At 43.2% G+C, this 279035-nt stretch overlaps 24 protein-coding genes, 2 long non-coding RNA genes and 1 pseudogene across 44 annotated transcripts in view; 16 read left to right on the top strand and 11 right to left on the bottom strand.

Moving 5' to 3' along the window:
* Positions 1–395: 395 nt before the first annotated feature.
* Positions 396–2907, bottom strand: LOC130516417 (G-protein coupled receptor 6). Its single transcript, XM_057017480.1, has 2 exons — positions 2663–2907; positions 396–1827 (listed from the first exon to the last, which is right to left on the bottom strand). The coding sequence occupies exon 2, from the start codon at positions 1799–1801 to the stop codon at positions 794–796; it is 1008 nt and encodes a 335-aa protein (XP_056873460.1). The 5' UTR covers positions 1802–1827; positions 2663–2907; the 3' UTR covers positions 396–793.
* Positions 2908–4167: 1260 nt separating this feature from the next.
* On the bottom strand, positions 4168–29432 carry fig4a (FIG4 phosphoinositide 5-phosphatase a). Of its 2 annotated transcripts, none has more exons than XM_057016386.1 (24): positions 29202–29432; positions 28999–29104; positions 27116–27214; positions 26295–26418; positions 24647–24803; positions 24341–24391; positions 23996–24159; positions 23520–23648; positions 22624–22724; positions 21622–21784; positions 19844–19941; positions 16276–16409; positions 15951–16067; positions 14954–14999; positions 14202–14350; positions 13515–13681; positions 12406–12544; positions 11518–11576; positions 10977–11124; positions 10738–10821; positions 10460–10655; positions 8064–8149; positions 7202–7276; positions 4168–4917 (listed from the first exon to the last, which is right to left on the bottom strand). In XM_057016386.1, exons 2-24 carry the CDS (start codon positions 29059–29061, stop codon positions 4740–4742), a joined length of 2727 nt encoding a protein of 908 aa, XP_056872366.1. In that variant the 5' UTR covers positions 29062–29104; positions 29202–29432; the 3' UTR covers positions 4168–4739. The 2 variants fall into 2 exon arrangements, with proteins under 2 accessions (XP_056872366.1, XP_056872365.1); XM_057016385.1 differs by having other exon boundaries at positions 10460–10658.
* Positions 29433–29637: 205 nt separating this feature from the next.
* On the top strand, positions 29638–38515 carry LOC130516548 (adenylate kinase 9-like). Its single transcript, XM_057017657.1, is given in 42 exon segments — positions 29638–29795; positions 29900–29997; positions 30085–30148; positions 30228–30280; positions 30369–30465; positions 30577–30689; positions 30814–30963; positions 31130–31252; positions 31354–31428; positions 31567–31668; positions 31760–31899; positions 31994–32298; positions 32424–32444; positions 32558–32676; positions 32782–32929; positions 33026–33122; positions 33225–33314; positions 33384–33577; positions 33751–33869; positions 33940–34140; positions 34219–34357; positions 34360–34481; positions 34551–34672; positions 34801–34811; positions 34814–35019; positions 35057–35140; positions 35239–35363; positions 35365–35437; positions 35577–35792; positions 35877–35951; positions 35953–36052; positions 36055–36093; positions 36163–36364; positions 36461–36604; positions 36705–36925; positions 37008–37204; positions 37293–37419; positions 37422–37461; positions 37541–37639; positions 37725–37827; positions 37952–38066; positions 38142–38515. Coding segments are annotated over 42 exon segments (5043 nt in total). The 5' UTR covers positions 29638–29779; the 3' UTR covers positions 38300–38515.
* A 396-nt stretch (positions 38516–38911) lies between these two features.
* Positions 38912–46787, top strand: LOC130515850 (structural maintenance of chromosomes protein 6-like; annotated as a pseudogene).
* A 189-nt stretch (positions 46788–46976) lies between these two features.
* LOC130515847 (adenylate kinase 9-like) lies at positions 46977–53374 on the top strand. The gene is given in 26 exon segments (XM_057016384.1): positions 46977–47148; positions 47274–47294; positions 47406–47521; positions 47635–47684; positions 47686–47780; positions 47877–47973; positions 48076–48149; positions 48235–48429; positions 48602–48720; positions 48791–48991; positions 49071–49334; positions 49402–49523; positions 49651–49870; positions 49939–49992; positions 50428–50646; positions 50731–50947; positions 51018–51219; positions 51318–51464; positions 51567–51784; positions 51867–52049; positions 52052–52062; positions 52151–52320; positions 52400–52498; positions 52584–52686; positions 52811–52925; positions 53002–53374. Coding segments are annotated over 26 exon segments (3564 nt in total). The 5' UTR covers positions 46977–47105; the 3' UTR covers positions 53211–53374.
* Positions 53375–53774: 400 nt separating this feature from the next.
* On the top strand, positions 53775–61584 carry LOC130516185 (structural maintenance of chromosomes protein 6-like). The gene is made up of 27 exons (XM_057017059.1): positions 53775–53907; positions 54145–54309; positions 54417–54549; positions 54947–55052; positions 55125–55261; positions 55389–55450; positions 56070–56150; positions 56233–56334; positions 56423–56542; positions 56673–56771; positions 56947–57093; positions 57220–57308; positions 57398–57562; positions 57660–57838; positions 57934–58135; positions 58255–58369; positions 58524–58684; positions 58767–58902; positions 59075–59155; positions 59280–59450; positions 59611–59748; positions 59872–60017; positions 60111–60236; positions 60324–60429; positions 60570–60722; positions 60813–60910; positions 61069–61584. The coding sequence occupies exons 2-27, from the start codon at positions 54184–54186 to the stop codon at positions 61160–61162; spliced, it is 3273 nt and encodes a 1090-aa protein (XP_056873039.1). The 5' UTR covers positions 53775–53907; positions 54145–54183; the 3' UTR covers positions 61163–61584.
* Positions 61585–61773: 189 nt separating this feature from the next.
* On the top strand, positions 61774–68171 carry LOC130516184 (adenylate kinase 9-like). The gene is given in 26 exon segments (XM_057017058.1): positions 61774–61945; positions 62071–62091; positions 62203–62318; positions 62432–62481; positions 62483–62577; positions 62674–62770; positions 62873–62946; positions 63032–63226; positions 63399–63517; positions 63588–63788; positions 63868–64131; positions 64199–64320; positions 64448–64667; positions 64736–64789; positions 65225–65443; positions 65528–65744; positions 65815–66016; positions 66115–66261; positions 66364–66581; positions 66664–66846; positions 66849–66859; positions 66948–67117; positions 67197–67295; positions 67381–67483; positions 67608–67722; positions 67799–68171. Coding segments are annotated over 26 exon segments (3564 nt in total). The 5' UTR covers positions 61774–61902; the 3' UTR covers positions 68008–68171.
* A 400-nt stretch (positions 68172–68571) lies between these two features.
* On the top strand, positions 68572–76381 carry LOC130516075 (structural maintenance of chromosomes protein 6). The gene is made up of 27 exons (XM_057016857.1): positions 68572–68704; positions 68942–69106; positions 69214–69346; positions 69744–69849; positions 69922–70058; positions 70186–70247; positions 70867–70947; positions 71030–71131; positions 71220–71339; positions 71470–71568; positions 71744–71890; positions 72017–72105; positions 72195–72359; positions 72457–72635; positions 72731–72932; positions 73052–73166; positions 73321–73481; positions 73564–73699; positions 73872–73952; positions 74077–74247; positions 74408–74545; positions 74669–74814; positions 74908–75033; positions 75121–75226; positions 75362–75514; positions 75610–75707; positions 75866–76381. Exons 2-27 carry the CDS (start codon positions 68981–68983, stop codon positions 75957–75959), a joined length of 3273 nt encoding a protein of 1090 aa, XP_056872837.1. The 5' UTR covers positions 68572–68704; positions 68942–68980; the 3' UTR covers positions 75960–76381.
* Positions 76382–78925: 2544 nt separating this feature from the next.
* tmem18 (transmembrane protein 18) lies at positions 78926–80363 on the top strand. Its single transcript, XM_057016858.1, has 5 exons — positions 78926–79101; positions 79260–79377; positions 79768–79822; positions 79920–80013; positions 80114–80363. Exons 1-5 carry the CDS (start codon positions 79009–79011, stop codon positions 80207–80209), a joined length of 456 nt encoding a protein of 151 aa, XP_056872838.1. The 5' UTR covers positions 78926–79008; the 3' UTR covers positions 80210–80363.
* Positions 80364–101180: 20817 nt separating this feature from the next.
* On the top strand, positions 101181–104311 carry LOC130516157 (ALK and LTK ligand 2-like). Its single transcript, XM_057017003.1, has 6 exons — positions 101181–101792; positions 102113–102490; positions 102683–102736; positions 102894–102974; positions 103064–103138; positions 103669–104311. The coding sequence occupies exons 2-5, from the start codon at positions 102199–102201 to the stop codon at positions 103126–103128; spliced, it is 492 nt and encodes a 163-aa protein (XP_056872983.1). The 5' UTR covers positions 101181–101792; positions 102113–102198; the 3' UTR covers positions 103129–103138; positions 103669–104311.
* A 972-nt stretch (positions 104312–105283) lies between these two features.
* acp1 (acid phosphatase 1) lies at positions 105284–110838 on the bottom strand. Of its 2 annotated transcripts, none has more exons than XM_057017005.1 (6): positions 110718–110838; positions 110320–110393; positions 109790–109903; positions 107595–107656; positions 106848–106953; positions 105284–105535 (listed from the first exon to the last, which is right to left on the bottom strand). In XM_057017005.1, exons 1-6 carry the CDS (start codon positions 110758–110760, stop codon positions 105458–105460), a joined length of 477 nt encoding a protein of 158 aa, XP_056872985.1. In that variant the 5' UTR covers positions 110761–110838; the 3' UTR covers positions 105284–105457. The 2 variants fall into 2 exon arrangements, with proteins under 2 accessions (XP_056872985.1, XP_056872984.1); XM_057017004.1 differs by lacking the exon at positions 109790–109903 and adding an exon at positions 109954–110067.
* A 3205-nt stretch (positions 110839–114043) lies between these two features.
* fam110c (family with sequence similarity 110 member C) lies at positions 114044–115975 on the top strand. The gene has a single exon (XM_057017572.1). It carries the CDS (start codon positions 114208–114210, stop codon positions 115243–115245), a length of 1038 nt encoding a protein of 345 aa, XP_056873552.1. The 5' UTR covers positions 114044–114207; the 3' UTR covers positions 115246–115975.
* A 1217-nt stretch (positions 115976–117192) lies between these two features.
* fbxo25 (F-box protein 25) lies at positions 117193–124336 on the top strand. 2 transcript variants are annotated; one of them, XM_057016902.1, is made up of 11 exons: positions 117193–117294; positions 117768–117969; positions 120784–120887; positions 120968–121017; positions 121121–121213; positions 121291–121384; positions 121724–121908; positions 122124–122306; positions 122595–122738; positions 123270–123296; positions 123644–124336. In XM_057016902.1, the coding sequence occupies exons 2-11, from the start codon at positions 117845–117847 to the stop codon at positions 123731–123733; spliced, it is 1095 nt and encodes a 364-aa protein (XP_056872882.1). In that variant the 5' UTR covers positions 117193–117294; positions 117768–117844; the 3' UTR covers positions 123734–124336. The 2 variants fall into 2 exon arrangements, with proteins under 2 accessions (XP_056872882.1, XP_056872883.1); XM_057016903.1 differs by lacking the exon at positions 123270–123296.
* A 108-nt stretch (positions 124337–124444) lies between these two features.
* si:ch211-225h24.2 (uncharacterized protein LOC564539 homolog) lies at positions 124445–134136 on the bottom strand. Its single transcript, XM_057016904.1, has 4 exons — positions 133604–134136; positions 130438–130488; positions 126560–126675; positions 124445–125838 (listed from the first exon to the last, which is right to left on the bottom strand). The coding sequence occupies exons 1-4, from the start codon at positions 133688–133690 to the stop codon at positions 125400–125402; spliced, it is 693 nt and encodes a 230-aa protein (XP_056872884.1). The 5' UTR covers positions 133691–134136; the 3' UTR covers positions 124445–125399.
* A 4000-nt stretch (positions 134137–138136) lies between these two features.
* LOC130516418 (uncharacterized) lies at positions 138137–140800 on the bottom strand. The gene is made up of 2 exons (XR_008947478.1): positions 140444–140800; positions 138137–139587 (listed from the first exon to the last, which is right to left on the bottom strand). It is a non-coding gene; the product is annotated as an uncharacterized LOC130516418 (long non-coding RNA).
* Positions 140801–141577: 777 nt separating this feature from the next.
* Positions 141578–147694, top strand: cmtr1 (cap methyltransferase 1). 3 transcript variants are annotated; one of them, XM_057017120.1, is made up of 24 exons: positions 141578–141982; positions 142092–142213; positions 142423–142559; positions 142650–142808; positions 142913–143005; positions 143099–143170; positions 143472–143566; positions 143761–143833; positions 143895–144093; positions 144182–144300; positions 144383–144479; positions 144585–144717; positions 144871–145050; positions 145128–145184; positions 145252–145309; positions 145401–145469; positions 145561–145692; positions 145855–145980; positions 146093–146184; positions 146261–146329; positions 146406–146453; positions 146520–146632; positions 146734–146842; positions 146932–147694. In XM_057017120.1, exons 2-24 carry the CDS (start codon positions 142114–142116, stop codon positions 147065–147067), a joined length of 2466 nt encoding a protein of 821 aa, XP_056873100.1. In that variant the 5' UTR covers positions 141578–141982; positions 142092–142113; the 3' UTR covers positions 147068–147694. The 3 variants fall into 3 exon arrangements, with proteins under 3 accessions (XP_056873100.1, XP_056873101.1, XP_056873102.1); XM_057017121.1 differs by having other exon boundaries at positions 141578–141872; XM_057017122.1 differs by lacking the exon at positions 141578–141982 and having other exon boundaries at positions 142455–142559.
* Positions 147695–150640: 2946 nt separating this feature from the next.
* LOC130516249 (NHS-like protein 1) lies at positions 150641–207462 on the bottom strand. The gene is given in 9 exon segments (XM_057017162.1): positions 150641–151940; positions 151943–152028; positions 153691–153823; positions 154502–157699; positions 159281–159412; positions 160657–160852; positions 161952–162079; positions 163892–164044; positions 206935–207462. Coding segments are annotated over 9 exon segments (4914 nt in total). The 5' UTR covers positions 207254–207462; the 3' UTR covers positions 150641–151371.
* Positions 207463–208689: 1227 nt separating this feature from the next.
* Positions 208690–214806, bottom strand: acbd3 (acyl-Coenzyme A binding domain containing 3). 2 transcript variants are annotated; one of them, XM_057017178.1, is made up of 8 exons: positions 214501–214806; positions 212493–212634; positions 212193–212333; positions 211947–212105; positions 211667–211841; positions 211352–211586; positions 210774–211061; positions 208690–210414 (listed from the first exon to the last, which is right to left on the bottom strand). In XM_057017178.1, exons 1-8 carry the CDS (start codon positions 214763–214765, stop codon positions 210200–210202), a joined length of 1620 nt encoding a protein of 539 aa, XP_056873158.1. In that variant the 5' UTR covers positions 214766–214806; the 3' UTR covers positions 208690–210199. The 2 variants fall into 2 exon arrangements, with proteins under 2 accessions (XP_056873158.1, XP_056873157.1); XM_057017177.1 differs by having other exon boundaries at positions 210774–211064.
* Positions 214807–217736: 2930 nt separating this feature from the next.
* On the top strand, positions 217737–219119 carry mixl1 (Mix paired-like homeobox). Its single transcript, XM_057017658.1, has 4 exons — positions 217737–217809; positions 217859–218142; positions 218228–218354; positions 218445–219119. Exons 1-4 carry the CDS (start codon positions 217737–217739, stop codon positions 219014–219016), a joined length of 1056 nt encoding a protein of 351 aa, XP_056873638.1. The 3' UTR covers positions 219017–219119.
* Positions 219120–219191: 72 nt separating this feature from the next.
* lin9 (lin-9 DREAM MuvB core complex component) lies at positions 219192–224214 on the bottom strand. 3 transcript variants are annotated; one of them, XM_057017174.1, is made up of 15 exons: positions 224107–224214; positions 223198–223230; positions 222784–222875; positions 222488–222601; positions 222287–222417; positions 222062–222187; positions 221815–221972; positions 221592–221725; positions 221169–221297; positions 220996–221097; positions 220830–220910; positions 220625–220750; positions 220324–220506; positions 220128–220225; positions 219192–220051 (listed from the first exon to the last, which is right to left on the bottom strand). In XM_057017174.1, the coding sequence occupies exons 1-15, from the start codon at positions 224135–224137 to the stop codon at positions 219946–219948; spliced, it is 1644 nt and encodes a 547-aa protein (XP_056873154.1). In that variant the 5' UTR covers positions 224138–224214; the 3' UTR covers positions 219192–219945. The 3 variants fall into 3 exon arrangements, with proteins under 3 accessions (XP_056873154.1, XP_056873156.1, XP_056873155.1); XM_057017176.1 differs by lacking the exon at positions 224107–224214 and adding an exon at positions 223981–223999; XM_057017175.1 differs by lacking the exon at positions 224107–224214 and adding an exon at positions 223652–223955.
* Positions 224215–224448: 234 nt separating this feature from the next.
* parp1 (poly (ADP-ribose) polymerase 1) lies at positions 224449–232581 on the bottom strand. The gene is made up of 23 exons (XM_057017164.1): positions 232324–232581; positions 231455–231617; positions 231234–231349; positions 230941–231155; positions 229075–229165; positions 228878–228994; positions 228573–228749; positions 228327–228486; positions 228098–228238; positions 227790–228029; positions 227646–227711; positions 227439–227571; positions 227127–227322; positions 226890–227018; positions 226725–226808; positions 226512–226634; positions 226301–226429; positions 226120–226218; positions 225872–226024; positions 225660–225787; positions 225523–225584; positions 225287–225401; positions 224449–225131 (listed from the first exon to the last, which is right to left on the bottom strand). Exons 1-23 carry the CDS (start codon positions 232444–232446, stop codon positions 225050–225052), a joined length of 3042 nt encoding a protein of 1013 aa, XP_056873144.1. The 5' UTR covers positions 232447–232581; the 3' UTR covers positions 224449–225049.
* LOC130516255 (adenosine receptor A2a-like) lies at positions 229247–230927 on the top strand. The gene has a single exon (XM_057017179.1). It carries the CDS (start codon positions 229651–229653, stop codon positions 230638–230640), a length of 990 nt encoding a protein of 329 aa, XP_056873159.1. The 5' UTR covers positions 229247–229650; the 3' UTR covers positions 230641–230927.
* Positions 232462–234879, top strand: LOC130516257 (uncharacterized). Of its 3 annotated transcripts, none has more exons than XR_008947403.1 (2): positions 232462–232602; positions 233019–233174. It is a non-coding gene; the product is annotated as an uncharacterized LOC130516257 (long non-coding RNA). The 3 variants fall into 3 exon arrangements; XR_008947404.1 differs by having other exon boundaries at positions 232475–232602; positions 232954–233174; XR_008947405.1 differs by lacking the exon at positions 233019–233174 and adding an exon at positions 234662–234879 and having other exon boundaries at positions 232480–232602.
* Positions 233220–242255, bottom strand: si:dkey-206f10.1 (adenylate cyclase type 8). Its single transcript, XM_057017163.1, is given in 22 exon segments — positions 233220–234370; positions 234635–234837; positions 234954–235068; positions 235160–235252; positions 235320–235466; positions 235544–235702; positions 235782–235863; positions 236033–236193; positions 236268–236360; positions 236427–236628; positions 236710–236810; positions 236889–237059; positions 237135–237175; positions 237178–237368; positions 237516–237674; positions 237759–237886; positions 237968–238079; positions 238152–238282; positions 238352–238501; positions 238609–239352; positions 239473–239669; positions 240387–242255. Coding segments are annotated over 21 exon segments (3546 nt in total). The 5' UTR covers positions 239629–239669; positions 240387–242255; the 3' UTR covers positions 233220–234163.
* Positions 242241–259051, top strand: LOC130516252 (protein EFR3 homolog B). Of its 8 annotated transcripts, XM_057017169.1 has the most exons (24): positions 242241–242415; positions 242877–243021; positions 248448–248524; positions 249205–249332; positions 249615–249765; positions 251279–251400; positions 251608–251757; positions 253101–253235; positions 254033–254111; positions 254222–254357; positions 254467–254628; positions 254960–255071; positions 255161–255212; positions 255287–255459; positions 255549–255624; positions 255701–255862; positions 255938–256069; positions 256162–256229; positions 256343–256470; positions 256553–256644; positions 256732–256780; positions 256867–256973; positions 257068–257117; positions 257252–259051. In XM_057017169.1, the coding sequence occupies exons 2-24, from the start codon at positions 243015–243017 to the stop codon at positions 257355–257357; spliced, it is 2454 nt and encodes an 817-aa protein (XP_056873149.1). In that variant the 5' UTR covers positions 242241–242415; positions 242877–243014; the 3' UTR covers positions 257358–259051. The 8 variants fall into 8 exon arrangements, with proteins under 8 accessions (XP_056873149.1, XP_056873147.1, XP_056873145.1 ...); XM_057017167.1 differs by lacking the exons at positions 242241–242415; positions 242877–243021 and adding an exon at positions 243388–243532; XM_057017165.1 differs by lacking the exons at positions 242241–242415; positions 242877–243021 and adding an exon at positions 243678–243890.
* A 296-nt stretch (positions 259052–259347) lies between these two features.
* On the bottom strand, positions 259348–264277 carry LOC130516256 (pro-opiomelanocortin-like). Its single transcript, XM_057017181.1, has 3 exons — positions 263839–264277; positions 260907–261026; positions 259348–260728 (listed from the first exon to the last, which is right to left on the bottom strand). Exons 2-3 carry the CDS (start codon positions 261021–261023, stop codon positions 260189–260191), a joined length of 657 nt encoding a protein of 218 aa, XP_056873161.1. The 5' UTR covers positions 261024–261026; positions 263839–264277; the 3' UTR covers positions 259348–260188.
* A 6487-nt stretch (positions 264278–270764) lies between these two features.
* Positions 270765–279035, top strand: part of LOC130516057 (tyrosine-protein phosphatase non-receptor type 14-like) — a 24297-nt gene continuing 16026 nt past the window's right edge. Inside the window, exons 1-2 of one of the 2 annotated variants that reach the window (XM_057016821.1) lie at positions 270765–271160; positions 277813–278265. In XM_057016821.1, the coding sequence (XP_056872801.1) occupies positions 278092–278265 (174 nt within the window). In that variant the 5' untranslated portion in view covers positions 270765–271160; positions 277813–278091. The remainder of the gene's footprint in view (positions 271161–277812; positions 278266–279035) is intronic. The other variant, XM_057016822.1, reaches the window with a different exon arrangement.

The raw sequence follows: 279035 nt of genomic DNA on the forward strand, positions 1-279035 counted from the left end.
CTATAATCCCTCACGCACGTTCATCCCGTTTTACTGGTCGACTGGGTTGGAAATTCATCCTGAAAAGATTCTGTGGCATTAACAGCCATGTGCGGTTAATATTACTGCAGTAGTTAGGTGTGTGCGCGTGCGTGCGCGCAAATACACTCGTCTGACCACGCAGCACATGTTTTTACACGTTTGTGGGATCGGTCTCGTTGGCTTTTTTTCCCTCCCGTGGACACATGGCACAGTGGGAACAAACAGCGTTCAAATACATCTGGGTGTAGATTAAAGCCATTTTCCCGGAGAGATCGCGCCGCTTCCTCCGTGCACCATTAGTCTCTTCAAACAGATGCACCTGTGCCCGAACAGAACTGGGGGGAGGGGGTAAAGACACGTGTCAGAGCCTCAGATGGACGTTAGACTTTTATTCCTCGTGTAGAAAAATGCACATCAGAGACAAATACAATAGAAAATAGAAAAATGGCACGTGGTCATCACAAGATCAAACATTTAAACACAAGAAGAGCTTTACAATACTGCTTTGGCTTAAAAAAAAAAGACACTAAAGTGCAATATTTTCCATTCTGTTTCTCATGTACATTCACAGGGTTGTTTTTGTCTTTTTCACAGGAGTTTAGTGTTCACAGCATGTTTCAGATCTCGCCCCCGCGTGTGCCGAGACGTAGTAAAGTGCAGACACAGTATGCATGGCAGATACGTTTCAAATACTGCACCCCCGGTGTGTGTTTGTCCAGCTTCGACTACCGTTTGTAAGTGAGTCGCCGGTGGCCACAGGACGCTCCGTGGTTCAGACCTCGCTTGGCGACCTGGAGCGGTACGCCTTGTTGGCCTGAAAGCACCCGCAGAGGAGCATGTAGATGGAGCGCTGGATCTCTGTGTTCCTATAGGCGTAGATGATGGGGTTGATCATGGAGTTGTAGGTGGCTGGGAGCAGGGTGGCGTAGGTGTACACCGGGGGATACTCCCGCTCGCCAACCAGGCAGTAGATGGCAAAGGGAAGCCAGCTGGCCCCAAATGTCCCCAAGATGATGGCCAGAGTGGAGACGCCCTTTTTCGTGGCCACGTAATGCGACGTGGCGAAGAAATGCTGCTGGAGGGCGATCTGGTGGGCGTGGCGGCACACGATCTTGCAGATCTTGAAGTAGAGCGTCAGCATGAGGACAAAGATGACGAAGAAGGAGGTGGCCAGGAGCGTGACGTTGCTCCGGGTCAAAGGGCGGACAATGCTGCAGGAGGCCGGCTCGTCCAGGCAGTTCCAGCCCAGCACCGGCAGCAGGCCCAGAAACACAGACACCCCCCACGTCCCCAGGAGCATCAGGTGGACGTACTGCACCGTCTTCTCTGAGAAGTAAGTCAGAGCGTTGTAGAGGGATAAGTAGCGGTCCACCGTGATGGCCAGAAGGCTGCTGATGGATGCGGTGAAGGACGCCACCAGGAAGCCGACGGTGATGAGGCTGATGGTCTCAGAGGAGATCACATACTGGAACACAAAGTTCAGGATTAATCCCATCCCGGCCAGCAGGTCCGCCGTGGCCAGACTGCCTATCAGCACAAACATGGGAGCCCTTAGCGTCGGGGTGTAGAAGATGATCGCCACTACTATGGCGTTCTCGCAGGCGATGACGGTGCCCGACAAGCAGAGCATAATGTCCCAGGGGTTGATGGAGAAATCTAACGGGGCGGTGGAGAACTCCAAGCTACCGTTGCGCTCTGGAGCTTCAAAGTCCATCCATGAGAGAGCTTCTCCAGCCACGGGGCTCACAGAGGAGTCGTTCACCATCAGGGACTCATTCATGGCGCCGCACTGACGTCCTTCAAGCCCTGAACAATACAGAGAAAAAAACAGATGGTTCATTAGGGCAAAGTTTCCCCTTAAAGAGCGAAAACATCACAAATGCTACCTGTGAAAACGGAGTTATTGTGCTTCGAGGCTCATTACTGGATGTGTTGGGGGCTGACATTCAAATTCAAATATTTAATTCTCAACTCTAATGTCCAGAAATATTAAAATTTCGCACGAAGAGCGTAGATGCGTCTGCACAGCAGTGTTAAAGTCATGATAAAGTCACAAGATTGTGAAATATCCTGCCATTCCGGGTTGATCCACCGTTTTCTTCTCATTGTGAGGACAGAAGTTTAACCTGTTGCGGCCGCTGTAGCGGGAGCTGTCCGCGGTGCTGGAACGACGGAAACGGAGCCAAAACCCGGCGAAACCCACAAGAAACCCGACACTGTCACACCGGAGCTCAGCCATGAAATGATAAAATACTCAGTCTTTCATTTTGTTACACATTTTGCGCCGCTCACCCGAAGCAAACTTACAATGTTTCCCCCCTCATTTGGTTTCCTTTCACAATAAAAGCACCGACGAGCGCATACGCGTTAAACCACCCCACTCAGGAATATCTTTCAAAAATCACGCAACTAATATACTTATGGTTAACTGCTACACTTAGCGAAATGCTTTCTAACCTGGGTGTAGTCAGCATTTAAACAAAGAAAAGGGAATAGTATCATTTTATAGCATATTATTCTGGAACGGCGTATTTTGACACTAATCAATTTAATTATTTTGGATGAGCAGTTATAGAGTGATTTTATGAAAACAATTTACCAAATGCAAACACGGGATTTGAGAAAAGTTAGAAGCACCTACCTCTGTGACAAATCGGTTTGAGATTTTCAACACGAAGAGCTTCAGTCCGATGTGAAGGATGCGTAGAAAAAAAAGAATCAAAGGCAGATTGAGGGAATAAACTGCAGACTTGTTTTCCTTCCACGTCTGGACCCTCTCAAGTAAAGCCCTTGAATTTGTTGTGCGTCCCACGCATGGCACAGACACCCCGAGCAGGGCGGCGTGAGGAATAAGGCGTCGGTCCGAGGAGGAGGCCGATCTCACACGGCCGAGGGGGTCTTTAAACCCCCCTGACGTCACGGCGGAGAGAAAGAGAGAGAGGGAGGGAGGGAGGGGGGGGGGGGGGGGGGTAAATATAAGAGCCACACACGTCAGTCATCGCCAGTGTTGCAGGAGTATCGGCGAAAATCCGTGTAAGACCGAATGTTTGGTGACTGGGGCAGCCAGCTCAGACCCGGGTCCCTCCTGGGCTCTATAGGTTCTGTGACCGTCTGTCTGACTCAGCAAAATTACGCACAAAGTTATAAACAGGTTTAAGTGAAGTGTTCAGGACATGTTGGCAATGGGCCAAGGAAGAGCTCGGCAAAGTTCGGCGACGCTCCGGATTCCAGGGAGACTTTTCCCTTTGATCATCCACAGATTAGAAGCCAAGGTGCTTTGATCATCAAGCAACCTGTATATCTCATTATTTTAGTCTTTTTAGGCTTATAAAATGTCATCATTTTGAGTGGAGCGCCTACAAAATTAAGTTTATTTTTTTACAACACCTCATAACAAAGGAGGCAGCCACAGAAAGCGGCATAACAGTATGGAAACCATTTTTGGTTGCCAGGCAACAGCTGTTTGTACACCCTTTGTCAGTGGTCACGAGGGGTGCGCGGCGCCTCTTCGTTCCAAAGCTAAACGCTCACATGAAGCTCAGTTACTCATGTTGGAGACCAGGGCCGATGGGGAACACCACAAAGGAGCAAAAACCACCTAAAATAATTCTGAGGGCTTTCAGGTAATCGAGGGGCACTAATGAGGGTGAGCGCGTTGCTTTGAGTCAACATCCCAGGACCCTCAGCAGCACCAGGACAGGGGCCCCGACCATGGGCCCTCCGGTCTCATCATTGCTGTGGTGGAGGATCTGCAGAATAAATCGTGTCAGGGGACCACAGGTCATCGATTCCTCTAGTGAAAGTGTTTGCTTTTATTAATTGTTTGTTAGAGTGTCTTACACAACAAAGACTCCAAAAATTAATGGATTGATGAACTCTTGGGTTTCTTTTACTCTGACAAAAATTTTCAAACGCACTCTCCATCTGTCTGCCTCGCCTCATTTAAATAAGGGGGAGCAGATCATTTTTTCTTTAATCCCTCTGTTGCATCATGTGCTGCCCCCCCCCCCCAGGCACCGAGGCGTTGGGCACTGTGACACCTGTTGGATAAACAGCGCGCTGAAAAGAGCTGAAATGAATCCGATGCTCGGAGGAGCTGAAGGGAACCAGGTCTGAAACAAAAACAGTGGAGACCAGTCCTGCACCTTATGTTAATAAATACAAGTTTAATTTAGAGCTGCACAATAATCATCTGACAAACCAAATGATTCTACACAACCACATCAGTTCATCAGTGCACTAATGAATGAGTGAAAATCTGTCACCGAAATTCAGATGTCTGTTAAAAATAAAATGTTCCCAATTACAACAGAACTAATAATATTAACTCAACATTCAAAGCATATCTGACTTTAAAGATTCACACGGGAACTCTGGACCTGCCATCCATGGACTGGTTTACGTACATACGTCTCAGACGTGCATATGCAGAAGGGCAAATTTAAACGGCAACTTTTATTTAACTCCTTCAAAAAAAACAATAAAAAAATAAAAGCCCAAAAATAAACAAAATAAAGTGTTGGTCAACTTTAACAAAAGGATGAACAGCTTTTAAAATACAGAACTCTGTTAGATTAAAAATTCCATCAGTCGAAGTGATTTTACATTGAAATAACCTAAAACAAAGAAGGAAATAAATGTTGCGTGCTGTAGCCGCGAACAAGAATGAGGATTCGGGTCGTTGCGTGAGGCTTTTGTCGTTTTGGAGCCGCTGCGCCTCACATGTATCTGTTCCTGACGTACTCCCTGTACATCAGCATGTCGTCCCTTCGCAGCGGCCTCACCTGGCCCTCACCTGTCATCACGTGGATCTGCAACTCTTTGCGGCTTTCTTCGTCCACCTGTGGGGGGGCGACAGCGTAGATGCTGTCCTCGGGGAAACGGGACACAGGCTCTCTGTAAAAAATAGACAAATGTTGGATGGCACGTGTTGCTGGAGAAGGTCATGACCAAATCGTTGCCAAGAAAGATAAACACTGCATTTTCAAACCCGCTGGAGTGCAAGAAATAGCTCGTCAGTGAGAGGTCTTTTCTTAGAAACTGTACGAAATGGGCGCTTTTACTGCAGAATTACTCACTCTTATATAGAATCTACCGCTGGAGGCATGTACACTCATCCACTTATGTTCAACAATTCATAAAAGAAGGTCAGAGACAGAAAACATGCCTGAATCTAATGGTTTTCCAGCAGTTCAACATGCGACAGACCAGTCACGAGAATACAGTATGCTGTCAACGTGGTACAGCATCATAAATGACCACTAGGGGCAGTAAATAACTGAGGGCTGAATATTCTGTCAGATACACACTGTCCAGACTGGAGTGTGTGTGCCTTTGACCCTCAGTTTCACTTATTCAATAATTCTGACTCATGAATCCTAAACAGCCAATCAACCACAGAAGTCACCAGGTTATTGAAGAGCTAGGGAACAGTAGGGATGTCCCTGATGTCACGTGATCCAAAATTGGCATCGATCACAGTTTTCAAAGGATCAGAATCAGGTGGACTAAGATCCGGATCGCACTTTGCCCACAAATCCACACTAAAAACACCACCAATTCGCAGCAGCAATGGCGGATATTTGATGTCAACGCGTAGGTGACGAGGCTCCCGGTTCTGTATAACCAGCAAGAACCTGGTAAACAACAGCTCAAAGCAGGCAGTGGCAGCATCCAGGTGGCTAAAGTGGGCTAGCAGAGGAGAGGGGGGCTGAACTGATGGGGATGTGAGAGCAGTCCCAGAATGCTGGATCTGCTGTCCAGCCCCCACCGGCAAAGCCCTCAGATGAAGACGTCTGAAGGGATCGACTTCTTTTCCAGCCACCCGACATACGGAGCAGGGGGTAACTCATGCGGAGGGCGCTGGCTAATATATTAAATACACTACCTTAAAGCAGGTAACGTCCTGTCACCAGTAAATGGAGCTTTAAGACTCAATAGTAACACATCGATCTATTCACCGTTTCAAAAATAATCTTAAGGGACAACCTGGAGGTGATCTTTCTTTTTTTATACAGTATTGCCAAAGTATCGGATATCAGCAGATACTCAAAATCAAATGGATGGGAGGCAAAAAGATGTGCTCAGGACATCCCAGGCAAACATACTGTGAAGGGGTGACAAAGAAAAGCAGTGCACAAATGAACAGAACAGAACAAACAAATGCAGGAAAGCCTCAAGCTGTTATTAAATTTGGAACCTTCTGGCGAGGAGGCAACAGTTTATGCTTCCAAAGGACTGATGTGAGCTCATTTCCTGCATCTTCACAAATTTCAAATTAAAGGAATCACCAGAACTCAGGATCCAACAAAATTATTCAGGCTCATTTTAGATCTGAGTCAGGCTCCCACTAGGAAGAGGAACTACACCGAGGGAGACGTGGACTGAGAGGCTCCTGACAGTGGACACACGTTTTGGGTGCTATAACAGCATCTCAGAATAGCACTGTTGCACAACAGCCGGCTTACCTGCCAGACCCTGTGCACCCGACGTGAGGGCAAAAGAATGGGCAGATGCGGCAATGAGAGGGGCAAAATTTAAAAATGATAAAAATTCTTTTTACAGCTGCACTTTTTAACATGAAACCCAGACATGTTCTGGTTGTTGTAGCATGGTGGTGTGGCTACATTAGCAAAGCAGACATGTCAACAGTGGAAGGTGGAGCAGAAACACAGAAAAACATTTACAGAAGGACGCTGGTGACAATGGTTCTGAAGCAGTCTGTGAAAGGAGGAGGGGGGAGCGAGAGAGAGAATAACAAAGAAAGACAGTAATGCTGCTTGTGTATCTTTGAGGCAGCACATTGCCAGACCACGTGCTGGCGAGTATAAACTGTAACCGAGGCAACAAACACATGCTCGGTGGCAGTTCGGTCATGGCAGTGGTCTGCAGAGAGGTGAGCTGATGTGGGGAAAGATGGAATGACAAAACGAGAGGTAAAAAGTGGTCTGTGGATACAGAATATTAAGATTCAAGAGTGCACAGCTAGAGGTCTCCCTGGAGAGCACAGAGTGGGAGCAGCGATGCACATTTGTCCAAAGGCTACAGTGAATGCTAAGTGGTTGTTCAAAATCAAAAGGATGGATTGTAACAGCAAAACAATATAAAAATGAAATGTTTAACATCACATGCGGTGGGGGGATTATTGAGTTGGGAAACTCTTGTCACGTGTTTTACTCACAAGCAGATGATGTTTGCCAGGTTTATGTGTTCAGTTCTGTCCACTCGGTGCTGGCTTTCACCCAAACGTGCAAACCTGCAAGGGGAAACCCAACATATATGCTAGTCATTTTTATCTCTTTTAAATCCCTTCATGGAGAGAACCGTTAGCAGCCATTAATCTCAGTTTAATCCAAATAAATGCAAAGAAATTAACAGTGAAAGCAGGTAGCTATGATGAAATTCAAAACAAAGCTCTATCAACTGCATTCAGAGGGATATGACAGTAACCCAGGTGGAACAATGACGATCCGACATGGTTGGATGCGAGGAGGAAGGACAGGTGGACAAACGGCAGTTTGTTCAGATGCGCTTCATTATCATCTTAAAAACAATGACCCGCATCATCCTGAGGGGAGTGTTGCCACCCACTGCTCACGCATCACAGTCCTCTGTTTTAGGCAACAATAAAACCATTTTTCTTCACGACTGGTTGGATAAATAGACAGTTGATTCGTTGTGCGGATAAAAAAAAAACACACAGAATGTACGAACTGCTGCAAACTGCAGGACAAACTGGCCGGGGGCACTGAGGAGGACATTAGACACCATAAAACTATAGCACACACCTTTCCCTTAACTTGAACATGATGATTTCATTTATATTGCAATGATCTGCTTATTTTATTATTATGATCATGTGACACATTGCTCACACGTGCAGCTCTTTTAGGGGCTTTGCATAAACTTTATGAATAGTGCTGCATCCTCTAAAACAGTCTACAACAGGTGCAAATGAGCTCCCCCAAAGCTACAACCATAAAGAAAAGCCACATATAGATGTAAGGGTGTGAGGATTTTAGTTAGAGCTAATGCATCATCACCTTTTATAAATTAGCAGGTCTTTGTCAGCAGGCAGCGCAGCCAGATTGATTCCATAAGGCTCGTTGATGGATGGCTGTTGCATCTCCTGGAGAAGGGAAGAAAAAAACATAAACAGCAGTGAGCGCACGTGAGAGCGACAGGACAGGCGTCTGTGCTGCAGCTCCGCTGCCGCCACCATCTCATCATACAAAAATTGCACCCAAGCGGTCACCAAGTTCAGCTGCTCCTCTACAGCCGACTCCCCAATCAGAGTGTGCCTAGGAGGAGAATCTGAGCAAGGGACGGTCTAATTTGATTATTGGTGTCTGATGAGGTGGTTTCATGATCAGAGGCAGTGTCCTCTTGGGGTTCCTTCACATGGCACCCAACATTTACACAGGGACAATGACTGTAATAAACAAGATATTAGGTTAATATAGTCAAACCAGGTAATTTAGTTGGACAGTCATGATGTCATCAGGCTAATGTCTGTGTGTGTATCAACTCAAACGCTGCCCTAACGTAAACCACAGTAGAATGGTTATGTAACAGGCTGTAAAATAATAAGCCCTCTCGCTCTTCGTCTGTTTTCTGGCGACACTACAACATGTTACGACAGGCATTAAATTTTCACTATATTTATATTGATCTGAGCGGCGCAGAGGGGAGAACAAATGAGGGGGCTCCAGGACCGTGTCCAGCAAAAAGCAGCTGTTAACACACACACAAACACGGATCCAGCCGCAAAAACACGCCGCGACACACACGCATGTGGTGTGTAAACACCTGCTTACACGTGCACCCACACACGGCGCCAATCGGTCCGTGCACGTATTGGCGCTAATATGATATGAGCATGTGTAATTACATGGCAAACCTCGTAATGATCTGGTGTATAAATATTTCAACAGATTTCAGTTTCGCTGCCACTCTGGCAATCCATTTTCGGGGACAGGCTCGGAGGCAGCGACACGAGACGCATGAGCGCGAGCGCGTGCTTACAACACGTGAGAGCTCGCAGCCCGGCCCCGAATATTCATGACAGACTTGTTTCTCCAGGCCCCCGAGAAGAGAGACCAGAGAAAAGGTAGGGAGAAGACAACATAAATCATTAGAGGACAGAGACTGATGGACCGGGGATGACAGCGTTCGTGGCTCACTCTGAAAATCAAAAAGTGTCCTGCTCGTCCTGCCCAGTTTCTCCCTTCACCTGGTGCATAACAAGATAAAGGAGGCAGACAGCTGGTGCGTGATGTATCGGCTGGAACATCAGCAGGTGTTGCACCAAAGAACAATAAGACGAGGCTGCTGTCAAAAAACAGGCTGCAACCTGAAGACTTGGGGGTACAGTACCAGTCCTGCAACCATTTTTCCTTGATTAGAGTTCCCTGTGCATATTTCCTAGAAAGCATTTGAGCTTTGGATGAAACAGGCAGCTGACAAAGAACTGCGACCACCACATTTAATCCTCTGGGTGACAGTAAGTGTGTATATGAGGGGAGAGCGGCAACGTGCAGAGGGAGTCACACTCCTGGAGGGGTTACAGTGTCTGTCAGGTGATATGAAATCAACTCAAAAAGTTTAACACAGTACACCGAGAGAGCAATTTAAAGAAGATTTGATATTGTCAGTACATCTACCAAAGCTACAGTATATTCACTTACTACATGCTGATAATTGTGTTATTACTGACAAAAGTCCTGTCAGCAGTGCAATTGCTGGAGGTCAAAGGTCATTTACAAAAAGATATAGAAATATCACAGAAAGATAACAGAAATTTTGCAAAAAAACTTCACCTACATAGGAAAATGTAGGAAAATAGGAAGTTTTGGTAAGTAGTATCTGTCTGACTATCAGAATTAAATGTGTGAATATAATTAAGTAGCAATAGTATTAAAAGAAGCAGTAGTAATAGTAAAGGCCTGTCTGCAAAAGGGATAAACAACATGTATTTTGTGAGGTCTGAAGTACAATATGGGTGCAATTGTATGTTAGTTTCAGCAAAACTCACATGAAAGTGATGAGTCAAGTAAACAAACAAGAATAATGACAAAATCATACATCTTTTTATTCCTAAAACCGACATAAATGCAAATTGAGTTTGCAAATAGGAGTTCTTGCTCCTGTGGGGAGGATGATTACTCTGCTGACTGACGCAAACGGAAAGGGTGTCGAAACCAAAATTAGGTCGAAAAAGCTTTGGAGTCCCAAAATACTGCTTAAAAATAGAAATAGAGGCAGGTGGCAACAACTTATAATATATATGTAAAATAATATTCCCACAAAGTCCTGAATGAAGGTTACTAATCTTTGACTTATAAGAGTGTTAGGGGGATGGGCTACACACTAAAAAGAGCCACGATCACATTTACATGCTTCGTATGCTACTTATGTTTATCCAAAGAGGTTTTCATACCTCTTGTGTGCGGCTGCTCTCGCCAGACTCGGTGAGCAGTTTGATGGGGGTAGAACGCTGGGACACTGATGCATCATCATCGCGATCCTCCTCTGAGTCATCTTCCGACGTGCTGCTGATGGCCTCCTCGCTTGGAGGAGGTGGTGCGCTGGCGGCAGTCTTCCTCTGGAGCAGGGTCTCATCTTTGCTGCTCTTGCTACTGCCCACATTTATAGAAAGGCAAAAACAGAGGTAATGTCTGAACTTTAGAAGCCGGTGATCCACCGCAGCATACTCACCCCAACACGTATTTCCCAGTTTCCTCTGGTTTGCGAACCGTAAATGGACTTGGATCCACTCCCACAGTTTTAGGCATAAATTCCCTTATTGATACCAGATAGAGAACGCCATTAGCTGTCGCTGCCATGGCAATAACAGATGCCAAACAGAGCTCTCAAATTATAAATAGCTTTAACAACAGACTAAAATAGGGGGGCTCTGGGTTGTTGAGATCGTTTGTTTTGTGGCGGTCTTTTACCTCGCAGAGTTGGTCATGGCGATGCAGAAAGTGTCATCAAAGGAGGTTATCTCGTAAGGTCTGAAGAATTCAGTGTACGTGTCGATGCTCTCATCAAACCTGTTCACTCGCTTTACTTTGACCTTCTTCATGGTGTCCTCGCAGGGGACTGAATCCAGAGGAGCGCACACACAATCAGGCACATGAGTGAGTGTTTTTGTTTGAAAAAGGCCAAATATAGCCTACTTTCAAAAAAAAATAATTCAGCTTTAGTTGTATGTTGTTTTTCTTCTATTTTTGCCCTGTTCCATTCAAAGCTGAAGCTTAAACGTGTTGATAAAGTGAGACAAACTGCTTTCTACCTCCTGTCATATTCTTCCTCATTTTCAAGCATACATCTTTCCATCCTCTCCGTCTTTTTATTATTATTTATTATTTTATTATTAAAGCAGAGCATTAGGCATCTTTCAATCTGTTAATGTCAAATAAACAAACCAACACCAGGTTTATCTTTCACATATCCTGCATTATTCTGTTATGATTAAATATAATAAAAAGGTACCTTCATCATAGGGCACAGGCAGACAGGACAGGACTCCATCTGACCACCAATAGGTGTAGCTGGAAGAACAGAAAGAGAAACATATAGAAAAAAAACTCCAAGATGTACTCTTCCTCTTAGGACCTAACCTACATTTGAAAATTGATGTGGCTGGACCTCCACTTATAGAATTTCCAGAATCATTGCTGTTTTATTTAATTCAACATATTTGACCGGATGCACTGAGAATGATTTAGTGTGCGATGCTCTACTTAGGTGAGTTTTGGAGCAAAACTAACGCGTGGCTGCTGAATTCAACTTCGATCCATCCATTCTTTGGAATAATGGCTGACCTACCTTCGCTCAATGTGATTTTATAAACTAGCAGCATTTGGGTGTGCGTTTTATAAAACATGAAAAAAAGGAACAGCGGAAAAAGGCTTTAATCCCACACATACAAAAGTGAAACACAATAAATAAGCACTAATATAATAAAGAAAGAGAGACTGACAGGTAAAACAACACATTCACCAGAAATGAGTTGCATTAGTCCTATTCAGGTTAGGAACATTTGGCATATCAATTTATAAGTAATATTAAGGTAAGGGTGGGCAGTCTAGAGCTATCAAGTGAGTGCTAACAGCTTTAATTGTGTATGGCAAATAGCCAGAAACACAACTAAATAAAGAAATGCAGCTGTATGTTAAACAGCAGGTGGTAATGAATTATCAACCCGTTTCACTCTACATTCAATTAGAAGGTTATTTTTTAATGAGAATATTGAATGAATCACATTTGATGTGTCATGACCTGATTACATACCAATCAAAAATGCTATTTTCAAAGTCAGTTAGTGCAATGATGTCCCCACATCATCATAATCAGGCCTCTGTGTGACTGCGCTCTCACCTGTGTCGAGCTCTGAGAAGAGCCATGGAGTTTTGCTGATGCAGGTAAAAGTCAGTAGGCAGCTCCCACAGGTGGGGCTTTAAATCTGATGGACTGTAGACCTGAAGGAACAAATTGATGGCATCTTGCCGATCAGCATCTGAAAACAAGAGAACAGGAAAAGGATCAAATTACACACATAAATAATGGTAAAAGACAAAAGACAGAAGAAATATTCATGAACTCTGCGAGAAGCCTTATACAACAACCAGTAGTTCTGAAAATACTGTGTAATATGTCCAATTTAGTATTTTCCTACAAACATTCTAAATTTTATCATTTTAGACATTTTAAACACTCGCACTGCTCTGACTGTGAGGGTAAAGTCCTATTTATTCCATTCTGAGCTGCAGGTCATGTATGTAATGTTCATCTCTGAACCAACATGCAGTAACATGTGTCTACATGAGTGTGCTTGATGTTTAAGTGCTCAGCACGTTTTTTGGCATGCTGTACCATTCATTGCTATTAAATCTGTGGCCTTGAGCCCCCCTCCCGCACCAATTATGTTAGATAATCACAGGCTGGACTGGGTATTATTAAGGCCTCTTTTCTGGATAATACAGTATTCATCCTGGGCTGAATATCAGTTGTGTCACACATACACATATCAAAATTTGTTGACTATAATTCCACATTATGTGAATCATCAACAGTAAAAATCTCAATAGATACCCTTCACAATCTTCCCTCATCACATTGGTATAACAACATCATCAATATCATCATTCTAAGTTGTGAGTTTGAAGGTTCCAGATGAGATCATTAACTGAAGTGAAGAAATTAATTTGTCAAAAAATAAAAAGTTGATCCCTGTGTATTTCAAGCAAAGATCTCTCCATGAACACATCTGTGTGCATAAGTAGCAGCAGAAGCTTGTGCACATGGATCAGATTTTCATTGTTAGCTGTCATTGACATTAGAAAAGCTCGGGTTTGTCTAACAGATTGTCCACTAATACTGAGTACTTGCTTTTCTTTGCTGTGCAAAAGCAAGTGCTGAATTTTAGCTATTTTTACTTGCAAATGTGTGTGTGTGTGTGTGTGTGTACGTGCGTCTGTGTGACGAACCTGAGAAAGCATTGCTGTAGTAACGTGACAGCGTCTGCATGATATCTTTGGAGTGTTGTGTCCAGGGAGCAATCTTACGGTAGGTCTTGACCCTGTGGACCAGCTGGGAGCCACCGTACTGCAAAGACAACGTGTCTCCGTGGTCCTCGTACAGCTCCTCAAACAACCTGACACACGGCAACACCATGTAAACCAGCAGGGATTGTGACAAATTGGCATTCTAATGGTGCAAGTGACATGTCAAGGCATTCAATCTGCAGTTTTTCCTCTCTGGGAAGGCCTCTTCTGTTAACAAATAGCTGGAATCACTCTCACTGATGTGTAGATTCTTAATCGTCCAAGTTAGTTGACACATAGTTGACACAGAAAACTACCTTGAACACTCTCATTGATGCTGTTCATGCTGTATATATTTCATTGCAGTTGAAAGGTCCCATGAACACATGACAAGTCAAGCATGTGACTGAAGCTTGTTAACATGGACCTCAGAGAAAAGCCGCAGCAAAAAGCTATTTCAGTGCATGCATATGGAACATGTAACTGACTAAATGCAGCATATAAATTAAAAATGGTTATTGTGCAGCAACCATAGGGATGAGGTTGGTTTTACCAACATAAATTAAATCACAGGAAGCTTTTTTTCTGGCAGTATATGTGAAGGGGACAGAAAACATTAGAGTACGTTACCTCACACAGTCTGTGTCAAACTGGAGTTTAGGCTTGTCGATCATTCCCAGTGCATAAAGCTGATAGGCCAGCGCGCACTTCCCCACCATAAACTGGGCAGTGTTGGTCCGATCCAGACAATCCACACAGTTGGTCCGAAGCACGCCGGTCTAGAACACAAAGATTGGCACACTTGTTTTTTTTTTATTAATCTCAGGTATATTAAAGGGGCAAATTATTGCGGTAATGTTACCGAGGTCATCGATTTTTTTTATTGTAGCACGCAGCTGTATGTGCTGGCCTAGTTCTGGAGCTGCAGTAATGATGGCGGCTTTTAGGGCAAATGTAATTTCCTTGACCTAGAATTTTATGTGTGATGCTTCTGATGATTAGATCCATCGTACTAACCTAATAAAAAAGTTACAAATCTAATAAAAATGTTAGTAGCGCGCCTTAACCCTGTCAGGAGTAGGGTACACAACAGACTAATGCAGGGTCCACCCTTGATTGAGTCTCCAGTTCATCGCAGGGCCCTACGTGAGCATTTGTGGGTTAGGTACCTTGCTCAAGGGTATCTTGGCAGTGCTCTGAAGGTGTTTTGGCACCTTCCTCTACTATCAGAACACATTTCATGTTTTGTTTGCACTTGGGTGTGAACTGAGAACCCTCCGCTTCTTAGCTCAGTTCCCAACAGACTGAGCTACAACCAGCCTGGTAACAGAAAACAAAAAAGCCTAAATGTATATTACCAACAAATAAACTATTTTTTGTACCTGCACTCGACCCCTTGCAGTTGTATGTCCACCTAAATCTCCCCACCTGAAAAACAAAAAACAATACACTTAATTCAACGCAGGGTTATATTTGCATAGGCTTGATGCATGTGTACAGGTCAGAAATCCACTAAGTCCCATTTGAAGGTCTCAATAAAACCTTTAGATCGTATTCCTCAAACAGACACCTGTACTTTTAACGAGACGAATGGTAACGGCCCAATCTGAGGACCCTTGTTTAAACATTAAATCTCCACAAACTAAATAAAGACACAGATGCCATTAGGCAGGGAAACATGAGGAAAATATTGGGTTTATTTGGCCAGAGGATTTTTAAAATACCATTTAATTTCTTTGTAAAATAAGCAGAGAATCTGCAATTTGTAGTGAAGAGATTTGAGTCTTTAAAATTCAATGAGAAGGAAAATAATGTTAACGAATCTCTTTCGGTGGCTTCATTAGCCACAAGATAATTAATGCATGTGAAGGCTTCATGTGAAATAATCATTAAGTGCAACTACAGATGCAGGTGAGGGATTGGCTGCGTATGTGTTTATGAGTGCATGCGTCTGAAATGGGAGTAAATCACAAATAATGTTGCAAAGTGTTGGGTAACACAGAGAGGGTAATAAATACTGGCCACTGTGTGGTAGTTGGGTTATGTAACAAAATGGTAATGCTGGGCGAAGGCGATTAAGATGCAATGGAGGAACCGTGCGCGGAGCACATGGACGACAATCTTCTCAGCTCGTTAGCAGAAAAATGTCAGCGGCGTAACTGCCATCAGGCACAATTTCCATTAAGAATGGAGAGATGCAGAGGTTGAAAAGAAAGCTGCATCGATAAATGTATGATTGTGAATATGTATGAACAGGAAAATGGATTAAAAACATCCCTTTAGTTAAAGTAGTTTTTCTTTTAGGACAATTGAATCACAATGACTCCAAGGTTAAAATCTGCCACCTGTCTCTCTGGGTAGGGGTAAGAAAAGGCTCACCGGTCGTCTGGTCTGAGGGTATGACAGTAGAAGTCACAGCGGTTAATGAAGAAACCTGTTCTCTTCACCACATTCTCTGCGATCATACCCAGACGGTCCAGCACGTTGCACAACTTACTGTGAAAAACAAGAGGAATGAGCAATCAGATTTGTCTTCAAATATCTTTTAGGTGCATGACGCTACTGATCTTTGCTCCTGATGTTTGATTCTGTGAGCGATATGGTGAAATTCAGATTGCTCCCAATGGGAGTCAGTGTATTTTATAGATAGATAAAAGTGAAAGCAGCTGTATATCCGACACACTGCTCAGAAGACTGTCTGGACCTCTTAGTGTAGCGGGCCATGTCCCAGGCGATGTAGTCGATGCAGTTTTCTGGTGGGAGGAACTGGTTGAGGTTGATCACGGCTGGGTAGAGTTCTTCACTCAGAATCTTCTCATGTTTCCTTTTTTCACGCTTCTGTAGAGAAACAAACATTAATAAAGACCTATATCCTGTGTCACACATACAAAGGGGCTGTAAACCTCACTTTTAAGACTGAACAGTGATAGTGGAGATAACAGGACTGTTATCCAGTTGCAGATAGGGAGGAATTTAAATTGCATTTTTCTAAAAGTAATAATTTGCTCTAAAGTCAAACAGGGCAGATTAATATAACATTTAGGTTTTACCTGTTTTCTAGCTCTCAATCTTCTGCATATTGACAACTGGTTACTGCTGATTTACACAAATCCTCCTCATAAAATTGCTCAGACTCTCCAAAATTGCCTGGATAGAAGCTACCCTTTTGAAATCCAACCCAAAGTCTGTATCAAGGTTCTCATCTTAACCTCAGCCTCTCCACGGCATTCACCCTGTTGTCCATTTTATTCTAATCAGACCAAAGAACCATCTTCGGGTTGACCTTAGAGTCTCATCACATGTCTCTGACGTGGACACCGATAGACTTTTATTTTCTCTTGCTGAATCAGATATTAACATTGGCCAATTCATCTCTTCTGAGTGGTTTTAACACGTCAGTGAAAGTGAGATTGGCTGACAGATAACCATGTCATTATCCTATACCGTAGCAGAAAAAACACCCATAAAACAGTCACACACTCCCAGCTTGCTTCTGTGACCTGTTTTATCTATAATCAATAAGTGATTTCCTCAGTCATGAATGATCACCTGAGGTGATAATGGGCGCATCTTCGTCCCCACATCTGCCCACATACAAACATCTCTAAATGCATGTGCATTTTCTTTTGCATTCAGACAGCGCGTGTCATACAATCCACCTTACACAAAAGCATGCAAATCTCCCCTGGGACAGATAACGGACCTGCACTTACAAAAGCGCTACCAAGAGTCTATTGTAAACCTCAGACCTCTGGTGAGCCCCTTTCAGGACCCTCTGCAGTTTGCCTATCAGCCCAAGGTGGGGGTTGATGACGCAGTGATATACCTGCTGCAGAGGGCTTACTCCTCCTTGGACAGACTAAACACCACAGTGCGGGTCATGTTCTTCGACTTCTCTTCTGCCTTCAACACCATCCAGCCAAGACTGCTGAGGGCTAAGTTGGAGAACATGCAGATGGATGCTCCCCTTGTTTCTTAGATCGAGGACTACCTGACAAGTCGGCCACAGTTTGTGAGACTGCGGAGCTGTGTGTCCGACCCCCTGATGAGCAACACAGGGGCTCCTCAAGGAACTGTGCTCTCCCCCTTTCTGTTCACCGCCTACACAGCTGACTTCCAGTACCACTCTGTGACATGTCATCTCCAGAAGTACTCGGATGACACAGTCATAGTCGGGTGTGTGGAGAATGGACAGGAGGATGAATACAGGGACCTTGTGGAGAGTTTTGTCAGGTGGAGCAGGGAGAACCTTCTGCAGCTCAACGTGACCAAGACGAAGGAGATGGTGGTGGATTTCAGAAAAAGCAAGTCCCCTCCCTCCCCAGTCTGCATTAGTGGGAAAGATGTGGAAATAGTCTCATCTTACAGGTTCCTGGGTGTTCAGCTGGACAATAAACTGGAGTGGTCCACAAACCCCGATGCTGTCTACAAGAAGGCCATGAGCAGACTCTACTTCCTCGGGAGACTCAGGTCCTTCAGTGTTTGCAGCAGGATGCTCCACATGTTTTATCAGTCTGTCATGGCTAGCACCATCTTCTTTGCTGTGGTGTGCTGGGGTGCAGGCATTAAAGCAAAGGATGCCAACAGACTTAACAAACTCATCAAAAAGGCAGGGTCTGTTGTTGGCTGTAGACTTGATAACTTGGACGAGGTAGTGAGGGACAGGATGGTGTTGAAACTGCAGACAATCATGGACAGCCCCCCCCCCCCTCCATAACACAGTGGACAAACTGAGGAGCAGCTTCAGCTTCAGACTCCTGCAGCCTCGCTGCTCTAAGGAACGCTACAGGAAGTCATTCCTGCCGTCCACCATCAGACTGTATAACTCATCCAAACCCAGCCAATAACAATAACTGTGCAATGTTCATGTTGTAATTTTATTTCTATTTTATTGTATATTTATGTATATATGATTATAATGCTTATAATATGTATATATTATATTATGTATATATATATATATATACTGTATATATGCTTATAATATATGCTGTATATATGCTTATAACGTTCTAATCTTATCTGTATTTATTTATTCTGTTTCTATACTTTGTATAGGTTGCTACTATAATTCAATTTCCCCACAAGGATGAATAAAGTACATCTTAATCTTAATAGGCTTAAATACAAGAAACATGGACAATACAAAAGACTCGCACCCACACCTACACATGACAGGGCTGGACACAGAGTGTGTTTGAATTTATCTTTCTGACCCCATGTTTCTGGCTTTTGTCTTTATTTGGGGTTTTAGCTTTTCATAAAAAAAACAATCATCTTTGCAAAAAAAGGGCAATTTGTTTGAAATTACTTCACTGATAAAACGGTTTTGAGGGAGTCCCATTTATATTCCGCTGTCAAAACAAACAAGTTTGCTGGCTGGAGGACTGATTCACGTGGTCGGCCATGTGCGTGTTCACTTTTCCTCACACGCGCACAGAAACCCACCGACTCACAGCTCAACACTGCACCAATCCCAGAGGTGACATCACCATGGAGGGATGGACTGTCATGATTTCATGGTCAATTGCCAGTTCCTTTCTCTTTGCTCTGGTATAAAAGACTGTATAAGCCGGGAGTCCCCTTTACTTCCTGCAGTTTCCACATATCACATGGCTTCAGCTTGTGCAGACCATAGAGGTCTGTGATTGGTCCTTTATCTCAGCGCTCCCCATGGGACCGACAACGTGAGCCTGAAACTCAAGCCACAGAGTGTGTCCATGCGCGTGCATGCCAAAAAGGCAATACACAAATTACTGGACAACAGAATGAATTTTTAAAAGAAGTGTAATACCCAGGTGCACAGAATTCACAGAACACTAACCGATGCTGCCTTTTGTTTCTTAAATGTGTATGTTTTAAAGATAAAAAAAATGAAATCCAATCTTTTATCAGCCTTTTGTTTTTGTTTCTTTAAATATATTAAATGCATTCAACCAGTTACAATTTTACCAAGTGCAAATCACCAGACACTGGGAGACCTATCAGTATTGTAAAATCTCCAGATCAGTTCAAAATCTCAGTTATTACTCAAATAGTTACATTTACAGCCAAAATAAATCTGTAGAACATACCACAGTTTAGCACTTTCTCACGTTCTTGTCTATCATCTATCCATTCTGCTGTAGCTTCATAAATCCATATTTTCTTGTGAATATCAAATCAAGAGACTGATGTGAGGTCAGTTCGCTCTTTGAAAACGCTCCGCTGAATAATCACGCTGATGTCTCGAGGACAAAAACAAAGCCTTGGTACATGTGCCTGCGTGTTACCTTGACAAGGTTAAGGATGATGATGGGAGAGCCGAAGCGCTGCAGCATCTGGTCAAAATGGAGACCTGCGACATGTGCGTATGGGTCAGCTTGGTCCACTGGAAGAGAAGTACAACATTTGTTAAATACTTGTGAAAAAATCCACATTGAGTAGATCAGACTGTATCTGACTGTAGATCAGACTCAGTGTTCAAAATAAAACACCTTAATCAATAAATTGTGTAAATAATTGTGTAATTAATGCCCCCATGATGTAACATCTATGACCTAACATGACCCTAGTGAAGCAGTAAGGAGACAGAGCTGATACAATGATGAGAGGAACCAAACACTACCGATAAGGGAAATCGAAACGTACGGATGTAAGAAGAAGTCTTAACACTCAAGCAAAGACAAAACAATGGGAGACATCAATGTGGTCGCATTCATAGTCCCTCATCTCGAACCGTCCCTTTAACACTTTTGACCTACTTGCAAATAATACGTGTCTTCCATCTAATTATATGCAAGCCATTTGAAAATCAACCTGTCATTATAACTTCATTGAAAGTGGCTTTTGAGCGTGTTTGAAAACACCCAGGGTACTCTTAGTCACTCTCTTTCTGCACTCAAAACACCAAATTCATTATTTGAAAGGAAGAACTGACTAAAATGTTAAACTTTCTGGGAGAAAAGAGGTTCAGGTGATCATTTCAGAGTAGCTGACTGGATGAGAAAATAAAGAGAATAGGCGAGGCAATTGTAAAAATGATCTCCTTTTTGGTGGGTGATGGCTGATAAGACAGATATAATTTAGCATCCAAAGATAGGCTCTAGTGCTGCAATTATCTGACCAGTGCAAATTTCAGAGATGATCTTTGGCTTTTTGCAATTCACAGAATAATTAGCAGGCAGGAATTAAAGTGATATTAATCTTCTCATCCAAATCTCTTCCCATCCACAGCAACAAGGCACGCAAGTCGAGTTCATAAATGTTGAATTAGTCTTCCAGTATACTGAACTGTAGATGTTGACACTGACGAAAAAGGCTATTAAAACACCATTAAAGTAGTGTTGGTACTCTATGTAGCAGTTTGGCTTTGAGCCTTACTAGATCTGATGCACTTCCACTGATGAAATCTGAAATAGGAGATTTTAAAGGCAACATTTTCAGAAATGTAATGTAAAAGTAATGCCTTCAAGGGTCTATGTGGAAGCAGCACAATAACTCAAATTTAAATGTAGAGGGCTGAAGACGTCAAGCATGTCCCCATCACATAGGCAAATGCCACCTGAGGATAATCTAAAGGGCAAACCGAGTGAAAAAGAGATGAAGGTTTAGTTCTGGCATTGTACGCATGCACGGCAGACACACATGCAGCGGTTCATACAATATTATCATTCTGAGAGATCTGACAATCTCTTTTATCCCAGGATTTCATCTCACTCATAATAAGGAAGGGAACAAAGATGAGACTCAAGAGGGGGTGTCCTGCCTTCACCTGGGACTTTTTTTTTTTTACATTTATTTGTGTCACAGTAGTTGAGAAGAATGCAGGTTTTCCAATTACATTCTGTCTTCAGTGTCATAAAGCAAGGCAGCTTAAAGGCTGAATAAATGTAGTGAAAATAGACAGTCTACCCACGCCATCAGAATAAATTACTCTCTTTCATTTGTTCTCTTCCTTTATGTATGGCCTCAAGAGGGTGATAATCTATGTTTGAATTCACAGCTAATATATAAAACAGGGAAGTAATGTAAAACCTCAGCGATAAGAGACGCCCGTCAGGGTTCTTACATCGTATCGGGGGTTTGGGCATCATGGTGGAAATATCCTGGGACCAGTAGAGTGGAACGGATCCTCGAACCTGTACGAAGGAGGAGTAGCTCCCTGCTGTGAAAGACATGACTGAGGCGTCGTGGACAATCTGCTCCGTCTCAACCTCGTTGGCTACGTCCCCCTGGAGAAAAACAGATATTCAAGAGTTTCACTGCAGTGATATCTACATTTCAACCTGCAAGAGGTCACTCTTGATGTCCTTCAAAAGGCCTTTTTTGTAATAATTGTATTGGTAAAGGAGATTCAGCCATTGATTTCAAAATATGAACTTTATTGTTATATTTGACACCATCTGGAAAATGGAAGCTCTACTAAACTGTCAAGTTTATGTTTATTCTATCTAGAGCCTCTGGGTCCTTTAAAAGCTGCACAGTTGTGACAGCCTCTTTCTGTCAACCATTGACCCTGTCAGGGGTGTTCTTCAAATTCCTTGTGGGTTAAATGGAAATTTGTAAAGCGAAGGCCTTTAAAGAGCAGTATTTGCTAAGCTAAGCACCAGAATGATTGGGTGGAATTAAATTAATTTGGGGTGCACTCACAATAACTTTCAGGTTCTGAACCAATGTGACTCTCTGACCCAGCTAAATGTTTTACCTAAAATGAAGAGTGCAGTTGTTACTATTCCTGTTAGAAGGTTAAACTGTCTTTTACAGAGGCCAAACATGATGAAACTACAATAAAAAAATGAAAAAATAACTCAGTGTTTATTCTTGGCATTTAGCACAAGAGCAGGAAATTTGAAAACTGAACAGCGTTATATCAGGAGGGTTGTTCAAATAGAAAATTAGTTCCTCGTTCCCGCTCCTGCTCACTCCCACAGACACTAATGCATCATCAAGCAGGAGGCAGCAGGTCAAATTAACCCCCGTGTGCTCAACCTGACCCATCTCAATCATCTCCGTGGCATACGGCCCACTCGCCACCGTCTAATCTCGCCTTCCGTTTCAGTCGTGGCTGTACCTCGCAGTTTGCGCCTCTCTTCAGAAAGCGAGTCCCAGCAAATTTGCTGGAACGCCTGGCGATGAGGGTGATGTGGACAGGTCGGCCGTAGATCAGAAGTTCTGGTTGGTTGGTAAAGGAGAGTTGATGCAAACAATGGTAAAAACACTTTTTCTAGGGGGGCAAGAGAGCCAAAAAAAGGGCAAATCATTTTCATATATTGTCCAAGCAAGTGTAAAATCAGGACTGTCATTGAGTTTAAAAGTTTACAGTGCTGATATGAGAAAAGAGCAAGGGATTTTGACTGAATGATAGAAGGGCAGCATATTTTACACTATGAAATTTGATTTATGCAAAGGAGAGTTGATGGTGAATAATTGAAATCCAAACCCAAGGCTGAATTTTACCCCCATAAATCAGAGTGTTTGTTCAGCTCTGCAGCAGAAGTCAATGCATCAATGCTACAACAAGCTCAAATAATCAAGGGGGAATTCTTTATGGAGAGTCTAATACTAATCCCCAATCATTCTGAATGCACATCAAATTGAATATATATGTTAAAATATTCCTCTTCACTAAAAATGTACAATGAATCAATAATGCTGGACATTTTATGCCCAATGTTGTTTCATTTTCCTTTGAGGTTAAAGATGGCGAGAGTGCAATTACCCCCTGCTGTGTGATGATGGGGAACATACATAGTCATCCAAATGCTCTGACAGAGGTCACACAGTTCAGCTAATACTGCAGAAGCTGGGCGGGAGCGCAGGCCATTGGTCAAATTATAAAAAAACCCAAGTTGAAACATGTGCTGGATAGTTTACTGAGGCAAATTTCCATAGGAATAAAAGGTGAAAAACAGATTGGTGTGCTCTGATATTAACCAGGGATATGGGGGGCAGAGCTGAAAAGGATACTGGACTGGCCACAGAAGCCATGGATTATGTACATGAGCCAGTCTTGATGCACAATGTCCTTGATTCGTTCCAGCAGCTTCCCGTTCCACACGTACTTGTAGTACGGCTCGTTCCTGACGCCATAAACCACTGTGGCGGAAGAGCAGGGACACATAAAACCCTTGGATCATTTCATTCTTACAGTTCAAATAAACAGAAAGCAAATGGAAAGTGGAGGTGACCCCCAAGTGTGAAACAAGAGTACCGGTATATTAAGAAAGATTTGTTTTACTCTGCTGTCATGGGGATTAAGCTCGTGTTATTGTAATAAAATCCACATGATGTAAATAACAGGTAGCAAATTAGCTTAGCAATAGCAATATTACTGAATTATTAATCAGTGTCAGTAGACAGATGCACAGGTTATATGTGCTATTGGGCAGTGAAAATGTAAAAATTGAGTGCTGCTTTCTTAGCATGTCCGATGTTGGGCTCACTTTGTGCAGGTAAACCCTCGTCCTCAAAGATGTCGAAGCTGTCCGGTTTAGTCTGAGTCTGCACCTCCTCTTCAGCTGATGATGGTGGTGAGGTCCACAGTTCGTAGGGCCTCTGTAACAGAGTCAGGTTGTACTGCAGCGAATGGCTCAGGTCGTAGCTGTAGCTGCAGGGCACAGAAGGAAGTTCATTTTAAACAGAACTGTTCAAGAGAGAACACAGTTTACGTGCATCACAAATTAACAACTGGAGGGAAAGGTTTAACGAATGCCATGGATCTAAAAATCTAGTCAATTATGACTGATAAATGACATTAACTTTATACAGAAGGACATGAGAGCTCTTACCTGAAGTAAAAGTTGCTGGAAAGGTCAACATTCTGAAAAATCCGAATATATCTACAAGAGCAAAATGATGGTCACTCGTATACATTCAGCATCATTCTTTAAATTAGTGTGTCAATGTTATTGTTATAGTTCATTGCCATGAATACATTGCATATTGATCATCACAATGTTGCAAAGACCAAAACCAAACCAGACAAACTAAATACAGTGATAGCAATACCCAGAAGTGCAGATAATGCTGATACACAAAGTTATGGTGATGAGAAACTCATTCAGAATGTGAAAAGGAAGACAGTGCAACATTACCTTCCTTCATCAGGATGCGTAACCCTGACTGAGTCATTGGGAATGTAGATCATACTCGTGTCCTCGATCTTGTAGATGGAGTGGCCGCCGATATCGGCCATTTTTCTACGTTTGGTGATTAACACGATGTAGTATCCTTCGAGGAAACGCACGAAACCTGTCAGAAAAACAAAAACCCTTAAACTAACCTCACCATTATTATTGTAAACATATAAGTTCCCTCTAACAAGGTTTCACAATTATGGGCTAATAATAAAGGTTTTCCATTCATTTCTAAGTAGATCATTCTATTGTTTTACCTTCTGTAATTAAACCGCTGACCCGGAACGCATTCATGTAACAAGATGAAAGGATCTGTTTTTATCTTCTGATGTCCTATCTTCCCTTTGGTGGGAAATCAAATACATAATAGCTGGCCGTCTAAATATAGTCAATGTTGCCTCATCAGGGCCCTCAGAGATACAAGATAATAGACATTTATTGAGACCTGAATAGTAAAATGTTCCTAACTGAAGCTAAAATACACAGAATACATAAGGGGTACTGTGGATGATGCTATTCCCCACATGCAAAGCTAATGATACGAAAAACAAAATTTGAAATGTGATGCTGAAAAAGTGCACATAAGAACTGCAGATGTGAGTTTTTTATTCCTGCATAACTAAAAATCTGCATCTTTTTACCATCCATGACCCTAATACTTCTCTTGCAGCTTTACCAGCTTTGACATTAGCTTGATGTGCTTCTTTCGGTCAGAGATGGGTCAGACTGACAAATGGATGGAAACAGTGTAAAAATATATACTGAATAATCCAGTAATAAAGATACAGGATTCTGCACTGCACTCTTGCAATTATCACACACGACACAGTGACTTTAGTGGGCACGTGTATGTAAAAAGAAAAAAATGAAATCAATATCTCATTTATTCAAGGAGGCATTAAAGTCACAATCTGTCTGTGTCAGTGTGACCGATCTCTTCTACGGTGTCAGCAATGTTCCTGAGTCACTTAGATGTGACGTCCTGAAAAGAGCCGACTTTCATTTGGCTATACAGCTTTAAATCTGGGCCATGCTAACAGCTAAGCGGCCATATAAATTGTCAATAGATTGGACCACATTTGGGTCAACGTGTTGCAAAAATTGGACAGTTGAATGCATAGTGGAAAAAATAAGGCAAAGAAACAGAAAGCACACCTGAAAGTGGCTTAAATAATCCTGTACATTTAACCAGGTCATTGGGTTTTCTTTAGCCCACTGCGTGCATTAGAATGTAACTTTATTAATATCACAGCCACTAGATTAAAAATCAATGGCGCGTACAGTTGCGCTCAGTTAGCCATTTTAAAATCATTATTAGACACATTTATGCAAAGTTTCTATATAACACAAGCTGGCTGAGAAAATCTACAGTATACAGTTAACAACAGGGTATTTCACCTGGCATTTCTGAAACAGAACAGAAATTAAGTCTAAAACTCTCACAAATCTACATTTTATAGCAAATTTATTTTGTACAATTTAAAGGGGAGTCATATGTGAAAAATTCTCCTTGCTGCTTCTTTTTATTAAATTTAAACTTGAAAAGAATTCAATTTGAGTCAAATTTCTACAACACTGAGAAAGACAGCTGAAGGGTTGTACTCACCTACAATACCAAAGGCTGTGACAGCCCTGGACAGACCGGATAGACCCTTTTGGCCAACCTTGGTCCGGTTTCCCAGATCCAGACGGCCCAGTAGTTCTCGAACTTCTTGCTGATTGTAGACATGCTAAAACAACAATACAGACAAAGAAATTCTAGGTGCTACAGAATTACTGCACCTTCCAAACGCTGCTTCATTTTAACATGAAGAGACAAGGCAATTCCTTCTGCTCGGGGAACATTTTTGGCGATCAACCTGGCAGGCCTTATTAATAATCTGTTCCATCTGATAATGAGGTCTGGATTAATCAATATCCCTAAATTTCTACAAAGGTGATACAATTGATTCTTAGTAAAAACACTTAAAACAAAATGGATTAGCTTCAATCCAAATTCTTTCTTAATTTGCATTATAAATATATGCTCTGTTTCTTTTCTTGTTATATAACACACAAACAATTCCACTACCTGGCATTAGAATACATTCCACTATGCCAAACAAATGAGAAGGTTTCCTGAGGTCAGTGTTACAGCAACAGAATGAGTGTGGGAGTGATGGATGCACGGTCATGGGTACTTCATATCAACAAACACATCATAAACATAATCACACTCAACACAACCAGACAAATCAAATCCCAGCTCATAGATCCTGATAATGAAGAGAGCAGGAGAAAAGGACATGCACTCAGCACTGATCGGCAAAGCTGTCATGTCCAATACACCAGGGACAGGCTGAGCGATTGTACAATTCTACCCTGAGCGAGCGCTACTGTATTACATAAGCCTTTACATTAGCACTGTGCTAACTCTGCTGTGCTTACCTTATCATCAATTATGACGAGGTCCTTGGGTTCTGTGCGGTCAATCTTCAACACTCTGTGCTTGGTCTGTGCCTGATTGGTCCCAACTAAAAAGTATCTCTGCCAGGACAGATACAGAACAGAACACATTTAAATGTACATTGTTAAAGTTATATGGATGCGTGTTTTACACAAAAAAAAATGTCTCACGTACATTTGGCCTAGTTCAGTTTGTACAGCCAGTTTTGATGAAACACATAAAATGGCACAAAAAGATTTTCTATACCAGACGAACTAGACAGACCTGTCTGTGTTAAAATACAACACTCCAAGGGGTCCGGCCATCTCAATTTGCGAAGGCTTTTTTCCTTATTATCTACCAAATTTGCTAACCACTCAATGCACTGCCTTGAACAGACAGGCAGATCCTGCAGAAGATCTGATACAAAGGTCCAGTAAACATGAGCACATCGCATATTCTCTATCACAAGCCAAACTCTAGAAATTTGTGAAAATTTGTGTGCTCCTTCTGTGTCTGTTATTCTCTCATTTGGATTTGGATTTCTGGATTTGTGTATGCCTTAACATTTTCCATCCAAAAGTGAGCATGAAATAGGAACCTGTTGTGTCTGTACTGTCCAGAACTAATGGGCCATGTTGTTTTTTTCTACACAAGCTACTAGTAAAATGAACCGGTTTTTGTCCTGAATTGTCAGAGATTGCATGAGATTTGGTGCAAGACATAAACAACTACTTTATTCAAATATAAATGTATACTAATGTATCCTATAAGGAATACAACATATTAAAATCTACTCATATTTAAATGTATATGCTCAAAAAAACTCAACTCTCAATACTTTTTAGAATAGAATCAAGATAATATAATATGTGGGATATTGATCTGAGCACATGTGACAGACATGAAAGGGGGATGCTGTGGAGAATGAGTTTTGCACGACAATAAGGCAAATGCACGCAGGCAGTTCCTGGTGGAGGAAGGAATTTGATATCACTGACTACCTCCCACGCTTGTCTGAACTATATCCAAAAGAAACCTCTGAGACATTATGTTTTGGTCCCCCTCTACACCGTTGGTTGCATCTCAGAGTGTCTAGAAGCTCAGTGGTGTCCTGATCAAGGAGGGGACACCCCAGGACACCATCATTGTCTCATGAGGAGCATGCCCCATAGTTGTCAGGCAAGCATTCAAGCACTTGGGGGCCATACAAACTACTGAGTACCATTTTAAGTTTTCATTTCCATGAAACAATGCGGCATCCTCTCGCTTAACACATTTTCCCGTCCATATCTTTACAGATATTGGCATGTTTATTTTCCCACTGAAACCTGATGCGTTTTTAAAGAGTTACTTTGACTTTTTGAGCAGTGTATTTATGCAGGAAATGTATTTCACATGGATTGACGCAGACGTGCATATGAACTACATACTTTGCTGCCATCTAGTGTTTCCTGTATATAACAACAATAACCAGGTAGCCTCATATCTTTCACATTAGAATTTAAATCCTTGCGCTTTGTAAAACCTTAAAAACACTAAATAGGCGACTCTTTTTACACCTGCTAGATTAGGAAATCCATACAAGACAATTAGTAATACGAATTACCTATGCATTTATTTCTTATAATAATTATAATATCTAAGCCTACAAGTGGCTCATCTGCGAAACGACTTACATTATTGAACTATTTCTTTACGTTTTCTTTTTGCTTACTGTGCTTTGTTCCTGCTAATATCTACAAGAAGTACAAAAAACACTATAAGGGAATTTTGGTGTTGTTACAGAGAGATGGTAAGAGATAAAATGTGGGGTCTATAGGCGGCAAGACTGTTTAAGTGACAACGACAGAGTGACAATAACGACATAAAGAAGTAAACTTACGGCTCTGGTTTCATACAGAACCATCCTCTGGATGCCACTGATGATACCTGCCGACTGAGGCATTGTAAGTCCCTATTTAGTCACAATCCAGAGGAAAACACAAACGCTGCAATTGCGAAACAAAAACACACATTAGCACCGAATTTAGAAATATGAGTATTTATAAATTCGACTTCGGCGTTTGTCCACTACTAAATACTCACCATTAATTTGGCTAGCTAACTAGTTACGTTAGCCATAACCCAACTCCGGAGATAATAAAACACATTTCTTTTGTCATTCAACGTGTAATATACTTAAATTCCAGTGACACGAATGAATGTTTACGTATTTCATAGAGAAAACAGCCAAAATAGCCGAAAAACTGTTTCAGTCAGGTGACTGTCATGACTTTACTAGGAGGAGCTCGCGTCACCGGATACGGTGTCTCGCAGGGACATAATTATCACAACTGCGATTCAAAATAGAATTTTGACAAAGCGATCACTCTCGGAAAAAAAGTAAATATTCTGTGGTAGATAGAATAAAAAAATACTTTAAAAACAAATAACATTTAAATCCATCACGAAGCAAAATGTTCAGACCTGCATGAAACAATGAACGTGTACAATTATTTAGAATAATGGAGTAATGCATCATTTCCGCCATATAAATAAATTGTGGTATACCTACAACCTACGCTAGTTGCTATGGTAACCGTTTTCATGGACACCAAACACGAGTCAGCTAACTCGAACTCATAACGAAAATTAGTTAAAAGACTATCTAAAACACATACAAAATGTATGAAGTGATTGGTAAGTATGTAGCACTTATTTATAACGACTAACTACGTAGTCTGATAATACGGGTTTTTGACTTTCGGCTCATGAATTGTTCTCGATAATTTTATTCATTATAGACCAGAAATGTCGCTTAGTGGACAACCTGGTAGAAGATGAATTTGAGACAGAAAGTCTTCGCGTTAAGCCCACATGCTTCATCATACTTGGGAGACCGGTACTTTTACTATTTCTTTACTTTCCCTACCACCAGGCAACCACACATATGATACTCGACTCTTTCTCCTTTTTCTCTTTGTGACAGGGTGTCGGTAAATCCACCCTGGCTAAAAGAATAGCTGAGACTTGGAACTGTATCCTAATTGATGGTGAGTTGCTGCATTTTACCTCCATTTCCAAATTTCTTGAAACTCAAATACTTTTCCGTCCACTTTTATGATGTTTCAGACACAGACCTGCTCATGACGCACATCAAAAATGAGACGAGAGAAGGCATAGAGGTGAGTTTCTTATGAAATCACATTCAATAAATTGTTGCTTTTTTTCTTTTAAAATATGTTTGATAAATTACACATTTTCTTTTCCCAGCTTTTAAATAAATTATCTGAAGGGGGGGTGGCACCAGAGGACTTGGTTCTTGAACTGATTATTGCCAGACTGAACTCACCAGATATTGACCACTATGGTACTTTCTGCAACACCGTTTTAAGCAAAACTACAAATAGCATGTATTGCACAGCAGACTGACACCACACCAGAAGATCTAATTCTGTCCATGCTGTATGTGATACAACAGGATACGTCCTCTGCTGCCTGCCGTTCTTGTCAGAAGAATGCATGACGGTACAGGAGCAGATTGATGTGATTAAAAACCTCAGATTACCACCTGATTTCATCATTAACATCAAGGTCTGACACTCATCTTCTGCATTTGGTCACTGTGCAACTGTTTTACTCTGTTAATTTTAAAATGAAAAGTGGATATTCTGACAAGAGTGGAATGATGAGCAACACCCTAACAATCTTTCAACAGTGTGCAGACAAGGATTTAGTAAACAGGCTGTCTGGTGTGAAGCAGTGCCCAAAGACAGGGCGGCTGTACACCAGGGATCAGTGGAACCCACAGGAGCTTTTCAGAGGAAAAGGCAAAAATGATGAGGAAGCGGAGGATCGGGAAGAACAGGTAAGATTGTGTAGATTTCTAATGATTATGGTGTGCTGCATTCTTCTGTTGTATTGTATATGTAGTGTTTTTTTTCCAATTCCACCCTCATCATTTTCCCCATACTTTTTATATTTCATATTAAATTAAATTTTAACTATTATCAGTGTCTATTGTTTGTTTACAGGCTATAGCAAAGAAATCCAAAAAGGTTATTTATGACCAGTTGGTGTGGTTACCAGAAAATTTAAAGAGAAATGCAATGTGTCGAATCAACATTTATAAATCTAGCATACTAAGACTGCTGGAGGTGAGTTATCCAGTCTGAAATGCTGTATGATTGAAATGCTGTAAAATTAAGTATGCTGTATGATTCATTCCGCAGGGTAATAATACATTTATATTTTTTAGGACTTCATAGCAGAACACCACCCTGTCTATCTTTTGGAGCTGGATGGACAAAACACTCCTGAAGACCTGCATTCTGTAAGAGCCTCAATTTTAATTTTTATTTCATCTTGATATGTTCTGTTATATTGTTGCATCAGCCTTCTGTCAGTAGGAGGCATGACTGTTTGTGACTTTAGTGTGGGACTATTTTAAATTGCTGTTTTCTGTCTTCAGTCTGTGATGATCTACCTAAATTCCATGGCATTAAATCCTGTGCCTGTTCCAGTCCTCCTCCAGCAGCCTGATGATACAGAATTGCCAGAAGATATTGACACAGTCCATGAACACATTTATTTGGCTTCATATGAAAAATTTAAATGACTCTCAAACGAAGTGAAACTTTAACTTGACTTGCTTCTTTTCCTAGGAGGCTTTACTCAGACATATGAGCACCTTAAAGACTGTGGCCCCCGGCTTTGCATGGAGAAGAAGCCGCTGGGGCCACATTTGTCCCGTTGCATTGAAGGAGGGCAGGATGATTCCTGGCATTCCTGAATTTTCTGTAGGGTGCGTTATCTGTAAATCATATGACAAATTCCTCTCCTATTCAAGCGTGGATGGCTTAAAAGATCAAAACTTTCTCTTTGTTCTCAAACTACAGTTTCAGAGACAAGTTTTACATCATCTCATCTCAGGAGGCCTACAAGAAGTTCATCATAAACCCTCGAACATATTTGCTTCCTCCAATGCCCAGACCCCCTTGCAGGGTTTCCATCATTGGACCCCCGCAGGCAGGGAAGAGCACCATGTGTAAACTTCTAGCGCAGCACTACAATGTGGTGGTGATTGATATGGACGCATTAGTGCAGCCAGTACTGGCCAGTATTGAGAAGGAGAGGCTTGACAAGGTCAAAGAAGAGACCACGCGGGACGCTATTGAGAAAATCAAGATGGAAATAGAGTCAGGCAAGTTAACGTACTTACCTCCAAAATCCTCCAATTGGAAAACTCTACAAAGAAATCTAGTTTGATAGTTGTAAACATATCATCATAATACATTTGATTGATTATCTGACCTTTTTCTTCATTAGATGAAATGGATGCAACAGAAGGTGAGATGTTAAAACAGCAGGTCCCTTGAAGGCTTTTTTTTAATTGATAGCTATACCATGTCCTCTTTTTTCTGAACTATTCAAAATTATTGTCAGTTTTCTGCTGTTTTCAGTGACAGAGAATCATCCAGAAGTACAAGACATGGTGCTCAGGGCTTTAGAGGAAGCCAGACAGATGAGCACAGCCCCTGACAGTCTGTATACTGAAGTACTGCTGCAGCATGTAGAAGAGGTACATCGAAACATCTCTAATAAAGGAAATCTAGGAAAATTAAATACTGTTTTATGTATTGTGTGATTGGAATGTTTGTTTTCAAATCTGTTAAAATAATTCCAGATTGAAGATGCTGAATCTGACAGGGATATCAAGCCTGGCTGGGTGCTTGACAACTTTCCCAGAACCAATTCCCAAATGCAGGACTTGCAGGAATCTGGAATCTTGCCAGACTGTCTGTTGTGTCTTAGTGACACTGATGAAAATCATGGTGTGAGACTCAGAAACAATGCAAACAATTTTCTATCCAACCTAATCAATGATGAGCTTTAGTAGAATTGATGTGTCATTTTAATGTTTTGAGCAGTTCTGAAGAGGCTGTATGAGTTGAACAAGGAGAGCATTGACAAAGCTGTGATCAAGAGGATGCTGAGGGAACAAACAGAAAACCAGACTATTGGCTTGTAAGTGCAGGTGCCAAGACACTATGTGCTTTTAGGAAGGGGGATCTTATCGCTGAAATGGACCATTAATGCTGTGGTTGTGTGCACTTGTTCTAATTACAGCCAACAAGAGGAGGAAGACTCAGATCTAGATGCTGAGCGGTCAGAAATCAAGTCAATGGATGAAGAAAACAAAGGTATTTATGTCTTGTGATTTGGGTCCCATGATTATCCAGGATAAACAATCTCCCTCTGTTTTCATCTTTTTTGCTGTGTGTCAAGGCTTGCACTGCTCGATCACTGTGATTTTGGTTATCCCGACGGCCCCGAGATGAACGACTGTAAACTGCAGCTGCAGCAGTTTGTGAATGAGTGGGAGCTAATGCAGTGTCCTCCATCTGTTGCTGTCTCTGAGCTGGAGATTGGTGACAAGAGCCCTGAGGTCCTCCTTCAAGAGATGATCCATCAGATGGAAAGTGAGAGCAAAAAAGTCGTGTCCATTCTTCCCTCCATCCAGATAAATTACTCTCACATCTCTTATATTAATTAAAACAAGTAGTTACATAATGTATGTGTTAATGTTGATTTAATTGAGTTAATAATGTAAACAAAATTAATTTTATCTTCTTGTTACTTGCATGACTTGAAGAACCATTTCAGTATGTTCCCTGGGAGATGTCAGATGTGGACTTGGATCAAGAATTGGAGGATATGAAAGCCTTAACTGAGCAAGAGAAAGGCAGTAGTGAAGATGAAGAGAAAAATGAGGTGAGGAAATGTGAACTTTTCATCACCTTTTGTGCGGTGCTTAACATCCCCTCCCTCTCCATAAACACAGGAAGACACGACATCCAGATTATTTGGCGATACCTATCATTTCTGCCCCGTGGCCTTAAAAACGCACAATGCGCTGTGTCGCTGTAGTGACAAAATCGCAGCAAGGTACCGTGAGAGGACTTTCTTTTTCTTTAGCCCAGAAGCCAGAGACTCCTTTCTTCAAAACCCAAAGCAATTTGTTGCACAGACCAACCCTCTTCAGGTACTATTAACAAGTAAAGTGAAATAAGGTCACATTTATGGGAAAAAATACTTATGTTTTTTCCTTTTTTAATTAAAGCCTCCGGCCCTGCGGATATTTATTCTTGGGCCTAGAGGAGCAGGTAAGACCACTATTGGAGAGTGGCTTGCCAAGCAACTTGACATCTTCTATATTAAGTTCAGGGAGCTTCTTCAAATGCTGATAATTGCCAAAACTAAGAAAGGATTCTTCATGCTGATGAGGAGGATTCAGCAGCAGCAGATTCTTTGGCTCTCTTGGTAGCCCTGATAAAAGAAGCCAGAGGAGAGGACACAGATGAGGACATTGCTGCCACAATTCAGGTCAGCAACATTAGATTGCTCTGTATATTAACATATCTCAATTATATTATAATGATGATCATTTAAAAGGAGGAAGTGATATTGACTGAGGAGGAAACAGCCATCAAATCCTACCTGTCTGTTAGAGATCCACTGAGTCCAGAGATCCTTGATAACATCCTCAAACCATATTGGGAAGAGGAACCATACAGGTGAAAAAATACACATTACAGAAAATAATAGCACAATTCAGATTTATCAAAATCCACATCAGAAATATGCAATTTGATGCCTTCATTAATATAAATTGAAAGACTCTGCCTCTGTTGTCACATGGCAGGTCTACTGGTTTTATTTGGAAGGCTTCCCCAACAATTCTGAGGAGCTGGAGTACATGATTCAGCAACAGCTGTTCCCTGACCTGGTGGTAGTAATGGAGGTGGACGTATCAGATGTTCAGATGCGTCTGTTGCCGCTGTACTTGTCAAAGTGGCAAGTCCAGCACGAACAGCGTGAAAAACAGAGGAGCATCCTTCGAGAACTACACAAGAAGAATCGGGTAAGGCAGTAACAGCTGGATAAGAAGACTTTTATAGGTTTTATCATCCAAACTGTTCTACCCATTAGGAGGAGACCATTGCCAAAGGAGAGCTGAACTCTGGGAAGAACATCAAAAAAAGGTGAGAAAAAAGGGTGAGTGTAGCAAATGCAAAAGCAAGTGCATCGTTATGGTGTCATCATCTCAAAAGAATCCCAACATGTCCATTTCCCATATTAGTTAAGTAATGACAATGAGACGGAAGGCACTGCAGAAAATGTAGAGGATAATTTGGAAGCCATTCTGGATGAAGAGTTTCCTCCAGATGAAGATCCAGTGTATTTAGAAAAGGAGGAGACTGTGGAGGGCATCAGACAGGATGGAGAAAGAGATAGAGAAGCGTTTTGCGGCGGATCAAGAAAACCTCTCTGAACTTGTGGTACAAAAGAACACAGAATGCCAGATGTTTCTAAATATAAGCTTTATTGTCATTCTGGATACAAACAGAGAATCAGCTACATATTTAATACATTTGCCTGTTGTACTTCTGTTTATTTTGTCTTCTGTTGTTGCCAGAGCATTTGAGTGAAAAGAATATCCCAAAAATGACAATCAACACATCTCAAAGACTGCGGGTTGTGCAGCGTCAGCTTATCCAGGAAATCCAACCCCTGGTGACAAACAGGGAGTCACTCTTCCACAAATCCCATCCAATCTCATGCACACTGGCACAAAATCTGCTGCTCTCTTCTTATAAGCACCACAGTGGATTTGGCTGCTGGGATCCTGTAGAGGTCCGCATTATTCATTAATGACTTCATATGTCAAATAACCTTTGAAATGTATCACCACATATTTTATCTCATGCTTTTCTATAGCAACACAAAAACTGGGATATGATCCACCCACTGCTTTGGCCTCCCAACAGTTCATATCCCCTGCTTTTGAATCAGTTTTATCTACTTCTTTACATCTGTGGGGAACCGCAACACTTTTATGTTGAACCCCTTGAAGTACCTCAGACAGCCCAAGCCCAGCCCAGCCCCACCCATTAAATAGCTGTTGTTGGACCGCCAAAATCGGGGAAAACTACTGGTGAGACTCAAGACAACTTTCTCAAACATCTTTTGGGTCATGTATTCACTGTCTGATGTTTCACTCTAGTTGCACAGATGTTTGCTCAAAAGTATGGCTTGGCCCGGTTATCCATTGGCAGCGTCATGCGAAAGGTGCTCAACACTCAGAAGTACACTCATCTGGTTGGCCAGATGCAGAATTATCTCACCCAGGGTCTTGTTGTGCCTGATGAGCTGGCAATCCAGTGTCTAGAAGTGGTGCTCTTGAGTTCAGTCTGCAGCACTCGTGGGTAAGATGGCATAAGGTCTCTAATTGCTAAGCTAATTGAGGTATTTTAGAAATAAATCTTGACTTTCTTGTTATTTCTGCTTGATGGTATGTTCAGATATGTGTTGGATGGTTTTCCAATGACGCTTAAACAGGCAAAGCTGATGGGATCTCGAAGCATTACCCCCATGATAATAGTAGAACTGGAGCTCGACACAGTGGAGGTGCTAAAAAGAGGCCTTGCTGACAAGATGAGGCCTAAAATCAGAGCATTTGCATCTTTCATAACTATTAATCACAACCTTTTGCATTTTCGTGTACATTCCTTCAAAACGTATGCAAAAAAAAAAGCTCTTTTACTGCAGGCTTCACCTGATGCACAACAGTGCAGAGATCCTTCACATCCGTTGCTCCTGCTACAAGCAGGAGGTCGAGCATGTGAGACGGTACTTCCGGAAAGAGTATCAGATTTGGATCCAGGTCAGCGGCTTGAAAAGCAAATGGTGGATCTGGGACTGCATTTTAACAGAAGTCAGCATTAGCATGAAATATATCCGCAGCTACCTTGAGAGAACACGCAAAGGTAAAATTCTGACAGATACTGACCACTCTTCAAGCTTGAAGTAAGAGAACATGTGTAACCTCTCCCTCCTTGATTTTAACAGGACAAGCAGCCTGCATCAACAGACTCTGCATCACTCCCAAAGAGCTGCAGTGTCACCTTGGAGAGTTTGGCCTGTACTGCCCAGTCTGCCTGGCCTTACATCACCACCTGTTTGACTGCTCTGAGGATGAAGCTTTAACCCACGCAGCTGAGCACAGGGGGCACTATTACAAGATGTGTGGCAAAAACCACCTAGAGGTCAGAAAGTGTTGAACAAAGAGCATCAATCCATGTGTCATAGTTTACATCACACTCTAAACAACATGCATCTTGCTCTCAACCACAGAGATTTCTGCTTACTCCAGATGAGTTTGTGACTCCTGGCTGCCCCCACACTCTCAAACCTCCCGACCAGCTACCAGCAAAGCTAACTGAGATCCAGGTGAAAAACAGATTCCCTCAGCAAGTTGAGATGAAGGGTTCTGCTCAGTAACCTTTCTTGAGGGAAAACAAAGGTACTCATTTAAAACTAATAGGCCATCTTAGTCTAGTTTTAAATGTGTTTTTTAACATCTAAAATGAATCTGCCCACAGATATGAGGCACTAGTTCAAGGAAAGATTAACTATGCAGCAGAGTACAGGGGAAAGATCTATTTCTTTGAGACGGAGCAGAAGCGGCACAAGTTTATGAGGTTTGCAAATCCTTGCATGTCAAATCTTTGATTCATGTAGATTTCAGCCAATTAACTGAACATATTGATCTGTTTGTCACTCAAGGACTCCTGAAACCTATTTGATCCCAAAGCTGCCTGTGAAGGTTCCTCCTGTTTGTGAACCTGTGAGCCTCACATCCCTCCCAGTATTGGGCTACCTGGAACAGGTCAGACACGGTTAAACATCCAAGAAAAATGTTACCATATTTCTGAATTGTGCTGGCTTTTGGTCACCATCGCTGTATGTCTGTGGTTTGATTTGGTTGGTTGGTTTTGTGTGTATGATTTTAGGGTGTGTCAGAAGCAATAATCAAGGCCATGACAGCTGTTGGATGCCTCAAACCCAAGTATCCCTTCATCAATATACAAAAATCTGCACTCATCTATGTTGCTCTCTATCTGAAAGGTGAGTTAGATGGAAAAAGCGCATAATCACATCAACTTCTCTTTTCAATTAAGGAATTATTATCATATCTTATAGCGTTCAACCACAACAGTACGACACGCAACAGAGAGCAGTACAGAAAGAAGTTGGCTTTGTTTGAAGAGGACTGCGCACTTGTCCCCTACCTCGGCTCAATAATGAAAGGCGACTACAAGCCCCCCAATGAAAGGCCCATCGACTTGAGTTCAAACTGAACAGTTTTCGGCTTTGAGAGTCACGCCAAAACCCAACAGTATCATTTAACTGCTTGTTTTCAATCAATCCAGACTACTCTTATTTGTGTGAATATCTGCCAGACCTCATTGGGAGAGTATAAGTAAATATTATAAGTTAAAAACAAAAATCAACCCCAAATAAGAAAAATGTTTCTGAAAATGTTTGCATTCTTCAAATAAATTTTATTTCCATCCGTCCATTTTCACCGGCTTTTTTGTGCTTGGGGAGGCAGAGGAATGGGGATTGCAGGACAATATACAATGGCACACAAGACTCACAAGCAAATTAATGATTTTTTTTTTAACTTATTGAGCTGAAAGAAAAATAAAACGTTACTGGACTGACTACTGACCAAATTACCTTATGGTACATGTACTGTATATCAGGTGGTTATAGAGTCCTTGAAAGTTTGAAACATGAACGTGTGTTCATTGTATGTCAGAATAGGCCAATGCCAATTCTTATATTCTTAAGTCTTTCCAAAATAAAACCAATTCAGCCTTTCTTTTTATCCACCTAACTTGTTTCTCCGAGTTACCGCTTGTCCTCCAGTCCAGTTGGTGGCGGTATTTCACCGTGACGCTGCTGGATCTACCACTATTTCAGACGAAGAAGAAATTCGCCCCTGCGTCGCCGTACTACAAGTTTCAGGGTGGGCGCGAATTCGGAGTTCGGTCCCGGTTCCGGGGAAAGCTGCCCCGTCTTTGTGGCCCCTTCCCTTGGACATCATTTACGAACGTCAGGTAACAGCCCATATTTTACATGCAGTTTAAACCAATAGTTCACCCAGCTTCGTCACTGTTTTTTTTTTAGTTTGTTGCATACGCTGTCAATACTGTACTACAAAAACTAGTTTGCCATCAACTACTTTTAATATCATCGCTTACCTTAACCCTAACCTTTTTTTTTTTTTATCTTGCTTGAGTTAATTTCTTGACTGAACGCTTGTCGATATGAGCAAATGTGTGCTCTTTGTTTGTCCGTCAGTTTCGTTTTCCCCAATATAAGCCAGGCTGTGTGCGCAAGATGTCAAAAAGGAAGAGCATCTCGACCCATGACAAGTCTACCAAGAGGGTTAGATTTGTGGAGGAGGAGGAGGACAGCGAGGATGCTGATGACCGCGATCAGGACGTTGAACGACTGAGTCCCCAGGTAGTTGTCATTGACATGCTGCAGAACCCCATGTTTTTATCAGAAAAAAAACCCATCATCCACGTGTAGTATATTGGTGCATCAGTTATGACCCATTGATCTCTGTAGGTGTTGCCCAGTGGTGATGTGAGCGATGTGGGGATTGTAAAAAGCATCACGCTGAATAACTTCATGTGCCACGCTAACCTCGGCCCGTTTGCGTTTGGATCCAATGTCAACTTCATTGTTGGCAAGAATGGAAGTGAGTCACTTTTATTCACCCAATGTTATAAAAAATGGCCACTAAAACAACTACCACAACTCCAACCATATTTAGTTAGCAACTTGGCTTTATTTACGTTCATTGCTCTCTCTCATCTTGATTTTAATACTGAGAACTCTAGTCACACCACTACTAAATGCCTGTTAAATTTAAAATCAGAAGGCATTGCTTAGTAAACTTAAGATAATGTGGGAACAGGCTTCACCAGGTTACTTAACCGCAGGTCTGCCAGTTTGAGTCCTTTTTAACACACTGGTTTTCCTCAAAATGACAATTTAATTAATAAAATCAGATTGTCAGTCTGAGGAGAAGCAAAATACAGGACGTTAAGGGTTGGTACGTATGTTGTTAACATGTTTTCTATTTGCTTATGTGCAGGTGGGAAGAGTGCCATTCTGACTGGACTCATTGTTGCCTTAGGAGGTAATGCACAAGCAACAAATAGAGGTTCCTCCTTGAAAGGCTTTGTGAAAGAGGGAGAAAGGTACACACTGCAACTCAAAGGCAAGATCTGTTAAAAATGAAAAGTAAAATTCTATTTTTTCCTTTCCTCAGCTTTGCTGTTGTATCCATAACCCTGAATAACATTGGAAAGGATGCCTACAAACCTGAAGTTTACGGCCAAGCTATCGTTATCGACCAGAAAATAACACGTGAGGGAATAAGGACGTATAAACTGAAAAGTCAGTCAGGTAATGTAAATCATTTATGATCACCTTGTACTATATTTAATTCTCACCTGCTCCTGGTAGTTTAAATAGTAATTGGGTAATGACAAGTTGTTTTTTTTTCTAAGGTTACAGGATCATAATCATGTTTTTATTTTTCCTCCAATAGGTCATATTATCTCAACAAAAAGGAAGACCTTGTGGCCATCTTAGACTACTATAATATACAGGTATGTGCCAAATTGTGTCAGGCAGTTTAGCTTCTATGACCTCAACAAAAATTGGAACAATTTATTGATTTATTTTGTGGCCAAAACTAATTAACTGAATGAATAACAGTTTAAAAAAAAAACAACTTTAGCCAAATACTAATGTCTTGCTGTAGTCCCTGGCCCGATAATAATAGGCAGCCTAAAAAAAATACATATATATTACTAATTAAAAATTAGTAAATTAAAAAGACAGTAATAGGATAGCTAAGTTACAAGCTAAATCAAGATTAAAGGAACAGTGAAGCAACCACCATTATATGTAACAGCTGTAAAACTGGAGTTTATATGTTTATCTTTAGTGGGTGGGAAGTGAGTGTTATGGGAAGTGTTATGGCATTGGTTTATGAATTAATTCTGTGGAAGAGGAGCTAAACTATGCAGAAAACCAGACAGATGCTCCTGTTTTATTATATGGTTGTTAACAATAACATCTTGACATCTATTAGGTGAGCTTCAAACCAGCGTAGCGCTAATAGGGAGAAGTTGAAAGTGGGCAGTTTGGAGAGGAGAACCTTATGGTCGACTGTGAAAGTGTTTTTTTTCATAACATTGAATACATTTTTGTTCCCTCAAAGGTGAACAATCCAGTTACTATTCTCACCCAGGAGATGAGTAAGTACTTTCTTCACTCCAAAGGAGGGGCAGAGAAATACAAGGTAATTAACTATCGGTGTGTCAAATACAAAAACAGGTTTCTAATTATCAGTTGCTAAACAGATTATTTTTTCCCCTTTCAGTTTTTTATGAAAGCGACCCAGTTGGAGCAGATGAAAGACGACTTTGTCCACATTAAATCAACTAAATCTGTCACAGTGGATAAAGTCGAACAGCACAGTGAAGTGAGAATGACTCGGGATCAGTTAGTTATTTGTTTTGAAGTCTAAACTACTGTAACATGCCATGCCGTTTTTTTAGTCTAATGTATCTACTTCTGTTTTTATTCAAATAACAGTGTTTGAAAGATTTGAAGAGGGACTTCTTGGAAAAGGAAGACCGTTACAAGAGCCTGGCATCGGTTAACGAGATGTACACCAAACTGGAAGAGTTGAAGAAGCAGATGGCTTGGGCTTTGGTGAGCTCATCTTCAAGTTTTTTTGCTCTGGAAATCATTTCTGTTTCCTCCTAACATATAACGTAATACCAAGTTTTTCTTGGCAGTTGGCAGTATAAACCGCTCACAGAACTATTCTTAATTATTTATGCAGGTTGGGGAAGTGGAGAAGGAGTTTGAACCAATGAAAGAGAAGCTGGAATCAGACAGATGTGCTACAAATAAATTTAATGAGAAAGTGGATGAATGGAAAGTAAGTCTCAGTTTAGCTATTTTTGCTTTTTATTTTTTAGGCTATTGCTTGTGTGTTTAAATCAACTATTGAATAGCATTTATTATCTCCTGCCTGCACACTGATAAGTTACAGAATTGTTTTGAAAACGTTGATATTGTAGACTTCAGTAATATTCTTTTGTATAATAATTTAGAAAAAGGTGGAAGTTGCTGAAGGGAAGCAGAAGCAAAGCCACGAACAGTTGGAAGAGATCACCCAACAAGTCTCAGAACTCCAGTCCAAATGTACTGAATTTAAACCGAGGTCCAGAGAAGAAATGCCGACCTGAAGTCCTGTGAGGTTTGTGTTTGGACTCTCATTAGAACTTCATAAAATGAATACTTTACACTTTTGTACCATGCTGTACATATAAATTGGTTATCCATGTAAAAAGGAGGTTTTAATTTTGCATTCTGTGCCTGAGCCAGGTTACAGTCCACAGACACAAAGCTATACTAAGAGACCTGGAGAAGATAAGGCCCAACTGTCCTCCAAGATCAATGATCTAAGTCTGAGGTACTTGTTTGGACATCTGTGTTGTATTCTGCTGTATTCATCTTAAAACCCATTTGTGTGTTGTCTGCCTCTGACATCTGGTCCTCCAGCATTAGCCAGGCCACTGGAGCAGAGAGCCAGGCAGGATGGAGCGTATTGCACAGATTGAGGCTGCGCTGGAAGACCTGACTCACCACACTTCCACACTGGGCCAGCAGATTGAGCAGTATCAACATTCTTATCGCCATGCCATAGAGGGCCAAGGAAAAATGAAGTAGGAACCTGGGTTACCATATCTTGTTGTTATTTTATGACCCTGTTAGCTTAATGACTCATTGAAATGTAATGAAATCATTCAATCTATTTAAAAGAGAGAGCTGGAAGGGCTCCAGAAGTCCATTGATGCCAACAGAAGACAACTGCAGTCCATGGAGAGCAGTCGCTCCAATCGCCTGCAACGTTTCGGTGACCAAATGCCGGCTCTTCTTGCCGCCATTGACGAGGCTCACAAAAAGGGCCAGTTCAACCACAGACCACGTGGACCTCTGGGTAAGCCTTGGCATTTGTCTTCCATAAATTAGATGGTGCATTTACTTGTCTGACTGTGACAATATTGCAAGTTGATGAGGAATTTCCATAGGATATCTTATTAGCCTGAAGGACCCAGAGCTGGCCCTGTCAATAGAAAATATGTCTGAAAAACCTGGTGCAGGCCTTCACTTGTGACAACTATGATGATGAGCGGGTGCTCAAGAGCCTAATGACCAAAGTCCTCCAGCACGGCAGGAGACCAGCTATCATCACCAGCAGGTTTTTCCCAAAAGTCCATGACACACAAAGAAGGTAAGGACACGTTCTAACGTATTCTTTATTTTTGCAGACTAGATTCTTCACAGAAAACAAGGTTGTTGGTAGAATAAAAGCTCACGCATCGTTGATGGTTGTCGTTTGTTGTCTGTCAGGGCAGTGAATCACCCTGACTATCCCTCTGTACTTCAAGCACTTGAGATTGAAGATCCAGTTGTTGCCAATTGCCTGATAGATCAAAGGGCTATAGAGTGCATTCTACTCATCAAGGTGAGTTCTCTGGAAAACCACATTTTAGAAGATGCATACCTTTCCAACGTATAGCTGTGCGTAAAAATGTCTTTGATTGTTTTGGTTTTTTTTTTTTTTTTTAGATTTAGTGGTGTGAGGTCATGATGTGATATGTTTTTTTGTGTGTTTAGAATCGTACAGAGGCTCGGAGAGTGATGCAAGGCAGAAATCCTCCTCAAAACTGCACTTCGGCCTTTTTCTGTGGAAGGAGATCAGATCTTCACGAACCGCAGTTACACCGCTGACCAAACCCGAGCCAACTTCCTTTCCAAAGATGTCGAGGAGGGGATCAGGTCCGTAGGAATGTGCATTTTCTTTAAAGAAGTAGCATTTCGAAGTATTTGAAAATGACCCAGTGCCATGCTTTTCTTTCAGACACCTGAAGAGGGAGATGGAGACCCAGAAAGTTCAGGCCGCTCACATTCAGCAGCAAATAAGAAGTACAGACAAGAACATCAGCGAGAACCAAGATCTGCTGAGAAGAACCCAGACAGAACAGAAGACAACCGAGGTACGACATTCACAAAGTACCTAAAACAGGTCCGACATATTAAATTTACATTTAAGATGCATCGGATCAGATGTAAAAAAAAAAATCCTTCCATTGTTAAAGATATAAAAGAAAAAAATCTTGTTGCAGATTTACACATTTTTTTTAATGTTATTACATGTATTTTAGAAAAAGACCATGAAGCTTCAACTGGAACTCACAGATCTAAAAAATGTGGAAGAGCCTCAGTCTGAGGATCTGAGACCTCTGGTCTGTATAGAAAAGTTTTGATTCTTGTTGTTCTATATTACATATTCGATGACCAATAAATGTTTTTGGCATTTAATAAACCAGAATGCTTGTCTCGACATTCTGCTGTTAATGCATTGTCACAGGAGGAAGATCTTCAGGAGATCATTGCCAAGATCTCATCTAAGCGTGCTGAGTATGATGAGGCCCGAGCGCAGATGGCTGAGCTAAAGAGCGCTTTTGAGAACGCAGAGCAGGAGTACAAGCAGCAAACAGCTGATAAACACAGCAGCTGAGGAGGCTGATGTGAAAAAGGTAGAAACTAAGCTGACTCCATTGTGACTCGCTGACTTTCTCATTTGAATACATTTCTACCTGATTTTGCTTGATGTTTTACGAGTCTTTCTTGCAATATTTTGTGGGTGTAGCTTAACTGAGGGACAACTTTAGCATTGTCTTTTTGTCCTTCTGCAGGAAGAGCTGAGCAAGACTGATCAGGAGGTGATGAAATGCAAGCATCATGAGAAACACTATGAGGAGAGACGCAATGCACATCTCTGCAGCATCAAGACTCTTGAGAACAATGTGGCTAGCAAAGAGAAGGAGCTTCAGGTAAATTTAGGAGGAATATTTTAATGATGGAGAACACAGAATAATTCATCCTGTGAGAAGCAAAGTTGGAAATGCCATAGAGGTGCCTCGATTAAGTCTCATTAATAGATTGTTTATGGTTCAGGAATCTATAGCCAAGGCCAAAGAAATCTGTCCAGAACAGCTGGTGGTTCGACGGACGGCCAGGAGCCTGGACGCCGAGATCACCCGTCTCAAGGTCAAGATTGCAACCCAGAGGGAACATCAGGGTGACCGGGAAGAGATTGTGAGGTAGGTTACCCACAGTCCAATCAGAATTAAAGATGGTGCTCTACAGGAGAGTTTAACGTTGGTGTCAGAATCTCTAAATTCTTCCTCGTTTAGGGAGTATCACGAAGCTCTGGAGAGCTACGCGAACAAAGCACAGCAGATCAAGAACCTCAACAATTTCATCAAATGTCTGGATCGTGTCATGGACCAGAGGCTCTACGCCTACACTGTACTTCGTAGGTATGCTAGAGTGCAGAATGGCCAGAGAAAACGTCATTGTGGTAAATTTCAGTTTCTCTTTTTAATCCCTTATCTAACCCATCTCAGGTTCCTCTCGGCACGCTGCAAGTACTACTTTGATAGCATGCTGGCTCAGAGAGGCTTCACTGGGAACATGACCTTTGACCACAAGAATGAAACCCTCTCTATCTCAGTAAGTTGAACGCTTCTCTCTTATCATGTCGAGTCTAATTTTCCCTCCACAATATACTACACCAAATTGGGTTTTAACTGCTCAGAAACTTGGAAGAAGCAATGAGAGGTTAATAAAACAGATCTTGTCCGCTCCTCTAGGTGCAGCCGGGTCAGGGAAACAAGGCTGACTTGAATGACATGCGCTGCTTGTCTGGAGGTGAACGCTCCTTCTCCACCGTTTGCTTTGTTCTCTCTCTTTGGCCCATCACGGAGGCACCATTTCGCTGTCTGGATGAGTTTGACGTTTACATGGTAAAAAGACCCCACTTTAATCAAGAAGGCTCATTTATTATCTGAGTCCGTATTGTTGTTGATAACCTGAATCCTCGGTCTTCCTCCACTCAGGACATGGTGAACCGGAGGATATCCATAGACATGATGTTAAAGGTGGCAGACAGTCAAAAAAATAGACAGTTCATTTTCCTCACCCCACAAAGCATGAGGTAAACACTAAATGCACTGGGACCACATAGCTGGCTAATGGATATTTACTTTTAAATAATTTATGCATAAATGATTCTGACTGGTTTAGATTCCAGGGAAAGATGCACAAGCTCAGTCATCTTTTGCACCGCTTTTTATCTTTTTTTGCCCCCCCCCCCAGCTCTCTTCCGGAATGCAGACGTATCCACATTGTTCAGCTGAATGATCCAGTCCGTGGCCAGACCCAAATGGAACAAGAAGGGGAGGGGCCTTAGTGGTGCCAACTGGTCACAATGTTCTCAGGAAATTATTTTCTTTTTAGATTCATTTAGGAGCAGTAACAGTTGTGTAACTTTCACTGTATTTATGGGCCAATGATGCCAGACTCAGTTCCAGTTCTGCCGGTCCATCTGAAAAATGAAACTCATTGTTATCTGTTAGATCTTTAATCTATTCCACAGTTACGGTACCCTTTAAATGCAAACGGTGAACGAGGCTTTGGCCAACAGTCTCACAGTGTGTCTTAATGCAAAAGAACAGTTTGATTGATACTTTTAAATATTCCAGCATGAACCAGTTGGTTTGAAAATGGGTGATCTGAGCTTTTAAATTCCCCCCAAACCTTCCTATTACTGTAAATAAAAGCTACCACATTTAGATGTTTAATGACCATTAAACCAATTGTGTTTGATAAAAACCGGTTGGGAGTCTGTTTAACAAGTGCTCAGAGTTTTAGATTCGTTAATTGTTGATATAAATGACAGAACACTGGACTAAAGTTGACATCCTTGGGAGGTGGGGGTGGCCTGTGCTGTAAGTGGCTCTGTGCCAAATCCCCTACAAAGCAGCCCTCCGGTGGAATGCATTTCCACTCATGCACATAACGCCTGGTGACAGCATACCTGACCTGACCTGAGCAGGAGCGACACTCTTATCTTTCTTCATGCCTGAGAGCTGCAGAAACTCCAGACCTTCATCGTCAGTTTAAACATGCATGAAGTGAATTATCAGCGCCATGTGGACGGCACGGATCAGCACGGCGATGGAAATAGAGTCAGGCAAGTTAATGTACTTGCCTCCAAAATCCTCCAATTGGAAAACTCTACAAAGAAATCTAGTTTGATAGTTGTAAACATATCATCATAATACATTTGATTGATTATCTGACCTTTTTCTTCATTAGATGAAATGGATGCAACAGAAGGTGAGATGTTAAAACAGCAGGTCCCTTGAAGGCTTTTTTAATTGATAGCTATACCATGTCCTCTTTTTTCTGAACTATTCAAAATTATTGTCAGTTTTCCGCTGTTTTCAGTGACAGAGAATCATCCAGAAGTACAAGACATGCTCAGGGCTTTAGAGGAAGCCAGACAGATGAGCACAGCCCCTGACAGTCTGTATACTGAAGTACTGCTGCAGCATGTAGAAGAGGTACATCGAAACATCTCTAATAAAGGAAATCTAGGATTAATTAAATAATGTTTTATGTATTGTGTGATTGGAATGTATTTAGTATGTTTTCAAATCTGTTAAAATATTTCCAGATTGAAGATGCTGAATCTGACAGGGATATCAAGCCTGGCTGGGTGCTGGGTGCTTCCCAGAACCAATTCCCAAATGCAGGACTTGCAGGAATCTGGAATCTTGCCAGACTGTCTATTGTGTCTTAGTGACACTGATGAAAATCATGGTGTGAGACTCAGAAACAATGCAAACAATTTTCTATCCAACCTAATCAATGATGAGCTTTAATAGAATTGATGTGTCATTTTAATGTTTTGAGCAGTTCTGAAGAGGCTGTATGAGTTGAACAAGGAGAGCATTGACAAAGCTGTGATCAAGAGGATGCTGAGGGAACAAACAGAAAACCAGACTATTGGCTTGTAAGTGCAGGTGCCAAGACACTATGTGCTTTTAGGAAGGGGGATCTTATCGCTGAAATGGACCATTAATGCTGCGGTTGTGTGCACTTGTTCTAATTACAGCCAACAAGAGGAGGAAGACTCAGATCTAGATGCTGAGCGGTCAGAAATCAAGTCAATGGATGAAGAAAACAAAGGTATTTATGTCTTGTGATTTGGGTCCCATGATTATCCAGGATAAACAATCTCCCTCTGTTTTCATCTTTTTTGCTGTGTGTCAAGGCTTGGCACTGCTCGATCACTGTGATTTTGGTTATCCCGACGGCCCCGAGATGAACGACTGTAAACTGCAGCTGCAGCAGTTTGTGAATGAGTGGGAGCTAATGCAGTGTCCTCCATCTGTTGCTGTCTCTGAGCTGGAGATTGGTGACAAGAGCCCTGAGGTCCTCCTTCAAGAGATGATCCATCAGATGGAAAGTGAGAGCAAAAAAGTCGTGTCCATTCTTCCCTCCATCCAGATAAATTACTCTCACATCTCGTATATTAATTAAAACAAGTAGTTACATAATGTATGTGTTAATGTTGATTTAATTGAGTTAATAATGTAAACAAATTAATTTTATCTTCTTGTTACTTGCATGACTTGAAGAACCATTTCAGTATGTTCCCTGGGAGATGTCAGATGTGGACTTGGATCAAGAATTGGAGGATATGAAAGCCTTAACTGAGCTGGAGAAAGGCAGTAGTGAAGATGAAGAGAAAAATGAGGTGAGGAAATGTGAACTTTTCATCACCTTTTGTGCGGTGCTTAACATCCCCTCCCTCTCCATAAACACAGGAAGACACGACATCCAGATTATTTGGCGATACCTATCATTTCTGCCCCGTGGCCTTAAAAACGCACAATGTGCTGTGTCGCTGTAGTGACAAAATCGCAGCAAGGTACCGTGAGAGGACTTTCTTTTTCTTTAGCCCAGAAGCCAGAGACTCCTTTCTTCAAAACCCAAAGCAATTTGTTGCACAGACCAACCCTCTTCAGGTACTATTAACAAGTAAAGTGAAATAAGGTCACATTTATGGGAAAAAATACTTATGTTTTTTCCTTTTTTTAATTAAAGCCTCCGGCCCTGCGGATATTTATTCTTGGGCCTAGAGGAGCAGGTAAGACCACTATTGGAGAGTGGCTTGCCAAGCAACTTGACATCTTCTATATTAAGTTCAGGGAGCTTCTTCAAATGCTGATAATTGCCAAAACTAAGGAAAGGATTCTTCATGCTGATGAGGAGGATTCAGCAGCAGCAGATTCTTTGGCTCTCTTGGTAGCCCTGATAAAAGAAGCCAGAGGAGAGGACACAGATGAGGACATTGCTGCCACAATTCAGGTCAGCAACATTAGATTGCTCTGTATATTAACATATCTCAAATTATATTATGATGATCATTTAAAAGGAGGAAGTGATATTGACTGAGGAGGAAACAGCCATCAAATCCTACCTGTCTGTTAGAGATCCACTGAGTCCAGAGATCCTTGATAACATCCTCAAACCATATTGGGAAGAGGAACCATACAGGTGAAAAAATACACATTACAGAAAATAATAGCACAATTCAGATTTATCAAAATCTTATATAAAATTATATTAATGACGCCTTCATTAATATAAATTGAAAGACTCTGCCTCTGTTGTCACATGGCAGGTCTACTGGTTTTATTTTGGAAGGCTTCCCCAACAATTCTGAGGAGCTGGAGTACATGATTCAGCAACAGCTGTTCCCTGACCTGGTGGTAGTAATGGAGGTGGACGTATCAGATGTTCAGATGCGTCTGTTGCCGCTGTACTTGTCAAAGTGGCAAGTCCAGCACAAACAGCGTGAAAAACAGAGGAGCATCCTTCGAGAACTACACAAGAAGAATCGGGTAAGGCAGTAACAGCTGGATAAGAAGACTTTTATAGGCTTCATCATCCAAACTGTTCTACCCATTAGGAGGAGACCATTGCCAAAAGGAGAGCTGAACTCTGGGAAGAACATCAAAAAAAGGTGAGAAAAAAGGGTGAGTGTAACAAATGCAAAAGCAAGTGCATCGTTATGGTGTCATCATCTCAAAAGAATCCCAACATGTCCATTTCCCATATTAGTTAAGTAATGACAATGAGACGGAAGGCACTGCAGAAAATGTAGAGGATAATTTGGAAGCCATTCTGGATGAAGAGTTTCCTCCAGATGAAGATCCAGTGTATTTAGAAAAGGAGGAGACTGTCGAGGAGGCATCAGACAGGATGGAGAAAGAGATAGAGAAGCGTTTTGCGGCGGATCAAGAAACCTCTCTGAACTTGTGGTACAAAAGAACACAGAATGCCAGATGTTTCTAAATATAAGCTTTATTGTCATTCTGGATACAAACAGAGAATCGGCTACATATTTAATACATTTGCCTGTTGTACTTCTGTTTATTTTGTCTTCTGTTGTTGCCAGGAGCATTTGAGTGAAAAGAACATCCCAAAAATGACAATCAACACATCTCAAAGACTGCGGGTTGTGCAGCGTCAGCTTATCCAGGAAATCCAACCCCTGGTGACAAACAGGGAGTCACTCTTCCACAAATCCCATCCAATCTCATGCACACTGGCACAAAATCTGCTGCTCTCTTCTTATAAGCACCACAGTGGATTTGGCTGCTGGGATCCTGTAGAGGTCCGCATTATTCATTAATGACTTCATATGTCAAATAACCTTTGAAATGTATCACCATATATTTTATCTCATGCTTTTCTATAGCAACACAAAAATTGGGATATGATCCACCCACTGCTTTGGCCTCCCAACAGTTCATATCCCCTGCTTTTGAATCAGTTTATCTACTTCTTTACATCTGTGGGGAACCGCAACACTTTTATGTTGAACCCCTTGAAGTACCTCAGACAGCCCAAGCCCAGCCCAGCCCCACCCATTAAAATAGCTGTTGTTGGACCGCCAAAATCGGGGAAAACTACTGGTGAGACTCAAGACAACTTTCTCAAACATCTTTTCGGTCATGTATTCACTGTCTTGATGTTTCACTCTAGTTGCACAGATGTTTGCTCAAAAGTATGGCTTGGCCCGGTTATCCATTGGCAGCGTCATGCGAAAGGTGCTCAACACTCAGAAGTACACTCATCTGGTTGGCCAGATGCAGAATTATCTCACCCAGGGTCTTGTTGTGCCTGATGAGCTGGCAATCCAGTGTCTAGAAGTGGTGCTCTTGAGTTCAGTCTGCAGCACTCGTGGGTAAGATGGCATAAGGTCTCTAATTGCTAAGCTAATTGAGGTATTTTAGAAATGTAAATCTTGACTTTCTTGTTATTTCTGCTTGATGGTATGTTCAGATATGTGTTGGATGGTTTTCCAATGACGCTTAAACAGGCAAAGCTGATGGGATCTCGAAGCATTACCCCCATGATAATAGTAGAACTGGAGCTTGACACAGTGGAGGTGCTAAAAAGAGGCCTTGCTGACAAGATGAGGCCTAAAAAGTCAGAGCATTTGCATCTTTCATTACTATTAATCACAACCTTTTGCATTTTCGTGTACATACCTTCAAAACGTATGCAAAAAAAAAAGCTCTTTTACTGCAGGCTTCACCTGATGCACAACAGTGCAGAGATCCTTCACATCCGTTGCTCCTGCTACAAGCAGGAGGTCGAGCATGTGAGACGGTACTTCCGGAAAGAGTATCAGAATTGGATCCAGGTCAGCGGCTTGAAAAGCAAATGGTGGATCTGGGACTGCATTTTAACGGAAGTCAGCATTAGCATGAAATATATCCGCAGCTACCTTGAGAGAACACGCAAAGGTAAAATTCTGACAGATACTGACCACTCTTCAAGCTTGAAGTAAGAGAACATGTGTAATCTCTCCCTCCTTGATTTTAACAGGACAAGCAGCCTGCATCAACAGACTCTGCATCACTCCCAAAGAGCTGCAGTGTCACCTTGGAGAGTTTGGCCTGTACTGCCCAGTCTGCCTGGCCTTACATCACCACCTGTTTGACTGCTCTGAGGATGAAGCTTTAACCCACGCAGCTGAGCACAGGGGGCACTATTACAAGATGTGTGGCAAAACCACCTAGAGGTCAGAAAGTGTTGAACAAAGAGCATCAATCCATGTGTCATAGTTTACATCACACTCTAAACAACATGCATCTTGCTCTCAACCACAGAGATTTCTGCTTACTCCAGATGAGTTTGTGACTCCTGGCTGCCCCCACACTCTCCCACCTCCCGACCAGCTACCAGCAAAGCTAACTGAGATCCAGGTGAAAAACAGATTCCCTCAGCAAGTTGAGATGAAGGGTTTCTGCTCAGTAACCTTTCTTGAGGGAAAACAAAGGTACTCATTTAAAACTAATTGGCCATCTTAGTCTAATTTTAAATGTGTTTTTTAACATCTAAGATGAATCTACCCACAGATATGAGGCACTAGTTCAAGGAAAGATTAACTATGCAGCAGAGTACAGGGGAAAGATCTATTTCTTTGAGACGGAGCAGAAGCGGCACAAGTTTATGAGGTTTGCAAATCCTTGCATGTCAAATCTTTGATTCATGTAGATTTCAGCCAATTAACTGAACATATTGATCTGTTTGTCACTCAAGGACTCCTGAAACCTATTTGATCCCAAAGCTGCCTGTGAAGGTTCCTCCTGTTTGTGAACCTGTGAGCCTCACATCCCTCCCAGTATTGGGCTACCTGGAACAGGTCAGACACGGTTAAACATCCAAGAAAAATGTTACCATATTTCTGAATTGTGCTGGCTTTTGGTCACCATCGCTGTATGTCTGTGGTTTGATTTGGTTGGTTGGTTTTGTGTGTATGATTTTAGGGTGTGTCAGAAGCAATAATCAAGGCCATGACAGCTGTTGGATGCCTCAAACCCAAGTATCCCTTCATCAATATACAAAAATCTGCACTCATCTATGTTGCTCTCTATCTGAAAGGTGAGTTAGATGGAAAAAGCGCATAATCACATCAACTTCTCTTTTCAATTAAGGAATTTATTATCATATCTTATAGCGTTCAACCACAACAGTACGACACGCAACAGAGAGCAGTACAGAAAGAAGTTGGCTTTGTTTGAAGAGGACTGCGCACTTGTCCCCTACCTCGGCTCAATAATGAAAGGCGACTACAAGCCCCCCAATGAAAGGCCCATCGACTTTGAGTTCAAACTGAACAGGTTTTCGGCTTTGAGAGTCTCGCCAAAACCCAACAGTATCATTTAACTGCTTGTTTTCAATCCAGACTGCTCTTATTTGTGTGAATATCTGCCAGACCTCATTGGGAGAGTATAAGTAAATGTTATAAGTTAAAAACAAAATCAACCCCAAATAAGAAAAATTGTTTCTGAAAATGTTTGCATTCTTCAAATAAATTTTATTCCCATCCATCCATTTTCACCGGCTTTTTTGTGCTTGGGGAGGCAGAGGAGTGGGGATTGCAGGACAATATACAATGGCACCCAAGGCTCACAAGCAAATTAATGATTTATTTTTTTTTAACTTATAAAATGTTACTGGACTGACTACTGACCAAATTACCTTATGGTACATGTACTGTATATCAGGTGGTTATAGAGTCCTTGAACGTTTGAAACATGAACGTGTGTTCATTGTATGTCAGAATAGGCCAATGCCAATTCTTATATTCTTAAGTCTTTCCAAAATAAAACTAATTCATCCTTTCTTTTTATCCACCTAACTTGTTTCTCCGAGTTACCGCTTGTCCTCCAGTCCAGTTGGTGGCGGTATTTCACCGTGACGCTGCTGGATCTACCACTTTTTAGACGAAGAAGAAATTCGCCCCTGCGTCGCCGTACTACGAGTTTCAGGGTGGGCGCGAATTCGGAGTTCGGTCCCGGTTCCGGGGAAAGCTGCCCCGTCTTTGTGGCCCCTTCCCTTGGACATCATTTACGAACGTCAGGTAACAGCCTATGATTTACATGCAGTTTAAACCAATAGTTCACCCAGCTTCGTCACTGTTTTTTTTTTAGTTTGTTGCATACGCTGTCAATACTACAAAAACTAATTTGCCATCAACTACTTTTAATATCATTGCTTACCTTAACCCTAACCTTTTTTTTTTAATCTTGCTTGAGTTAATTTCTTGACTGAACGCTCGTCGATATGAGCAAATGTGTGCTCTTTGTTTGTCCGTCAGTTTCGTTTTCCCCAATATAAGCCAGGCTGTGTGCGCAAGATGTCAAAAAGGAAGAGCATCTCGACCCATGACAAGTCTACCAAGAGGGTTAGATTTGTGGAGGAGGAGGAGGACAGCGAGGATGCTGATGACCGCGATCAGGACGTTGAACGACTGAGTCCCCAGGTAGTTGTCATTGACATGCTGCAGAACCCCATGTTTTTATCAGAAAAAACCCCATCATCCACGTGTAGTGTATTGGTGCATCAGTTATGACCCATTGATCTCTGTAGGTGTTGCCCAGTGGTGATGTGAGCGATGTGGGGATTGTAAAAAGCATCACACTGAATAACTTCATGTGCCACGCTAACCTCGGCCCGTTTGCGTTTGGATCCAATGTCAACTTCATTGTTGGCAAGAATGGAAGTGAGTCACTTTTATTCACCCAATATTATAAAAAATGGCTACTAAAAAAAACTACCACAACTCCAACCATATTTAGTTAAGTAACTTGGCTTTATTTACGTTCATTGCTCTCTCTCATCTTGATTTTAATACTGAGAACTCTAGTCACACCCTACTAAATGCCTGTTAAATTTAAAATCAGAAGGCATTGCTTAGTAAACTTAAGATAATGTGGGAACAGGCTTCACCAGGTTACTTAACCGCAGGTCTGCCAGTTTGAGTCAGTTTGAGTCCTTTTTAACACACTGGTTTTCCTCAAAATGACAATTTAATTAATAAAATCAGATTGTCAGTCTGAGGAGAAGCAAAATACAGGATGTTAAGGGTTGTAACATGTTTTCTATTTGCTTATGTGCAGGTGGGAAGAGTGCCATTCTGACTGGACTCATTGTTGCCTTAGGAGGTAATGCACAAGCAACAAATAGAGGTTCCTCCTTGAAAGGCTTTGTGAAAGAGGGAGAAAGGTACACACTGCAACTCAAAGGCAAGATCTGTTAAAAATGAAAAAGTAAAATTCTATTTTTTCCTTTCCTCAGCTTTGCTGTTGTATCCATAACCCTGAATAACATGGGAAAGGATGCCTACAAACCTGAAGTTTACGGCCAAGCTATCGTTATCGACCAGAAAATAACACGTGAGGGAATAAGGACGTATAAACTGAAAAGTCAGTCAGGTAATGTAAATCTATATTTAATTCTCACCTGCTGCTGGTAGTTTAAATAGTAATTAGGTAATGACAAGTTGTTGTTTTTTTCTAAGGTTACGGGATCATAATCATGTTTTTATTTTTCCTCCAATAGGTCATATTATCTCAACCAAAAAGGAAGACCTTGTGACCATCTTAGACTACTATAATATACAGGTATGTGCCAAATTGTGTCAGGCAGTTTAGCTTCTATGACCTCAACAAAAATTGGAACAATTTATTGATTTATTTTGAGGCCAAAACTAATTAACTGAATGAATAACAGTTAAAAAAAATACAACTTTAGCCAATATGACTAATGTCTTGCTGTAGTCCCTGGCCCGATAATAATAGGCAGCCTAAAAAAATACATATATATTACTAATTAAAAATTAGTGAATTAAAAAGACAGTAATAGGATAGCTAAGTTACAAGCTAAATCAAGATTAAAGGAACAGTGAAGCAACCACACATTATATGTAACAGCTGTAAAACTGGAGTTTATATGTTTATCTTTAATGTGGGTGGGAAGTGAGTGTTATGGGAAGTGTTATGGCATTGGTTTATGAATTAATTCTGTGGAAGAGGAGCTAAACTATGCAGAAAACCAGACAGATGCTCCTGTTTTATTATATGGTTGTTAACAATAACATCTTGACATCTATTAGGTGAGCTTCAAACCAGCGTAGCGCTAATAGGGAGAAGTTGAAAGTGGGCAGTTTGGAGAGGAGAACCTTATGGTCGACTGTGAAAGTGTTTTTTTCATAACATTGAATACATTTTTGTTCCCTCAAAGGTGAACAATCCAGTTACTATTCTCACCCAGGAGATGAGTAAGTACTTTCTTCACTCCAAAGGAGGGGCAGAGAAATACAAGGTAAATTAACTATCGGTGTGTCAAATACAAAAACAGGTTTCTAATTATCAGTTGCTAAACAGATTATTTTTTCCCCTTTCAGTTTTTTATGAAAGCGACCCAGTTGGGGCAGATGAAAGACGACTTTGTCCACATTAAATCAACTAAATCTGTCACAGTGGATAAAGTCGAACAGCACAGTGAAGTGAGAATGACTCGGGATCAGTTATTTATTTGTTTTGAAGTCTAAACTACTGTAACATGCCATAAAAAAACATTTTTTCAAATAACAGTGTTTGAAAGATTTGAAGAGGGACTTCTTGGAAAAGGAAGACCGTTACAAGAGCCTGGCATCGGTTAACGAGATGTACACCAAACTGGAAGAGTTGAAGAAGCAGATGGCTTGGGCTTTGGTGAGCTCATCTTCAAGTTTTTTTGCTCTGGAAATCATTTCTGTTGTTTCCTCCTAACATATAACGTAATACCAAGTTTTTCTTGGCAGTATAAACCGCTCACAGAACTATTCTTAATTAATTTATGCAGGTTGGGGAAGTGGAGAAGGAGTTTGAACCAATGAAAGAGAAGCTGGAATCAGACAGATGTGCTACAAATAAATTTAATGAGAAAGTGGATGAATGGAAAGTAAGTCTCAGTTTAGCTATTTTTGCTTTTTATATTTAGGCCTATTGCTTGTGTGTTTAAATCAACTATTGAATAGCATTTATTATCTCCTGCCTGCACACTGATAAGTTACAGAATTGTTTTGAAAACGTTGATATTGTAGACTTCAGTAATATTCTTTTGTATAATAATTTAGAAAAAGGTGGAAGTTGCTGAAGGGAAGCAGAAGCAAAGCCACGAACAGTTGGAAGAGATCACCCAACAAATCTCAGAACTCCAGTCCAAATGTACTGAATTTAAAACCGAGGTCCAGAGAAGAAATGCCGACCTGAAGTCCTGTGAGGTTTGTGTTTGGACTCATTAGAACTTCATAAAATGAATACTTTACACTTTTGTACCATGCTGTACATATAAATCGGTTATCCATGTAAAAAGGAGGTTCTAATTTTGCATTCTGTGCCTGAGCCAGGTTACAGTCCACAGACACAAAGCTATACTAAGAGACCTGGAGAAGGATAAGGCCCAACTGTCCTCCAAGATCAATGATCTAAGTCTGAGGTACTTGTTTGGACATCTGTGTTGTATTCTGCTGTATTCATCTTAAAACCCATTTGTGTGTTGTCTGCCTCTGACATCTGGTCCTCCAGCATTAGCCAGGCCACTGGAGCAGAGAGCCAGGCCAGGATGGAGCGTATTGCACAGATTGAGGCTGCGCTGGAAGACCTGACTCACCACACTTCCACACTGGGCCAGCAGATTGAGCAGTATCAACATTCTTATCGCCATGCCATAGAGGGCCAAGGAAAAATGAAGTAGGAACCTGGGTTACCATATCTTGTTGTTATTTTATGAGCCTGTTAGCTTAATGACTCATTGAAATGTAATGAAATCATTCAATCTATTTAAAAGGAGAGAGCTGGAAGGGCTCCAGAAGTCCATTGATGCCAACAGAAGACAACTGCAGTCCATGGAGAGCAGTCGCTCCAATCGCCTGCAACGTTTCGGTGACCAAATGCCGGCTCTTCTTGCCGCCATTGACGAGGCTCACAAAAAGGGCCAGTTCAAGCACAGACCACGTGGACCTCTGGGTAAGCCTTGGCATTTGTCTTCCATAAATAATTAGGTGGTGCATTTACTTGTCTGACTGTGACAATATTGCAAGTTGATGAGGAATTTTCCATAGGATATCTTATTAGCCTGAAGGACCCAGAGCTGGCCCTGTCAATAGAAATATGTCTGAAAAACCTGGTGCAGGCCTTCACTTGTGACAACTATGATGATGAGCGGGTGCTCAAGAGCCTAATGACCAAAGTCCTCCAGCACGGCAGGAGACCAGCTATCATCACCAGCAGGTTTTTCCCACAAGTCCATGACACACAAAGAAGGTAAGGACACGTTCTAACGTATTCTTTATTTTTGCAGACTAGATTCTTCACAGAAAACAAGGTTGTTGGTAGAATAAAAGCTCACGCATCGTTGATGGTTGTCGTTTGTTGTCTGTCAGGGCAGTGAATCACCCTGACTATCCCTCTGTACTTCAAGCACTTGAGATTGAAGATCCAGTTGTTGCCAATTGCCTGATAGATCAAAGGGCTATAGAGTGCATTCTACTCATCAAGGTGAGTTCTCTGGAAAACCACATTTTAGAAGATGCAGACCTTTCCAACGTATAGCTGTGCGTAAAAATGTCTTTGATTGTTTTGTTTTTTTTTTGTTTTTTTTAGATTTAGTGGTGCGAGGTCACGATGTGATATGTTTTTTTGTGGTGTTTAGAATCGTACAGAGGCTCGGAGAGTGATGCAAGGTAAAAATCCTCCTCAAAACTGCACTTCGGCCTTTTCTGTGGAAGGAGATCAGATCTTCACGAACCGCAGTTACACCGCTGACCAAACCCGAGCCAACTTCCTTTCCAAAGATGTCGAGGAGGGGATCAGGTCTGTAGGAATGTGCATTTTCTTTAAAGAAGTAGCATTTCGAAGTATTTGAAAATGACCCAGTGCCATGCTTTTCTTTCAGACACCTGAAGAGGGAGATGGAGACCCAGAAAGTTCAGGCCGCTCACATTCAGCAGCAAATAAGAAGTACAGACAAGAACATCAGCGAGAACCAAGATCTGCTGAGAAGAACCCAGACAGAACAGAAGACAACCGAGGTACGACATTCACAAAGTACCTAAAACAGGTCTGACATATCAAATTTATACATTTAAGATGCATCGGATCAGATGTAAAATTAAAAAAAAAAAATCCTTCCATTTTTAAAGATATAAAATAAAAAATCTTGCAGATTTACACATTTTTTTAATGTTATTACATGTATTTTAGAAAAAGACCATGAAGCTTCAACTGGAACTCACAGATCTAAAAAATGTGGAAGAGCCTCAGTCTGAGGATCTGAGACCTCTGGTCTGTATAGAAAAGTTTTGATTCTTGTTGTTCTATATTACATATTCGATGACCAATAAATGTTTTGGCATTTAATAAACCAGAATGCTTGTCTCGACATTCTGCTGTTAATGCATTGTCACAGGAGGAAGATCTTCAGGAGATCATTGCCAAGATCTCATCTAAGCGTGCTGAGTATGATGAGGCCCGAGCGCAGATGGCTGAGCTAAAGAGCGCTTTTGAGAACGCAGAGCAGGAGTACAAGCAGCACAAACAGCTGATAAACACAGCAGCTGAGGAGGCTGATGTGAAAAAGGTAGAAACTAAGCTGACTCCATTGTGACTCACTGACTTTCTCAATTTGAATACATTTCTACCTGATTTTGCTTGATGTTTCATGAGTCTTTCTTGCAATATTTTGTGGGTGTAGCTTAACTGAGGGACAACTTTAGCATTGTCTTCTGGTCCTTCTGCAGGAAGAGCTGAGCAAGACTGATCAGGAGGTGATGAAATGCAAGCATCATGAGAAACACTATGAGGAGAGACGCAATGCACATCTCTGCAGCATCAAGACTCTTGAGAACAATGTGGCTAGCAAAGAGAAGGAGCTTCAGGTAAATTTAGGAGGAATATTTTAATGATGGAGAACACAGAATAATTCATCCTGTGAGAAGCAAGTTGGAAATGCCATAGAGGTGCCTCGATTAAGTCTCATTAATAGATTGTTTATGGTTCAGGAATCTATAGCCAAGGCCAAAGAAATCTGTCCAGAACAGCTGGTGGTTCGACGGACGGCCAGGAGCCTGGACGCCGAGATCACCCGTCTCAAGGTCAAGATTGCGACCCAGAGGGAACATCAGGGTGACCGGGAAGAGATTGTGAGGTAGGTTACCCACAGTCCAATCAGAATTAAAGATGGTGCTCTACAGGAGAGTTTAACGTTGGTGTCAGAATCTCTAAATTCTTCCTCGTTTAGGGAGTATCACGAAGCTCTGGAGAGCTACGCGAACAAAGCACAGCAGATCAAGAACCTCAACAATTTCATCAAATGTCTGGATCGTGTCATGGACCAGAGGCTCTACGCCTACACTGTACTTCGTAGGTATGCTAGAGTGCAGAATGGCCAGAGAAAACGTCACTGTGGTAAATTTCAGTTTCTCTTTTTAATCCCTTATCTAACCCATCTCAGGTTCGTCTCGGCACACTGCAAGTACTACTTTGATAGCATGCTGGCTCAGAGAGGCTTCACTGGGAACATGACCTTTGACCACAAGAATGAAACCCTCTCTGTCTCAGTAAGTTGAACGCTTCTCTCTTATCATGTTGAGTCTAATTTTCCCTCCACAATATACTACACCAAATTGGGTTTTAACTGCTCCGAAACTTGGAAGAAGCAATGAGAGGTTAATAAAACAGATCTTGTCCGCTCCTCTAGGTGCAGCCGGGTCAGGGAAACAAGGCTGACTTGAATGACATGCGCTGCTTGTCTGGAGGCGAACGCTCCTTCTCCACCGTTTGCTTTGTTCTCTCTCTTTGGCCCATCACGGAGGCACCATTTCGCTGTCTGGACGAGTTTGACGTTTACATGGTAAAAAGACCCCACTTTAATCAAGAAGGCTCATTTATTATCTGAGTCCGTATTGTTGTTGATGAATCCTCGGCTTCTTCCTCCACTCAGGACATGGTGAACCGGAGGATATCCATAGACATGATGTTAAAGGTGGCAGACAGTCAAAAAAATAGACAGTTCATTTTCCTCACCCCACAAAGCATGAGGTAAACACTAAATGCACTGGGACCACATAGCTGGCTAATGGATATTTACTTTTAAATAATTTATGCATAAATGATTCTGACTGGTTTAGATTCCAGGGAAAGATGCACAAGCTCAGTCATCTTTTGCACCGCTTTTTATCTTTTTTTGCCCCCCCCAGCTCTCTTCCGGAATGCAGACGTATCCACATTGTTCAGCTGAATGATCCAGTCCATGGCCAGACCCAAATGGAACAAGAAGGGGAGGGGCCTTAGTGGTGCCAACTGGTCACAATGTTCTCAGGAAATTATTTTCTTTTTAGATTCATTTAGGAGCAGTAACAGTTGTGTAACTTTCACTGTATTTATGGGCCAATGATGCCAGAATCAGTTCCAGTTCTGCCGGTCCATCTGAAAAATGAAACTCATTGTTATCTGTTAGATCTTTAATCTATTCCACAGTTACGGTACCCTTTAAATGCAAACGGTGAACGAGGCTTTGGCCAACAGTCTCACAGTGTGTCTTAATGCAAAAGAACAGTTTGATTGATACTTTTAAATATTCCAGCATGAACCAGTTGGTTTGAAAATGGGTGATCTGAGCTTTTAAATTCCCCCCAAACCTTCCTATTACTGTAAATAAAAGCTACCACATTTAGATGTTTAATGACCATTAAACCAATTGTGTTTGATAAAAACCGGTTGGGAGTCTGTTTAACAAGTGCTCAGAGTTTTAGATTCGTTAATTGTTGATATAAATGACAGAACACTGGACTAAAGTTGACATCCTTGGGAGGTGGGGGTGGCCTGTGCTGTAAGTGGCTCTGTGCCAAATCCCCTACAAAGCAGCCCTCCGGTGGAATGCATTTCCACTCATGCACATAACGCCTGGTGACAGCATACCTGACCTGACCTGAGCAGGAGCGACACTCTTATCTTTCTTCATGCCTGAGAGCTGCAGAAACTCCAGACCTTCATCGTCAGTTTAAACATGCATGAAGTGAATTATCAGCGCCATGTGGACGGCACGGATCAGCACGGCGATGGAAATAGAGTCAGGCAAGTTAATGTACTTGCCTCCAAAATCCTCCAATTGGAAAACTCTACAAAGAAATCTAGTTTGATAGTTGTAAACATATCATCATAATACATTTGATTGATTATCTGACCTTTTTCTTCATTAGATGAAATGGATGCAACAGAAGGTGAGATGTTAAAACAGCAGGTCCCTTGAAGGCTTTTTTAATTGATAGCTATACCATGTCCTCTTTTTTCTGAACTATTCAAAATTATTGTCAGTTTTCCGCTGTTTTCAGTGACAGAGAATCATCCAGAAGTACAAGACATGCTCAGGGCTTTAGAGGAAGCCAGACAGATGAGCACAGCCCCTGACAGTCTGTATACTGAAGTACTGCTGCAGCATGTAGAAGAGGTACATCGAAACATCTCTAATAAAGGAAATCTAGGATTAATTAAATAATGTTTTATGTATTGTGTGATTGGAATGTATTTAGTATGTTTTCAAATCTGTTAAAATATTTCCAGATTGAAGATGCTGAATCTGACAGGGATATCAAGCCTGGCTGGGTGCTGGGTGCTTCCCAGAACCAATTCCCAAATGCAGGACTTGCAGGAATCTGGAATCTTGCCAGACTGTCTATTGTGTCTTAGTGACACTGATGAAAATCATGGTGTGAGACTCAGAAACAATGCAAACAATTTTCTATCCAACCTAATCAATGATGAGCTTTAATAGAATTGATGTGTCATTTTAATGTTTTGAGCAGTTCTGAAGAGGCTGTATGAGTTGAACAAGGAGAGCATTGACAAAGCTGTGATCAAGAGGATGCTGAGGGAACAAACAGAAAACCAGACTATTGGCTTGTAAGTGCAGGTGCCAAGACACTATGTGCTTTTAGGAAGGGGGATCTTATCGCTGAAATGGACCATTAATGCTGCGGTTGTGTGCACTTGTTCTAATTACAGCCAACAAGAGGAGGAAGACTCAGATCTAGATGCTGAGCGGTCAGAAATCAAGTCAATGGATGAAGAAAACAAAGGTATTTATGTCTTGTGATTTGGGTCCCATGATTATCCAGGATAAACAATCTCCCTCTGTTTTCATCTTTTTTGCTGTGTGTCAAGGCTTGGCACTGCTCGATCACTGTGATTTTGGTTATCCCGACGGCCCCGAGATGAACGACTGTAAACTGCAGCTGCAGCAGTTTGTGAATGAGTGGGAGCTAATGCAGTGTCCTCCATCTGTTGCTGTCTCTGAGCTGGAGATTGGTGACAAGAGCCCTGAGGTCCTCCTTCAAGAGATGATCCATCAGATGGAAAGTGAGAGCAAAAAAGTCGTGTCCATTCTTCCCTCCATCCAGATAAATTACTCTCACATCTCGTATATTAATTAAAACAAGTAGTTACATAATGTATGTGTTAATGTTGATTTAATTGAGTTAATAATGTAAACAAATTAATTTTATCTTCTTGTTACTTGCATGACTTGAAGAACCATTTCAGTATGTTCCCTGGGAGATGTCAGATGTGGACTTGGATCAAGAATTGGAGGATATGAAAGCCTTAACTGAGCTGGAGAAAGGCAGTAGTGAAGATGAAGAGAAAAATGAGGTGAGGAAATGTGAACTTTTCATCACCTTTTGTGCGGTGCTTAACATCCCCTCCCTCTCCATAAACACAGGAAGACACGACATCCAGATTATTTGGCGATACCTATCATTTCTGCCCCGTGGCCTTAAAAACGCACAATGTGCTGTGTCGCTGTAGTGACAAAATCGCAGCAAGGTACCGTGAGAGGACTTTCTTTTTCTTTAGCCCAGAAGCCAGAGACTCCTTTCTTCAAAACCCAAAGCAATTTGTTGCACAGACCAACCCTCTTCAGGTACTATTAACAAGTAAAGTGAAATAAGGTCACATTTATGGGAAAAAATACTTATGTTTTTTCCTTTTTTTAATTAAAGCCTCCGGCCCTGCGGATATTTATTCTTGGGCCTAGAGGAGCAGGTAAGACCACTATTGGAGAGTGGCTTGCCAAGCAACTTGACATCTTCTATATTAAGTTCAGGGAGCTTCTTCAAATGCTGATAATTGCCAAAACTAAGGAAAGGATTCTTCATGCTGATGAGGAGGATTCAGCAGCAGCAGATTCTTTGGCTCTCTTGGTAGCCCTGATAAAAGAAGCCAGAGGAGAGGACACAGATGAGGACATTGCTGCCACAATTCAGGTCAGCAACATTAGATTGCTCTGTATATTAACATATCTCAAATTATATTATGATGATCATTTAAAAGGAGGAAGTGATATTGACTGAGGAGGAAACAGCCATCAAATCCTACCTGTCTGTTAGAGATCCACTGAGTCCAGAGATCCTTGATAACATCCTCAAACCATATTGGGAAGAGGAACCATACAGGTGAAAAAATACACATTACAGAAAATAATAGCACAATTCAGATTTATCAAAATCTTATATAAAATTATATTAATGACGCCTTCATTAATATAAATTGAAAGACTCTGCCTCTGTTGTCACATGGCAGGTCTACTGGTTTTATTTTGGAAGGCTTCCCCAACAATTCTGAGGAGCTGGAGTACATGATTCAGCAACAGCTGTTCCCTGACCTGGTGGTAGTAATGGAGGTGGACGTATCAGATGTTCAGATGCGTCTGTTGCCGCTGTACTTGTCAAAGTGGCAAGTCCAGCACAAACAGCGTGAAAAACAGAGGAGCATCCTTCGAGAACTACACAAGAAGAATCGGGTAAGGCAGTAACAGCTGGATAAGAAGACTTTTATAGGCTTCATCATCCAAACTGTTCTACCCATTAGGAGGAGACCATTGCCAAAAGGAGAGCTGAACTCTGGGAAGAACATCAAAAAAAGGTGAGAAAAAAGGGTGAGTGTAACAAATGCAAAAGCAAGTGCATCGTTATGGTGTCATCATCTCAAAAGAATCCCAACATGTCCATTTCCCATATTAGTTAAGTAATGACAATGAGACGGAAGGCACTGCAGAAAATGTAGAGGATAATTTGGAAGCCATTCTGGATGAAGAGTTTCCTCCAGATGAAGATCCAGTGTATTTAGAAAAGGAGGAGACTGTCGAGGAGGCATCAGACAGGATGGAGAAAGAGATAGAGAAGCGTTTTGCGGCGGATCAAGAAACCTCTCTGAACTTGTGGTACAAAAGAACACAGAATGCCAGATGTTTCTAAATATAAGCTTTATTGTCATTCTGGATACAAACAGAGAATCGGCTACATATTTAATACATTTGCCTGTTGTACTTCTGTTTATTTTGTCTTCTGTTGTTGCCAGGAGCATTTGAGTGAAAAGAACATCCCAAAAATGACAATCAACACATCTCAAAGACTGCGGGTTGTGCAGCGTCAGCTTATCCAGGAAATCCAACCCCTGGTGACAAACAGGGAGTCACTCTTCCACAAATCCCATCCAATCTCATGCACACTGGCACAAAATCTGCTGCTCTCTTCTTATAAGCACCACAGTGGATTTGGCTGCTGGGATCCTGTAGAGGTCCGCATTATTCATTAATGACTTCATATGTCAAATAACCTTTGAAATGTATCACCATATATTTTATCTCATGCTTTTCTATAGCAACACAAAAATTGGGATATGATCCACCCACTGCTTTGGCCTCCCAACAGTTCATATCCCCTGCTTTTGAATCAGTTTATCTACTTCTTTACATCTGTGGGGAACCGCAACACTTTTATGTTGAACCCCTTGAAGTACCTCAGACAGCCCAAGCCCAGCCCAGCCCCACCCATTAAAATAGCTGTTGTTGGACCGCCAAAATCGGGGAAAACTACTGGTGAGACTCAAGACAACTTTCTCAAACATCTTTTCGGTCATGTATTCACTGTCTTGATGTTTCACTCTAGTTGCACAGATGTTTGCTCAAAAGTATGGCTTGGCCCGGTTATCCATTGGCAGCGTCATGCGAAAGGTGCTCAACACTCAGAAGTACACTCATCTGGTTGGCCAGATGCAGAATTATCTCACCCAGGGTCTTGTTGTGCCTGATGAGCTGGCAATCCAGTGTCTAGAAGTGGTGCTCTTGAGTTCAGTCTGCAGCACTCGTGGGTAAGATGGCATAAGGTCTCTAATTGCTAAGCTAATTGAGGTATTTTAGAAATGTAAATCTTGACTTTCTTGTTATTTCTGCTTGATGGTATGTTCAGATATGTGTTGGATGGTTTTCCAATGACGCTTAAACAGGCAAAGCTGATGGGATCTCGAAGCATTACCCCCATGATAATAGTAGAACTGGAGCTTGACACAGTGGAGGTGCTAAAAAGAGGCCTTGCTGACAAGATGAGGCCTAAAAAGTCAGAGCATTTGCATCTTTCATTACTATTAATCACAACCTTTTGCATTTTCGTGTACATACCTTCAAAACGTATGCAAAAAAAAAAGCTCTTTTACTGCAGGCTTCACCTGATGCACAACAGTGCAGAGATCCTTCACATCCGTTGCTCCTGCTACAAGCAGGAGGTCGAGCATGTGAGACGGTACTTCCGGAAAGAGTATCAGAATTGGATCCAGGTCAGCGGCTTGAAAAGCAAATGGTGGATCTGGGACTGCATTTTAACGGAAGTCAGCATTAGCATGAAATATATCCGCAGCTACCTTGAGAGAACACGCAAAGGTAAAATTCTGACAGATACTGACCACTCTTCAAGCTTGAAGTAAGAGAACATGTGTAATCTCTCCCTCCTTGATTTTAACAGGACAAGCAGCCTGCATCAACAGACTCTGCATCACTCCCAAAGAGCTGCAGTGTCACCTTGGAGAGTTTGGCCTGTACTGCCCAGTCTGCCTGGCCTTACATCACCACCTGTTTGACTGCTCTGAGGATGAAGCTTTAACCCACGCAGCTGAGCACAGGGGGCACTATTACAAGATGTGTGGCAAAACCACCTAGAGGTCAGAAAGTGTTGAACAAAGAGCATCAATCCATGTGTCATAGTTTACATCACACTCTAAACAACATGCATCTTGCTCTCAACCACAGAGATTTCTGCTTACTCCAGATGAGTTTGTGACTCCTGGCTGCCCCCACACTCTCCCACCTCCCGACCAGCTACCAGCAAAGCTAACTGAGATCCAGGTGAAAAACAGATTCCCTCAGCAAGTTGAGATGAAGGGTTTCTGCTCAGTAACCTTTCTTGAGGGAAAACAAAGGTACTCATTTAAAACTAATTGGCCATCTTAGTCTAATTTTAAATGTGTTTTTTAACATCTAAGATGAATCTACCCACAGATATGAGGCACTAGTTCAAGGAAAGATTAACTATGCAGCAGAGTACAGGGGAAAGATCTATTTCTTTGAGACGGAGCAGAAGCGGCACAAGTTTATGAGGTTTGCAAATCCTTGCATGTCAAATCTTTGATTCATGTAGATTTCAGCCAATTAACTGAACATATTGATCTGTTTGTCACTCAAGGACTCCTGAAACCTATTTGATCCCAAAGCTGCCTGTGAAGGTTCCTCCTGTTTGTGAACCTGTGAGCCTCACATCCCTCCCAGTATTGGGCTACCTGGAACAGGTCAGACACGGTTAAACATCCAAGAAAAATGTTACCATATTTCTGAATTGTGCTGGCTTTTGGTCACCATCGCTGTATGTCTGTGGTTTGATTTGGTTGGTTGGTTTTGTGTGTATGATTTTAGGGTGTGTCAGAAGCAATAATCAAGGCCATGACAGCTGTTGGATGCCTCAAACCCAAGTATCCCTTCATCAATATACAAAAATCTGCACTCATCTATGTTGCTCTCTATCTGAAAGGTGAGTTAGATGGAAAAAGCGCATAATCACATCAACTTCTCTTTTCAATTAAGGAATTTATTATCATATCTTATAGCGTTCAACCACAACAGTACGACACGCAACAGAGAGCAGTACAGAAAGAAGTTGGCTTTGTTTGAAGAGGACTGCGCACTTGTCCCCTACCTCGGCTCAATAATGAAAGGCGACTACAAGCCCCCCAATGAAAGGCCCATCGACTTTGAGTTCAAACTGAACAGGTTTTCGGCTTTGAGAGTCTCGCCAAAACCCAACAGTATCATTTAACTGCTTGTTTTCAATCCAGACTGCTCTTATTTGTGTGAATATCTGCCAGACCTCATTGGGAGAGTATAAGTAAATGTTATAAGTTAAAAACAAAATCAACCCCAAATAAGAAAAATTGTTTCTGAAAATGTTTGCATTCTTCAAATAAATTTTATTCCCATCCATCCATTTTCACCGGCTTTTTTGTGCTTGGGGAGGCAGAGGAGTGGGGATTGCAGGACAATATACAATGGCACCCAAGGCTCACAAGCAAATTAATGATTTATTTTTTTTTAACTTATAAAATGTTACTGGACTGACTACTGACCAAATTACCTTATGGTACATGTACTGTATATCAGGTGGTTATAGAGTCCTTGAACGTTTGAAACATGAACGTGTGTTCATTGTATGTCAGAATAGGCCAATGCCAATTCTTATATTCTTAAGTCTTTCCAAAATAAAACTAATTCATCCTTTCTTTTTATCCACCTAACTTGTTTCTCCGAGTTACCGCTTGTCCTCCAGTCCAGTTGGTGGCGGTATTTCACCGTGACGCTGCTGGATCTACCACTTTTTAGACGAAGAAGAAATTCGCCCCTGCGTCGCCGTACTACGAGTTTCAGGGTGGGCGCGAATTCGGAGTTCGGTCCCGGTTCCGGGGAAAGCTGCCCCGTCTTTGTGGCCCCTTCCCTTGGACATCATTTACGAACGTCAGGTAACAGCCTATGATTTACATGCAGTTTAAACCAATAGTTCACCCAGCTTCGTCACTGTTTTTTTTTTAGTTTGTTGCATACGCTGTCAATACTACAAAAACTAATTTGCCATCAACTACTTTTAATATCATTGCTTACCTTAACCCTAACCTTTTTTTTTTAATCTTGCTTGAGTTAATTTCTTGACTGAACGCTCGTCGATATGAGCAAATGTGTGCTCTTTGTTTGTCCGTCAGTTTCGTTTTCCCCAATATAAGCCAGGCTGTGTGCGCAAGATGTCAAAAAGGAAGAGCATCTCGACCCATGACAAGTCTACCAAGAGGGTTAGATTTGTGGAGGAGGAGGAGGACAGCGAGGATGCTGATGACCGCGATCAGGACGTTGAACGACTGAGTCCCCAGGTAGTTGTCATTGACATGCTGCAGAACCCCATGTTTTTATCAGAAAAAACCCCATCATCCACGTGTAGTGTATTGGTGCATCAGTTATGACCCATTGATCTCTGTAGGTGTTGCCCAGTGGTGATGTGAGCGATGTGGGGATTGTAAAAAGCATCACACTGAATAACTTCATGTGCCACGCTAACCTCGGCCCGTTTGCGTTTGGATCCAATGTCAACTTCATTGTTGGCAAGAATGGAAGTGAGTCACTTTTATTCACCCAATATTATAAAAAATGGCTACTAAAAAAAACTACCACAACTCCAACCATATTTAGTTAAGTAACTTGGCTTTATTTACGTTCATTGCTCTCTCTCATCTTGATTTTAATACTGAGAACTCTAGTCACACCCTACTAAATGCCTGTTAAATTTAAAATCAGAAGGCATTGCTTAGTAAACTTAAGATAATGTGGGAACAGGCTTCACCAGGTTACTTAACCGCAGGTCTGCCAGTTTGAGTCAGTTTGAGTCCTTTTTAACACACTGGTTTTCCTCAAAATGACAATTTAATTAATAAAATCAGATTGTCAGTCTGAGGAGAAGCAAAATACAGGATGTTAAGGGTTGTAACATGTTTTCTATTTGCTTATGTGCAGGTGGGAAGAGTGCCATTCTGACTGGACTCATTGTTGCCTTAGGAGGTAATGCACAAGCAACAAATAGAGGTTCCTCCTTGAAAGGCTTTGTGAAAGAGGGAGAAAGGTACACACTGCAACTCAAAGGCAAGATCTGTTAAAAATGAAAAAGTAAAATTCTATTTTTTCCTTTCCTCAGCTTTGCTGTTGTATCCATAACCCTGAATAACATGGGAAAGGATGCCTACAAACCTGAAGTTTACGGCCAAGCTATCGTTATCGACCAGAAAATAACACGTGAGGGAATAAGGACGTATAAACTGAAAAGTCAGTCAGGTAATGTAAATCTATATTTAATTCTCACCTGCTGCTGGTAGTTTAAATAGTAATTAGGTAATGACAAGTTGTTGTTTTTTTCTAAGGTTACGGGATCATAATCATGTTTTTATTTTTCCTCCAATAGGTCATATTATCTCAACCAAAAAGGAAGACCTTGTGACCATCTTAGACTACTATAATATACAGGTATGTGCCAAATTGTGTCAGGCAGTTTAGCTTCTATGACCTCAACAAAAATTGGAACAATTTATTGATTTATTTTGAGGCCAAAACTAATTAACTGAATGAATAACAGTTAAAAAAAATACAACTTTAGCCAATATGACTAATGTCTTGCTGTAGTCCCTGGCCCGATAATAATAGGCAGCCTAAAAAAATACATATATATTACTAATTAAAAATTAGTGAATTAAAAAGACAGTAATAGGATAGCTAAGTTACAAGCTAAATCAAGATTAAAGGAACAGTGAAGCAACCACACATTATATGTAACAGCTGTAAAACTGGAGTTTATATGTTTATCTTTAATGTGGGTGGGAAGTGAGTGTTATGGGAAGTGTTATGGCATTGGTTTATGAATTAATTCTGTGGAAGAGGAGCTAAACTATGCAGAAAACCAGACAGATGCTCCTGTTTTATTATATGGTTGTTAACAATAACATCTTGACATCTATTAGGTGAGCTTCAAACCAGCGTAGCGCTAATAGGGAGAAGTTGAAAGTGGGCAGTTTGGAGAGGAGAACCTTATGGTCGACTGTGAAAGTGTTTTTTTCATAACATTGAATACATTTTTGTTCCCTCAAAGGTGAACAATCCAGTTACTATTCTCACCCAGGAGATGAGTAAGTACTTTCTTCACTCCAAAGGAGGGGCAGAGAAATACAAGGTAAATTAACTATCGGTGTGTCAAATACAAAAACAGGTTTCTAATTATCAGTTGCTAAACAGATTATTTTTTCCCCTTTCAGTTTTTTATGAAAGCGACCCAGTTGGGGCAGATGAAAGACGACTTTGTCCACATTAAATCAACTAAATCTGTCACAGTGGATAAAGTCGAACAGCACAGTGAAGTGAGAATGACTCGGGATCAGTTATTTATTTGTTTTGAAGTCTAAACTACTGTAACATGCCATAAAAAAACATTTTTTCAAATAACAGTGTTTGAAAGATTTGAAGAGGGACTTCTTGGAAAAGGAAGACCGTTACAAGAGCCTGGCATCGGTTAACGAGATGTACACCAAACTGGAAGAGTTGAAGAAGCAGATGGCTTGGGCTTTGGTGAGCTCATCTTCAAGTTTTTTTGCTCTGGAAATCATTTCTGTTGTTTCCTCCTAACATATAACGTAATACCAAGTTTTTCTTGGCAGTATAAACCGCTCACAGAACTATTCTTAATTAATTTATGCAGGTTGGGGAAGTGGAGAAGGAGTTTGAACCAATGAAAGAGAAGCTGGAATCAGACAGATGTGCTACAAATAAATTTAATGAGAAAGTGGATGAATGGAAAGTAAGTCTCAGTTTAGCTATTTTTGCTTTTTATATTTAGGCCTATTGCTTGTGTGTTTAAATCAACTATTGAATAGCATTTATTATCTCCTGCCTGCACACTGATAAGTTACAGAATTGTTTTGAAAACGTTGATATTGTAGACTTCAGTAATATTCTTTTGTATAATAATTTAGAAAAAGGTGGAAGTTGCTGAAGGGAAGCAGAAGCAAAGCCACGAACAGTTGGAAGAGATCACCCAACAAATCTCAGAACTCCAGTCCAAATGTACTGAATTTAAAACCGAGGTCCAGAGAAGAAATGCCGACCTGAAGTCCTGTGAGGTTTGTGTTTGGACTCATTAGAACTTCATAAAATGAATACTTTACACTTTTGTACCATGCTGTACATATAAATCGGTTATCCATGTAAAAAGGAGGTTCTAATTTTGCATTCTGTGCCTGAGCCAGGTTACAGTCCACAGACACAAAGCTATACTAAGAGACCTGGAGAAGGATAAGGCCCAACTGTCCTCCAAGATCAATGATCTAAGTCTGAGGTACTTGTTTGGACATCTGTGTTGTATTCTGCTGTATTCATCTTAAAACCCATTTGTGTGTTGTCTGCCTCTGACATCTGGTCCTCCAGCATTAGCCAGGCCACTGGAGCAGAGAGCCAGGCCAGGATGGAGCGTATTGCACAGATTGAGGCTGCGCTGGAAGACCTGACTCACCACACTTCCACACTGGGCCAGCAGATTGAGCAGTATCAACATTCTTATCGCCATGCCATAGAGGGCCAAGGAAAAATGAAGTAGGAACCTGGGTTACCATATCTTGTTGTTATTTTATGAGCCTGTTAGCTTAATGACTCATTGAAATGTAATGAAATCATTCAATCTATTTAAAAGGAGAGAGCTGGAAGGGCTCCAGAAGTCCATTGATGCCAACAGAAGACAACTGCAGTCCATGGAGAGCAGTCGCTCCAATCGCCTGCAACGTTTCGGTGACCAAATGCCGGCTCTTCTTGCCGCCATTGACGAGGCTCACAAAAAGGGCCAGTTCAAGCACAGACCACGTGGACCTCTGGGTAAGCCTTGGCATTTGTCTTCCATAAATAATTAGGTGGTGCATTTACTTGTCTGACTGTGACAATATTGCAAGTTGATGAGGAATTTTCCATAGGATATCTTATTAGCCTGAAGGACCCAGAGCTGGCCCTGTCAATAGAAATATGTCTGAAAAACCTGGTGCAGGCCTTCACTTGTGACAACTATGATGATGAGCGGGTGCTCAAGAGCCTAATGACCAAAGTCCTCCAGCACGGCAGGAGACCAGCTATCATCACCAGCAGGTTTTTCCCACAAGTCCATGACACACAAAGAAGGTAAGGACACGTTCTAACGTATTCTTTATTTTTGCAGACTAGATTCTTCGCAGAAAACAAGGTTGTTGGTAGAATAAAAGCTCACGCATCGTTGATGGTTGTCGTTTGTTGTCTGTCAGGGCAGTGAATCACCCTGACTATCCCTCTGTACTTCAAGCACTTGAGATTGAAGATCCAGTTGTTGCCAATTGCCTGATAGATCAAAGGGCTATAGAGTGCATTCTACTCATCAAGGTGAGTTCTCTGGAAAACCACATTTTAGAAGATGCAGACCTTTCCAACGTATAGCTGTGCGTAAAAATGTCTTTGATTGTTTTGTTTTTTTTTTGTTTTTTTTAGATTTAGTGGTGTGAGGTCATGATGTGATATGTTTTTTTGTGGTGTTTAGAATCGTACAGAGGCTCGGAGAGTGATGCAAGGTAAAAATCCTCCTCAAAACTGCACTTCGGCCTTTTCTGTGGAAGGAGATCAGATCTTCACGAACCGCAGTTACACCGCTGACCAAACCCGAGCCAACTTCCTTTCCAAAGATGTCGAGGAGGGGATCAGGTCTGTAGGAATGTGCATTTTCTTTAAAGAAGTAGCATTTCGAAGTATTTGAAAATGACCCAGTGCCATGCTTTTCTTTCAGACACCTGAAGAGGGAGATGGAGACCCAGAAAGTTCAGGCCGCTCACATTCAGCAGCAAATAAGAAGTACAGACAAGAACATCAGCGAGAACCAAGATCTGCTGAGAAGAACCCAGACAGAACAGAAGACAACCGAGGTACGACATTCACAAAGTACCTAAAACAGGTCTGACATATCAAATTTATACATTTAAGATGCATCGGATCAGATGTAAAATTAAAAAAAAAAAATCCTTCCATTTTTAAAGATATAAAATAAAAAATCTTGCAGATTTACACATTTTTTTAATGTTATTACATGTATTTTAGAAAAAGACCATGAAGCTTCAACTGGAACTCACAGATCTAAAAAATGTGGAAGAGCCTCAGTCTGAGGATCTGAGACCTCTGGTCTGTATAGAAAAGTTTTGATTCTTGTTGTTCTATATTACATATTCGATGACCAATAAATGTTTTGGCATTTAATAAACCAGAATGCTTGTCTCGACATTCTGCTGTTAATGCATTGTCACAGGAGGAAGATCTTCAGGAGATCATTGCCAAGATCTCATCTAAGCGTGCTGAGTATGATGAGGCCCGAGCGCAGATGGCTGAGCTAAAGAGCGCTTTTGAGAACGCAGAGCAGGAGTACAAGCAGCACAAACAGCTGATAAACACAGCAGCTGAGGAGGCTGATGTGAAAAAGGTAGAAACTAAGCTGACTCCATTGTGACTCACTGACTTTCTCAATTTGAATACATTTCTACCTGATTTTGCTTGATGTTTCATGAGTCTTTCTTGCAATATTTTGTGGGTGTAGCTTAACTGAGGGACAACTTTAGCATTGTCTTTTTGTCCTTCTGCAGGAAGAGCTGAGCAAGACTGATCAGGAGGTGATGAAATGCAAGCATCATGAGAAACACTATGAGGAGAGACGCAATGCACATCTCTGCAGCATCAAGACTCTTGAGAACAATGTGGCTAGCAAAGAGAAGGAGCTTCAGGTAAATTTAGGAGGAATATTTTAATGATGGAGAACACAGAATAATTCATCCTGTGAGAAGCAAGTTGGAAATGCCATAGAGGTGCCTCGATTAAGTCTCATTAATAGATTGTTTATGGTTCAGGAATCTATAGCCAAGGCCAAAGAAATCTGTCCAGAACAGCTGGTGGTTCGACGGACGGCCAGGAGCCTGGACGCCGAGATCACCCGTCTCAAGGTCAAGATTGCGACCCAGAGGGAACATCAGGGTGACCGGGAAGAGATTGTGAGGTAGGTTACCCACAGTCCAATCAGAATTAAAGATGGTGCTCTACAGGAGAGTTTAACGTTGGTGTCAGAATCTCTAAATTCTTCCTCGTTTAGGGAGTATCACGAAGCTCTGGAGAGCTACGCGAACAAAGCACAGCAGATCAAGAACCTCAACAATTTCATCAAATGTCTGGATCGTGTCATGGACCAGAGGCTCTACGCCTACACTGTACTTCGTAGGTATGCTAGAGTGCAGAATGGCCAGAGAAAACGTCATTGTGGTAAATTTCAGTTTCTCTTTTTAATCCCTTATCTAACCCATCTCAGGTTCGTCTCGGCACACTGCAAGTACTACTTTGATAGCATGCTGGCTCAGAGAGGCTTCACTGGGAACATGACCTTTGACCACAAGAATGAAACCCTCTCTATCTCAGTAAGTTGAACGCTTCTCTCTTATCATGTTGAGTCTAATTTTCCCTCCACAATATACTACACCAAATTGGGTTTGCTCAGAAACTTGGAAGAAGCAATGAGAGGTTAATAAAACAGATCTTGTCCGCTCCTCTAGGTGCAGCCGGGTCAGGGAAACAAGGCTGACTTGAATGACATGCGCTGCTTGTCTGGAGGCGAACGCTCCTTCTCCACCGTTTGCTTTGTTCTCTCTCTTTGGCCCATCACGGAGGCACCATTTCGCTGTCTGGACGAGTTTGACGTTTACATGGTAAAAAGACCCCACTTTAATCAAGAAGGCTCATTTATTATCTGAGTCCGTATTGTTGTTGATAACCTGAATCCTCGGCTTCTTCCTCCACTCAGGACATGGTGAACCGGAGGATATCCATAGACATGATGTTAAAGGTGGCAGACAGTCAAAAAAATAGACAGTTCATTTTCCTCACCCCACAAAGCATGAGGTAAACACTAAATGCACTGGGACCACATAGCTGGCTAATGGATATTTACTTTTAAATAATTTATGCATAAATGATTCTGACTGGTTTAGATTCCAGGGAAAGATGCACAAGCTCAGTCATCTTTTGCACCGCTTTTTATCTTTTTTTGCCCCCCCCAGCTCTCTTCCGGAATGCAGACGTATCCACATTGTTCAGCTGAATGATCCAGTCCATGGCCAGACCCAAATGGAACAAGAAGGGGAGGGGCCTTAGTGGTGCCAACTGGTCACAATGTTCTCAGGAAATTATTTTCTTTTTAGATTCATTTAGGAGCAGTAACAGTTGTGTAACTTTCACTGTATTTATGGGCCAATGATGCCAGAATCAGTTCCAGTTCTGCCGGTCCATCTGAAAAATGAAACTCATTGTTATCTGTTAGATCTTTAATCTATTCCACAGTTACGGTACCCTTTAAATGCAAACGGTGAACGAGGCTTTGGCCAACAGTCTCACAGTGTGTCTTAATGCAAAAGAACAGTTTGATTGATACTTTTAAATATTCCAGCATGAACCAGTTGGTTTGAAAATGGGTGATCTGAGCTTTTAAATTCCCCCCAAACCTTCCTATTACTGTAAATAAAAGCTACCACATTTAGATGTTTAATGACCATTAAACCAATTGTGTTTGATAAAAACCGGTTGGGAGTCTGTTTAACAAGTGCTCAGAGTTTTAGATTCGTTAATTGTTGATATAAATGACAGAACACTGGACTAAAGTTGACATCCTTGGGAGGTGGGGGTGGCCTGTGCTGTAAGTGGCTCTGTGCCAAATCCCCTACAAAGCAGCCCTCCGGTGGAATGCATTTCCACTCATGCACATAACGCCTGGTGACAGCATACCTGACCTGAGCAGGAGCGACACTCTTATCTTTCTTCATGCCTGAGAGCTGCAGAAACTCCAGACCTTCATCGTCAGTTTAAACATGCATGAAGTGAATTATCAGCGCCATGTGGACGGCACGGATCAGCACGGCGATGGACAACAAACCCACAGACGGCGCAGAGAAATTCATATTCCCTTCCTGCCGGAGAGATACGAGCCGCTGGTGGACGAGGAGGAGAGAGTCAAGCTGAAGGAGGAGAGGAAGAAGAGGAAAAAGAAACAGTACAAGAAAGTGAGGAAGGTCAGTATGAGCTTTCATGTTCTTGAGTTGGAGCCACAGAAATCATCTGGAGGACTGTTTGAAATTCTGCAGTTGACTCAAACATCCACTTGTGGTTAAATACTTTTGAAGTCTCGCTAATTTTTTAAATTGCAGTTCAGCCGTCTGAGCTTGGATTTCCCAGCAGGATAAAAACAACCCTAGATTATTCCCATACATGTGCATTAAATCATAAAAAGGGGACTTGAGTAAATATCTTGGGAGATGGTGCAATTATTAGATATTCTGGGAAATTAAAATTTTGCATGTTCTGGGTAGGAACCAGTCCCTGGTCTCGGGGGTAGGGTCCCCTGGCGTCACTTTAGATGAGCATTCCTAAGGCCCTGAAGACTCCAAAGTCAAATCCTTTAATCGTTAAAGTCGGATCCGATAAACTGCTGTATTGAATTATTTACTGACTCTTTCAGGTTTAAGAACAAATTCAGAAATCAAAATCATTTTTGGCTCACTGCGGAATTTAAATCTATTTTTACACAAACATTTGGCTTCCTGTATCCGCTTCAGCCAGTCGGTCCTTTCCTGTTCCAACATGTAGGAGGACACAATAGTATTCATGAAGGGTTTGCTTACACTTTTAGTTATAGCTGCAGCCTGAACCTGTATGGGTGCGTATATGTGTAAGTTTAATTAGATCACACTTTTGCTTTTATTGCTTCTACTATTATAATGTTGTTGCTATAATAGTGATAATTGTAAAAAAAAAAAAAAAAAAAATCAACATGGCAACTTAAGGAGACAAAAGGACAGGAATTATGGCTGAAACATGGGAATGAGAGTGGACCAAGAACTGACCCCAGAGGTACTCCACATTTAAAAGGCACAACAGCAGAATAACAACACAGGGTTTAAGTGTATTTAAATTGAATGAATAATGAATTATTCATTCTAATAAATGAATCTGAATGTTTAACGAGCTGTAATGTTGTCTGTTTCAGAATGTTGGGAAGGCGCTCCGTGTCACCTGGAAATGCCTGGTGCTGGGTCTCTACAACTTCGCTCTTGGCTACTCGACTCCCATCTCTGCGGCTGCAAACTTTGCCCCCGACTTTCACCCTGGCAGAAACACCAGCTGAGATCTGAAACCTGCACCGCCTCTAATTAACCTCTGCAACTAAACCGTCTTTACTTTTATATGTTAATGTAGTTTTCATCATGTTTATGTTTGTTTCTGAAAGAATATTTGATAAATGATAGCAAAAGGAATATAATGAACTCTCCTTTTATTGATTTAAATTATTTTACATGTGTGCAAAAAATGTATATGGCACTTGTTGGGTCTTTTTTTAAACCTCAAGTGCATGTCTGCGTAGAGGTTCAGGAGGTAAATAAGTAGTATTAGTTATAAAAACCAAAAACTTAAGTAACTTTCTATGGGTTTTTTTGTTTGTTTTTACTGTGGGCTGAAATATGGTAACTGGAACCACATGCTTGTTACAGACAGTCAAGAATTAAGCAGGAGAGGATAATCAGGAGCTGAGAGAGAAAGAGACAAAAAGAAAACTAGACCGAGCCATTATGTCAGACTGGACCAAGTGGAACTGTAATAGAGTTCTTAACTTTTGTACTGGTGTCACCTCTGAAGGAACCTTTGTGGCACCTCTGTAAGTTTGTGAAAATATTTTTAAAAATAAAATTGTACATATGAACAAACTTGCAATGATAATTTCTGTAATTGCAGAAACAGTTTCTGGGGGAAATAATGGTGTTGTATATGTATTATTAGCAAAACAAGTTTAATTATGGTGTTTGAGTGTGCAAGAAAAGCTACTATGAAGAATGTCAGTGATTTAAAACTGCTGAAATGACAGTAAATCTAAATAGATAGATCTTAAAATGCTGAATCTGTAGAGTGGTAAATTATGATAGAAGCTGGAGTTCAAAACTTCTTGTAAACAAACTATGAATTGTGTTGGTCTTTATAAAAACTATTGCAAATCGAGCTTATACGGTACGTAGTGATTCGCTCTCCTGGCCGCTGGGGGCAGTAATGCAACAGTAAGCTGGTTACCTGGCGCCGATAAACTGGAGAAGAAGGGAGAGTCGACGTGAAGAAGAAAAAGAAAAACAAACTACCGTACTGAGTTCAGAGTCTAGTGAAGATGACAGACCAAAAAGTCAAAAATGTTACTTCGATTCCCATTGATGGATTCAGTAATCTAAGGATTACATCCGTATGGACGTTTCTGATGTCTGTAAGTAACATCGAGACCAGTGTTTCCCGATTCTTGGAGCTAGCTTGTTATATTTGCAAACTCTTGGTTTTGATTCTATATTTACAATAGATGCTTGATCAGTTTCGTCTTTAGTTAACATTTTAAATGACTGATCTTTTTTTTATATTAATATGTAGGTGCAGTGGTCGGAGCCTTGGCTGATCGGGTTAATGATATTTCATATCGTGTGTTTGTTCCTGACTGTGTTGACTTGCCGGTATTACAGAGCCCAGATATGTCACTTCCTGCTCCTGCGTAAGTGGACAATACAAGTAGCCTCAACAATGTGCTAATTAGTCTTAATATAATGGATAACATATGTGAAAGTGAGACATGGTAGAGCACCAAGTTGTAATAAAACAATTAGCCATTTAAATGACCCTACGCTACTATTTAACAAGTCCTTGACACACTTTTATTGCAGGATACATTTGACACTGCCAAGAGCATTCTGTTTATGATAGACCTAGCCCAGAAATGAAAATCAATCATAAAAAATATACAAACATGATCTCAAGTGACAGTAAAACAGTCCAGTATAGTTTGCTGATGGCGTATGATGGTGTTGTATGTGGTAGTTCTCAACTTCCGCCTTAGATTTGTATTAAATTCAAATGTTTTCCCATGTTTGACCTCTCCCCACAGTTGGTCTGGTGTACAGCGCTGAGTATTTAAATGAGTTGGCTGCCATGAACTGGAGGTAAATCATTTGTCTCTCATATTTCTTTTTTTCTTTTTTTTTATAAAAACAGGTGTGGTGGATCATTGTTATTTATGTCTGGTGGGTTTTTTTGCAGGGCCTTCTCTAATTTCCAGTACTTTGATTCCAAAGGCATGTTCATATCTTTGGTCTACTCTATCCCTCTTCTTCTAAACACAATCATCATTGTGGTAAGCTTCATTATTCAGCATCAGTGTCACATCAAGTCAGAATATAAAAGCACACTTTAACATTGTTTCTCACGTGCTGGTTGCGGTTTTCCTCTGCCAGATGGTGTGGGTGTACAGGACCTTTTCCACGATGGCTGAGTTAAAAACTCTTCAGCTGCAACAAAAATCACGAGCAGAAAAGAGAAAGAAGGACTGAGGCCTGTGATGTCCAAAAATGGTTTTTGTTTGGAGTCAACAACCTCGATCTCTGCTAATCCTGACTTTTGGAGAAGATAGTTTCCATTCCTTCACATGACGGTCCTCCCTGGTTTTAACATGTTTGACAAAGTATAAAGACGGACTTCTACACATTTATGTTTTGTATTTGATGTTTAAATGTGTGTTAAATGCACAGAGAAAGAATGTTATATTTTAATGCCTTTTTTGCGTCGGGTTAAATGGGAATATTGGGAACGGGAATGGGTTTATTATGTAAACCAGCAGCCTTTTTTTCCAGAACTGTTCTACCATAAGGTGTCCTGTTTATTTTGGTTAGATTCTACATCCTGGGTTTTTTCTAAAAGAGAAGTTTTAATCAATATCAGGAAAGTTGTGGTCTTTCATTCTCTGCATTAGATTTGTGCTAAAGTGCTAGTATTTTCCTCCAGGTATCTTTTTATCCCAAACTTGGTCAAAAACATCTCAAAGCTCCCTGTAAGAATGAAGAAAGTGTGGTCTTGTGACCGGTCTGAGGGCCAACAGGGAGCTACAGTCGTTCACATGAAAGATGTGCGGCTGTTTGATGAGTCCACTTTAAGCTCTGTGTGATAGAGGAGTCTGAACCCTTCTTATCGCCGACGCAGCGACCTTACCGTGTGGTTCCCTAGTCACATCTGTGTAATCTTTCAATTCTTATCCAAATGAAGCCGTTTTTCAACAGCCTCATTTGTCATTCAACTCATTTGTCTTTCGAGTGGATAGAAAATTCACTTTTACGCTCACGGGCTGCTGCCTGGCAGAGGTCAATAGGTCACTGATGTCAGGCAGTGAAGGAATGCGCAGTTAGAGGGTGTTACGGGTAATGTGACGGCGAAGTGCTGCTTCCTCCGACCCTCAGTGATTGACGCAGCATTGTTGCAGCAAACTGACGGGTTTCCCATGAAGGAGTCCATGTTTGTGGTTCTTAAGTCAGTAGTGACGAATGTCCATCCTGACAGTTCATCTAGTCTCTCATGCAACATTAGAATTCAAGGCATGCAGATACCGTGAACTGTAGATTAAAGAACCACTTAAAACGGGTTGAAGCGGCGGACGTCCGCGTATAAAATTCAGTCTGAAATGTGGGGCGCAGCTTATGAGGTATCACGAAATGGTCCGCCGCCCAGGAGACAAATGAGTTGCAGAGGACTAGAAGAAATATGACATCTGAGCCGAGTTTCAGTCAGTCAACCAAAAAACAGTGATTTTGTTTGGGGAGACGCTGATGAACTCCTGATGTTGTTTCCACCCCAAAGTGCATCCTGTCAGATTAAAATTCACCTTCGCAAAAAGCTTTGCTGTCACTCTACAATAAATGTGCTTAACTGTTGTCGTTCGACACGATGGAGAAACACATACCACATCGAGATGCTCAGGTGGAGGTGGAGGCTCTGTGATTGATGTGTGTTTTATGGAGCAGATTGTGCATTGGGCCGTTTATTGTGCGAAGCAAGGTGACGGCGGTGGAAGCCGAGTCCTCCGTTTATCCCTCTTGTCGAGCATGAAATCACTGGACAGGTTCAGCCAAAGCTTTTATTGCGTTCCTGCTTCCACCGCTGTTTCAGTGAGGCCACCTGCAGACGTCGCTAACAACACAAAGCAGACTATTGTGGGGTTTTTTCTAATTTATTGGAAAACTAAGATTTTAGAGAGCTGTAAAAAACAAAATGTATTCATTGGGAAAATAACAAATTGGTAAACGTAAATAAGCCTTATTCACAAAAAAATGTCACTCCTTTGGCCGTGCGGCTTGCATTCTTTCTGGCATTGTTTTTAGGTACTTTTCCACAAATGTGGAACCCCTGAACCCCCGTACCAGAATCCCCACAGTGTTTCACTGGGGTGTCGTGCATTTAGCAACACCATGTTTTTCTGCACATATAAATACGACCTGCGCTGAGTGAAAAGTTCAAGCTCGGCACTTTTTTTATAGGGCGCTAACAGTGTAGTGGGGTTGGAGTAAATTTGTTTAGCACCTTAAAGGAAAAAACACAGTGATTCTATTCTAAATATATAACAAAAAAACAAAATAATGCAACACAACAATAGAGTTTATACATTGGAAAAAAATAGAACACAATACTATTGTTTTTGCTCCTGTTTTTCATGACCTCAAATCAAAGATCTACAACAAAAGGCCCATTTCCACAAATATTGTTCACAAGTCTAAATCTGTGTTGTGAGCACTTCTCCTTTCCTGAGATTTCCCACCCACCTCACAGGTACCAAGGCGCTGATAAGACGTTTGTGATTATTGCGCAGGCGTTCCTTACGCTGCCCTATTTGAGAGAAATCTGTACATGGAAAAGGTCTTGGAATTTTTGAGTGCAGCTCATAAAAAATGGGAACAAAAACAAAATTGCTGCATTAATCATTTTGTTGAGCATATATATTTGGCAAACTCTTGAAGCTAAGCTAAAAGCCAAAGTTGAATCACATCCAAGCTGTTAGCTTAGCTGTTAGGGAGGATCCCTGTTGCTGTCACGGGGTGCACGGGGCAAATAGCGTGCGTGTCATCGACAACCTTCTTTTTAAATAAGCAGCAGCATTCTGGCTCTGTCCATCTGTTTCAAACCGAGGCTAACGGCCTTTTACCGCCAGGAGGTGTGTGTTCTTGCAAGTCTTTCATTTTTCCACGGTGAAGAACCAAGAGTCACCTCCAAGTTTCTTGCTTTTCTGTCTTTTATGGTGTTGGACTTCACTTATTAGCATGTTCTTTTATTTTCCAGTGATTTCCTATTTTCCACGGTGACACATTTCCAGACGTCTGGTAAATATTAATCCTTTTGATTTTCAAGCAAAGATTTGATCTATTAGAAAATAAAGTTATCAGGTTTCCCTGAAGTTACATATAAACCAAGCTTGCATGTCCTTGCAGTGTGAACAGGGGTGCTGGAAGGCTTATATGAGATTTGGTGGCATAAGTTGACATTTAAATCCCAGCTCCTTGCATTTGTTTCCAAATCTAGACCACTATGAAAGATAGAATGCAGGACAAAGCCAAAATCCAACAGCTGTGGAGGTGATGGAGGACAGGGACATGAAAGCTGCATCTCTGCTTTTGCATAGAAAATGGACACGTGGATCGCCAAAAGTGCTAAACAAAATAAGCTCATTCATGCCCATACTCGCACACGCTGGAACGTCTGGACAGACTGTACGTCTTAGAGACGACGTCTCCACGGACACTTGTCCCAATTTAGTGTTTTCTGTCTGAAACGCATGAGTCACAGCTCATTAGTGCTTCTTCTCAGAACTTCTTCTGCTCAGCGGTCGTCAGTCCGTGCAGGAGAGAGCGCCTTACAAACACGTATCTATTTGCAAAATCGGGAAATATTTGTGTACAGCGAGATTTTTTCCCCCTCATTTAACATCTGCGTTTTCTGTTCTTTGTAAAATATCACCTTCATCTGAGCATGTGGAAATATCCCCTTCAAAGAACCTGTCTGAAAATAATGAAAGACTGGCCAATTCTCAGGTTGGAGAGATGTATACGCTCTCACCAAATGCACAGAGACGGGGAAAGGGGGGGAAATCATGTTTCAATCAGAGCAGGATTTTAGGATCCACTGTGATCTTTGGACAGATTCCATTTCAGAATCATGTTACTTCAGATCCAAGATGAATTTTGTGTTGGTTGTAAATTGACATAAATGTGCAGGGCCTCAGGGGAGTTACCTTTTCAGATTCGGATGAATTTGTGGACTTGACAGAGATTTTGGGCCACTGTTGTTCAACTCTAAAGGAGCAATTTGAAAACGATCTTTGAGGTCACCGTAGAGTGTTGGAAGAAATGCACAGAGGAGACAGAGAGAAAGAAGCCCAACAGACACCGTTTACGTAAAGCTGTGTATCGTCAGCATAGAAATGGAACGAGATGTGGCTGGGAGCACGTGGGGTGTTACAAGAACAGGCCTGGAAACTTTCATGTTCAATAACAGAAAAGCTTCCCAAGGAGAGAACCTCCAGGGAAAGTTTAGGATTTTTTCTATACTTCTCTCCATCTTTCACACGCCGCACCATCTTATAAATAACGGATATTCAGGAAGTGAGCCAAGGTACACACGGGCTCCCTCTGGTTTGAAAAGAACATTTCTGGGTGGCTGATTGTGTAAAAGGATAACATCTGACTGAGGAAGAAGGATGAAGAGTTCAACAGAGTTGGAGGTCAGAATGCGTCTGGTTTTCTTCTTAAAATTATGGACTTTGTATGATCGCAGTCTTTTCTTCTCTGCCTATGCTGCTAAGAAATATTTGTCTAGACTGATAAGTCCTCATCTTCATCTCTAACACATGCCAACATAGCACCCTCAAATCTGTCAGAATTCATATTTTAAGTGCTGCCGTGGGCAATGAAACTGTTTAACCTCCAGAGAGATGAACAAATCAGCGCCACGGGAGAAATCGCATGGTTTGAATTACTGGGTGGCTTATTCCTTTTATTTTTGTGGCCCATGGAACTTGTTAAAGTTTTGCTCGGCCCAACTAGTTGACAGACAGCAGTTGAGGCTGTTGTGATGATGGTTTTTGGTCATTAAGAGTCGTTAGTCAACCTTCAGAGGCCCAAAAATGATGTGATTCATTAACTCAATTTTCACAAAGACAGCCAAATATATTCCCCTGGACTCGCTTTTCTCACAACAGACGACCATAAAATGAGCAAGAAAAAAAAGCTTAAGTAGCTACTACAGAAGAAGCTGATAAAAAGTATATATATATATCATTGTTACATCACTGGTACGACTGCACCACTTCCTCACTGAAAAATGCGTCTATTCCACAAATATGCTTCCCAGTGACGCAACAATGAATAATAAAGTGGGGCTTAAGTCTATTTAAAACACTCTGGAACAAAACCCACTTGTGTTAAACTTTCAGACTGGCAACACATGACGTCCTTCTCTACATCATAACATTACCCGCTGTTTCTATCAAATCACAGCGCGTTGATGTGATCATAAAGATATCACAAAATGTTTGACGTAAATATGGCGGCAGAGCAGTCGTTTGTGCTGCTTGTTTCGTGCTGCTGCCCTTTATCCGTCCCAGCATTCACATTTTCTGCCTTTTATTTTATTTTATTTAAACGTTGATCTGCTGTTTACAGATAATAGGATCAACGCAGCGTGTTTTTTCCTCGACGTGCCCTCCCTGCCACAGCAGCAGCAGCAGGCAGGAGCTGCTGGTCACCTGCTCCTTTCATAAGTATTGAAAAGTAACACAGGTGACTTTGACAGCCGAGTCCACTTAATCTAGTCTTCCTAATTAAAGCCGGCGCCCCCTGCTGATCAGAACGAGTATCAAGAAAATCCAACGTACGTTTTGAACCATGAAAAAAAAGGAAGATTCGGGCAGCCACATCATCCCTCAGACTGGGATCCATCCCATTACCGGTGCTGGTTCTCCAGTTTCTTCCTCCTTCCCAACACCGTCACCGGGTGTGAGCGTGCGTTTCCTGTGACTGATGTCAAAGGCAAAGAAAGCTAATTGAACTCTTCAGGTCTTTGACTGGTTTCGTTTTTCTCCGTCCTGCTACTTCTCCTGAGGTCAGAACCCAAACGACCGCGTGCTTTGGCCCGTTTATAGGAGGGATTCATGGGTCAACTGGAACAAAGCAAACCCCAATAACTCCTCTTTGTTTGAAACTTCAGATTAGACAACAAAAACATATCTTGCGAACTTAAAAACAGGTTACGCCTCCTTTAACTTCATCCCATAATCCTCATCCATCTCCTCCACTCTGTCATGCTGTTTATTTTATTTCCGGGGGGTAGACCCAGTTGGAGCCAGCCTCTCTCACAAATTGGCCGGACTTACACTTTGGCCAGTTTGCCGTCCATCAGACAGACATCAGACAGTTATTACTCACTCTGGACACTCACACCCCCCTGTCTGGGGAATGTGTGAACATCGGTGCCTCAGGCCTTGGGAGGTGATGGTTTTCCTCCATGGTTTTTATAATCAGCTCCAATTTCCTCCATATGTTTATCAGACGGGGACCCGTCAACTAATTTTGGACGTTTTCGCAGCTCTGGTCTGAAAATACTCCAACCCCGTCTTCCTCCTGGCCGGTCCTCGTGCTGTTTGCTGAGGTTCCCATCAGACCTGAGAAGACTTTGTCTTCCTGGCGTTTACTCCTCAAAGACCAAGGTAATTTCCATTACATGACAGCGAGTCACAGGTTATACAAACAACCCCTCCGAGCAGAGAGCGTGTCCACCCTCCAAAGATGGAGTGTGGGGGATATTGGGACCTTAAAGGCCACGCAGAAAATACCAGGTCCCATTTTCTCCCCAGGACATACGCAGTGATGACTCAGGACCAGAGACAGTCTTGCACTTACACAAATATATTATTGCATTTATCAGCCTCTGCCTGGGGGTTACACAGCTATGAGTGAAATATCAATTGTGTGCTTTAGCCACTCTAATAGAATTTACAACATAAAAGCATTTATGTGGAAACAGAGGCTGTGACTTTCTGACTAAACTTAAATGGATGAGGGATGATGTCACCCTAATATGTTGTGAAATCTCTGACAGAATATGATGACTCAGCAATTAGCAATAGTTCAGGATGAGCAGGGACAATTTATCCTCTTGATCTAAATGTATAAAGCAAGCTCAGAGCTCTTATCGCAGACAAGGAGCCAGGCTATGTGCCAGGGTGTGTGCCACATCATACACATTTAACGTTAGCCTTTAGTTGTTAGGAAGCTGGAAAACAAAAAAACCTGAACCATCTTCTGCCCCCTATTTTCACAACTCTCCAGAGGTGTTTGCTTGGGTTCAGGTCAGAATTCTAACTGGTCCAGTCAAGGACATTCACAGAGTTGTCCCCCAGCCACCACTGCGTCACCGTGGGGGGGAGGTGGGGTCGGAGAAAGAGGGAGAGGAGGGTGGATTCCCTGTCTGAAAACTCAGATTATAGGAGTGCTGCAGCAAAGGTTGTCCATCTGGAACTTTCTCCCATCTGCTCACAGAATCAGCCAGAGTGATCATGGTGTTCTTGGACGGCCATCACTTGGTGGAGTCCTGATTGTTTCAAACTTCCTTTCTAGGATGATGATGGCGATCACTGCGCTCTAATCCTGTCTCTGAGCTCTAGAGGCACTTCTGGAGGCAGTTCTGATGTTTGGTTTTTACTCAAATATGTCCGACCTTAGAGCAAAGGATGTGTGTCTTTCCAAATCATGTCCGAATGAATTCAAGTGGACTCTAAACAAGGTGTAGAAAACATCTCAACAATAACCAAGACAGATGGAAGGCCCCCAGAGCTGCAGTTGAAGGGTGGCAAAAGGTCTGAATAGTGAAACCTAAGGTTGGATTGTTCAATGGTACAAGCAAAAATTCTGTTTTCACTTTGTAATTCTGGATAAGTAGTCTCACAAGAAAATGTTTACTTTTTTTTAAACCTCAGTATGAAACAGACATTAGACAACGCGGAAAAAAAAGTAAAACAGCCTGAAAACGGTCCGCCTGCTGCCCTGGTTTTAATTACAAGTCCAATCACAACCCCTGCCAATACTAGTGGCCTGTTGTTGAACTTTTTAACTGGCACGTATCGTGATTATCAAGTAGAAGCTGTGTTTTTGTGTGTTGCCCTCAAGCAAATTTGAGTTTTTACAGTTTTTCTGTCCGATGTAATGAAACTTTGGAACACACACAGAGGGGAACCCTGTCAGTGTTCTAAACATTTCAATCCGATCACATTCTTTCACTTACATAATGTCTGTCAGCTGAGACCTCCGAGGGCTTCACAATAATTCAAGCCTTTTAAAAAAGAAAAGCATCTCGATGACAGGATGATCACTGGCAGTTCCTGTTATCTCTCTCATGTGGCCATACGTCTTTCCAGCACTCTCAGTGTTTATTGCCAGGTCTCGTGTGGTGCGACCGCCACCTTTGGAGGCGGCGGATGAGCAGAGATGCCAGACAGGCCATCTGCAGCTGAGGGTGTCCTCCCTGCATGTTGTCTGCTCCCACCCAGGCTTCTGATCAATGGGCACAGAGAGAGTTCATTTATCCAGCAGGGAGGGGGCCAGCCCAGACTTGAAGAATGGACCCAGAACAAGAAGTCTTTGGGAGAAGGAAGGGGAATGTGTAACATGAAATAACCCCTGACAATTTGCCCCTTTACTTTCTTCCCACTCTTAAACAATGAGGTGCTAAAGAGGGATGCCTGCGGAGGTCCTTGAACGCCCCTCAAAGGAACATATATATTGATTCACTTATTTATAGACACAATATTCTGGTTTGCAATATGAATCAATATAGTTATTTAGGCCCATTGCTTTCCATAATTTCTGGTAAAATGTAGACAAAAGCATGGCACAAGCAGCCTAGAGTTAGGGTTAGGAGTTAGGGGTTAGGGGTTAGAAGTTAAGGGTTAGGGGTTAGGGTTAGGGTTAGGGCCGTGGTCATGGGATGGCTGGCCATCGTTCAGAGGGGATAAAGGCGTGAGGGGTGAGGGGGTTTCCGAACTTATCCAACATCCAGGAAACATTGGAGTCATGGATCCTCAGCGGGCCCAACAGCTGTATTTGATAGATGAGATATTAGACGAGTGTTGAAAAATGATTGATTAAGGAAAAAAAAGGATGTTTCGAGAATGTGAATGTTTTCAGGCTGATTTTGATCAGACATCAGTAATTTACTGTCCTGGCTGGATTATTCACATTTCATGGGATCAAATTTTCTAAAGAAAATCCCTTGAATCCCTGAGCTGCAGCGGAATGAAGTCCATTTTAAAGGCAATTATGGATGATAGAACCTGCTGAAGGAAATAATACCTTTCGCTTGTTTTGATATACAGGTCGTAAGTGAAGGCCATAGAAGCGATGGCGTGATTGTGGATTTTGGGGGGGGCATTTTCACATTTTCATGGGAAGGGGCCTCTAAGCCAGTGATGCAGGGGAAAAGAACAACAAAAAGACATTTGTTTCAGTGTTTGTCGTCACATTTTGGCAAATTACACAGGTGACGACAGCCAGGGCTAAAATCTTAAAACTGGAGTGTGGCCATGTAAAGTTGTGAAAATGACACAGGAAAATGGGGTCAACTTAAAACCCCAAATCTAAAAACCCTTAAGCTAATCAAAGAAGAGCTCCCAGTCCAGTTACTGGACACTGACAGGCTCTCCACCGCTCGGATCAGGCTAAAGAACCCTGTTTGATAAGTGATATTACAGCTTTAATCATCAGCGTCACATATTTATCTTTGTGAAAAACATTGATATCAGTTTGTTTTCAAGTGCATCCATGTCCTGTTTGTACTGGAAGCACTGGGGACACAAATATTCAGTCTGAGCTCATCTCAACTTATTTATTTAAAAAGATCAGCTTACTAAATATTACAAAGCTTAAATACACAGGAACAACATAATAACTCAGGAAACCAGAGTTTTTTCAAACACTAACTCTGTGGAACAATAATGCCAGTAACTATCACAGAAATTCATCTAAGTAATAAATGTAAATACTGATAATAGAGGGAATACTGACCTGTAGACGCCAGAAGATCGGAAGATCTCAGACAGGTACTGGGAAAGGTTGTGGTGTGGATCTCACTGCGGCTGGGAGAACATCCTGTGAAATGCTGGAAATGCGCTGCTGTGTTGTTGCTTTTGTTATGAGTTCTCTGTTATATCACAGATCTCAGATGTTTATTTGCTCCATTTCATGGTCTTCCTGGCATTCTCCAGTTTTCAGACTATTTGCCACAGAGGGACTGGTCCTCTGTGGCCTTCTAATTGCACAGACTAGACACAGAATTAGGCCGTTACTGCATCCTAGTTCTGTGTCTCTATGTCAGATAACAGGGAAGCAGGAAGCTTCCTGATTAAATCATTAGCATATTCTGAATAAACACACACTATGTTCATGTCTGGCTTGCTGCACACATTCTCCCTGCAACAGTTGCTGGCATTCAGGAGCAGAGCACACAAATGTAACCATAAAGGGTACATTTCAGTGTCCCCCAAAGCGTGAAGTTGGAACTTCAAACACTTGGAAGACTGGAACTAAACAAGAGAACTAAATGCAGCACAATAAATGCTCAAAGCACATGGAGTAACTAACATAAACACCAGATGACGCAGGCGACAATCAGACGGAGGAACAGGAGTGCACAGCTTATGCACATGAGGGTACAGGTGACACAGGATCTTCAGGTGGGGAGAGACAAAAGTGGACACGAGGGGGACTGGACAGTTAGTCCAGTTGCATGATCATAGAATGTGGGAGTTATCAGACTATTGTATTACAAGATCTAATGTGTTTAGATGCACTTCAGAAATATGGTTTTCATGTTTTGGTCCATTTATCAGATTTATTTCTGAGAATGTACATAAAAAGTAACGAAGGATTTCCTCTTATTTTTAAAGCATCCCGTCTTGTCTTCTTGGACGTGGCAACACAATCAGATTAACACCTGCACAGGCGTGATATGGGAGTGTTGTGGATAAATCCAGGTGCGTTAATCTGATTCCTCACAAACATAACTGCTGTTATCTGACAAAAAACTCTCTGTTTCGATGATCTCTTGACTAATCTGATCACTCCAGACGATTCAAGTTGCTGTCACCACGGCCACGTCCACACTGGTTCTCCAAAGGGTTCCATGCGATTACACACACACGCATACACACTCCAGCAGAGTAAGTGGTCATAAATGTCCAGCAGGGAGTTATTTAAAGGAAGCCCACTGGTGTAGACAGTGGGAGGTTTCTCCATCATCGATCAAAAAGACTGCCGTCTACAAAGGACAGCACATCTGTGTCGGGATCGCACTTTTCTGTAGTGGCATTTGAAGGGAGTGGGCCAAAGATCACTTACGTGCAGGAATTTGAGGGAGTAACAGCACAAAGAGTGAATTTTTCATACGAGCCCATCGGCTGTAGTTGGATATTGACAAATATTGATAAAAGATACGCTGAAGATAAATGGATAAAAACGTAGTAATTTTAGCACGCAGAGCATAGTTGAAAGCGCAAAGCCATCCAAGGTATTCGGGAGTATATTGTCATTAGAAGACAGAGAGGGAAGGATCTGTTGTAGTCAAGATTCCAGGAGAAAACATCAAGTCATTTACATTTTTCTGATTTACAACCATGTGCCTGATGGCCTTCTTGGCATGAAACCTTTTAGATTTCAATAACTCCTCCGTGTGGGTGCTTTTGGTCCAGCAGTGCTGTCCACACTCAACATCACTTCATTATCTTGTCCTCCTCTAATTCAATGCGATGCTTCTCTCCAAACTTAATGTCAGTCTTTCATCCAAATCACATCCAGATTTTCAAGGTTTTGGTACCGAGGAACCAATTCTCAGTCTGCTAACTTCACCCGATTTGCAGCAGATAGTGACCTTAAACTGTTTCCTTATTCACACTCTCACTTTAAGGTAATTAGCTGTGCTCATGCGAATGGGAGCCTGTCCAATGGGAGAGCTAATTTTCAGACTGCCTTCATCTGCTTGTTTGCACTGCTTTATATCTAGAAGGAATCTGGCTCTGAAATCAAACAAAAGTCCGATGCACGAACCTTTAATCTTCTGGACTCGATCCTCTCCGTGCTTCTTATTTTGGCCTTTATCTCGGGCATTTTTCCTGCTCTTCTTCCACATGTTTGTTTATGGTCTCTCAAGATTCTGCTCACTTCAATTTCTTTATTTGTTTTTCCTTTTAAAGTATTTAAGGAGTATATGTCCCTGTGTGTTGGCCAAAGGGATAGAATTAAATAGATGGTTTTATTTAAAATGAGAATTTTACCTTGATTAAACTTATTATCATCTGTTTGACACACTTTTGGTGTCCAGCTGCAATTGTAAAGGAGAATTAACTTAACTAACTGTGACTGTTGAATTTTTAAAATAAAAACCAAGCCATGTGGTGGTCACTGGCAGTCATAAGTGATGCTATAAGCACTTAGATACTTCTGAGGAACAGGCTCCGACAGGAAACGATCTGTGTCTGAGTGCGTTTTCCGGATACTGATAGCGAGGCTTTTTCGCCAGAACACGCTGCGGCTGTCAGGCAGTGCTTCTCAAGGAATTTATGACCTTCCATCTAAAGGTTTTACGCAAATGGCCATTTCACTCGTTTTAATTTCTTCTCAGTTTATAGCGATAATACAACTAAATCACATGGTTAAACAGTCATTTTTCCATGGACCTGTAGCACCGCTAGCACTTTAGTGTAACCATTATTTCTCCCTCGGGAGTCTGTCTTTGCAGAGCTCTCACTCCTCGAGCCTTTACATCTCATGCAGAGGCTCCAGAGCGGCTGGATTGCGGTATGAACGCAGGATCACAGTCACATCTGCTGGCTCTCGCAAAGCTCGGTAACACCTGAAAACAATAGAAAAACCACCGTCTACAGGGAGTAGTTGTGCATGCAGACGCAGGCTGAAGATGATTAAAAGAAACGCCTATTGGCCAAAAGTTGTTGCCTCAGCAGGAGGAGGTAAAAACAGGGGCCCAGTGGATTACTCATAAAATCACTACCATAAAATATGTTTTTTTGAACAATGGCAGTCCAGTCAAATCAAACAAATCTAAGAAAAAAAGGTCCACCAGGAGCACCTAGGCCTTTAAAAGAGAGGCAAGAAGAGAGTCTGAGTTAGGGCCTGACTTTTACACTTTCACTGTGACATTTTATAACTGAGCTCGCCACCATCATCGTAAAACTGCTCCACAGCCGAACAAACTAGCTGTTTGTAGTTAGTTTAGTTTATCCAGACAGGCCTCTTGCGTGGCCACTTTCCACCATCCGTTTATTGTCACCATCTCTTGTGCGCTTTTATTTTGCCGCTCCATAAATGCTCTTGTCATCCCGATGGAAAAGGTAGAAAAAGGTCAGCGCTGATTTTTGTACGCGAATACCGACGCGTCACAGAGATGGCGATTCGTCGCATAACTGTTGATGTGTTTAGCCCCGGAACAGGTTCCGTTGGCACAGAACGCTGATGAGATGCAGACGTCCTTCAGCATGGTGCTACATCAGGCACGTCAGTGCGCAATGCCAACGCGTAAATGATTTCAGACTCTCGCCTGCGAATGATTTGGGTCGCAGTGGCGGTTTCAGGTCTTTAAACTACAAGTGCACAAATATGGATGTTGGCAGTGAGACTGTGAAAGAATTGCAATATAAGAAGTGACTCATGTGTCTCATTCCAGACTATAAATTAGTGTGTTTGCACTGGATTACAAACCATCCGGATCTTTAATCTAAAAGGCAAAATGAGATAAAAATCTTCAGCTTTTGCCAAAAACAACCAGACAGGAAGGAGCCAGCAAAAACCTCCTCTTGGATCAGGCAAAAATGACACTTAGGGACAATAAATGTCTGCTGGGCTTTGTAATTTACAGGACGAGGACTGGAGTCGAGAGGGGACAGGTCCGTCCTCCATCTGAGGAGAACATTACATCTTAATTGAAGGTGCAGGCAGAAAGCTAATGCTCCTGATGTGAAGACATCTCCTTCACGCTCCTCCATCTCTTTCTGTTCAATCACATCCTCATCGTCTGTCCTGTAACTTAACACGGAGCAGCACGCTCTGAATCTCAGCGCCTCATTAAGCTAAGCAGCAGTTGCAGCAGTTGGATGATGACTCAACTTCTTTGCGTAACAAGATTCAGAGGAAATGGGAGATGAATACAAGTGGGGGAGCCTGTTGGATTTATAGTAAAAAACCAAAATCGAGTTATACCTTTATTCATAAATCTGCCTCTGCTGCTGTTTGACAAGACTAATGTAAAATGATGCTTTTCCTCAAAAGAACAAAGTTACAGTATCATTCTTCCACTTTATTTGTTCAGAACTATATTATTATTGTTATTATTAAAGCACTAGATTCAATATTTGCATTAAACACTCATACAAATATGCAAAATTTTAGGAGCAGGCTTTGTGATTGCATAATGATATACAAACGTCCCTCTTCCACTAAACAAAGTCAAGTTTGGACGACTTCCTGTTTTCTCATAAGCAGGTCTTTCTCATTAGCAGGTCTTCAACAGGAAGAGGACAGACAGCCAGACAGGCAGACAGGCAGGCAGGCAGGCAGACGGACGGACAGACAATAACAATAGATGCACTCTGTTCTAGACATGGCTGAGTGGGCATTTAAGTGGAATGGAACCACAGAATTTTTTTGTGCAGGTTTCTTTTTGTGCAGTCGTTCAGTCTTTATTTCAATATTTATTTATTTCAGTATTACCATTTTAACATTTATTGTCAAAGCCAGAGCTTCTAAAGCCTTTCAGGCTGTGTGTAAGAACAGGTTTCCAATTAATATTTTAGCAAACTGACTTCTGTGGTCAAATAAAAGAGCCATTTCAGGACTCATGTGCAAGCGTAAACTGAGAAATTGTTTAAAAAAACAATAGTTTCCATAGCAAATTTAAGGAGAAACGATGACCTATGCCCCTAATCTAACTGCAGCTATGGGATTCCAAAGTTTAGTTGTCTCCATCCCATGAATTTTATGAGCTGCAGAAATTAGGTGCTCTAAATGAAACCCAGGGCTTGAACCGAAGGGCCTTTCCAAACAGATGTTTTTCTTGTTTGACTAAGTAAGAACAACACTGGAAACCAAATAGATTGCACAAGTGTTGCTAACCAAAGTCCGGTCACCGGATAACTCTTGGGAGACAACAATTTTGGGGTACAGAAATACTGATTTTGTTCTATTCAATCAAAAACATTTTTTTTGCTTGTAAAAGAAATGTAATTCAAACAGATTGAATAGATTAAACTGCCTCTTTCGGAACCTATGCATTTCCAGTTATCGCACAATCGCTGGCTCGAGCCGAGACCCGCATGCGTTCCCAAGTCGCCTAATGCAGCTGGATTAGAAGCGGGGAGGGCGGGGTGTGGTTGGGGAGGGGGCTCTTGAAGCGGGGATGAAGAGCATGATTCTGCCTCGATCTGACAACGGCTACTTTGAGGTGAAGTCAACCGGAGCGCGACGGCGTCTGACATTAGCGGGTAACCGACCTGTTTCTCTGACGCAGCATTCGACCCTCGTCTGCATGGTCTCCAGCCACGACAGGTGAAGAAAGCTGGATGTCTGCGGCGGATAGGTGATGAGGAGGAGGAGGCGTCCATGTTCCTGGGTTCTGTAACCTGAAACAGCGACAAAGCCGTTCAATAAAGCGTCCTCATATCACAAAGGTTACGCTAGTGGATTTTAATGAAGTCCTGTTCAAAAAGGCCAAAACCAGCGATCCCTGTAGGTGTCAAGATGATGTTTTACTGGCGTAATGATAAAACAGGAACCTTTATGACCTGTTAACCTACAGCAGGGCAGGGTTGATGCTTTCGCTGATATTTGGCATCTGCGCTGAATGCTGCTGCTCCGTCAGGGGTCAGAAGGAGGACAGAGGGAAGCTTCCCAGTCACTTATAGTTCAAGAGAAAATGGAGGAAAACCAGACTCGCAGTTCCCTGTAAAGTTGGCGAGGACTCCTCGTCTGATCCACAGCTGCAACATTCTGGTGTTCTGACATTGTTTCAAATCAGGTTTTGGCGTTTACCAATCATCCTCTCAGGCGTCGTTCAGGAAGATCCGTCAAAGGGAGAAGATTGAGGAGATCATGTGGGCTACAGGGGTCACGCAGGGGCACCGCCTCTGTCCATTTTTTTCTCCTTACTCATGCTGCCACCAGGTGACGTCATCAGACAGCACGAGGGCGCGGCCGCCAGTCTCCGTTGAACCAAACCAAGACGCGGCAATCGACTCCCTCACCAACTGTTGGCTCAAAAACAACAAATGGATGAGCAATAACTTCCTGGAGCTGAATGGAGGACCAAAGTGAGGTCCTGCTCGTTGGCCCTGAAGCAAAAAAAAGCCCTGACTGGGATCGGACCAAAGTACTAGCTACAGCCAAGCTTAGTCATTTTAAACTGATGAATTTAATATTTTGCCTACTTATCAATTCATTTTCTGCGCTCCATGGCTATTTATTCATTTAATAACAGCTGTATAAGGAAAGAACCCAGCTGAAAGTGGCCCAGAGCCAGCTGTTCACCTCCATATGAGATGTTCAAAATCATAATGTGATAAAGCTTTAAGGTTTGAGATTTTCGCAGTTTGGGGAAAATTACAATTGAACTACTTTACTACCGTAATAAAAAAAAATACATAAATGTGTCACTGTGGGTTACATAAAAGTATGAACAACACAAAGCCAAAAATAGCCGAAGCACTAGAAGCTGTCGTATTGAATTTAAAGCGTTGTCATGGTTCTCCTGCCCGCAGACATCAAGTCTTCGGTCTATTTCAACAGCTGTTACAGGTTTTTTCTGTCTTCCTTTTCTTTTACAGCTAAGCTGTGCTGAAGACTCACAGACACTCTTATTCAATACTTATTCTTTTCCAGGAGTTGAAATAATGAAAAGTATACGTTTTTTTAACGTTACCAGAAGCTTCGACAACAGCCTGCCAGTAGGCGGCAGTTTGAGGGACGACACAGCAAACAGTCTTAGTTGATTAGCAACCCAGGCATGACATCAAACATAAAAACATCCGGCCCACTTTTGATTATCAAACACAATATGTGTAACAGTAATCGCTCTTCGTCACGTAACAGGTCCTGACGAGAATAAATGAAACCATGTGCTGGCAAGGTGGTACCAGGCACGAAACCAATAACAGCCAACGTTATTGACAGTGTGCCTCAAACATTCTTAAAAAATAAGCTAAAAAGAAACAAAAAACCGGTTTCAGCCAGTTTCTGTGTAATCGGTCTTCACATTAATCAAAATTATGACAGATATAACCACCTCTGGATCATGTCCCCAGTCTGAATGATTCTCAAATTAGTTAAAAAAAACCACACATTTGTTCAAATGAAATCTGCTCTCGCCTCAGCACAACATGTTTTTAAAGGGTAGGACTCCTCCATAGGTAGAAACAGCTTTAGAACAACTTCTTAACCCCGAAAAAGATCTTTGAAGTTATGGAGCCCAGCAATGAGGCTCCACTTTGCCAAAATCTCCCCAATTTGTTAGTACAATAAGTATTTTAGTACTCAATATGGAGTGACTGTGAGGCCACACAATGACAGCGTGGTGTTTCCAATGTTATCTAGAGGCCCACATGTCCCGGCTGGGTTTGCTTCCAGTTTGCAGTGTCTCTTTTGGAGTTTTCTCTTGCACTGTGCTTGTTATATAGATGGCTCACTCCAGTAGAGCAGTCTCAGGGGTGAAGACATGGCAGCACGCACTGTGTCTCCTGAGCAGAGCTATGAACTGATATTTTAACACCACTGAGGTCATCGCAGTTCATCTTTCATAATCTAACACATATGTACACAGTTGGTTTCTTCTTTTTATGGCATCTGTTATACATCAAGGCCTTTCTGGAGGGACTCTTATTAACATCACAGACAAAAGTGAGGGCAAGGTCGGGATAACGGTTCAACATGAAGACGTAGAGGCACGTGACCTCGCCGAGTGTGGTGACAGGACAGCTGCCTTTTCACCAGACATGTTCTATTTTTGGGGACATTAAACTGTTTCCTGGTGGAATTCAAAAGATGTCCAGAATTTTATTCTACAAGATACTTAAATATGCTTCCATAAAATGTGCGTTGTGTTTCTCTGTGTCACTTTTACACCCACCGTCCCCGAGGAGTCCTCTTTTTAGCACATTCAAATCTGATTCCCAAAGTAACGTCTCTATCTCTTTCAGGTTCAGTGCCACTGCCATCCATGACTTCATACAGGCTTCTGAAGGTCTTAGAGCTCCAAGGCTCACGTAGATAACAGTCGCCAGCCAACAACAGCTACTGTCCTGTAGCGATAGCTACAACCAACAGCTGAGCTGATACCGGATGCACTATGGGGATATCCTGTGCCCTGCTGTGACGCTACCATCCTTTGTTAAAATCTGTTTTACAAGCCGAAACCCAGAAAATCAAACACGTCTGACTGCTTGGCCTGAGATTTCAGCAGCTTCATCTGTGTTCTTGAAATGATTTACAAATGGAACATCAGCCCGTATGAAACATCTGAAAGTGGTTTGATGTCTTCTTGTTATTGGCAGTCAATCATGATAGGATTTATGAGTTGGGATTACAGTGGAAGGCTTTAGATGTACTGGAAGGATCAAAGCTGGAAGACACCATGATCGACGATTTTTATCTTTATGTTTGCTGGTTATGGGGACACTGCTGATGGCGAAAATGCTGATGTTTCACTCATCGTTCTGGTTTTAATCCATATAAGGAAACTTCAAACAAGAATTTGCATCAACAAATGAAAAAGCAAATTACTGTTCAAGAATCAATTCTGTTAATGAAACGGATCAAATCCTAAACATAAGAATCTGTTTTTCTTTTACAATATTGGGAAACAGCTCAAATCTGCTCCACTTTTTTTTTTTTTCTTTTTTTTTACATCTGAACCTTTTATTCCTGAAACACCTGCAGGAATAAAACAAGCGTCTGTGGTTCAGCGTCTTATCCAAGAACAAATCAGCCCCAAGCCATTCCTGATCCTCTGCTGGCATTCCAATTTGCAGTGAAATGAATAATCCTCACATTCCTCTTTTTCCCTCACACATCGTGAATATGTGCAATATTTGCGCAGACACACCCAGAAGGCTCTCCTCTTGTTCTACCCCTTCTACTTTGCTCCTCCAGGGAGGTGGTATCTCCTGACGTTATACCTATTATTCTTCCAAGCATGTTCTAAAAAAAAGTCTCTCTCTTATAGCAGCGATGCTGAGGGCATTAAATAGCTGGCAGATGCTGCTATGAATGAAGCAAAAATGAATTCTCGATTGAATTCACGTGAAGCAATGCCGGGCTATATTTTCACACAAGGTTACATTTAAGCCAATCATTCACATCTTTGATCCATCTGGTTTGTTGGTTCTTATTCATTCTTCTCCCTTCACCACTCACGCTGATCCTGAATAAATCACCACACTTACCCAGACTCCTCGGGTATTCAAATCATGTGGTTTCAACGTTTCCCTCTCCCTCTCGCTGCTTATGTGCGATTTGTTTTGTTCCTGCAGAACTTGCTCAACCTTTGATAAATTGCTTCAATGTCACATAACTATATTTTTTGTACTGTAACGTTAAAACGTAAAACAAACTACAGGAGCGCAGCTCTATGGTCACTGCTGTGGGATTATTTTAGCTGAGGATGATGCTGAATGTTCAAAGAACTCTTGTCTAAAAGGTCTTTAGGACTTCCTTCACCTTCAAGCGTTAGATCTAATTAAAATATCAACATTTCATACGTACATTTGCAAGTTAAAGGAAGGCGCAGTAGGGACTAACTTTAAAAGGTTTTGCTAAAATAAACAAATAATATGAGAGGATTCAGGTGCTAAGTTTCATTTTGGTCCGTTGGGTTGTACCTGACACCCAGGTCAGGTAAAGTAAAGTTCATCAGATAAAGGGCACCTTCTCACACGGAGGAGATATAAATTTGGAGAATTTTCACATGTGACAGGAAAGGAAGTCATATTTGGACTAATTAGTTACACATACTCTAAACCACTGGTATTGCAATAGTTTCTTCTGGATCATCAGGAGAATGAATTATGGGATGTGAATTTGAGATAATGAACAATGTTCACAGTAGAAACCCTTAAAACTAAGGCAATGGTAGGAGGAAAAACCCTTTTTTGAACAAGAAGAAACCAATATGGGGGGGGGGGGGGTAGAGGGGGAGGAAAGCAAAAACGAGGACACTCACATTCAAATGATTTATTACTATTGTGGATTTATGTTTAATTCAAGGGGGAGACATAGATTGACTTAGTAACAGGGTAAAAAGAAAATCATATTTCAACACTTGTCGTAACTTTCAGTCAATGCCCTTGAATGACACCGCGAGGAAGTGACAATTAAAACGTGATCAGCTCTCATCGTTGCCCAATTTCAAGAAAAGGCAAATCAGTTTGCTGAGACCACGTGTGAGTTCCTTAAAATCATATGAACATGATTCACTTGCCAAAATTGATGTGTGGCTACAGGCTGAGACAAGATATTCAGCTACTTGGGAAAAAACCCCAAGTCCAACCAGATTAAACATTGTGTTCTCCCTGATGTTGCAGGGCAAATGTTGAGGAATAGCTGACCACATTAAATATGCATTTTGAGATGGAAACTTTCCTGATATTAAACACAAATGCACTCGATAGTATAGCTCAAATGGTGCAGGGCAATTTGGCAAACCTGTTGGTTAGTTTAGGCTGTACGCCACCCTATGAGGAACTCTCTGAATATAGCTGAGAACAAGGATTTCCTGGGATATTCTCAGGCCGCTGCGCCAGCCTGCTCCTGAAATGACCCGTCACATGCGCTGACCACTCATGCTTACTTGACAACAGCCAGGCCAGAGTCCGCTGGTGACCTCAAGGCAACTTACGCAACGTCCGTGGAGCCACATAAAAAAGAGACATCTTAAAACACCACAGATGGCTTGATAATATCTCACCATTAGGAAAGTGGGGCCCGACTGGTTTCGTTTTCAAAATCTGATAAATGAATTTTCAAGAACTCGTAAAGGAAACCAGAAAGAGATTCAAGAGATTTCTGATACATCTGCAGGTGCCAGCAAAATCGAAAAGTGTCGTGATAAATGCGCGCTGTCCTTTCAGCACCATTTTTTACGCACGGTCACCACGGAAACACCCTTTTTCGGACACAGACGCCCAATGTGAGAGTTATTGAGTTCACCAAAGTTTGTTTTTGGAGAAACGTAATAAAACATCAGCTTGTACTCTTCGACCTGTGTACGATTTTATTGGCCCAACACATTTCTCCATTCTGTCTATATGGCTTAACTTTCACTCAATGAGCTTTGAATGGGCTGGGGGAGGTGTAGGAGTAAAGGATTCCGTACCAATCAGAGCAGGTCACAAACCAATCTTTATAAAGCCCGTGGGCTGTAGTCTGAAAGTGTGATAAGTTTGGACCTGTGCGTAGCGACGACTCGGGCGGTGCGTACTTTTTGTCCGGTTCGGATGGATATAAAGTGGAAGGTTGCTTTGAGTGAAGAAGAATGAGGAGGATACGGAAGAGTTTTGATTGGTGTCAATGTCTTCGCTCTTAACATGACTGGGCATTTCGTGGAATGTATTAATGAGATAAAGGCTTCGGGTTACTGCGTAAAAGACAAATATATGGAATTAGAGGAAGGAGGGGCGCTCCAGAAAAATTCATGTGATGGTCAGTCAGCACAAGTGGACCTTCCGGACTGCTAATAATGTGTCTTAAGTCATCACCTCGGTCATCACAGACAGGGACAGACTGAATAAAAAGCGAGCGCCACTTCAGGGCGACCGATCTCAGTCCGGACGCACAAGAGGACCGCAACAGAGGACCCTCCGAGACGGGTCATTCTGCTGAGCTGCAGTCAGAGAGTGACCACCCGTGAGACTGGCTAGGACTGAAAAGCAGTGGACATTTCTCAGCGGGGGAGTCTAAAGTTTGATTTATTATTTTAATTGAATTTGCTTTTACGCACGGTGGACGCGGGAACACAGCCGGGAGAGTTGGTGAATCCTTTACAGGGCTGAAGGTAAACGTTTTTCTCATCATATTACTCAGCTTAGTTCATCATTTTATTTTCAAACCGATTGAGTGTGATCTGTGAACCGTTTTAAACAACTGCTTCCAGAAATTTAAGCATCGAACCTGTAAAGCACATGTTGCGCCTACTTGTAGCCCAAAAACTTTTCAGTGTTCCAAAAGTTCTGACTCACATCACATTTATAACTTTTTCCCCCCACAAACCGGGTCTATATCAGTTTGCTAAAGATGTCTGCAGTTTGGATATCTCTCTTGCGGGAATCTGAATCACTCTCAATAAAACATAACTTTTATCCTCCATTTTTACAGGAGACAACTTTGTTCCAAGTTGCTGAAGAAGGACCTTATCATTATTCTTTTTCTATTATTATTATTATTACGACACTACGGGAGCTATGGACGGAGTGCGCAAGCACTTCGGTGTGGGATTGTTGCTACTGACGTGCGCGCTGACCAGCCACTGCAGCGAGAGCGCGACCGTGGCCGTCACGGACGCTGCTGCAGCTTCCGCCGGCATGGATGCACCGTTGGACTTGAGGCTGGTGCTGATCGTGAAACACTTGGAGGACAGCCGGAGTCACCTGAGCGCGAAAACGGAAGCCCCGCTCGCGTCGAGGGTGTGGACCTCCCCGACGGGATCGAAGGATTTACGCAACTTGAAAACAGCCAGAAGGGTCAAGGCGGTTGGTAAGTGACAGCTTTGGCATGGGCGTGACCACCCCATGGAGAGCTTTTAGAGTCATTTTTCGCACCACTGCACCTAATTGCTTAACCTACTTCGCGAATTGGCCTGTAATTTTTATTTTTTACTGGAAAAAAGGCTTCTACAGATTTGCTTGCCGAGTATCTAATCCCGTTCTCCACCTCATCCCCTCACAGGCCTGCTGCCCGCAGATCTCCGAAAGAAAGATAAGTTTATACAATATCTAACAGGTAAGACCTCATCGCAATCATCTGTGGAGGAAGGTGGTGAATTTAAAAAATAAAAGAGACAAGTGCATTACAGCCAGTTTGCCCAGCAGCCACGATGTTGGCGCAGGATGACGTGAAACCACAAGTGTCTCTGAAGAGCTTCTCCGTTCTCTTTTAGGTCCGCTTTACTTCGGACCCAAGTGCAGAAAGCACGTGTACAAAGTCTACCATCACAACAGGGACTGCACGATACCAATGTGTAAGCCACATTTACATTAATTCTGCGCTTCAGTGTCAACAGAAAGGTATTCATGTGCCCGTTCAAACGTCTCATCATCTTCCCTCCAGACTTCAAAAGATGTGCACGGCTCCTCAAACGGCTGGCCGTCAGCCCGCAGTGCACTGAGGGATAGCCCACTCCAGGTACCGCTTCCATTCCTGCTTGGTCTAGGTTGAGAGGATTCCTGGCACTTGTTTTTTGAACAGGAACCCAACAGACAGTTAATGTTACCCGGTGACATCGCAGGTCGCTTTTCATCAAATACGAATTTTTAAATGAATTTCATCTTAGTGGGAAACTACAGATCAACTTTTTTGTATTGGAGGTTAATTCATAGCAAACTGAATTAAATATTATCAGAGCAAAATGCTAGTTACCGCCAGTTTTGTAAACTTCTGGTTCCACCGCTTCTCATTCTGGCTGCCTATCAAGGGGGGCAGTAAAATGATCAAAGTGTTGTCTTTGCTGGTAGTGACTCCCTCAAACGGTGGGCTGACAAGCGTTTAGCAGCAGTGAGAAAACTAATAGTTCCCCTTCAGGACCCGCAGATAAATGTTCCCTCACACAGGCATTTCTGCAAAAGCAGCAGTCAGCGGATAAGCTCTTCACTGATTTATCAGTTGTTCTTGTCTTCTGGGAAGAGTCTGTCTGAATTTCTTCTTCTTCTTTTCAGATTGAGGTGGAAACTCAAGTTCTTCCGACAGATTTGAAGGTGGAAAATATGTTGGAGGGAAGAAAAAGTGCCTTGGACAGTGAGAGGAAACCCTAAATACCCTGATAAGGCACAGCCTTGTCATTTCTTTTCTGCCAAAGTATGGATTAGTGGATTGAGGGTGCATTCCAGCTGGCCTCTTGATGGTTGGCCCTGGGAGGGGGGCAACCAAATCAGACCGAGGGGAGGATGACCCCCCCAAGAAAAGTGAAACCATTACAAAGAGGGTTTAATCCCTCCTGATGTGCTAAAACACAGAATCTAAAAAGGGATTGTGTATCATTATCAGGAAATTCCCCCAGGTCACCAGTGTTTTGCCCCCCCTCCCCACTTCTACACAAGCTGAAGAACCGCCATGAAATGATCTGCGTGCATTATTTCCAAGACATGTTTGGGAGGAGAAAAGGGGCAGTTGTCACACTTACTGTCGAGCGTCGCTCAAGATTATTTTTATATATGTTTCACACGGTTTCACTGTACATACACGTAGGCCTCGACCGCATAAATGAGTAAAGGAAATATGTGAACTATCTACTGTAAAACGAGACATACAAGGAATCTATATATGAAGGCTTATTTAAATAAATTATAAGATTGATACAAACGTCTATGGTCTTTCTTTTCCTTTGTTCTCTTTGAAATGGAATGCTCCCCGGTGGTCACATGACTCAGCTGTGACTGTGGGTTAAGGATTACACACAAACTTTCCAAATCAATAATGCTCAACATATTTTTTGAAAAAGTGTTAATTGTGGGATTCAGGCGCTGGGGAAAATGCACATTTACCAGAATTAGTTACAGAAATGAAGTTTTAAAAAAAAAGACCAGTGTTTAATTGCAATCTATGTTTTCAAATGTACCGAATCTGTTCTCATTTTCTTTTTCTTGACCTTCTTACAAAAGATCCAAAAAGGTAAAGAATCCTGATTACTTTATGAAATCCTTTCTAGGATGATATTCTGGAAGTTTCATGCAGAGATTATCCAGTTTTATGGGGACAGCAGGAGCATCTGCAAGTTTTTTTATCTATCCCATTTCGTCTGTGGCATGAGGCGATTTCACACTACTTCAGAAGCCGGCTGGGACATCTGGAAAGGGCCAAGCAGGAGATTCAGGGTCAAAACTGCTGAGGAGTGGGCCTCAACTGTGCTCTGTGCTGGGTTTGGGCCGCTCCAACACCGAATTGGCTGGTTACAATCAACATAATCTTCTAATCTACTGTATGAACAGGAACCCCTGAACAAAGACTCGAAAGGCAGTTTTAGTTTACAAAGATGATTTGCACAGCTGGAACCCCTGCTGGTCCCATTTAGCCCCTTTGCTCCAGATTCGTCACACACTTCAAGGTATTTATTTGCCAAAAGCAAGACAGCAGCTTAATTTTTATTTTGACTAATTATGACATGACGAAAGGGGAGCTAGTTTGTATGAATAAGTTGCATAAAAACGATGTTAGACACAAGTCAAAGACTGCTACTTGGCCACCAAGCATCTAACAAATACCCAGCAAGAGATTTTTAAGCAATATTTTCTTTGCTCATTAATTGGCTTAGTGTGTTCAGTGACAGAAGATGCCTGGGGTTGTTTTCCTTTTATTGAATTATTTGGTTTTACGTCAAACTTGTCAACATGGCATCCTCTAAAAATGTAGAGAATTACAGAAAGCTGATGAGACGTGAAACGGTATTCCGGATTATAGCAGACAGCAGAAATATGTGTTCCATTCAGAAAGTTACGTTCAGGGTAGACATTAGGCGTTCGCTTCCAGGAACGCCTCGCAGCATCGTACACACTGTTGGTACACCATCTCAAAGTCATTGTCGCTCCCCTGTAAGAAATAAGAAACAGGTAGTCGTGAGTTATTGGCAGTTTTAGAACACATGAACATACACCTATGATGGTGCAGCAGGAGCTCTGTTGACCCAATTCTGAGCTGTTTATTTTTCCAATGGAAATGGAAATCAGTCCCAGACAGTAACAAGGCTTCAAAGATCTGCTGTGCTCGAGCCTTGAGGAGTGGCTGTCTGCTCCTCTCCTCTCAGCTCACACCACTCTCCTTCCATGTGGCTTGCACGGTGCGTGATCCAACACTGGCCAAACAACGTCAGATGGGAGGGCTGTTCACTAACACTGCATAAATCTAACTCACACAAGCCACTGTCGAACACCGTCTCCAATTCCAGCCACACCACTGAGATATTTCTGAGTTCTTTAAGTAAGAACCCCTTTTCCTCAAAAGCCAGACCTACCATTTATCAATTAAGCTCTTATATCTGGATCAAACACACTGATTATCATCTGAAGCATGTGACAGTGGTGCAGATTTAAAATGAACAAATCAGACATTTTCTTTTAACAGCAATCTTTTCCTAATTAGTATGCTGGTTAAGTTAACATGTGAAGTTGTATTAGCAACAAATAACTTGGAGAAAAAAAGGCTAAAACACTTTCTATCATTGCCTTTTTTCCCCCCAAACCTCAAGGAGATTAAAAACAGCTGTAAATCCACATTCAAGACATTTGGCAGTAAACAAACATTCAACACAAGGAATGAGCAAACCAGAAGAATTAAATAATTTAGAAAACATTCTTAATGCGTTCCTAACACAATGTTAATGGGCGGTTTTACAATCAGGCATTTATGGAGTGAGAAGTGAAACAGCTGCAAGGATCTTAGATGACTGCCAACCAGCAAAGACTTTGATGGATGAACTGAAAACTTCCTGTGGGGAAACAATAAAATGTGATTTTCCAACTGTTTCCACCAACACAGATGCTTTGACCACTGCACAACAGGTGATGGACCTTTTTGAGGCAGAAATGAGAGCATTAGAGAGATAATTCATGAGAAACTTTCTCAACTGTAATTTAAAATAATGGAAATAAAGGCATATGGTGCACTCTGACAGCCAGTGTTTCTCTGGGCTCCCAGTGGAGCTGTTAATAACTCCTATAGAGCGAAGAGTGAGAAACATTTGAAGGCTAATTATCCTTTTGGTGTCATCATTTGAGTTTGTATATGCACCATAGATTCTATCCACGTTAACACAGATCCCCTTGAAATGATCAATACATCACCACAAACAGAGGAAACATCTCAATTGTGCTGGAAGATGCTCAGATTTGACTGTAATACTTACATAATAGGGGTCTTTAATGATGAGCTGCTTCTGAGGGTCGTAGGAACCGAGCAGCTCAATCTTTGCTTTACAGTTCTTCACCGACTTCACTTTCCTGTTCAACTCTCTGTGGGAAAAGAGGAAAGCGTGAGGGGATCTGTGAGGGAAAACATCAAACCTTTGCTGCTTAAAAAGGCTGACCACAAATGCAAAACTCATTTCTCTGCAAAACAACCAACAGCCAGTGTGTGGAAAATAAATAACAAACAGGAAATGGAAATAGAAATGCTAACAATGTTGTGATGAAGGACATGAGAAGACTCAGTACAGGAGGATCTGAAGCCGGGACGCGGTCCCTTTCTCGCAGTCCAACCGGTTTAACGTGGGAAAAGGATAATAATCGTGGCAAGAAAGGAGAGAAAGACTACCAAAGAGCAAAGACAAGGCATCCAAAGAACTCAGTAAGCAGCTTACAGATCAGATCTGCCACAGGCATGTGATCTTACAATGATCCCTAAACGTTCAAAGTACTAAAATATATCCCTCCTCCTGACCTTTGGCGAGAGCTTAAGAGAGGGTATTGCTCATTAAAAAGAGGCATTCAGTTCCATGATGTGGAGAGGTAGCACCACTGAGGCAGCAGCACAGCTGCGCCTCTTTATTTGGGTGTTGTTTTAGTAATTATTAACAAACAACAGCTGCTGTGTTATTAGCCAATATCCAGCCCACATCAGTACAGATGCAGCTAGTGTGGGATGAAACAATTACCTCAAGTTGCTTTCATCCATGCAGAGGATGTAGTCAAAGGTCATGAAGTCATCTTTGGTCACCTGGAATGGAGGAAAGAGGCAGAAGGGAAAAAAAAAAACAAAATCTCAGTTTGGGATTTTTGTAGAAATGGTCAATAGTGCCGTGGGGTTACAAATCAGCTTGCTCAAGATTGCTTATTCTAATTGCTTCCAAAAGGCAATGCAACGTCTCTGTGCTCGTTCCCAGCTGACCACCATCACCATTTACATTTGTGGTAGATAACATGATAGCAATCTGGATCTGACAACAATCAAGCTGCTGCAGGCCAGGTCAATGAACACTGCTATTTTGATGTACCGATTGTATTAGTTGTTCTTTATCTCCAGCATTAATATGTTTAAAATGACTGCATGGGGTATAGCTGTTTTGAATTATTTGGGGGGGATTTACTGTAAAAAGTTGAGTTGAATCAGGAATTCACTTTATCCCGCCTTTACTAAAGGCAGTATGAATCAAAGTGGCCAGCATTCACAGAACTGTGGGAGAACTTTCACTCAAGGACTGAATGGGATCGTGAGATGAATGAAGAAAAAAAGACACGGGCACACTCACATGGACAGCTGTGAGCACTCAACATAAGGATATAAACATATGCTTCTGACTGATTTGAATCCATGTTTACATTCTCACAGTGGCTAAAGACAAAGAGAGTGGCTTGGTTTTACCATCGCAGAGTTGGCCCTTGACCAATGACTGTAGCTGCTCATCTTTCAGCTTCTGACCACCTTTCAATCACACATTCCAAAGTGAAACCCTTAGAATTCTGACCACAAATCACCACGCACTCCCACGCAGTTTAACACAATAATCCCATCAATAAAATGAGTCAATGACTGTTGATGCCTTCCCTCTGAGGTCCAACCACAGACTTATTTATTCATCACTAAAATGGGGAAATTAGCATGAGATTTAAAGTTTTAGCTAAATTTAGAGTTTTATCACTAAAAGCTCCATTAATTGTAATATCTGCCAGGTTATGATGATGTTTATTGTCTTTTAAAACAAACATGTTTGTGACTGTCCTGCGTGAAAAAAATCTGGAAGAGGGCAATGAAAGAAAAGAAGAAAGAGCAAAACCTTGTCAAAACCCATTGTGACTATTTGGCTGGTTTACTGTAAGCCAAGCATTGAATAAGCCATCTCCAGCTTTGAGGAGATTAAAAGGTGTCTGGGTGTAATAGTCTGCAGGCAATAAGACAGGTTAAAACACCAGAACCCCCCAACTAGAAAGAGTTTAGTACATTTTGAGGTGACGGTGGGAAAGGAAGCATACAGAGGTTAAGCCAACACAGCAAGTGTACTGTACCAATAATTGGCCTTGACAAACATCTTGTTTTCATTTCAGGTTTTAAAACACATGACAAACACATTCAAAGTCTCTGTGATAGAAAGCAACACTGTTTTTAAATGGGGTCAGCACCTGTGTGTAAGGAAAGATCTCATGTGTAAAAATGCACTGTTAAAACTTTAAATCAAACCTATTTTCAGGCTTCAAGAAGCCTGAAGCTGTTCTTTTTCCAGTATAATCACTAGACTAGTAGCTGCATATTACAAATTTAACTGGACCTGTTCCAGATTGCAATCCATTAATCTATGTTGTTAACTTTTAATTGAATGCCTTCTGCAGAACCTGATTCTGGTCATTTTACAAACACACTGTAAATAATTCAGCAGACATTTCCATAGCCTGCATTGCAGCAGGGCAGAGTCCTCTTTGCTTCCGTCTTTATATGTATATTTTTTTAAAGTTCAATCAAACTGAAGCTGATTAATAATTAATGACAAATTACTACATGGGAAACTCTTGACTGTGGAAGCTGAATCCAATTTGCCCCTCTACCACATGCAAAGAAAAAGACTAGAAAGGTGAATATAAATCACAAAAACATTAAATTTTTGGGGTTCTGAAATCAACACAGCTGGCCAAACAACATCTGGTTCAGCTACAGCTCAGAAAATCATGCGGCATTAAGTTATGACTGAGGAAACCAGAGAAATTGATTGCAGCTGCAGGTTGATGGACTAAAAGCAATATTAAACTATTAAATGTAGTCTAGACACAAATGGCAGAAACAACAGGATTAAATTACCAAACACACTAATACACGCATAAACCAATGGAATGAGCAGAGCCACGCGACACCTGTTTGTACCTGTCGTGCCCTGTGGCTTGTTTCAGTGCCATGGCTCCTTAAACAGGCCATACCACGATTGTCTGGTAAGCTGCCGGTGTTCCAGTCAGACGTCGCTCCACTGTCTATGACCCACTGCAAGAACAAAGAAACAGAAAAGAGAACCTAGTGGTGGCTCATCGTACCTGCCTGGCTGTATGACGCATGGCCACGCCATGCTTCCTCATGCAGGTTTGACCACGGTCATCTGGAGGGTTTCCTATCTCATAGGTGGAGGTGGCAGCACTGTCTATCCTCCACTAAGCAGAGCGAAGCATGGAGAACAATAAGATAGTACAAAAGATTTATACACTGGAGGAAAAGGGTGCTCGTGGCATCACACGGATATATGGATTTTCAGAATTCTGTCAGTTTGGTACATTGTTAGGCCTGCGTGACTGCAAGTGGAAGAGACAGGTCTTCTGTCTTCAAAAACTTTTTAACAATTATTTGTTAAAAATTTAACAAAAGGTACAGAAAGCAGCCTTTATCGTTTAACAAGGGGTACTTACCTTGTCAACCACCCCAGTGTCTGTAGCCATTTTCCTGAAAACTGCTTCGGCAATGGGGGATCTGCAAATATTCCCTGTTCCAACACAAATTCCACAGCACCCTTTGATGTATCGTTTAAAAATATATGTGTAAAAGTTTAGCTGTACAGTAGTATAATAGCATACTGTCATTAGTCACATATAATGACAGAAACATGTTGGAGGAGTCAACTTTACGTCATCTACGTCACTGATTTACGAAGCTAGCTCATAGTTAGCTTTAAGGTGACATTTGAGCCACTGCCGTTAAATAGGTCAGTAAAACGCACACATAGACTGACACATTTCGCTTCGTCCGTCATTTGTATTAGTTTGTACTGTCAAAGAAATAAAAGCTTCTCAGGGTGAATATTTCTTACCCAAACATACGAACAATACCGACTTTGAACCGGCGGCAGCCATGTTGCTTCGAAGACTTGGCCAAGTACCGTAAACATTGTAATGCACGTCTAAGATACACGTTGGCAACGTACATATATATCAGGCATTACGGCGTCTAGGATAAAAATTAAAACATCCGGATAAAGTCAGGACGAATACGTATACATATTAGTAAACAAAATGAATATCGTAAAATATGACTAATTTAAAAAAAAAAAAAAAAAAAAACTAAAGTGATGTAAAAAAAAAAAATTGCAGAATTTTAAGTACAACATTTTTAGAGTAGTGTAATTGCATTCACGAATGCAGGTCATTTTTGTAGATGCTGACCTGCGAAATGTGGACAATCCAGGTGTGGCCTTCTCCTCACAGTTAATATGTCACAAGTGGTCATGGCTTAAATGTGAACAAACTTATCCATATCCAAAATGTATTTTATTATGTTTTCTCATTTTTATTATGTTGATGACTACTCAGCCCCCTTCAGGTTCTTATTGATTCTTTATGTTGCACCATCATGTCAACTCAAGAAATTTAGCAGATCAATTGATCTCACACGGAAAACATGCTGGCATCTTGAAACAAAAGAATTACATAAAAGGGAGGGTACAGTGACACTGGTGTTTGTTGTTGTTCTCCCTAACTTCATTTCTCTTGAGTCTGCACTCATTTAAAAAGTCAGACTGGACATATTAAACATTCCTATGATTATTTATAACTTTATTCATTTAATTATGTTCATTTGTTTGGTGATAATATCAACAAATTACATCAGCGTGCATAAATGTTGGAGCTCTTTTTGCTATTTGCTAATTATTAGTACCTCCTTGCTAACAGCATAACGATGGCAATGTTAATGTTTATTGTATTATCACAAATAAAGGTTACAGGGTGCACCCCATGAAAAACAAAATTAAATTAAATCAAGAAGAGAAGCCACTAGGAGGACACATTCCAAAACAATATCAAGTTTTGAAAGACACTCCCCGCGTCTTCTTCAAAGACAAAATGTTTCTTATCCCAGCTGTTTTTCAACCACAGTGCATGTCTTTATTTTTTCTAAATTAAAAGCTTAAATTGTGCTTTCATTTCTGGAATGATAAAATACAAAGGTGAAAGCTCTCTTGTGTTCATCAAAGACATATGGAGGATGGGCTCTGCCAGATTCCAAACATTATTCCTGGAATGTCAGCATCCATTTTTAACATGTGACTGTTCGATCCAGCGAGCTGAGATGAAGTGCAGTCATCGTGTGACCTGTGTTACAGAACACACCAATTACTCCTAACAGTAACACTCAGTTTTCAAACACAATTAATCCTTCACTGTATTAAAATTTATTTTACAGAAAATAAAGGAGGAAAATATTTCCCAAGTTAAGAAATGATACTGGTCCAGTAAAACCTAAGATGATCAAGAACAAAATATTATAGTAAATAAAAATATGAGGAAGGCTGGCCACTAAGGAATGAGGAAACAAGATAGCAAAACAAAGCCCAGACAATGCTGTAAACCCTACAAAAAATATAATGAACTTGAATTTGAACTTGAAATAATAGTAATCGCTCATGGCCTGAATACGTTGTTCTGAGAGCAAAGCAAACAAAACCAGTTTGTTTGTGTTATGTGACACTGTTCTAAGATTATAAGATATTAATGAGCATTTATTCATGCATGCTTATCTCTCTTTCCCAGCTAAAGTGAATATATTTGCATGTTTTCTTGTTCAAAAACTAAAGCATCATGAGTCATATGAGCATATAATTATGCCCGTTCCAATCTATCAGGTTATTTGTCAAGACATTGTCATTTGTTTAAACAAAAACATCAAATAAAGTAAATCTGTGCGCAATCCTTAGCTGAACCTTCTTTGTAGTTTTAGATAATCCATTTGAAAGAAATCACACATGGTTGCAACTATCACAAGTAGATGCATGATGTTGAAGTGAAAACACCAGAGGATTAATGGTTTTAGAGAAAATTAATGGAAATTTGACAATCAATGTGATTCTCCCGAAGCAAAGTGATCGAAATCATTAGTAGGTGGTTCCTCAAAGAGAGTCGGTTTCTGCACAGATGTTTCAGATTTGAACACAGCAAATGTTCTGAGTTAAACTTGGATCCTGAGAACAGGTATTCATTCATTGCTAACTTTCTTAGTCATGCTAGTCTTCCTGTTGTTTTATTCATTTCTTTCTTGGCTAAAGTGAGTCAACATGGATTCCACACACTGCATCAATGCTTTTGTGCCACTGCCATGAGCTGTAGAATCTGTTCACAGGATGTCATTCACAGATTCGACTGTGAGTGTGTTGTGTGATTCACTGTGTGAGATTTAGCGTTGTCTAACTGGGAGGAGGAACTGCATGGATGGAATACCTTATCCTCAACAAGCCTCATTTTCAAGGGTGTTTTAACTACAGTAGCTGGCACATCATAAAATGATTATTATCATTATACATATACATATATTTAATGTTGATGAACATATGCCAGGAAATCAGCCAAATTAATAACACTCCTGAGGCTTCTGACACTTCCAGCCCAGATCTGGGATCTGTTGAAACTCGACTTAAGGCTCAATTTTTAACCTATTGTTCTAAAATTAAATTCTCTTTACTGAGTATTTTGAAGTGTGTATGCATGTAATACAGAGAGCATACAGTCTCTAAATCAGAGGTCACCCATGTATGATTTTATTTCATTAACATAACAAAGGAAATGTCTCCCATGGCAATTGATATTTCTCTAAGGTCCTCCACGGCATAAACACATACAGATCATACTTTCATGGCAAATTGATTGAGTGATTCCAAATGTCAAATTTGGACTTTGGTTTGTAGATTTAGTAATCAAAGCCACATTGCCATGTGAGGTATGGATTTCACCCGAGGGCTGCATATTCTAAGCATGGTATTTCTGCCCTTTTTTGGGATTTACCATTGTTGCTTGTTCGAATGGGAGGTCATAGGACATACAGTTGTCAGTTCTTCTTCTCCTCTGACTTTATGGCTGTGATGAAGTGGAAAAGCTCAGCTACATACGCCATCTGCATCTGTGTCACTTAAAGATGAATTGACCTGTTGTGCAGACATGCATTGCACAATATGTACACCTGCATCGCGTAAGCCTATGTGACGACTAACTGACTAGTCATTGATTATGGGTGACAGGAAATTGTCATTTATGCAAGACAGTGTTCTTTAGTCATACATGGAACAAGAATATAAAGGTGGGAAAAAGCCTGAAGCTGTGTCAGGTTTCAGTTTTCTCACTTGCTGGTATCAGATGTACTTTGAACAAGCTCGTGTTTGCACAGAATGGGCGGAGAAATGAGTTTGAACAGACAAGGTGAAATCCTGTGGCCATACCTGCTCAGGCAAAGAGCGGGCTTGAATGGAATTTTTTCCCTCTGTTGCTGTACACAGAAGAATTACCTAATCTGCTTATTTTTATAGAAAAACTAAAATGGACACAAGTAGCGATGCCACCAAAATCCTGGAGAAGGGTCCCAAATACCTTCGAAAGCAAATGGAACTGGAGACAGAGACAAAAGGACACCTGAGTGCTGTGGAAAGGCTCGCTGCCAGCAAAGTGAAATATGTTAAAAGCCAGGAGGTGGTGAACTCCACTCAGGAGCCAGTGATCAGCCTGGGATCTCTGTCTGTGAGTAGCATGGGGTCGTCTGACCAGAACTCACGATCCAGTGGGAATGCTGCTGCAGGGGACAACACAGCTCAGCCAGCGTTTGGAGCACAACCCCAGTCGGTCGGACAGGTACGTCGATCCAGCTCCAAAAAGCGCCCAGACTCTCTTCTGCTTTATAGACAGAAATGTGAGTTGCTGAGAGGGCCTGGAAGTGACCGAAAACACCGCGTTAGATGCAAGAAGCTGATCAACTCTGTACACAAAGATGTTCCGTTGCTAGAGGTGACAGCCCAGCAACATGACTCTATGGAAAAGGAGAAGATGGCCACGCTTGAGGGGCCAGTAAAGGAATGCAGCTCTTCTGCCAATGGATATCAGTCAGAGAGGGGGAGGATCAAAGAGGAACACAGCACAAAAAACAATGTTTTGTTGAGGGAAAGTGTCGGGAAAAAATCTACAGGTCTCCTGGGGATCCCTGAAATTGAGAGGAGGTCTGGTAAAGGGGTGAGTCGCTCCCACTCAGATATCAGCTCCAGGTACTCTAAAAACTTTGCAGACTTTGATGCTTTTTTCAAGTACTGCGGACTCTCTGGAGAGGTCATCGAGTCACTGGGGAAGGAGAACTTCTCAGCACGCTCAGACGAACTTGCAATAAAGATACGCAGCGTGAGTATTTCCACATCAGACAGCGGATTCACCAGGAGCAGCGGCGACAGCGACGGGCTCCTGGAGGATACCTTACAGGCAAAGATACGGCAGGGGACATCTGTCATTGAGCGCAACGCCAGAATCATCAAATGGTTGTACAGCTGCAAAAATGCCAAAGAAGCAGGGAGAAAACTAAGAGACCTGGACTGAGAGAAATCATTTTCTGAAGGCAGAAGTGTGTGTGTGCAGCCACAGTGCATATGTCACAAAACATGTTTCAATAACTTTAAAGGGTAACAGTTCAAGTTCACAACTTTTTGTTATTCTATTCACAAATGCATCTAAATACAAACACTCGTTCACATGGAGAATTCTGCTGCATTTAAAATACATGTATTTACATTAAAAACAAGTGTAGAATTTAACAAAAGAACAAGACTTGAGTGAAATGAAGCTAGTGTACTTGTTCAGCCTCCTTTTCTTTGTTCCCTAATAGACACGGTTTTACGCTCTATATCTACAATGATAAAACGCTAAATCAAATAATAAAATATGCTTAGATTTATTTACCACTTTAGCCATAATGTCCTGTTATCATTCCACTATTGTAATATTTTTATAGTCATATGTAATCACTACTATAGTTTTGATTGCCAAGGTTGTCTTTTAAATGCAATAAATTACATAAATGTAACATATTTACACAAGAACAGTGCAACCTTTCATGTAACAATGTCTCAACTCATGATACTTTGCCAGTCAGTTTGCTCAAACTAGGCCCAACAGCAAGTCAAACTTCAAAATATCCTTACAAAATGATTTATGGGAACGCCACCTCGCCTCAAATGATCCTGCATTTTTGTCTCGCACAATCACTGGAAAAAAACACATAAAAATGTCAGTAAAGAGACATGTCATCAATAAAAGCAGTATACACCAACTGTCCATCTCAGTGTGTGTGTGTGTGTGTGTGTGTGTGTGTGTGTGTGTGTGTGTGTGTTTTGTTTTGCTGCTGACTGTCTTGACCAGATCTCCCTTGAAAAACAGATTTTTAATCTCAGTGGGACTAACCTGGTTAAATAAAAGTTGCATAAATGAATACATACGTCCATAAGCAGAATTTTCGCCACCTCTCTTTGTGTCACCAGCACAAAGAAGCAACTTTTAATTGCAGAACATAAACATCAGTCTGCTACAGATATGAAAGATGCCTCCTTTCACTTTTCACGTAAGTCCTGTCTAAGACAGGCTGTCTTGTCCCTTTTAATCGTTTTATATGTATTTTCTAAAATCCTGACTCCTGGCTTAGAGTGGTTTTAAGAGATCAAATCAGTTGAACTAGGATTAATTTGCCAATTTTTGAACGAATCTGACAGAACGTGTCATCGTTAATTATGCCTACAGGGGGCAATATCTACCCAAAAATATCGGTCTTCCTTGCGCCCATTAATGCCATCAACGGCAACACAAAACAGCATGAGCCATAGTAACATCTCAGTTTCATATGCAACCTGTTATTAAAAGTGCTGTTGATGAGAGAAGTGCTTTGAATAGTCCTCTTAAATAGCACTTTGATTAGTTCTTTAAATGTTACAATGACACACACTAAAAGCTAAAGGTTATTTAATAATTGGAGAGTATTTTTTAAAGGATTTCCTTTCTGCAAACAACTGCTAGTCTTGTGTTTGTTTGTTTGTTTGTCTGATTGTTTTAAGGGGGGACTTTAATTGAGCCGTTTCAATCTCCAGTACATTTCAAAAATTGCCCCAACATAGCTGCAATTCCAAGCAGTCACAAAATAGGAACGCTTGACCAGCGCACATTAACCCTAGGTTGACGATGTGTTTAAATGTATTGACATTGACATGTAAACTATGTCTATAATGTACCCGTGCTGCTTAATTTTCCAGTTCTTAATGTCATGTTAGTGCTCCTGCAGTAATGCAGCGGTGGTGATCCCCTCCCCCATCACAGAATCAAAACAGAAGTACATGTGCGCAGGCCCGTGTCACGTGCACGGTAAACCCCACAAAACAAAAAGTCATTTTAAAAGCACACGATTGACAGGAAAATCAACTAATCAGAGAAGTAACCACGGTAGCAACAAGCTGAAATACTGGTATTTTATCCAATCAGAGAAGGCCAAAGGGGCGGGGACAACGACAGCCGACCCAGTGTGTTTACTTCCGTCAATATTTCCAGTACTGCAGCCAGAGGACGAGAGACCAGTGAGAGCTGGGACAAAAGGCTGTCTTTAAGGTTTGTTTTAAGAAAAGACATAAAAGTAGACCACTCCTAATCTGTTGTCCAGAGGTTTTACTGTCTTCCTGTTTCATTTGAGCTGACTGACATGTTGTATTAGCTCCAGTTGTAGCGTATATCAGCGTATCTATGTAATTTCAGCATTGAAATGAGCACCTTTTTAAAGCTCAAGGAAATTTTGCAGGGTTATCATGTTTATTATTTAAGCCGGTAGCAGCAGAATGTCAAATACATCTCAATGTTGTGCCATTATTGAGCTTATCAGGCGTCTCCATTGTGTTGATCAATTGGATCTCTTAAGAAATCAATTGTGTATCACACAGTTTGAATCAAAAGGAGCAAAACTTTATTTAAAATGAACTTCTGATTCAACTCATTAAAACGTGAAATTCCTGTGTTTTTGATGGCCCTGTATTAATGTTGCTGCTTGATTTGAGCAGGTTCACTAATGCTTTCCTTTGCTTCAACAGACACACATACAGAATTTCTGCATCTAATTTGGACCAGCCGCAGTCGTCCCTCCATAAACTCTGTCCCTCCAGCTAACATGCCATTTTTGGGCCAGGACTGGAGGTCGCCAGGATGGAGCTGGACCAAGACGGAGGGGGGCTGGCAGAGAGGACTGGATTACTATGACCATAAGTTGGAAAATAACAACTCACACTTACATGAGTAAGGAACCTACTCATTTATAACTTTAATTTTATTTATTTTTTTACCATGAGGTTCAGTTGAGTCAATGCTGTGGCCAGAGAAAATTCTTTGATACACATGAACACCATTTGTTTGTTTGTTTGTTTGTTTGTTTGTTTGTAAGAACTTTAGTGATGCAACACTTAGATTAATATAAAGGTTAGTTCTCAACTGGTTACTTAGAACTTCATGAGAGGAAAGTGGCATTAGCCATGGGGATATCTTTATGTAAATGTTTATTCAAATATGATGGACTATGTTTTGCTTACAAAGGATGAATTAAATGCACTATGTTGTGCTTTTTTTCAAAACATAATTCACGTTAGCATACCTTGCTACCACCTTTAAAGGTATGCGGCTTTTGAGGGTATGCTTCCATTAATTAGAGCAGTTTTGTTGACTGCAATATGCATTAGCAAAGACCCGTTTCCCACCAGTAACTTCAATAATTTTTATTTTATCTGAAAATCCAGTCCTGCCTGCAGGTCCTTTAGTCATGTCAAGATAATGACCACTCTAGGCAGATGAACTAAAAAAAGTTTCAACCTCCCAGTCTGGTTTCTTCCCAAACTGAGCTTTGTTGACTGTAGGAAATGGACTTTTGATGCAGTGAGTGGTGGTGGCAGAGAGAATCAGGTTGGGTTGGAGCCTAATAATATATCCACTACCGTTGTGGTTGAATCAGTTCCTGATCAAGACATACTCTTTAGCTTGACACTGCTGCTTACAGGAGTAATGGTGTCTGTTGGTGACATCCCAGCCACATCATAGGTCATCCTTTATATTAACCAGCCTCTCATGGGATCACGTTAGCATTGTCAGCAGTTGATGGGTGCAGTATCAGACTAGTGACATCACCTCTTCATCTGGCCATTTTCCAAGTGTAGTCTGTCTCAGAAAGGTCATTGTCATCATGCAACATGCCCATTTGGCAGGGCAACAGAAGTGAGAAATAAAGAAATGAGAGCATTGTTAAAGGTCACTGGCAGAGAGGATTACAGCATTGCAACCAGAGTTTGGATCATGCACAGTCGCTAATTTTAAACAAACAAGCAGCTCAATGCAGTGTATCATTCTTTTACATGAAGGCTACTCCAAGTTCCAACTAAATAAAATGCAATTCAACTGTTGGAATCTCACTTTTTAGACATTGTACACATTCTGCATGAATTCATGAGGGCCTGAGGGATGTAATGTAGCCTTTGTAACATCTGTTGACTGCATACAAGCTCAGCAGCTTAAGCCCATTCACAGTATTTTAGGATAGAGTTTAAATATCCTCAAATCCTTCCTAATGTTAATGTCAATTAATGTCGCTTCTCAGCCCTGAGGAAGCTGTTGCATCGCATGCAAAGTCTAAAAAAGTCTGTCTGTTGCATTATATTAGCAACAGAGTGGTCAGCGTGCAATGTTTGTGTATTTATGTGTGTTCCCTGGCAATTGGATAAATGGATTAAAGAGATTATTGTAGAGCTGAGTTCCCCCAAATGAGTTATCTTCACATACAGAGAATTCAGCACATCTTAATATTCACTGCAGGCAGCCAATCACTTATTTATTTATTCAAAGAAGTCAGTAAAAACACGAAGGAAGAAAACTGAAGAGAGCTGCCAGTGTTTGCAGACTGGAAGTGCCTGAGAGAGCGCGTCTTTTCTATCCTAGTGATGTGTAGAATTTCACTGGAACGGTCTCGCAGGAAAGGCCGAGTGTAGCTCCAAACAGTAATGACGCATATTTATTAATGTGGTGCTTTTAACTGCGTAGCAGGTCAATCCAGTTTAAAGAGGGTGGCTTATTTGTGAGTGGAAAATTCTGAAACTTTGCAAAAACAAATAAATATTGTTTGTTCTTAAAGAAATCCCTCAAAGCCTGAACTTCTCGTGAACTCGCGGTTGCAAATCAGAGTTTTGACAGCCCTTATTTCCCCCTCCAATACCTCAGGACAAACAAATAAAAGGATCAATTTCTCATTCACCTGTTGACTGAAGTGAATTAAGTTTAAGGTTTATTTTTTCCCAAAACTCATGTATACATCACACTTCCTTTGTTGGTAGTCTTGCCAATATTAGCTATCACTGCACAAAGAGGCAATCAAACGTCCTTTCCAACCCTGTCATCGTAGAATGTTAGATAATTAGATTTCAGGACAATAAACTTTATCCAAGCTAGTTTTCTATGTCAACTAGACTGTTTTTCTTCATTTAACAATCGCTATCTTGCATATTTGCCTGAGTGATTGCCTCACAGCAAGAAGCCCGTGGGTTCGATCCCAAAGACACGTTTCTCTGTCTGCCTGGGTTTTCTCCAGGCGCTCCAGTTTCCCCGTCTAAAGCAAACGGGTCAGGTATATCTACGGTGCAGCTGAAGCTACAGCAGCTCAGGACTAACCCTCCATATGGCCATGAAATTTTGTTGTGCAATTAATTGTAAAAAGGCACATTCTATTCCTATTGGTTTCACCATAAAACATTGGAGAAATACCTCCGCTATGGTTGCCATCTGCTACTATATTTCATTTTTCTTCAAGACAACCAATAATGGAAACCATTTTCAGAACTGACTCTCTCCTCCTGCGATTGTTTACTGTGTATGTGACCTGTTCTGGTTATCATTACATTTGTTTTACATATATAACCCTCTTTTTCCATCTGTTACATTCTGGAAACCCCTGCCTGTATAATTTTATATTTTCATGGTCCTTTTCAGCTCAGATATCTGCTGGAATGCAGTTATGGGTTCTAGTGCTTCTCAAAAGCCCTGTTATTAACAAACCCCTACCTCTTTTGTCCGCAGGTTCTGCGGCGACAACAAAGAAAATCTGTTTGTCGGGAATGTCTGTGAACCAGCCACAACAAAGAAGCAGAAGGATTTCTATAATATTAACACCAAATCTCACTGTAAGTAACTCAGAGTGCCGCGACACGTCCCTTCACATTTGCTTAGTAGACGTGTGCTGAGCGTGTCTCCCCCTCTGCAGTTGTTTACAGGGACGAGTGGATCTACGTGCAGAAATGGAGCACAAAGGAAGTGAGTTCTCCAGTGGAGATTGCTTTTTCACCGATTTATTTATTTATTTGGCAGTGGAATTAATCTGAATTAAATCCTTTGACGTGCGTGTGTTGTTTTTCAGCGTCATGGATACTGCACACTCGGCGAAGCCCTCAATCGCCTGGACTTTTCCAGCGCCATCCAGGACCTGAGGAGATTCAACTACGTAGCAAAAGTGGGCGCCAGCGAGTCCTTTCATTGTAGATTATCGTTGCACATCTTCTTCAACTTCCTCTGTCTGTAACCCATTAGCTTTTTCAGCTAATAGCGAGGTCCCAGCTGACGTCTTTGAGTGGCGCTGCCCAGAAAAACTACTTCAATATTCTAGAGAAAATGGTGCATAAAGGTAAGCAGAGAGAACAGGTTCCACTGGATGAGCTTGTGTCAACTTGTTTATGATGGAACAACATGCTGGCACACCTTGTAGTGGTAGAAAGGTGAAATATTCAGGCTCTGGCTCAGTAGGATGCTGTTTATGGCCATGTTGTTAAGGTGTATCACAGAACCTGTAGGAAAACGCCGTCATTATCATAGCTGTGTTGCCTCAAGGAGCCGAATACACATCTTGTCCAACTCATATCTCACAAAACAGTTTTCAGTTTTATAGAATTGTGTGAAATGATTTATTAAATCTCAAAAATATTCTCTATTTATATATTTTTTACTTCCCAAATTATCCCAATAGTTCTGGTGGACCAGTACAATCCTCGGCTTGTCAAGGAGCTACTGCAAGACCTGAACTCAACACTGTACGATCTGACTGTCCACGTGGGCCGCTGTGTGCTGGTGGGCAATGTCAATATTTGGCTGTGCAGATTGGAGACCATCCTCAAGTGGCAGCAGCAGCTTAACAACCTCCAAATTCCTGAGGTAGAAGATCTACTGGTGTTTGTGTGCTAGCATTGCAACCCAGGCCTGCGTTGCCCTGTTGTATGTAACTATGACGTTTGAAATAAGGAAGAAGGTGTTTATCTATTGTTCCTGGGTTGTATGGTCTGATTATACTGCCCAACCTTGTTTACATGTTCGGTAATTCAAAAACAAAACCTGTATTTTGTGATAATGCTTCTCCTGTGTCTCCTCAGCAAATTTGCACTGGCTTGTCATTCAGCGATTTGCCGATACACATGCATAACAAGATCCTTTGTAAGTTATCTGATGCCTGTGACATTGTTAACCTTGGGCAGGCCACGCCCACTCTACATGTCCTCAGTGAGGACAGGATACTTTGGAAAAAACTCTGCAGCTTTCACTTTTCAGATAAACAGGTGAGAGTTCATTAATTTCAAATGATTATATGTGAGGATAGAGAAAACATTGTCAACATAATTATGAATGTAATAAAGAAAACCTACAGTAGTAGGTAGTAGTAAAAACAGAGAAAACCTTCAGCGTTTAAGTACAAACAAGACCAGAGCTGACATGTGCTTCGTAGGTTTAACCACAAGAGGGCAGAGTATTCACAATTATCTCCAAATAGCCACACTATATGTATAAGCGTGATACAATTGTGATAAGAACGATTTCCACGGTTTGAAATGTGTGATTTGTTTCAGTTTTGTAGGAATATGGTGCTAAGCAATAATGATAATGTGGACTGGAAGCTCATGTACTTCACCCTGCAGAAACATTATCCAAAGAAGGAGGAATACGGCGACACTTTGCACTTCTGCAGACATTGTAGCAGCCTCTTCTGGAAGGTAACCAAACTTACACTAAACCACAAACACGCCACAAAGAACATTTCATCAGAAAAACACAATAATGATGGCTATCATTAAGTCCTGTGTCGATTCTTTGGATCAACCATAAATGATTTCTATCTTTAAACACTCAATACATATCTCTTTGAGAAAAAGGCTTTTTTTTTTAAAATGTCTTCCTACGTCTTATATATACATTAACAATGGATGAAATCATAGTTACAACTCTAAGAAATGGAGCACAGCCTCACAGAGATCCTCTCTGTGAACAGTGGATTCTGTGGATGGTACATGGAAATGAACCCAGTAGAGCTCAAAATAATAGCATTTTACCTCCCCAGTAAGAGATGAACAAAGATTTTTTGTTAAGTCTTTGTAGCCTCTGCTTATAGCTTCTGCCCCCACTCCTCCCGGTGAATATGTTACCCTCAATCCTTAGCTGCATCCTTATGCTCTTTAAAGTGATGTTGTCTTTTCTCCCTTCTTTCCACCCTCTTCTCCTGGTTCCCTCTCCTCTTGGTTCCTAAGGACCGCCACCTGGCTTTGTTATTTAAGGTATTTCTGTCCCATAATGCCCTCTGCTTCCTGTTTGTTCATCATGTGGTCCGTGTTTTTCTTGCGTCGCTCTGTTCCATGTGATTTCTTCATGGTCACACCATCAGTTGATGAAGTTGCTGTTTGTCATTGTCTTTTAAATGGCTTACATTATTGCGCTCTTGTCGGTGGTTAAAGGTCATCAAAGGTCAAGATGAATGTTTCAGTGTGTGTGTGTGTGTGCTGCAAATCAGTCATCAAACCCTATAAGAATCGGGCGTCACCTTTCCATTGTCCCATGTTGCGTTCCTTTGTGTGACCAGGACGTGTCTTCATGTCTGACAGCATTGCTGTTTCATGTATTCCAGGACAGCGGCCATCCGTGCACGGCCAACGACCCGGACAGCTGCCTCAGCCCAGTCTCACCGCAGCACTTTATCGACCTCTTCAAGTTCTAGACCCTCTTTTTCCACCCTCCAGGGTGCAAACTAAACCTTGTTACTGTTTACCCACAAATAAAAGGGCTTCTACTTTTTCTTGGGTCTGTACGCACAATAATGTCCAGGGTCGGACGACCAAACGTTTATGTTTGAGAGATTTTTCTGTGTTCTTAAAAGAAATGAAGTGGAAAATATGTAATTGTCTTTGTATGTCTAAGAAGTCGTAGCATGCAATATTGGTAGGTGACGCGTGTCAGAGAGTCAACTCGTATGTTTTTCTAACGAGGGTAACGTCTTCTGCTTCTAACTTTGGTTTTGGTGTTTCTTTTCCTACAATAACTGAAGGCATGTCATGTTGGGGGTCTCTGTCCCTGTACTGTATGTTGTCTTTTGTGAATTCCCGTCGTCATCCGTGCACACTGACCGTGAGATAACTTAGTGTAAACGTGTTGCATTGTTACTCAGAGCTGTCAAACGACGGAGGAATTATTGAATATTATTTATGGGTTAGTTTTGTATCCTCCCACTGACTTTTCTAATATTCTGATGCGGTTCTTCAACTCTCAATGGTACCGTCATGATGGGAACTAGCTGTACAGGAATTAAAGATTTCTAAAAACATTTTCAGTAGTTTCGCTGTGAACTCTGTCGTTAAAGTAAATTTGTGATCAATGTCGTGTGAAGGTCTTGCTGACTGCAGACAATAATGAGCAGAGGCAGACAGTCAAATTAGATCAAACTAAAGAGTCAAACTAAATCTTTATTCTGATGAGACCCAGCCTTCAGTGAAACAAATACAGGGTGCAAACACCCCTGAAGGTGTCCTCTGCACTGATCGGAATCCATAAATCAACAGCAAACCAACTTAGATTTTAAAAAAAAAGGAAGGTACAATCACTCAAGTCAAAAATTGGGTTGTTTTAAGAAAGCTCCTGATATGGGGGGGACACTGACCTGGCTCTCACAACACTCCTCTTTAAAATCCAGGGTTGGTACTCTGGAAACTAGTACCAACATGCTGGGATGACCCACCTTCACTGTAAAGAAAGTTTGGATCATTTGGTCCATTTTGTAGTGACATCACATCACGCTCAAGTTGTCATTCCACTCATCAAGAGGCACTTCATAAGAACGGGAGTCAATGCAGGTATAAAGAAAATCACTTTTTCTATAGAAATATTCAGCGTCTGTGTGACAAGACTAGATTTCCTTTTACCTTTGCAGAAGCGGCAGCGGAAGTATCAACTGCAGCTCCAGCTGTGCTACAGTCGAACAAAATTCTTTTCCCTGCCCATTGACCCACCTTCTGCTCTCTCACATGTAAATTTTAAGCCTGTTTTTTGTAGAATTTAAGGCTTCAGGCACAGATTCTGCCACCATACAGACCGAGGGGAAAGGAAGTCTTGGAGGGCATGATTGCATATTAGCATGGTTCTCAACCACATATGAGCAGTATGAAAATCACTCTTCAGTTTCTTGGAAATATAAAACATGTATATGGACAGCAGATTTCACAGCTACAATGGTTCGGGATTTTAAGGCATTTGTCAAGGACCTGAAGACTAAAATATTGACAAAAAGCGTATTTTTTCCTTGATTATCTTTCATTCTCAAGTAAAACTACAGAAATGAGCTTTTGTTTCAGGTCCTCATCCTCTTTATTGTGAGGAAGGTAACGAGGCAGCTACTTCAGCCCCTCCCAGGAACTCTCCGACACGATCCCCCGGCTCATCTTGCTGATGCCTGCCAGCTTTACTTTGGCCCGGGCTGTCCACCTCACCGCCGGCATCTCGTCCTTGGAGTCCGACAGGTTAGCGTAGCGAGAGGAATCCTCCTCAAAACCGCGACCTGCCCAGGACCCCAGTTCTAACGGGAGCTCGAGCGAGTCGGGGAAGGATGTCGGCGTATCTGCTTCCAGGATCTTGTCCTCGGGGGACTCGTCTGTCTCAGTCTCATTTGAGATCTGCAGGCACGGTGGCTCCCAGCCCTCCAACTTCTCCAACTTTTTGGTGGGTGAGATCTGCCTCATCGTCATGGTAACGCTCTCCCAGAAACAGTGGCCCTTGTCTGGCTTGTCCTTCTTTTCCTTCTCCTTCTCATCATCCTTGATTTTCTTGTGAGACCTTTGGAAATAAAGAAGGATATTCTCAAAACACGGGAAGATGGAACTTCCTCCATACATCAAGCTATTGTATGTAGGATAAACTGGCTGTCATAACAGCATGAGTATTTTAGCCCTTCCTCTCTGTACCTGTTCCATAATGTGTCTGTCTCACATATAAACATACACAAGTGGTGAAGTGCGGTTCCATTATTCACAATTAGGTGCTGACATTTTTGCTAAACACACTTGACAACTTATTTGTTTATAGCGCCGGAACCCATAATTATCTATGCATATCTTAAACAATGTTAATGGCACTGATTTTATCAGTATCACCATGGCGGGCGGGGGCAGGAAGCGACATTAAAGGGTCAGTTCCACCTTTTCCCCATTAGTCTCACATAAAATAGGATACAAGCTAATTGTAATTAAACTTTTCCCTTGTTAGAAAAATGGGAAAAATAAATCAGTTCATTTAGTGTTCATTTCATTCCCATTAACACATTTATCCCTACAATACTGAACAGCTCTCCAACAAAAGACCATTTCAAATTTTAACAATGTTTTAGAGTTATTACAATTTATCATGTGATTATACATGACACACCTTTACTAGAATTGTATTATTATACAATTATTGAGCTATAACAAGCTGTCATTTTTGCTAATGTTGGACATGTTCCTCTACATGCTTAAGAACATACATTTAATATTAAATGATGAGTACATTAAATCCTCACCCTCTGTGGGCAGCCAGCTTCACTCCACTCAGCAGGAAGTGCTTGTCATCTTTAGAGGACAGCATCTTCTTCTCCTTCCTCTCCTTCTTGGATATCATCTTCTTTGCCTTTGCTTCCTGGCAGAAAAAAAAGCAGAGATGGAAGAGATTGATTTCATTTCATGCTGCTTCTCCTTCTTTACGCTGTGAGACTGAAGTCCTGACGTCAGCTGCACAGAAATAGAAAATTAGATGGATGAGTGTGCACAGGATGAAATTCTGTCACGAGCTCCACAGACCGAGTGGGTGAAAAATCTCTTAGACCAGAATGATCTATTCATCTTTCAGAAACCATCATTTTTAATATGCAGCAGTACAGATAACTCAGGCTACAAAGAGCTTCTTATTACTGGAAAGATGAAGCAGGAAGTAAAATAATCCAAGTATACTAATTTCAAGTAATTTCATGCACATCTACTTAAGCCCCAATGAAATTACAACTCATGTCTTGACCCAAGCTACTATGCACTTTTAAATCCAGAAAGGTTAAATCTCCCAGTGTAACCAGTCCATTAACCATGCCTGTCCCACTCTGACTAGTCTATCTTACCTTCATCTGACTATAACCAATCCATTAAATGTATAATCTCGATAATCTAATAACTACAGGAGTAAGTTTGAGTGACACTGTTTTGGCAGTATTGTCACATTCCAGAGGATTGTGACTGAAACTCCCCCAGACTCCCCTGTCACATCAGAATTCCTCACTGCTCTTGCAGCGTTCCACCGGCGTCCAGATGCCACCCTCCACGGAGTTTATGGAACAAACTCTTGGCTCAGACTGCGCCCTAGCTTGGGAGGAATTCCAAAGTCAATTGTCAAGGTCATAACATTTACTCCTACTCACATCCGTGCCTGCCTTTAGTCTACCTTTATCAAAACATTCTCAGCAAACACGCAGTTATTTAATGAATGCGTCTCACCTCAGTAACCCACAGAACTGCTTCTTTTACATGAGAAACAGAGGTTTAACCTCCACATGTCAGGATGCAGCTGAGATAAAAGCATGAATGTCTCACAACAAACGTGACCGTATATAACATATAGAATACAAATGAGATTAAACCTGAGCAGCATCAATATGGACAAGATAAAAAATAGTATGAAACACGATGATAAAACGTGTGTAAAATGGTGCTGAGGATATACGTGTAAGAGTAGCGATAATAAATGTGTAACAACATGGTAGTAGACATACGACATACACAGGTAACAAGACAGCAACATTTTTGACTTTTGTCAAAACTCGACTTGTCCTGTCATCAATTTTAGAACATTCTGTTCCATAATAAAGGTTAGTTATTGCACAGTCCTTCCACAGCTGCTCCATGTAAACTTCCCCTCATTATGACCAGCCAGCATCTCCCTCAGTGCAGAGGTTTTTAAAATCATCTTTAATCGTGTCTTTGTTGCCTTTTTCCCCGGCCCTGGATCAGATTTGATCTAATTCAGGCTGAAACCAGAGATGCCAAAACAATCCGAGAGTGTATCTGCATGTGAATCTCTGTCGGTGCACACATGTACGCATGCATGCACACAGAGAGGCCTGCTTGTTCACCGTTCTGTATAATTCCTACCCTGGGGTGGGGGGGGGGTCTAAAACTGTGGAGCTCAGTGGAAGTCAGAGTGTGGGAGAGCTTTACCTTACAGTTCCTGGAAGAACAATGGAACTCTTATGAGACCACATTCTTCCATCTATACCAGAGCGTGAAGCTTACAGGAACCATTGTCTTACAGTTTTTATTTTTTTGCTAATCTGGTCAAATTTGGTCAACAAATCAAACCACACAACAAACTTTTTTTGATTCACATTTGGATTTATATGACATCCTACCTTTGTGTTGTAATTTATAATGAACTTCTTAAACCACAAGAGCAGGATTTGTTTGGTAAAGATCTTAGCTTTAGGCCCTCCCTACTGGATAAGCTGATCAAAACCACATAAATCTGACTGTTTTTCAGACTCTTGCAGAGTCTTTAAGCTGGCGCCTGTGGTGGCATTCCTGCTTTAGCTCACAGTAAGAGACGCATATTTGTGAAATCTTTTGATTTGGAGTAGAAATAGACATGAGATTAGTGTTTAACAGGTATGTGACATTCATGCTCTATAAGCTCTCTATATTGTGTTTCAGTGCAGATGCTGGAAACGAGGCCTCCCCTGATGGATGTAGTTACATCTGGTGCCACAAGAGGGGGACAACGTTGACAATAAAAATGGGGGGGTGAAATCAAACTCAAAGTTAAAACTTTATGATGCAAAGCTAAATTTTAAAAAAATTAAATGAAACAGTAAATAATAATTAATAAGTTGAAAAATGGAACTTTACAGGCTTGCTGATTGGTAATATTTCTCTTTTCTTTAAGCTGTTATATCCTTTTTGTAATAGTTTCCATCAATAAGCCAACCATCTTTGTCAGCTGATCAGATGTTGTGTCTTATCCCTGGAGGAGACATTTCTCCATTCAAGTATACATAAGGGTGTTGTTCAGACACAGACCAGCTGACACGTATGTCTGTTGGGTCCAAAACTGATAGAAAAGACGTCATGACATATAGGGGACTCTCAGAATGAGCAGCATTCTCTCCTTTAACCTACAAAGAAGTTACCAAAATGTCAAGTTATTAGTTCAAGCAGCACTAAAGTGTGGAAGTCGAAGGAATCTCCGACTATAAATGGAATGATGAAAAGAAAGGTAGCGCCTCAAGACTGCGTGTCTCTTCAGCGTTTCCTAATATGAACATAAAACAACCGCTGATGAAGGAACTGTAGCCTTCCTGAGTGCCAGAGCAGCCTGTGGTTATTTTCATCCTTGTTTTTCTTCCATGGCTATTGTTCCCACCCAGAAGGTCCAGCTCCTTGAAAGAATGCTGTATTTCCTTCCCTTCTCTATCACAGCCGGTCCTGTCCTTACAAACAGGACAGACTATGAAATATTCCCCGTGAACTGAGTCACCCAGGGGGCCCGGCATGCAGCCATAAGAGAGCCGGAGTTCAAACGCAACATGGTAACAGTGCGTAAAGTTCACAGATATTAACTTGCCTTTGACTAAAGACTCGTTCCAATATAGCTGGTAACAAATAATAATCAGTGCTGCTCTGAGTGGAGTAAAGTTTTATTCAGAACCGTGGTTTAAATGTTTTTAAAATTGCATCCTTATATCAGTTTGCCTTCCTCTCAAATCAGCACGTTTGGCCTCCTTCTTTATTCAACCACAGTCTCTCCACTGCTTTGTTGTCATCTGTTTGATGACATTAACAGCCATTTATTGTTCCTGTTAGGTGGTCAACAGTCTGGTCCTGTGCTTGTATGGTGTGCAACTTTTTATCTTTTATTAAGGTTGGAGGCATCCAGGGCGTAAACACCCAAAAAGTTCTGAGGAATTCAGGAAAAATGTTTCTGTTTAGGAATCATGGTCAGCCATCGCGAGGATGGCAGGTCACTAATAACGTGCTAAGAAATCTATAGCGCAGATGGAATAAACTGCAGTGACCTCACAGTTCCACACTGTGCGGCAGCTTGTGAAGATCAGTCTGAGCCGGTAAAGTCACACTAAATGAGACAGTCGTCCAGAGATAAGGACAAAGACGGAGCAGACGCACACCAGCTTAAGAGAGGAGTGTTTACAGATAAACACTGCAGCCTCAGCACTCTCCTCCTGCTGCCAGCACTTTGTGCTCCACTGACAGAAAGAAACCGTCTGTGTGCGTGTGTGTGTGTGTGGTGTGTGTGTGTGTGTGTGTGTGTGTGTGTGTGTGTGTGTGTGTGTGTTTGTGTTACGTTTGAGAAGTCTGCTGCATTTGTGTCGTGTCTGAATTGCGGTGAGGTCATTCTATTTACCTTGGACACTGGGGTGACAGCTTCCTCCTCCTCTTCTTCCATCTCTTTGTCCTGCACACACAAACACACACACACACACACACACAAACACAGACATAAACACACACAGACCAGAAATAAGTTAAATCAAATAGCAACCTTCAACCAACCCCGCACAAATATCAACACAGGGACATTTGTGTATGTGTGTGTGTGTGTGCGCACATGTACGTGTGTGTTACCTATTAGAAAGAATGATTTCAAAGCTGATAAATAAACATGTATTTAGATGGAGGGATGGACAAAGGTCAGCCTACATGCCTAAGTTTTAGGAGTGTGATTGTGTATGTGTGTTCAGAGTCACAGAAACAGTCTATCCTCAGCATAATCTGCGTTATTCACTGTCTTTATTGCTTCATTTGGCCTTCTCTGTGGGATCAGTGGTAAAAATCTAAGAATAATAATAATGGACGTGGTTTACGAATGAGAGCTGAGTTTGAACTTGTCATAATTGTTCTTAAACAATTTGTGTTATAAAATAACTGAGCAAACTAGGACTTGTTTCTGCTACCTCAGCTTTATTTTCTGTTTACTGGTCCATACACGTCATTAGAAAATAGCATCTTCTAAAGCTTTGGAGAAAAAAGAGATTCCCCAATTTACAGTCCTTAACCAGGCTCAAATGCTGGTGACCCATAATTGCAGATCTTACACGGTTTTTAGGTTTATGAGGGTTATCAAAATGCCACCCACGGTGCTTTCTTTGGATTCTACATTTAAATCCATTTTAAATGTACGATGGGGTGGGGGGCATAAGAGTCAGCTGAGCCTGTAAGAACACTGATTAGGAGCCAGAGTTCATGTAAGATGATCAAAGCTGTGAGAACTTCTGACACATGAAAGGAGGAGAAACAGTGGCTGGACGTGTCTGAGCGGCGTCTGCTGCTGGGTCTCGGCCCCCTGAGCCGATCAAAGAGTCACTCATAAACACCCAGATTGGAGCCTACTATTGGGATGTAAAAGCATTAACAAATTACAACCAAGGATATGTGTGTGTGTTTGTGTGTGAGAGAGAGAGAGAGAGAGAGGGAGAGAGAGAGAAAAGAGAGCCCAAGAGAAAAAACTAGACCAGCTTCTCATTTATGTGGAAAATGTCATTTCAAAACCACATCATTGGCCACTAAAGTGCACAGTAGCTTCCAGACGCCTTTATTAAGTAGCAATTTTCTCTTTTTTACACCTTTTTACCACAAAGTGCAGAACCACAGTTGCTGATTAATGGAGCTCTTCTGATGGTTGGTGAGGAACTTTACTCCGTCTAAGGACATTAGCTGGTGTAGTCCAACGAGAACAGAAATACCTCAGAGTCTCTGCCACCACTGTCATCATCATCATCATCATCATCATCATCATCATCATCATCAGAAACAGAATGAATCTGTTTAGTAATCTGTTGTACATTTGAATTGGAATGACACAGTTTTAATAAACTCTTCTGTATCTCATCAATTTTACATGAAGTTTGGATTGTTTTGCCTCTGGTACATCAATTTCTGGAGTTCTGGACAGCCTATCTCCCCTTATTCCCAAGCTTTGTGCTAAGATAGGCTAACCGCCTCCAGGCCGTCATTTGAGATATCCCCCTCGCTCTAGTGGGCATTAGTGTCTCAATAACACTTCCAGAGTGGAAGCTGTGAAGCAGTTATTGCTGCCAGCAATGCCTTTTACGAAGAGCTATGACTTCATTTTACATATTTTATAACAGTCATGGAACTATATGTCACCTTTCCACTGCTGATCTACAGATGAGGAAGTCACGAGGAGTTAAATTTAGCCTAAAAAACTGAACTCAATAGGGCAAATAAAGCAAACAGATCATTTGATTGTGTTGCCAAAACAATGCTGGGAACAACTTCACAGATCTACCTGAACAATATCCGCTCATACAGGCCGGGAGGTCCACTAATGTCAGACTTTATAGAGCAAAATCACTTTTTAAAAGGAAATACAGAGATAAACTAGCTATGCAAGTGTGTTATCGGAGGCCACTTCCTTCAGGCTGTCTTACCGTGCTTGATAACAGCTAAATGTGTATTTTCCATGTTCCTGTCCAAGCCAGGGCTCACATGTCATAATTCAGGTGAATGAAGTTTCATTTTGACCTTCCAGTCTCATGCATTAGCTGTAAGCCTTCAGGTATTTGGGACCCCGTGGTGATTCTGAACCATCTCTCTGATGATCCCCCACGCTCCTGTCTGTTCAGTTCCTGCTCCTGATGGAATCGGGCGGATGATTCTGAGGTAATCAGGTGTACAAACCTACAGACGCACCTCCTGTGTGCTCGCAGCCACCCTCACAGCTCATTAAACTCCAACAAAGAGCGAGCGGCGGGGAAGGAAAGCCGAGGTGGGGGCCGTAATGTAGCACAGAGCAGGGAGGACAGACATTAACTTCAAATCCTGCACTCTTATTCCTCCCTTCCTTATGTTTCGTGCATCTATGAGAGTATTATTCCTTCATAAGACTGCTGTTCTGTACGTGTGCCTGGGGGCCTCAGCGTGATGTCTGTAACAGGTCAGACCAACGCTGTAAGGAAAACCTCGGGAAAAGAAGCGCTTCAGACCTGTTCCTCTCCTGTTAAGATCTGACTTTATGAGCTGACCTCTGACCACTGCACAGAGGCCATCATCAAGGCTCTCTCAGCTCCACGGCAGATTTCGGACCAGGACCGGGGCGGGTAGATCTTTATTTTTAAAAGATATTGGAGTATTCACCTTGGCAGCATGATTCTAATCCGAAACACTTGCACAACATCTTCATGCACTTGTGATTTTGCTATCTGTTTATTTTTTTTATTTTTAAAAAAAATCATGCTCACAAAGCTGATTAGTCATCAAATGGCAAAAGGTCGCCGTACAACCCCATATTCTACAAATGCATTTTTAGTTTTTAGAGGAACAAATCAACAGCGATCTGTAGATTACTCCAATTGCACGTTTTCAATGCTCGATCTCCCTTTAACTCTAACAGCATCTTCACCCTTTAGAATAAAGTCTGGGCAAAGTGGACAACAGTTTATATAGTGCCATTACGGAAACAGCGGAGTGATGTGAACATGCGTGACTGTCTGTTTTGTTTAAGCAAATAATCCACATCCCAGTGTGGGCAATGGTCTGAGCCTGGTTACCTTGTAGGAGTGATGATGGTGCCAGGACATGTCGTCTTCCTCTGACGCATAATCCACCAGCATTTTACTCTTGCTTTTCTTGAACATATCTCCACTTGTTCTTGAACCCGCCAGGCCTGAGCTCTCGAAAACAACAACAACAAAAGTTGATTTTGCGCCCCCCACCCCCCGCTATAGCCCCCAAACTGACGCCTGTCTGTCGACCGTGAGGGGAGATCGCGCTGACGCACCGTTAAAGCGCGCTCCGCTCGTTGGTGCCGCAGCAGATCCGCGCAGTTTTCCCTGAAAAACGCGGATTATTCATTCAGAGAGGTGCCGCGAGCTGGTGGGGAGAAAAGCCCAACATTTCTCTGATGACGCGCACGGTTTCCGTCAGTGCGTATGAGCGGGGCATTTTTACGCAGTCTCGACCACCTGGACTCCGAGTCATCGCTCCTCCCATGTCCCCCCTGCTCCGGTTCCCTCGGAGTTGCCATGGTAGTGGGAGGAAGGGGTCATGAGCACGTCTCATCACCGGCCAATACAAGCACCGAGCCGCGTATTTATGCAAAATAACGCAGCCTTTCGGTTACAACGATGGGAAAACACGGAAGTGGGTATTTCCAAGCAGAATGACACAGACTTCATGTTCCAGGGAGGAGATCTGTTCCAAACCTAATACTGGAACAAGTTTAAATAAATATGAATGCTGTATTAATAGTATAGAGTGCATGATTTTGTTGACTAAATGTTAGGCAATTCTTTAACTAAAGAAGTAAACTTCGCATATTTCTATCTGATTCTGACGTTTAACGTATCAAAAGACGAACAAAACGTTCCCTGTCTACTGAAATGTTAGGATATATTTGCTGCCATTACATCTACTATACAGTAAGTGTTTTAGGGTCATACGTGATCCTTGAATACTATGATAAAAAAAGACCATTTCTTTACATTTCACCCCATGATAAAGGAAACAAGGAGAGTTCAGCATATAGAGACATTTCTTGCATAATTCTGTAGTATTTGAACAGAAGGTGTAAGAATTGTTGTTATCTCCCAGACTTTCTAGATAAAGGAAGTATTTTTCACTTTCAGGGACTAAAATGTTCTCTTAAAAACATTTTATTATCCATCTCTTTTCTTGGTGAGATCAGAGGAAATACAGTTTGACATGTTTAGAGTTGGGCGGTTCACAATCTCACCCGCACTCAAACAAGTGACGCATTATGCAGGCCCACCCCTCAAAAGAGCCCCAGTTTAGCTCCAGTTAAGACCGCTCACCTGATTCAGTGGTCCTCTTAATTTCCCCCTTCAATGTTCACATTATACTGCAAGTTTCTCTGGAATTTGGATTATTTTGTCATGACCGAGAAATGTCAGAACAAGCACACTCGCCCTTTTCCCGCTCTGCTCTGAAAGAAAACGTGTAGCTAACCGATATTGCACCGAGTGTGTCATCGCTAATAATCTGATCATGTGACTACAGCAGTTCCTTTCACCACATCAGAGCTGAACTGTTGAACTGTGACCTCATTTATTATTTTAGTTCATTAGAGTTCACAGTTTCGACCCAGATTCATCAGGATCTGACCTCTGACCCTGAATGTCATCCGTACTTCGCCTAAGACCCTCCCAGTTGTGTGCAGCCTCCCAGTGTCCTGGAGGTTATTTCCACTCTGATGCAGGCTGAGATGACGTATCTGTCTGATCAATGCGGGTCAAAGCGACTGCCTTTGACCAGTCAAAATCTGGAACGGCTCATTTGTTTAGGCAATATTGCATCACAAAAATGCAGTATTTGTACTTCGAATCTGTCTACTCCTGTGTTTCGTAATCTTTATTCAATGGTTAGACATTAAAAATTGATAAGTAACTTCAGATCAAAGGTACAGCTTGGTTAAGTTCCGTTTGATCGCTGAGGCTTCGGGTCAGGACTGATGACATCTCACGCTGGACACAGCTGGGATTATCTAGCCTGGCCCACGTCAGCGCAGATGTACACTACGGCTTAAACCGCAGATACAGTCAGCAGCGCTGACGCCTGACCTGGACCTCAGCTTCGGGTCAAACTTCGTTTCTCTCGCATTTATTTTTTTGATCAGCATCGAGGTTTGATGATATGCAAAGCTCTCATCCTCAGTGCCGCCGTCCAGCTAACGGAAGCAGCAGAGATTAACAATGACTCGGCAGCTATCTGATGAGATTCCCAGGTCACAGAGTTCTCAAACCCCTGGGACCACAGCCCAAGTTAGCCAAGAACAGAGATTAAAGCCTTAATTATGTTCACAGGCCAACTTTCTGAGATCTTCCTCAGAGACCCAAATGAACCTACTGCTGGCGTGTTCTCACTGTCGAGATGTTGGTTAGTTAATGTTGTATAATATTTTGCATGTGTGGACAGTTGAAAATGAAGTTACTCTCAGCGAGAGTATGTGCAACAAACACATCATCAGTAAAGTGTTGAGTATAAATGCAAAGAAATTATCCATTCAAACAAAATTAGGAATCATTTCTGCTAAATCTTCTGCTTCAAACGCTTCTGAAATGCAATGTTTCCTATGTGCAGAGACTATTATAGCTCAATCTGACATCAAGCTCCAGGCCAAAGTACCCGATAACATTGTTTTATTATAAAGACAGTACTTTGTATTGAGTGCAGATATGTTTCCGCTCTTGCTGCACCCATGTGTGGTTGCATGTGTGACTTTGTAATGACTTCCTGAAAGGTACTTAAAACAAGGCTAAGCTCTGCTTTAAGATGATGCATTTAAAAGCAGGGTTAAAAAAAAGTGCTGCATCACTCCAGAGACGAGCCTGCAGATAATTCCTGCGCCGTCAGCGCAGACTGTGTGTCCCCATAGCTCCACCCAAGCTCCATAAATACTAAATAAACTGCCGTAAAGAGCTGTAAGAGTGAAGCAAATTGATACCTAAAGCTCATGTAACTGGACATTAATACTCATCATACTTACTGATTCAATGTTTTGTTTTTTTCACTCTCTGGACTAAATAAAGGTGCCCAATCACAGCCTTCCTCTTGTTCAAGAGTTGTTAAATTAATTTAAGTTTTAATCAGAATCTGAATCAGAGTACTTTATTGATCCCTTTAGGGGGTGTCCATTAGGGAAATTAGCATCTCCAACAGCACTGTACAAAATTACCCACCACCATTACACACCATAAAAACCAATTAAAGATAATAAAAATAGAGTAAAATAAGAAATGAAATAGAATAAATTAAAAATAGAATATAAATATAAATATAAAACTATAAAAATGTAAATAAATGAACTGAATGAATGAATGAACTGAATGAATGGATGTCCCAGTATTATGTTATTGCAGTGTTGTTCCAGTCCTTCTGTTGGCCCTCCTCCCCCCAGTGAGGAGTTGAACAGTCTGATGGCTCGGGGGATGAATGAGTTCCCCAGTCGGTTTGTTCTGAACTTGGGGAGGCGCAGCCTCTGGCTGATCAGGCTTCTCTGGCTGTGGATGACAGTGTGCAGAGGGTGGCGGACATTGTCCATGATGCTCCGCAGCTTGTCAATAGTTCTCCTCTCTGCCACTGTCGCCAGAGGTTTATTATTCTTAAAAAAAGAGAACACATCCAGAAAATGGGGGTTTCAGCACCTGTTGTGTTGATAATAGTTATAATATTTATCAACCTATGTTAACAAGAAACTCTGAATGTCTGAATAAACCGGTTTTCTGCTCACAACCTCAACATAAAGAGGTCAAATTTGTGACAGGAAGGCCTGCAGCCAACAGGGATTTGGTGTCTGACCAGAATGCTGCTGATGTACAACTATTAGCAACACATCTCATCTGCAGCAGAGGGAGAGGTTGAAATGTGTGCATTTATGTTGTCATTTCTGTGCCATATCTTGCTGCTTTACACAGATGTAGATGATATCAAGTGACTGGCGTATATTATGAAAGTGTAAGATTAGAGTCTAACAGACTAGAACCTCCTCAAGGGCCTCTTACACACACACACACACACAAACACACACACTTAGACACGCACGCACGCATTCACCTGGGTTATATGTGTAAAATACCTTCCGGACACGTCCAGAACTCCTCATCCATCTACTGTATTTCCTACCAAAGACATTCAGCTCTTTGTTGTCAAACGTGAGAGACGGTAACAGGAGCCCCCTGAGCAGCAACTATTGAAACAGACCCTCAATAGTGCTTTGTGTGTGTGTGTGTGTGTGTGTGTGTGTGTGTGTGTGTGTGTGTGTGTGTGTGTGTGTGTGTGTGTGTGTGTGTGTGTGTGTGTGTGTGTGTGACGGGTTGAGGCGTGATTCTTCGGGTTCTCCACTACCTGGAGCTAGAAACCAGACAATTTGATGATACTAAAGTGAGTTTCCGACTGAGGTTTGAACATTTTAAACATGGGTGTATGATGTGAATGTATGTTGAAAGGAAATGCTCCACTTTTTGCTCAGGAGAAAATCTTTCTGACTTTAGGATGCGATGGTGCCATCTAGTGTGAGAAAGAGGTATTACCTTCTTGTTTTTCGAAATTCACGAATCACACACTCACCTTTTTGACAGTAATCTTTATTTGCTTTGTATATATCATGAAAAGCAACATATATTAAAGGTGCTTGTAATCATCTAAAGAAAATCACATAGCGTGCACACGTTTGCAGGCCTAAAGCTCAAACACGACCATTCAAAAGACGCAAAACTGTCTATAAATGGGTATAATAAACAACATTAAAACACTCCACAGGATCTGTCCCTTCTTATAGGTTATACTATAGTGTTTAGAGGTCTTTACGCTGTTTTCTCAGAGCTGCTCGTCTCTGTTTCAAGGTTACTGACCCATCAGAATAAGCTGGTCTAAAACTGAGAGGTATCCTAAGAGGATATACGAGGGACAACTAATCTCAGCAGTCTCCCTGCTTCTTTTCCATTAGTGATACATTCATATGCTGTCAATGTCACATTTCTGCATTACACACATGAACAAGTGACTATTTATTATTTCTGTCTAAAGAAGTTCTAAGACATCTGGATGGATTGCTGTTTGTTCATGTGGTATTCAGGCTGGATCTCATCAACACAGCAAGTGATGTGCATCAATCCAGCTCAAATCGAGCCGGCAACACCCAGTGTCCTGCTCTAATAATCTCATTCAGCATGAGGGCAGTATGTACAAGACTGTGCGCAAGACAAGTACAAAGTGCAAAGTTGCAATAGTCCCACCTCAGAGGTCAGACGTGTTTCTAACTCTGTGTTTCCTGTATTTTTCTCTGTGCATTTTTAAGGTCGCCAAATGTCATTTTGTTCCTTTTCAATGTGATATAAAGGTTGGGGAAATTGCTTTTGTGTCATTAAAGGAAATTCCAAAAAGCTTCCAAAAACTGTGATTAATAGTTGGTGCATTTGGTTAAATTACTCAGGGGTACTCGTTTCCTCGTTAAGGCACGGGGTAATGGGTTCGCTGGTGGCCTAGTTGAATATTTATGCCTGGAGTCCACCAGATATAAGAAAAAAGCTGCCTTTGTGCTTTACTGCATAGAATTTGTTGCAGTAAAAATGTGCAAAGGAGAAGGGGTATTATTAAATGGGGGAAATTCCACTTTTACCGTGCAAACCAGAGCCATAATGCAACAATCTTTTCACCTCACACATTACAAAATCAACAAGAATGGCACAACTTGTCTGAATATGTTGGATTAGTACACAGAGAAAAACAATCGCAGGAACACAGAACCTGCAGAAAAAAAACCCTCTAGAATTTAGTCTTTTTAAGTTGCTGCAACTTTGGGAGAAACTTGGTCTAAAGTTAGCCTGCATTTGTACGTGTGCACGGATTTCTTCCACCATGTGCGTCATCTAAAGAGGTGACTGGATGGTTTGCAGTGCAGTGTCAGTTGGCGGGAGCTGTACCCAGACATTCCGATCCCCATGAGGCCCAGCAGGATGGCCGTGCGCGTCATAGCAGGTCCCTCCCGGCTCTGCAGCACAGTCTGGGCTGCTTGAGTCTGAAAGAGAGAGCAGGGGTCATCAGGTCCGATCATCACCGGGGACCAAGGCAGTGTCAGCAGCATTTCTCCTGGCACTGGCAGCAGCGGAGTCCATAAAGAGGTGACTGTGGTCATACACCTGTCTCATCCCAGCAATGATTTTACCAGAGGGGAAGAGTCGTACTATAATCTGCATTTAAAGTGACAGTATGAATTTAAAACATAAATAAATTATTTTGGGCCTCAAACGGGTTGACTTTGATCATTTGAGGGCGTTTACATCCATCACTATTTTTGTGATGATAAAAAAATAAATATAATCTTGATCTATTCTTATGGAATCAGGATGATTTAGTCGTGATGCAGATGGTGATAATCAATGCTGGTCATTTTTAAACAAAGAGAAACCACATTGTTGGTTCCTGAGTCCAGCAGCAGGGTTCTGAAATACCCTTCCTGTGGGGGGTCATAAGAAGATCTCAAGTTATTCCCCTAGATCCAATTACAGAGCGTTAACCTGACCTGGGAAGATATGCTAGATTAATGCTGCTGACCCATTATTCCTGCCATGACAAAAAACAAAAACAAATGAACACAGTGCAGACAATAGAAATTTGCACTTTCTGCTTCTGAATTCTTCAGATTTGCATTTGTGTGATTGATTCAATGCTGATGAATTCACAAGAAAACAAAAGTAGTTCATATTAGATGCACGGCATAAACTCTGAATACGTCAACTTTTTATTGTAGTTTTGATAAATCTGTAGGACGACCAGCCAAACAACAGCTGTTTTTAATGGCACTAATGGAATTTCCTCAAGTCCACTTATTAATCTACCCACAGACGAAAATCTCCTTAAAGCATCTTACGCACCTGGAGGTATCTGATATATCCAGGGGTCAGCCGAGGAATGCGGAAAAACATTGTTGCCTCCTTCAGTTTTTCACGGTTGAAACCACAGGTAACAAATGTGTGAGCGGTGCCTCCAACTTCCTGCTTGGCAGCTTTATCCCTGCAGGATGGACAGCAGCACTCCAGGCTGGGAACACACACCTCGTTCCCACACTCAGATACACCCTAGACTTACACCACAGTGATCTCTCTCCTGAGGAGAAGAGCAGTGTCAGTACCTGATATATGAAGACTTGGCTGTGTTGTGTAAGATGGTCACATGGTGTGCCTCTGTGTGAATATCCATGTGTGTCACTGGAAGATTAGCAGAAGGCAGAGTTGGATTAACAGTACATGTAAGAGGGGGAAAAACCCTGCCCCATCACAGGATGACACAAACAAAACATTGCAATGACGTCTGCTGAGGTCACAACAAAATTTAACAATTAGGAGCATTTAAAATTCAATTGGATTCCAGCAGTTTTTTTTCTATATGTAGGAATCCTTGCTGAAAGTGGCCTGAATAAAAGTACTTGGGAAAACTATTAATTTCTCTTGATTCCAGTCTTTTATAAAGGAGGAGAGACTGCAAAATATGTATCCATGCAAAATATGACCCCACTGCTGGGGCAACAGAGGATGGATGGATGGATGGATGGATGGATGGATGGATGGATGGATGGATGGATGGATGGATGGATTGGGGGGGGGTCATGTAAACAGTCCAGGATTCTTTTGAGAGCAGCCCAGGACTTCTTTACTAATGTGCCAAGAACAGATTAGGCCAATGTAAAAGGCATGCAACACAGATTAAAGGAAATCACTTCATCACACAAGGGCACACAGGCATGTGCGCTCTCTCTATCTCTCTTGTTTTCATTCTTAATTACTTGCCTGAAAAATGTTGGTTGTGATTTTGTTTTGTTTTTTTACAGTGGAAACAATATGGTTAAGATCACTTCACTGAAAGGGAAGTAGAAGATATATATAAACACACCACAACACACACACACACACGCACGCACGCACGCACGCACACAAACACACACACAGATGAAAACATTTTGTATTTTATTCAGGCACATGTGCAGACAGTCGCATTTGAGTCGCATTATGATTGCGTTTTTTACCCTTAGGAAGGACCCCGAATCTCTCTAAATTGGGAACGCGGGCTACTGTAAACTTCAAAAACCATCGTATTCGTAAAGGTTTTTCAATTGAATATTATACGGGTAGTTTTCGAAGCACGTGTCCCAGTCACTTTATCACTGTAGTTGTCCCACATTTTTTGTTTAGGATTTAGAAAAACGACGAAACGAAGTTGTTTATTTTCTTGCTAGCTAGCAGCTGAACAGTTTACTTTTACAAGACAAGAAACCTGATAACGCCCACCTAGACGAACACTAACCAAGTAAGCCATTCCGGCTACATTTTCTTCAAAATACCTTCTGGAGGAAAGCATGTGCCGTTTTTATCAAACATTGATAGCTGTATGCCGCTAACTACAAATTAACTACTAAGGTAACAACTTTGCACATAATATGTTTGCGCTACCCTCTTTAATCTGTGCTGGATTTCGCAACCATTGAGTTTTACCCTTTTGTGTGCTATATTATTATGGTCATTTCAGCTCTAGTTGCATTTAATCGAAAATGAAGAGGAGGATTGACAATGCGGCTGCATTGCAGCATAACACTAAGAGGAATCGTGCTGACAGTAGCGTAGAAGAAGAGTCGGAACTATCAAGTCAAGGTAGTTTTGATTTTGATTTTGAAGTTTTTTGGAGAAACAGACAATGATTTCCGCGGCTAGTATTTAAAGCTACTTTCTATGACAGGTGCTTTTGCACCCATAAGTTGATTTTTTTATAAGGGTTTTCTTTTATTAATATTATTCTTTGCTTACTTTGGATCTCTGAACATAAGTAGTTACTAAATACTTTTTTTTTTTTTGCTCTCTAGACTTGAGCCAAAATGATTCTCTCCATGACCAGGAGGACGAGAAACCAGGTTTTTCCTCAACGGCATCATTTGATGACCAGGATGCCTCACAGACCTCCAGTTTCTCTATGTACAACAGTGTGTCACAGAAACTCATGGTAATGCCTCCGCAGACCATGAATTATGTTTCTTTCCACCAATAATCCACCCCAAAAATTATATGTTCCACTGATTTCTTACATCCTTAGGCCAAGATGGGTTTTCGTGAGGGTGACGGTTTGGGAAAGTTTGGTCAGGGACGAAAAGAGATTGTGGAGGCTTCAACACAGAGAGGACGAAGAGGTCTGGGTCTCAAGGTGCAGGGCTTTCAGGGAGAGCTTAATGTTGACTGGCGTGATGAACCAGAGGTACGGTAAATAAATAGTTATAGTGAATGCATGTTAAATTTTGTTTTTGTTTTCAAATGTCTACTCTTTTATTTTCTATGCTCTCTACCTTTCTGGCTGTGCAGCCTAGTGCCACAGAGAAAGTAGACTGGTTCCCTGAATGCACCACAGAGATTCCAGATTCAGATGAACTGAGAGAGTGGCTGATTCTGGGCCAGGTAAACATACAAATCATCCACTTAGCTTTACGCCGTTTTCTTGGGTAGAGTCCTGTGGACCTTATTTACTGTTCTGTACTGTTTTGCTCACAGAGGAAACTCAAGATTAATGATGAGACTGAGTTCTGTACAGAAGACCTCCTACACACTCTTTTAAGGTGCAAGGTAAGTTAAAACATCTGTCATTTTAAGGTCTTTTTAAATAACCGAGGTTAAACGGATGCTTATGAGGAAAAGGGTTTGGTTGTAGGGGAAAAAATCTAAAGCTACAATAGATTAGCTCATAAGCTTTGTCAACCAAGAATTATAGTTCTGTTCTTCCTTTTTTCAACCCTAATTGTGTACTTTTTTCCAGTAATGTTAAGAAGAGTTGGTAATCATTGAAGATGAGTAGATGATGGCCATTGAATGAGTTGCTGCACCCAAATTATAACCCTCAGTTAACATCTGCTACTTTGATATTCAGTCAGTGTTTGATAACCTGGAGGGTGAGGAAATGAGGAGGGCACGGACGCGCTCGAATCCATATGAGGTGATCAGAGGAGGGATCTTCCTCAACAGGTTAGTCTCAGAGTGAACATCATCTATCAGCTGCAGTGCTGATTGCACATTACATCAAATTGTTCAGGATCATTTTAATATGTCCTTTTTCTTGCTAACCATAAATAACAACTGAGTCAAAGTTTACTTTCTTTACAGAAGGAAACCTTCATTCCCATAAAAGATGAGTTGTATTAAATGATTTGTGTTTTCAGAGCAGCTATGAAAATGGCCAACATTGACCACTGCTTTGACAGCATGTTCACCAACCCAAAGGATTCACAAGGGGTGAGTCCGAGTAACAACTGGCATCCATGAACGTAAGCTGATTTAAATTTGTCTTTTGTAGAAATCCCTGACAAAAGACCGCGAAGGTGAGCTTCTGTACTTCGGCGATGTCTGTGCTGGACCGGGAGGCTTTTCAGAGTACATTCTGTGGAGGAGGCGCTGGCATGCTAAAGGCTTTGGTATGACGCTGAAAGGACCCTGTGACTTCAAACTGGAAGATTTCTATGCAGCACCGAGTGAACTTTTTGAACCTTATTATGGTATGAATAAGCGCCGCACACTCACATAAAAACAGGAACTGTCTCAGGCAGTAGCCGTTTCAGTGAGGGTGACCACTGTGGTTCTCAGGTGAGGGAGGGGTGGACGGAGATGGCGACATCACTCGGCCAGAAAACATCACCGCCTTCAGGAACTTTGTTCTCGAGAATACGGATAAAAGAGGGCTGCACTGCCTGATGGCAGATGGGGTGAGAATATCTGAAGACCAACAATTTTGACTAATAATGTTTGATGGATCACCTGTGGATCACTGGCTGTGGTCTGGTGCAGGGCTTCTCTGTGGAAGGTCAAGAAAATATCCAGGAGATTCTGAGCAAACAGCTGTTGCTTTGTCAGTTCCTCACAGCCCTTTCCACTCTCAGGACAGGTGTGTGGATGCAAGCAGTCCAAATCTGCCCCCAGTAAAAACGGCATCGTATTTGGGTTTTACCTGCATTTAAGTTAAATTAAACTGTTTTTTTTCCTTCTTCAGGTGGTCACTTTGTCTGCAAGACCTTTGACCTCTTCACTCCTTTCAGTGTAGGTTTGGTTTATCTGCTCTACCTCTGCTTTGAGAGGGTCTCCCTGTTCAAACCTGTCACCAGCAGGCCGGCTAACTCCGAGAGGTTGGTGCCAATTTTTGAATAATGTCGAGAAAGCAGAGTCACAGAGTTTAAGTGAGAATTTATTGGAATTTTTGGAGATGGGCTCCACGGCTCCTTGAATGAAATTCTAAAGGCAGAAAATATTTGTATTGGTAAAACTCCCATCCTCCGCAGGTATGTGGTGTGTCGTGGTCTGAAGCCCGGTTCAGATGCTGTCCGGGAGTATTTGTTCAGAGTCAATCTGAAGCTGAACCAGCTGAGGGACTCGGACACTGACGTCACAGATGTGGTCCCTCTGAGCATCATCAAGGAAGACACAGACTTCTACCATTCTATGGTCAACTTCAACGAGAGGTAGATGCACACGACATTCACAACAGTCCTGGTTTTCTGCTCCAAACTGACAGAAAGGGAATTTCCTGTCTCTTCAGCCTCTGTGCAGTCCAGATCAAAGCCTTGGCTAAGATCCATGCTTACGTGCTTGACCCGTGAGTAGCATTTCTCCTACTGTGCTGTTGTGCTGGGAGGTGAGTGACTGTGTGCTGGTTTCTGTAGGACGCTCTCTGAGCTGAGACAAGCAGACATTAGGAAGGAGTGCCTGAAGGTTTGGGGGGTGAGCAGTGGTACTCTGATACACACCATCAAAAAAAGGAAATAAAATACTCGTGCCTTAAAGGGGTAATTGTGTTGGGTGCACTGTCCAGGTGCCGGACAAGGCTCGAGTCGCTCCTGCTTCCTCTGACCCAAAATCAAAATTCCATGAGCTGGTTAAGGTTGGTTATTAGATCCTAAATTAAAGATTTTTAAATATGAAACCATCTAATCAGCTGTTAAATGTGTTTAACTGTCTGCCCCCTGCCTCAGAATTCTGATGTGGAGTCGTTCCAGTGTAAACAGTCCCCTCTCAACTCCAGTACATTGGAGAAACTACGTCACATCCTAGACCACAGATGCATTGTGGGAGGTGGAGAGCAGATCTTTCTCCTAGCACTTGGGGTGAGATTCTATGTGAAACTTTAATGTAATGTCAACTTTCCATTTAGTTTGGACCACTGCACACAGTAATGGGTCACATACAGAATTATGTGTATTGTATAAAAAAAAGGGTATATCTGTTGACTGTCAGATTAGACAAGTTAACTTTCTGTCCCTGTGCAGAAGTCCCAGATATACACATGGGATGGGAAGATGCCTCTGCGCTGGAGGAAGCTGGAGAATTTTAAGCTGGAGCTGCCCAGAGATACACTTTTAAGTGTGGAGATTGTTCAAGAGCTGAAGGGCGAGGTGAAGAAAAGCTGCAGTCCTCCTCTGAGCAGGGCTCCATCCTAAACCCTGAGGAATTACACTTGAGTTTTGTTTTACTGCTCATTGTTGTGTGAATGCATTCGTTCCTCAGGGCAAGGCGCAGCGTAGGATCAATGCAGTTCACGTCATGGATGCACTGGTGCTGAACGGCACTGACGTGAGAGATAAACACTTCAACCAAAGGTCGGACAGCGCCACCTGGCTTTGAAACACCTCAACTTTTCCTTAACATTTTCTGAATGATTTCATTTGTGTGTAGGATCCAGATGGCTGAGAAGTTTGTAAAGGCTGTTGCAAAACCCAGCAGGCCAGACATGAATCCCATCAGGTAGGTTTTGGGAAGCAATGTGCTTAACTAAAAACTAAAAATTCTTTTTAAACAAACTCTGAATGTCTTTTCATAGAGTGAAGGAGGTTTACAGACTGGAGGAACTGGAGAAGATCTTTGTCAGGTATGACCAGCGAAAATGATCGTTTAAACTGATGTTGGGAAAAACACATTTTCTTTATTTTTCCAGGCTAGAAATGAAGGTGACCAAGAGTTCAGGCGGAGTTCCACGTCTGTCCTACACAGGCAGAGATGACAGACATTTCCTTCCCACAGGTCTTTACATTATTAAGACTGTCAGTGGTACGTGTTTGAGTCATCTGTCAGCTTTTGTCAGCTCTGGGTTGTCAGAGCCTGCAGTTGAAAAACTGCCTTCAATTCTAAACTGCGTGTTCTTTCCTCAGAGCCGTGGACGATGGCCTACAGTAAAAACTCCATGAAGAAGTTCTTCTTTAATAAACTCACTAAGGAGTCCACTTATGACATGCCTCCTAATGCTGCTGCTCCCTTTCAGTATGTTTCCTTCTCCTGGGTGTTCCATGTCGCTTGTTTCTGTACCAACGATATGTGCTGGAGTGGATCTTTCTTTGCTTTATCCTCAGTGTTTGCCATGCTGAGCGCTTCTTCTGGGCCTGGGTGGACGGGGTGATCGTCCATGATTCACAGACGAGGATGGACCCCGAGAAACTATCCAAAGATGGCATCATGTCCTTCGTACACCAGAACTACCAGCCCTGAAACCCCCGCAGAACTACTGAATTTCACTTGCTGCAACCTAGAAAGATTTCATTATAACATTGAGGATAGGGATTGATCTGCCCTGTTGTTCAGTTAAATATCAGTAAACATTTTTTTTATGTAGGTCAAGGGAATGAATAGGATGATGTAAATGAGGTAACAAATTATGCATTTCCAGCAATGGCATTTAGACATGAGGCAACAAAATACACACCAGTTGTGCAGTTTTACTTGTATGTTTATGAAACACAATTGTCAGGACAACGTGGAGATCAGCGTTGCTACCGTCTCCATAATGACGCGCATGTTACTCGAGGTGAAATTTTTATAGATCCTCACCCCTAAATTATTTACATACACGATTGGTGCATCTGAAGAAAGAACCAACATAGACACGCGTTAAACCAACTCTAGAAACAAACGACCGTGCCTGTCCTTATAAAATTAAGTTGATTGAGAGTTCGGTAAAAGGTTATTTTTATTTTTTTACTTTGGTGTGTGATTATATTGTGTTCGCTGCTGCTTCAAGACTTGTTTCTTCGGTTGTCTTTTTCTGTGAAGCTAGCTTACAAAAACGAGCAATGTAAATAACGATGAAAATAAACCACGAGCTTTTCTGAATAATAACTTCTGTTCCTGTTAGTTGTAGTTACGGTTAAGACCGTCTTTAAAGGTTCCGACTCCCGTAAGGTTCCTAGCCGTGCTGTTCGCTGGTGAACGCTGCGGCGCGTAATTTCAGACGTTTATTCAAGACATGTATTTAAAAAAACAACATTTAACATCTTTGCGTGAGCATAGGTTCAAACTCGGACTCATAATTAATACTTTACACGTTTTAGTCTTCGCCATCAATCGACATTACAATTCGGACATATTTTGGAGTTACACACCGCCAATAAAAATTATATATCCGGAAGTGACAACAGGGCGTAAACTCCTAACCGTTCCTTTACAATTATTCCATTGGTTTAAAAACAAACAAACAATTGAAACATCTAATTTCGTTCTGTCGCAAGTGTTGAATTTTATTACGTGACCATGGTTTTGAAAGTCGCTTAATTAAACTTCGTCATAATAATGGATAATCTTCGCGTGTTATTGTGTCTTTGCATGACAGGTTAGAAGCCAGATTTAAACATCAGGCGGAATTGGACGTTTTATATTGTTCTTCGTACCGAACCAAACGATGTGTGGGTGTATGTTTCATTTGTGCGTTGCAATTTTTCATGCAAAATATCGAGTAAAAGCAAAGCATAGTGTGTGTCTGTGTGGGGTTGCGCTACATAATTGCAATACATTAATATCCATAATGTAGGCCTTGTATGTGCTTAGATTACAATCAAAGAGGGCATATTATTGATTGGAATGTAACTGCTTTTACGTGAATCATGGCCTGTAAAATTATTTGAATTTGAATAAAGAGGAATTAAAGCATCCTCAATTTTGATCAATAAATCCCTAAAACAATCTTTTGTTGCCCAGAAAGCAGTTTGTGAGCAGATTCCCGACTCAGCAGTTTCTGCCCACTTTGTGTTTGCTGAGAGCTGCAGCTCAGCTGAGAGGGTTCTGCTGGGTTTCCAAAAGCATTCAAATCTACTTAACTGCCTTAATGATTGTGCAACTGAAGAAAGATTGTAAATGTATTGGTTTGTGTGTTTCACTATGTGTGAAAATCTTGTGATTTAACACACTTTAAAACAGGCTTATCTAAAACCAGGATCTGTTCATAATCTGGAGTCCAAAAGAATCAATTATGCATTGAACAATAAACACTAAAGTGTGAACACCAAATTCATACTAAATGGATCCTGGTGGAGGGTTCAGGTCGTCCTCTGCTCTCAGAGCAACCCCACCTTCAGAATTTCCAGCAACATCTGATGCCATCCTTCATCCTGCGTCACCTCTGCATCTGCTGAGTCCTTCCTTTTATTCAGTCACTGCGATCATGTTCCAACAGTCAGCAGAAACTTTTTTTAAGCATATTATTCTCTGCACACACACACCCAGCCCTCCGGGATCAGCGGCTGCAGACGGAACATGTTTAATGATTCTCTCTGTGTCGCCGCTGCTCTGGTCTGTTCAACTGAAGATAAAGTTGGTGCAGAGGACAAATCTCTCCATGACAGAAAAGATTCACTGATAAGGAGTCCAATCAGAATTCTTCCTTGATTTCTTCCCATTTTCGGCCCCCTACAGAGACAGGCCTAGAGGCTTAAAATAACCCATTTGGCATTTCTATACTATATCCAATATAAAGCATTTAACACTAGAAAAAGTCAATCTATGTGGATAAATAGCTTATGTGTCTGTATTTGCTACAGTTCTTGCATCATTTTCTTCATGAAGTTTTCTGTTTTGCATGTCTAAATATCTGTAAAATCAACTACAACCAAAGTATCAGGTATACCAACTGTGGCCTTTATTGCCCCGGAGCAGCATTATTGCCCCCCTGCCTGTTGAACGGCTGTGACTTGTAATGACTCTTCAGCTCCGAGTATGACACTCATCATCATTCTGTCCATGGAGGTCCTGCACGGGCATCTGGTTATTGTCAGGTTCTGGTGTCGGAGGGCAGGTCTTCATTATGGATGCTGCAATGCCTTCAGTGTCTCCGTGCACGTTTGGTCACAACGTGGATGTGCCGGCGTGTTCAAAGGGCATCGAGGACCTGCGGAGAATGCTGAGTGGTTTGAGGAATCAGCCAGATGCCGGCTGGACAGTTACAGCTTCCCATTGGTCTATTACAGGATGACTTTGTGGCCTAATAAGATGTCCAGAGGGTGGAGATGAGTGATGACCCCACCGGGGGAGGGAAGGCTGCTTCCTGTGTGATGGAAAGCTTGGGTGCCATGGCGACGGTGTTAATGAGGCTGTGATTTAATGGCGGCCATGAATCTAACACAGGAATAAACGAGACCAAGACCAGCTCTTTAAATATCATCTTGGTTTTTTTATTACAGACACAAGAGAGTGTGGGCAGCCTGCCTTCAGCTCCCCCAGATCACAGCCCCCCCCCCCTCTTCACAGGCAGCGCCGTGACCGAGACCGGCACCCAGCAGATTGAGCCGCAGGCTGGTACCGTTTACTTTAGAGCGCACCAGCCTGAGTTCTGAATGACTCCAGATTAGGGGCAGAGGAACCTTAAAGCCCCTTTAAATAAAAGCACTTTAGCCTGGTGGTAGTAAATCTGGCCTCTACCCAACTCGGCTCCTGCCCCTGGTGAGGGGCCATAAGGGTCCTGCTGTGTGAAAATAAATAATCTAAAACAGAAAAAAACACTCCCAACAAAGACATGCTCTAAAAATGCTCAATGCTAAAAAAATAAGCCAAAAAGATAATCATAATCTTTCTCTATTTAAATACACACTTATGTAGAACTTCTGGATTGGAATTCTGGATGGTTGTGGAGGGTCTGTAGAAACAGCTGGACCAGATGTGCCGAATTGGTCGCACACAACTGTGCTCATGTCCGGATCCCTCTTCCAGCTCTTTGGTAAGCGTGACTGCTAAGAAAGCCAGACTGTCATTTCCTCCTCTCACCCCTGACATACAGATTCATACTTACACAAGAAAGATCATGACATCACGTGTTTATTAAAATGATATTTAAAACTTTTTAAAATCACAGAAAAAAACAACAAATTAACTATGCACAGTGCAAAATTCTTAGCCTAAAATTCATCTGTGAACTGTTTATGAGCCTTTTCTGAAAGAGCTAATTAGCTGTTTGGTTGAAGCTTTGTAAACTCCAACTCCTGTTCACGTCCCGTCTGCCACCAGGTGGCAGCACTGAGCGCTCTGAATACACCTGCTCTGCAAACTAAACTGCTGTTCTAACAGAAGAAAAGCAAAACTCGTGCTTCAGACCTCTTCCCCCAGCCTAGTGGTGTATTTTGCACACAACACTTGCAAACCAGGGTGCTTTCAAAGACGTTCCAGAGCCGACGGGGGACGCCGATGATTCCGATTCGAGCACCCAGCGCACCTTTATGATCTCCTCTCCTGGAAACAGCTCAGCTTTCCATCCCTGTCATTAAAAGAGACTAGAGTGTTCCTGCGTGTTAAAGACCTGACAGTGCGAGAAGAAAACAGGATGGAAAAACTAGCAGAAAAGAACAATATTCTGTTAGGACAATGGGCGCCAGAGCGGGATTCACGGGGAAAAGTTGCAACAGAACCAGTTCTCTACAGACACGGCGCCGAGGGGGCGGGGCTCAGGTACGGCGCTCTGCTAGCTGTGTTTCCTCATAGGTTACGATGATTATGAGTTCAGCTCCCGGCGTCCCTGGGAGCACGCCTGCTCTTTAACCTCTGCTCTCTTCAGATAAAGTGCCATTGGAGTCTCTGTGTGCAGAGATGGTCGGGGACGCCGTTTCAGCATCCGCTGTCTCGCTCTCAGTTAGTTCCCCCTCACGCTCGCAAATCACCGTCATCGGGCTGCTGAGGATCCTGCTGCGTGCGTTGTACTTGCTGCTGGCAGCAGAGGGGGGCGTGCGTGACCGCCCGTACTTCTGCCCGCTCATGGAGTAGGACGGCGAGGTCGGCGAGGACAGAGAAAAGACCTCGTAGCGGTTCCACTCATCCAATGCCCTCTTTCCCCGGCTGGGAGAGTTTATCGGGCTGTTTGGACTCAGAGAGGAAGGGGACGCGGCGGCAGGGGGGTCCACCTCTGAATCGGAGCGCGTCCTCTGACAGCGGGGGTCGGTGGAGCGCAGCATCTCAGTGGCCGACATCCTGAAGCCGGTCTCTGAGCGGCTGCCCTTCTTCAGCAGCAAAGCCTTGAAGGTGTCGCTGCTGGTGGAGGACTTGCGGAGGTTTCGGTGGATGGAGCCTGACTGGCGGGGCGAGGGCGACGACCCCGGGCTGATCCCTGGGGGGTGGCGGGCGGAGACTGGGGTTGGCTCCCAGCTCGGACCTTGTCTTCCTCTGACTCCTTGCGACCCAGGACCTTGCGCTTTGACCTAGGATGAAAGGTGGATGATCAGATTGAGATTTTTTCTGAAGTCGGGTTATTTGAGTTAAAATTAGGATGCGGGATTTCAAACAACTGAGTAAAGAGCAGAGGTGCGCGAACGTTTCTGTTGTCAACGCAAAAAAGGGATTACACTTAAGATACTTGGCTTACACGCCTTAAATCTTTGTCCCAAATTTGCCATATGTCAGCAGTGCTCTTAGCGATCATGCACCACAGCACAAATCCTAAAAAAAGTGAAGCAAGTGGCAGCACAGGGGCAGGAGGGAGACAAAAAGGGACTCTCTTAAGAAAGACAGGAATTATTAAATACATGAAACGGGACTGAATGAGATTGATCAAAAACGGGAGCAGGAAAACAGCTGGAGACACGCCAGGAGAATTCTTCCTTCCCTCAGTCGCAGTAGTTAGGACAACGCTGCCTACACCGGCTCCGATTCCTGCCACAAAACAGCAGTAAAGCTTCAGACGCCACAATACAGAGGATTAGGGCTGGTAGAGAAACAGCCTCATTAATCTGGGGTCCAGGGTTGCAATGCTGCCGCTAATCCAAAGGTAGAAACAGGAGCACGTCAGAAACACAGCTTGCTAATTAAAGTTAAAGAACTCTCCCACCCAGCAGGAGAGGGAAGCGAGAGACGATTAAAAACAGGAAAAACAATGAGAAGAGATGTGTACAAGAGCGGCGAGGGCATGAAATCCTTAATCCTCAGATTAGATCTACAGAACTGCACCCCTATAACAGACAAATATCCCGTACAACGGCAACTACGAGTGGGACCTACAGGGAGGCGAAAATCCGCGCCTGTGTCCCGACTCCTACCTCCACAGTCTCTCTGAGCGTGCATCCTTATGTAAGGCTTCTCACACGTTCATGCGGGCCGACACACCTGAAGTCACTCAACCATGCAGCCACACACGCCACTCACACTGGGCTGAAAAGACAGGTATGCAGAACTGTCCTGGAGCTGAAGGTCGGGATTTAGGAAACCTCTCTGACGAGTAAATCCATTTTTCTCAGTCGGATTATGTTTGGGTAGTCTCTCCAGACAAGTCCCAAGTTTCCTTCGTTTCAAAGTAGGCAATTTTTGCTGTGGTGTCCCCATTAATGGAGGAAAAGACGGCAGGGACGTGATAAACGCACCCGATTTTCCCGCTGCTCTCACGCACCATAAATATGTTGACAATCTGTTGCCAGCAGATAGAAAATCCTGTTAAATGGAATCCTGTGATGCACAATAGGACTCCTCCTGCCGCTGCACGTGACCATAAAACACATCCTGGCGGGCCGCATGAGAAATTTATGTGTTGCCTTTGAAGCACACACGCATGCGACATAATGTATGTAAAGAACCTCCGACGAGACGGCGTGAGACGCCTCTCTGGTGGTCTCTAACCTAGATTAAGACCAAAGGGTGCTCATTTCAGGAATGGATGAAACGAGCTTCTGTCTGAGAATATGCTGCTAATAACGCTGTCACAGACGCAACTGCTTCATCTGAGCTGAGGTAGGATAGAGGAGAACATGCCAGACACAGACGTTCCTCTTCAGACGGGGCAGAAAAAGTTACAGATGAGTGGGGGACCCCGGAGTGGGGGTGGGGAGACCGAAGGAAACAAATGGTGACAAGCAGAAAACGTGTGTTAATACCTGTGAATGGCAGCGAAGAGGTCCTCTGTGGTCCGAGCCCGCGACGGAGTCGGGGTCACCATGATCTCCTCGGAGCCCCCGTTGGTGGCCGGGGCCGGGGACGACTCAGCTGTGCTGGAGTCAAACACCTCACCTGAAAAAGAGGCGTTGAAGTTACATAAACCCACTGACGGGACAGTGAGCGCACAGACCACACTCACACAGATCACAGCACACTCCCTCCAACACACACACTGCTCACATGAACCACATAAAATATGAAGTGGTACGGGGGAGGTGCCGACCGTCTCACATGCTCCTACTGCTTCAGGATTCCCTCTGCCCTCTTTTTCTTCTCCTCTAATTTAGCCTCTTTCCTCCTTTTCTTATCCTCCGTGCTCCCGCCTGCACTTCAGCTGCCCGAGCCGCTGGAGACGGTCTCACTTTATGCTCTCCCATCCTCCCCTTCATCCCCTCACCAGGGCTGATCCCCTCCCATCGATACAATGCTGCCCCTCCTCCCCTCCCTCCAAACAAGAAAAGCATCTCCCGTGAGACACTTGCCCCCTCCCTTACCTCAAAGGGAGAGAAAGAGAGAGAGGACCAGATTATCGGTGTAGAAGAGGAAAAAGGATGGAAGCAAAAATAGATGAAAGAAATGAGGAGGGGACATGAGTATTTAGAGCACAGAAGGAAGGAAAAGGTTGGGAAATTTGGCTCTTCACTTAGGAGGGGAACTTGGTGACTCCAGGCAGTGGTGCACAGCTGTGCTGCTCTGCTACACTAATAAATGAATGGAAGACTTTGGAAATCTAGATCCAGTGAGACTCACCATTATCGTCCTCCTTGGAGCTGACAGACCCGGCTACGCTGTTGCTTCCATCTTCGGCGTCCTCTTCCTGAGCGTCTCCGTTGACGCACGGCCCGTCGCCGAGATGCGAGTCTTGACTTTCAGGATCGGACCCCGCCGGGCTCGCTGCAGACGTGTCGCGGCTCTCTAAGCTTTGTTGTATCTCGGGTGGACTCTCGTCCTGCTCTTTGGCCGTCGCGTCTGTTCGGCCGTCAGTTTGTGACAGGCTGGTTGGATCCCGGTCCAGGTGTCCGTTGAGTGGCTGGGCACAAAACGGAGGGACAAAGGAGATCTGGGGTTTTTTGGAAATTGCTGGTGGCTTCTGCTTGACAGGAGAGCTCTGGGAGCTCTGTGGGGGGGTGAAGAACGACAAGTGGCATTCCACTGTTTCTCCTCCGTTTAGGAGACCGTCACACTGGTCCTCAGATTTCCTCAGATCTGTTGCATTGCCACAAATGGACAAATCCTCCAAGAGCTTCACCACAGATGAAGCAGAGGACCTGCATGAGCCTTCATCCAGGGGGCTGATTGACAGGGGCACTACAGTGGGAGGCTCTAAGGTCTGGCATTTAAGATCCTGAAGGAGGTCCAGCCCTGGTTCTTGAGGTTTGATGTTGTCTGACTGGGCGTTATTGTCTTTTTCTTGTCTTTTAACAGAACGGAGTTGAACACTTTGCAGGGCAAGTGGGGTGATCCGGAGCTTAGGAGAAGGTTTAGGATCCTCCTTCACAGCCTTCACAAAAGATGGAGAGGAGGAACTAGGTGCAAAAACAGGCAGGGGTGGAGGTGGAGGAGGTCCCATTGAGAGCAGGGGAGGGGGTGGAGGAGGAGGGGGAGGGGGAGGGCTGAATCCACCATTGAACGATGAACTGGAGGGGACGAGCATTTCAGGGGATGGAGGAGGAGGGAATTCTGGGGAGGTGGAGCATGCTGGGGCTGGGCTCAGTGTTGAACCCTGGGGAGTGGAGGGTAGCTGGGGATCTGACAGAGCTGGGCCTGCACTGGTACTAGGTGGGAGCGGAGGAGGGAAGGGCGGAGGTTGGCCGAGAGGCGTGTTAGGAGCTGAAGAAGAGGAGAAAGGCAGGGGTGGAGGTGGCGGAGGAGGGGGTCCGCAGCTTTTCACTGAATCAGAAGTGTTGGAGGAAAGCGAGGTTGAAGACGAGGACACCGACATGGAGGACAGGAGAGATGACTTCCTCTCAGGCACTTTCGGTCTGGGCCGACCGCCTGATGGGGACATGGACCTGACCAGTGAAGGTACAGGTGTTCCAGCTGTGGGGGTGTTGGACTGGCTGGAGTAGCCACTAGATGGGGAGGTCAGTCTATGTACCCTATCTGGTGAGGAGGTGGAGGGTTTAGGTTTGGTAGCCACTCCTCCTTCGAGACCTGGACCCTGAGGTGCCAGGCGGCTGTTCTCTTCGTTCTGAAAGCCCCCTGCGTGTGTGCCGCTGCTGGTATTGTGTGCTGGTGGGTTCTGAGCATTGTGATCTCCCTGGTTATGAGGATAGTCCATGTAATACCCCCAGGAATCTGCATAATCTGAGCGTAAGCTGCTGGTCTCACTGTGAGTGGGGGTCACGTGGCACAGAGAGTAAACATTAGAGACACCAGCGCAAGCATTAGCTCCTATCGAGACCACCGAGCTCCCTGCACTGATGCTGCTCTGACTGCGAGGCCTTAAGAGCCAGGGGTCATCATAGTCGCTGCTGGGGCTGTGAGACGGCGAGGAAGGCGATGCCCCTTTTCCTTTCCCTCCCCCCAGACCCATCTGTAGACTCTGCTGCAGGCTGGCAATGAGCGTCTCACTGAGCATGGCTCCGTTTGCATCGTTAGCTCCATTCACCGTGCTGACACCTCCGACGGGCTTTTTCGGGCCTGGCTTGCGTCTGAGAGAGTCTGTTCGAGCCGGAGGCAGCGGTGGCTTCTTAGACTTGCGGAGGGAGATGCTGCGTGACAGCGACTGGTCGCTGTACAGGCTCCCAGAATCCCCCTGATTAGCCATCTCGCGGCACTCATACATGCTGTGCCGTGTGGCTCGTCCAGCCGCCACGCCCTGCCCGCTGCCATGGCTGCGAGAGCGCAAGCCGGAGTCCATGTGCATAGAGGTGTAGTATCCATCATTGTCTTGGGAGTAGATGGAGCTGGAGTCAGTGGTGGTCCTGGAAGAGAGGTCCTGGCTACTATACAGCTGGTTTATAGGGGTGGAGCAGCTGGACGTCAAGGGACGGTGAGGAACTACCACGTTCTCTGGTGTGTCGTAGATCCATTGCTCCTCAGGCAAACAGGATGGCGGTGTAGGGGCCAAAGTGCTGCGACTGTGTACACTGCTGTCCGAGTGTCCCGACTCGCTTGCGGGTGCTGCCACTACCAGACCGCCGTCCTTCGGTTTGTGAGTTGGAGTAGATGTAGCCAAGGCGGGACATGTGGAGCTGTGACTGAAGGCCGTTCGGCTGGACATCGCAGAGTCGCTGTTGGTGGAGGAAACCAGGCTGAGTGGCCGAGCTGTGGGGTAGGTGGTTGTAGGGGAGTGGGAGAGCTGAACGGTGGCGTTGAGGGCAATGACTTTGGCGGAGCTCGACAGCATGGCATTAGGGATGACTGATGTGGAATAGGAAGCATGTGGGGACACAACACATGCTGGACCCCCACCCCAATCGGAAGCTTGTGTCCCCCTCAGCTCCTGAGACTTGGGCCTGGGCAGTGTGCCTGTCTTTGGGGAGTTTCTCATGTGCACCACAGTGTCGTCAAACTGTAGCTTTCCGATGGGCCTCTGAGGAGACGACTGCTCGTCTGACTTGATGGGAGTGCTGCTATAGATGGGGTCAGCACTGAGAGACACTCTGGCACCGTGCCTGGGTAAACTGTGGAAGCGGGAGGGGTCTCCATTAAATTGATGTGGCATCACCAAGATCCCAGAGCTGTCGCTGCTCCCGATGGATATGCTTCCCGTGGAGGAGGAAGTTGAAATGCCAGCCATTTGAGCGGCGATTCCCTGTCCTCTCTGTGCTCGGATCCTTCTCATGGATGGTGGGACAACCTTTACTTCCTCCGTCTGGCAGCTGGAGTCTCTGGTCAGTGAACGTCTGAGGGCGGAGTTGACGCTGCCGACCCTTCCCAAAGTAGAGTACTGCCCCGGGATGAACATGGAATGTGGTCGCAGCTCTCCACCGTGTCCTTTTGCTGTTTCAGATCGAAAATGAAAACAAAAAAGTAACCAAAGATTTATAAACATCTAGTTTTCAGCATTTCCCTGGTGCTCTTCTAAACCTCACTACCCTCTGCAGCTACAGTGCTTCAGTCCTTCTGCTCATTTAGCTTGACTGTCATAAACTCTGGTCACATGGAAGCTAATGAATTTGATTTGCTGTGACCCAGTCTCAAACCCCCATTAATAACTTCTGCTCTTCTTCATTATGGAAGAAAGGATGCAAGAGGACAGAGGAACCCCGTTAGGCTTCCTTTCCTGTCTTCCTGAGAACTAGAAACAGTCTGCTATGGTCAGGAAAAGACAGCCATAACATAATTAAGGACAGGACACACATGCAAACATTCAGAGGTGAGGATGATCAAAAACCGACACACAGGCAATGGCTAACAGGAAAACAGAGATCAGAAAGACACAGAGAATGAACATACCAGCTAATAAACAATGAGTAGTAAAACCAGAGAGGATGACAACTGTATCTCCCATCTGCTGTGACTCTCCTGTTGATGCTGGCATCCAAAAATATGCAAACACTTGTATGTCCTTCCCTCTGTCCCCCTCTGACTGGCTCAGTTTAAAGCACACACACCCTCACCCTGCATCGCTAAAAGCTGGAGTGACAGCTTGGCTGCTGCGATAGATTAAGCTGCAGGTCTACATTTGCTGCAAGGACGAGCAGAAACCACTGGGACAACTACCCCGTCCCAGTAATGACAGTCTCAGGCTGTCGTCAGCTGGGCGTCGAGCAGTTTGAATCCCTTTTCTATCATTCTTTGTGATCTTGTCGCACAGGAATGACATTCTCCTCAAGCTGAGATTGTAAATAAACCTCAGCCACGCAGCGCCATCAGCATAGCAGCAGTATTAGAAAGCTTAGCGAACGCACTGAAACACAGTTCCAATGGGGACCTCTGAATCTACTGTTTATTTTTTCAATATAGAGACTATAGATTCAAAAATAAGACAGAAGTATGTAAAAAAAAATGTTTACTGGGGTTTCCAGGCAGGTCACTAGTCAGTCTGCTGATGAGACACATACTAATCTTATCGCTATGGCCACTGGATTATGAGACCAATTAATACACAGTTCGCAGAGACAAGAACACAGAGAGATGCTTGAGAGAGATTATGACACAGGAAGAATTTGAGTCCTGCAAGTAACTGGGACATGAGAGAGTCTGATGATGAAGTAAGAGAATGCCAAAATTAAAACCACAGATCTTTAGAAAATGATAGCAGAACTGTTTCCTGACAGTGGATATATTTACAGGAAGACAAAGGTTGACACTTGAGTAGAGGAGAGAGTACCACCGCAGGGCCTTGATCCAACACTGTGGAGCTGCACGAGGGGTTTTCTCCCTCTCCGTTTGACTTCCTTACAAAATACTGATGCAGAGGAGTGAGTTCATAATCAGTCAGTGTTTTTGTCAAAAAGTAGAAGGCTAGTTTTAGGTTAGGTTAGAGGAAGTCTGGGAAGGTTGGTCATGCTTGTCCAAAGTGTTGGTACAGGTCTGTGGACAGTAGGGGGCGACATAGTGCCCCTCAGTGATCCATACCTAGGTCCAGGTTGATGTTGTCAGGCAGGCCTGATATAGTCTTTCTGCGTTTGACCTTCTTTGGCCGGCGGGACACGGTGTCAGTGTTAATGAGGGAGCGCCGGATGCTCGCCTGTCGGTCAAACACTGCCCCTGGTGGCCGGGAGGGCGAGAGCAAGGCAGGCAGACACACAGGCAAACACAGGCAGGTTAGTGAGTGAGAACAAACTCCATAACATGCAGGAGGGGTTTGAATTTAAAGATTGACATGCAATATTAAAAGATTAAGAACCCCGTGGGGTCAGCCGTGTGTATCGGGACAGAAGGAGCTACCGGAAAGGCAAATAGTATTTGGGGTGCTGAAAATATCAACATTGTATTATATTGCTTAGAAAAAGTATATTTTCAAGACTGATCCTTTAATTTTCAAGAACCAAAACAAAAATCCATATATGATGTATGCATGCATGCGCTAACATACACTTTAAATAAACCTGATATGCTGCGCATGCGCCGCTAAAGCATACGATGAGAAGCATTAATGCGCGCACACACACGCACGCTCATACACAACTCAAGGAAGAGCAACATCACAGCAGGAGCTGCTTTTCTTTCTGCTCTGTGTTGACAGCCTGCAGGCATTGGTGTTATGACAGATACTGCCTATCACACTCAAAGCAGTAGGAGCACCTCAATCTATGCTTGGTAATCTAAAGTGGCAGGAAAAGAAGCCACCAGCGATGTGCGTGGATTAAGACCTCATTAGGAACTCATTAATGTATAATGGATGATAAAAACTGTCAGCCATATTTGATGTTGCAAAATCTAGATGTCTGTGTTGAACTTTGATATTTACAGTCAATTTTTAGTCATTGAAGACTTCTGTCCGGATGTTTTAATAAAAAAAATGACTAAATGGCTTTTATACTATAGACCACTTGTAAATGTAAATTATGATTCGCTAGAACAGGAAATGCACCGGCACGATTTTCTGCATGCGGGCGTTCATCCCTCAAGCGCTGTGCAGCCTGACAGGGAGTCAACGACAAGCCTCGACCTTGGCGCGAGCTGTCAGAAGAGTTTCACACACACAGAGTCAGATAAAGAAAGGTTAGGGTCACTCTGCAAGACTGTGAATAAAAAGGAGTATCAACAGAGGCAGACATGTGTGACGGACAGATCTGTCCTCTGTGGGTGATGATACCGTCAGCGCATCTCTGCTTTCTTTATTGCTCCTACAGTCTGCATCACGGCCTTACAGACAAATTAAGATTTTAAAATAACTAGCAATTTTAGATAGACAAGACATGATTTACTTTGCTGTAGTAATGTTCCTCTGATCCCTTAACGAGGTGGACAAAATGGCTGAAGGATGGGTGTTACCAGGGGGGTCATACCTGTGATGTTGATGGGAACAATGTCTGTGGGCACAGCCTTGGCGGTCTGTCTCATCTTCTCCTCTGGTGTAGGGAGTGGTGCAGCCTTGTTCCACATCTGATCATCAACCTCAGTCCCCTCCCCTGCATCTGCCTGTGGGGTCTGGGGCCTCATGGAGAGCTGAGATTTATCATCCTCCACTGATGAAACTATGGACTGGAGGCGAAGGGGGAATAATGAAGGTAGAAACCAGAACATTAGTGCAAGTAAACGCAGGCGTGAATTTCTACTATAAAATAAAACCTATATAAGTCTGCAGATGGAGACTTATACATGCATTTTGATTGTAACAGACGCTATATAAATAAAGATTGATTGATTGATTGAACTACCGTATCAAAATTGTAAAAGCAAGATTTAGCGCAGAGATGTGACAAACAGGAGTTATGAGTCAAATATTTAAGACATTCCCATTTCAGATTAATCCTATATAAAGTCATGACTCTATTCTATAGACTATAGTGTGGTTTTCCTTGGCATTATAAACAATGTGAATTCAAAAACTTACCCAGAATCAACTGACCAAACTCAACTCTCATTCCATACACCCATTAATTTACATCCTAACAAACCCAAACAGCCGACTGGCCAGAAAGGACGGCTATTAGTGCATTCATACAAACTTTACATGCATGAATGAATACATGGGGAGGGGACACGGTGAGGGGGTGGGGGTGTAAAAAAGAGTCTCAGCAATAGTTTATAGTAAGCACTGCTTGTTATTTTGAATTGTTGGACAGCGAGGAGCCCGTTTTCCTTTTGAGCCTGATGTCAGACAAAGTTAGGCTCACCAGCCTCAGGAAAACAGGAAGTGAATGCGAAGAGAAAAGAGAAAGGAGAAAGGGGAGGATGGTGCAAGGGCGAGAGTGATTGGTTCAGGTTGAGGAGAGAGGGGGTGAGAATGTGGAATAACAACAGATGGGAAGAGTCTGGAGAGACAACAGCATGCCAGGACAGTTGATACTGTAAATGTGAGAGGTTGGAAATAAATGACTGGCTGTCAAAAAAGGACAAAAGTGATCCAAAAATACTGAAAACAAGGACAAAATGTGATTAAATAAATAATAATAATAAATATGAATAAAGAACGATCCAATTTTTTAACTACCGGTACTTGATGAGTTTGTTATAAGATGCTGCAATTTCACCTGTAGCCACTAGGGGGTGTGCTGGTACTGTAACTGGCCGTGGAGTTGAGCCTGTTCTTAGTGACACTGATTTCTCTATAACCTCTATAAATGGTTGTTCTGTGTACCTTCTTGTCCATGTCATCATCTTCATCATCCTGCATGCTGCTGATGGACTGAGCAGGGTCGGAGAAGGTGGGCCCTTGAGAGTAGTACTGAGAGCTCCGGAAGCCATCTTTCCTCAACTTATCACATTCTGCAGAATAGTCAGAAATGAAGGCCTTTATTAAACAAACACGAAGCTGGAAATTATATGGAGTGTGAATCACGCCACTGTTGCCAAACGCCGATCTTCGCCACCTGCTATGATGGAGCCGTGATGCATGTGTGTAGGCCCTTGTGTGATTGCGTTTATAAATGAACGAGTGTGTAACAAGAGGAGGGGGAATCAGTTATGGTCTGTCACACAGATGGCAGAGCCGTCCTACTGTTGCATGCACACACGCACACACCCCCACACACTCTCAGGGGACATTTCACACATCCTATCCACGCAAATATCTACAAATGCATCAATTGTTTGGTTGCAAATTTGCCAGTAGCATCGATGTAAAAATGAAGAAATGAAAATAAAGTAATTTCAACAAAAAAATAATCAATTCTATGCAAACATTAGTAAAATTATGGACATTGGAGGGTGGCACAGCCTTCACGTGTCATTTATCTCTGCAATTAATTGCAGTGCGTCTCTATGGAGACGCACACTGACGCATGCATAATACTGTCAATTAAAGGGCACTAATGGGGTTGACAAAGGTATCTACTGTAACAACCAGTGGATGTACCAGCGGGGTTGATGAAGGGATTTAAAAACAGCACCATGATAATTAGCTTGAGAGCAGAGAACAAAACTGCTAAAATGATTGGTGTTAGGATTTATTTTTTTTTAATTTAAATGAGCACAGTTGCTAGGCAGAAAGGGGAAGGGGCTGATAAATGGCAAGACAGTAGGCATACGAATGACAGATTGAACTGAGAAGTAAATACAAAAATCACAATGTATTCATTTCTCTGACTAGTGAAGATTTTAACTTTTCTGTGACAATTCATACTGTCGCCACTTGGGGGCAGCAGAAACGCGCACATAAATTAAAGTTGACAGGATTTACTGACTGATTATTTACTGTGTAAATATAATTTCTTGAACGCGGTCTTTGCAACCTTCACGGTACACTGGGGTTACAGTTTTGGGGGTTGAATCCATAAAGAGGAATTAATGAGCCCAGATGACCATTTCAAAATGGTGAAATGGACTGAACAGGTGGCCCCAGGTTGGGACACCTGTTGTCTTTCAATTTGGACCCCTGGGACTGGGTGGTGGTGACAAGGTGACAGGACAATGACAGCATGGAAGGCGTCGGCTGAATATATGCAACCTCCCAGGTGGTGCGTCATGGGTGTTTTGTAGCACATTAATACTGCAGCAGTAAATGCTGGGTGTATGTCTGAGTGTGTGTTAAAGACATTAGTTAATGTTTTACAAACTGTATGTGTCAGGTTACAACCTCACCCTCACAGTGTAGCTGTCTTTACCTTTGTCTTTTCACCCGATGACACATAAAATCTCCCTCATACACAGACTTCCACCCATTACACGAACACACCCACCCCTGTCTGCACACACACGCATACATGACGCAGGCACACACCTCTCCCACATCTGACTCACAAACTGTAAAATAATTGAAAAAGTTTCCCGGAAGAGACCACAGCATTTTACGATGTCTTGGGGACGTTGTTGGGACGAAGTCGTTAGTCACATTAAGGAGTCGGTGCTGTGATGTCACACGGGACGACTGCAGTGTTTGTTTGACAACAGGCCTCTGTTTGGCTGTAATTGCTCTGGTCATCGGAAAAGGGCCACTTTGCATTGTTCTGTTGTTGACTAAACTTTACGCTGATCGTGAATGATCAGACATTGAGTTTTCTAGTTTCTCGTAGTTTGACTATTTCCACCCAACCGCCTTAGCTGAAATACAGCAGAGATTCATTCCTAACTCCTCTTTACCTCGCAGGGCTGTCTTGAGGTTGACTTTGGCCTGACGGTGGAGATCCTCGACACAGGGCGGCCTGCTGCCCGGCAGGAAGACGTTCTCCTGCTGGTGCCATGGGGCCGTGTAGTGAACTGTCCACTTGCTCTCCTCGTCTAGGTTGGACACCGCTGCAGACAGAAAGGACAAAATTTAAGAGATTTGGACAAAGTTTCTCCACCTGAAACATTTATCGCATCATCCTTAAAATAAGTGTTAAAAACAGGAAGACAAATATCAACTGGGACTTCACCAGTCTTCACACGGCAGTGTGGAAATAGTCTGAACTCTCACAGATGCCGTGTACAGACAAACATAATAATAAAAGTTTGGCTACTCCTGGACAAAATGAAGAGGAAGGTGGCGCTTAGCATAGGTGAGAGACGCGACACCACAGACGGCCCACATGGGTCAGAGGGGGAGGTGCAACAAAAAGTTCACCAACATATTTTACACAAGAGCTACACAACAAGCACATCCAGCTGTTGCAAAATGCACAAAACTCAATTTCACTCTAGTTATTTCAACAAAACTGCACCACAGACAAACAAACGACAGCAATCAGACCATAAACTCACCCATCGCTCTAATACCGGTGAAAGTGGACCTGGGGCCGAATAAAACAAACCAGTACACATCTGGGACAGCAACCACAGCCTTTTCTTCACATTCGGTTATTTTCTAGACAACTTTAGAGATGTGTGGTGTGGTTTTCCTAGCGAGTATTTGGCGTTTAAATCCAAATAAAACTGGGATGGACAAGTATTATCCTACTGTTTCAGGCCACAAAGACACAGATGTTAACTGGCCCACTCAACTCCCAAAAGGTTAAGCTTACCAAGCGAACGTATCCAGGCCAGAGTTGGTGATCGTGGATGTAGGACTACTTCCATTTTGCTACATGCTACCACTCGTTGCTCCTCTGTCCTCACCATGCAGACACGTCCACATGACTGGGACTTAAAGTTGTTTGGAGCCACCACCAGGGAGGGGATGGGTCAAGAGAGGGGCTGATGTGTTGACTGTTTTAATTTGACTACGGTTTCACAGGTGCTAATTAGCCAAAGCAGGATGTATGCATGTGTGTGAGTGTGAGTGTTGGGGGGAGGGCAGAAGGCCTCAGGGTCAGAGGTGTCGGGCAGGACCCTACAACTGCCGACTGTTTGTGAAAGTGAGGCGGAACTGATGTGTTAGACAGATAATGTTGTGAAAACTCCAGACATCAGTTCTCAGATAATTGCGTGAGCTACACAGCTGCTTGGCAGTTTACCAGAATGGATCAACTCCTAATAACGGTGATCAATAGCAGGCAGCTGTTCCTGTCCCAGTAAAGGTGACAGGAACACCTTTATTTAAACTCCCACTCAACAGCATTCTGTTGCACAAAATCTCTGAAAAAGATCTATGAAGACACGTAGGTGCTGTGCTCATGTCTTCGCGCTCACCCACTTGCAGGCACAGGTATCCCTGCCCCCCACCCTCTCTTCTCAATCTGGGGTTTGAAAAGGCTTCAGTAAGGCTATAGAGAAGGAGAGCAAGGACATGGGGGCCGTGGGCACAAAGACTTTATTGTTCCTCTGCATCACATCAGGCCTTTCAGTGCCACAATACAACCCCCCAATACACAGACTCACACTCAGGACGGCGGCGCGAAAGTCTGCTAATCCCTCGGCGCAATAACATCCCAGCATTCTCCCACACACATTCAGCACAGACTCAGAATACACACATCCTGCAATGTGAGTCTGCGTCCAAGTGCACGTGATAATCTCTCCAAAGGCAGCTGCGCGCATCAATAAACACAACGCGGGATTATTTGCTCCTGTGATCAATGACAGTGATCAATTTGCATTGGCAGCCATTGAAAACAATTAACTGGATCCTGGATTGGTCATGAAATATTGACTCTGGTGCAAAATGAGTTTCAGCAGAGTGGGGGCCGTCACCAAAACACCAGATGTGATCAAAAAACACGAGGGACTAACTTTGGCCAGGGAATTTTATTTTTAGCCGTCATATTTTTCGGACTTTAGTAGCCCTTTCAAATCTGGGCCTGCTTTTTTTAGGGGGGTTCACAACACTCGGGGTCAGCGGACGTCTTCAGTGAGGAGCGATGTGAGTTAAGATGCAAGAAAACGCTGAGCTAATCATTAACAATACTTCCTCAGCTGCACACACAAGCACAAACAGACAGCCATAAATACCAATCAGATTACAGCTGCTAGTAAAAGCTTAGCATCGATACCTTTACATAACTAACCAGAGATAAACTAATTGCCTCACAACTTTCAACGATATAGATAAGAAGCTCAGGTCACCCAGAACCTTTTGAAATGAACCCAAAGATTTATTATGACGTATTATAGTTGTTTAACTTCTCGTGTGTTCAGCTGCTGCTCTTACAAACACTCCTCGTCTTTTTTTACGACTAATTACACTGTTTGTGACGTCGTGGTCTGGGTGGTTACCTGGAAACCGAGAGAAACACACATTCGCCTCCCGTCTAAGAAGAAGTGAAACAACATGACAGCAGAGTAAAATTTAGGATGATGGCAGAAACAATCACAGGGGAATCCCTAAAGATGGCTTATCACAACATTTGAGAAAGAACAGCTTAAATAAGGCACTTTAGGATGTAGTTATCACTAAAACAAACGATAGCTGTAGCAAATGATGTGGAAAAATATAGTGGCTATAATAATAAAGTAGAGAGAATGTATATTTTTAATGCCCAGGTAACTTAGATGAAGGAAAGCTTGGGAGTTAGCAGAACTTACCCTTCCTTTTGAAGTACTTTATCACAGATTTTAATGAGGTCCCAATAAACACCATGATTCCAGTATGACACAAATCTCTTCTTTACCCCCCAAAAAAGTGCTACAAATCCCCAAAACACATAAAAAGTCAAGATGAAGGGCTCCCTTCATCGGCTCGCATTCTGACGGCACGTCCGTACGCAGGTTGCGTGTGCATGTGTGTCCTGCCTCGCTCTCTAAACACATGCACAAGGTCCAACAACACTCCCCCCGTCCACAGCAGCGCCGCTCCTCCCTCAGGCAGTTCAGTGCCTCCACACACACACACACACACACACACGCACACACACGCACGCAGCAGGAGGTGCTGGACCAGCCCCTCTGTTCCTCGGTGGCTTTGGTTACCAAGGAGTTCTGGCTGCCTCCCCTCACTTCTCATCAGTCTGTTCTCTCGTATCGTCTTTCTCTCCACACACTCATCACAGATTAGAGCTCAAAGTCATCCGGGGGCTCCAACGTGCTGTAATTTTGCTGCCAGAGACAGTTTCTATTTCATTCAGCCATTCTTTAATCCCTTTATTGCTCTCAGTATGTTTGTAGACTTTGGAAATATTGCTGCATTTATCATTGTTTCTTATTTTTCTTTATGCTGAATGGAGCCCTGCTTATCGCTGCGCTCCTCCCCAGCGGACCCCTGCATGCAAACGGCCACAGAACCAGCGTCACATGAATATGGATCACATGAAATCCTTCCTTTGTCCAGTCTGCTCACAATATATCACACAAGAGGGGAGAGGTGCCCCCTCCTTTTGTGACCGTATTTCTTTTCAGTGGCTGACGGGTTGTGGGGGGGGGGGCTGAATGTGTCTGCAAATGATCCCTGAATTTGTGGTTAAAGAGTCACACATGCACGCGCGTCATCTGAACCTTTCACTGTGGCTAAAGTCTGTTTGCCAGTATGGGTCCAGATGATTAGGAAATTCTATTTACTTTAACCTGTATTTGGGCAGACAGGAAACCGGCTCGGTGCTACGTTTAAAACACACCGCCTTGCTGGAATTTAACTCGATAGTGTAAGGAAGACACTAGTTTCCGACTTTCATCAGGGTTTGGATCTTCGTGCCAACCTTCAGTTACCAGCAGTGGTGCTGGGGTAGCAGATAAGGAGCATGAAGAAAGCGGAACAACAGGCAAATGGCAGCTTTAGCCTAATGGGCTCTGAGCGGAGCTCCACATTTACAGGTCCTGCTGGAGGTGACATATGTAGCATAGATCAGATTTCTGCACCAACACCCCCCTGCATTCATTACTGTACATTGCGAAACACCCAATGCTGGTGCAAATATCTCCAAATTTGCAGCCATCTTATAACCTCAGCAATGTTAAACTATGACTGGGGAAAAAGTTCTCAGCGTGAAGCAAAAAGCATTCATTTCTGTCAGTTGTGACAAACGAGACAAACGTGGCCCAAACGAGGAGAGGAAGTGCAGGTTTGTCTCAGGTCATGAATGGAAGCGTTGCTCTGTGCCGTGGCAGTAGTATCCCGGACTGTCTGGCACGTGTACAGTATTAGGATCATTAAATCTGATGCAACCACTCATTAAAGAGCCCATTGTTCTCACGACAACACACACACACGTGTGGGCTCAAGCATGTAGACAGTGTGACAGACAGCCACGAGTCTATCTGCTGAAGGAGGGCTCTTAATCTAGGCCACCACTTGGATTAGGGCTATATGTCCATTCAGCCATACGTATTCCAGCACTCGTTACCTCCCCCACTGACAGGACGTCAGCCCAAACAATATCAATCTTTTATGTTCAAACAGCGTATCGATGAAGTGGAACATATAAGAGGAAAAAGGCTCAACGCACCCTTCAAACTCCCCCCCCCCGCCTCTGTCCTGTATTAAAATCATCTCATGGGTAGCTCCACACGCCGAACATGGCAGGTCGTGGATTGTGTTTTCAACTTGGGCTTGGAGAGAGCTAAGCCTAAAGCTTTTAAACTCTACCTGATCCACGATCGACAGACCTCCTTCCCTTTTCTCTTTTGGCTTCTCCAGTCCAGACATGAATGCTTTCATGCCCGCTAATGTAATCTGCCCAGTATTGATTTGTACTCCCACTTTATTTATCTTTCTCCTGCACACGCTTGCTTTGGTTCAGACCTTGACAGATGGAGATAAGAAGGTAAAATGGAGTTGAGGATGGGAGACTTATTCAGCCCCTAATACAAAAAAACATTAAATATTTCCTTATTTTACTTGAATTGTATCGCCAAAAAAGATATAAATTATTTAAAATGCCCAGAAACTGAATTATTTGTGTCCAGATGGCTCAAACAGGAAGTGCACCGTGAACGATAAAGTATGAATAAATGCACAGCTCTGTGCTTTTTCTTTCACTTTCCACTTCTCTCTGTTTTTGTGAATGAAAATCTATAATTTATAGTGTGTAGAGCAACATACATTTGGCGCCCAGTCCATTCATGTGTCCATACATCTTTGTGGAAGAGAGCTTAGCGCGAGCACTCAGTGGCTTCATCCAGCCTTCTGCATCAGGAGAGTTTGCTGATACGCATCTAAACACGACTGAGAGGGAAACGACTCTGCCCCGCACATAAAACAGCAGCTAAGCAAAGCAAAGCGAACTTCAAACTCCCTCCTGAACAAACACGACTCGCTCTCGCACAACACACAAACTCACTGACGGCGAGGTGATGGAGCAGCTAGGCTGAACAAACAACAGGGAGCAACTGGTTCCCCACCGGTAACGTTCCCAGCGTGGGGATCCTGCTCCTGCGCAACACCTGAACGGATAGCATTAAAGCCCAGACGACCTCTGGCTGACACCTTTTGGTGGCTTTTACATGTGCAAATTTGTGATTTTACAGCTGTTGGACGGACTTAGCAATGAAATTAGCTGCGTTTTTGGAGTGCATCCATGTGCACCCTGGCCTTTTAGTTCCATTAAGGCAGCGCGGCCTCTCTACAGGCTGCTGCTCCTTTGAATTCCATGACAAAAGCCGAAGAAGTGACTCCCTGCAAACCTCGCCCAAGCACACCCACTCACCCTCCCCAATCTGTGTGTTCAGCCTTGATGTGGTGGCGTTCCAGTGTTGCATACCGACATAACCTCAAAAGTTTGTCAAAGTAAACAACTTTGAAAAAGATCGAACGGCATGAATGTGGAAGGAGGGGAAAGCCAAACAGATTCTCTGATCTGAGATAAGCGGCCGAGTGGCAAAGAGAAAATGTAGTGTGTGTGGGGACAAAAGAGACCAAGGAGAAGATAAAAGGAGCTGGGAGGAAAGCAGATGAAGGGGGAACAAAGAGAATGTGAGTACTATCCATAGGTGGAGACGCAATAACAACACGCAGGCATGTATAAAAGCTCTGCGGTCTTGGCCGTCATGGCTCATTTTCTCTCCCTTAGCGCCTGACCCAAGCGGCCCCTGCCAGGACACTTTGAAACTCAAGCTGGCAGAGGAGACAGAGGATAAAAGGAGGATGTAAGTCCCTGTTGTTTGAGCTTGAGGAAAGACTAAAGTGGAGTCTTATCAGCAATGAAATAGATTTGTGTGGATGGATTCCTTCTGAATTGTCTTTTTGAAGCAAGACCTGAACAGAAACTAGGAAACGTTGTTATCTTCACCCCTCAGGAGTTCAGAGGTGGATACATTAGGAGGCGGCAGCTCAGGGTCCTCAGAGCTTCCAGACAGGTCAGTAGTTTAGTTGCTAACTTGAGGCCCTTAATGTTGCTGTCAGATGGGATTTGTAGCTAACCACCCGTTTGCCCCCGGTGATAAGGTTTTAAATCCAACGTCACTTAATCCTGCTTGTTTGTCTACACCCCCTTTGGAGGTTTAGCACCATACGCTGAAAATGAAACCCTGCTGGTGAACAAAACACACGTGTAATTTGAGGATTTCCAGGCGATGTGCACTTAAACAGCCCACGAAACAAGATGCCAACGAGCCTGATCATCCTGTTACAGTTGTACCCTGAGTAAAATCACCTTCAAATTCTCCAGATTATTTCTCCATCTGGCTGCAGTGAAACATAAAGAAGCACCGTTGATGATGCCCTGATGTGCCATTACCGTCAGCCAAACTGTCTCCCCTCATATTGACTCCCAACCTTCTCTGACTCCAGTGGCTCGCCAGATCAATAGCTGCAACCCATAAGTGTGTCTGCGTGCCTGGCCGGTGCTCGGACACCTGGATGACATCACATCTATGGGTGTTCATACAATTTTGCATGTGTGAATTTGTGCCTGCAGCTGTTTTTACACTCTGCTGCATTTATAAAACAGATGTATGGGGTTTCCATGAAGCCATTATTGTTTGTGACTGAGGTGAAGAGTCCTGCACCAATAGAAAACAGTACATGTGCTTATAGTCAACACACAAGCCTGTAATGTGTTATCCTCAACTGCACACACAATTATGCAGACACACAGTGTTATGGTTGCTGCCATGTTAATACCTGCCCTACATTTCTACACCACCATGTGTCTTCTCGACTAAAGATCTGTGTGTGTGTGTTCTTGTGTGTGATACATATCAAGTGCCGAAATACCCATTGCACTAGCAAAGTGAGGACATTTTTAGAAAGTCAGGACATTTTGGATGGTCCTCAGAACTTTAAATAACTGCTCGATGATTAAGACATGGTTGTAGGGTTGAGGTTAGAATTGGGTTTTGGGTAGGCTTAGTTTAAGGGTTGGGGTTTGGCATTCAGCTGTGATGGTTAGGAGCTGGGTAATGCAGTATGTCTATAAAAGTCTCCACAAATTATTCGTACGAGAGAGAGAGTTTGTGTGTGTGTGCTTGTGTGTGTGTGCGCTCAATACCAAGACTCACACATAAAAGTCAGAACTGTCTTAAAGAATCATTTCAGTAGTAAGTATCGTGGCTGAGCAACATCATCAGGGAACCATGGACAGCAGAGGTGATGAATCCTGTTATTTATTGGGCGTAAAAGTGTGCTCTGCTCCCGCTTCTCTGATTTAGACACACTGACTGACCGAGTTAATTTGGGTTAAGTGCCTCCGGTAGCTCGAGGGCACAGAACAACAAGCCACCTGGGGCTGGTCTGCATCACAGCATGATTGGTAATAATGTGTGTCTATGTGTATATAAGAGAATATCGAGCAGGGGTCCTAACAGGAAGTGGGTTACACTCACAATGTGTGCACGTGCGTTTATCTGCAGTCATGCTTCATTGGAGCAAAACTGAGACGAGGCTTTTTGACCCACTTCTCTCACCGCACCTCAGGTTTCATCACCACCAACACACAAAACCCACACATCTCATCAACAATCAATAACACAACAGCTGACCAGTGACAATAAATACAGGAAGTGCGCAAGACTATCAGCCTGGAGGCGAGAGGTTAAAGTAAAAATGACATGCAGCTTTTAATTGGGTTTACGAGCACTGTACGACTGACCCAATATGATCTCTATGTTCCACAAACGTCCGGCAAGAAAATGAAATCTCATATCACAAAAGTGTGATGTCATAAGATCATAAAGTAACATGTGGTAAGAAATCTGACTGTTGTTTTACAATCTTTTACCAGAACTATAAAAAACAATCATCATATGCCTAATTACAACTCGTCATTTCCTTAACATTGTGTAATCAATGAATAAAGACATGGTTAGAATGTATCATATGTTCCAGGATGATGTGGATCAGTAAAACGCATGGGATCAGATACACACACTCAGTGGTAGCATCATTTCATGTATCAAAGACACACACACACACACACACACACACACACGGATGTGCTAAGTGCTTAGCTCCTCCATTGTTAATCCTGTGTTGAGTCTATGTCTGGGAGAAAAAAAACAGGACCCCCATCTGTACTCAACCATACTCCTTTCTCTCCTACCCCCTTCTTCCTTAATAAGCCAGGACTTACCCCCCTCCCTTTTTTCCTCCAACCAGCCCTCCCCCTTCTGTCTCATTTGAGCAATAATGAAAGGATGGAAGCCTTAATAGAGAGAGACCTGTGCTGAATGTAGCCCGAATGTCCCAAAGGGAGCAAACCAGTTCCCTAATCAAATACCTTTTGAATCACTATTATTCCAAATTAAATTCCCTGTGACACCTCGTGCGTTTCTTTGTGCTGGGTTTTTTCCTGTCTGATGGGCAATTAATCAACATAAAGTAATAACACTGTAATCAGGCTAGTGACCAGTAATCCAGTACGTTTAGTGTTGCATAATTTGTTTTGATGCGTGTCAAAATTTATTTTACATTCCAAGCCTGACCACAGACGAGAGTGGAAACCATGACCTGCACCATCAGTCTGTGTTTTACTGCCTCCTGGTGGTCAGAGTAATAATAACACTGCGGGCCAATACATGCGTACGGGGGTTTCATTTTGAACTTGTGCTGCTATAAACAGTTAAAATTAAAAGGCAGCCACCACTGTAGACCCCGTTCACAAAGTAAAGAGAATAGAAGGGGCTCTTTGGATTGTAGAAAACCCTCAGTGGTTTTCTGAACTAATATCCCACTTAAGCCTGAACTAAAGTCACGACTTTAAACTGAGCATAAAAATGAATTAGGGTGGCATAAAAAACATGGCTAGATCAATAACATCCATGATTTAATTACTAATTTCGGATTATTGTCTTTTTTAAATGTCACGAATCTTAAACTTTAAGCAGACCAAACCTAGAGGAAGGAGCTTCACTATCACATTTTTTCCTTAATAAATCTTGTAAATCATTAACTTCACGCAGAGTCATTTGCTGCGAATCAGTGAGCAGAATATTAGGAACACAACCCTGTGTACAGATGGAGAACAAGCTGATCAGTTGAGCAAACGGGGTCAGAATCTGTAGAAAACCAGCCTGAAAAGCAGCATGAGGTGGAAAATCTCCCTGTGATAGCAGCTCATTAAAGAAATGAGCTGTGACTGCAGTCAGTGCTTAAACATATGTATCCTGCACCACAGCACAGTGGTTAATACCCCTTTTAATGTGATCAAGACCGAGCAAACAGGAATCATTTATACAATAATAATACGCGCGTTATCATGTTGTAGTACACGTGAATAACCTGCAGGGGGCTCTTGTAACAAGGCTGCAGTAAAGTTAATTAAAACTGGAAATAAACGCAAAATAATCTGAAGACGGTATTAATAAGTTAATTAAACATTTTTTTTGCAAAATCTCTCCTAACACATGTTTCTGTTGGTCTCAACCATTATCTGGATTTTACATTCTGGTGTGAGAATTGCCACATTAAGTAAAATTCCATAGTAAACATATGGGACCCCAAGCTGTCCTCACACCTGATCCCTCTGTTCTCTGAATCAATCTGGAGCCATTTGATTTCATTACAATGGAAAACAAGGGCTATATTGACAAATCATGTGGTTAAACTGACAAGAAAAGCAAGAAAAACCTGACATCTCCGACACAAATGCGAAAAACAAGGTTATCTGCCCATTTGTGCCAGTGATTACTCTATTAGCTCTTGGCCTCATATGATGGAGGAGTCGATCTCTGGACAGGCGTCACCTATTAGGCCTTTAACAAGCTGAGAGGTCTCCATCTGTTATGCACCTCTCCTGCTAGTAACTACTGATTAACGTCCGCCTTCTCCATCTTCTAACTAATGTACAACTGAGACGCGGCTGCACACTTTAGTTCTGGGGAGCTGAATGAGTGAAGTGGCAGACATGCACTGCTCCACAAAAACACACACAGAAAAGATCAGTGAAAGAGGCTGGCACATCCAGGCAGATTCAAGAGAATCACATCCTTAACCCATTTTACAGCCCAGCGATCACGGGTCAAACTCTGACCCCCTCATTCCTGAAAGTGTGCGGGTGTGTATGTGGCAGAGAAATCCCTTCTCTTCGCCATCTCATTAAGCAGTGTGTCGGGCTTTTTACTCCATTGTTCTCCCATCTCAGACCTGCTGGGGGGGGGGGGGGGGGGGGGGGTGTACTCGCCGTTACTCCGCTGTGGTCGAGTGCAGCCTTGAATGAACAACTATCAGAGCTCATTGTGTTGTCGTGAATACTGCTTTCAGAAAAGAATCAGGAAAGTGGAGAAATGGGGGTTAACATTACCATATATTGGAGAAATACACTACAGTCTTAACATCCTAAAAAATCTCCCAGATATGAGGAGAGATTCCTAATCTATTCCAACCCGTCTCCGCTGTCACAGTTGCATTATCCTAAGAGGACTTCCCCTCATAAATGCAGTCGATCCATTTCATTTAGCCTGATGTAGCCGCCCTTGCCCGGCCTCCCTCAGGTGCTCTTCCCCTGGGTGCTGTTGGTGCTGAGCGGTTAATAACTGAATCCGCTGGCGTGGAACAGCTGCTCCACTGCCGAGCTAATATGACACATTAGGAGGAACACGGGAAAATGCAACAGTGATATTAAGTGCTGCTATTGGGAATGAAAGGATGATTTCTGCTGCAGCGTCGGGGAAAAAGCGTGCATAAAAATGCAAGTTGCTGCAAGTGCTCGTCTCCCTGGGAGAGTTTCTTAAACCTGGACTGACTCTAACATCAACAGGCCAAACTCCAATTTGGGCACATTAGTGTCTGACGTGCATCTGTTCAGTGGTGCATGAGGCAGAGTGACGGGGAGATTTATTCAACCTTCAGAGCCTGACAATACTGTACCCAGGGTGACATCTTGAGCTGTCATGGCATGTTAGCCAAAGCAGGCGTGAGGACGGGACACTTTCATCCGGCAACATATTGTTCCACTAAACGCGCGTGAACTAGAGTTGCCTTACCAACGCGCATGCAGAAGTTTTACCAGAGAGGAAACTCTAACATGATCCCGCAGATGATCTGATGCTCTCTGTCTCCCTGATGGCTCCTTTATGTAGTGACAGAGGTGAAAGTGGGTCACGTCTAGAACCCAGTCAGTTCCATCAACACTGCGTTGTCAGCTCTGCTACACGTCCCTGCCCGCATGCTTCATCACCTCCAGCTGCTATCTTTTGTCTACTGCTCCCAGGGGTTGCAACCCCGGGGAGCAACCCTGGGGAGCATCCGTGATCAGCACCCCCCCATCCACCTCCAAGCTAAAATGTGCAGAAACTAATGCTAAAACACACGTTTTTAAAAGGGAACACGTTTACATGCAAACAAGAGGGTTAGTTAATATATCCCAAAGTTCCTTGGAGTCAAATAGCCACAATCTGGATGGGTTCTGCACAGGACACCCAGCAACTGCAGTGGAAGCCCACTTGCACGCACACTGACAGATGGCACAGACCGCCAAGGTCCAAAGCGTTGGGATTCACCTGAACAGACAAAAGCCTGTGGAGCAGCTTCCACCTCGAGTGTCCTGGAGTATGCTCCATTCACACAGGGTTCAAGTGATTTTAGTTCACCAAAGAGCTGAGGTTTGTTTCTCCAACAGTTCTACATTCCCTGAACAGCAACGTGGTGTCACATTAAGTCTGGTAAGCTATACAAAGAGGCTCAGAGAGGCATTGATATTACAATAAAGGCAAAAGCCTGGACAGAAACGTTGGTTTCTAATCTACTGAGATTACATTTTAAAGCTTTGAAATGTGGGAGTCAGGTGTGACAATGACATCATAGCACTAAGATGTTGATCTAAATCAAAGTTACTAAAATCTCCTGATGAACAGGACAGGGATACGATCTCTCTATTCTCTACCTTTGCCATCCTGGTGCATTTTACCCGCTCCGCCTTTGAAAACTGGTCCCAGCAACGGTTTTGGGGTCCAGAGAGAGCTTGGCCTCTGGTGGACCTTTGACATGGAGAGTCGACGTTTGCGGAGGCAACCCTCTGGCCTGGGCCTGGGTGAGGTCGGGTGCTGGTGGCTGTTCCCCATCTTCTTCTTGGTTTGGAAAGAGCAAAGAGTTCGTTTCTCTCCAGAGGGGACTTCATAGCAGGCCTTGTCCCAGCAGCTGACCACCGGCTCCGGGGAGAGGCAGTGCACATATGTGATCATCCCCAGCTAAGACCTAACCCCCCTGACAACTGCCCTTACGCGCTCTATCCAGTACCAAAGCCCCCAACTCCGCCTTCTTGCAAAATCCTTACTGGCCAAACACTTGAGTGTATTGGAGGGTGAGGAGGTGTTTCTTGGGTGGTGGGTCTGGCAAGCCTCCCCCTTGCTCCCAAACTCTTAAAAGGCTTGTCCTTCTATTTCTGGGGTGGCAGGATGAAGGTCTGTGCAACCCACAGGGGACCCAATCCCCCACCTCACTGTCTCCTCCTACTGTTTTTGTGCTTCCTCTCCCTCTTTCAGGGGGTCTTATTGGCTCGCATGGATTTTCATCACAAAGGAAGGCCGTGCAGAGTGTCAGATTACAAGATTAAACTGCACAATAAATCTATGGAAAACTTTAGACGACTAAAAAAAACAGCAACTCGCAAAAACATTCAAAGTCATTCAGAATCAAGAAAAAAAGAACAAAAACAGATGAAAAAATACTTCAGGGATGGCAAAAATGGGTAAGTTTTTTTTTACATCGATTTGTAATCATTCATCAGGAAAAATGGTGACCACAAAAAAAACAAGAGATAAAAAGAGGAAAGTTGCTGGTATCAGCCATCGTCCACTGTCCATGTGTCTGAGAAAGAGCACACCATCCACCCTCTCCTCAGCTACTCAACACTGCTGTTCTAATCCATAAACCCAGATTATCTGACCTCCGGCCGCAGCCCTCCGATTCTGACAGACGCACACGTAGATGCAACACAGATGGACACCAGGCGGCGGATAATTAACCGCATCACCTCCAGCGCTCAAACACGCGGATGTTCGGGAAGAAGCTGGCATGCTGTGCGTGCAGCTGGTGTATACCTGAGAGTGTAAAGTAAAGCTGCAAGGGTAAATGTTGACCTATTGCCCCAGGTTTACCCTGACTTCACTCACTGCTACCAAGCACCTTGATGGCAACGCAGACCGGCTTTCTTGAGGTGAAGAGTGCCAATGTCTCCCTCTAGTGGCGGTAAAAAGAAAGGCCACACAAATGTAGTTATTCTGCACTATATGTGAATACTGATTTTTACTCTTCTAAAAACACAAAAAACAGATGTTGGTCAACAATATTAAGAAGGTTTCTGTATTTTTAATATAGCTGGTAACAGGTGAGCCTTTGTTTACAGAGAGTTGTTTGTCTTTCCTGTGTATGTGGACACCACACAGTCCACAAGCCACAGGTTTCTGACTTATGTTTAAATTATACAAACCTCCTTTGTGTCTAAATGTATCTTTTCTATGTGTGATTACTCTCTCTGGTGGATCTCTGTCTTTTTGCCACTGGGGGAAGCCAAAGCGGAAGGGTTGGGGGGAATGGACAATAGTAGCCATGGATACAGGTCAGTCTAAAAGGAGCCAGAGGAGCACCTGCATGTTAGGTTAGTCCTCCCCACGGTGAAGTCATCCACAGGGAGCGGGCCATTGTCTTTCCAGCATTGTTCTTGAAAACAACACATCTTAAAAACACAGCCAGATATCTCCAGCTTCTTTCTTAACTTCACATTTAAAGCAATTGGTTTTTTAAGCTCTTTGGAGAAGACCCAAGGATCACTGGACTGCATTCAGATGAGGACAGAAACCCACTGAGGACACAACACATCTTACTCTCTGAAAGACTTGGATGGGTTTACAGCAAGTTTTGCTCCTAAAGCTCCTAAAGCTTAGTTTATTCACAGACACAAACCTGCATGAATTGGGTTTAATGACCATGAGAGTTCAGCTACTAATTAGTTTCTATTTCAGTACTCGGTAATTACATTATAGCAGCTTGGCTATAAGTGAAGGGATGCATTCCTCAAACTATAACGCTGCAACAGTTTAGGTTTGTGTAATTATGATAATTATCTAATTTCTTTGCACAGATTACTTAGTTGGTTATGCACCGTTCAAAAAGCAACTTGGCAACTGAGCAACGTGCATGTTTAACAATGCAGATAACAAACTAATCACCACAGTGTTATTCATAAAAGCCCCCAGTGTCCAAATTACGATCTGATCCCATAATCCAAAGTGAAATGCTGTTAAAGAGTTGAGGTTAAATATAGTTTCAGACATACAGTTATGTGGGTCACCGTCCTGCAGGCGGAGAAAACACACACACACACACACACACACACACACACACACACACACACACACACACCGGTCTGATGTCTTCCCAAGAGCTTGTAAAATTCATACATACACACATTCCTCGAATCCAGTTCACACATATGTGCCGGCCGCTTGTGCAGATACTGAGCAAATTAGAATCTCTCAGTTTATTTGTTCTATTTATTCAGGGAGTAACAACTTCAAATGCTTTATTTTATCCATCCAACAGCCCAGAATCCAGAAGTTTAAGTATTTACAAATGGAAATCTAAGCTACCAATTGCCATAAATCCGGAGTCGTAGATGCTTTTAATGACTGCTGTCCTCATTTGAACAGATCGTCACTGACATTTGTTGATTAAATCAGCCCTATGAAACAATGTATCACACACTGACTTAATTAAGCTACACTTTTTTGGAGCGGCATCATTCCAGGCTATTCCATGTAGACCAAGATCACACGTGCATGAAGCATCTGTGAATGGATGGAATCGCACATCTGCACTTCGTCTTTAAACTGCATTCCGCAATAAAACATCTGAGGCCGCCATGATGCTCACGCATCCAAGCGGTTGAAATCAAAGCAGGGAACTTTGCCTAACTCCGTTCCGCCCAGCCGACATTTTCGTCCAGCAGTTAGAGCACGAGCTGCCCTTAAATGACCACAAAACGGAGCAGAAAGGTTGATTTTCTGCATGTTTGCTCGCCAGGGTTTACGCTGGATAATGCTGCAGGAAACCTCTGGGCCTAAGCAGCAGTGAGGTTTGAACGTTCCTCAAGCTAAAGCCTGGCCGGTCCCCTCCGATGCCTCCTCACCCGCTGCAGCCAAGTGTAGAAATCACTTATGTAACCGAAAGCCACGCGTGGTCTGGCGAGCTAGCAAAGGGCTTGGACTGAATTGCTTGGCTTTACCATGGGGGGGTTGGGGGTGGTCAAAACAGCTGGATGGAGGAACACGGGCTGAATGTGTGTCACATCTGCCCTACAGTTGGCAAGCAAGGGGGGCTTGCTTAAATCATAACATAAGTGTGTGCTCTGTAACTGGCAAGCGATGTGAAGTGGTAATCTACTGACTAGATCAAGTGTTTGTTGTAATACACTGGATTCGGGTCATGTCAAGTTTTATAAAGTGGAAACCTGAACTGGTGGTTGTGTCTCACACAACCTGTAAAAAATGATACCAATCAGCTGATTTATTCAAAGCGTGTCAGGCAATATCACGATATGGCGGATTACATCGCACAAACTGGAATTTCGCTCCGAAACAACTCCCACATCTGCTTCTTGCAATGTTCTGACCAGAGCCTGAGTGCGGAGACGCTAGCTGACAACATGAGCTACTGCGCAAAGCTGAAGAAATGGGATTTTACCACAAATAGTCGCAGTGTTGACTTTATATTATCTAATTTCTGCAAACCATAAATACAGAGGCTGCAGGGATGAGTCATTCATTTGGGAGATAAGAGCAGCCGGGATCGTTTAATAAAACAAACCCAGCGCCGTTTTTCAGTTTGAAGCTCTATTGAACTTACCGCAAATTTGAAACCAAAAAAGATTTCCTGAATCTTATGGTGTAATTCAGGATGTCTTCTGGCCGGAGCAACAGTAATTAAGGCTAAATTGAAGGTTACCCTGTGCTGCACAATCATGACGGAGGAAAAACAGGCATTTTTGCATAATTATGGGAATTGTCAACATATTTCCTAATTCCATTGTGATTTAGAAATATTCATCCAAGAACCACATGGCTTGTAACACGGACGGCATTGTTCTGCACAAGATAGAAATGAAACGGAGGTGGAATTCCTGAGCAACAGCCTGATACAGTTTAAAACAATAACCGCACGCCTTTATCAACGATACCCTGAAGATGAAGTCCGTGTTTGCAGGAGTCTCTGTAGACTGAGCCAGGCCACGAAACAAGAATAGCACAAGAACAGACAAAAGTCCAACATGAGGCTCCCCATAAAAGAGGAACAGATTTATTTTACTTCTCGTTTTCAGCCAAGTACCAGCTCGAGACATAGTCTCACTCAGCAGGACAAAAGCTGCTGCTGCGCCAGATGTTCCTGTGGACTCTGACCCACACACACACACAGACGCTGGGTGAAATGCAAAACACAGTCACCAAAACCTGGAAGCTGCAGGGAGAAGTTCCACAGTGGTATCATTTTCTGCTTGGATCCAGTCGAGAACAAAGCTGAGGAGTGATGAAAAGGCGAGAGGACGACAGGATTAAAGTCAGTGAACCAGAACCGGACAAAAGAGAGAAGAAGAAATGATTAAAGAGGGGAAAAAACAGGAAGAAGGACATTGTGTGGAGGAAGCCACTGTGACACATTACTTCCACACAGAAGACAGAGATGGAGCTCAACTTTTCTTTGTCTCAGAGTTCGGGGGAAAAGTCCCACACTCACACCCTTCATGTAACACACACACACACACGCACACACACACACACTCACCTTTCAAACAGAACATGGCTCCTTTCTTTATTGCAACATTTATCCAACAGAAACAAGCGGCGGCTTCTTCTTCTTCACTCTCTTTTGCTCTCCTTCACCCCCCCTCTCCCTCTTCCTCCGCAGTGTTCGGCCAAAGCGTTTGAACACAGGAACACAAATCCCGACACACACTTGTGCTCCTCTCTCCCGCTGCCTCTCGCCATCGCCCTCCCTCTCCCGCTCCCCTCACACACGCACAGAGTGGCAAGCGGCCAAATTCTACACCACGAAGAACCTGCTTAGTGACCCCCTGGTATTGCTCCACCTCTCCCTCTCTTCCTACATCTCCCTCATCTCTGAATATCTCTCTACCATGCTGACAACACCCCACCCAAAAAATAATAGAAATCAGTCTTAAGAGGCAATCTAAACCTCCTGTAGCTGCTATGAGACAGTTGAGCATCAGACAAACTATTTAAGAACATGAAGATATATTAGACTCTTATCAGGGCAGGGAACAAACACACGCACACCCCAAACATGAGCCTGATGAGCTGATTGTGATTGTAGGGAATCTGGGAGTCAGCAGTTCACAGGGAGGCAGGGGGCCACGGCTTGAGGCCAATCCATTGTGCGCTGATCAAATATAATCGCTATAATCCCCCACAATTCAACTGTTTGCCATCAGGAGCAGCTACAAGCTTGACCATTCCCAAAACCCTCAGGGCCGGCCACCGTCCGTGTCAGACGCTGACGCCTTTAGTTTAGAAATGTGGTGCCAGAAAAACTCAACTCACTGGCAAAAATCTGGATTCTTGTGCTTCAAGAACACATTTTGTTACTTTTTACGAGATTTCAAAGCTCCAAATTAACAACCACGGGAGCCTCATTAGCCGGGCTGTAATGTGGGACCTATAAACTGTGTGCTGGACGGGTGCCTGCAGGTGCCCTTCATTAATAAAACCACAGACATTCATTAACACCTCTTTAAAAGAATAATAATAAATGTTAGGTGCTCTGCTTGAGTGAATGGCGTTCACTGATATTAATTTAAATATAATTCTATTATCCAGCTTCAACAGGCGTTAGCGCTCGACCACCACATTCCCAACATACCCGGTTCCCACTGACAACAACCAGAAATAGTTTTCTTATAAAGAAACTATGGTGTTTCGCAGAGTCATTGGCTGCATGTGTGTGTTATGAACATGTTGTTTCTGGCCTAATGCGGCTTACGAGCCGTGACAAGTCTAGTAAGAGCAGATGTGACCAGTTATGGACTGATTGGGGAGTGGGTGTGTATGTCAGAGTGAGCGTGTTTAATTTAAATCTCTCACTCACACACACACACACACACACACACACACACACACACACTTTAATAGAGAAAATGCTGAGTAGGCCAACCTAAGAAGACAATAAATCCCTAATTGGAGGCTCTCCTGCACATCATGTCTCCCACAAACCCTGAATAGTAAAAAGAAAGAATGTTTGGTCCAGCTAATCACAGCTGTCTCTAACTTTAAATTCAACTTTAAACATTTTAAATGCCTCTCTATATAAAGGTCTAGGTGTGTAAAGTTAATGTATCAGTGCATGTATTAATTGTAAAGTTATTTTTTTGTAAATGGAAATGGAAAAAAACATTTTTGACAATAATACACATTTTGGTTGTGACGAAGGCTCCAGCTTCCCGTCTCATACAGTGTTAAAGATATATTAACACTGAGTCTTCTGTTAAAAAGGTAGTCTTACTGTAACTATAGGATATTCAGAGTATGACGACTCCTGCTATCCTCAAAATACAGCCCTCGCCTCTGACTAAAACACTGTCATAAAGAGTGAATCAGACCCATTTCAGACAGGATCTTATCGTGATATCAGCTGCTCGCAGTCTGTGTTTCTCTGTTTGTGCTCATCACATCCGCAGTGTGAACAAGACGCACTGTGTGTGTGAGCTGCGAGATCTACGTCACTGAAAGATAAGCTCAAAGGAGGAAAAAACAAACCTCAAACATTTTACACAATCAGATCTGCACTGAGAGGAAAATGGGTGTCTGACCACAGCTCCCAGTACAATAGGTCTGAATAAAGACTCAGAAAAAAACAACATCATTTTGCACACAGGGGAAAAGGAAAGAGAAATGGTGATCAGAAACACTTCAGTTCATCTTTCTTTAAAGATGAGTCGCACATGAGTGTTCGGTGTGTACGCAGGCCCCGGGCTGTGGGCCACATGGGCAGGTTTCCATGTCTGCGTTTTAATGGGGCCTTGCTGCCTCATAAATCACATCTCCCTCCTGCGGCGAATTATCATCTGCTAATCTGGGTTTACACATAATGATTAGAGCATTGCTCCGTGTGTGTGCTCCAAAACTGGTGAATCCTCTCAAAATTCATATTACATGCAGACCAACATGTCCTAAATGTCCTTGTCACACAGCCTAAATTCATAAACAGCTCATTAGAGACCCAGTTCTCTTTGTGCCAACACCGGTTTGCCAGAAAAAGCTGATTTAGGTCAGTATGTTGAGCTGCACATTTTAAACAGAAATAAATGCCTCAATGCTAAAACATAAGAGGGCCGTGCAGTAATCATGTAAAGCCCACATCCCCAATCTGATAGGGATTCAGGCTGAGGACCCTCAGCAGCCATGTCCCACATGTCCAATCTAGTTCCTGGCACGGTCTACTTTTTCTGATCTACAGATGTTCAGCATATTGCAGTCAATTAAAGTTCTCCAGCTCCTTCACAAGTCACCCGATCACAGCTCGTACAGCAGTCATCTCTTACGTCCCTCGTTTCGCCACATCCAGCGGGAAAGTCGAGCCGAACCTCACCAGGAAGCTCGCTCACACCTGTTGCCTTGGCGACAGAGGCAAACACACAGCGAGTGAGACTAGAAGCGGCATCGAAATTGCAGGTTTTGAAGCCACAGGCAGTCATTTTGGGCTAAATATACACAGAGCCATGGTGTGCCAGTGCCCATGTTTCTGACAATGTGTCCCAGCAGGAGTGAGGAAGCAATATTCAGATGTTATAAATACTCCAGCCTAGAAAACCAAAGACACTAAATACGTCCTTTGTGCAAGCAATGTGTACGTTATTTATAATTTTACACTCCCATCCCAAGACTGTATGTATTACAAAGAGCATCTTTTTGTCCAATATTATTTCAAATATATACTTTAAAGTAGCGAAAGAATTGGAAACATATGAACATGAAGATGTTTTTGGATAACATTTTACCTAAATTCACCACTATTGGCGTACACAGGGTTTGTTGATAGCCTTCTTGTGGTAATGTACATAGAAAAACTTCCCAAAAACCCATTTTCCAGAGATCACACACATACACACTCACACACCTTGTGTTACATTCTTTTAGGAGGATGTATAATCTAATTTCTTTCCAAAGGCTTCTACAAAAAGAAGGTACTGGTAGATTTAAAGAAAGACGACTAATGTAACCACTCAGCCAAGGAGGACACGAGAGCTGTTTACATTCCACCGTGTCATGAGAGGGAGCCTCTTCTGCACGTTCCAAACATGAACCAACAGACTTTACCTCCAAACCCAGGCAAAAAACCTAGACGTATATGCAACAGAGTACAGAGTTATGAAGAAACAATGATGCGTTTGTGATTCTAGGAAGGCTGATTTGATAGAAGTTATTCAGCTGGCTTTCACCATTTGCACTTTAAGTTAAAGGTTTCAGTCTAAAAGGAGACGACAGCTTCTGTCTTCTGAATGTGGGAAAAATGTGAGGAGCTCCAACCATGTCAGACATGTGCAGCCCTGATCTGTTTTAAGAAGAGGCCGGTTCAGAGGTGAGGGTGCCATGAGGAAAGTTTGACACATGCAAAATAAAAGGGGCAACACACTCTGCATTCTTGAGAGGTATAAACAGCAACTTTGTGCCAGGTTGTCGTGTCTGAACCACCTTTGCAGTTTACAAAAACAGATGGAGCAGTTCAAGTCGTGATGGCTGGAAATGTTACGAAAAATATTTAAAATAGATGATAAGCTGACAGAAGACCTTTGCACAGTTCAAAAAGCTGATATGGAAGGTTTCCATGATCCCAGATGCCCCACTAGCCCTATGACTGCAACTGGAGTCACCTGATAGGCCATAAAATGTAAGACAATATCGCTGTGATGGTGTCCATTTCCTTTTTCAGGTAGACGACGGTGTACAGTTACAACTGCCCCTAAGTCTTTCATCAATATCCAACTAGAGGCACACAACACTAATGACCTGGTCAATAAATTATTGACGCAATAAGGAAACACAATACCCTGGAAGCAATAAGAGCAGTAAAACGAAGCAGTTAAGTGTATGGCCAAAACTTTAAACTGCAGTATTTCAACATTGGAACAACTGCCCCCCCGCCCTCCAAGGAACAGGACCCAGTGACATCACCGTACCCGTAGCATCACCTGATCCAGCACTGATATGACACTGTTTACCTATTGCACACACAAAGCACCCTTTGACCCCACTCACATCCAACAATGATCTCACCCCCACCCCCCTGGATCGCTCTTTACGGCAACCAGGATGTTCTGAGGAAGTGACGAAGGGGAGCAGCATAAAAAAAGACAGTGACCCACTTCTTGCTTTGCATGTGCATATAAACAGTCATTCGCTGCCTTCCTGACAAAACTCCATTCAGTGGAGGTCTGCGATGACGCTGTGCTTCAGCCAAGATAAACATGTCCTGTGGTTTGCTGGGCGTGTTTTTCTACAGGAAGAATGTAAACGTCTGTAAACTATAATCTGTAGAGGGTATCTTTGCTGGTTTTCCTTCCCCGGTTCATCCTCACCTGTTTTGTGTTGAGGCTGGTAGACCCAGTTGTCTTCATCCTCCTCTTCATCTCTGTCTGGGCCGTAAAGGTGGGGTGTGAGTGTGTGTGATGGTTGTGGGCAGAGTGGAGTTCATTCTGGCTGTGGAAGATGCGTCTGCTCTGGCGGGAGATGGAGGACACGCTGAGCCAGCTAAGAGCCCGGGACAGGCCGGCGGGTTTTTCTTTACGAAAAGACCCGCACCTCTTGTCCCCCCTCATCCCGATTTGGTAGAGTCCGCAAAAGAACGATGTCAATGTGAACTTTCAGTCTGAGATGTGATCCTTAGGTCTGGATAACTGATATTCTCTTTAAGCTAATACCATTCCAAATATGTCTCCATCCAGCTCTGCACATGGGATTCAAACTATTCCGATTCTACGTGAAGAATGAAATTAATTCCAGGTGGAAGTTCAGCTGTAGCCCAGTTTTTCTCGACTTTCTTTGGACGGCTCCACATCATTACTCCAACGCGGTCAGTCTCAGCTTCCAACCTCTTTCATCTTGAATTAACATCTGTGCCTCAAGCAAATATTCAGGCTTAAACCTTTTCTTTTTCCTTCTTTTCTTGGGTTCTGGGCGTTATTCCCAAAACCCAGAGGGACACTTAGGCAATGCAGCAATCTGGAAAATCACCGCACCTCTGCGACACGCTTTATGTGCGCTCTTAAAGTCGGTTGTGATGATCCTTGTCGGTGCGTGACGGACTGGTGAGAGGGCTCCAAACTACACCGGGGCACTTTTCAAATGCGGTGGTTGCTGTTTACAACCAAACGTGCCCTTGACTTATCTTCAGTTGTTAGCGGACACACCAGCTGACGCACAACCTCTCTGCAGAAGAAATGACCGGAGGTCAAGAGGTTTCTACATCCCAGGGTCTATTCCCAGCCTGATGAAGTTACAGGCACACGGGAAAAACACTCTCCCTGACGGTCCAAATTGAGATCTTTGTGTCTGTGCAGATGCCTGGCAGCCAAGACAACGACGCCTCTCAGGGGTTTCCGCACTCCTCTCTGACTTACTGACAACCTTGTTTCTCTTCGTGCTCTTCGGAGCCTGTCATCGTTCACTTTGTCATTGTCACAGGTAGATGGAGGAAGAGCTGGCCTTGCATCGCGTTGGTAGGGAAAAAGTGTCTTCAGTTGAAGAAAAGGGGAAGAATCAGGAGGGTTGGAGCACACCTGACCTCAGGTGTGACGTGTGCCGGCGGATGATGGGCAGAGTGCTGCTGAAGGTCCCCTGGAACCTTGTTAGTCCACGACTTGTGTGAGGAACTGAGACTTGAGTGCAATCTGAGTGTATGGTTAGGATTCCACGCAACCCTGTAGCCACTGTACTGAAATACGAGTCAGCCCGTCCCTTCTTCTTTCCCTCCCTCTTTTTTCTCTTTCTTCTACAAACTCTGATCTCTGCCCCTCCCCTTGATCCCTGCTCTGAGGCACAGCAACCACTCCCTCGATCCGTCGCCCGTTTTATTTTGTTTTCTTTTAAATCACCGGAACACCTTTCCGCCCCCCCCCCCCCCCAACCTTGAACTTTTTTTCCCCTTTAACGATCCCCTGTAGAAATTCCAGTTGCTAGAATAGACTTTAGAGCAGTCTCGTTGCAGTCTCTCAGCCAGCTTCATTGTAGCTGATATTATGCCCGGGGCGATGAGGGAACCAGTTAAACAACAAATATAAGAAGTTATAGAAGAAGTTATATAAGAAGTTATAGAAGACATAAAGCATCACAGATTTATGACAACTAACTGGCAACCCTGAATTAAAAAAACGAACAAGAAATACTGTCTGTATTCCTTTTTAATGTCTAATAACAGTCAAAGTATTTATTTATAATGTCACACTGATCCTCCAGGATGTAAAGCCACTGTGGGAGGTTACGTATGTGTTTGGGAGGTAGAGTTTTCCCACTCACGTGTAACCACAGAGGGAACATCTGCACTCCAAGGTGTGAAAACGATCTCAAAATGTATGTGTATGTCTGCATTTGTATGCATTCACAGTAATGTAATCAGTAGTTACCGCCTCAGATTTTCTAGTTTCCCATGGACACAACTTTATATAGCCCTGGATCTATTTCACGGGGAAAAAAACGCAATCTGAGATTTGTGGTTGTGGTTTTGACCGAGACTTAAATCCTCACAGCTCTGTCAAGCCCTGGAAATAACTCATTTGCCCCTTGTAGACAGACAATCTACTATATATTCACTTGCAGTTTCCACAGGGAGACAGAGGCTCAAATTGTGTGTAGTCTTTTAATAATTAACCTACAAAGGATTCAACTTAGCTGCAATAAAAGGGTGAGTGAGAGTAAGTCTAATCATGATTAAAGCAAATGATTAAGCCTCACAGTGAAACCTCATATTACCTGGATTAAATGAGGAAAGGTCTCAAATCATCGGAGTTGGTTCAATACGGGACCATTGTGGTGTCCACATTTCAGGAGAACAAACTGCTGTATTTGCATAATTCCCAAAGGGGATTAAAAAGTCAGGGGTCAGCATCCTGGTGCATCCCCCACCTCACTTCCATTTCATAAGAGTCCTCATTTTCATTCCGTTAAAGCTGCACACAAGGAGCCAACAGCAGCGACAATAATCAATATGCTTAAAAGGATCGTGTGTTGGACATTTAATGGCGTTCCATTTAAAGAAGAGGACCCAATATGCTGAGAGTTCCAAACATTCTTTAAAGGGGGGAACAGGCAGAATCTGTTGTTCCTGGAGGTTTGTCAACATAAAGAAATAAATTTACGCTTTGTTACTTGTCTTATTTAAAAATTCTGCGATTCAAAATTACACCGACAAATTAAAGTGATGTCGTAGGTGTGATGTTAATATTAATGTGCAGCACATTAATGCACGAGTCAAAGATGTGTGTGGCATTAATCTTTCATCGTGTATTTACGGCATTAGGGTCATGGGGGGATAATTAGCAGAAATGAGTCTAATCACTGTAAACAGGTTGTACAAGGTTGTTTTAGGCCAATTGAACGTTTAAGATACAGAATTAAAACATGAAATAACCCATCTGGCTCTAAATAAAATTAATCTGGGAAATCTGTGCAGGATTCCTGGCAATATAGCATCTAGGGAACAAATCCTGTTAGAAAAAAGCCAATTAAAAGCATGATTTCATCTGTGCGGCCACAGAGAATGGCAAAATGACAGCAATGTGATTGTTGAGTAACACAAAAGCACAATAACTCAGAAAGCTAAAAATATATTGACCAGGACAAGCAGAAGGGTAACACGGCAGATAACTAAGCCATCGCCCGAAGCATACACATGTCCACAGATTGACAGTATGTGTCTCAGCACCGACACATTCACAGACCACAAATGAAGGCTTTTATTGCCGTTTCAAGCCAGACTAGCTGACTGTGGATGGTTTAGCCGGCAGCCAAAGATTTCACCCCTTTGCTTCCATGCAGCTCAGTGGTAAAAAGTTAATGCATGTTTTAAAATAAGCACACATCTCTGGGAAAATAAATTAAGTTAAAGAGCACATCCTCCATCTTAGAGGGTATTGAAATCCTGCTAAAGGATATAAAAACTAAGAATCTGGCCTCTTTTATTTCTTGCTTTTTTGCCTATTCACATCTCAATGTTATAGTTTCTAGATTTTGAACTGATTTTATAGGTGTACCAAAATTTAATGTGTATTAACAAGAAAATCTTATAGGAGTGTGTTGAAAGAACTACATGGAAGATTGAGCAGGTATTTACGAGACAATATGGTTCCTTTGCTTGTGTTTGCGCTCTTCACACAACACTTAAGACGGCATCATCTGCTGCAACAGCTCTGACCTGTGAGGTCATAAACCGTGACCCCTCGGTGACCTTCCAAGGTTAGCCTTCACCTCAACTGGCAGCAGCTCGTGTATCCTGCCATGTATCTTACTCAAATATTTGATATTTATAGTAATAATAAACTCTTTGAAATGCCACCCAATGGGGTGAGAACAACGGTGACCAAACCACATGATAGTAGGTGACGATAAGGAAAAACCAACTCAGTCCACAATGAGACTATCAGGTTAGCTGCCTAGCAACTTAAAACCTCCAGGGCACAGGGCCAGTCTCAAAAGGCAGGGCCAGTAGCTAAGCAACAGCCCCCAGCTGAACGACTGTGCCTCAGAGAGCATCAGATTGCCCTCTGGAGCTGCAAAGTCCAGGTGTGTATGTGCATATATTTCATTCATAAATGTTATGTTTCTAATTCCCAAGTAAAAGCAATACTTGCCTCAAATGTTTTTTTTTGAAAGTGCAGATACTGAACCAATATTTTTCAACGTTAACCCCCCCACACCAAAAAAAACCCCATAAGTTTAGGCCGTAACCAATATGTGATTACGAAATACAACCACATGGGGGCGCAATTAGGTTTACAGATTCCTATCTGCTGGTCCGTGTTGTTCTGGGTCTTCACTGACAGAATAAATGAGCCGGAAAATAGCACTTTTTGCACAGTGCGTGTCTGTGTATAAAAGTACAACACTTAACTTAAATTAGAGTAATTTACTGGCTGCATTATGTCCCCAGAGAAGAAAGTACATTTGTGTTTTTTTTGGGTGTGCCTAGATAGCAATCTAGTCACAGATAACGATGATATTTTACACATTCAGTCTCAACGGAGGAAATGATCTGAGGACACACACATCTGTGAAAGAGCCCAGGGTGGAGATGTTGACCCCTGAAGGTCCACAACCCTAAAGTCAATTCATTCTGAGCTGAACATAAACCCCTCATTCCTCTGGCCACGTGTTCCATTATCCCAACATCTATTATTCCAGCAAAAGGGTCTGTCTGTGTATGTGCATGCATGTGAGTGTGTGTTTGTGTAAATTAACTCCATTATTGCTGGTGAAGGCTAGCGACTTAGTTGAGACAACCGCTCTCATATAACACTGTGAGTGTGTGTGTGTGTGTGTGTGTGTGTGTGTGTGCTAAAAATGTGGTAGTGTGTATCCAAAAATGGGAACGTGAAGCAGGTACTGCCCTGTGACCTCTTACCCCTGACCCCATGGCACAGCTGTGCTTAGCCTTGAGCAAAAAGCTGTTTCATGCACAAATATGTGAGTCTCCACGTACAATTGTGTGATTGATTTACTGCCGGCACACACACATAGTTAATGGGAAAAAATGCACGGCTGAAACGGAGACGTGCACACTTCGCCTTTTGAATGCAAATATTAACTTATAAAACAGCAGAGCTGAGCTTGAAGTGTGAAGAGAGGAGGGTTTTTTATTTTACATTGTGAGTGAAAGATAGAGGCAGGAATAAGAAATGTCTTGAGGAGCTGCTTGAAAGTTTGAGTAAGGAGTGGCGTTTTAGCTTAGAGAAGGAATCAACTATGGTAATCCGAGTAGGGTATTCACACGCACATACACACGCCCATCAGGACTCTGTCCAGTAGTTGGGTGGGTGGGTGGGGGGTGCAGGGAAGGGTGCGGTCGACACTGTGCATTCCTGATCAGTCATGCCTGAGGGATGGAGCTTTTACAGCGGACCTGAGGCCAGATGTGCTTCGCATTTGCATTCAGGTTTTGGCACAAGCCTGACATCCTATTGAGGTTCATACTATAAAGCATGGAACCATGACCTGTGAAAATCTGTCAGCAAGGACTCAAATATGTTTCACGACTGACCACTTTTGAGAGTCTGATTCCACCATGGAAAAGTGTTTTCCTCTTGCTGAAGCATGTTTGTCACAAATGTGTTTGAACCGGGTTTGTGTAATTTCGACGTGTGGACAAACCAGTTTTTAAATCTCAAGGGTATGACTGTGCTCGAAAACCAATGCCTGTTTACAGCAGAACGCTCTTTATTTTGCTTTCTCCTGAATAACTGTACATCAACAGTACAGCTAGTGGCAGATGTAAGAAGTTGTCTACTAGAATCAGCACAGCTCCTCACTTCAATACTGCACTCATAGTTTGCACGTGTGCACAGTGGCCTTTTGGCTGCAGTGTTTTCCTGTGCCACGATGCAAATTTGTCAGAGGGTAGAGACGACCTTGGAGCTGGACATTTGCCTGTTGCATTAAAACAATGACAGACGTGATTGTGGAGGTAACTCCAAGCAGGTAGGGTCGACAGGTGGAACTGAAGTGTGGAATAAGGTAGACAAGCATAAAATGCAAAGAATAAGGTTAAAGTTAAAGGTGTTAGTATCACGTGCCATCTGCTTATACATTAAGCCTTTTTACGAGAAAACAAGTGAGAGGAAAAGCAATAAAAGCCAGGATATGTGAAGTAACGGTAGCAGCAGCCCTGCAGCATGTTGGAAAGTACGTGTGTGGCCCATCAAGCCCGTATGTATCTGCAGTTCATCCAAAAACACTCAACACAAGCATTAACACAGATTTAGGGAGGCAGACGGCGTAGTGGACAGATAACAAAAAAATCCATCCAAGTGAAAACGTACAAGAGAAGAAGGTGATCGAGACGGGCAACTGTTAAAGACGGCGGAGCGAAAACATGCTGATTGGACAGGCGGCAGCACGACCGTTACTGGGACAATAGCACCGACTTTGTGTCTGGCACTTTGCCCTCTGCGGATCTGAGAGACCTGACACGCGGGGGAGTGCGGAATCATTGGTTATTCAAAGCTCATCCCCCCTCGTCCTGGCTCACAGCGCTGCATTAAACCAGTTCGAGCTTTCTTCAGATGCTGAAAGAAAGCAGCTGTAATTTACCAACCCCCAGAATCTTCTTTCCGAACCTGACTTTTTAACCAAGCAGCTGGCAGCAATGACTTCCAGTCGTTAGCACATTAGAGACAAACTCTGACAGACAAGCATAAATAGCCATAATAGACGGACCCAAAAATACACACCCTCCCACCCACACATCATAATCTAAACAAATGGAGAGTTATGGGCTATGTGACAGGGTAAAACTGTTGAAATGTACAGTCCAATCCAGATGATCTCCCCAAAGACACACCGTCAGAAGTTTAAAGGGATGTTCCGACCCATTTCACTCTCCCTTCCCTCCTCCCATCTGTCTCTCTCCATCTCCCCAAACCTCTCTGCCACATCTATCACTGTTGCCGTCTCCTCATCCTTCCTCAGCTCGTAATTCAGACTCAAATCTCAGCGACGTATCCCAGAATTCTTTGTTTCTCCCGACCCCTTACGTCCAAACTCTTCAACACAGCACGCCTTTGTGTCGCTGCACGGAGGAGGTGAAACACAAACTCTCTCGGCCTACTTCAGACTCAAAGCCAAAGGCTACTAGCCATGGCCACCCACCCACGGTGCACCACACAGAAGGGACTTTCCCACTCCAAGTATGTGCGTGTGACCGTAAAGCTGTTTGTAGGAGTGTGTATGGAGCATAAATGTGCTTTCCAGGAGTGCTGCATGTTTCTGAACACACTTGCTGACCATTTTAAAACTACACTAGTGCCAGTTTTGGCATATTACCAGAAGTCTTTGCTGCTATGATTTACTCAAACTACATACAGTACACTATTCATGAGGAAGCGTGTATTCAGTTACACATCAAAAAAGAACATTGTGTTTCCAGCAAAAGAAAATAAAACACTGACCCGCATTCAAGAAACACAATCTAGTTTTTTAGCTGCATCTCGTGTGTCACCAGTGCTCCTCCTCAGGGTATTTTACTATGTTTATTCTACAGTACACAGATTCAGAATAATAAAGGAATTACATGCAATTGTGATATGATATAACAGTAATGATGTGTAACCATGCTGGGCTTTAAATTCTTTATGGATTAAGAGTGATGCACTTAAAGAGAGCTGAAGCCTCATTAGTCTAATCTCATGAAAAATCTGGAGTCCACACAGGTCACAGGTCAGCCAGCGAAATGCTGCACGTCACATGCAAAAAAGAAAAGGGGTTAAAGACAGAGGGAAACCAGCTGGTCCACACAGTGACACAAAAACCAGAGTTCCCCCAATCCGCTATTAAAAGGCATCAATTAGAGGCTGAATGAGACAACTCTTATTAAAAGTCTAATCCTGTGGCTCCAATGGTTCACAAACATGGGCTGGTGCTGTAAACAGTTATTTGCAGAGGATGTCGCAGGGCCAGTCTCCACCCTCCCACACGTCTAGACCTGCACCGTCACCCATCTCCCCTTGTGAAACTGATGTCACGCATGCCATTTGCTTCGCTGTCAAATAAATGCTGGGATTATTTCAGAAGACTGTTGGATTAAAAGTAATCCCGACTCAAATAACAGGTTCAGAGGTGAACAAAGAGCTTTGGAGACCCTAAAATCCATTTTACTCCACAATAATCACAAATTATAGCATCTGACATACACACATATTTCTGCTACATCTGAGATTACTATAATCTTTTTTCTTAAAACCTTTTGACTTTGACCCCTTCTTCTTTTTCATAAAAATCTACACAATAATTTAAGTGTTTCGGGTGTGGTGGGGTTCCAGGCTATTTTAATTCACCCTGAATTTAACAAGAATAGTTTCTTAGAAGTTCATGCATTGATAATTCCTTTATTAATAGTGAATCATAACTCCTGGGAAATGAGACAGTCAGACTAGATGAACAAGTCCACAAAAGCTGCAGGCAAAAGAACGAGGACCAGGGTGAAGATAAGTGATACAGATCATAGGGGTGTGAGAGCAGGTCGGCATCTACAGAGCAAAAACAGGCAGAGCTGAGGGACTGGAAACCAGGTGGGCGGCTTCCTAAGGTGCTGCTGGTGCGTGACTGAGGACTCAAGTGTAATGAGAGAGGGAAGCAGACTGGTGTCTGTGTATCAAGCCAGACATCACACACACACGTAACAGGCTGAATTTCATGGTCACACAAGAAGATGACCCTTGACCTATTTATGCATCAGGTCATTACAGGTAAAATTCAGTTTGCCCTGGCTATCAAACCCCCACAAAATCATCTTTTAAGGTGTTTTAAATGACTTTTTCACCACTCATTCATTCCTCATACACTACTGCTGATTCCTAAACAGGATCACAGGAGGTGCTGGAGTCAATCCCAGCAGTTACTGGTCAGATTGCTGAATATTGAATGGGTTCATTTACACAAAGACTATCAAAATTGGTACTTTACTTTAAAAAGTTGCTGTTTTATTAATACACAGATTCCCATGTAAATAGTCTTATGATGATGGAATGAGTCGAGTTAAAGCACTTACCTTTTGAGTTCGTAGGTGAGGTCATAAAGTGGTCAGGCGATATGAAGACAGAGGTCAGGCCAAAGAACAAGCCCATGTGGAGAGAAGAGAACAACATCAGTCTCATTTGTTCCATATAAATAACGAGGAATCCACAGAAATATAATATCGCAGGGGGCAGAGTTCTCACAGTGTGAGGACTTGGGATGTCTTATCAAAACAGGGTTTCTGTGGTGCAGCTATAGCTGGCCAGCAAGGATGCAGACACATGGCTGATCAATTTCATTGTATGCTGGGAGACAAATGCTGTATTTTGGAAACAACTTGCAGTTATCATCTGAACTGAAGGTCCTCAAAACTAACAAAGAACTAACAAGTATCAAACACGGTAAAAATCAGCCACGGGAAAGTTTATTGGCACTGAAACCAAGTTAAATGCTGCATGATCCAGTAAGACATGGAGGCTATGTGTGCAGTTTTTGATGAACAAACCCCTCCATTCATGGCAGGCGTATAAATCAACAACACACCGTTATTACACCGGAGACAGTGTGCTGGGGCAAAGCATGATGCAACATTCAATGTGCAATTATCACATCATGCAACACAGACTGGAAACCAGTTAGCTGCAATGACAGGTCGTCTATGTTCCCATTCAGCCACCTATCAGTGAGCTTAGCACCAGAATCCAGACTCCTCCTGCTCTTCATCAGGTCACCCCAGCGGACAGGCAGCTTTAACCACTACAAACTGCACTCCACCATCCAGACTTGGCTCACATCGTTCACACATTTGTCTGAGCACCAGCAGTTAGTTTGTGAGCGTGTGTACACATAATTTAGATGGATGGGTTTTCACACAAACACTTGCACGAGACAATGTTCACTTCACTGACCTGCGTACGGGCTGCTCCTTGGCTTTTGGCTCCAAATACTTATTCCTTTAACAGGCATGGTACCATCTTATAGGCCAAACCCATCAGAGACGCACACACACTTATCACAATACTGCTGACAGCTATTTAGAAACCACACACACACAAACTGCCATACACACTGACACATGACTAAACACACAATAAGAAATTGACACTGGTTTAGTGCAGCGAGTACAGAAACTGGCCAATTGAAAGCCTCACAAAATGAGAGCGAGAGAGAAAGGGAGAGAATGAGTGTGTGTGTGTTTGTGTGTATAAAAAGAGGGAGTGGTATCTTCAAGGGCCCCTAACCAGTGACCTCCCAGTCCTAAGGTTGCTACGGTGATGTGGATGCTATCTGCCAGTGGCAGTTGTTGTCAGGGGGATGGAGTGTGGCGCCTCGAGCCTTATTCTGTTATCAAGCCAGAGGTCATCAGCACATGGGCAAGCAAGTGCACACTCACCCACACCAACACACGAAGTTTCCGCTGCTGAGCAACACATGAAATTTCATTCTATTCTCAGGTTTAAGGAAACACCGACCATCTTGACTTGAAATCGGCATTTTAGCTGCATTCCCACCAAGCAATGCAATGGATTTTAGTGTGATCATTTCTAGTAAACATAAATCTAGCTTCACCCTACGGCAGGGTGGAAAGGATGTGCAGTGGTAGCTGCCCATCTCTTCTCCATGTGTTAATATGTAGCTTGGTATAGCAGCATACTGATGCCTCTAGCTCAGAACTTATAGTTGAAAATAATTAAGTACATGAACAACCCTGTGACCTTCCTTTTCTGCAGGTCAATTCCTCACCACTGCGCCACTTTTCCAATCCGGCAGGAAACAGTGGTGAGAGACGTGTCACATCCTGCAGCCGATGACGATAAACTGGACAACAATCGGAGGCAGCAACCTGAGGGATGTGACGGCTGTCTGATTAAGAGCGTTTTCCTCAGTGGTCGGAGGGTACGGCGAGGGGCTCTGGTGCAGAGAGGACGCTGGCGGGGACAGGAAACTGAACGGGATGTAGCTGACAGTGTCATCTCCCAAAGGATGTTGGGAGGTTTTTGTCTTTCATAGTGGTTTCAAATGTGGAGAAGAAGAAGAGTTTAATGTAAAAGACTGGAGTTTTGCATCCTCTACATCACCCTCAGTTAACTTCACCACAGAGTGGATTTTCTTAACTGCAGGTAATCAAGAGTGAAAACACCAGAGAGTATCTGCCAAAAATGGTGTGAGCTTTTGAAAGATTTCCACAGACCAAAGGATTTCCTCTCTTTTTTACATTCTTCATGCATTTCCGACACTCCTTCCTTCCTTCAGTTTCAATGTCCCATATTCTAAAAGAAAACATCTGGCCCAGAAATCACAAAAAAAAACCTATGAATATGATCAACCTCATTTTAACTGCCTCACAGAAGCTTTTGCATATTAACTAAACATTTTAACCCTGCCCTCATGGTGATTTTGTTGCAAAAGCCAGAATTCTTTCTCACACTCTTCAGTGTCCTTTGCCAAACTCAATCTCATTAGCAGCACTGACAGAAAGTCAATGGGGATTATAAACCAGGGAGGTGCAGAATACCCACATTTATTTAACACAAGCTCCTTGCACTGGCACCTGTATTAGAACATTTGGAACCAGGAGGTTTATTCTGGAGGGGAAACAAAAGATAGGATGCTTCATGTGGTAGCAGTGTGCAGTGTCAGGGGAAAAAAGGGGGTTGCTGCAGAGGAAAGACAGGATCAGAGCGTTAACAGTAAAGTCAACATTACACAACAGCACTGATTACATGAGATGGCGTCGGGCCGCATCATCACCTCCTATATAGGCATTTCAAAAGCCAAAGATATCAAATTTTAAAACTACAAGCGTTCTTTTGCATTTCTTATGTGACATGCATCGTAATCTGACCCGTCCAGCCCCCAAATTATGCTCCTCTTGCAGCACATTAGAAAAGCTGTGGAAAAATGGTGACGATAAGACATAAAGAACGGGCCATGAGGGAATACACAGTTTGGAAAACTGACACTGTGTCGGCTACAGTGATCTCACAGTTTAATTTGTATACGGAAGTGTGTGTGCTGAAGGTGTCATCATGTTTCACGCTGTCTGGGACACACAATGAGCTTGTGTTTGAAGCCGGGTGACAGGGAGGAGATGAACATGAGCTGAGAAGCTAAACCGGAAAGACAGCACCACACGTGGACGTAGAATTCAACTTATTATTAAACATTATTCAGATTAACAAAAGAAGGCAGTCAAGTTCTTACATTAAAAGTGCATTATTCGTGCTGCTGTAGCGAGCCGAGCAGCCTGAATCATGTCACGGCAGCAGAGGCTGCTGCAAAATTCAGTGAGGATGGAGAGAATGATTGAGCGGGGCAAAAGCAATTTCTCATGATAAATGTTCAAAAAAAAGCTTTTCCCAGTACACTGGGGCACTCAAAGTTCCACTCCCATACGTCGCCAGAGAACTGGGAAATTGTTGGGGTTTAACCCAAACCACAGTCCCATGTGCTGCTTCAAATAAGACCCTGACTTGTGTCTGTCTTGGGACGAAACAAAGAGATGAAGAACAGAACTGCCGAAACCTCATCTATTACCCCCGCCGCCCCCTCCCGTCTGGAACCGCATCCCCTCCCATCTTGTCTCAATCCCACAACCACATTAAAGGCCCACTGGGTAGGTTCCCATTTGTGAAAGACAAGGAGGGTCTGTGTGTGTATGATGACTTAGCTAGTTAAGAGGTTTCCCTGTGACCTAGTGCCCCCATCCCTAAGAAGTTGTGCACAGCTGTATTCCTAGAGAACCTTTTCTCTAATGGGCAGGCGCACACAAACACACACACACACGCGCGCACACACACACGCTTTTCTACCCAATTAGGATGCCTAGTTATCCTGTTAGATGACCTTTAACATTTCCCTTACCTCAGTCACTTTTGTTCTTCTGTACCTATTTTTTCAGTTGTGATATTGTTGCCTCTATAAACAATGTTTATTACTTCATGCCACAATTACTGATGCAAGATTGAAGTCATTCAACTAACTGTTAAAACATTTGGTATTTACTCCCCTCAAAAAATAAATCACAGTTGGCATCCAAATTACAGGATTTCATGTGATGCATATCCAAATTTTTTACTAGTGGCTTGGATTTAACATGATTACAGAAATGATTATGTATATGTTGATTTATTTAGAGAAAACACATGAAAAATCGCTTAGTCCCCATTTCCCATGCACAAAATTAATTTCTTAGCATTGTTTAAAGTCTTGGGTGCCAATAGACTAACTGCATAAAGAGGCCATTGGACATTTTTTACTGATAATAAAGGTAAAATTATTACTGGTCATTTGTTTACATACCATTATGGCTGTCATATTTAACCTAATTATTAATTAGTAATTAGCAATAAGTCTAGCTTCGCATCTGTGGCTGCAAAACATGATGGGATATATTGCTTGATCAGTTGTACATTTTTCACAGTGCATTATGGGTAGTAATAATGCACCATAATGTACAGTGATCCCCACTTGTGCTTCTTTACACCTTTGTTTGTAGCTTCATACAACATTCAAACAGACAAAAAAGCCTCAGTCATCATTAATTTTCTCCTCAAGTTTCCATAAACACGTTTATACTTTCTATATGAGAATTAGGTGAGTCGAAAGCTGAGAAAAAAAAGAAAGTGAAAGCATGGAAAAGGGGATACTATTAAGGACAAAATGGTGCAAACACACCAGACTTATTCATAAATGTTTGATAAAAGAGAATGACTGATGGATTTCTTTTTTTTGGCTTGTGGCCCTAGGGGATCTGACATTTCCATGCAGGCCACTCATCATTGGCTCAGTCTTGGCAAAACAAAGGCCTTCATTCTCATCAGCACAAGTTCAGGGCATGAGGAGCCCAGAGGACCTCCACTCCCCGTGGCCAAGAGCCCTTATAGCCCTTATTAGCCTGCATTTCCCATCTACTTCCAGCATCTTTGAGCCTTCAAAAACAAGGTTTTCCAAAAGTCCCAGGAGGATGGAGTGAAGTGGAGGTGAGTCTCAGACAGAGGGGGAGACAAATCCCGCCGAGTGTTTACAGTTGTAGCAGATGGTAGGGGCAAGTTGTAGGGGGGCTGAGGTCTTTGTGTGGTGTCACCATGTTAGCTGCTGTGGCTTCATGGAATTAACAAACAAATAAAATCTTTGACTGTTCTTGTCAAATTATGGACATTATCCCTCACTCACTCACTTTCTACCGCTTGTTCCTCCACTGAGGGTCACGGGGGGACTGGAGCCTATCCCAGCACAATGGGTGGAGGCAGGGTACACCCTGGACTGGACGCCAGTCAATCGCAGCGCTAACACATATAGACAAACCATTTCCAATTAGCCTAATCCCCAATCATGCATGTCTTTGGACTGTGGGAGGAAGCCGGAGCACCCGGAGAGAACCCACGCAGGCACAGGGAGAACATGCAAACTCCACACAGAAAGTCCCCAGCCCAACTGGGGATCGAACCCGGGGCCTTCTTGCTGTGAGGCAAAAGTGCTAACCACCACACCACCGTGCCGCCCTCTAATGGGATTATCCCATTACATTATCCCATTAGGTATAATTGTTTTGTACTGAGTTAAAGCATAATTATCCCACCCTATTTTTTATTTACCGTATTAATATTCCGTGTGTACCCACTGGCTTTATGTACAGAAGGTTACTTTATGGGTGACGGCATAATGGCTGTTTACATAATGGCTGTATCACAGCTTGAACAAGGTCTTTGCAGTTCAGACGATAAATGGGCCGTTGCTGCTCACATACAGCCGATTCTGAAGAGACAAGGTGTTGTGACTGTCAACAGCAACCCGCATCCTCGCCAGAGAAGGGTTGTTTTCAAATACACACAGATCCACGCAAGGATTACCTGAAATTCTCCTCGAGATGACTGGTACAAATGAACCCAACTCAAGAACAGACCTAAAGCCACAAACCACATAAAGATATAAGCAAAGACAGAAGGACCAGTGTTTATTAACAATAAAGGAAATAAGATCCGGTAAATGGGTTTAAATGAGAAAAATTACAGGATGTTTACCTGCATATACATACACACAATAAAAATTCCCACATATGGCCCTGAAAGAAAAGCCCAACTCAGGTTGCAAACAAGAAAATAACTGAGACGGGAGTAAAGCAGTGCAACTTGTTAGACTTCCTGTGGAAACGATGCCATTTTAAATATTCAGTTTCAAATGTACACAAATCTTAAACACAAGCAGTTGTCCTGCTCTCAGGTATGAAACTAATCCCTCTCAAATCACAGTGGCTCCGAGAAGGATGAAACTTTCCCGTAGTTTCAGGCTGGATGAAATCACTGTTACACAATACAGCACCACAGGCTTCCATATCCTACAGCCAGGGCTGATGTTCTCAGATCCTGGGCGAGGAGTGCCCGACACACCATAAAGCCCATTCATCTTGTTCACCCCAAAGCCTTATGGAGAAAAGAAAGAAAGAAAATAAACCGGAGCTGGAAAACACACCTGACCAAACAGATATCGCTGCCATAGCTTTCTACAGCCGCTCATCACGTGCATGAAGGAGGAGATGGTCAACATCGCAGCTAAATAAACACACACAAAACAAGCTGGCATTAGCCTTCAGGGCAGATGTGCACGTCTGTGAAGGGCCAAATCCCCAGCACTTTCACCTGCCAAACATTTCATGACTGAAAGACCTTTGTTTGGACTCATTTAGGGTGGCCAAGAAAAGGTCAGATGTGAACATTCTCCAGTTGCCCCCTCCATTAGTGAGCGGTGCTTTTCAGACTGAAGCCCAGCTTAAAGAGATTAACCATTATGTGGCTGTAAAAAAAAACATATTCCTCATAATCGCCATCAATGCTTCTAAACCCCCCACTGAGTGGTCCTTCCTGAGCATGTGACTCTGGGCAAAGCTAAAGAAAAATAACTTTGCACAGCGCATTTAAAGACAATGTACTGAACTGAACTTGGTGGAGAGTAAAAGGAGAGGGGGGGTGCATGACTTGGGCTGCAGGGTAGGAAGAAGCACTTGACTACAACGACAAACATAAGAGACGAGCAAAAGAAAAACAATCATTTAGATTTAGTCACATGAAGTCTTGCCAACCACTGCATGGAGATGAGCAGACGCAGGGGTTTTAACCATAGACCGGAGGCAACATCTCTTTAATCAATAAACAAAGGTTCTGAAGCACGAGTCCAATCAAATAAATTATAACAGGAGGATATTTTGTATGTCTGATGTTTACAATCACACAGCATGACTAAAACAACCGACAACCAAAGACACAAGCTGTATTGTGCGAGTGCACTGCGGTCCATATAGAGCATATATGATAGCACATCACCATGCTGCCAATAGATGCGTGGACCGTTAGAACACATTGAGGACCGCTCATTAGCATCCTTTCTGGTAACCGCTCTATGTGGCAGCCATGCTGAACACTGTACACCTGCTACATTTGGCAACCAGAGTTGGAATATGAACAAATACAACATGTTTTGTGTAGCTATGTAATCCGGGAGCGCACAACCGCATCAAAATTAGACTGAGCCAGCAGTACTGCACAAAATAAATAAATAAATAGATTCAGAGGTTTCATTCTTGACATTTGGGCTCCATGTTCAGCAGTATTGTAGATTCTTTATAACTCAATTGCATTTAAGCAGCACAGAGTGACAGACGTAGAAAGAAATCCCCATTTGTTGTACATAAGTGGCACACAGCTAGTGTGGTGTGTGCTTGTGCACATGTGTGTTTAGTCCTGGAGTGCAGTAAAAAAAAAAAAAAGGCAGATGAAGCATTACAATAGCCTTTACAGCCTGTAAGATGAGATTCCACCTGCTGTAGAATGTCATTATGTGCTACGTGGATGCGTGCTTGCTTGTCACACCACATGCCATGGCCATGACTGCCTGACTAAAACAATAAACAGGTTCTGATTCAAAACTTACATTTGCCACAATAAAAGTGGATCAACACCTAGCACAGCTGTTATTAAATAAATACATTAAACACATGCCCATAGGTCTGCATGCATCCACCATCTAATTAAGTTGCAGCGTCCATTCATGCAAATCTATGGCATATATATGAAAATATATAAATGTAGCACTTAATCAAGCACAACAAAAAAGTGCATTAACCATGTTTTGCAAAACAGGTGGGTGTGTGTTCAAGGAGCAGCAAATCTCAAAGCTGCATAGATTATCCAAAATTAAAAGGGCAGGCTGGAAAAAGGAATAAAAGGACATCCAGACAAACAAAGAGCAGGCGAAAGATGAGAGCAGGGCTCTGTCTCTGTTGTCGGAGTGTGGCACTGGGAGCATCAGGGCAGCCATCAAAGAGCAGAGGAGGACGGACAGATCACAGAGGAAAGGTCTGGTGGTCGTATGGAACAACAGGAAGACAGACAGGGACAGAACGGCAGGACAGGGAGTCAAGGAGAGGAAGAGACTTGGAAACACAGGAAAAAGGGAGGGAAAGCAAAGGTCAAAAGGGAGAGTGGCTGACAATAGAACACACTGAAACACGCCACATCTGTGCACACATTTAAACACTGAAAATGACACTCAAAAAAACCTGTCAAACTGTTCTGTTGAATCCTTAATCATCTTTTAATTTGTTAAAAGTTCCTGTTTTTAATTGGTCTGCTTAATTCCCAGAAAAACGTCGAAAAGCTCAAAACATCAAAGAGAGGATGATTGATTAGTGATCATTAAAGACACTCAATCGTCCCTTTAGGTGGGCGAGTAGTGTGGGTGTGATGGACTGGTGACCCGTCCAGTACGTCTCCCTGCCTCTCACACAGTGACACCCGTGACCCCATTTATACGAGTTGTAATTAACAGAAAATGAGAGGAAACAAGATTAAATTCATGGTCATACTACATTGTGTTTCCATGATCAATGCCCTTTCTTCAGAACAGCAGTGAGCAGGAACAGTTGGGGTTGAAACATAACATGTTGTGACCAACTGGTGCACGGTGGTAACACCGGCAGGCTGCTGAGGGTAGGGCACACGTGCACAAAGGCAAACAGAAAAGAGCTTGAAAAACATCACTTGTATTCATTAGTCACTGCTCCTCCGTGCACCTTATGCAGCCACTCCCTCGCTCTTCTCTACCTTTACTGTGTGTACAGATACGAGAGCTCGTGCATACACTGTCAAATCTACCGTCACTTGTCCTTGTTAGTATTCACTCACTCCCCTACATTCAGAGGGTGATTGTACTGGTCAGTTCCCACAGGATCCATTCCGGTCTGGCCTGGTCCAAGAGGTCGACCCAGTCCCATAGGCAACAAAAGAGACTTGGAAGGAAAAACTTGAGAGAAAACAGAGAGTAAGAGTGGGAAAGGGCTGCCATATTCCAGGGATAGGATCACGACAGCTACAGAACCAGACAGGACTATGATTGTGTGAACATGTGTGTCTGTCTAGCACAACTACACAGGTCACATGATAGGGGCACAGCTTCAACAAAATCCAAGCTGCAGTTTCCTCCTGTTGTGTTCCACGGGATGTGGTCGTCTGTTTTCATTATGAACTGAAACCTCCATCAACAAACAAGACAAGTATGGCCCACTAACACACGTAGGTCCTTGAGATGCCTTTGACATACCAGCGTGCTAAACACGATAGCATGCTACAGATGAAGGCTCACTGGCAAGAACATGTGTCTTTCTATAAATAAGCGAGCGATGTTGGAATGCTCGCACAGAAGTTTGCGTCCATGAAAGAAAGATTGGTGAGATGTGCCGTAGCAAGAAGCTATCCGGTTATTTGACAGACATGTCCTTAGTCTCAATTAGCCTTCATTCAATAGTTTGACCTAATTCCAACACTAAAATAGAAGGCTTTTTTCAACCCACTACTATATTTGGCAGAAATTTAGTGTTTAACTTGTTTTCAAATAACATCCCATTTATGACGTGTGCAGTTAAAACGGCCACAGACTCCTACATTGACATGTTATCTTTATTTATTTTAAAATCAAAATGAAGCGTAGTTTTGTTGAACTTTAGTCGCAGTTACACACTGTGCGTAAAAATTTTATGATGTCCTCATCAGACCACTGTGAATGGTATCTTTATTACCGCATTTTCCTGGCACAACAACAGCCAAAGTCTCTTTGTCCTTTTGCTTTAATGGTCCCGCTGCATAATCAAATAAGGTCATCATTAGAAAAGGATGTGGACCTATTAACCAGAGTTGAGCTGACCTGATGCGCCCTGCAGCCTATCTAGACTTTGTTTAAACTTTTGACTCAGGAGTACCAGCTGTTACCCTCCAAGGTTGGAGAGAATGACCTATGACCTGATGGGCAGCACTTCAGTATGAATGGATTAACGGTGGAGGAAAGAGAGGAAAATCCCATCTATCTGTCACACCCCTGTTCCAACTACCCTCCATGATTTGACTGTCTGGGCTGAAAAAGAGTGTGGCACTACACACAAACACATTCTTGCATCCATGTCAGCCCACCAACGTATAGGGGCCCCTCACCGGTAACATGATCCATCACCGACCTGAGGTTAGAGTAGGAATCCTGACCCTTAGTAGCTAAAGACAAGCAACTAGAAGGTCACAATGCTTCAATGCACACACACAGTAGGATAATAGAATTCTTAATTGTTTCAATGCTCACTTTTGAGCCTAATGTAAAATAAATTGTTTATTACGACAGTATTAAGAGGATATAACAGGATATAACAGGATCCATCAAAACAAACTTGGCTACTCCAGGTGTTCTATGGCGAGGTATTGAGGTAATCACATGGCAACGACACAGGTGTTCAGCGAGGAAGGAAGGAGACTCATAAATCTGGATTTCAGACCCCTTTATGTGCATTTCTGTCCTTGAAGCCACGCACAGTGCTGTCAACTACAGCTTTCAAAGTCACGCATTCCAGCCTGAAGAACTCATCCCCATTCCCGACTCCAACAGAACTTCAACAGGTACAGATAACAGGAGCTGTGGAGTCATGTCGCAGCACAGCTGACAAGATTATTTCATCGCCCCATGAATGCTGTTTCATGGATACCCTCCAAACAAGGCGTGACTATTACCGGTAAAACCGTGCACATACTGTTGTTGTCTCCACGGCTCATCCTTCACTTGTTTCTAGTGTCTGCTCAGCTGCAGACAGTTTTTGTGCGTGTGTGGGAAAGAGAAAAAGAGTGATTCATGGTCAGAGCACCACACAATATAAATGAAATAAACAAAAGATAATGACTCAGAAGTTAAATCCTCATCCGCTGATGGAGAAAAGAATTTGGGCAGGTCTGCTGACTATACAGTACTTTGCAGCTAAAGTATGTGGCAAACATTGTGCTTACGGTGTTTCCATACAGAGAAGCATGAGAACTGATAGATCATTGGGTTGACAGTATAACACGAATCAAAGTCTGGGTTAATATATAACGCCGGGGTGGAAGGCCACAGGTGACACTTCCAAAGTGGAGCTATACAAACACAAGATAAGAGAACCATGATTTTGTCCAAATGGTTGTCTCTGAAGACGAACACACAGATGGACAGACCGGTGAAGGAGTGAAAGACAGATCCATCACTTTTGACAGGACTCATGCCACTATTAACATAATTCTGAAACAAGGTAAACAGAGCCATGTGTGGTGACGTCGTTTGCTTCCCTCTGTCAATTACCCTGGACCTAAACAGACATCCATTAAGAAAGCTTTCGTGGATTGAATACACTTTATTTCAAATGCCGATGTAGTTAAGAATGAAAGGTTCACACTCACGGATTTGGACTTTCTTGGGATCGAGCGTGTGGATCTCACTCTGGAGGCTCCGCAGCCGTCCCTGGATCCGGTAGGACCGTCGGAACACCTCTCCTGCCTCCCTCTCGATGCCCAGAAAGATGTCGCAGGCGTGCCGGGAAAGGTCAGAAAGTTGGTAAATCAAACCGGTCAGCGTGTGACAGGCGACATCGTCCAGAGCCGAGAACAGGACGGCTCTCCGCAGCCTGCGTCTGCCCTTCTCCTCCGCCGGTCTCCAGCCGTCGCGAGCCGACAACCGACTCACGCGCCGCGGCTCGACGCTTCTCTGGTGAAAAGGCATGTTGTTTTGTTACAAACCATTAAATTACTGGAGAAGCATAAACTCCGCGCGAAAACCCAAATGTTTAAAAGAAGTTCGGGCTACGTTGCTTTCCATGTCGAGGGTATATATGTCCTTTTAATCCCGCCATATTCTTTTTGTTTTTCAAAGCATGGGGTTTCGTGCTGCTGCCCACTGGAGACGTTGCCTCCCAGAGACTATTCAAATTCAGCCAGACAGAGCGAGTCGCGAGGGAAAAAACGCACGCGGAAAAGTAGGAAGAGAACAAATAAAAACCCGGAAAATATCGCAACCACCTGTGGAAACTGGAACCGGAGCCAGAGGAGTTCACCTGAATGGATTGGCCCATGCAAGTGAACGGGGCTGTCGGCTGTAAAACCAGGACTGGATCGCTTTTGAAAGCGAATCGGAGGGACGGAACTCCGGATCTAACCTAAAAGTCAGGGGGAAAAATAATTGGGAATGGAAATGCACAACCATAAATTTAAAATATAAATCTTTCCGTGTTTATATCAACGCGCAAAGTCTAGTCCTTGTTCCACTTTATATTTTAAATATGATAGGACACGAAACGTTATTGAAATAGTTATAAGCTAAACAAAACAGCGGGACAGGAGTCAAGATAAATCAATACATTTCTATTGAAATACGACCAAACTCCTGAAATACAATCGAGGAATAATATCATAATGTTCAAAAGTTAATTTGGGAGGAGGGGGATTGTTTTGTTTGGGAAGGAGTTCAGAACGGATGTTTAGTTAATCTGTATTTTCTCCTGTAGATGTCACTAAATCCTACATACTGGAATTTTAGCTGACTTTCTATCCGGTTACTTCCGCAAGTTTAGACATACATCCTTTGTTTTCCTGTTCCCTCAGTCCAAACTAGTCTCCATTAGCAGCTGTCTCAGATTCATTTTCTCTGTGTGGACAAAGCTTGTTTGTCCATGGCCTGTTCAGTTCACCACCTGGTTTTTTGTTTCTTAAATACATACCAGTTAAATTACCCAGGTCAGCATTTTTTAACCACTGGGAAAGTAAACTATACAATGCAACCTATGTATCTAATGAGTTCCCTGTTGGTTTTTCCAGCCACATGAATGCCAAGTTTCTCTTAACTGACCTGTACATCTAAAAATCCTGTGTGTGCTGTTGACTTTAAAGCGCTCATTTACACTAACAGCCAGGAAATTGCACTGCTTCATGTCTCTGAGCAGAGGCTTCCCACCTCTTTCTTTAAAAATGGCAAAAACAGAGCTATTCTAAGAACAAGCGCTACTTTAATCAAGGTAAAATAAGTGATCAAACAAGTCAAAAGGATAAAAAAAGGCTTTGCTTTTGTTACCTGTGCATTTTTATGATTCATACAAGTCTGGGAAAATGTATACATATTTCATTCACTATATTTTCCAGTGCATTGATTTCCAGTCTTGACCATTTAGAGACCCATAAATGCATTTAATTATTTACATAAGAAAAGTTTGAAAAAGTTAGCACAATCAACAGAGAGACCTCAAAATCAAACAACACAGCACGTAAAATAAAGGAACTATTAGAATTTAAGCCTTGGTTAAATCATAAATAGTAACAGTATGTTAATTTGCAAATTAATACACCTCTGCCTTTCAATTTGGTTGTATACACACATGAAAATGAACAAACATCGAGATGTAACAAGACAGCCGTGAAATACGGTCACGTGTAAATGATCCCAATTTATTAAAGGAACTTTGTGTCAATTTTCATCCATGAAAAAACAAAACACAGCAACACATGTTTATGACCTTACAAACACAGTTTTAATTTTGGTGTTACTTGTGTGTCAGAATCAGACAGCAACTCCTGGAACGCAAATGAATTCTTTTTTTTTAAAAAAAAACCTCTGCCAAAATTTGTCTTCAAACAAGCTCTTACTTGCTGTTTTTTATAAACAGACAATCAAAAGAGAGCATGACAAAATTATTTAACAGGAACTCTGCCATGAAGAAGGCTTTGAGGTGGAATAAACTTAAACAGTATCACTCACACGGGATCTGTCAGAGGAAGGAAGTGCAATTTCTCTTATCAGTATAACACACCGAGATGGTTGTCTCTGAGAAGCCCGAAGACCCGCAACATTTTAATATTTTAGTGTGAAGTATTCATTTATTCGTTTATTGTTTATTTATGCTTCATTTAAATTTCAACCCACTCCATGGAATGACGATATGCCTGTCCTTCAGAAACGTAATCAGTACGCTCATGGTATGCTCCATCAATCAGTTTATGCAGAAAATAATGACTGCTGCAGAAATAAGGTTAAAAAAAAGAAGAAAAAGAGCACTGGCACCACTTCAGCTTTATAACGGTTTTAACAAGAAAGCTGGTTAAGATAGTGTACATTGTTGTTTTTCATGACTGAACAAAGAATAGAATTTCTCTGTGGATTAGAAAACCTGACATAAAGAGCATTTGATTTTAAACAAAGTTATTGGAAGAGACAACCACCATTAACACTAAAGAGAAACAGCTCTCCCAGTGTTGCACTTCCCAGCTATTCGTTCATGGCCATGGAAAGCCGCCGCAAGGCCACACTGTTAGTGTGGTGGGGGACGAGACAAGGAAACAATGGTATAAAGTGGTAACACACAACAAGAGAGCAAATTCCTACAGCTTGGTCTATGTGAGCGCAGCAAAGACATGTTGGTGAATATGGAACAGGTTTCCAAAGGCTCGATGGGAGACTAACATGGTGTAGCTGAGGACACAAACGGCAAATACATTTTAGCCCATTTCTCCAAAATCAAGTTCCACGTGTCTCTTTGTCACCCTCTGGTGGTTTTCTCAGGTATAGTTCTGGTTTCGCTCTCAGTCACACCCCCACACGCACATACAGCCTGCCATTGCACATATCACACATATATGAACAAAAACACTCCCCGGCTCCCCCCGGTGTCTGTATCCAGGCTTATCTGGTGTAATACACTCTGTAGTAAACACTCTTGGAGCGCCAGAGTGAATAGGAGTTGTCAAACTTGAGCAGGTAGACTCCGCGGCCAGGATACTGGTGGCTGCCGGCATACACCTCCTCATGACAGTCCCGCCGGTACACCGGCACAATCTCATCCACCTGGGGCTTCCCTGCATCCTTCTTGGCTTTCTCCTCTTCAGTAGGAGGATCACCTACAGAGACAAGGTTCTGCGATGAGGAGGAGGGACTGGGACAACAATATTGCTACAAAATCTGCCCCCATTATCATCAATAAAATGATAAAATGAAATACACACCTTTGGTTAGACAACCTATCAATATAGCATACAGTCAACATAGAAAATATTATAAACTCTTTTTAATTGTTCCAAAAACAAAGACTAAATAGTCTGTTTATAACCTGCATAATAAACATGCCGAGACAGGACAGCGTACGTCAACATCACGTAAGGAGGAGCTGCTATTTTTAAACGCATCAAATCAAGCTGCCTCAGCATTGCTACAGAATCGGAAAATATCTCTATAAAATGCATTTACATCGACACCTCACCTTCATCCTCCTCGTCTTCATCGCTGGACTCTGAAACGTGCACGCTGACCGACGCAGAGGCCGCATCTGTCCACTCGAAGAACACTCCAAACCCAATGTCATAATAGTCTGTGGCAAACTCCCAGAACAGGTAAGAGCCCTCCTCGTGCGTGGGCACCCGCACTGTCACCACCTCGCCACGCCCCACCGTGATCACGCTGTCTGCGTCCTGTCGGATTTTCTCCTTGAAGTCCTTGATTTGTGGTCGAGTCCACATGGAAGGAGCAGCTATGATTGGTGGTGAATCTGCTGCTGAGAAACAAGGATCTTTTTACAACCTGTTCATGTAAACATTTGTGCATGATGCTCACTGGATTCATTTATTTTGTGACATATTTTGGGATTAAATCAAGAACTTGTATAACTTTAATAAGGGAGCATGACCTTGTACGTACGCAACATATTCTGCAAATTATTATCACTAGTTTCAGCAAGTTTCCTTCCTGTCCTTCAGGTCAAATCAACAAACAGAAGAAATTATGTCCACATCAGCAGTCTCTGCATGCTTATAAAGCATCTCCACATATCAGGGCACTAACCTAATAAAGGCCCGTTCTCTGACACCTCCTCCGCCAGCTCAGGTTCTTGTTCCCTGTCCATGCTCTCCGAGTACGAGTCTGACTGTCCTCCGTTAACTGTGGGGGCTTCTTCACCCACAGGTGTTGAACCCGCACACAGACGACCCACAGCGGAGGCGGCGACTTGTTCACCATTGTTAAAGCTGCTCGAGTCTAAAGCGCCCAAATCCGCCTGCTGCTGCTTCTGTAGTGCTGCCTGGAGAAAGACATTGTTAAATAATATTCTGCAATGATGATGGCAAATACCTCCACCTGTAATGGCTCGTTCTCCCGTACCTGTTGTTGGGCCAGCTGGACCTGGTAGAGCTGCTGCATGTACTGCTGATAGTGCTGCTCCTGGAGCTGCCGGATGAGGCCCAGCTGTTGCTCTGGGTTGTTGGGGTATTGCTGAGCGGCATACTGCTGGAACTGCACTGCTGTCTGCGCATTGAGCGCCGCCATTATCTGTTGTCTGGGACGAATCACCAGAGAAGAGTAAATGCATGTGGTTATTCTTCCAGATACAAGTCTCACCGAGAGGTGCAACTGTCCAACATTATACAGTACAGTGACATACTTCTGCTGCTCGATACGTAGTCTCTCCTCCTCTGCCTGTCTCCTTTCTTCTTCCTCTCTTCTCAGCCGTTCTTCCTCTTCAAGCCTTCGCCTCTCTTCCTCTTGTCTCTGTCGCTCCCTCTCCTCCTCCTCCTGCCGTTGACGCTCCTCTTCTTCTTTTCTAAGGGTCATGTACAAATAATGAAGTGTGTCTGGTGGATAATGTCCTGTTTGTTTGTGTTAATACGAGGTAGAGGACGCATCCTACCTTTTTCTTTCTTGCTCCTCTCGCTCTATTTTATGTGAGGTGACAAAAGGAGCAAAGAGGCTGCAGCATTTGTTGAGCAGCTTGATAAACTCCACCATGGCCTCCTCTTTTTCCATGTTTCCCAAGGATGCCCATTCTTTTCTGTGCACAGTACAAACTACAGTTCAGTAACAATGGCAACCATGAAAATACAAGTTCTGAAAACGAGCTGTGTTCCTACAACACATCCTATCTAAACACTACAGTGACTACAAATGCTAAAATAAGTTAGAGCTTGAAAGGCTTGTCTGGAGGATTCACCTGCGGTCATTGCCCAAGACATCAAAGAATCCTACATCCGGTGAAGCGTCAGGATTATAAGGACCCAGTAACACCAGTTTATGCAGAGCCACCAGTCGAAGCTTCTCCTCATAGGTCGGGTGGAAGGCCTTCCCATCCTTATCTGAGAGCAGGAATAGAAAGAACCAGATTAGCTTTGCTCTGGCTGTTGTGTGCTTATAATGTGTTCTTATAATCTGTTTTTAATTATTTCTGTTTTTGTATAAAATGTACGGATGATGGTACAGACAATTATCCCACTGATATTAATTTAAGCAAGTTACAGCAAGAAACATTTATATCTATTGTGTAATCAGACCTAACCCACAACTACCGGTAACTGGAAATACCTGACTGGTAATGCTAATGCTAATAGCTCAGATTGCTATGGCATTGACAACCTGGGCCAAACCTATTTGGACAGCCTGTTCTCTGACAATGACATAAAAATACCCAGACATTAAAATGATTGAGTGACAGATTTATTTCTGAGAGAGAAATCCCAAGTATTGGACGGTGCAGATTAATATAATAAAGTAATATCTGTCTGTAAAAAAGAAAACAATAAAAGATTACTTTTCAATTTTGGACATCATCTTTAGGTGGCTCATCAAGCTGAAAATGCCTCTCCAGACTAGATTCCTAAAATCATCTCTACATTTGTTTCATCAACACATACCATTAAGGATATGTGGAAATATGCCCATAAACTCTATTAATAAAGCAGGATGTTGCCAGTATTAAATATGTCCGAGGCCCTCTCCTAAAACTGGTATACACAAGTCACATTTGTGACAAAAAGGCCAGTTATCTGGATTAAATAGTGACTTGGAATACATTTCCAAACCTTTTCCCACAAAAATATGACCAAATCTAATGGGTCAAGAATATTCTGTTCAGTTCTGTGCTTAACCTACCTGATAAAATATCTCTAATCCATGTTAACGGAATCAGATTGGATTGCTCATTCACATTTTTGACTTATGTTTAAGGTCAGTGCCTTGTACCAAAGATCTATCCATCTTGTTTTCTAACTGCTCCTAATTACTGACTGCATTTATTTCTTGTAATTCAGAAAACAGACCAGCTGTCTGCAAAGATGCCTTTTATCACAAGATTCCAAAATCATTCAGTTTAAATGCCCTCATTTGCTCAACTTTCTTCATATCTGTCATCAATAGCAAATGTTAGTGCTCAACTGTTAAGAAGAAACCAAATATTTGCGCACACACACGCACCAATTAGTGATAGTGAAACGGACCTGTGCATTTTCTTTACACACCGGCAGTGAACGCACCATTAAGGCACAGGGCCAGTGTGACGCCGAAATTAGGATTGGGCGCCTTGATCAGGGGCCCAGCCCACCACCCAGAAATACAAATGTGTGCACACTTCCATAAATGACCGGGTGGAAATTGTTAATAGAAATAATTAGTGCATTAATTTTCTTGATTATGAGCTGTTCGGAAGTACGTGGAAGTAATCAAGGCAGCAGACCATCGATCCCTCCGATTGGACAGCTGGATGTTGGCAATGTCTGAGGTCTAGGTTTGCGTCTCACATCTGCAGTTCATATAGTCCACTTTGTTAAAGCTTTCCAATCGAAGCAAGCCACTTTCAATTGGGATTTGTGAGTAATTAACGTCGCTTCTGATTCAGCCATGGGTTGACGGAGCAGCCCCGTGACTTGCTTACATTCAGGCTGGGAGAGAAGAGAAGACAGCCCGAGGCAGACCGCCAGGCAGTGATGTCAGGCCTACAATGGCACTACATCAACATTTTCAACCAACTAAAGGCTTGTTAGCATTTGCAGCTACTCGCTAGCATTACAGCTAGCGTTGCGGTTGACAGCAGCCATGGCGGTGACAGCTAATATTAGCAAAATGCTAACTTCAGTCGTTGATCCAGTTTGTCTCTAAATTTGAAAGTCGGTTCGTGTGTTAGCCGCATCTGTCGCGATTAAAACTATAAAGTATCTAATTTAAAATACCTTTGAAGAATTTCAGGCCCAGTCCATACAGCTCCAGCAGAGGAAAGCCCCATTTCCTCTCTATCGCCGCTTTGCCAGTCTCTCCATCTTCGTCTCCACTCGAAACCGGCGTGTCTTCCTCGGCTTTCGCGTTGCTGGGGTTCGGCTCCTCAGCCTGGCTGTGCTCACCCTCCGGGTCGGGACTGAGTGTGAGGCCATCGATAGAAACTTCGAGCCGGCTGGAAGTCGCACTTTCGAGGTCGCCGCTCTGAACCTCTGTCGCCATGATGTAGACTGTCAGCTGGAGCAGCCACGTACCTACTTCCGTTTAGACCAACCGGAAGTTCCGGGTGTTTTTTTCCCCCCTCGATGTAAATAATGACGAGTCCTTAACAGCGATATATGATAATCGTTTTTCAAATGATTCTTTTTAACATTGGGTTGTTATAAAACAGAAGAAAATACCCATTTATATTAAAAACTAATTTTTTCAAGGGATTAATATTTGTTTTTTTTAAGCATTTAAGATGACCTTTTAATTCCATCAAAGTTTAAACCGTCAAAAAAACATCAAAAGTGAACAAAAACTAATCTTTATTTGTCGTTTAACTATTTGGTATGGTTAACATTTATAAATGGTGGCTAAAATTGTGCACATCATAAAATAAGCTGTTTTTGAACCAGCTCCTAGGTTATTGTTCATCAGAATCACTTGTCCTGCAATTTAAAGAAGACATAAAGAATTAACACAATGAAATAATTGCTCGCAAGGATTGAAATTAAATTGTAATATATGCAATTCCACAATTAAACCTTTTTATTTATGTTAGTAATACAATGGAACTTTTACATTACACAAATAAATAATTGTAGTCTGTACTAAACATCTTCATTTGGAATATATCTGTAGTATATAGCTAAGTCTAACTGGAAGACAACTTTTTAAACAACAGCAATAATAGCATATATAATATTGTATGGCTGACACAATATAATAATAATTATTATATCTAATTATTAGAGTAAGATTATACTGGGTTGAGTGATTTTGACACACTGTTTCTTGCCATAATTTTGGGGAAAAAAATTGTGTTCATGCATATTTTGCAGATTTGACATTACTTGTGCATCTTACTGGAATAAATTATTCCTGATGGCCTGCTCGTCTTGGCGAGTTTATAGTTTGTTTCCTTATTGCAGCCATTTTTAGAGTGTTCTTACAGGATGTGTTCCTATAAACTGTGCTGCATGTTATCTCAAGTATTCACCTAGTAAATACAGATGTCCACGCTTCAACTATAAATGCATTGTAGTCCTTTAAATGCCCCTCAAATACACAAAGACTGGACTCCTGCCAAGGGCCAATTAAAAAAAAACATCAACATATATCTGCAAACTTGTGAGGATAATTTAACTGTCTGTCTGCGTGGTAGATGTATAGCGGTTGGGTTAAACGACAGGTTAAGTAGTGGTCAACCTTTTGAGGTGTGAATGCTTTTGTTTCTGTCTAGTGTCAGCTGCCAACTGGAAATCGCCAGTAGAAATCCCAAAGGTGTTTGATGTCTTAAACTTTAGTCTGTCAGCTGCAGCACTTCAGGATTAGGCTGAACTCAGAGTGCAGATTCACATTAGTAATAGACCAAATAACAACTTAATTATGATATGATAGCATGGGTAAAGAAAGGGCTAGTCCTAGTGTGAAATTAATCGTACACTTTGTTACATCCAGAATTTAATTTAAAAGTATATCAGTCCTTTTAACATACTCTTAACTAACAATGTGTCTTTTCACAGTAATGCGTAACAATGTGAAAGAATAATGAATAGGATTTGAGGAAAAATATTGTTCAAAAAAAAGATGCAAGATCTCTAAAAATAAAGTCTTCTAAAATGTTTGTGTGTGTTAAAGAACGCAATATCTTCAGGTACCCAATCAATTATGCTAAAGCCATATTTATAGGGATGAAATTTAAGCATGTTAAATTCAGGTAAAAGAGAATAAAACCTTTCCAAAGATCAGGAACTTCCACAGTCTCCGTTTAGCATAGCAGTCTGGTCTGTGCACGCAAGCAGGATACCTTAAAGAGGCTCTTCAGACAAAGCATCCTCTGAACTGCAAACGTCTTTTCCAGCAGCACATCCTGTCCGAATTGTGCATCAAAGCATGGATCACCAATTGGCCTGACGTTTGCTTTTGTATTATGTCCCCATTTTTATTTTAATTTGTGCTTCAAAATGTGCACCATCTTCTTTTCCCACAATAACAATATTGTCATCGTTTTCCATGAACCATCTAATTATTCCTTAGAGTCCACCTACAGCCAAATAATCGTTTAAAGTTAATAAAGTTGTGATTTGTGGCACCAAAACAGTGCAGAACCAAAAATTCATGAAGTCCAATTAAGGTGAACAAATTAGTCTGTCTGCCATTCTGTGCTGACCTCCTGATTTGATCCTCCTTTAAATCAGAAAAGACAAAAGACTCAATAGTGAGCACTTGAGAGTTCAGCCAAGGTTTGTGTATTGAGTTGAACAGGAACTACTGAAGAGCAGACATCTAATGGTACTAATCTTCATCAGATAGAGTTCAGCTCTCATGTAACATTGAATCCACTACAGTATATAGTATACAACTGAATGAATAAAACCTGCTCTAAAAGCAGGAACTATACAGCTTCAATTACATCTATAACATGTGTTCATTTAATGTTTAAAATCTATATTTAAAAAGTGCATGACCTCATTGGTAGTTGCACGAGCTGTAAAAATATGTCAATATAATGCAAATATGACTGGATGCACCACCTTAGATGCAAGGTAAAGGCCAGTCATTATTTCGATCATAAAGCTATAGATTTAAATCCTCCGGGCTTATTACTGAGGAAATGGCAGTTTCCGACTGTCTCTCTTTGAAGACGACGGGTCCATTATGGCCACATCCATTCCAAAGCGGATAAATGTTTTCACTGTCGATGTGTATTGACATTGCATATACCATTATAAACCCTTTAAAGAGACCTGCGGCCGCTGCACCGTTCCAGGTGTGATCCTTTCACACCTTTTGCGGCCCGCAGACGTCTGAAGCTGCTGCGCCGCCGCTGCAGTGCCAGCCGGCCGTGATGGTTGCCCCATTCACACTTAAAGGAAGCGCCACCTTTGATCGCTGGGGGATTTAACCCCGGCCGGCGCACGGATCTCCAATTCAGTCAGCTGCTGGAAGTAGGACGTCGAGGATCATGTCTTCAGTTCATGGGAATATGCGCATCGGAGATGTAAACCATTTCCACATGTACCACGAAGCTCTGCAGGTGAACAGCGCAGTGAACTCAGGTTGGTAGCCGATGCGCTGTGCGTAATTTACGCACGGATCCGACGTAAACTTTCCAGGGTATACTCTCTACTGTATCGATTTCCAACTGTGCATTTTCTTGTATTGTTTCAGACTATGGAGCCTCTGACGTTACTGGTTACTTCAGCACTGCAAATTCGGCGCCGAGGCCGGATAAATGCGTGGCGATACTGACGCACAGAAGAAAGAGGACCAACTTCACCCAGCAGCAGATCGAAGTACTAGAAAAAGTTTACTCTGAAACGAAATATCCTGACATTTACCTGCGAGAGAGACTGGAGGCCCTGACTGGTCTGCCTGAGTCCAGGATTCAGGTAATGGACCAATAATAGTTTAGGATTCTGAAATAACCTTCAAAAATGTTAAGAGTTCTCACGCCTCCTTTACGTGATTTTCTAGGTGTGGTTTCAGAATAGAAGGGCCAAATCTCGTCGTCAGGTCAGCTCTTCAGTGCCAGTTAAAGTCTCCAATCCTCCAGCCTCAGGCCCTTTCACCCAAATACTGAACATAATGGGCCAGGAAAAAGGTAATCATTAGACTAAAGACATATAACTTAAAAATAAGAATTAATGTTATTGAATATGCCAATTTTAACCAAGCTCATGTTTCCTTGCAGTGTATGATACCAACCATGGAGCTGAGGCTCACAGGACTGGGAGCTTTGGCCTTGAGGACAGTTTCAGACCAACAGTGCATCAGAACACAGAAGACAATCACAGGAGCAGCAATCCAAACAAGCCCAGCTACGACCAGTCCTCTGGCTCCTGCATCTACGAGGACGTAGCCAGAGCAAAGCCTGAGCAGATGCAGAGGCTGGAGCTGAGCGTCAACGTCCCCTGCTGCAACGTGCATCTATACCCCAAGGAGAATGAGCAGAACCCCAAGTTCGAGGCCGCCGTGACTAGCAGCCAGGGCCCGAAGCTCCTGGTGGATTATGATAACTTCCCTCCGAACAAAACCATCGGACCGGAGATGAAAGTGGTGATTCCTCCCATCCCCGTCCACAGCAAACTCAGCAGGTCGTCGCCAAAGGAAAACGGGTGTCAGATCCAATACCCGCACGTGAGGGCCGTGGGGGACGGCTTCAGCACCTTCTCACCGATCCACACCACAGAGGTGCAGGACTTAAGTGACTCGGACTCAGACTGGGAAAGCGAAGCCATGGCTGGTTTTGGTGGCTTTATGTGAAGAATGAACTACAAAGAGCTGAACCCTGGCTCCATTTACCAACATAAACTGTATACAGCCACCTGCTTTGAGTGACATTTTATTTATTGTAAAATAGTAATTAAATGTTTGAGTGTTAAAAAACGTCATTGACTGAATTAACCTTTAATAAAGACTAAGCTATCGGACCAAAAGCTGATTTCCAAGATTATGTTTAATATAAAAAGACCAAAAAATTATATACAGCTGCACAGGCGCACTCTCATATACAATTTTACAAAACTGAAAAAGGAGATCCTCTTGGAAAAAGCCGTTTGTGTGTTTATATCATGTTGTGGGGTTGTGATGACAGTCATGCCAGATACACAAAACGCTTTGAGAACTGCAGAATTCACCTTTATAAAAATAAGAAAATCTCTGTTCAGTGCACACAAACTTATAAAAGCCACTTCTGCTCAGACAGAAATGTTGACCATATTCCTAACAATTATAGATATTGTACAATTATCTACAATAAACCTAGAAAACATTCTTTAGCCCCCCTGTGTTTGCTATCAGTGACACAACAGAACACAACACTTACAGTGGGGAAACTGCGGACAGCAAAATAACATCATGAAACCATGAACTGCTAATCAAAATAAATAAATATGTAATATAAAACCTGTATGAATCAATGTTTTGGCACGTGAAACCAATAAATAACCAGGGGCTGTGGAGTTGTGGGTTTGTGACAATCCTTTAAGACTCTTTCAGGCTGTGTACAGCCGAATGCACCGACATCTCCATCCAATAAAAGAGCAGGTAAAAGTCCTCCCTCGTGTCGGTGGGAGACCATAATGCTGTAGACCACAACATCCTTGGAGGCGTGCTTGCAACAGTTTAGGTGAAAGCACCACCTCTGAAGTAAAATGGCCCAGACGTGTGAGCGCGAGTGCTGCTGCACGTGCTCAGACTGCGTTGGTGTTGTTGGCAGTGAATGCATGCAGGTTGCCAAGTTGACTCAGCCCACTCTGAATGTGTGCCACATGGATCTCAACATTATTCTGGAAGCAACTGTTGATAGAGGGAATAGAAGAACCATCAGAACATTTAATCCAATACCCGAATTCTTTAGATGGACTGTACCAACCTGAGGTTGGAGGGATCAATAGATGCCTTAATGTCATTTAAGGAGTCTGTCAAAGATTTAAACTCAAATGAATTTAGGTCTCCCCCATCTGCCAGACACTGGAACAGAGAAGGAAAAAGTGTTAGTCAACCATTTCCCAGAGTGATCTTTCTACCAGGAACAAACCCAGATGGCAGGCGAGCCTCTATGTCTGTACCTTGATCTGCAGCAGCACAGCTGTGAGCCGGGAGATGAGATGTGTGAGGCTGGGATTTGTCGCGCCCTGCTGTCCATCTTTTGAGATACTGCTCATCTGCACCATCTGCTGAGCCTCTTCCTCACAGCGCCTGCGCAGCTCTGTAGGGTGATCCACTGGAACCATTCCCTGATCTGGGGCAAGCTGGCTCAACACAGCAGAGTTACATATTACACCAGGCTCTTAGCCACTCCCTCCCCGCAATTCCACAACTGGGAGTTGGCCTTTCGGTCACACCAGAACAGGGTGTGTTGTCGCTCACCTCGCAGCAGTACTGCTGGACTTCATGAAGCACTTTGTTCAGGTCTTTATTCAGCTGTTCAAGCTCCAACACTGTGGTTGCATATCGCCTCTGGAAATCTAAGTCAATAGACATCGAGTACGACTTCTAAACACACAAACACGATCACAGCTTTAGTTTAAAACATACAAAACGTTGAATGATGATTAAAAGACGATGACTGTACCATTTTCTCTGCCTCCGTGTTCATTTCCTTTAAGTGCTTTATGTGCTCTTTTTTGATCATGAGAATTTTGGAAAGTCGTGTCTAATCACAACACAAGAGGCAACCATTCATTAGAACAAAGTGTTTAAAGAGTTTTGGGGTGTAAGGTTTTAGCTGGAATATGTACCACTTGAACAAGAAACTTGACAGGAAATCCCCCCAGAGTTTCTCCCTCGGCACCAGGCAGTTTGTTCCTCCAGGGAGACTGGTTGATCAGGGGGTCATTGTCCTGTTCAGACAAGAAATGGACATTAGATTCTAACTCAAAAGAGGATAAGCACAGTAGTAGCTTTAAATTACCATGAGGACGGGAGGGGTGGCAGGTGGGTAAGGCCCCCTTGGTGGGGTCATGAGGTTCTGCATGTAGCGTGTGGTCCGGTGTTTCTGGGCAAAGGCTGAAATGGGCATGGTCTCATTGGGCTCATTACTCTGGAAAGCAACAGGATGGCATCTTATATTTCTTTAGCACAATTCTCCTCATCTCCTCATTATTGGTGTGATTTTCAGATATAAATTTTAGTCTGTTTCCATTTTAATTTTTGTCAGAGAGGCAAATTGATGTTGCTCTGTCATTTTTGTGACAGGAGCAACATTAAATTAACCACTGAAAGGAGAATTCAAATAAAAATAAATGGTAAATGGATACACAGTAAAGATCTAAATTTTATGGCTAATCTGTTGTTATCTAGCTTTGCTTCTAATACAAGGAAGCTGTTATATTACCAGGACTTCGTAGTCAGGCACAGTGTGTGTTCCCAGTCCATTTCTGTCAAAAGTAACACGGTATGTGGCTGCAGTGGTGTCCACTGCATCTATCTGTCCTGTGAACAACCCATCATGGGCGCCCCGGAGACGAGCTTTGGAACAATACACAAAATAGAATTGTAATATTTATGCTATAGTAGCAGCCAGTCACATCATTACTTAATGCGTGTGCGCTCATTACCAGTGACTTTCGTCCCTATGTTGAGTCTCAGAGGGATTTCATCTGGAAGGTCTTTGCAGTTTGACACGTCAGAAATCTTTCCCTGCTGCAGCAGCCGCATCTTTTGCCTCTTCTGCCGCAGAGCCGTTCGTTCCTCCACAAAAAACGCTGAGGAACACCTGGACGGTATCAAAACACAACAGCATCTTCACTGTTTGGACAGTGAATTTCCTCTTGCACCCAAACTGTGTTTAACAACACAGCGTACCGTCGAGGCTTCCCCATCAGCCTCCTGATTGTTCCCCATTCAACTCTGGTCAACTTTCTTGTTTTCAGGTTGGGGAACGACTCCTTGAGGCACAAGCAGAATTCATTGTCTCCTTCAAAGAGAGGCCTGGAGAGTAAAAAAAAATGTATTTAGCATGTTTAGACGCTGCTGAATAACATCAGTTATATGCAGATATTTAAATAATAATGTGTTCTGAGACTCTACCTGTCAATGTTTGAATAGAACCATTCATAGATGCACCATTTGTGAGCTTTGGGTAGCTTAAGAAGGTTTCTTAACCTCAGCCCGATTTTCTGTGATGCCTTCTTGTCTGGTGTCACCACATTGGAAAATTTCTGGAAAGAAAAACAATCATTTAGAATAAATAGAATTATGCAGAAAACATTGTTTGTGTGAATTCTTTACCTGTGGTGGGGTGGTGACCCTCTGGCTTCTTCGAGGGGACCTGGAAGGGACACCCAGCTGTGGCTGCTCATCCTCGTCACGAAACAAACGACTCCTCTTTGAGCTGCGCGTGGACTGCAAAGGGAAAAAAAACGAGGACAGCAGATTATGCCACAACCTAATAATACGTTAAAGAAACCAAAACCTGGAGTAAAAGATTCATGCAACTTTGATGAGCCTTACTATTTAACAGTTAGTGTGACACCAGATTAGATCCGGTATCTCTGAAATCTAAAATTACTCGATATTCAACTGACCGTGTCCATTGTGAGGGAGGACTGCCGTCCCCTGGTATTGTGAGCCCTCGGGAAGCTGTTCTTTTCATTTAAAGTGTTGGACAAACTGCCTTCTATTAAAGAAATGATGATAAATTGACAAAACATTGACTGATGATAGTAATAACTCCAGTAAAAGGATATTAGGATCTAAAAGCTCGAACAGACTTTACTCTAAAGCCACTGAAGACAAACCCTTGAATGGGTTATCTCTAAGAACAACAATGGGAGAGCAGAATAATCCTCAATGAGTAACGATTTCACAGCATTTGGAAATAAATTACTGTCAATGGTTCAGTAAAATCGCTTAAATTTACAGCTTGGTTTACGACAAAACAGTTTCATTTTACAGCAGTCAAAAAGAGAACCAAAAGTTTTCCTCTTTAATCCACGTACCCTTTAGACTAACAAGAGCCTCTGCAGAAGAGCCTGTGGAAGATAAGCAAAAGAAATGAATGTACGATCAGACACTAGACAATTTAGAACACATATTTAACAACTGTGACTGTGGTTAGCCCCCTGGGATGTTTTGGGTCGCCTGTACAGGGGGCTTATGTAACAGGGAGGCAAGTATAAATAATTTACTGCATAATATTTGTTAGCACGGTCAATTAGGCCTTTGCCCTGGTTTGAGCTGTCAAACACGGGCATTGAACAAGCTGGACATATCAAGAAATTAACCAGCCGAGCTAACGATAGATATTATCCCGATATGATCCCATAAAACTGAATAACACCAGCTCTTTATGTTAGCAAAGTAACTATAATAAAGGCCAAATGCCGCGATGTGTTAATTTCCCTTCACCGGGCTGTCAAAATGATAAGCAGGACGTTATCCTGCAGTATTTACCACCACCGAGGAACATTTCATGCAATTAAGATGTCACGGAACACAGAACAAACATTAAGCCCATCAAAATCGCTGCTAGGGGCTAGCGTGTCCGCCGAGGGAACATAGGCGTTATAGCTGCTCTTTTGTTATTCCTGCCTACGACTTGAGGCTAACCAGCGTTAGCTCGGGGCTAAGCTAAGGTTTGTCGTCTTTTCCAGATGGTCTAAGTAACTTGCTCAACTCCAACATTAGCTGTGGTTAGCACACCGTGCTAACAAGCGTTAGCAGTCACCCAGACCAGTATATCTTTGTCCCTAGAATTACTCAATGACTAAAAATAAACAAACCCCCAAAAAATCCTTAGCTAATCCATGGCTGCAGCGGGCTAAAACAAGGTCTCTATTGCTCCAGAATGCGTGTTTGGATTTAAACAAAAAAAAGAAAAAACTCCCTTAATTTTTGTTGATACTCACTCTCGTCTAACAGCTGGTCCATCTCCGCCATCTTGAATCAGCCGCGCCGCTTTTTCAAAGACCTTGTCAAAATGCATTCTGGGTCGGGACGCTGTCTGGAGGGGGATTTGAGAAATAAAGCCGCTATATTGTACAAATACGCACCTCCTACTATATTATATAACACAATAATCAATATTTTCTAGACACCTCGAAGCGAAAATGATCCCAGAAACTTTAGAAAATGTTATGATTGCACCGTTGATCTTCATCTACGTTTCATGAACTACTCGTTCGCCGCAAAGATAAATTCGGATTATTTACAAAGTACCATTGTAGTAAATAAACGATTCGGAGCATGTATGAAATTCAAAGTATTTTTTATTTGAGCCAGTAAAGCACTACAAATACCACATACGAGGGCGGGTTTTGTCTCCCAAAAGAAGAGTTCAAATCAACAATAACCAGGAAATCGTTGAAGAAACCAAAACCAAAATCAAATATGTACATGTCAAACCTTGCGCAGTACGTCTCAAACCAACAGTCTGCAATATGCTTTTTTCCCTGTGTACAAACTACTTTAAAAACTAGCTTATGCATGTTTGCAGATGGGTTATTAAGAGATTATTCCAAGTTGCAGAATTGGGCGATAACTAAGGAATTAACTAAGGAAGACTTAAACAAACAAATCCGTCTCTATAGTGAGCACTGTACGAGCACAATATTGTGCCTACAACTCTAAAGCAGTACCTAATGCACTACTAAGGAAGTCTGTGAGCTAGAAACCTGCTGAAGAAGCAATAAAGTGACTTGAGATTCCCAATAAACCATTGCAATGGATGGTTTACGCATCATTAAACCACCTGTTTGTTAAACATCTGGTGGGGCAGAGAGGAAAGTCCAGGCGCTCGGAGGCAAAGGCGGCTCTTTATTTCCACTGAGGACGGATTGGAAACAGCCCACTTCACCACAGGGATGTCTGATAATTAAATCTGACCTTCAGGAGATACTTTAAGTTTATCTGTGCGACATCATACACGATATACCTGGAGGAGAGGCGGTTAGGGAAAACAAACAATAAAGGTGACAGAGAGCACAGGAAGATGGAAAAAATGATAATCCTTTGTACAAAGTTTGACTTTCAACTATTGATGTAATTATACAGCAAATCAGAATGAATGGTGCTTTATTTAAAGGATACTCGTTGTACAACAGACTGGTGTCATCTATGTTTGTGTTGACTCCATTTCCCAGAGGCACTTGCACTCCGTCCAGAGTGACAGTGGCACTTGGATCAGGGGCGGTTCTTCCCAAACCTGAAAAAAATGTGTTGTGTCAGTTTGAGACATTCGAGTTGCTAAATATTTCACAATTACATCATCCTGTAAGAAAATAAATCAGATTATCCTGAAGAATCAAAAGCAATCAGCTTCTAACCTTTAACGCTGTGTTTTCCTTTGGGTAGTTTTGTAATGTGTGAGGCCTTTTTCAGTTCGTGCCTGTAATAAAACACCATCCAGTATTTATTCAAATTAGTAAACTTCAACACGGTTTTCCACATTATTTTGACTCACATGTTGCCGAGGGCGACCTCAGCCAGCAGCAGGAAACCTACGGGTTCTGACTGGGAAGTGTGACAGTAGTTTGCACTCTTGGACACCATGTCGGCAAAGTACACACCTTTGCCGAACATGTAACCCGTCTGGAACACAACACAAAAATGAAAAGGCTAAATGGAGAAAACGGCGCCGAAAACACGCTCAGTCTAGAAGGATTCTAAACTCACCACTGGAGCCTCTGGCGGGGCGATGCGGAGACCCTGAGACATTATACCCGCGTAGTTGGTGGCGCGAGAGCCGTGCCACAGGAGCTGCCGGTTGTGCAACTCTTCGAATGGACGGTAACGCTGGTGCTCCCCCTCTCGCTGTATTTTGAAGATCTAAAAGTTGTAAAAAATTAACAAAAAAAAAAAATGTGTTGAGAGCGACAACAAAGACACACACAAAAAAACAAGCATGCTGCCATGTTGCTTACTTCTTGCACTTCCAGTGTGTAGGTGTTGTGTGTGGCAGCGTGGGTGTTCTTGACATACTGCAGGATAATATCAGCCTCCTCGGCAGACTTGTCAACGACCTGTGGAACAGCAAACAGCAAGCTGTGATATCTGCAAATGTCCCTTCACACAACAACAACGTTCCGATCTTCTGCTCCCCACCTCGATTTTGGTTTTGAGTTTCTCATAGTTGATGTCGATGGGGTCGTTCTCGTTGTCCTGGGCCCCTCCTCTCAGTAGGCTGTACGCCACCTCGATGTCCAGCAGGTTGTCCAGCATCTGAACCTTCGCCTGAGCCCAGAAGTGTGGGGATGGTGCAGCGTTTGTTTAAAACAAATCCGTTCTGACTGCAGAAATGTCCGAGTTTTCATACCTGAATGTAGTTCAGATTGTTGAGCAGCGGTGGTTTCTTCATACCGAAGTCGTGAGGGATCAAGGTGTAGAAACGATTGGACAGATCCAATATCTGGGCCTCGGGCAGTGAGTCTGACACAGCCTGTCACCGATTAGGACGGGATGACAGGAAGCACGTTTAAGAATCACAGAGGGAGGACCTCCAACGTAGGTCTGATTGCTGGTTACCCACCTGATGGACTTCAGTGAGGAGAGCATACGCGCTCTGGATCTGCCTCTTACTCAGCTTCCCCAGCGGCATCTTCTGGAGGTCAATCTGAAGAGAAGAACGGTAATGAGTGATTAATGCAGCCACAATATGAGATGTTAGCAGCAAAACTAGGGTTCTCTCTCTCACCTCAAACTCCACCATGGCCTTCTTCATGCTCTCCACATCGAAGATCATCTTGATCAGCTCCTGTATGGGTTTGGCCAGCTTGGACTTGGTCCCTGCTGTGGCCGTCAACCTCTTCACTGCTTCCTCATCCTGTTAGAAAAACACAAAACACAGACATTAGAGAATCCAAAACATTTGAAGAGAACCTACAAACAGAACTAAAAACATAATCGTGACCAGTGCTGCGTGCATCTGTACCTGTCCATAGTCGATCTCCAGGGGGTAGAACTTGTTGGGATATTTGGTGAAATTGGAGCAGCTCCACTCGTTACCAGTCTTCTCTTTGTAGACGGTCAGGAAGTTGTTCATGGCAGAGTTCTTGTCACTGAACTTGTCCAGCTTGTTGCCTCCGATGGTGGTGCCCACTCTGCCCCACGACCTGAACACCCAGTACCTGCGTGTACATGGGGATCTTATTAGAAGAACCAATTGCAGCAAACTGAGACTAAGTCATGTGACACCTCCTTCCCTGGAATGTTTTTCAGACCTGTTGAGAATGAGGCGACTCACCTCTTCTGAACATCGTCCTCCAGCAGCTGTAGTTTGTAGTAGGAGTTGGTTCCTCTGACGATGTCCACCAAACCCAGTGTGGCGCTGTACATCTTTCCGCCCTGCTCAAGGACATGTGCACTGTTTTCCAGACCTAAGACCGAAAAATGGAATCATCAATGCAGTGAAAAAGAAGGAAAACATCACTTCAGAGTGCTAGAGCGTTACCTGAATCTGGATCCACAGCAGCTCCACCTTTCACAGTCAGTTTCATCTTCTTGCTTTTGCTTCCACCTATAAAGTCATGAATTTAATTACTTGGAAGAACCCAAAGATCATTTAAGTCGTGGCTCAAATGGAGCATCGACTTACCTTCTTCTTCTTTGACCTTGCCCGTGCTCTTGGCGGCCATTGCCCCTGACTTTGAAGCCACGGGCTGTGCCTGACTCTCCACTTTGACCTCTGCCCCCCAGGGAGAGATGGTGTGCAGGGACACCAGCTCCTGAAGGTCTTTACCCGACGACTTGATATCTGTGAGGAAGTCTTCGGAGACCACGCGCACCCCTGCGTCTTTCACTTCTTCCATTTTCTTTGTCATCTTCTCCAGCTCCTCTGTGAACGCACATAAAGACATTTCATTTTTCAAACACAACTCAATTCTTTTAACAGCAGTAACTTACTCTTAGAGCTGAGGCAGAGCGAGGCCTTGTTGGCTGTTCCAGTGATCTTCCCACCCAGCTCCTCCACAGCAGCCTTAATGTCATCCTTGTTCTTGCTCAGCTTGCCCACAGCCACCAGCTTCATGCCAGTGAGAGGCTTGTCTGCACGCACAAAATCAAATAAACCCAAATGATAAAGGAATTCTTTATTCTCGGATTTTCAAAAACTCCGAAGCATCTCTTCACAAACCTGGAGGCGCTCCCTCTGGCAGACTCATCTGGACGCTGGATGCACTGGCTAAGGATTCAGTTTTGACCGCACTGACTGTTTGGGGCGGAGCTTCTTTGGGGTAAATCCTGTTCTGTCTCTTGAACTTGAATTTCTTCAGGAAGGAAATTTCATGGAATTCCTAAAACCAAAAAAGAAGCAGCAAAATATAACCGTCACTTTCCCCTCGCAGGTAAACAATTATTGCACTGAAATGAAGAACCCTACCTTGGGGGTCACCCAGTCTTTGCGTTTGGGTGTGGTGGTCTTGTAAACGCACTTTGTCCAGGCTGAGATGTTGCCTGTACAGTAATAAGCATCGCCCTTGAACACCAACTGGCCAGTACACTCACCGCAGGGCTCAAGGGCACCAAAGGACATGCCATCAGCCAGGCAGTCCAACACCTGTCAGTCAACCAGCATGAAGGGAAAAAATAGTCAAGTGTCCAAGTGTAGCAAAAGCCTCGAGGTAGATTAAAGCAAAACCACACTGAGGTGAACACAGCTCTATAAAAAGTAAAATAACATCTTACATTGGACTCTCCTGAAGGAACATCCTGGCCATTTGCAATCAGCAGCTCTTTCATGTCATTAATGGAACAGAATCTGTTCAACTTGTCCTTAATTCCCCAAATGAGCTGACTTTGAGTCTGCACACACACAAAAGACAACATACTATTATTTATATAGATTCCAAGTGGAGTAGGGGAACCAAATTTTAAGAAGTCACCTTCAGCTGCTCCTCCAGCTTCTTCCTCTCTTCCTCCTCCTCCTTCTTCTTTTTCTTTGAGACGCCGTCCACCTCATCGGATTTGCGCTTCCTGGGAGAGCAGACTACAGTTCAGGATATGTTTCCGTTGTTATCGCTTCCCAGAAACGAATCCCAGGAGGACAGTGGACAATAGAGCAGGAACAAAATGCATCTTGGGCAAATAATGTTCTCGACACCTTTCTTCATTAGACAAATCCATCAGGACGGCATCAGTTAATGAAAACAGACCAATGCAGGTAGATACATGTCTGCACAGTCCCTAAGCTGAGATCGTCAACTCCGCCATGACCAGATTTGGCTCTACTAACGGCCTCGTGAGTCCAAAGACGTCCTCGCCTGACATCAGGAGGGATGATGGGACAAGTATAAAACCAGGTCCACCATACAAACTGCAGTTCAAACAGCGGAGGCAACTGACAGAAACGGTGATGAGAAGGTTAAATCTGCCGCAGATCGGTGAGTAATTATCCTTCTTACTTAAGATTCCATGTTAGAAATTGTCAAACTCAACAATTACTGCATCCTCTTTTTAGGATGATGAACCGGACTGTAATGTTCCAGTTCAACCAAACAGGAACCTCCCACACACCGTCCCAGAACTCCTCCAGGGCTCCTGACCTGGCCGTCTCACTTAATGGTCCATACTTGGCGGCTGAGCTCACCATTGCATTCTTGTCCACCGTTGGCAATCTGCTGGTCTGCGCTGCGGTCGGCCTTAACCGCAAGCTGCAGACTGTCACCAACTACTTTCTGGTCTCTCTGGCGGTCGCGGATATTTGCGTGGGCGCCGTTGCCATTCCCTGCGCCATCCTCACAGACGCCGGTCTGCCGCGTCACAGTTTCTACCCATGCCTGCTAATGCTGAGCCTTTTGATCATGTTTACCCAGAGCTCCATCTTTAGCCTGCTAGCTGTAGCTGTGGAGCGCTACGTGGCCATCTTCATGCCCTTCCGCTATCAGGTTCTGATGACATCCTGCAATGCATTGATGGTGATTCTGACCACGTGGCTACTGGCGTTTCTCATCGGGCTCGTTCCTCTGATGGGTTGGCATAAGACGCCGCCCGATTCGGGCTACTGCTTCTTCGTCTCGGTGGTGGACATGACCTACATGGTTTATTTCAACTTTTTTGCATGTGTGCTAGCACCGCTAGTGATCATGTTTGTGATTTACGCACGGATATTTGTTGAGGTCAAGCGGCAGTTGAGGCGCATCAAGTCCGAGCAGAGCGGCAGAGCGGAGGGGAGAATGCACCGTGAAATAAAGACTGCCACCACGCTTTTTCTGGTTCTTTTCCTCTTCACAGTCTGCTGGATCCCGCTCCACATCATCAACTGCTTCCTGCTGCTCTGCCCGCACTGCGCCGTGCCGCTGGAGCTGCTGCTGACCGCCATCATTCTGTCGCACGCAAACTCTGCCGTCAATCCTTTCTTATATGCGTTCACAATGGCGCCGTTTAAAGAGACGTTCAAGACAATGTTCTTGTGCTGCAGGACTGCAGCTGCCAGAGATGCTGGACAGTAGCTGATGGTGACGATAGAGAGGACTGCACAGATTTGAGTGGTGGAATATACATCAAACCCCTCAGATTTGAGCTGCTCCTGCACAAAACCTCAAATATGTCATTTTGTATTTCCTCTTGAGTGATTATCTCCTAAACCTTTTGACTTTTTTGTGCAGATGCATGTTTTCCATTAAAAAAAAGACCTCTTTATTGAGGAAAACCTAAGCCTAAGGTTACAGCTGGTTACTGCAACACAAAGTCGGATATTTTTACAAAAGTTACAGATGTTATTTAAAATTATTCTCCTTTCTTTCTCTCACCCCTCCGTTTTGATTGATGGGAGCTTCCTCTTAAGCTCCTCCTTGTCTTCTGCCCGTAGATTGCTGAATCCCTTCAGCTGGGAGGCGTTGTACTCGGGTTTGAAGACCAGTTCCTCCCTCCGGCTCACGAAGCACGCTGTGTGGTACCAGCGGTCAATCAGGCCGAGCTGCGGTTTCTCCGGGTCAACGGATTTCTTTGACACCCGAATCTGATCCTAGAAGATTAGTCAAATAATGATGAATACACAGATTCACAGCTTTCCTAAAAGATCCGAATGAAATGAAGGCCCAACCTTTTCTATTTTCTGCTCACAACCTTTGCATTTGCTTCGGTTCGATTTGGCATATTCGACCGCAAATTCGTTTAATGTCTTCTCTTGTTTCGCTCCACTCTTTGAGTCCGTTCCTCCTGCAGAAAAGTAGCCGCGCCAAAAGCCCCAAACAGAAAAGCACAGCGCGCAAATTCAGTCAGAAATGATGAGATGCTCACATGTCTTAAATGCCGACGACTGACCTCCCGTCGCACCCCCGCTTTCGACGGCCTTCTTGATCTTCTCCTGGTCCTCCCAGCGCAGGCCGGAAAACCCATCAATGTCGGAAGTCGATTGAGCTGCCGCTCGCTGCCAGAAGCACGAGAAGTGGTGCCAGTGTGGGACTTTCCCATCAAACATGGGGGACTGCAGGGTAAAGAAAGAATCAAGGAATTTACCTAAAATATAATGTTTCTCAACACTGATTAAAAGGGTAAGCACGACATTTTCATGAACAAGCATCACAAAAGAGTATTGCTTGACTAAATCTCAAGAAACATGCAGCAAGAAGGAAGAAAAACACAACGATGCAGAAGCTGCCTTTGTTTTCCTTTCATTTTTAAAGTACTAAACACGAGTCTGCTGGTTTGACGATACGGTGTCGGTAGAGAAAGATAAACGAGTGGAATTCTGCAGCTGCCCCACAGATCAGGACCAGACCCGCGGTCTTTGCGCAGACACGTCCGGATCTGACAGATTCCGCTGCGTGACAGCCACGATGCTGCGGTTTGAGTTTTTAATTCTACACATTTTTGAAGATTTTGAGCTTTTGCAAACTCGGACATGAGTGTAAATACGTCTGCGAAGGTCACTTTATAGATGAGCAGTTTGCATTAAGGAGACTAGTGGCTCTTTGTGGTCAGGACTCCACAAACAATGCCAGCCATTTGAATGCTAAGCCGGGCCCGAAACCTCATTGATAAAACTATATCAGGAACGACATGTTTGCACTCGCTAGTTTGCTGGTTAATGCTCCGTGTGATCCTAGAATAAATTAGCATTTAGTAACTACGACAGTAATCTAGCTTAAGCACGGGATTTGTTAGATCTTCTCCAGACACCGCTACGTTACCTGCACCATGATGGCCATCCTCAGCGAGTCTTTGGCTATGTTTTCTTTGCATTTTTTACACGAGGCGCGGCCGCTCTTGGCATATTCCGCTTTGTAGAGCTTGTCGTTCTGAGATTCCGACATTACTTCGCTAAAATTGTTCCCGTTCTAGCAGAATCCAGCCTCAGAAGGAACTTTCTGCAGATGAAGCGGAGTCACAACAATCAACGCAAGAGGAGCGGAGCCCGCGTGGCTTCACGGAACCAAAGAGAGCAAACACAAACAAAGAGCTCTCACTTTGTAAGTATTTACTCGTCCTTAAGTGCATATTCTCTAAATAAACCCAAATAGACTTTTTCATGTTATGGGGATAATACTATGCCTACAGATTGCAACGAATAGCAATTTCTTAACATGTAATTACTCGTTGAATGCTGCGTGTGCATAATACAGCCCCTTAAAATCACAGACGAAATTAGAGATTACAGAAGAAAAATATCATAATTCTGTACAAAACTGTTCTAGATTTTTGTAAAATCGCTTCTACAAGAATACGGACAGCAGAAACCAGTGATAATGACATGTCGGTGTCTCTATATAGTTTTTGCAGCTCAATTATTCCAAAGCTTGTTGTGTTTATTGACACCATAGGCATGAAGAAGCCGTCATTTTGAAACTTGGTTTTGAACTGCGATGTGATCCGTCTGTCGTTACAGACGATCGGGCCGTCGAACACCCGCGAGAGTTACAGTCATGGCTAATGGAGTCCAGAGAGATCGAGCGAGACTCGAAAGCCAAAGATTTACTTTAAGTTTCTTTAAATGATTTAAAATCTAATGTCCAAAAGAAAAATAAAATCCTGCTTGAAATCAGTGCAGTTCCTCTACTTCCTCTACAAAACACGAACATCTGTCAGGTCAGGTTTTGAAAAACAGGTTCATATTTATTAGCGTTGAAATATTTAGGTCAACAAGACCACATGACATATTTTCTGATCTTTATCGATGATAATTTTAGTAAGAATTTGGATGAATGGCAGTTTGTAATAGCAAATGCAGAAAAATGTTTATCATATAATAAGGTTATGACAAAGTATGATCACAGTAATGTTAAATAAAGAATAAAATGATTATAATTAAAAACAATAGACCTGACTTTTAATTGCCCCCGCTTTCAAAAAACGAAAAAAATAGGCTAAAAGAAGGTGTAGAAATTCTATTGACAACCTTAAAAGATTAGTTCGTTCATGATTGATCTAGGTTGATGGATTATTGAGGGAAAAAAAGACAAAAATATGTCATTTATTTTTTGTTTGTACTAGAAAGCTATTATTATTAACAGGTCCACTTACATTATAAATGCATGGAAAAAGCTGCGAGAATTAAGCAAGATAATAGCAAAAATGAAAATAACACCGATCAATATTGTATAGGCCACTAGTCTATCTGAGGCTGTTGTTTTGAGGTATTCTGTGTTTTTGGCTGTGACGTCTGAGTACTTTCCAGGAGTATCATCTGCTCCAAATCAACAAATAAAACAAAAAGATTAAAACAAACAAAAGAGCAATGGTTATCACATCTCAATATGGCAATACAGTATTAGAACAAAGATCTAACTGCTTATGTCAGACAGGCAGGATCTAATCTGTGTAAAAAAAAAAAAATGCCCATGGCTGAGTTCCCCTGCATGTAGCTTCAACTGACATAAAAGAGGTCACGGATATGGAGGGCACATGTTGCTAAAGCCATTCTCTCAGTCTGTGCAGAAAATGTAATTATGGCAAAATACTTTATAACTAAACTGTAAACCACCAGAAACAATATGGCAGCGTCCTCCTCTCTGTTTGACCTTCGGCAGCCCCTCAGCATTGAATCGTGCAGGAAGTCAGAGCAAAGCTCCCATTGGTTTCCCTTTTCTTCTCCTTGTGTCTGGCCTGGACCAAGTTAAAGACCACTTCTGCGAGTGTCAGGCGTCCTCCAGTCCGCACCCGCAAGCGTCCGTCTGTGGAGGTCTTGCTGCGCATCGTTCCAATGAAATATGTGCGCACTTTTCCCTGATGCTCACTCACCTACAGAGAAAAGACGGAAGGTCACCCGGTTTCCGTTGCAGTCAAGAAGCAAGTGGAATAACATACTTGAAACTGCATGTAAATACATGAATAAGAACTTTTTGTTATGTCTAGTTATAGTTTTCAAGAGTGTCCCTGTCCTGTCTGATGACACGTCTACAGCAGTGGCCACCAGGGGGCACTGCTACCTTCTCTTTCATCTGATTGTATTAAAAATAGCTCTTTACTATTTATATAAAATGTCCCCGCAATTGTGGCGCTCACCCCTTTGACGAAAATCTCTCCACGTAGCTCCAGGACAAACCCCCACTCTGCCAGGATCTTCTTTGTGGCCTCGGGTACCTGGATTCTCCCGCTAACCCCTGTGCTGTCCATGCGGCTGGCCAGGTTGACAGTGGAACCCCAAATATCGTACTGTGGTTTGGTGGCACCGATCACCCCTGCTACCACTGGCCCATGGGCAATGCCTGTTTTCCATCCGAATCAAATAAACCAATGACTTAATATTATGTCTGCGGCATCACTGAAGTTTGTTTTGCTGAGCTTCTGTATCCTGTGTGCATGCATGCAGTATGCTACTCACCAACACGCAGCTGAAAGTTTTTGGAGGAGTGCCTGTTAATCTCTTTCAAGGTCTCTTGCATTGCCAATGCAAACAAAACCAGCTCACTGAGGTGATTCCATTCGTCCATGGATGCCTGAGACAGACAGAGATGAACAGATGATGATGGCAGCCATATTGGAAGGGTACACAAGTGCACGGGGCAGACTGTGAAGACAATGTCACACCTGTCTGTCGGGAGCCAAACCAGAGGCGGCCATGTAGCAGCTGCCGATGGTCTTTATCTTCTCCACATAGTTGAAGTATGACTCCTCCAGCAACTGGACAGAAGCAAAATTTGGAGACACAGGTTCGAATATGACCTGACGTCGTCAGCTGCACACTCACCTCGTCAAAACCGGCGATGATCTCATTCAGCAGTCGGAGGCAGTCGACGCCCTCGTGTTTGATCTCCTTCTGCTCAAAGTATTCATTGAAGCCAGCGATGGATGCAAACATGACGCCCACCTCATCATAGGACTGGGCGTAAAGTTCCTGAAACATTCAGTTGTGACTGGGTTTTAAAAAGTGAAGGTTCCTTTTGAAAGATGTCAGCAGAAGTTTCTTTTTACCTCATCGTTCTTGCTCCTGTCCAGAAAATGACGCGCCACATGCACAGGTAGGATGTTGTACAACAGACACTCGTTGTGTTCCCGTAACTCCCGCATGTCCTCCACTTCCTGTTGGGCCTGCAGACGCCACAGGAAGTCCAGTCGGGCAGTGGCCTCCCACTTGGAAGCAGCAAACCCACATTTACACGCCAGCCCATTGGCACCAAACAGTTTGCATGAGGCTGCGAGTCAAACATACCTGCTGTCCGTTGTAGAAGATGGCAACAATAAACATGGAAATGAGAAGGATGGAAATTCCTTTTCTTCTGATGTACTGAGATCTGTGGGAACATTGAGATGGAGAGCGACGGGAAAGACCGATGGGAGATCAGCATTTAAATGTAGTTCATGGATGCATCAAGTACAATTATTGTTCTAAATATGTTAGCTGTCCTGGCAACTTAGGGGTATATTTGCACATGCGAACAGGCCCACTGAGGCGTGACTGACCTGTGCAGCACATCGGCACGGGTGAGGGCGAGGAAGGCCAGGTGGATGAGGTAGGTGTATACGGCCACTGCCAGCAGCAGCACTGCCAGCTTCAGGAGAGAGTTCAGACGTAGGAAGACTGCGCAGGTCACCATGGCGATCACAACGCTCAGTACAAAGATCTGAAGTATAGAGGGGGCGGGGGGTTGATTTTGCGTTGTGACTGAGGTTGCCCCTAATACAGCTGACGTCTCACCTCCGGATGGGTGCACACGGTGAGCGGGTGTGAAGTGGCGCCTGTTGTGTCCAGAGCGACAGATTCTCCATCCTCCTTCAGAATGCACCACACCTGTGATGATCAAAGTGTCAATCTGCTGAACTTATAAAATTCAGATATCCTAGTTTAGACCCTCACCATGTCAGCAGAGGCCAGGCCAAAGTTGATGATGATGGCGGTGATGGTGAGGAGGTTACGCGCGCTGTTGTTTTCATGCATCCAACAGCAGAAATGCTGCAGCGCAGCCGGACTCCACTTAAACTCTTCAGCCAGGGCGAGAGACAGCAGCAACATGTAGGCCAGAAGAAAGATCAAGAACTGGAGGATGACCGGGAACGTCCTGATGGAAGAACAAGAGAAGAAGAGATAAGAAGAGATGGTGAGGATACTAAACCAGGAGGGGGGAGGCGCAGGATTATACCTGGGTGCAGGAATGAGAGCTTGTGCAGCCATGAGGAAGAGGAGCATGATGAAGGAGCAGACAAGATTGGAGTTGAACATCTCATCCCTCATCTGGGAGAACTGAGCCAATGGAAACACAGAGCGCAGTCAGCAGACCTATCCCTCTCCTCAAGGCATTCGGCGGCAACCTCAACTCACCTTGTCCTCCATGTGTGTATCTTTGAACACCAACGTCAGAGGGGCGATGTGCTCCCTGTGCATTTGATCGCTGCTCCGAACCTTTATGGCATGCTTGATGCGTATGTTTATCTCCTTAGAGGTGGAGTGCCAAACGTTGGGTAGCGAGCCGTTGGTGAAGGAGGCGAGGATCTACAGGAGCAAGCAGGAGGCGTGGGTTTAAAAGCATTTTTCCTGGAATCAAGATCTGGTCTTAGTTGTACCTACACTGTTCATGTCAATGGCGTTCCCAAACGGAATATCCGGGTTCCCACAGCGATGGGTTTTGTGGACTTTTGGAGGTCGATATAGTCAGTGCTGTGGGGTTCCTCGGTGGGGCAGATGAGGAAAGTGTCGATATTGTGCTTCAGCAGAAACTCGTTCCTATCTCGGCCATGTCCGTCCTCGGTTTTATAGGTGCCCTCCAGACAATCAAGGGTCGCCCTTGAGATGTGGATGCGTCTGGGTAGTGATGCAAGGCAAAAAGGGGAAAAATGCCAAAGTTATTTTTAGCTAGAGCACAGAAGCTGAATAAATAAGATAAGGCTCTGATTGTTGAATACTATTATGTCATGATTATTGGCCTTATATTACGGTTCCACCACTCACCCTGGTATACCGCCAGCCTCCAGCATGTTGGCAATGCCCACATCCCAGGACCAGACGTCAAACTGCCACTTCTGCAGCCCCAGAACGCCACACAAGACCGAGCCAGAGTGGATCCCAATCCTCATGTCCATGTCGAACTTCAGCTGCTTCCGCACGTACCTGTAAAAAGGTTTGATTTATTTTATTAAGTGAGCTGAACAAAACAGCCCCCCCACCAAGAACTCCAGTCAGGGTGCGACTGACCGGATGGCGTTGATCATGGCCAGGCCCATTTCCACGCAGTGGCGTGCGTGGGCGCGCTGCGGCTCAGGGACCCCAGATACGCAGTAGTAACAGTCTCCCAGGATCTTTATCCGCAGGCAGTGATGCTCCTGTGGCAAGACAGGGATTCTATCACACCCCAAACCAAGCTAAACAATGTGTTATCAGAATCTGGGACAGTAATTTATCACCTCTGCTAGCCGGTCGAAGCGTCCAAAGAGCTCATTTAGGGTTCGGACCAGATCCTGGGCTGACAGGTTCATGGACAACAGAGTAAAGCCCTTAATGTCTGCAAACAGGATGCTGCAAAGATGAGAAGAGTGAGAAATTCAGGCTAACAAACTTGGATGGCGACTGTACAGTGAGTGCACTTACCTGACATCTTCATACTGGTGGATGTAGATCTTGTGGAACTCTTGTGGGCTGAGTTCATCTTCCAAACAGCTCATGTCAGCAATCATCTCCAAGGCAACAAAGCGGGGCAGGATGGAGAGCACCAGACGTTCCTGTGGGGCCAGATTTTTATGGATACATGACACGAATCCTGTCTGAATCAGAAGGTTCTGCAGGGGTACCTGTCTCTGGTTCTCCTGCTCTAGTTTGAGGCGACCCTCGATGCAGCGCCGCGTCTCCAGGAAAACCTGCCTCTGCGCGTGGTCGGTCAGGTAGTGGATGAACAAGCCCGCCGTGTTCATGCCCAGGTACAACAGGCCTTTGGCAAACACCTGCATGCGAGAGAGTCAAGCTTGTTGCTGACTTGCGTGATTTCAATTCATGTTTAGGAGACAATGACACCATGATACAAAGGAGGATATTCAGGCTGTTCTCTTACCATTTTCATAAGCACTGCATCGTTATAGCTGCGTATAAGCTCCGCCACAAGGAGCAGCATTGAGGTGAGGGAGCCGGCACACATGGCCCACGGCAGAGGCAACGGCAGCAGCGTGTATGTGGCAAATAACGTGAACAGAACATACCAAGCAGGATCCTTCTCCAGTCCATACACCAGTCCTCCCAGCAGCTGCATGGTTTGCGACAGCCAGCTGGCGAGGCCGGCGTAGTGAAGCCACTGCGGCGACATGGACTCTTTGCAGGTCAACACCAGGACGCACAGCGCCGCAGATAACATCATAAACACACACGTCAGGCAGCCACGCAGAGTGTCTGTGACGGCCTCGGGCGCCAGCACCAGGTACAGAACCAGCACGTGCAGCTTGGCCACTGCGTCAATCACGTTGGTGATGGCGAGAGAGTTGCGTCTCTGGTGCGAGTAATGCTCCTGGTAGAGTTTCTCCAAGTCACGTGACTTGAAGGTGTGCCTCAGGCAGGGCAGGTAGATCCCAAAGACAGTGTGGCCCCAGTTCACGAAGAAGTCGGCGTCGCTGCCGTAAACGTTGAAGGATCCTCTCACGCTGCCGTGGGTGGAGGTGGACCCGCGGCTGTGGGCGGGGTGCACTCGGAAGCAGGAGGACCGGCGTTTGGTGGCCCCGCGCGTCGCCTTGTTGCGGATTTGTCTGTTAATATCGTCGATGTAGGTGTCTGTCACGATGATTTTTTGCGCGGGCTCCACGCCAACCTACCAAAGAGAAGACGATCAGATCTACCTCGCCTGACGTCCCGTCTTCCACGGAAGTTGTGCTCGACTCAAACTCCATCCTATCAACATGTGTGTTTAGAGGGTGGGAAGGTGGGTCACCTGGGCGCTCAGCTCCTGCTGGATCATGATGTGTTTTACAGCATTCTGCCACAGCATCTTCTTCCTCCTCAGGCCCGGGGACAGGGTCGCCGCCAGGCAGGCGGGCTTGTGCAGCTCCATCGGCGAGGCCTGTGTCGTCTCAGCAAAGGTCACCATCAGGCCGCCTTATTTGTTTGTCTCAGATCAGGGGGAGGCGGCTGGCAGGAGAGGTGTGGGAGGTAAAAATATCATCAGTGGTGCTGGAGGAGCTGTATTTATAATGATCCTGATGTCATAGAGGTCAGCTCGGGTCAGAGGTTATCAAACACTGCCTTCTGGATCAATGATACAGAGATAATTGAGAATTTTCTGTTCTCATCAGGGATTAATTGTCAGGATGGCTCCCATTTTCCATGAAAGCACCATTTTCAGCAGCATCTATGCAATAACACCCAGGTCATCCTATAAATTTAAACCTGTAAACCTGTCATTGCAATCCCAAAGCATTTTCTGTAAGAACACACAGCCGCCGAGGCGCACGTGTCCATGCAGCATGTCAAAAGAAAGGCAGCTTTAAGGAAATCTGGTGGTCGGATTTAGACCTGAGCTAGTTAATGCCATGAGTTAAACGGATGCGGGTTGTTTTAGTTAAGGCCACTATCATCAGCCCGTGCCTCACGTGGAACCAAAGATCTGCACCGCATCAGCGTTTAAAAGAGACGTTAGCCTGGCTGGAAGTATTCACAAATCAGCAAAAACATTTGATTCATTTCTCTGAAGGTTTGGCTATGAATAATCCTGAGTGAAATACTCAAGACTAACAATATGATCCTTTTTTTTTTTTTCATTTTATGATGAAGGCACCAGCTGGATCGGTGGTCCAAAGGCTGAAAGAAATGTTTAACAGGATTTTGACTAAACTGCTTCAAACTCACCTGTATTGCTTCACATATCGTATTTCCACCCTTCGTGTTCTGCATTCACCATTCATATCCAGCCATCCATAATCCCAGTTTCCCACAGCACGACAGTCACACCCAGATGTGAAAATCAAGGTGGGATCCATCTAAAAATGAGAAAGGTCAGAGGAGATCCAGTGGAGCCGTTCTGGCTCTGATCATCACTGCAACTGTTTAGAAGCTGCCGTCGATGGCAGCGTGGAGCCGCAGGAGCGCAAAGAGGATTACTTAGTTAGCAGCCCCCTCACTGGCTGGTTCAGTTCATTCCCACCAAAACAAATGAGCTCTTGACCATTTATCTCACTAAATCCACTCTCGTCTGTGCGAGTGAGCACTGGTGCCCTCATCCGATATGAAAAGTACCATCGCTCACTTGTCTTTTATCCCCTTGAATGCCAACTGTTACCCTCGGGTAGGTGTGAGAGATCTCAGGTGCCTAAAAGCATGAACTTTTCCCTGACATCAGTTCCTCTGTGGGACGAAGTCAAATGGGAGAACTGGGAGAACAAGGGGCCTCACGCCTGTAAGTGGGTTAAGGCTTCTAAATGCAAGCAGGCAGAAAGCTGAGAGTGCAGTCCCCATCTGTCCTGCCATAACTATGCAGCTCAGCCCACTCTTGCTGATTACCGTAGGTCTATAAATACTGGCTTCAGGTCAAGGTAACTAGCTCTACTTTACTGTAACCGCTGCCAGATCAGGCAGGTGCCAGAGAACTGGCCAAACCCTCAACACACTTATGAAACTGGTGGTGAGAAAGTTCTGCTAAATGAAACAGGAGCGGCGATTCTGCTGTGAAACTTGTGTTCTTTATTGGTAACTGGAGGAGGAGTCGGGATAGAATTAGCACTCTGAGGTCAAAACCCCAGGAGCTAATTAGAATTAAGGCTAACCGCTTTGGCTGTCGACTATAATCAGCTGATCCTCCTGCAGGTGGTGGCCTGTGTGCTTGCCAAGTGCTTATGGTGGACACAAATATCCACTTACGCTGGCGGCGTATGTGACGAATGCAGGCCTGTTGCAGACGTCTTCAACAGTTGCTGGCTATTGTTTGAGCTTCTGAAGGCGACACAAAAACCAAGCAGGGCTCTCAGTGCAGCTCTTTATTTTTGCTGAAGAGAAAAAAAAGCTTGTGCAAACTCGGGACAGGTACAACAGGATTATTTGAGAGGGATGAGAATGTGTCTATTTTTAGAGAAATCCTGACAGTTGTCTAATTTGATGCTGGTGATCAATGATCATTGCTAACTGTTTATAGACAGTAAACTTTTGCAGGCTGCAATAGTGAACAGAACAATCTGCAACAATAAACATCACACTCTGAGGCCTTAATAAGGTCTTAGCTGATCATAATAAGTAGAAGAGAAATCCAATTTTGTTTTCTCTACTCATTTATGCAGCAAGTTAGGTTGCCATGGTGACAAAGGAGGAATGGCTGAAACTCGCCCAGTACTGCCACCAAGTGGCAGAATATGGATTTGTTGGAAAAGAGCCCCGTTAAGAAATAATATACTGTATAAACAGTTACAGAGATTGATGACGAGTTTTACTGAAGTATGCCTGCTGGCGGTTTTGATATTACTGTATAGATGTCAGATGAGAGACACCAAATGGAAAATAAATAAATAAAAAATAATAATTACAGGTTCAAAAAATATTTTATTTTATTAAAAAAAACTTTATCCAAAAAGCAAATAAATATTAAGAACACTTTTAAAAGTGTTATATTGTATTTGTTTTATTTACTCAAATTGTGAAAGTTTTCAAGGAGTGGCTGATTGATTTAAAAACATAAAATAATAATTATATATATTCCTAATAAACGTGTTCAAACATCCATCACTGATGCTAACTTCAGTGTACAAATTCCAGATAACCCGTTAAAGCTGTCAAACAGGAACTGTAACGCTGCTCAAACTTGGCCTTTTACAGCATCTGTAAAACTTTTATTGAGGCGGTCGAGTCTGGATGTCCTTACGCTACACACCTTGATGCTATTCGCTTCATGGTAAGACATTTGTACGCGAATTAAGGCAGATAAGTGAAAAAATTAAACAAGCTAATAGTAAGTTAGCATCCCTAGCTACTAGATGGACGATGTTAGCATATAGTGTCTGTGGATTCTACCTTTTTGTCACTATCCTTGTTTGAATCCATCACCTTAGGTTTTGCTCTAGACTTGGATGTAGTTACTGAACAGTGTTGAAACGCATTAAAAAGAGGATATAGAAGTAAAAAAGTGACAGGTAATACGTGCCATTTGAGCTAGTAAATTAAGTTTCCTTGCAAATGTGATCGTTATAAATTAAAAATGGGACGTTGCCAGCCATTTAATTACAATGGCACGCTGTTCTCACCGGTTCGGCCGGCGTAACGAGGATATTTATTCTGTCTATTAGGATTTAAGTGCCACGAATATCAACAGAAAATAGTAGCAGCTCGGCTAACGTGTGCGTCCGAATTTCGCAGGCCCAAGACAATCCGGGGATTTTCCTGATTTCCGAAGCGCCGCTCGAGGCTCGTTGTGGGTTCGTAGAGGAAGATCTCTCCCCGTCGCTGCTTCGGCGAGTTCAGGAGAGCAGCGCCACCCTGTGACAGACATCCAGTATGGCAGGTGGGCAACTCTTAGGCACCTGTGTTCTTAAACAAGCAAAAAAAACCTCAGTGCTGATCCCATACATATTGTCCAACAGAAGCTTTGCATACGTTTCCTGCAATATTTCTTTCCTACAAAGGCATTTCGGCATGTTTTAGAAAGAGTTTTGGAGAAATGACTCGCCCTGCAATTTGCATGCATAGGCATCTGCTGGTTGCCTCATTCCTTGAACCTCAAGCCCACAGATTTGCCCTCCTCTCTCCCTTCTCATTCCTCTCTGCCCTCCTGTTTTTTTCTGTTTCCCTGCCTCTTTTGCCCAGAGAGAGAGACCGTGTGGATAGTAAGGTCCATTGTGCTAGTGAGATGTTTATTAATGAGAGAGGCGCACACGGAGTGGAGCAGCCATTTGAAATGACTAATCGCTAATCTCTTCCTTAATACGGTCACTCTGTATTTGAGGCTCGGAGAGTAAATTACTCAGCAGACTCAGGAAATGGACGTATGAGTTGGGGTTCCATCAGGATTCCTTGTGAGTTTGCGGGTTGATGTGTGAAACTTTGCAACAGAGCTGGACTGTTGGCTGGACTGAACTGTTTGTGTCTTTGCCTTTTTGTGTTTCTAATTGTCGTCGGCGTGTGTTGTGGATGCGTGTGAGAGTTTTTTAGGTTTTAACTCGAGTGTTTTGGACAATGATTGCAGTAGAAAAAGAAAGCAGAGCTTTAAAAGTGTTTAATTTGTGAGTGGATCCGTGTGTGTGTGTGTGGTGTGTAGCTGTGTGTGTGTGTGCTGTTGTTCGCCTGTGATGCCTCTGCCTGTGCCCGATGTACCAGCCTCTCAGAGGCTGGCACTGGACTGTCGTACCCTTCTGGACCATCGTGTTGGAAAGGGTAAGTGACAATCTCTTCTCTGTCTCCATTACAGGGCAGAGAGACACAGACACACCATAACTGAGCTGAAAGATGAAACTCCTCAGTATTTTTGCCAACTTGTCGGGGGAAAAAAGCACCTCGCTGCTTTGGATTTTACACGATTTATCATTAAATGGTGCAGTTTACTGTTGCCTAATTCTCGGTCCTCTCCTTTATTTTTCAAAAACCTTCTTTTAATCATTCACCGTCATTAGATACTTTTGTGTCGTTATTGAAAAGCTAAGAGAATGTTCTTGTGCACCAGAGAGTGTGTGCAGGCGCACCGAAGATGTGATTCACAGCATCATATAAGCACCCAGTCTGCAGCATCCTCAGGCTTTTAGTGCCACCACAAGCAAATTATAATGAATATGTGTGTGTGTGGTAAATTAGATAAAGGCTGAATTGACTTAAGATGGTTAGAAACTCTGCAAGGGCAAGAGCTAGCAGCTGAAATGTGTTATAGATGCAAACAGTAGTCTCATTTTTGCACTTTCTGCATGCGGATTAAATTAAAAAAATAAATAATGGATTACAAAATGAAGTTGCTGGTTCGATTTATCCAACATGCAGTTTTGATTCATTTTGAAACGAAGGAAAAGCTCTGAGGTCAATAAATTGCAGGTAGTATGTTGTAATCACAGAAGGAAATAACTTGAAGTCAAGCAGGAAGCCAAAGAAGATTAATGAGAGGAGGAAAAGAGTGGGAGGAGAGAGTCGGGAAAGATTGTGCGGGTGGGAGGTCGTCTCCCTTTTTATCCCTGCAGCGTGCATTTCTCCCTCCTTCTCTCTCTCCTGCTTGTCTCTTTTTTCCCTACAAGTTGAAAAGGCTGTTTATATGCGCGGGGTGTAGTTACCACTACCGCCGCTAGGGGGAGCGCTGTCGCAGAACCCAGGCAGGAATATCCAAGGTCATCACACTACTCTCCTCCCTCTCACTGCCGTCAAACCCATTCGCCGCGTTTGTGTGTTTGAACATTTTTGCACGTCAGAGTGAAGCGTGCGTAATTCACCGCATCAAACCCGGCTTGGCACCAAACGCAGCGCTGCATTCAGCCCCAAGCACATGTGCAGGCATTCGTCCCTGCGTGCGTGCGCGCTCCTTTTGGCACAGCAGTGCGACTGAAGCTGCATCGTGAAAGCACAAGGTTTTGCAGCGCGGTAGTCCAGCATCACGATGTACGGTAAGAGCGCTCTCGTGCCCCGTGCACGCCAAGCGTGTTGTGCTTTGTGCTTAAAGTCGTGAGATATGCGAAGCATCCCGCGTTCAGCCTGTTCTGCTACATTCTGCTGCACGTTTGCTCTAAGCTCTCTCCACACAGTCTGCAGCCGTCACGAGTCTGACGTCTGCCATAAGTGCTGCTAATAAGTTGGCACTTTAGAATTTCAGCTTCAGCTAAAGCTTCAGAGAGACGCTGCTTTGAGGATGTTTATTTTTGGTAACAGATTACTTTTACCTTTTGAAACTGTTTCCTGGTGTAACTGAGACGGTAACGACGGGCTTTCTCCTTTCCTTCCTGCGTTCAGTTAATGTGTTCTTATCTTTTGACAGATTGTGATATAAGGCATTATTTTCCACTTTTCCTTTCCAAATAATATTTTAGGAAGCGCATGAGAAAGTCGTCTAAATAATCTAATTTCAAGCATATATTAAGCAGCGTATGTGTGAAAAGAGTCGCACAATCTTCATTTTCCAGGTTTGGAACGTGCCCTTGTGCCGTGCTTTGTGGTAGCTCTAGTTGGAGATGCTGATGTATAGTTCATTGATTCTTATTGATTGTTTTTCTAGTGTGCCTTCCTAATGGTTGCGCTGCGAGTTTGGAGACAATTGATTGGGGAAAACACAGATTGGGGCTAATGCATTACAAGCCACTCTCTGCTGAATTCGTGGTCGTCTTCCAGAGCCGGTTTGCCTTAATTGTAGCGTGTCAGATTGGTCTTACGTCACAAGGTTTTGATAGCAGCTTGGGTCTGTTTGCCTTTATGTTGGGTCCATTAGAGCAGCCGTCTTCGCTCCCACCCACGCTGGGACTGAAATGTGCTCGCATCTGTCCCAGCAAGCCTGGATTGATGACTGGATTGTTGACGGCGTCGACATGGTACATGAGAAGCGATTTGTGCTGCGGTTAAACTATTAACGCACCGGCTTTTGTTGTCATGTTTTCCGCTGCATGGTGACAGTTAATCCCATTCCTTTCCCCTCATCAGCGTATTGACTGACCACCGGTGCCTCACATCATTCTGGCCGTTAAATCAGCCTTAAACACTCTGCGTTAGCACACTTTGTATTCTCCACATCTTTCAGTGTTTGCAAATGATTGCGTGAGTCAACCGTTTAACCACGTCTGCCTTTGTTTGCTGATGTAAAAATAGAAGGTCGGAGTCCATGTCTCCCCCCTCCTCCTTATGTAAGAACCCCCCCCGAAGGGCAGCGTTCATTGCGACCATTATTTTAAGTGTCATGAATCCCCGTGTGGCGTGGAGGCGGCTGCCGCGTGTTAGCGCCACGTATGTGAGTGTGACCTGTTCAACCAGTGCTTGCATGACCCCGGGTGAAGGTGAGGTCTGTTGATTAAGGGATTTTGCCGCTCACACAAACAGACACACAAGCAACATGTCGTCTCTGGCCTTATAATAGTGCAGCTGGAGCAATTTTTTTCTTTTCCAACATTGATTTGTCACATTTTTGCTTCCCTTCAGGCTCTCTGGCCCAAACATTTAATTTTTAATCTGACATCCTGGTGAATGGAGAGTGTAATCTCTTAATGTACCAGTTCATTGTTACATTGCGACAAAAATAGCAAAGACTAGCGCTTCCACCGTGAAAATGGCAGAACACACCTTTCTGTTAGTACAAGCATGTTAATATTGGCAAGAATTCCACCAACATAGAACTTGGCAGCGATCGTTAATTCGTTTCAGCTGTTTTTGCCCTCGGCAGTGATGTTTCCATGCATGTTCGGCTTGAAACGAAGAGAGTGGGTGGATGTCGTGAGACCCTGATGCGTGCTTTACACCACTGTTATCCGAATACCTCACCACCCGCCTTGTCACACTCGCAGCTCTCTCAACACAAACCCGCATTACTAGAAATGGCAGAAATTTAAATATGCAGTTTTTCATGAACTCCACAAAGCGGACGGACGTGTGAGCAGCACAGAAAGAATGTAATAAGGAGTTGAGATTTATGAGCCATTTAGTCCATCAAGGTCTTCCTTCCTTATCGCATTCACTCCCTCGTTTCCTCCTGTCTCTGTGTCTCCCACTCTTTATCCTCCATCCCTTCTGCTTTACCTTTGGGACCTGCCGCATTTTCATTAATTCATTGGTGAGACTTCCTCTCGGGCCAGTACAGAGAGGGGCCGAGGGGGGGCTGGGTCTGTGGAGGGACAAAGAGACAGGGAGATAGGGAGGGGGGTGTCCACAGGCCTCAGCCCTGTTTTAGGTGGTAGATATGAGAGTAGCGGCTCTATGAATAGACACGCTGCTAAGATAAGCCCGAGCTCTTGTTTGTGAACTTGGGGAGAACTTTAAAAACGTCCTTGAAGCGGCTGAGCACTGAAGACAAAACCAAGGCCCCGTTGTTACCCATTTAAAAGGCATTTCAAGGACGTCCTCCTCGTAGGTCAGTGAGAACAGAGGAAGGCTGCCGAGAGAAACCCAGTCCTGGCTGCACCGTTAGCTGCCCCTGATGGGTGTGAAGGATGATTAATTATTATTAATTATTATATTAAAATTATTATTCATCGTGTATAGGAATTTCCCTTTTAAATTCTTCGATACCTTGTCTCACTTACGAAAAAGGAACATGTCTTTTTTTGGTTATAGAGGAAGAAAATGAAAATGTGCTTCATAGTAAACCAACTTTTGTTTAATATTGAAGTTTTTGTACCAGCTTTTGCTCCTTGCTAAATATGCTGAAGATGGAGTCCTTGATTGACGTTGACGTCCACATAACTGTCACTACACAGAGGTAAATTTAGGGGTTTTGTGACATTCTCTCCCATTTTCACTTGGCGTGTCCCATGGTCCCGCTATGACTCACCACTGCTGAATCTTCTTAGCCAATCAGCATGCAGGCTCGCTCTCTTTTCTGCCTTTTTTCTATTTAAAATGAGAACAAAAACACTGCTGGCTGTGCTTAATGTGTCTTCCATGGCTATCTTGAGTTCAGCTTTAGTCCTGGCATTCAGATCTGTTATGCTCAGAGAGCACTTGACTAAAATAAAGTGATGTGTAAACACACTTGAAGCACTTTCAAAGATGAAGTGTGGGTCTGCCAGAGCTCTTCTGAAGACGTTTCCTTCGAACGCGAGTGCAAATGCATCTGCAGTTGGGATACAAAAAGCCCGGATGTAAACGAGGTTATAGCAAAGGAGGGACAGAGATGAAGGTTCTGGTTATCAGAAAACAACCATGTTCTCATGTTTTTACTCTTTAACCTGGCCTGGTATGACCGACCTTGCAGCCAAGTCTGTGAATTTCTGTAAATCTGTTTTGATTTTTAATCCTTCCTTCTCTTTCTGTCTTCTTTAGGGGTTTGTGGTTGTTGTGGGGCACTCAGGCCCAGGTACAAAAGACTGGTTGACAACATCTTCCCAGAGGACCCAGAGGTAAGTAGCTCCAGTTCATGCCGGTTCAACTGATCCTTCTTCCTTGTTTAACTGCATATAGAATTTCCATGATTCCCTCTAATAGTATAGGCCAAATTTTTGCTATGTAATTATTTTATAAACAAAAAAGGAAAAATCTGTATTGCTTTAAAAACAAGCCATCTTTCCTTTAGAAAAGCAGCAAACATTGTGTTATTAAATCGGCGCCAGTCTTTGCTGTTGTTCATTCATAAAGTTCCTGTGAGTTACTAAAATAGTCCAGGATGATTGTCAGATCTGTGGCCAGAACTGTGACACACAGGATCTACTAGCAAACACAGACCTGATTTCCCCTCTGATTTGTTCCCAAGCCACCGCGTTTGTAATGTCTCCACTCACCCAAACTGTTATCTACTATGAATCTGCGAATATGTGCAGGACAGCTCTGTATGCTCTCTGGGTTTCATCACATTATTGCTTTCAAAGCCTTGTCCAGGACGGAAACCATCTTTATGATTGTCTCGGCCTCCTCGGGACTGCATAGTTTGCTTTCTCTTGTTTTGTCTGCCAAGATTAAAGGTGAAAGAAGAGTTAGGAATTGAGGCCTGTCAGGACATTGAGAAGCAGAAGGGGTCACCAGGAGATCAAACTTTTCTTTTGTCTGCCACATATTCACTGTTCCTTCTCTCTGAACCATTAAGGATGGGCTTGTGAAGGCCAACATGGAGAAGCTGACATTCTACGCCCTGTCAGCTCCGGAGAAACTCGACCGTATCGGAGCCTACCTGTCTGAGAGACTGTCGAGGGATGTGGCCCGGCACAGATACGGGTAAACATTTCCAGTCAGTCTGGGTGTGAAAGACTTTTTTTTTTTTAACCTGCCACTGACCTGACAGATACTGGTGTTACATTTTTGTCTTTATACACTCTCTCACCACTGCCTCCAATTTGTTGTTTTGTTTAGAAGAACTCTAAAGTGATGTTTTCTGACTCATTATTTCTGATTTTATGTCTGCGATCCTTCTCACTGTCCAGCTCAAATCTGTACTGGCACCCAAACTTTGGCTAGCTTATCCAGGTTGATATGGGGTCTGATTTATTTCCTGTTTAGGTATGTGTGCATAGCCATGGAAGCTCTGGACCAGCTGCTGATGGCCTGCCACTGTCAGAGCATCAACCTGTTTGTGGAGAGTTTTCTCAAAATGGTGCGCAAGCTGCTGGAGTCTGACAAACCCAGCCTGCAGATCCTTGGAACTAACTCTGTGAGTAGAGCACAGTGGAGAATCTGGGCTTGATTACCGGTACACATTTTTAGTAAGATAGTAACCTAGGCTATAAATTAAGGTCTAAGAGATGGTTTTGACTGCATATTTTAGGATTTATCCCCTTACTGAGTGCCTTTATACATGTTTTCAATTAATGTCAATCATCGAAGGATTTGGATTTTTAATTTGTTTAAGATCTTGACTCGAATTAAGCTCTAAATATAATTTAATAAACATACAATTTCGCCGAGCTGCTTTTCAGAGTGAAGACTGAGATAAATAAGCACATCTGAAAACCAAACCTTTCTGTCAAATCTTTCTCAGGGGATTTAAATGGATTATATAATCTGAAGTAGACATGACTCATTAACTTTCCTGATTAGATGGCCCAAAGAGAAGCATGTGAACGTGTTAGAATGTGTGTGGCGTGCGTGAGTGTGCTCAGAGTGCTGAGCAGGAGGAGTGTGAGGGATGAGTAATATGGGAAGCAGCTATTGGGGCTTTCATCTGGGTCAGTGGAGGACAGACAGCATAAAGGAAATGGGATTAGCTGCACACCACACTGCAAAGATCTGCCGCAGCAGCCCTCTACACAGATTGATAACACATGGAGCTACTTTTTATTTCTGTCTTATGCTATCAGTCTTCCTCAGAGAGATGCTAATGGGCCTGTGTATCTCTTTGCAGTTCACCACCAGTAGTTTAGGTGTTCACTTGCCTCAGACTTTAGCTTCAGGTGTTCTGTTGTTGAGCAGTCTATCATGTGTTCCTATCATGTGTTCCTATCATGTGTTCCTATCATGTGTTCCTATCATGTGTTCCTATCATGTGTTCCTATCATGTGCCATTCTTGGTGTCAGCTGTGTGGCTTTAATGAAAGCAGTGTCAAAGAGAGGTGAAAGGAGTGGATTAGAGAGTGTATCGCCACAGGATTCTAGCCTGTCCTGGTTTTATTTCTCTCTGTTTCACTGACCTAAAACCCTGGACTGCTGAGCCCCATAAAACCACCTGTCAGCTCTCAAACACATTAGTGAAAGACATACTGCTGCTGTTGACACGATACCTATGATGCCACTGGCTCAAGGTTGCATAACTTTCTCACAATCAAGCCTGCAGCTACAAGAAGCTACAAAGAAAGGTAATGCTTGAATTAATGTTGAACAGACAAAAGGAGATTGACGGGAATTCATTAAAGCATAATTTAAAAAAATCCATACGTCTAAGACAAGAAGTTTCTGAAACAGTAACTTTCAGTATAAGTTCCGTGTAGCCTCATTTTTTCCCAGTTCTAATTAAATCAAGTGTAATTTATTGATTGGAGAGTGTTGTGGAGCTAAATGTCAGCTTGTTCAAAGGTGACATTTTCTGGCCCAGCAGGAGAACTCTTAATGAGATGTTACATCGCTGCGATTTGACTTTAAAAGGTATTCAGCACAGGGATTCCTGCTTTTATGCAGCTAAACTCCTCAGTGGGAACATGCACTTCATACCCTTCTTCCTCCAACCACAGTTTGTGAAGTTTGCCAACATAGAGGAGGACACGCCATCGTACCACCGAAGCTATGACTTCTTTGTGTCCCGCTTCAGTGAGATGTGCCACTCCAGTTACGAGGACCCTGACATCCGCACCAAGTGAGTGGAGTAAAATGTATTTATTTGACCTTAATGTTTTTCAAGTTATTCTTGTAATCTTCTGAAAATAGACTGCTACATCTAGGAAGATCTAAAAATAGCTTCACAGAATGATTACAGCCAAATGCAGACAGGCAGACTAACAAAAAGACTTATAAATATAGTGGTGAAAGCTTGTTAAATCAACAGTCTGTGTTTTATCTTTAGGATCCGTATGGCTGGTATCAAGGGCCTGCAGGGTGTGGTGAGGAAGACTGTCAATGATGAGCTGCAGGCCAACATCTGGGACCCTCAGCACATGGACAAGATCGTCCCCTCGTTGCTTTTCAACCTGCAGAGTGGCGAGCGCACAGAGAGGTGAATACAGACGTCTGTTTGTCTTCACTGGTTACGTTGCAGAACCTTATAGAACTCTTCTTTTAAAACAGAACCAAAGGCACTGCATTTGTGCTTCTGTACCTATTTTATTATTTTCTTGCTATATAGTAAATCCTGCATTGTCATATCCTGTGTGCAAAGTAAGAGAGGAGCTGTAGCAACCAGACTGTCTTCCAGACAGATTGTCCCTTGGTGTGGGTGTGAAATCTGATAACACGATGTTGACCCCTTGTGTCCTGATTGCACAACTCAGGGCCTTTATGTTGCAGCGCGCTGGTGCTGGTTGTCATATGTTGACACATGTTTGTCCTGACTTGTGTAGGCAACTATCATCCGTGTCACTCTTCATCACTGTCAGTCTCAACTGCAGCATCCAAGGGCAAACCCAGTAGGAGACTGGAGAAGGTGGGGGCAATGGGTGGAGAATCAGGAGGTTTCAGGGGAACGAGAGAGATGCAAAGTCTTTGACGTCATTGTTCACAGGAGGTGGGGGGACGTGACAGCAGCGGGTCAACAACAGGTCACAGAAGATGGTGATGAAATGGAAGGTTTCTCTCACCTTCTATTCACGTGGTGGTGTGGATTATGAGGCCTGCACCTTCTGTTCTTTCTCCATGTCTCCACACTGAATTAAACACAGCCAGTTTTTAAATCCACAGAAGTCAGTTTAGAGTCTAATTAAACTGGCAGATGGTGCATTTCTTTCTACATTATTCCCTCGAGCGCAGGCAAGTTAATTTAAAGCTTAGCTCGTGCCAAAGTGAAGTTGTCCACCACTTTGAGTTTCTGAAGTGATAATATTACTTTTGAAACTGATTGATTGGTTATATAATTTGGTGTCAAGGTGTCTGGAAAGCTGTAATGTTCCAGTTATCAGTAGCTCTCAAGTGATAGAAATGATCCTCTCTGGAGTAAATTAAGATCGCTGTATCTACAGGAGTTAGAAATAGTTTTTCAAGGTTCCACTTTAGATTGGAGTAAAGTCAGACGGTTCTAAGAGGAAGGATGAAAGACTTCAGCCCTTTAATAAATAATGCCTTATATGGAGTCGCTCCAGGCTGACCAAGATAGAGCTATGGCATGAATAAAAAAGGGGCAGGATCTTACGCTTGGCACACAAACACAGATGTCAGCAGGGGCACTCGTGATGTGTCTGACTTTATTTAAAAGAGAAAACACAACATTTTCTGTAAATGAGTATTGTTCAGTCACACTGATCGCAATCTTTCCTTTTGTTTTTTTTACTGCGCACTCCCAATCCCCACCTCCCCGTCCTTGCTTTCTCCCTGTTCTTTCCATTCACCTGCTTCACTCCCCCCCAGCCGCTCCCCCTCTCCGCTGCAGGCTACAGAGAAGGAGAAGGAAAGCCCAGTGGAGCTGACGGAGCGCTGTTTCAGGGAGCTGCTTGGACGGGCAGCCTATGGCAACATCAAGAACGCCGTCACTCCCGTACTAATGTGAGTAAGCTGCGTTAAGACTCCCGATTTATTGTCGATGCGTCGACTGAACCTTTAAGCGATTTAGGGCTTTGTGGACATGCTTTGGTCTGTGCATCCGTTGACCCGGCGGGGGGGCTTGTGACAAGGTCAGTGCAAGGTAGATGTTCCTGACTAGATGGGAGGGGAGGATTTGCAGGTGGGTATCTCAGCTGCATATTAATGGATTTCTGTTTAGAGTCGCCTTGTAAGACGGCTTTTCAACTGCGGTTTGCAGCTTTGTCCTGTTTCTGAGCTCATTTGTTATACTAATTTAACAGTGGCAGCCGCCTCATCTGCAGTCCTCCTTTCATGCTGTTTCCATCTGCTTTCGTACCCCAGCTATCATTTATTTTAATCACCCTACTGCACTTGACTGCATGTGTGGCAGATTGTTTGTTGTGATCCTGGTCAATATCTTCAACTTAAATTCGCTTGAATTTTTTTTTTTTTTCATTTTGGAGACAAATCTGAGTGCTGGCTTTTTTCTTAATTCTGAAATGGGTTTTTATAGATTTGCACTGTCATCTGATCTTGTTTATTCCACCTACGCAGAGGTCTGAGCTCTCCAAGTGCTGTGTTTTACATTTTTATTTCTTTGGAACACTTTTCTAAATTTTATCTTAATTATCAGCCCTGTCTGAAACCTCCATCAACATCTCTGTTTATATATGTTGCACATTTGTGTATAACCTTTATAGTCATTTTGTGTTTGGTATTATTACTTGATTTTAATGGGTGGTAACATCATTCCTGTTGCCTCCTTTGTGCCCCCGCAGGCATTTAGATAACCACTCTCTATGGGAGGGGAAGACCTTTGCAGTGCGTTGCTTCAAAATCATCATGTACTCCATCCAAGTGAGTGTTTACATTTATATAGATGACAGATTTGTTTAATTGTGAATGTGTCCCTGTGAACACATTATGGTGCCATGATCTCATTCAGTTTATTTCTTCCACTTTTGCAGTCCCAGCATTCTCACTTGGTAATCCAGCAGCTTCTCGGTCACCTGGACGCCAACAGTAAGAACTCAGCCACAGTGCGAGCTGGTATCGTGGAGGTTCTGCTCGAGGCAGCCGCCATAGCAGCCAGTGGATCTGTGGGTAAGACACAAACTGTCCTGCCTGTTGTTGTGACCAGCAAAGCCTGAATTACCAGGTTCAAATATGGAGATGAGTTCCTGTAATTATTGGTCACTGTTTGTTCCTGCAGGTCCTACAGTGTTGGAGGTGTTCAACACTCTGCTGCGGCAGCTCCGTCTCAGCGTCGACTATGAGCTCACCGGTTGCTATGATGGCAGCACCAACATTGGTACCAAGATCATAAAAGCTCATGAGGAGAGGCAGCTGCAGGAGGCTGTCATCAGGACCATTGGTGAGTTTGAGAGGGAAGAGATGGACAATAAAAGAATCACCATAATCACTGAAGAGGCCTAGTAGTCTGATACACATATGAAATGCTTTAAGTACTTATGTCTCAAATAATCACCAAGTAATTAGGGTACAGCTGATAATTTTATGAGTATTTTATGTAGCAGATGTCAGACATTCACCACAGTGTTTCAGTTTTTTCACTGTTTTGGAGGTAAACAAGAATGAAATCAAACAAATCCAAACAAACCTCTAAAATTTTACATACAAATATTTTTTCTAAACCCTTTTTCTCAAAAATCCTTTTTGTCCTACTCCATCATCCTCTCTATCAGGTTCATTTGCCAACACCTTGCCAACATACCAGAGGTCAGAGGTCATGCTTTTCATCATGGGCAAGATCCCAGTACCCGGGGTTCACCCTGCCCTCTCCTCTAAAGACTCAGGGTAAAGCACACACGACTTCATTTGCACAGATTTAGATATTCTTTTTAAATTCAACCATCCTTTAACCTCTGTTGTTTCTCCTTTTACAGGCCTGAGGGCACCCGGATGATTCAGGTTATGCTGCTGAAGTCCTTAGTCCAGGTATGTGTGGCCCACAGTAGCCCTGGTAATGGCAATAGATGACAGTGCTGAAGAAATTTGTTGGTTTCTGTCAGGTGACGGCAGGTTTTGACACTACCAACATGCTGACGGCCCTGCCAACCTCGTTTCTGGAGCCCCTGCTGTCTTTCTCCTTAACGGAGGATCCAGAAATCCGACTGCTGGTGCTCCAAATTCTTCTAAGCCTCATCGACAGGCATGACAACGCACCCAAGTTCTTAAACGTGAGGTGAGTACACGAGACAAACGTGTACTGAATCGAAACTTGTCTGTACTTGATCAACCATGTTTGAGGATTATTATTTTCTGTGGTTACAGCATCATCTCGGACATCTCCGTGCTTAAGCTTAAAGTTGACAAGTGCTCCAGACAGGACAACCTCTTCATGAAAAAGGTTTTTATTTTTTTTATTTATGTGAGCATTTAGTAGTGGCTCTTCTTACTCCTCCTCCTGTTGTGTGATGTTGCAGCATGGGCAGCAGCTCTACCGTCACATCTACCTGGGCTGTAAAGAGGAGAGCAGCGGCCAGCAGCACTACGAAGCTCTCTTTGCTCTGTTGGGTCTCCTCAGCATGGAGCTAGCCAACGAGGAAGTGGTGGTGGACCTCATTCGACTGGCGCTCGCCTTACAGGTGCTGACACCTTTAATACCTTTAAGTTGCAATCACATGACCCAGCTTTGACGCTCACTTTTCTCTCCCGTCCAGGATCTGGCTCTGTCTACTGACGAGGCTTTGCCTGTGTTTAACCGCTGTGCCATTCACGCAGTCGCCGCCGCCTACCTCAACCTCATCTGTCAGCTCACCACTGTTCCAGCCTTCTGCCAACACATACATGAGGTCTGTGCTGCTGTGTCAAAACACAGCATGTGTCGATTCCCAGCTGTCCAAGGACCCTCTCTTAATAAACTCTTTCCCCCGCTGCTCTTCAGGTAATTGAGTTGAGGCAGAAAGAAACCCCCTACCTTTTGCCTGAGGATGTTTTCATTGAGAATCCCAAGTACGTTCCTATCACTTTCATTTCTCGTCTCTTATATTTAACTTAAAAATTCTATAAATGCCATTCTGACTTTTTGTTACCATTATGCTTAATCAAATAAACGCTGTGTCCAGACTACCCTCTTCCCTAGAGAAGGTGGAAGGGGAAGTTCTCTTCCTTCAGTCCAAAATCACAGAGGTTCTCGGAGGGAGTGGATACAACACAGACAGACTGGCTACGCCTTATGTTCCTCAGTACACCGGTTAGTAGAGCAAACGGTCAGATGTTAAAACTCTAATGATTTATGAGCTGTGCCAGATTGTATAGTCATTTTTTCTTAACAGATGAGGACCGTCTCTCTAAGCGGAAGAGTATAGGTGAGACCATCTCTCTGCAGGGAGAGGTAGAGTCCAGAAACAGCCCAGAAAAAGAGGAGGTAACAATAATGAATCCCACTTAAAATAACGTGTTTTATGTTGGCATCATGAATTAATTCTTAATAATCTTGCGCATACTTTTCCAGAGAACACCAGCTGAGGAGATCACATTTGAAACCCTGAAAAATGCCATCGGTACAATAGTGCAATTTTTATTTTTTAATCACTGCATTTATTTAAAATGTCTGATCATTTTTCGCTTGTTTTGTGTCTCCCTCTAGTGGACAGTGTCGGTATGGAGGAGCAGGAACGAGAGCGGAGGAGACAAGTGGTGGAGAAATTTCAAAAGGCTCCTTTTGAGGAAATTGCTGCCCACTGCGGTGCCAGGGTACAGAAAATACTCTGTTTAGTCCTTGAATATAGCCACTCTTCTTCCTAAATACTTTTTTGAATTCAATTATTGTATTTTTTTCCTCTTCCAGGCCACACTACTGCAGAGCAAACTCAACCAAATCTTTGAGATTACAATCAGGTGATAAATTCTGCTTTAGGCAATTATACAACATCTGACAAGGTTCTGCCACCATAAATGAAAATGAAATAATAATGGAAAAATGTGCGTGGAAATAATAAAGTTGTGGATGATTCATCTGTCTTTGCATCCAGGCCCCCGCCCAGCCCATCTGGAACCATTTCATCAGGTTACGGTCAAACCCAGAGTCGATCCGTCCCCATCTACGAGATGAAGTTTCCTGATCTCTGTGTGTACTAGAAAAACAACAAAACACACCCTTGGACAGAAATGGGATTATGCAAAGGGGAGATGAAGTACACTTCTTCACTGTTCAAAGATCTTGAATCAAACAACTGTAGTACTAAAGAATGCCACCTTCAGCTATAGAACATGCCACTTCACCTTTGTCATGTGATGGCAGCCAAAACAAGCAGGCTTATGTAAAGGAACACATGAGGATACACTTTTCGTTTTTACTTTAGCCAAGTTCTGCTAAACTGTCACTAATTTTGTTTAAAACAAAGAATCTACGAGGGAAAATTACACACTAAGTTGTTGCACGTGGATTTAAACCCGAGCTGACCTCTCTAACCCCTAAACACTTGGATTTATTTTTTTATTTTAGTCGCATTGACATGTCTGATGACGTCGATGCTTGTATAAAAGGATTTTCGTTTAACTTTCACACATTTTAAAATTTATTTTATATTAGCCAAAAGTGCTTTCCTTGATCACACTTTTACATCTAGTATTTTTATTTTATTATTCTCAAGTCTTGCTTTAACTGGAAAACAGTTGCTAATCCCCAGAAGATCCCCCAGTGTGAGCGTGCCTTGTATGAGGTACAACATAAAAGCACCACATTAAAACACAAGGAGATTAATAGGACTATTTTTATCTTTCCATATAGACGCATATATATATACATAGAGAGAAACTAATTGTATCAATTATCTAAATCTTTAAGCAGATGTAAAGAGTAGGGTTTGGTTTTTTTTGCTATTGTATGAATTTAAATTTTATTTTATTTTAAACTGCCACTGCACTGATCGATCTGTAGAGATGAGAGGAACATGTTGTTCCACTAACAACCAGCCAACAAGCGACACAGGAAGTCTAAAAGGTCCAAAAAGAAATTTCAGCCCTCTCAAGGTGACGTCAGTAGTTGATTAGTGAACGCCCGGATCTGAATAACTCCAAAAGCCATTTCTTTGGAACCTGCGCATGTGCGCAACTACAAGCAGGCACATGCACGCTCACACAGGTATTAAGTATGACGGCAATAATTCCAAAAGCCTAACAGCATGGCCCAACCGTCGGTAGCGCATCCTTTCCTTTCCCATGTTCGGAGTTGTTGTCAGTGTTGCTGTCGTGGTCCTGTGACGGGTCAGTTTTGTAACGTTGGCGGAGAGCGCCCCTCATCCCGCCCAGGCTCAATGTTCCAGTGTAGGTCGGTCTTTCTTGGTTTTTGCTCCATACCCACAACTACCAACCCTCCAGACTGTCTGTGGAACCTACATGTGCAAAATGTCTGCTGACGTCATCGTTGCCAACTTCTTGAAAATGGAGTTTACACGTTTGTCCAGTGACTCTGCGAATGAAAGACAAGCAACAAACAGCTAAACTGTCCAGTAACTCGTCTTTTCACCATCTCACGTATTTCCAGTGGAAACTTGTTAATCTGCCGGTGCGCTTTTTGTCATTTCATGGTGTAACGTGATTGTACCTGGCGCCAGTTCTGTTTTATTTCTTGTCATGACGACTCATCAGTAGATCTGTTTACAACGTTGTGCTGTAGATTGGATTCTTTTTGTGAACTTTGCACTTTAAAAACTGGATTCCCTTGCTACAAAGGCAGCTTTTATGTTGGGAAAATGCCTTATGAGCGTCAAACCTGACTGTGCATGCTAGTGATGTTACTGTGTGGTTTTAATAAAGCTGTCTGAAAGCCACATAGGCCTCCTCTGAGTCCAGAGAACACCCAGAAGCCAGAACAGAGATGATGGAACAGTAATGAAAGTGAGAAAAGGAAAAGTAATGACTGGAAGGGAGTTCTTCATGAACATCAGGATTATGGTGCTGGGGATTAGAAGCAGAAATTCAATCTGCTGCTTCAGTCATGGAAATTTTAGTCAGTTGACTTCAGACTAATGACCCTTAAATTACAAAAGAACAAAAGCATTTTAGTGGCGACTGGTGGAATAATTGATCATGTCGATGCGATTAAAATGGAGAAGTGGGCTGTCAGTGAAATCAGCAGGTCTTTGTATGTTTTTAATTTTATAAAGTTGATAAATGACATTCATACACGCCACAAGTACATTTTCCAGCTGCAGGCATTAGCAGGACAGATGTTCACATTTACTTAGTCAGTTTGAATATTACAGAAAATGATGTTTGGACTTTCAAAGCTTCTGGAAAGCCAGTGGATCTTCTGCCACCTTCACTCATGCACATGTGCCTACGAGCGTGCACGTAAAGCTGCATTTCCTCCTGCGGACTTGCTAGTCCTAACGCCCAGCATGTGTGAATACAGCAGGAGAGCGTGCATGTGTGAAGGGGGTTGTTGATCTGAGGGCTAAACCAGCCATCACACTGGTTGTGAAGGTGAACCAATCCCAGAGGAGCAAAGGTGTGAAACTGCAGGAGGAATCTCCGCTCACGCTACAATATGTGAGTATGGTCTGAGCAATCAGAAGCACATCAATAAAACTAGTCTAAACATGAATATCACGTTACCTTCGCTGTAAACTGACTGAAAACAAAATCAGCAGGTAAAAAATCGAGACCTCGGCCAACATGCTGAGCTAACGTCGACCTGCTGCTGAAACATCTGCTTTTACCCGACAAATCGTCGCGCTCGTTTAGCTAGCAAAAAACAAAAAAAAAAGACAAATGAGGCTTTTGAGATTAATAAAGTCAAAGCAGACAGTGCATTTTTATTCTTCTTTTAACTGGGATGATTATTCAGTGTTAATAAGATAGAAACCTTTCATCAGGAACTAGACATTCAATAACATGCTAATGGCATATTTACGTATATCGGTGAACACCTGTGGGCACGGACATGCAGTTACTACCCAAAGCTCTCAGCTACTTCTCCTCCTCCTCAGTTGGGTGTTGTTCTCACCCTTGACGTTCTTGTCTATAATGTTCCTGAAGAGCTTGGTCAGCTGTCTCAGACGGGTCTTCATTAACTTGTTGCTGCGTTTGGAGACGTTGGGGCTCCCCCACCTGAAGTGGCTCATCTGGTAGGTCCCGTTTCTGCCCCCCTGCTGGTTCAGTTGGGGCGACCTGGAGCTGCCCCTTCTTCGCTTCTGCCCCTGCTCATCCCGGTTACTGCTCCGCTGCCTGCGAGTCTGGCGAGGGAAAGCCGCCTCGAAGGAGTCGCCCCCCTCCTGAGAGGAGGCCAAGACCTTAACGGGCCTGCGTTTACGCCCCGGCGGCTTCCCCCAACGGAAGTGCTCCATGGAGTAGGAGCGCCGCTCGTCGTTGTGCGCCGCCAGGTGCGTCCCCTTGTCTTCGGGGGCCATGATGGCCAGCAGAATACGAAGCAGGTGTTCGTCCTCGTTCACGCCTTTGAATTCCGGGCCCTCGGCGTGCGTCAGGAACCTGCACTGAATGTAGTCCTGTTTGGAGAGAACCGCAGGGACATTTTATCTGTGAGTCACTCGCAACAGATGACGCACAGGAGACCATCGGGACCGAAATCATGCCGACAGCGCTCGCGTCGCGGCGTCTGATTCATCGGAGAAATCTGGACCCGCAGGTTTCCTGGTGATTGGGTTTGCGACGGCGAGCACCTACCAGTATCCTCCTCTTGTCGCTCAGCTCGCTGCAGATGGAGCTGTTGCAGCACTTGGACCCAAACCCGGGGACGCACAGGTACGTCATGGCCACCACCAGCCAGCGCAGATACGTCATCTCCTGTGGAGACACATGACGTAGACGCCTTCAGGTGGATGCTTCTCCTTTTATTTACACTCTGGCATATCAGGGACAAATCAAGTCATTGGAAAACCTGCTGGGGTTCGGACGAGTTCGGCCCAAAGACAACAGGGACGGACGCCACCGAGACCGAGCTGCCCGAGCGGCGCCGGCGGGTCAGGTGCAGCGTAGCGCCCTTTTTAACTGGGTAAATCTCAGACAACAAAGGGGGCTGTTTTCAAACCGAGACCTGAGTCCCGAGAGCCTGAGAATGGGGCCTTCGTTTATGCGAAGGCCGGATTCTTGCTCCACCACACAAAGCAGAGATCATCTAAAGCATGCGAACTCCTCCACTAAGAGCCGCCGAGTGTTCGGTTCGAACGCCAAGCCACCATTGATTTGCTGCCACTTCAAATGCAGAAATGTGGCTCAGCTGTCATCTCGTCAGCGAGGGCTCGTAGACGGTGGCCTCGTCTAATCAAAGCCGCCAATCTGATGTGGCCTTTCACGAGGTCACTGTGTTTAGGAGTCAACAGGCCCTTGTCTCCAGTGTTCTTTGGCTTCCTGTCAGGATGTAAGTGGTGATTTTGAACAAATAAATGAAACGATCATTTCTCTGACATAACTCCACTCGCACATGGTTTTACACCGTCCCTCTTTGTTGGGGAACTTCTTTTCTCTCAGGATGTGTTAAATGCTCCGCAGCAGATGGTTCATGTTTAGGGGAACATCAATCACACATTTGCTCCGTGGTCACGTAAGAGAACATTTCTCTTCGGTTCACAGTGGATTAGACGTATATTATACACGATATCCGAGAAGCCTGTGTGCTTTTTCTTCCCCCCAGTTTTGCCGTTCTTAGAGTCATTTCATTATTTTTGAAGATAAAACAAATTTTCCAGACTGTGAATGTCAAAACTTTAACCTGAATTTGGACTTAAAAATAATTAAAAATGGAGATTTTTCATAGGGAGGATTACAGCCGTTTAATGATCCAATAATAATGTCGATAATTTCTGACCACATCGTAGTGTTCCTCCCTCACTTATTTTTATTTTATTACTACAGCTGAATCCAATTATCCCCGAGCTCATGTTCATGCTAACGTGCCTGCTGCTTCACATTAAAATCTCTCTGCAGATGAAACATGATATGCTTATTGAGTCCAGCGTCGTGTTGTTGGCATTTCATTGAGATTTAAATCCTCGGCGAAGGTGCTCTGTGTGGTAAAACCTCCTGTTCTGACATTGATGATTTAACATTGGACTTGGACTGTGGACGGATTCTTCGCCAGGCCCCTCTTCCAAAGTTTGCTTTTGATTTGCTTCGTGTCCGGCCTTTTCTGAGAAATTCTCCTCCTTCTGTGCTCCTTATCTATAATCACATGCAAATAACACGCAGCGTGCACGTCTGTGATTAATGGCGGCTCCTCAATCAGCGGACAGCACGCGTACTCGCCAGGAATCCAGAGTTTCTGTGGGCTGAACCTAAGAATGGTCCCAGATGCAGGATTAAAAACACTACTAAATCAAGCGTGGTCTTATGCTCATTTTGCTGTGGATAAGACTAAAATAAAAAAATGAAATAAAGATTTTTACACAACCGCTGTATTACGATACAACACCAGTGTATAAGAGCCTCTCTGCACTAATTAATGTTTTCACTCTGGACTGGAGGACATTTGCATTAATAATAATGCATAAATAACACTGTAGATTATTGAAATGCTGACCCAAGCCTTGTAAATTAGCTTCTCTAAATGTAGTTTTGTTGGTTCAGCTGTTTGTTGGCAGCCGTGGCCTCCGATGGCCTTATCGATCCTCTTTGGCCAAAGCTCAGCTTAATGTTGCTAAATCTGCCCCCCCTTTTATATTAATTGTACCCATACAAACAGTCGCTGCAGCAGTTCTGTGCCCTCCTGCAGCTTGTAGATTAAAGGCCTTTGTGGGTTCAGTCTCTGATCAGACCCCTCATTAGCCGAGAATGCAGACCCATTGTGCCAGCAGTTGTCCCTGGTCAGCACCAGTCCGACCCACCGACACTCAACAGCCGAGCGGTTTGAATGTTGTGGCTGATGCTGTGGGAGCGACAGCGGCCGCCGCGCACGCCCGCATCCACACGAAAAGGTGTGGGAGGCTGCGTTTATATAGGGCCTGGAATAATAGCGCTCGTCCCTGAGCTAATTCAACAGAACTTTCTCTTCCCTTTACTGTTTTCATGTGGTTTCTTAAGGCAACTGGCAGCTGCTAAAACCAACAGAGAAGGATTCCAAGCAACCACCGTTGATGCTTCGTTCACCCTGACATGCTGCCGGTCATGTGAGTCCATGTCAGTTGCACCTTAAAGCGCCGACCCAAAATCCCCAGCTCGATCCAAGTTGAAAGTCTTTTCATTGTTAGGCGACAGCACGGGGCTGGTTCTCCCCTGTCTCCTCTGCCACTACGCAGGGTGACTCCTCAGCGGACTCTGTAACCCTCTTCCTCCAGCATGAGTCACTCAGCCGAGCTCCACAAACACGAGCTGATAGATGAATCCTTGGGAGCCGAAATGTAAATAGATCAAAACCAGACGCGATGAAATATGTTTCTGGGATTTCGAGCAACTGCTCGTGATCACCGAAGACCGGCGGCGCTGACTACAGCTTGACTTAAAGGGTTTTTTTTGTAAATGCAGCGAACCAGAACCATGTTAGTCATTGTGGTTAATCAATGCAACATGCAGCGCAAAACATTCCTGCAGGAAAACAAAAAGAATCTCACAACAATCGGACGCCCGGAAGAGCCGAAACAAGTTCAAAAGCATTGATTTTTACCTTTCTTCTGAATGCTTTCCTCTCCTGTCCTCTTGCTTCCCTCCCTCCGTTGCAGATCTTTCAGAGTGATGAGTCTTTAACTGTGATCCTTCTCCTCCTCCTCTTCTGCTTCAGCTCTGCGATGAAAAAGCTGGAGGGTCTGCCTTTGCTTCCTAAGAGGAGGAAGGTCTTTTTATAGACGCATGAGGTGTGTAGCTCCGAGTCTGGAGGCCTCGGGATGAAGCGAGGGGTCTCTTGCTGAAAGAAGAGGAGTGTGTATTTGTCAGCTCGTGTGTGTGTGTGTGTGTGTGTGTGTGCTGTGTGGTAGGACCACCCACACGTTCCACAGTCACCGGTGCCGCTCACGTCAGCGGCTCACAGGTGAAGTAAGAAGGTTTTAGATCTTAACTTTCTGGGGCTTTTTTTATCTCTGTGTTATCCTCTTTCCAACACAAATGGGCATTTGATGAGATGCTCCCACTCTCTGGGGGGGGACAGGTATTGAATGCACGTGTGCATTTAAATGTGCTCCTGATAGAAGTGGTTGCAGTTCATTACCGGCCCTCTGCGAGCGGCGACCCCTAATTCCCTCAAAGGTCAGGCGTAATTGCGGAGAGCCACATCCTTTAAAACAGGCTGGAGAGTCGGAGTGAAGGGTGCAAATCAATTTGAGGGTCCGGATCGATTTTCTGCCGTGTGCATGTTTTTCTTTGTGGAAACTCTATTTGGAAGACCTGACTCACCGGCTGGACGTCATGACTACACCTCTGAAACAGAGACGCACACGTGCACGTACACACGTGTACACACGCTGTAAGGCCACATCTCATTGTGCAAATTCAGATTTTATGTTGGCGAACGGTACAATAACACACTATGGAAATCTCCGGATGTTGTTGCACTTACGTGTCCTTGAAGGCACCATTTAAGATGGACTGTGTGTAATAAATGTAATGAGTGTTTTGGTTGATTCAGGGTTGAGATATTGATGTATTGACGATATTGATGTATCCTCCTGCACCATGTTTGTATAAATCGCTCCCAACAGTCAAACAAATCTAAACTAGTCATTAATAACGTGACAACGTACAGAGGGGGCTAGCATCATTGCTCATGTGATATATTATAAACATGGACTTTAAAAAAGGTCAAATCATGTGGATACTAGTGCAAAAAAAGTGGAAGTCCAAGACTCATTTTTGTCTTTAATACTGATTGAGCTGTAGTTAAATGTTGATAAAAGAAAGAACTGAACAGCATATTGTTCAAAGCTGTAACAATAAACTCAAATCTGGAGGTGAAACAGATGGAACCATCGTCTAGTAACACCTCAGAGAATCAGTTCTGCGGTGAAACCAAAGACTGTTGACCTTGCCTCTCTCCAGCCAGCACAACGAACAAATGTGTTTTCAAAACCCGTAAGAAAGGGTAAAAAAGACCTCAGAAGAAGTGCTTTCTTCTAAATATTTAGACTAGAAGTTCTGCGTAGGAAATTCCGCTTCAAAAGAAAAAAAATAAAAGTGCGGTGTTGGAGAATGTAAAGAGAGTGTGGAGAATTTATGCCCTTTATCTGACAGGTACATGAGACAACATAAATTAACTCTGAGATTGTTCTCGTTGGGGTTTCTGGAAGCTGTGAATCTGCCCACGGTATCTGCAGCCTTGTGGCAGCTGACGGCCAGAGATCATTTTAACACTTAGTCAAATCTCAACTACCTTCTTTTGGCCAAACATCCAAGTCAACTTCCTTGTTTTACCCTGCAATTTGGATCTAACATCAGAAATATTAGTCACACATTCCACCTTTATTAGAGGTTATTAGCACTGTTGGAGACTAATTATGAACCCACATCTGTGTCCATTAACTTTTATGCACGATGTCATGCACTTTCTTATAAAAAATGTTAACCCTGGCTCTTCCATTTGAGTATTTGAAGAAGTGTTGGGGTTGAACCCTGTTACGGCACCAAAACTGTCATTTTCAGTTTCTAATTATCTCCCTGAAGCAGTGATTCAGGGAACTAGCGCCCTCTAATGGACGTCCTTTATTTTTGCTGTCTTGCTCAAGAGTGGGGGGAAATGGAGCAGGAGACGGGTGCAGCATCAGCCTCGATGCGGGTGGAGTGGAAAACAAAGCTCTTGATTTATACACCATCTGAGTTTTAACCCCCACCTTTGGTCGCCTGCTGTGGGGAGGGGCCCAGCAAACGAGATCGATACGTTTCCTCCACAGGATGCTGAGAGGGTGAGAAGCTTGGTCATGGAGGAGGGAGTCCGTGCGGAGTAGCTGCTCCCCCGGTGAGGGTTTTTCAGGCACATCTAACCAGAAGGAGGCCCTGGGGAAGACCCAAGACATGCTCTCCACTTAAGGTCCTGCAACCACAACCCACCTGCAGAAAAGGGGCTGAAGATGGATGGATGGACTCTACCCTTAAAAAAACATTATCTCATTTGCCAGTGATGTGCAAAATGTCTTCACCCATAAACTACAGTCAGGAAGACTCCATTCAAGCTCTGCTCAACTGCTCGAGAGGCCTTAAAACAGGATTCCATTGGACCTTCCGATGATTCGTTGATGATAATACTGACATTGTTTTGTTACCCTGTCCCGTGTGAAGCCTCTGGGGGCTTTACGTCATCTGTTTGACCATTCGTCATGAATCTGAAGTCTGTTCTGGTCTCAAAGGAAGCGATTTGCAATGAAGAATCAAAGCGACCAGCCTTTTATTGGCTGTTCCTGTTCCTTCATCTTCACTTATGGTTACACGTTAGCTTTTGCTTTGCTCTTAAGCCCTTTTATCAACCATTTTACTTTTACAATGCGCAATCTAAATTGATGATGCTCTTTATTGCTTAATAATGATGCAGCCTCCAGACATGACTGTGCAGGCTGTGGATCAGTGCCTCATAAAAACCAGCTGCCGTGTGATCATCTCGCCCATCTGTGGAGGTTTGAGAGAAGAAACACAAATTCATTTTCGGTGCTGTTCATTCCTTCACTTAGGCCGTGGGGAAAGGAGGCAGGAATACACCCTGGATATGTCACCAGTCCATCACAGGACACACACCAGAGTAAACCCGCACCTTGTTTCCTTGAACCCAGAACCTGACCAGCACCTCAGTGTCCTCTCTGAATCCTCTCTGAACACAGATTGGTGGAATATCCTCTGAGATTCAGGTGCATTCAGACGTATCTGCACTAATGAGGAAGGCCACTAGACGCCGGTAGCTGCTGCGAGGGTGTTAGAAGCTCCTTCTGGTGGAAAATTCTTCTTTAGCGGATCAGATTTGACAGACACCGACTGGTCAAAAGAGTCAAATTTGCCTGATAATTTTCATGTATGATCGTTTAGTTTGTTTTGGAGGCTGAGGAACAGGTCCTCAGACTGGTACGTTGGCCAACATCTACAACACCTACACAGCTGAAGTAACCAGATGCATCCAATAATTTCACAGATAACGTTCAACAGTGGAGAAGCTGACCTGCTTTCAGCAATGAAAGAACAAGCTAAAATCTGCTGCTTTCCGTGCTCGGCACCAAATCTGTGCCCTCAAACGTTGCACATGTCCCAGTGGCTGAAATGAAAAGGCTGCAAAGTTGCCACCAGATGTTTCCTGGTTTTTCTTTTTATGCAATTTTTTTTCCTTTTGGATCAAAGTCTGTTTATTTTCATTTTTAAAATTTACTGTTAACAATTCAACATAAGTCCAAAGCTGCAAAAATAGGACAGGATGTCCCCCCCATCGCATCACATCCCAGCCCACCAACCCTTCCAATGTTAACGGCATGAAATACATAGTTCACAATGCCAATTCCACACAGCCAGACAAACAAACAAACGAATAAATAAATAAAATAAGATGATTTAGGAAGTTGTCACAGGTAGAAGCAGAGCTGTCCATGACTATATTATCTGCTTTTATATCTTAAAGAAACATTAAGACAGTAATGTTTGTTTACTGTTTATGTTTGTCTGTAAAGTTGGAGTAATGTTTAAATTTGAGTATGCTCAGATCATGTTAGGAATTCCTTTTCTGTTCAGCAAAAATGGAAGTTAATGATATTCAGTATAATCAGAATTTATAAAATTAACAAATGAATGAATGAATAAATAAATAAATTCATTTTCTGGTGAACTTTGTGGTCTGGCACCAAAGCCCAATAAAGACCATCTGGAAGCCCGCTCTGGAAGTCCTGAAATACTGTTTTAATTATTAGAGGATGGTTCAACCTGATTATTGAATTATTTTCAGCTCGTTTCTGAAGTTAAAAGGAAAAACATTTTAAAAAGCTCCCCATCATAAAGCATTGTTTCAGTAATAAGATGAAACTGAGTCCAACACAAAAACAAAACTTTAATAATGAAAGTTTTAGGACTTTTAGGGAGACAACATATTGGTGGAGGTAAATCTGCTGGTAAAAAATGCTGCTGTGAGGAATTAAATGATGCCAGCCCAACATGTGGTGCAGCATTTTGTTAAATGTTGATAAAAGAAGAGTCAGTAATACTCAGGGTGACTTCTTTCTATTTACTTTCAGGCTTTTTAAAGCTGAAGAGTTGAGAAAAGGTGCAGTTTTGGGCAGAAAAACTGCCATGGCAGACAGCGAGGAGAGAGCGTGGTGTGTGTTGTCCTTAGTTCCCATTTCTGTTTCTTTATACCACAGATCAAGTAGAGTCAGATCAGAGCCCACAGCAGTTCTCACAGGATAAGAGAGCTTGTTGCTCTCAATCTTTCACAACCACTCCGATTTTAAACCAGAACACATGGAGACCTGAGGCGATGGAGAGAGGTGCTGGAAATGTGGAGGGAGAAGAACACTCTATTCAATCAGTAATATAACTTCACTGCCTTTAACCACCATTTCCTGTAAAATGCATGATTACATTATAAATATGGATGGATGGTCGATTGCAGGTGGAATAGATAAATGGGTGTTGGATGAAGGTTGGATGGATGGAGGCCTGGAGAGTTAGATAGTTGGTTGGATGGATGGATGGATGGATGGATGGATGGATGGATGGATGGATGGATGGATGGATGGGTGGGTGGGTGGATGGATGGAGGCCTGGAGAGTTAGATAGTTGGTTGGATGGATGGATGGATGGATGGATGGATGGATGGATGGATGGATGGGTGGATGGATGGATGGATGAGTGGATGGATGGATGGAGATGGTGGGTGGGTGGCAAAGGAGAGACAGAGAGAGAATGAAACAAATTGAGCATCTAGTTGATTAATGAAATAATTAACGTAGTGATTCATTTGAACAGATTTGAGAGCCAGATCATCACTATTGTCACATTCGAACATATCATATACTATTGTAATACAGATGTTTACGCCCCCCACGGCGCCCCGAAAGGACGTCTGATGAAATACACCCTCTTATTTGTCACGTCCTGTTGTGTGTATTTAAACCAAATTTTAGAAAAAATACTTGGGGGCTGTTTATGCTGGCAACAATAAAATCACCAAAATTACAAAATACAATTTTTTTTTCAAATATTTCAGGACTTAAAGGGATAAAATATCACGTCACGAACAGACCGTATTTCAGTCTAATGGTTTCATATGATTAAAACCTAATGCAGATAAAGATTGCAGACAAATTATATTTAGGAAATATGGTGGAAGACAGTGAATGACAGTTGCCACATTTTACCACTAGATGTCGCGCTGTAGTCAGAAATCAACCCCCCTACACTTGATCCACTCTTGCTGGATTTGATCATGTTCCGGTTGATAAAGAGCATTTATCACCATTAGCTACACATTTCACGTTGACTGTGTATATTCTACCAGTTGGCGTATATTTGCAGCTTTATTTACTTTAGCTCTCCCATCTAAACGTTCTATTAAAAGTTCTAACAACTTATTCAGAATGGCCCTTTACCGCAATACACTAAACAAGAAGCTGGAAAAACAAATGAATTCATTATCTACCAACAGGGGGTGGGGGAAGAAAGTTACAAGTTCAAGAAACATTTCTGAGGCTCTGTGGCAAAATGCTTCTGTCTTGGAACTGATAGTGAGGACTCATGTTTAATTAACCATGAAATATCCGCAAACTTTTTCTACATTTTAATGGCTTCTGGAGTCCAAATAAAGTCAAATCTGCCCATGATGATGCACTGGGCCAACTTTTACAAGGGATAAAGTTGGTTTTATTGTACACACAAATGTTAAATGATCCAAATTTGTCCGAATTTTAACAAAATATTAAAGATGAATAAAGCATAAGCATAACCAAAGTTTCTGTCTATTTGCAATAGAGCATTATTATTTTTTTTTGCATTTTTCAGTAATGCGTCAACAAACAATAAAAATACTTATATATTGTTTTCTTATTGGTAAAGGTAAGACAATTGACAAAACTTGACTTTGTGTATATAAAAACATATTGTAAAGATAATCCGTAACTTTATACTTAGGGGCTCAACGAACTTGGAGTGTCGACATTGTAAAAATGTAGCTTATGCAAATAGATTGTCCCAGACTCTCGTCCCAGCCACCAGACAAAAAGGGGGACATAAATATGTAAGGAGACCTCCTTTGTTCGCCATTTAGTCACCTCTGTGGCCCCCGAAAAACCATTAAACTAGGAAGACTTCTCCCAGGAGCCCGGCATTCCTCGCATTCCTGTCGTGTGATGTCACAGCCGAGGGGGCGGGACTCTGGAAGCAACGGGAACCGCTGATGCCTTCACTGTCCTATGTGGGCCTCTGACATTTAAACTCTCCTTCAGTTTTTACGCCTTTAGGTGCTTCTTATCATTATACTCCAGCACCCAACACATGCTTTGAGTTTATATTTGTATTTAAACGTATAGTAGAGAGTAAATGTTAAAACACTGGTGCATAAACTGTTTTAAAACTGGATACTTGTAAAAGTTTTGCGACTACGCGAGTGCCTGGATGGCCGTTTTTTCAATGTGTTCCTCGCCGTGAATGCATCATCTGCCCCCTAGCCCTGAACACTTCCATTGGACTTTAGGGACCGCTACTATAAACATACCAAGAGACCCTGCGAGAAAAGAACACAACGTCGTCGTTACTCACGGCCAAGTTGTGCAAAGTTTTTCAGCGTTTTTGCGATTTTACTTGTTCCGCGTGTAAACCAGAATACCAGCAGAGGAGGGAGTCGAAGGAGCTATCGGAGTGGAGTTTTTGCGACTGATTCGCTCGAGATTTTGCTTTTCCACATGGGGATCCGAAGCTATTTCACAAACAGATAAATACAGGGTTGCACGAGGAGTTTGTGATTGCTATTAACTTCGGCGTCGAGTGAAGGAGAGTCTCCCCATCAGCCAGCAGAGAAGGACATGTAGCGCAGGACCAAGGGTGAGTTTGTCTTTCGGGGGGAAAAGTCTTCACCGGAAAAGTGAGAAGCATTTAAAGTCTGAGTCATCTCTGTTCAAATGTGGGCCAAATGACTCGGCCGCACAAGACAAGCTCGGAACTCAAATGACTTCCCCAATTCCCGTCTCCTAACCAATAAACACCATCTTTAAGATGTTTGCTGCCGGCGCTGAGTTCATCAGGAGCTGGAGAATTACTGGTTACCCCTCTAATCAGACAACATTCTCCAGAGTTAATGAGGCCAAACTGCAGTTATATTCATAGGCTTGACTTTATAGACCCTTCTGCACGACCACCCCTCTTTTAGGATTGATTTGGGTATCTTTCTGGGGGGGTGGATTGGTGCATACCAATCAGTGTCCACAGCACTTAAACGGGACAAGATTTCCAGGCACCTGCTGACCTTTTGACTTTAGTGGACGTCTTGTAGGCGCGGGGTGAGAGGTGAACATGTAGTGATGGATGGCTAAGTGAGCTCGGAGGACGTGTACATCTTTGTGCTGTGGATGTCACCCTGTTGTTGACCCGAGCATTACTCTCACTCCATCTGCATACCTGGTGCATACGTGTTTGGGTAAGAGTGTGCAAAAGATGTGTTTGAACATGCATCCTGGACTGCTGATTGTGAGGGTAAAAAAAAACGAGAGTTCAGGCAAATATAGCAAAGCTGCAGCAGGAGAGAGAGACACACACACGCGCACACTCATACACACACTCACATCTGGCTGTCTTTATAAGCTCGGAGGCATGCTGTGTAAATTATATGGTGCCAGAGCGGGAGCTTGAGTATACACAGCACTTTTAAGACACCGAGAATTTAAAGGGCCAAAAGTCCGAATCCTCCATCCTTGCCCGTGGTCTCAGTACACCGGGCTGTGTTTAGACACGAGGGATTGTGGGTAAATGTCTGATAGACATATTGTTTCTTCTTTATCGTCTGCATCATCAAGCCGGGCTGCTAAACGTTAACACCCGCACTCCCACAGGCATTTAGTTTGCTTAACGTCAGCTTGGTATGAATATAATAGGTGTTTACTACATAATGTGTGTCCGCCTGCAGACGGGAGAGTGGCTATTGTTTGGGTATCCAGTGGTCGTGTGTGTCTAAAGGTCATCCGATTGCTATGTTGGGCAGCCATACCTGTAATTTTGGTCAAGTGCTCATGCTGCAGCAGTGAGGGAAAGAGGCAGGAAAAGTTTGTGCAGCGTCTCACCTCTGGGATGATGGGCTGTCACACGTTCGTCCACCCTTAATCCGTCCCTTATTATACAAGATTAGTCATCAAACTGTTTGATAATTGGTGATTTGTGTAGACCCTTTGAGACCCAGTTGGATGTGAATTACATGCAGTGATCTCAGTTATTCCGGAACAACACTGGTGAGTTGGGACCCTTAAATCTCCAAGGAGATTTTCACACATATTTTCACATTTTTTTGGTAAAAATATATTCACAAGATAGAAATATTAACTGACACATACAGTTGATAGATCCAATATTGATGGTAGCAGAAGGGCGGTGAAGTGTGTGTGTGTGTGTGTGTGTGTTGTCTGGCAGATGAAGGCAGAATGGTGAACGGGATGCAACCTGTCCTCTCCCACACTCCATATTAGCTGCCCTCTAGGAGTTATGGGTGAGCTGTCAATCACAGCCACCCTCCCTGCACGCGCACACACGCACATGCACACACACCCTTCTCACCCCCGCTGCCCCCACCACCAGCAGCGCGATCGCTTTGTGAACAAATCCCTCGCCGTTCTGTCAGGAAGTCTGCTTGTGATTTCGCCCCCTTTTATTGGAGCGACAGGAAATGGAATGTTCCATTTGATCTCACTCGTGAACGGCGCGTTTTTCCTTCCCTCGCGGCCGCCAAGTGGGAGATGCAGCCGGATGTCAGCAGTAGCGGCTCCAGAGCGTTGCCCCCTTTCATGGGCCCATAAACCCGGTGCTATATTGAGGCTCCTTGTTGGGTGCCTTGGGGTGTAACTCTGTGAAAACACTCGGTGGCTTTGTGGCGAGGGAGCGTGTGCGTTTGGAGTTGTATTTGGTCATGTGAGTGCGGTTTGGTTCCCAGAAAGGGGGTGGGGGCAGCAGGATGGAAAATGTGAACAGCGCTGGTGGTTTTGAAGGAACAGACGGTGGTGGCTGACGCTTGATCGTCCCCTTGTTTCTGTTGTTGTGGTGAGGAGACGGCTATCAGCCTCTCTGTCTCTGCCCCCCCCCCCCCCCACCGGCCAACTGTACTAACATGATAAGAGCATGTGAAACAGCGCTGTCACAAATTTTCCCTTTCCCACTCACTCCCACTTATCTGAAACCTTTCCCGTGTGGGTGCTGGGATTCACCGCTGCTTTGTTTGCATCCGAGACGCTCCGATGGCTCTTTCAGTCGTATCTCCCAGCTCCCCAAACCACAGCTCCTCAGGTTTCACTGCCTGAGGATGAGCTGGCAGCGCCGCATCATGACTGGGTTGGAAAATCAGATTCTGGCCAGTCTTTCCGCAGTAGTCTTCTCTGATCCTCGACCCGCCTTTAAGTGCCGCGATGGTGAATTCCGCCCGCTGGGTTATTTGTACCCAGCGAACTTTATTACCTTTCAGGTCAGGGTTTGTCACAGTTAATGGACTCTATTCTGTGTATTCAATCACCAGTGTGTGCTGACATATCACAGAGCGACTTTGTGTCTGTGTGTGTCTCAGATGTGGAGACAGAAAAAACGTTGGAAAGTGAAAGAGCAGATGCACTTGTTACAAACACGCCGTCTGTCCACCTGGCTCCGCCATCTGTCTGCAGCTGTCGCACGCTTGCATGTCACGGACAATATGGTTTTGAGTGAGTACGAGTGTGTGTGAGAGTGTGTCAGGGACTGCGTGTAAGCTTATTGTAGACTGAACTCTTTAATAGGGTTTTTTTTTCCCGAGGATTAAAAAGTAAGGAATATTTTTATATGAACACGATGCTGCTTACACCACAACTAACCTGTGAAAACTTGGGTAGAGATTCTTTTTCTAAAAGAAAGATATCACTTTTTGTTGCTTGACATATGGTTGTGTAGTAAATGATATTCTGCGTTGGAGCTCGCTGAAAAAACACAACTAACCTCGTTATTCTCCTTTAAATCCATCATGACAACATATACTGAAGGCTGAACCGTGTGTGCGTTACAACTGGTAGTTGACAGGACAGCGTCTCTACTCGGGTCACATGACACGCTGAAACCTATCAAGGATTTCAATTGTCCACCACAAAATTCCACTTTCCTCCTACTCCCCCCCCTCCTCCATGTGATCTGGGCCTCATTGAGCTGACCGGGAGGAATTGTAGTTATGAGCTGTGAAGCACTTAACCCGTTTGTTTTGCCCCGGCGCTCATGCGTAACGAGCGGGGCGGAGGGGGGGGTGGCACTGGCATTTCAGACAGAGACGGCCGCAGAGACGAGATTGATTGAGTTACACACGCTACACTTGCGTCCTCGACCCGAGGAGGGCTGGATCTGATGGTCTTAGCGGTCGGCGACAAAACGCCGTTTTGTTGCTGGCCATTGTTTGACTGTGAATGGAGAGCAGACGGGTGTGCAGGGAGACAACTAGTTTAACGTTAGTCGTAAAGGAAAAGCACCAGCGCAGGTCTCATCCCATGTTTTATGCTTTGGGGGCTACATTTTCAGGTGTCCATACCTAAAATGTCAGCCTTCTTAAAGTTTCCACAGGTTCCACCTTGTCTTGATGTTTTATTTACAGAAGAACTGTGATCAGAAGAACAACACAAGAACCTTTTCAGAGCCAACGAAGGCGTCAAGACCTAAAAGAAGTTCAGTTAACTCTGACTTTGGTGTTTGAGACCCCTGGGACCCAGATGGTTAAAAGAGAGACACTTAAATGGCACAAAATCCACAGTTTCCTGTTTGGTTGCATCAAGGACCCGACTGAAATATCGCAGTGATACTGGGCATCCTAACCTGTGACTGTCTTCATCAACGATGTGCAGATAAAGTGGGTTTAAATAAAAACTATTAGGGATGCTAATGAATGAGGCAACGAGTGGATAAACTGACTAGCATTTGGTGGCGTTCTGTCACGGTGACATCTTTCAGAAGCACGGCGTGAAAGTTCCTGATAAAACGTTTCAGCGGAGGCCACCACGGAACAGCACGCCCTGTTCACTAAAAAGGATGCAGATTTTGGATTGGCCGCCTTCTCCTTTTTGAAGCAAAATCCAGTTTATCTTGATTAAAAATAAGCTCCGCCGCCGACAGACGCAGAGAAGAAATTTAGCTCCTTCCACCGTTTTGATTGTCACCGCATCACTTTATCCCAACAAAGAAAAACAACAAAAGTCGGCAACAGCTTTGTATATTTTTAGCCGAAGCTGGAAAAGAAAAACAAAATTCTTCCCCCGTTTTTTTCTCCCTCTCTCCTTTTCTCCCTGCCACAAAATTACAATGTGCAAATTCATAAATGTATGCGCTGCTTTTGCACTCTGGAAATAAACATCGCCTTCGCGGAGAATGCCACTGCGGGGCTGTTGTGGCGTTGAAGCAGCTGGAGGAGTGGGTTCTGGTCCCGGCTATTGTCTGTCCATCTGTCTGGCTGTATTTAACCACGCACACCCAACCACGCCACTGATTACTGGTTCTGAGCAGCACTAACTGTGTCTGGTCTGGTCCTTTGGCTAACCCCTGAAGAACCTGATGTGTGTGTGTCTGCGGTGTTCCTTGTTCCTGCACGTCTATGTTTGTACACACAGTGAAAGTATTTGTCTTTACTTGTGTCTTTGTGTGTGTTTATCTACCGGCTGTCCACAGTGACCAGCGCTCTGTACAGCGTTTTCCCAGGAATGGCCACAATCAAAATGGTTCATGAAAACGGAACACTTTTCATTAGACCAGCCAGTATGATTTTCCCGGGAGATCAAAGCAAGCACTCATAATTATCAAAGCCACTTCCTGGCTTGGTGAAGTTTCAGGTGTGTGACCCAAATTGCCTATATAAGCTCGCTGATGGTGACCTTGAGGGTTCTGTGACCTTCTACCTAGTAAAGGAAAATCATAGCGCCTCTTTTTAACATCGAGCACGTACTGCAACGGCATGCTGAAACGGCTTTTTAAAGCACCGTCCACCGATTCTCATAGCCTTTATTTGTTATTAGTTCAGGCAGTTGTTGATGTTGTGTGTGTTTTAGGCTGCTCGCCCATAAAGAAACACATAAATAGGATGATGCCGCACCGCAGTGAGCCGTCTCCGATGGATTCAGGAGAGAGGAATGTGTTATGGTTCCCAGAGGGCCACGGCCTTTACAAAGGAATAGGCTAACGTGAGGGTGATTCAATTCATACCAAACAGCGCGGCTGTAAGTCAGCAGTTTACAGCTTCTTGGACTCGTTCAGTCCTGGCCGCCTCCCCTGCCGATCCCGCTCACTCGGGCTTATCGAGGCGCACATTTACACACACTTTTCCTGCCAGTGCTTCATACTGTTGTCAGGTGTGCTATGTTTTTCCAGTCCGGGCAGAGAGGAATCTGGGCTGGGGTCCAAGCTGACTATCAACAACACATTGCTGGAGCAGAGGACAAGAAGCAACATATCCACTCCATCTTCACTCCTCCCCTCTCCCTTCACCTCGCTGCATTCCCCCCATCCTTTTTCACACATTCTTTTCATTTTAATGCATCCCCCCCCCGTTCTGTCTCCATTTTCCCGCACTTCCCCAACGTTTTAAAACCTCTGCACTTCTCTAAGTGGCTTCTGTTTTTCCTGTCTTTTTGAAGGGAGGCGATGTTGTTTCCTTGTAAAGGAGGTGTGGAGCCTTTTTTTTTTTCAAAAAAATTTTGTTGGCTCATTCCTGTCTAACGAGGCACCCGAGTGGCCACCACCCTTGAAATGACACCACCTTTCAAAAACCGGCTGACATCACCCAAACAGTTTAAGTGTTTAATTAGGAGCGACTAGACCAGACTAATGCGGACACGTGCACGTCAGCTGATACCAGGTAAACAGGGCGTAATAGACAAGATCGTAACAAAACACTCTAAAATTATGGACGAATACGGTGGTGTCTGACTTCAGCATCTTCCTGTGTGTGTATCACGATGACATATAATTCCTGTCTTGTGGCAGTAGCTGTCAGAAAAGGGCCCATGCGAGCATGTGTTAGCCACGCATGTGTGTGATCTTACACACATCTACACTCTACAAATGTGTGTCGATGCGCTGCAGGCGGACAGAGGGGCGATAAAAAGGAGAGGAAAGGCCTCCCACACAGGCAGATATGAGACTTAGAAGCTCCATTAGCTCCTCAAAGCCAGCTGCTGGGTTCAGATGGATGTCTGCTCAGGCCGTTTGAAGTCCATTCATCCATGGCTTCACATCTCTGCGTCTGTCTAGCAGCTTTGGCCGACTTCGGGCCTCAAAGGGCCGTCTAGAGCGCAGCTGCCGCCACCGTGGGCTAAAGCTGTGTGCTAGCTGCCCCCCGCTCCTGCTGTTGCTGCACCGGATGTGACTGAGGTGATGCTGTAGGCAGCTGTGGTGTGGGAAGCTCTGATAGGTGGAAACTCTGCAGCCCTGTGTGAGTGTCAGCAGTCTACAGACCTTCTCGATCCTGTGTTAATAACGACTCCTTTTTCGTCTTTCTCTGCAGCACCTGTTCGCCCCCTCCTCATCATCGTCCTCCTCCTCCTCTCCGGACATCTTTGGGAATGGGCCACTGCCCCGCCACGGTCCATCTTTCCACCCAGTGGTGTGGCTGGCGTCGCGCAAGAGTGAGGAGGGCACAGGCCAGGTCATAGAGCCCGCCCACACCTCTCCTCACTTGCTTGCTCCCAAGTGACTTTTAACCTTTGACTCAGCTGTGACCCCCCCCATCCCGCCGCCTCTCCTCCTCCTCCTAAAAAAGAAAAAACAAGCCAAAAACACAGACATGCCCTTCCGGCTGAAGCTGCGACGCACGCGGCGCTACAACGTCCTGAGCAAGAACTACTTTGTGACGCGGATTCGCCTGCTGGATGGCAACGTGATCGAATGCACCCTGTCGGTGGAGAGCACGGGACAGGAATGCCTCGAGGCTGTGGCGCAGAGGCTGGAGCTACGGGAAGTAAGGATCAGCCATGATTGCGCAACTCTTAAACTACGTCAGCATGTTGTGAAAGTATACCATATTTAATTGCACATGGTCCAGGAGAATTAGTTTGTGCATCCCAGTGGTAACGGGGATGGTTTCCTGCCCTCTCAGTGCTTGTTTGAGGGCTGTAGTGTTTGCTTTTCCTCATTGCTGTGCCGATAAATCCGAGATTTATGATCGTTTGTGATTGCCGCGTGTCTCCCTCCACATTCTCTGCCCTCTGCTGTCCATCCCCTGCAGAGTCCTTGTCTGGCTCTAACGAAGCGTGACACCCTCTGTCTTGTTTTCCCAGCACAAGAAAGAGATAGTCCTCATTTGCCTGGCCAATTTCAACCCGCACCTCCACACTTTTTTTGTCCCCCCCCCCCCGTTTGGCACCCTCTTTACATTCCCCTCTGTCAGAGTTTAACGACACCTCGCTGTGTGCTGGTAGACGCGACAACATTTGATCCTTTCTGCTTTTCGTGTGGTTTCTAATTTTTTTTAAAGGTTTTGTGCCGCTTGGTGATCAAAGGGCGGATGTGTTTGTTGGCAACCAGTTGATTTTGATGAACACATGTCGTTGAGTGAGTGTGGGGGTGGGGGGTGTTGAACACACTCACACAGTGTTGCGGTATTTGCCAGATGTCAGTGATGTTTTATAATGGGTGGTGCGTGGCCTCATTTCCAACCACTGTTCCCTGTCGCAGCTATCATTTTTACGACTATCGTTCCCAAACAGTCGATCCCTGCAAACAAAACAG

This window comes from Takifugu flavidus, chromosome 19 (genome assembly GCF_003711565.1).
Source record: "Takifugu flavidus isolate HTHZ2018 chromosome 19, ASM371156v2, whole genome shotgun sequence".
NCBI classification, from domain to species: domain Eukaryota; kingdom Metazoa; phylum Chordata; class Actinopteri; order Tetraodontiformes; family Tetraodontidae; genus Takifugu; species Takifugu flavidus.

Coding starts and splice junctions, on each gene's coding strand:
- LOC130516417 (XM_057017480.1), bottom strand. CDS start 1,801: ATGAATGAGTCCCTGATGGTGAACGACTCCTCTGTGAGCCCCGTGGCT.
- fig4a (XM_057016385.1), bottom strand. CDS start 29,061: ATGCCTCAGTCGGCAGGTATCATCAGTGGCATCCAGAGGATGGTTCTG. Junction 27,215..28,998: donor TTCTGTATGAAACCAGAGCC/GTAAGTTTACTT, acceptor CTGTCCTGGCAG/AGATACTTTTTAGTTGGGAC. Junction 22,725..23,519: donor TGGCTTCTGTGGCCAGTCCA/GTATCCTTTTCA, acceptor CCAACCAACCAG/AACTTCTGATCTACGGCCGA.
- LOC130516185 (XM_057017059.1), top strand. CDS start 54,184: ATGTCAAAAAGGAAGAGCATCTCGACCCATGACAAGTCTACCAAGAGG. Junction 55,451..56,069: donor TAGACTACTATAATATACAG/GTATGTGCCAAA, acceptor GTTCCCTCAAAG/GTGAACAATCCAGTTACTAT. Junction 57,309..57,397: donor ATCAATGATCTAAGTCTGAG/GTACTTGTTTGG, acceptor CTGGTCCTCCAG/CATTAGCCAGGCCACTGGAG.
- LOC130516075 (XM_057016857.1), top strand. CDS start 68,981: ATGTCAAAAAGGAAGAGCATCTCGACCCATGACAAGTCTACCAAGAGG. Junction 70,948..71,029: donor GAGGGGCAGAGAAATACAAG/GTAAATTAACTA, acceptor TTCCCCTTTCAG/TTTTTTATGAAAGCGACCCA. Junction 71,132..71,219: donor AAGTCGAACAGCACAGTGAA/GTGAGAATGACT, acceptor TTCAAATAACAG/TGTTTGAAAGATTTGAAGAG.
- tmem18 (XM_057016858.1), top strand. CDS start 79,009: ATGACAGACCAAAAAGTCAAAAATGTTACTTCGATTCCCATTGATGGA. Junction 79,102..79,259: donor TATGGACGTTTCTGATGTCT/GTAAGTAACATC, acceptor ATTAATATGTAG/GTGCAGTGGTCGGAGCCTTG. Junction 80,014..80,113: donor TAAACACAATCATCATTGTG/GTAAGCTTCATT, acceptor TTCCTCTGCCAG/ATGGTGTGGGTGTACAGGAC.
- LOC130516157 (XM_057017003.1), top strand. CDS start 102,199: ATGGACGGAGTGCGCAAGCACTTCGGTGTGGGATTGTTGCTACTGACG. Junction 102,491..102,682: donor CAGAAGGGTCAAGGCGGTTG/GTAAGTGACAGC, acceptor ATCCCCTCACAG/GCCTGCTGCCCGCAGATCTC. Junction 102,975..103,063: donor GGACTGCACGATACCAATGT/GTAAGCCACATT, acceptor TCTTCCCTCCAG/ACTTCAAAAGATGTGCACGG.
- acp1 (XM_057017005.1), bottom strand. CDS start 110,760: ATGGCTGCCGCCGGTTCAAAGTCGGTATTGTTCGTATGTTTGG. Junction 110,394..110,717: donor GGTATTGTTCGTATGTTTGG/GTAAGAAATATT, acceptor GTGTTGGAACAG/GGAATATTTGCAGATCCCCC. Junction 109,904..110,319: donor ACACTGGGGTGGTTGACAAG/GTAAGTACCCCT, acceptor TTGTTCTTGCAG/TGGGTCATAGACAGTGGAGC.
- fam110c (XM_057017572.1), top strand. CDS start 114,208: ATGGACACAAGTAGCGATGCCACCAAAATCCTGGAGAAGGGTCCCAAA.
- fbxo25 (XM_057016902.1), top strand. CDS start 117,845: ATGCCATTTTTGGGCCAGGACTGGAGGTCGCCAGGATGGAGCTGGACC. Junction 122,307..122,594: donor TTCACTTTTCAGATAAACAG/GTGAGAGTTCAT, acceptor GATTTGTTTCAG/TTTTGTAGGAATATGGTGCT. Junction 122,739..123,269: donor GTAGCAGCCTCTTCTGGAAG/GTAACCAAACTT, acceptor TTGGTTCCTAAG/GACCGCCACCTGGCTTTGTT.
- si:ch211-225h24.2 (XM_057016904.1), bottom strand. CDS start 133,690: ATGTTCAAGAAAAGCAAGAGTAAAATGCTGGTGGATTATGCGTCAGAG. Junction 130,489..133,603: donor ACCATCATCACTCCTACAAG/GTAACCAGGCTC, acceptor TTGTGTGTGCAG/GACAAAGAGATGGAAGAAGA. Junction 125,839..126,559: donor AAGCTGGCTGCCCACAGAGG/GTGAGGATTTAA, acceptor TTATTTCCAAAG/GTCTCACAAGAAAATCAAGG.
- cmtr1 (XM_057017120.1), top strand. CDS start 142,114: ATGAAGAGGAGGATTGACAATGCGGCTGCATTGCAGCATAACACTAAG. Junction 146,330..146,405: donor CCAGACATGAATCCCATCAG/GTAGGTTTTGGG, acceptor GTCTTTTCATAG/AGTGAAGGAGGTTTACAGAC. Junction 146,633..146,733: donor CATTATTAAGACTGTCAGTG/GTACGTGTTTGA, acceptor TTCTTTCCTCAG/AGCCGTGGACGATGGCCTAC.
- acbd3 (XM_057017177.1), bottom strand. CDS start 214,765: ATGGCGACAGAGGTTCAGAGCGGCGACCTCGAAAGTGCGACTTCCAGC. Junction 212,106..212,192: donor GAGGAGCAAGAAAGAAAAAG/GTAGGATGCGTC, acceptor CATGACCCTTAG/AAAAGAAGAAGAGGAGCGTC. Junction 211,842..211,946: donor CTACGTATCGAGCAGCAGAA/GTATGTCACTGT, acceptor GATTCGTCCCAG/ACAACAGATAATGGCGGCGC.
- mixl1 (XM_057017658.1), top strand. CDS start 217,737: ATGCGCATCGGAGATGTAAACCATTTCCACATGTACCACGAAGCTCTG. Junction 217,810..217,858: donor GAACAGCGCAGTGAACTCAG/GTTGGTAGCCGA, acceptor ATCCGACGTAAA/CTTTCCAGGGTATACTCTCT. Junction 218,143..218,227: donor TGCCTGAGTCCAGGATTCAG/GTAATGGACCAA, acceptor GTGATTTTCTAG/GTGTGGTTTCAGAATAGAAG.
- lin9 (XM_057017174.1), bottom strand. CDS start 224,137: ATGGCGGAGATGGACCAGCTGTTAGACGAGA. Junction 222,188..222,286: donor TTCTATTCAAACATTGACAG/GTAGAGTCTCAG, acceptor TTTACTCTCCAG/GCCTCTCTTTGAAGGAGACA. Junction 221,298..221,591: donor TGCCTGACTACGAAGTCCTG/GTAATATAACAG, acceptor GTTGCTTTCCAG/AGTAATGAGCCCAATGAGAC.
- LOC130516255 (XM_057017179.1), top strand. CDS start 229,651: ATGATGAACCGGACTGTAATGTTCCAGTTCAACCAAACAGGAACCTCC.
- parp1 (XM_057017164.1), bottom strand. CDS start 232,446: ATGTCGGAATCTCAGAACGACAAGCTCTACAAAGCGGAATATGCCAAG. Junction 228,750..228,877: donor TTCCTTCAGGAGAGTCCAAT/GTAAGATGTTAT, acceptor GTTGACTGACAG/GTGTTGGACTGCCTGGCTGA. Junction 225,585..225,659: donor GAGGTCGCCCTCGGCAACAT/GTGAGTCAAAAT, acceptor GTTTTATTACAG/GCACGAACTGAAAAAGGCCT.
- LOC130516252 (XM_057017165.1), top strand. CDS start 243,806: ATGCCTCTGCCTGTGCCCGATGTACCAGCCTCTCAGAGGCTGGCACTG. Junction 255,863..255,937: donor GACTGGCGCTCGCCTTACAG/GTGCTGACACCT, acceptor TCTCCCGTCCAG/GATCTGGCTCTGTCTACTGA. Junction 256,974..257,067: donor CTGCCCACTGCGGTGCCAGG/GTACAGAAAATA, acceptor TTCCTCTTCCAG/GCCACACTACTGCAGAGCAA.
- LOC130516256 (XM_057017181.1), bottom strand. CDS start 261,023: ATGACGTATCTGCGCTGGCTGGTGGTGGCCATGACGTACCTGTGCGTC. Junction 260,729..260,906: donor GCGACAAGAGGAGGATACTG/GTAGGTGCTCGC, acceptor CTCTCCAAACAG/GACTACATTCAGTGCAGGTT.